We start from the raw sequence: 288,358 nt of genomic DNA, 5'->3' as shown, positions 1-288,358 counted from the left end.
TAAGATCAATAGAAATTATAACTATATGGGTGTTTTAGTTTGCTAATGCTGCGGAATGCAAAACACCAGAGGCGGATTGGCTTTTATAAAAAGGGGGTTTATTTGGCTATACAGTTACAGTCTTAAGGCCATACATAAAGTTTCCAAGGTAATACATCAGTAATCAGGTACCTTCACTGGAGGATGGCCGATGGTGTCCGGAAAACCTCTGTTAGCTGGGAAGGCACATGGCTGGCGTCTGCTCCAAAGTTCTGGTTTTAAAATGGCTTTCTCCCAGGACATTCCTCTCTAGCAAGCTTGCTCCTCTTCAAAACGTCACTTACAGCTGCACTGAGTTCCTTCTCTTTGAGTCAGCACGTTTATATGGCTCCACTGATCAAGGCCCACCCTGAATGGGTGGGGCCACGCCTCCATGGAAATATCCCATCAGTTATCATCTACAGTTGGGTGGGGCGCATCTCCATGCAAACAACCTAATCCAAACGTTCCAACTTAATCCCCACTATTATGTCTGCCCCACAAGATTGCATCAAAGAATATGGCTTTTTCTGGGGGATATAATACATTCAAACCGGCACAATGGGTAAGTAAGAAAAGCATTTTTTCACAACAGCTTTAAAAGAAAATATCCACCAAAATCCCTAATAAAAGGGATACAACCTTTTACTATCATGCAGTGATATGTGAAATGATGCACTTTTACTTTTTATAGTGACAAAATATAGATCATGCCTTTAACTAGAATTCATATCTCTATTTAAATAAATAAAGCAATTAAATATTGTAAACCTCTTTAGTTGAAACTTAAATCTGTGGAACATTTAAAATTAAATATGTTTAATTTAACACATAACAATGTAGTGCTTATGATATTTACTGATTTAAAATACATAAGAATGGGAAAATGGTGAATAAAAATAAAAGTTTGCAAGATACTTAATGTTCATGTGAACTAGTAAAACTCATTGAATTATATGCTTAAGACACTTAGGATCTGTGTAATTTGAGAATTTTGCCAACCACATAACATTACTATCATGGAAGGTCACTAGCTCAACAAACTTTCATGTGCTAGACCTTAAGATTGACTTTGTGGAAATATCCTTCTCTACCTCTCTCCCCCAGTTTTATTAGGTTAATGATTTAGTACAGAAATAGACCTAAAAAGTGCCCAGTCTAATAGAATAAAAAGCATGAAAATAATTATAATTTTAAAAGTAAGTGCTATAATATAATACTCAGTAGAATATTGGCTCAATGGAAATTAACTCTTCTGGGTTGGTTGGTAAAGACATTTTTAAAACAAAAGATTCTTAAACTGGAACTCTTAGTTCTTATAGGAGTTGTTTTTGATTTTTGAGGTCTTTCTAGAAGTAAAAAAGTAAAGTGAAAACTATGCACATTACACACATACACATAGTTTTTTCCTTCCTCTATAAGCTGAGAGGTCCTGGAAGTGAAAAACAACAACAACAACAACAACAACAAAAAACCCAGTAGCAACAAGCTCACCTAGCACCCAGATCTTGGTTTCTAATACCATTCTCTAATTACTGGAACCAGATATCCTTGAAGAAATGACTAATATTGGACTTGGGCAGGGAATATACAAGATGAACCTGGAGCATCTTGGAAAACAAGAACGCTATGAAGTGCCAAAAAACAAATAAAAAATACCACAATGATGTGCAAATGTGAAAGGGACATGGGAGTCAACCGAAAGAGCTCTCACAGGCCAAAGCTAGAACATTTGAGCTACAAAATAGCATAGTACTGTATTATAACTGAAGTGCAAATAAATAGCTGTGAGCCCATACTGATATAAATGATCGAACAAATAAATAAATGGGGGAGAAGAGAAAAATTTCCAAATAATTTATGTAGATACTTTGTCCTCAAGGAGGTACAGCATAACTTCCCATTTAAGTGTGGGCTGCCCATAGTAGCTTCTTTCCAAAGTGTAAAGAATGGAAAGTGGGAAAAAAGAGTAACTTTATACTGGAGAAATCTGACAAACATTACCTAAGCCAGGTGATATGTAATGTTAGTTTTATGTACCCTAATTTGGGGAGGAATATCACAGAAATAAAGTGCAAATTTCATTGAACATGGCACTTTATTTCTGTGGTCTTCCTCCCCAAATTAGACTACTTTAACACTAGTCTAACCACCAGAAAAATATAGATAAATCATAATTGCGGGACATTCTACAAAATATTTGACGAGTTCTTCTCAAAATTCTCAAGTTCATCAAAAACAAGGAAATTCTGAGAAACTGTCACAGCCATGGGGACCCTAAGGAGACATGACTATTAAAGATATGTGGCCTCCTTGATGGGACTCTGTGTTAGAAAAAAAGACATTAGGTAAAAACTAAAAAATATGTTAATAAAGTATGGACTTTAGTTCATAGTAATGTATCAATATATCAATTTTGATACCATAGATCACTAATGTATCAATGCAGTAAAAGTATAACAAATGCTCCATACTAATTTAAGATGATAATTGGGAAACTAGGTGCAAGATATATGGGAACTCCCCATGTTATCTTCACAATTTTTTTGTAAATCAAAAACTGCCCTAAAACATGAAGATTAGATGTTTAAAAGTGGAATGTACAAAAGTATAGAATATGAAATTTTAAGTAGGTTGGAATGACTGGAGGGTGTGATATGTGAAAAGAATGGAAGGAAATGAAATTAGAAAAGTAATCATGATGTACTTTTATAACTCATTGCTCCTAAGTGTCATGCTAAGGAATCTAGATATGCTGCCATTTGGGAATTAATTGGACAAATACCTCAAAGAAACAGAAGTAAGTCCATTTGTAATATTTCACCTCAAGCTCATCTTCATAGAAAATTTGTGTAGTCTCTTTTAACTTGTAAAATTATTTTTCACAACTGGAAGGGGATGGAGGCTGACAAATTAGGTGCTAGCTGTGAAGACAAAAGAATCAAGATTCAGTCAGTACTCATTCAACATAGTTTTTGTTGTCATTGTTGCTACTTTAACTTGTTTTGTTCGATTTTTAGTTGTGAACTGTGTTCCAGGCAAGCTGCTAAGATTTTAAGATTCAGGAATGACCTTGAAGCTCAATCTCTGGTCATTATTGCTTTTCAGTAAAAGATAAGCTTGAATTCACAGCCTTTGTCTAATAATTATTATAACTAGCATTTAGTTGAATATCTATTATGTGACAGGCCTCCATACACATTTTTCTAATACTTTTGACAATTATGTCTATTATTTACACAGTGAAACTGAGGCACCTTTTCAGCTAACATGTTGAAATTTAAAAAGTAGAAATTAGGAGGACTCTGGAAAGAGAATCAAGAAATCAGTAAGAAAAATGTCTCCATTAGCATACTCTGATGTGAAATAACCTTAACTGGACATATTCACGATACCACTGTTCCTCAGCCAACTCTACACATTCTGTACAGATACTGAAACCAAGGATTGGAGGTGAGTTTTACCTGTATTTTAATATTACATGTTGCAGAAATTTTTATTTTCAAAATTCCCTCTGCGAGAAACAATGTACTTTACATATTTTTAAGATAATGGCTCTACACTGAGGATGGGAACCCAAATCTGCGCTCCAGAAATTATGATTGCCTTATAAGCAAAGCAGATCATTCTGACTGGCAAATACTTACTTTGTTTACAATCTTGATGAGTTTATCTTTGCATGTTTGGGGGCAGAGGCTCTGTATCAGGTAAGAGAGAAAAACCAGCCAGGTGGGGGCAGTGCAGAAGAACTACAGTTAAGGCCAAGAACTCTCCCCAGCTATATCACAAAGACGGCACTTCCAAGAAGAAACAGGACTTTGGGATGTGTTTACATTCTTTGCTGAGGGATAAGCAATATAAATGTCATTCCCTATCTCCCATGTGAAATCTTCAGTAAATTATGTATTGCATAGAATTTATAGTGTGAAAATGGATTCTTAAAAGGTCTTGAAAGGTGCAGTACTGAGTTCTGATACAGATGACTTTGGCATGAACACAGAAACAGCACGTGGATGCAGGAGCTGTACGGCAGCTGGAATCGCTGATGACAATTGAAAGAAATCTTATGCTGAGATTCATCCTGGGCAGAGATTGAGATATCAGACTACATAAGGAACAGTTCACAGAACTGTTACTTTTGACATAAAATATTTTGTAATATAAATAAGTTTGTTTTCATGGATTTTCAGAATAATTCTTTCTACATGCATACCAAAAACATATTTAGAGTAATATTTCCAGATTTCACATTTATTTTCAAATCTGGTTCCTATTGAATACTTCCATATTAATTTTCTGTGATATTTTTCTTGACACTTGAAAAATGGAGGCATTGTAGACTTTTTTTTTCCTGAATATGACATCAACTTTGGGAATAAATTAAACTTAAACACATACATTCTTTGGCCCATACTAAACTTTATCATATTTAAGTAGTTTCCTTCAATTTGTATTTTAGAATATCCTAGTTCTAGCTGAATTTATCAAATTCCTTTGGAGCATCTTGGATGTTTTTTATGATTTTTTTCCTTTAATTTTTCTACATAATAAGCCATGCTGATTGATTTTTTAATAATATGCTATTCCTGAATTACTGGAATGAAACCTACTAAAAATATTGTATAAAGATATTTTTACTATTTATATAAATATATATATAAATTATATAAAAATTATATAAATAGTATAAAAATATTTATACTATTTGCTAGAATTTATTTAAAAAGTTGCTCTTTTTTGCACTGTGGGGTTTCTATATAGTTTTATTTTTATACTTTTGCCAAATATTAAATGTAAATTATGTTGACTTCGTAAAGAAAATGGAAAGAATATAAGTCAATATAGAAGAAACTGTACAAACAGAAACAAACAAAAATCTCTGTGGCTCACCAAAAAAATCTGTAGCATTTCGAGTCCAGGTAGAAAAGGGAAAAGAAGCATTGCAAAAAGGCAGTATCTGTTACATCAGCCTGGATGTAACAGTCATCACTTCTGCTCACGTTTAATTCACCAAAGCAAGTTGCATGGTCTTTGCTGTGCTCAACAAGATGGGGAAATGTATTTCTCCCCCAGAAAGGGTATCAACTACTGATGGACATTAATTAAATCTATCCCAAGAAATTTCCAGCTTTTTCTATAGCCTGAAATGGTTATCTTTAGTGGTTAAAACTAAATGGTAACTCCATCTACTCCCGATTCTTTGTATAATATTAGATCTTTAAACAATGATCCAATCTTTTCTCTGGTTATTGGCACATACATTTTTTTTCCTTCTTTACCATTCCATTTTGGTTGCTAGCATTATTCTAAGAATACGACAACAGTAAAATCATTCCCTCTAGTTTCTTAAATTTGTTGCTATATAGTTGCATCTATCACAGCTCTTTATTCTTTCCTGAATCTGTAATTATGTCTACTTTCTCATTTTAAGTTTTTTACCATTGACTTTTCATTGTTTTATATTGACAAAACACTAATATTCAAAAAACTGCATTTTAAAAATGTTTCCTATTTTTCTGCTTTTATTTTTATTATATCCCTCTTTATGATCTCTTTTGTTATTTTTCCTAACTTAACATAAATACTAATTTCTTTACAATTTAGTATCTTTTCCATGATAAGGAGGGCATTTAAGATTATAAGTTTCTTTTGAATACAACTTCTATGCTCCAATATTTTTAGTATGAAGTGTTCTTGTTTTCATTGCTAACCATAGTTTTGGTTCTTTTTTTTTTCAGAGTTTTCTTCTCTTACATCAAAAAATTATCTTGGAGTTCATTTCCTAATTTCCAGTGATAACAATATTTCTAACTTTTTATTTATTCTTAACTTCATTGAATTTTGAACAGAAAATGTTGCCAATAAAACTCTATTTTAAAATTATACTTTTAAACTTTTATTTGTAGCAAAGTACCTGAACATATGACAATAATGTATAATTACTATTTGGGGGGGAAGTTAGGTATTTTATATTTATATAAAATTGAATGTTCAATTTCTCTCTGCCCTTGGGTTTTTCGGCCTATTCAATCTCTCCAGTTTTGACATACAAAATTGGTATCAAATTCTCTTGTTTTTTCATTAGCTTTTGCTTTATATTTTTACCTGTTTTTTCTGTGGGGGAAAAAAAGATTTACAAATATTATATATTTTCATAAATTGTGATTTCTTTCAATGCATAATTACTTACTTATCCTACTTGTGCTACCTGATAAATAGTAACACTAAAATTCCTCATTTGTAATTGCCTAGTTTTTTGTTTCTTTGTTGCTGTTGTTTTGTTTTGTTTTTTGTTGTTTTCCTAGTTCCATTTTCAAACTCCCTTTATCACTTTGTCTGGTGAATTTCTTGTAAACAACATTTTGCTGTATTTTACTTTGTGATTGTGTTATACAGTTTCTGTTTTGTTTCATGAGAATTCAGTTCATTTACATTTAGTATAATGCTAGATATACCTGATTGTATTCCTTCTACTATTTAATTTTAACTTTATTGTTGCTTTTTCCTTTTCCTATTTTTACTGGTTTGAGCAAATTGATACTCATTTTATTTTATAACAGTAGTGCTCTAGAGTATTAGTCCATTAATATTTATCTTCTGTCTCTATTTTCACAATCAAAAATGTATCTTCCTTATATGAAAATACAAATTCAAATATTTCTTCATTGAGATTCTCTGTTTCCCCACTGACTCACTCCCTAACTCATCTATAAAGATAGGCCTTAAGAATACACGTATTTTCCCATTCTCTGCCTTTTGCTCATTCTCCACAGGGAACATTTGGGACTTTCTTTCTCAACATCTTCCACTCAATCCATGGGTTTTTGCCAAGACCTCTTTTTAGTTCCTAATTATAAATACACTTTCCCTAGCCTTCTGTCTTTTCTTCTGCAGAAATCTTTGTTATGCATTTAAACATTTCCTGAAGTCGATCATTACTCATTAAGATTTAAATATTTGTGCATATGTATCTCAAAGTTGAACATTCACCATACTGTTCTTTCCATTTTATCTGCCTCTGTATTTAGGACTCTATTTTTAGACTCCTTTCTTGAGTATTTTCCTCAGTGAGGGGAGATGGGGGCTCTTTGATCTGAGTATCTTTCTTTTGCTGTAATAAGTGAGTGAGGACTTAGATGTTAATAAGGGCATTCTCCTTATTTCTCAGTGTTCTTTAGATGTTATTCCAATCTTTTCCTGTGTTTCATATGAGAAATCTGATTCTAGTGTAATTTTTTTTTAATTTTTGTAAGTAACTTGTTCTTTCTGACTGAATACTTGTAAGATTTAATTTTTCCATATCCTTGGAGTATATAAAATTTATTAGAATATGCCCAGGAGAATGGTTTTTTCCATCATTCTGGCTTTGTAAGCTGTTTAAATTTGTAGCCTGAGGTTCTTTTTCTATTATTTGTTTAATTATTGATTCTCATCCTTTTGATCCTTTTCTACTTTTAACTTTTATTATGCATATATTAACTCTTCTATTTGTTTTCTTCAGTTCTTTTATCTTCTTCCCTTATGATTTTTATCAGTTTGCATTTTTGGTCTATGATTTTAAATATTTCTTCCATTCCATTCACTACTCCACTGATCAATATGAACATCCTCTCACCTTTAATGCAACTCTCTCCTTTAATGCAACCACTAAATTCTCTGCTTGAAAATTGTGTCTCTAGTTTTAGAAAGTTGGGGGCTTTTTTCCCCCTCTGCTTTAAGGTCCTCAAAATATCTTACTCAATTTTTTCAGGTTGTTATTTCTCCCTTCAAGGGCTTCTAGATATTAAGGTTTCCGGGGAGCACTGTGCTTATTACCACTTGCTCTGTTAACTGGGATCCCATCTGCATTTCATCACTTGTCTCAATGGATCTCTCAGGTTCTGATATCTCTTAATTGATGGCAATACTGGTGGTGGAAGGAGCAGCTGATTCCGCTCATCTAGTCCAGGAAAGGGAAGTCATTAATACCCTTTTGAAGGTCCAGGCGTGTGGTCCAATCTCTTGGTGTTCTTGAAGCCTCGGGAGTAGGAAGATGATCCACTCTAATCCTCCCCTTTTTGATTCCTTGGAAGCAGGAGATGAAGCACAGTCTGATAGGTGCTCTCCAGAATCTGCCACAATCTACCCTCAGTTCTAGTTCAGTGTCAGTAATATAATGACATTGCTGCATAAAAACCTTCACTTCACTCATTATTGTGCTTATTCATATTGGGTTAATACTGTTGATGGAGACTTTCTCTTCTGAGTAGGATGTGATAGATTGTTCTGGGCCAATACTCCACAGCAAAAATGAGAAAAAGCTAGATAAACTACAAAAATCATTTTTATAAAGATACCATAGGAGTGATATACCAGAGGACCGGTATCTTGAAATACACTATGAGGATGGATAAACTTGACTTCTAGGGAGGTAAAACTGTTCAGAGGAGATGATGATTGCAAGCCATTTTCCTCCTGGTAGCATTTGCAGATTCTGGACAAATATTCTGAACCAGGCTTGGCCCACATAGTGGGCCTTTGATTAGGGAGCAGGGAGAGAGGGTCGGGGGAGAGAAACCAGAAAGGCTTTACGTAGTCACACGGGGCTGCCTGGAGTGAAGAATTGAGAATTTGAGAGACCACAAAATGCACAGACAGATCATTCCACAGGATATTTTCCGAGTTCTATTGCTGTAAGTGAGGCTGGGGAGAAAGGCTTAGAGCTTCTAAAGGGCAGGGTGAAATCTCCCCTTGTCTTACTACATTTCAGAAACAAAGACCTGCCAGGTGAGGATGCCCACTGTAAGCCTATGCTCAGTCTCTTCTTAAAAATAAGTTGTCCTATTTTGAAACTGTATGAGGCAGGAGAGTGGAGAGCTGTACTGGTAATCTGTAGTCTTTCAGGTCCAAGAAATCAGAATTTGCAAGGCTGTCGATTAAAAGCATGTCAGGCTCTGCCCAAAGAACAGAGACAAATCAGAGGAAGATTGTCTTATTAAAACTTCAACTTAGCTTTGACCTATATCTGCCTCAGAGGGGAAGAAGGAACATTTTCTGGAGGAGAATAATATCATTTTGAGTCTCTCCTTTTTTATTGTTATTTTTTACATACTCTTTGACATATGATAAAATACTTTTAGACAAGCAAAGAAGCAGGAGCTTACGAGTGATAACAAAGAGAAACCAAGAGTAAAAACACACCCACTGATAATCCAGAGAGCAGACTTACTAGAGAAATATTGTTTTAGAAAACTATGATTAATATGGGAAAAAAATATAGAGGAAAAGGACAAAGTAAAAGAATAGAGACTTTCAACAAAGAGGAAAAATTTATTTAAAAGAAACTAATGGACATTCTAGAATTAAAAAACTAAGAAAGCTGAAATTAAGAACCCAACACCAGATTAGGCAAAGCAGAAAAAAAAGATTATTGAACTGAAATTCAGTTCCACAGACAATACTCATATTAAGAACCGAGAGAAAAAGAATGAAAAAGAGCAAGTTCTAAGAGATATGTGTAACATGCTCAAAAAGTCCACACATGTAAATTAAAGTATCATCAGGGGAGAGAAGAGAGTGAATGGGGCAGAAGCACTGTTAAAAGAGATAAGTAGTAGTAATTCTCCAAAACTAATGAAAGATTTTAATATGCCACCAGCAACCTTGCTAATTACACTCTCATTTATTTAATAAACCTTGAGCAAGTCTCGTAATGAAACTTGACCTTAATTCTATCCTTTGTAAAATAGGACCAATAAAAATCTTCCACTTAATATTTTAGGTTCCACAAGGGCAGGAAAATGTCCATTTTGCAAATCTTTAAGTCTATAGACATAGAAGATACTTTATAAGTATTGTTGAAAAATGAATGTTTCTTTCCGTTCACTAAGCTATAACTCTATCTGAGAAATTTCTTCAGTGCATTAAAAAATTTACACCTTGATTTTACATACAAAGTAAACAGAAAAAAATTCACTTATCTATTATTTCCTGATGAATTAATTCATTTATTCATTCAAAAAACAATCATTTAGGTTTGATCTAGTGTACCTAAACAAAAAGATATATTATTTAATATACATTTCAAAACAACCCATGTAATACATTACACCCTGTATTCAATAGCAAGAAAAATAAACATCTTTTCAGATAAAAAGAATCACAATATAATTAATTGAGTTCAATTTTTATCTTTGCTTCTAGAAAATCTAGAACCAAATCAGTGCTTACTCAAAAGAATTAACTTATTCATGTTATATAGTGACATCAAAAACCTTGCTTTTGGTAATCAATCTTATTTTTATTTTATTTTTAACTTTTTCATTTTATATTCTGCTTAATTTTATATTTTGTGACATTATTAAAGTATAACTCAACTAAAAGATGTAGCGGTATTAAAATAAACACAGAGGAATGATATTGTACAGCTGATAAAATTGCTGACATCTACTCAGTGTCTTCCTTTTGTCTTATCCATATGTGTTTGTTTTGTTTCATTTTTAATAAAGATAATATTGTAGTCTTTTAAACAATGGTGTGCTGGTAAATGCTTAACAACCAGCTTTGGGGAAGGGAGGGCAAGGAGCCTTGATTTGTAGCATTCCCTGATTTCAGGCTATTAGCAGGAAGTCACTGAAAGCATTGCTAGGAAGAGATGTTCAGTAGCTCCCCATTATACAGATTTAATAGACATAAATAACCTCAAGAACATAGATAAATAGCAAAATATAGTAAAATAATTAGGAAGTAATGAATTTTGAGAATTTATTACCTTTGTTTTTAATATAATTAGTTTACTTGTTAATTAACATAATTTAATATTTAGTCATGGGAGTGCTTAACAACTGGATTAAAAAATTCCTGAAAATTTAACAGTCACTACTGAGCCAGTATGAGCCAGCCCCAGCACACAATGGTCCATATATATCAACAAATGTTTTAAATATTGACCCGTATTTCTAAAATTGCCTTTCAGCTTTCTTTCAGAATCACTATCACAGCTTTCAATTAGAGTTCATCTTAATGACTTGGCACTTTCAATGTATAAATTCCAAAGTTTTTCTCTGCTGGCTATGTAATTTAGATAACGTAAATTAGCTATGGATAATTATCAGCTTGGTATCTCATATCTATTCTTGTATTCTAAGCAAACTGCATAATGCCCTTGCTTTACACACAGGCCTGTGAAAACACATTGCTAACAATAAAAGAAAACCCATCTCCAAGGGCTGATAAATACAATTTTGAACTCCATAGCCTTCTTTCAGAGGACTTTACAGTTGGAAGAAGGAAAAGAGCAAGACAATTTCGGATATTCCTTAACTAGGTAATCAGGGAACACTTCATCGTTCTAACCTTGGTAAGGGAGCAGGAGGAAGGGGCCCACTGCTGGCAAATTTCTGTAGTGGTTCCATATGATTCAAATACTGAAAACAGGGAAGAGAGAATTGTTGGAGATGAATACCTGGCAGGCACGCCGGTGGAATCATACTAAGAAAAGAAAGCTTCCAGTTCAACACTATTAGAGACTTCACTGACCTCTACGAGATCAATAGCTTTTTAAGGATGCGGTGAAAAGTGTTATCACGTGAAACTTTCACACCAGACTTGCAGTGTTAGAAAATATACTGTAGGGAACTATTCAGATGCAGGGGAAATACTAAATGACCTAATAAGCCATTTCCTCTGCTAAACTCAATGGCGCTATAATTTATGTATTTTGGCTCAATTAGAGCAGAAGGTCATATAAGGTTTTAAATCCTGTATTTTTTTCTATGTTCGCATATCAGTGTTTTTAAGCTCAGTATTTTTAATGCTAAAGCTTTCAGCACTAGAAAATGTCTATTATTTATTATATGGCTTGTGGCATTCCTACAGCTTACTGTTTTTTTTTATTGCCACTTTAGATGAGAAGAATCCAGCTATAATATTTTATGGTTTCTGATTAACAATAATAGTTGTAAATGTATTGACAAGAAATTCCATTTCTTATAATTTTCATAATATTAAGCCTATTTCCAATTAGATGACTTTTAAATACACTTAACAAAAGTGATACATTTTTTGTGTGAACATTTTACTTTTAAAACAAATTAGTTTTTATGAGAATAATTATATGTAAGTGTCAAGTCCACAAATGCAAAGTAAAATGTAGAAATGAAGCAATAATCAGAGCAGTCCAGAAATCACTTTTCTCCTAATTAAATGGCTTGAATGTATGGCTTTATTAAAAAGTGTGGTGTTATGTTTCCACCTTAATTTATCAGGATAATAACTTTGATTATATACTATGTTTAGAATAAGTAGTATTAGGAAGACACTTCAAATCTTGAAAGGAAGAATAAGAAAGGAAGGAAAGGAAGGAAGGAGGGAGAGAGGGGGGTAGGAAGCTAGAGAGTCCTAAACAATCAAAGCAATTTTAATTCCACTACACTGGACAGGTAATGTCTGTTGGTACACATTATAAAATAATTAGAAAATCACAAATTTTTGATCCTCAGTTTCTTCATCTATAAATTGTGAAAAGTGGACTGGGTGATCTCTAAGGTCCTTTTCAAGCCTAATTATCTTTATCCTACTAATACATTTTAATAACATATTTAAAAAGTGTTAACAATTTGAATTACTATTTTCCATTAAAATAGCAATAATAACAGACACAAAACCCATCCGAACCCTATACCTTCTCTAGTTTCTGCCCTATTTTTTTTTCTTCTTTCAGCCAAGAACATGGAAAAGTTACACTCTTTTTTTTTTCCATGAATCCACTAAAATTATTTTTCAGTTCACTACAATCTTCTTTCTGTCCCTACCATTCGCTAAAACTGCTCCTGCTAAAATTGCCCACAACTGTCTAATTCCCAATTCCAATGGACATTTTTAAGCTATACCTTGATATCTTTTTAATAATGGTGATCCTGTCTCTCCTTGAGTCCTCTCTTTCCCTGGCTTCCTTTTCATTTTTGTTTTCCTAAAGCCTAACCTATTACTTAACAAAGAAGAGGCTTTATGTGTATATTCTTTGAATAAATAGAAGGTTTAAGGCAAATTGAAAGCATCACCTTCCCCACATTTAGTTTTGGTCATGTCATCAAAGATAATGTTCTTCCTAAGCATTGCTTTAATATCCCAGAACTAAATCCATAAGCTAAAGAGTAAGAGGTACCCAAACGACCTTTCTGCTTTTGCTTTTTATAACTCGGGATGTGGGTATTTTTCCTACCCTCTTACACTCCACCTTGGCTTCCTCTCTCCAGACTGTCCCAGACTTGGCAATGAGTGTGGCTGCTCAGCTTTCATCATTGGTTGGGGCCAGTGGAATGTTCCCCTGATGCTCCTCCCTTGGCTGGCTGGGCCTCCCTACTTTCATTTTCACTACCTGCACAACCATTCACCAGCTCCCACTGGAAACATTTTTCCAGACATGCTTTTAGGATCAGTGCCACTTCCATAGCTGGCCATTGGATTCCGTCACTATTTTTCATCCTTCAACTTTATCTTTTTCTGCTTTGCAATCACAGTGAAGAGGTATCTTTTCTTTTCTTTTCTTTTTTTTTTTTTTCCACATTGCCTTTTTCTTCTTTTGGGAAGCAATCATTTATATTTTATTTACCCTTATGTAGGAAAACATAATTTTTGCTCCTTGCAACCTCCTTCCACTTCTATTTTCCTTTCTCCTTTTATTTCTTCTTCCCAGGATTCTTCATAGAGAAGTGACTTGCTTTGACCAAAGTCTTCATCATAGGCTTTACATTTAAAAAATAATTGATTTTAAAAAAATAATAATTGATTTAGTCCCCAGCCACAATGGTAAAAGCCTCCCTTTCTAATTGTGCTTATTCAAAAAAATAAAATAATGTAGCTCTAATACTCTAATAATAGAATTCTAAGATTGTTGTGAAGTTTCTCCAGGTATTGAACCCTAATCATCTTCGATAAATTCTGAGCTCAGTGTTGTCAACTTTGACAAACTTCTTATCATTTCCAATTTATTCCCACCAAGAGTAAAGCTTGTTGGGAATAAGGTATTTCCAGATCTGAATATGGAGACATGGATTTTCAAATGGGATTGGATGGAGGGGTGACTTCCATCGAATCTGGAAACATATCCATTTTTTCTTTGAATAAATTGTCTATTGATAAGTTCTTCAGAAAACCAAAGGAGCTAGCTTCCAAAAGCAGAGTATTGTAAAAGGCTTTAGAAGATGGTAGGATGGGCTCTGGTCTGGGTGCCTCCTGTGGTGATGATGACATAAATTCCTGGCTCCCTCTGCTTTCTTCCCTTGTTTTCCTGCAAGTAACAAGCAAGAGTTTGAGAGCTTTCTAGTAAGGTAATATAGGAACATAGAGTTTTCATTAAATATTTCATTTTCCTGATGATATTCTGAAAGAATGCTTCAATTACAGACATTTTTAAATCAGCCATTTTGCCTATATAAAAATGGGTGCACAGTTGCGAGAATGTAATGTATCTTAAGCCTCACAAAAGAAAACAATTTTGTGTTCAAACTAGCATGTTGTAGAATCCTACTTTTCCATTTCACCCTTATCTGTTCCTATGGAGAATGTTGTTTCAGATAGTCTTAATGTTTCATGAATGTAAAAGTTCCTGTTAATGTTACTGCCATATGTAATGATTTATTAATGTTGGATTATGTTCCGACTAAATCTGTTCCTTTCATTTATTCTGCTCTCCTTAAGTAAATTTTATCCTTAAAACTCAGTTCAATTCAATAATTTAATTGTTTGGGAATGTCTTTCTTCATAATGGTAATGTTCATAATAGTGCCTCAAACAGTTTCTGTGAAAGATTTAAATAGCCCTATGAAAATGAGGCCAAATCATTTGCTGAAAATTCCACTTTCTTCTTCTTTTATTTTTCAAAGTTGTTACCTTATGAAGTCCTTTCTTGGCATTAGTAGAAGACCATGACTCACATAATGAGTAGACGTCTATGTGTCATAGGAATGTGAAGGGGTCATGCTCAGTCGAATTAGCTAGATGGGAAGAAGGGAGTGTCCTCAAGTGGAGGGAGAAAAATAGATTTCACAAGTTTTTTTTAAGAGCTAACTCTATCTACGTAAAATGTGACTATACTTAAAATCTCCCTGTGAAAGAGTACTTCTTCAGCTTCACAATTTTTATACAGATGGTTAGATAGCTCTCACACATTTTTATATTTGGGTATCTGTGAATTGCTGCAGCCATAGGGTAAATGATACATGACAGATGGCAAAGCTGATAGTCAAAGCAAGACTGAAAACGAGTAATGAGCACTTCTCAATAGAAGGTGTTATATCTCAGGGCTCAGGCAAGTCAGGGCCCCAGACACAGCAGTCAGTCCAGGACTTGAAAAAAGACTGAAGGTTTTAGCAGAAAACTACAGCTAAAAGTAAACAGTAGCCAAAGCATCAGATATTGGCAGACTTAAACTTAAAGCAACTGCTGCCCCATCTCTGGGGAATTGGTTAGTAGATTAGTTGAACAGTGATAGTAAAAGTATGACTTGAAATAATGGGGAGATTCTGAAAATAAAGAGCTAACGATCAGCCTTACATGGTTCATAACATAAAACACTGGGAACTTATTCACATATGGAAAATAATATCTATTTAACCTCACCAATTTCTGTTTAATTTCATGATGATTGAAGCTGGAAAAAAGTGTGGTTGCAAAAGTGAAGGGCAAGCCTAAGATAAGCATTATATGTGTTTGTATAAAGTCATCATGCTCCTCGTGCTATTATTTGAGAACTTTAAAAGATAATAATAACTATTATTATTAATATTATCTTGTAAAGTTATCAGACTAACATTTTACTAAACAGTGTCACCTGGATATTATGTACTATTATTTTCCACATTTACCAATAAAGAAAGTAGGGCCAAGAATGGTAAAGGGACTTCCCTAAGAACCCATAAGCCAATATGTGACAAATTTTTTTACTGAAACCAAGATGTTTTGATTCCAGAGCCCCAATTCTTTCCACTGTCTGCACTGCCTCCAGGATAGGCATGCTGGATGACTTCCAAAATGCTGATAGAGCCTTACATGCCAACTCACAATTTGATTAAAATAAAGGGGATTCAAAGTATACGTTTTCCTTACTTGGAAACAGCTGAGGTAGTTTTGTTTTTCCTCCTTCACTTGCCCCAAAGACAGTTTACCCTTGGTCAGACCACACAAGCAAAGTTTCAAGACAAACAGGCATTTTAAAAGAAAGATCTAAGTAACTGAATACAGGGATTAGATTGGAAACTATTTTTAAAAATAAGTATATTTTACCCTTGAGTAAGCTAGAATATGCATACCCAAACTCATCACATTTTATAGATTGCTTGCTTAAAAAAAATGCTTATAAAGCAATGTTAAGATTCAAAAGCAAGTTGGTGTGCTCAAATATTTGATAATATGTAAGTTTTACTTAAGTCTTCTCATTTTATTATTGCTTTGCAAAAGTTTGGCACCACAACCAAACATAAAATAATGAAAAGTGCCATTCATTTTATCTTGTGGTTTCCTTAGAGGACTGTGCAGTTCTTTATAAGGCAGTTTCAAATGACTGTTGATTTAGAGTGCATGTTCTAAAAATCAAATATATACTATGAAATGATATGGGGTACAAGTGAAAAGAAATATATTATTATAGGGCATATTATATAGGACATATATATTTTCAAACACTTTCACATGTTTTTTTTTCCTCTTAAATTAGCTGAACGCTTCTGTTGAGTCATTATGCAGTTACTGATATTTATTGAGAGCCAACTAAGTACCAGGCACTATTTCTAGAATCTTTGAATCCAGTTATGAGTGATGCAGAGAAAGTTCTTAAATGCATAAAATTTGCATACTAGTGAGAAAGGTTTTGTAAACCAAAACTCACTATGCAAATATTAACCACAGTTGAAGTTCTCCTGACTGACTTGCTTAATTACCCACACTCTTTATTCTGTCTCTCAACATATAGTGACTGATGCCTGTAGTCCTTGGACACTGAATTATAGCAGAATTCTCACCATGTTCACATACCTCTGCTTCTGAAAACTGAGCAGCATGATTATCAAGAATTAGTTGTGATTGTTCTAAGAACTATTCTAGTCACATGTCTCTATAAATGTTTGTGAACATATGTATTAACATATATATTTAAATATTTTTATTAAATTCTAGGCAAACTAGTAAAATAAAAGTGCAAAAGAAAGAGTGCCTATATTAAAACTAAGTTGAATGTTTTAGAATGGTAACTATTTTGCTGTCAAACAAGGTGTGAGTTAAAGTCCTCTTGAGGGACAGGGTAAAAATGTGGAAATATTAAACTTCCCCACCTAGGGAATTCTTGATATTCTCACAAGAATTAGGGACTCCCAATTTAATAAGTCAAGCCCCTGATCTTGGGACCTGCCCTTACGAAACTTATTCCTGCAAAGGAGAAGCTAAGCCTACTTAGAATTATGCCTAAGAGTCACCCCCAGAAAACCTCTTTTGTTGCTCAGATGTGACCTCTCTCTCAGCCAATTCTGAAAACAAAACAAAACAAAACAAAACAAAACTCACTACCCACCTCCTATGTGGAACATGATTCCCAGGCATGTAAGTCTCTCTGGCAACCTGGGACAGGACTCCCAGGGATGAGCCTTGCCATGGCATTGTGGGATGGAGAAAGTCTTCTTGACCAAAAGGGGGAAGAGAAATAAAGTTTCAGTGGGTGAGAGATTTCAAATGTGGTCAAGAGGTCATTCTGGAGGTTATTCTTACGCATTATATAGATAATCCCTTTTAGTTTCTTGTGTATTAGAATAGCTAGAAGGAAATACATGAAACTGTTAAACTGTAATCCAGTAGACTGGATTCTTGAGGATAATTGTATGACTATATAGCTTTTATCATGTGAGTGTGTAATTGTGAAAATCTTGCCACTGACACTTCCTTTATCCAATGTATGGGCAGATGAATAATAAAATAAAGACAAAAAATAAAATAAAATAATGGGGGGGGGTAAGGCATACAGGATGTTTCAGGTGTTCTTTTTCATTTTTATTTTTATTTTTTTCTTGGAGTAATGAAAACGTTCTAAAATTGATTGTGGTGATGAATTCACAACTCTATGATGATACTGTGATCCACTGATTATATACTTTGGATGGATTATTTTATGTGTGAATATATCTCAATAAAATTGCATTAAAAAAACTAGAGGCTGTAGGAAGAGAAAGCCACATGGAGGAGCAAGAAGCTTGAAGTCAAAGGAGCCCAGAAGAGAAAGGAGAGGACATCACCATGTGACAGAAAAGCCAAGGAATCCTAAGGATGCCAGCCAGATACCAACTCCCAGAGGAAGCAAAGCCTTCCAGCCTCACTATAAGCCAATAATTCCTGTTGTTAAGGCAACCCATTGTAAAGTATTTGTCTTAACAACCAGGAAATTAAGACAGATCTTATTTCTGCCATTTTTCTTATTTTTTTATTTGTTTTTATCTATGCCTTAAATCCTTTTTTTGTCCTTCAGTTCCTCCAATACTGCCTTCATTTTTGCTTAACTGATTTTTGTAGTGTATCATTTTGATACTTTTCTCATTTCCTTTTTGCTATATTTTTCGTTATTTTATTAGTGGTTACTTTAGGGATTAAAACTGACACCTTAAACCTACAGCAACCTTGTTTGAATTCATATCAATTTAGTTTCAATAGTATATAAAACTACTCCTATACATCTTAATTCCTCCTTTATATTGATACCATCATAGATTATATCTTTATATATTATGTCCCCTCCCCATTAATATGTATTTATAATTATAGTTTTATGCATTTGTCTTTTAAATCACACGGGTAGTTATAAACCAAAAATACAATAATATTAGTTGCTATATTCACCTATGTAATTACCTTTACCTGGGTTTTTATTTCTTCACACAGCTTCAACTTACTGTCTAGTGTCCTTTCATTTCAGCCTACAAGACTCCCTTTAGCAGTTCTTGAGAGGCAGTTCTACTAGCAATGTATTCCCTTAGCATTTGTTTATCTAGGAATGCTTAATTTCTTCTTCATTCTTTAAGGATACTTTTTTTTTTTTTGCCAGATATAGAATTCTTAAGTGTCAGATTTTTTTCTCATCACTTTATGTTATCACACTACCTTCTGACACCACAGTCTTTTGAGATTGGCTATCAATCATATTGAGGATCCCTTGTACATTATAAGCTGCTTTTCTCTCTTGTTGATTTCACAATTGGTCCTTTGACTTTCAATAGTTTTTTTATAATGTGTCTTTATGTAAATCTCTTGACTTACCCTATTTGGAGTTTGTTGAGCTTCTTGGGTGTAGATTCATGTATTTTATCAAATTTGGGAAGTTTTAGACCATTATTTCTTCAATATATCTCTGCCCCTTTCTCTCTCCTCTCCTCCCCTCCTTGGACTTCCATTATGCCTATCTTACAAGTCTCTTTGGCACTGTTCATTTGCCTTCATTCTGTTTCCTTCCTGATCCTTGGACTGGATAAGTTATTTGACCTATGTTCACTTTATTTTTTTCTCTGTCTGCTCAAATCTCCTGTTAAACCTTTCTAGGGAATTTTCTGTTGTTGTTCTTTTGAGCTCCAAAGTTCCATTTGATTGCTTTCTATAATTTCTCTCTTCGTTGATATTCTCTATTCGTTAAAAAATTGTTCTCTTGGTTTCCTTCAGTTGTTTTGTCCATGATTTCCTTTAGCTATTTTCATGTATTTGTGATAGTTGATTTAAATTATTTGTCTAGTAATTTCAGTGTCTATATTTCCTTAGGTATAGTTTCTGCTAATTTGTGCTTTTTTTCCTGTAAATGGGTCATACTTTCTTTTCTCTTTTCGTGTTTCATAGTTTTTATTAAAAACTGGACATTTAAATATTATTTGTGAAAGAACGAAGGAAAGAAGGAGAAAGAAAGAGAAAGAAAGAAAAGAAAGAAAGAAAGAAAGAAAGAGAGAAAGAGAGAAAGAGAAAGAAAGAAAAAGAAAAAATACTCTCCAGGTCTTTGCAGACTGGCTCTGTATTAGGGCACTCCTACAGTGGTTAGTCAAGCTATTTACAATGCTGTCTTAGCCTTCACTTCCTGCATGTATTGGGAATAAAAGACAGCTAAAGCTGAAAGTTTATGGTCTTCTCAAGTCTTTTTTGAGCATGCATCCTTCCCTGAGCATGCATGTGGCTTCCTAGGTTCCCCATGCATGTGATAGCTTATCAAGGCCCCTATTCCCCTCAATTTCTCGCTCTCTGGATTTTCCTCCTAGACTTTTACCATGTCTGTCGTTTACCCCAACTGTTGTATTCTTTTGGTCCCAGGCAGCAATGGCTTTTTCATTTGACTTTCATTGTTTTTGAGGAACTCATAGCTGCTCCCCTATGATAAAGTTCCAAATTTGACCAAACAAAGGGAATCCTCCTGTGGAAGTTCTTCAGGTAAACCCAGTTAGGTGAAAACAGATAAGCACAATTCCTGGAGAAAAAGTTTCAGTCTGCTCCCTTCAGATTCAGGTACCCTCATCAGGAAACAGGGGGCAATCTTCAAGAATTCTGCCATGTCTAGGAGAGAGGATTGAGCTAGGATAAGTTAAAAAACTACAAACTTCTCCTACCCTGTTTCTCTGGCCTTTTCCTGGATAGCATTCACTTCTTTGCTCTAAAATTTTGACTATCTTCCAGTGTTCTGATAGGTTTGATTCTGGCAGTTTTTTCCAAATTTTTCACTGTCTCTAGGAAGGGTTGACATCTTTCCTGTGAGTGGTTTTTATACAAGAAAGATAATCTGAAAGCCAAAGAGTAGACCCATAGTCTAAGTATTTGGTTTTGGCCTAAAACCAAATACTGACAAATAAATTTCAATTTTAAGTTTTACATTAGAATAAAATGTTTACAATTAATTCATAGTATTTTATTTTTCTCTGGATCTGACTTTTTTGGTTACCCAAATGCCAGTCTTTATTGCATGAGGTAAGAGCCTTTTTTTTTTTTTTTACTGTATTATCAGTTAACTTTCACAAGAAGAGATGGAATTATATCCATTTTACAAATATTGAAACTAATACTCTAAATCCTTAAGTGGCATGCTCAAAGATGTATTCAGGAAAGAGAGGATGTAGAAAAAATAAGAACTATCAATCCTGAGACCGTATTATATGCCTGGCCCTTCACATACATTAACTCAATTAAGTCTCACAACAGATTTGAAAGTTAAGTTGTATTAGTCACATTTTAGATTGAAGATTCTAAAGCTCAGAGTGATTTGTCCAGAGTCATTCTGATGTTAAGTGGCAGATCATGGGTGGGGTTGGAGAGTTTCAGCAGAAGGATTTGAATCCATGCTTGTCCAACTCCAAAGTCCAAGTTCCATCCATGTGCCACACTCTGCTCAATAGGAGGAACATGGGAATGGGTGGGTGGGGGGTCCGAAGCGCCAGTCCTAGATCAAAGTGTAGCACTTGTGTGCTATGTAAAGTTGAACATGGCACTTTGTCCCTGGGTCCTCTTTCATTAATTAAAATGAGAGGTTCAAGCTATGTGAGTTCTTAAGACTCTTCACATTGGTTCCTGTGCCAGTTTGAATGTATTATGTCCCCCAAAAGCCGTTATCTTTGATGTAATCTTGTGTGGGCAGACCTATCAGTGTTAATTAGATTGGAATTCTTTGAGTGTTTCCATGGAGATGTGCCCCACCCAAGTGTAGGTGATGACTCTGATGAGATATTTCCATGGAGGCGTGGCCCCACCCATTCAGGGTGGGCCTTGATCAGTGGAGCCATATAAATGAGCTGACGGGCAGAGGGAACTCAGCCATATAAATGAGCTGACGGACAGAGTGACATTTTGAAGAGGAGCTACAGCCAAGAGGGACACTCTGAAGAAGGCCCAGAAGCTGAGAGAGGAACTGCAGTTTCAAGATGGCCGTTGAAAGCAGACCCTTGCTCCGGAGAAGCTGAGAGAGGACAAATACCCCAAGCGCAACTTGAAGAGACATTTTTTGAGGAACTGCAGCCTAGAGAGGAATGTCCTGGGAGAAAACCATTTTGAAACCAGTACTCTGGAGCAGATGCCAGCCATGTGCCTTTGCAGCTAACAGAGGTTTTCTGGACGCCGTTGGCCATCTTGCAGTGAAGGTACCCGATTGCTGATGTGTTACTTTGGACACTTTATGGCCTTAAGACTGCAACTGTGTAACCAAATAAACCTCCTTTTATAAAAGCCAATCCACTTCTGGTGTTTTGCATTCTGGCAGCATTAGCAAACTAGAACAGTTCCATTGAGCCCAATGTTCTTTTTCCTAATCAAAATTCAGCAACAATTAGAAATCTTGTTTTTATATACTAAAGCTATACTTGTGCCTAACTATGACCCAGCTGTGTTACTCCAAGAGACATGAGTTCTTATGCCCTTAAAAAGACATGCCCAGAAATATCCATAGCAGTTCTTTTTGTCATAAAAGCCAGATGGATGAATCTCACTGTTTCAGTTAGCTAAAGATGCCAGAATGCAATATAACAGAAAAGGATTGACTTTTACACTGGGGATTTATTAGTTCACAAATTTACGTTTCTGAAGCCATGAAAATGTCCCAATTAAGGCATCAACAGGATAACACCTTCTCTGAAGAAAGGTCAATGACACATCTGGGATTCCTCTGTCACATGGGAAGGCATGTGGCTGGAGTCTGCCGGTCCTCTCCCATGGCTTTCTCCAAAATGTCTCTGGGCTTCTGTCTTAGCTTCTCTCATGGGTCCTTCTTGCTCTCCCAGGGCATTTTCTTTCTAAGCATCTCTCACTCTCTCTACAATGTCTCCTTTCATAGAGGACTCCAGCAAAAGGATTAAGACCCACCTTGAATGTGTAGGGTCACATCTCTATGGAAACAACCTAATCAAAATTTCCCACCCACAGTAGGTCTGCCCCCACAAGATTGGATTTAAAGAACCTAGGCTTTTCTGGGATACATAACAGATCCAAACCAGCATGCTCACCAATATAACGATGAGCAAAAAGAAGCCAGACAAATGTATGCTATATGACACACTATATGATTTCATTATGAAGTTCAAGAACAGGGAAAATTAATGTATGGTGAAATAAATCAGAACAATTATTACCTCTAGAGAGGTTGAGAGGTACCAAGTTTGATCGTTGTAGGGTGCTGGAAATGTTCTATATCTTGATCTTGTTGATGGTTATTCAGGTGCATACCATGGTAAAAATTCACCATGCTGTATACTTACAAATTGAGCCCCTTACTGTGTATCTGCTAAACTTTAATTTGAATATTTTTAAAAGACAAGAAATGATTTCTTTCTTAAGTTATAATAGTGAAAAAGTAATGTCTTTTACTCTCTTTTTCAATGATCTGAATGGTTTATCTAAAATAAAATATTTTTAAAATACTTTATTTGGATGTTTATTATTAAAGTATGAAATAGTGGAACATCAAAAACATGTCCATTTTGACTTCTTGAACTAATTTATTTCTGTCTCTTTTGCTATAATAGACTAATTCAATCCACAAACTCAATATTTGATGCTTGTTTACACACAAACAAAAATGCTACTGCGTACCACATATACAAGAAACAAGCATCATTAAAATAACATGCAATTTTACTAATAGCTGAATGTTTCTAATATTTTTAAGGTGAGGAGACCAAACAATACTTCGTGAAACCACTAATTAATGGGCTTTTCTCATCAGAAGCCTTTAGGCCATTCACCTTTGTTAATAATATGTATCATTCCTATGGCAACCTAAGTAATTTTCCTGTCTGTGAATGAATTCCATTTCTATTATAAAAAATACATTACATTAAAAGAAACTCACCATTTTTTGTTCAGTCTATAATTTAGTCAAAATTTTATTTAACAAGTAACTTCAAGGCAAAATTCTGACAGAAAAATTGGTTTTATGCCCCCAAAGACTTACCTTATGTAGGTGAAATCTCATTACAATAAAACTCATTTCAGTGAAAATCTCCATAAAAACCTAAATCTCTCTCTCTCTCTGTATGTCTGCATGCATGTGCATATAATCTTTACAAATCCATTATTCATATACTGTGCATGATATGGTAAAATTTCATTTCATCAGATAGATTCATCAGAATTTACTAAAAACAGACTTAATTGGTTTGTTTGATATTCTGGAGAAAATGGGGAATCACTTTGGGCCCCTATCTAGTCCTCAAATACATATATCTATCTACACAGTACTCATATATTTTGCCTGAAATTATTTTCCCCAAAAGAAAAGTGAAAAGCGATAATAATTTCTGTAATCTTCAGGCAAACAAGAAGAAAACTATTGAAAAATTTCAGAACTGTTTGATAATGAATGAGCTCATTCTCACGGGCCTGAATGACTTACTTTTCATTTCTTTTGGTCAGATATTGAAAGATTCAGATTCCTGAATCACTTCATTTATCGAAACTGGAAAAATGTTAAGTCAATCATATGCTGGTTCTGTTTATCCTAGAATATTCTCCATGCATCTAGAATCTTCCTTTCTTAGAAACACAGCCTTATACTTCTGATTTTCTGGTAAAAATCTCTATAATAATTCAGCAGCCAGATACATTTAGAAAAACAACTATATTTCATCTTCCATCAAGACATTTCATTTGACGATAATATTTTGTTTGTTATCTTTTCCAGAATTGGAAAGTTATGTGTCAGTATGTCATACAGTTTCTGCATGGGTCCTGTAGCAAGAACCTAAGATACCCATGTCAGAAGATAGGAGAATGTAAAGCCCATTTAATATTCTTGATGATTTCACAGAGTGTTGGCTAAGTAGACAATGGAATATCAAGCATCTTCTTTCTGCTTCACTTCTATTTCCCCAAGGCAGCATGTTTACATAAGTGAATATCAGGTATTGCCCTAAAATGAAGCTCTGTTTTCTGATAAGGCTGGCATATTAGTTAGGGTTCTCTAGGGAAACATGAGATTTTATAAAAATGTCTCACAGCTGTGGGGATGCACGAGTCCAAATTCCATAGGGCAGGATTCATGAATCCAAATTCCGTAGACAGGCAGTGAGCTGGCAACTCTGATGAATGTCTTCAATGAACTCCCCAAGAGAGGCTGGCTGAAGAAGAAATGAAAGTTCTCTCTTCTCCCTTAAGTCTTCAACTGATTGGATTAAATCTAGCTGATTGAATTATCCCATTGCAAAAGATATGCCCTTCACTGATATAATCAGCCACAGAGACAATCAGCTGACTGGTGATTTAATAAACCAGCCTTCTTGATTATTAACCAGCCACAAATTTCCTTGTAGTAATGGTTAGGCCAGTGCTTGCTTGACCAGACACCTGGGCGCCAACACCTGGCCAAGCTGACACATGAACCTAACCATCATAGCTAGGAAACCCTATTTTGAACAAAATGTAAAAGGTTTCTCTGCTGCAGTACTTATCAGTGACTTTAATATGCCAATGTGCACTGAGTCCAAGAGACTTACATTTTCTAAGTTTATTTGACCATGAAAACCCTTTATGAAGTAAAATTTTCAAAAAAAATGGAAAAGTTTTAGAATGGCCTATCTTTTGCTTACATTGTAAAAAGTGATTTACATTTGCCTTTGTTTATTCTACCTTAACAACAAAGCTTGATTATATCACATATCAGCACTGTATGCAAATTGATCAAGAAGATAGATGTAAACTAAGTATATAGTTGAAAGAGAATTATAGTTTTTCAAGCAGTTTTTAGTGGGTGGGGCTTTTTTTTCCCAAATAAAATCAAAAGTAAAACCCCAAAATGTGTAAGAATAAAGTGGAGTTGTCCTTTTGGATGTGGGGATTGAATTGACCATCCAACCTGCCACTATCCCCACATATTCTTCTGTGGAAACATGGATTTCCATGTACTAAACTGAGAAAGTGATAACCTGTACTGGTTTGCTAACGCTGCCATTATGCAAAATACCAGAGATGGATTGGCTTTTATAAAGGGAGTTTATTTGGCTACAAATTTGCAGTCTGAAGGCCATGAAAATGTCCAAATTAAGGCATCAATATGAGTATAGCCTCACAAAGGAAGGCTAATGGCATCCGGAAAACCTCTGTTAGCCGGGAAGGCATGTAGCTGGCGACCACTGATCTCAGGTTTTGTTCCCGCAGCTCTCTAAACTCCTGTGCATTCTTCAAAATGTTGCTCTTGGGTGTTTTATCCTCTCTTTGCTTCTCCAGAGCAAATTGTCAACAAAAGTCTGCTTTCAGTGGCCATCTCCAAAATGTCTCTCTTGGCTGTAGCATGGAGCTCCTACTGTCTGAGCTCTTATAGTGCTCCAGTGATTTAATTAAGACCCATGCTGAATGGGCCGGGCCACACCTCCATGGAAATAATCCAATCAGAGTTATCCCCTACAGTTGGATGGGTCACATCTCCATGGAAATAACCAAATCCAAAGGTTCCAACGTAATCAAAACTAAACACAAGTGCTCCTACAAGATTGCATCAAAGAACATGGCGTTTTGGGGGTCATAATACATCCAAACGGGCATGTGACCTAATCCTAATCTCACCTCTACAGTTTCAGATTAATTTGCTGACACGTTAAGAGTAGGTTTCTTAAGGTTGCATAGGAGGCTGATGGCAACCTAGGGAGGGGAATATAAGAGTCCTGCCTCTAACTTCATTGCTCCTTCCATTACATCTCAAAGAACACCATACAATGTAAAACAGAAGGTAAAGCATGCTCTGCTTTGCAGAGCAGTGAATTATTTGTTTCAGTATTACTTTCTAAAAATACAATTTTACATTCTCTAAAAGCAATTTAATAGAAGTCATTTTTCTCAAAGATGTCTGTTTATGGTGATCACATTAGAGCTGCTTCAATCATTATGATTTCTAAAATTATTTTCTATTTCCTAAAGTCAATGTATTAGAGGAAGGGGCTACATTTAAACACAAAATGAAGATAATCTTCTAGTCAATAGTTTTGATATTAACAATTAGACTAGTCTAAAATAATATTTATGTATCTCTAAAATAATGGATGAAAATTCTTATCACTGTTTTCTCTACCCAGAAGGCGCTGTACATAATTTTGGTTTAATCCCTATGCCATTTAATGAAACAGAGTGAATGGAGCCTGTCTGATCTCCTTATGGCCAGAAAATATAATAAATCCATTTGTATGCTAAAACAACATATTGGTTCCTCCCTTGGTTCTTTCTTCTATCCATGCATTGATAAGTTGTGAAAAGTATTAAAAATATTCATTTTCAGCTGCTTTGCAAGACTTATCACTGTTAATTGATATAAAAAATAAACAAAAATAGAAAAAAAAAGAGGCTACTCAATTTTCTGCATGTTACTACTTGTCCATTGGAATAAACCCTAATAATTGATATTCCCAATTATGTCAGAAAATCAACAGGAACCCATTGAACCAGCATCATTTCAAAGGGTGCAATAGGTGTACATGCCACACACATTCTGTTTTTCCACTAGCTTTTATTCATGGCTGTTTTTATTTCTGTTTTTCAGCTTTTTCACATTCATGTCTTCTAGTTGTTTTAGGTAAAAACTACCAACACATCTATATAATTTCTTTTCATCAGAAATAAAGTATTGAAGTAAAAATCCTTAACTATTCAGCTGAATGTGCTTTATGGACTGAGAGATTCCTAGGTGAGGAACTTGGATGCTCTGGAACTGGCTCAGTCATGAATTAGCTCAAAACTTGGACATTCAGTTTCTTCACTTCATTTTATGTTAATAGTGCTTTTGTCATCTTGAGCTAATCCTTATATTTGATTCTTTCTATTTTCTTTTTTGTTTGTTTTACTTTTTAAATTCAGTTTTATTGAGATACATTCACATGCCATACAACCATCCATGGTGTACAATCAACTGTTCACAGCACCATCATATAGTTGTGCATTCATCACCCCAATCTATTTTTGAACATTTTCCTTATACCAGAAAGAATCAGAATAAGAATAAAAAATAAAAATAAAAAAGAACACCCAAATCATCCTCCCCATCCCACCCTATTTTTCATTTAGTTTTTGTCCCCATTTTTTCAGTCATCCATCCATACACTGGATAAAGGGAGTGCGATCCACAAGGTTTTCACAACCACACTGTTACCCCTTGTAATCTACATTGTTATACAATCATCCTCAAGAGTCAAGGCTACTGGCTTGGAGTTCAATAGTTTCAGGTATTTACTTCTAGCTGTTCCAATACATTAAAACCTAAAAACTATTGTCTATATAATGCATAAGAATGTCCACCAGAATGACCTCTCAACTCCATTTGAAATCTCTAATCCACTGAAGCTTTATTTTGTTTCTTTTCACATCCCTCTTTTGGTCAAGAAGATGTTCTCAATTCCACAATGTTGGGACCAGATTTATCCCAGGAGTCATATCCTGCATTGCCAGGGACATTTACACCCCTGGGAGTCAGATCCCATATAGCGGGGAGGGAAGTAAGATCACCCACCAAGGTGGCTTAGTTAGAGAGAGAGCCACATCTGAGCAAAAAAGAGGCACTCAGCAGGGAGACACTTAGGCACAATTATGAGCAATTATTGCCTAAGGGAGACACTTAGGCAAATTATGAGCAGGTTTAGCCTCTCCTTCGCAGTAACAAACTTCATAGGGGCAAGCCCCAAGAAAGAGGGCTCAGCACATCAAGCCATCAGTCCCCAGTGTTTATGAGAACATCAGCAACAATCCAGATGAGGAAGTCCAACACCTTCATATCCTTCCCCAGCTCTTCAGGGGGGCCCTGAATATATATTTTTATTCTCCACCCAAATTACTTTGAGGTGTGTTGCTATTTCACTCTAACCTATACAGACCTACCATAGCTCACTTCCTATTCAAAGTTCCATGTAATTGTGGTGTTTGAACAAACTGACTGTAGAAGTTATATTGTTCAGAAAATATAGATCCTACACCAAATAAACATCTCTTCCCTTGGTCTCACATGGAAATTGAAGCTTTAACACAGAGTCAGTTTCAACCTTTACCATTTGGTGCAATTTGCCCTCATCTTAACCAGATCTGCTTCATTCATATCTCTAATTGAACTCTGGTCTCTTTTTCAGATTTTTTTCTTAACAGTTGCTGTATGCGTTAATACTGACATTCATATCTGCCGAGCTCTAGCTCTGAGTTTCAGGTGTCAAACAGATAACCAATCTTCCAAAGACCAATCAGGTTATATGCCAAGGGATCAATATCTCAGAGTTTGGAAATAGCCATTACAATTCAGGAATAGATTTGACTGCCATAAGAGCTTACAATCTAGGGACCATTATAATAACCATTTTCCTGTTAGTCTGTGCTCTAAGATTCAATTCTGAGTTTACACATTGTAGTTAGTCCATATTGGTGAGGCATTATAGTGTTTGCCTTTATTTCTGGCATCCTTCACTCAAAATGCTGTCTACAGGATCAATTCACCTTGTTGTGTGTCTCACAGCTTCACTCTTCCTCCTCCACATCGTTGCTCAACATTCCATTGTATGCATATACCAGTTCACCATTCTGTTCCTCAGTCAGTGTACCCTTAGGCCTCCTCCACCCACTGCAAATCACGAACACTGCCTCCACAAACACCAGTGTGCAAATGTCCACCCATGTCTCCACTCCTGGATCCTCCAAATACACACCCCACAATGAGGTCGCAGGACCCCATGGCCCCACATACTCAGCTTTGTGTGGAGTCACCACAGTGACCTCCAGAAAGGCTACCCCATTCTGCCTCCTCAACAGTAAATAGGTACATCCCTCTCTCTATGTTTTCTCCAGCACTTTTGCCCTTATTTATATTTTTTCCTACAATTTTATAGAGATGTATTCACATAACCTACAACCATCCACAATGTACAATCAGTTGTTCACAGCATCATCACATAGTTGTACATTTATCACCAGAGTCAGCACTTGAACATATTATTATGAAAAAGTGTTTTTTTTGTGTGAATAATAAAAAAGATAATAAAAAGAAAAATAAAATGTCATACAATACAATATAATAGTAAGGACAGAAAACAACACCACTACCAAGAATTCCATATCCCTCCCTTTTATCCCTGTCTCACACACTTTTAACTTTGGTATATTGCCTTTGTTACATTTAATGGAAGCATATTACAATGTTACGTTGACCATAGATTTTAGTTTACTTTGATTATGTTTTTTCCTAAATACCATCCCTTTTTCAACACTCTGCATGGTTGACCGTCATTTGTTCTCCCACATGTGAGAGCATTTTTATATTTGTACATTTAACAACAGTCATTGGCCACTCCAGTTTTTGCCGAGTTATACAGTCCCTGTCTTCATCATCTATCTTTACCTCTGGTGTCGTACATTCCCCTATCCCACCTCTTTCAGCTTTACTCACAGGCATCATTGTTCTGTGTACTTACAATATTGTGCTACCATCACATAGTATTATGCTATCTATTTCTGGATCTATACAATCAATCCTGCTGAGCATTTCTGTAGTCCTTCAGCATCAAATACCTGATCTCTACCCTCTTTCTATCTTCTGGTAGCCTGTGTTATCAGCTTTTAACTCTCAAAGTTTGCTCATTAGTGTTATTTCATATTAGTGAGAACATACAGTATTTGTCCTTTTGTTTCTGGCCAACTTCACTCAATACAATGTCCTCAACGTTCATCCATGTTATTATATGTTCCATGTTTTTGTTCTGTCTTACAGCTGCATAATATTCCATCATGTATATACCACAGTTTGTTTATCCACTCATCCATTGATGGACATTTGGGCTGCTTCCATCTTTTGGCAATCATGAATAATGCTGCAATAAACATTGGTTTACAAATATCTGTGTCTTAACTTTCAGCTCCTTTGAGTATATACCTAGCAATGGAATAGCTGGGTCATATGGCAAATCTATACTTAGCTTCCTAAGGAACCTCCACATTGTCTTCCAAAGTGGTTGCACCATTCTACATTCTCACCAGCAGTGAATAAGTGTGCCCCTTTCTCCACATCCTCTCCAGCACTTGTAATTTTCTGTTTTTTGGATAGTGGCCATTTTGGTAGGTGTGAGATGATATCTCATTGTGGTTTTGAGTTGTATTTCCCTAATGGCCAGTGAAGTTGAGCATTTTTTCATATGTTTTTGAGCTATTTGTATTTCCTCTTCAGAAAAGTGTCTGTCCATGTCTTTTGTCCATTTTTTTAATTGGGTTGTTTGTCTTTCTGCTGTTGAGTTGTAGGATCGCTTTATTTATTCAGGATATTAAACCCTTATCTGATATATGGTTTCCAAATATTGTTTCCCATTGTGTAGGCGCCTTTTTATTTTTCTAACAAAGTCCTTTGATGTACAAAAGTGTTTGATTTTGAGGAGATTCCATTTGTCTATTTGTTCTTTGGTTGCTCACACTTTGGGTGCAAGGTCTAGGGAACCACCTCCCATCACAAGATCTTTAAGGTATTGCCCTACATTTTCTTCTAAGAGTCTTATGGTCTTAGCACTTATGTTTAGGTCTTTGATCCAACTGGAGTTAATTTTTATATAAGGTGTGAGGTAGGAGTCTTTTTCATTCTTTTGGAAATGGATATCCATTTCTCCAAACACCATTAATTGAAGAGGCTGCTCTGTCCCTGACGCTTTGGCTTGAATGCCTTATCAAAGATCAGGTGTCTGTAGATGGAAGCATCTAGTTCTGAACACTCAATTTGATTCCATTGGTCAGTATCTCTGTCCTTATGCCAGTACCATGCTGTTTTGAGAACTGTAGCTTTGTAATATGCCTCAAAGTCAGGTAGTGTGAGACCTCCCACTTTTTCCTCTTTCTCAAGATATTTTTGGCTATTTTGGGCACCTTGCCCTTCCAGATAAATTTAGTTATTGGTTTTTCTATTTCTGCAAAGTAAGTTGTTGGGATTTTAATTGGTATTGCATTGAATCTGTAAATCAGTTTAGGTAGAGTTGACATCTTCATTACATTTAGTCTTCCAATCCATGAACATGGTATGTTCTTCCAATTTTTTAGGTCCTATTAGATTTCTTGTAGTAGTTTCTTGTAGTTTTCTTTATGTAGGTCTTTTGTGGCCTTCATTAAGTTTATTCCTAAATACTTGATTCTTTTGGATGCTATTGTAAAAGGAGTTTTTTAAAATTTCTTCCTCTTGTTGCACATCTGTGTATAAGAACACTACAGACTTTTGCATGCTGATCTTGTAGCCTGCCACTTTGCTGTATTCATTGATTAGCTCTAATAGCTTTGCTGTAGATTTTTCTGGATTTTCTACATATAGAATCATGTCACCTGCAAACAGTGAAAGTTTTACTTCTTCCTCTCCAATTTGGATGCCTTTTATTTCTTTTTCTTGCCTAACTGCTCTAGCTGGAACTTCCAACACAATGTTGAATAACAGTGGTGACAGTGGGCCTCCCTGTCTTGTTCCTGATCATAGAGGGAAAGCTTTCAGTCTCTCCCCATTGAATACGATGTTAGCTGTTGTTTTTCATACATTGCCTTTATCATATTGAAAGAATTCCCTTCTATTCCTATCCTTTGAAGTGTTTTCATCAGGAAAGGATGTTGAATTTTGTCAAGTGCTTTTTCTGCATTGATCAAGATGATCATGTGGTTCTTTTGCTTTGACTGATTGATGTAGTGTATTACATTAATTGATTTTCTTGTGTTGAGCCAGCCTTGCATACCTGGAATAAACCCAACTTGGTTGTGGTGTATAACTCTTTCAATGTGCTGCTGGATTCAATTAGTGAGTATTTTGTTGAGGATTTTTGCATCTATATTCATTAAAGACATTGGTCTATAATTTTCTTTTTTCGTAGTATCTTTGCCTGATTTTGGCTTCATAGAATGAATTAGGTTGATTTCCCTCCTCTTCAAATTTTTTGAAGAGTTTGAGCAGGATTGGTATTAATTCCTTCTTGAATGCTTGGTAGAATTCACATGTGAAGCCATCTGGTCCTGGGCTTTTCTTTTTTGGGAGCTTTTTTATGACTGTCTCAATCTCTTTGCTTGTGATTGGTTTGTTGAGGTCATCTATTTCTTCCCAGTCAATGTTGGTTGTTTATGCTTTTCTAGGAAGTTGTCCATTTAGTGTAAGTTGTCCAGTTTATTAGCCTATAGTTGCTCATATCTTCTCATTATCTCCTGTATTTCTGCAAGGTCAGTAGTTATGTTTAAATTCACATTTCTGATTCCATTTATTTGCATTCTCTCTCTCTCTCTCTCTCTCTCTCTCTCTCTCTCTCTCTCTCTCTCTCTCTCTGTTAGCTTAGCTAGGGGTCCATCAATTTTGTTGATTTTCTCGAAAAACCAGCTTCTGATTTTGTTGATTCTCTCTCTTGTTTTCTTGTTCTCAGTTCCATTTATTTCTGCTCTGATATTTGTTATTTGCTTTGGGGTTTATTTGCTGTTCTTTCTCTTGTTCCTCCAGGTGGACAGTTAATTCCTCAATTTTTGCTCTCTCTTCTCTTTTAATATAGGCATTTAGGGCCATAAATTTCCCTTTCAGCACCACCTTTGCTGCATCCCATAAGCTTTGATGTATTGTGTTTTCATTGTCATTTGCCTCAAGGTATTTACTAATTTGTCTTGTAATTTCTTCCTTTACCCACTGGTTTTCTAAGTGTGTGTTGTTTAGTCTCCATATATTTGTGAATTTTACAATCTTCTGCCTGATATTTATTTCCAACTTTATTTCATTATGATCCAAGATAGTGTTTTTTATAGTATCAATATTTTAAAATCTGTTGAGGCTTGCTTTGTGACCCAACATGTGTTCTATCCTGGAGAATGTTCCATGAGCACTCAAGAAAAATGTGTATCCTGCTGTTGTGGGGTGTAGTGTTCTATAAATGTCTGTCAAGTCTACTTCATTTATCATACAATTCAACATCTCTGTTTCCTTGTTGATCCTCTGTCTAGATGTTCTACCCACTGATGAAAGCAGTGTATTGAAGTCTCCAACTATTATTGTGGAGTTACCTACTTCTCCTTTCAGTGTTCTCAGTGTTTGCCTCATGAACTTTAGGGCACTCTGGCTTGGTGCATAAGTATTTATGATTGCTATGTTTTCTTGCTGAATTGACCCTGTTAATAATATATAGTGTCCTTCTTTGTCTCTTTTAATTGTTTTACTTTTGAAGTCTACTTTGTCTGATATTAATATAGCTAGTCCCACTTTTTTCTGTTTGCTGTTTGCATGAAATATCTTTTTCCAACCTTTCTATTTCAGCCTATTTTTGTCCTTGTATCTAAGGTGAGTTCTTATAGACAGCACATAGATGAGTCCTGTTTTTTAATCCATTCTTCCAGTCTGTGTCTTTTTATTGGGGGAGGGGTTAATCCATTAACATTTAGTGTTATTACTGTAAGGGCAGTACTTTCTTCTATCATTTTGTCTTTTAGATTTTATATGTCATGTCTTACTTTTTCCCTTCTCTCTTTTTACCCTTCCTGATAATCTTCATTTCTATACTCTTCTCCAAACCTCTTTCTCCTGTCTTTTCCTATCAGCCTGTAGCTCTCTCTTTAGTGTTTCCTGTAGCACCAGTCTCAAATTCACAAACTCTCTCAGTGTCTGCTTGTCTGAAAATATTTTAATCTCTCCTTTATTTTTGAAGGATGGTTTTGACAGATTAAGAATTCTTGGTTGGCAGTTCTTCTCTTTCAGTAACTTAAATACATCATACCACTGTCTTCTCACCTCCATGGTTTCTGTGAAGAAATCTGTACATGATCTTATTGAGCTTCCCTTGTATGTGATGGATTGCTTTTCTCTTGCTGCTTTCAGAATTCTCTCTTTGTCCTTGACATTGGACAATTTGATCAGTAAGTGTCTTGGAGTAGGTCTATTGGGGTCTATTCTGTTTGGGGTGTGCTGGACTTCTTGAATCTCTAATTTTCCATCTTTCATAAGAGTTGGGAAATTTTTGGTGATTATTTCTTCTATTATTCTTTCTGCCCCTTTTCCCCTCTCTTCTCCCTCTGGGACATCCATAACATGTATATTTGTGCATTTCATGTTGCCACTCAGCTCCCTAAGATCCTGCACATATTTTTCCATTCTTTTCACCATCTGCTCTTTCATGTGTGTGAATTCAGATGTCTGGTTTTCGAATTCACTTATACTTTCTTCTGCCTGTTCTCTCTTTTCTTTTAACAGACTCTTATGGTTGGATAGGATTTTCTTCCCATCTCCAGACTCATCCTGGATTGGGGTCCTTTTCTCTACACTTCTTATAAAGCCCTGACCTCTGCCAAGATAGAATAATAAAACCAGATCTTCAGTGCAATGGAGAAAGACAATGAAGACTAAATTACCATAATCCACATTGAAATTATGTTTTCACAGCTAGTCAATGTTAACATGGAAGAAGACATGCACTTTATAAATAAATATTTTACTATGAGACCTGAAGGATCTGAAATACAACCAATTCCATCCCACCTTACCCCAGCCCCCAACTCAACCTCTGCTTCCAAATGAAAAATATTGAGTGTGAATTGGGACCCCAAGGAAAGGAGAAGAGCTAAGAAAAAAATAAAAAATTAAAGCCACTGTAGGAAGAGGAAAACAAGGGGAAACAACTAGAAAGAAAAGTCAACAATGGGAGGGGAGAATATATGGATCCAGCGGACTCACTTGGAAAAATAAATAATTGTTCTACACAATCCTTTGGATTGTCTTCAAGGACTAGAAATACATTGAACAATGACTGACTAACTATTCTGTACTATCATGTTCACTTCTGCTCTTTTCTCTCAGTCCTTACAGAAACCATGCCCATTGACTTTGATGATTCCACTTCAAAGTGCACTAATCTTGAATTGAATGTTAGGAAACAAATACATCTCAGTTGAAAGATTACATTAGGCAGCTAATGCATGCAAAATAGTTTAGAACCATCTTTTCATGAAAATATTATAATTTTAACAGTATATTGACATTTTTGGCAGAAAGTTTTCCAGTTTGGCAGAAATTGATATTGCTGACCCTAAGAGCTATCCCATTATTTTGACACTGTAGTTGCTCTTTCCCTCTGACAATTTAACTATTTCTTACAGCTTGTTCTTTCATGGCATTTCTCTTGTTATTTTGAATTGCATACTTTTCTCCTCATCAGAAACAAACTTTCTATCACTTTGGAAGTCATTTAATTATCACCTCTCAATATGTTAAATAACTAACGGTCTTGAGTTTTCCCAAGCAACAAATTCACTGAAATAAACTGTGCATGGTTTTGTTTTTTCCCTAATAGTGTTATACAAGTTTATAGTATCTAAGGCAAATTACCTTAAAATAAATAAAAACAATGATATGAGTAGCATACTATTTATAACAATAAAACATATTTCCACTTGGTTAAAATCCCAATCCATCTGGGCTAGATTAATTTGTCTTGTTAAGGAATGATGAGAGAATTAAAATCTTTGCATGGTAACACAAGTGACTTTCTATTGGCTCAGGTATAGAAAAAAAGTCAACATTTTAAAGAAACAAATATGAACTCTGGAATTAGAGAGATAAAATTCTACAAATTAAGATATTTAAAATTTAAATCTATAACTATAAGAAATTATCAAAATTTGTACAGCTGATGAAATTATTGTCATATTAAATATCTCCCATATTAAAAATAGCATTTATAAATCAAACACTGTGTTGACCATACAAAATAATTAATTGAATTGTATTATTTTTCTAAAGATGTATAGAAAAGTAATTCATAAAGAAAACAATAAGGTTCATTAAAAGGCCATGGAAAAAATGTTCTATCAGAGATCTAATTCCATTAAAAACTTATAGTTAACGTACTTTAGAACTTGCAAATGCATGGTGTTTTATAAAAGTCATCTATAAATTTACTTGGATTGGGAACTTTTTATAGCATTAAAGCATTATCAGGTGAAACATGACTACCATTTATTATAGGACACCAAATTCTGATCTTTTGGTTATTTGAAAACCCAAATCCTATTTATAGCCTTTTCACTTCTATAAATGATCATCTTATAGGTACTAGAACACTCAGAAATGCAACACTGTTTTTGTTTTGGCATCTCTTGATCTAGAATAAATGACTCTAAGTCTAGACTCCAGGTGGACCATTGCTTGCATACTTACAGAACTCACTACTATTTGTCTTTGAAGCTGAACTGGAGAGAAGACTTCTCATTCATTCATTGATTCAAAAACATTCATTGAATATATGCACATATATATATATATATTAGGTGCAACATACTGAAGGAAATACAAGGGTAAATAAAACAGCCCTCCTAGATAATATCAATGAGCTGAGTTGTAAGCATAATTCTGGAAAAGGGTAGAAGATAATAACTGCTAGAGGAGGGGTGCAAGAGCAGAGCTCTTGAATGGTGGAGATCATTTCTAAGAGTTTCTAAGAGAACTGCAACGGAGGATATTAGGTTTGAGGAGGACACGAAAGGAGGCAGGCATGGAGGCATTTTAGCTGGAGGAAGCCTCTTGAGCCTAGTCACAAGGGCAAAAGGCTTAGGAATATTTAGGAAAGAGCAAACATTTAAGTTTAAATAGTGCTTCCAGCTCATTAAATGGGGTGACAGATAAGAACTAGTTTGTAGAAGTCCCTAAGGATAGATCTAAGAAGAATTAACTTTTATTTTTTTTTGCAGTGGAGAGTCACTAAAGGTTTGAAACAAGGCTGCATGATCAGAGTTGTGCTTTAGGAAGATGATTCTGACTGCTGCTGTCACATGTAAGTAAGATCATCTCAACCCTCTAATCTGACCCTCTAGTGGCTTCTCTTCTCATTCCTAGTTAAAGCAGAGTCCTCACAAGGCCTTGATTCGTATCACTCTCCTCTTTGCTCATGAGCTTTGTCCACACTGGCATCCATGTTAATACTGCAATATACCTGCCACAAGCCAATCTTCCTGGCTTTTGCTCCAGTCATTCTGTCATCTTGGAATGCTCTTCCTCCTAGAGCCACATGGCTCTATCTGTTCCCGTAAATCTTTGCTCCAATGTCACCTTCTCAATGAATTAATCAGACCACTTTATTAAAATTATACCACCCCTCTCCAAAGGAAGCCCCCCACATCTCTAGTATAAGCCCTAAAATTAAGGCCTAATATTATGTGTTCCTTGACATCTGGGGAGTACTGGGAAGGCCTTGAGTGACCTAACCACAAGTTTCCCTTCCCCTTGTGCTCCTGTGGATAAGGCCCCTGAGTCAAAGAACCCTCCTTATGACAAAGACCAAGTGCAGTGTCCACTTACCCATGAGTATTGGGCTTTAGTTCCCTGCCAGCAAGCATGATTATATAAACAGTCCTTCTGTGGGAACCAGGAGCCACCTTACCCTCTTGTTACTACAAAGCCTGTCTCCCTCAGGCCCTGCTTGTTCACTGTGTTCCTAAATGAAATCCCATGTGGCCCTGCATGATATGCAATGTCCTCCCCTAGGCTGTGAGTATCTGTGACTAATAAGCTGCTGTTGATTTCATCTGTCCAGTGTTTGGCCATCTCCATAGCTACAGGGCAGGAATCATGCCCTCACCAATGGGGTGAAGAGAAGGCAATCAAACCAACATCACAAACACACATAGGATAAATGTATTCAATGCTCATGGGTGTCTCTGTCACTCAGGATCCAAAAGCTAGTACTGGTACAGTATGACTCATAACCCTAAACATCTGTTAGCAACTGTGTCTGAAAGTTCATGGGCTGTGTCACTGATGACTTCAGATACAAATGCTGCTTCACAATGAGAAGTGGACTTGAGCAGAAGCACTCAAGTAAGAGAAAAGACAAATTCATTGAATTGTCAAATCCTTCCTCTCAGTTAGTATGAATGCTGTTGCTTACATAATGAAGTATAACATCCGAGTACTGGCAATCATCCATTTTCTTGCTTTTCTTTGTTTTCTTATTTGTTATTCCAAAGTACTCCCCATTTAGCATGATGTTGTACATGGCAGCAACTGTACATGGCAGCTGAGTAATATTTGTAATACAATTCATTTTACTCTCAAATTTTATATATGTATTTGTACAAATGTATATATTTACACACATTTGTATACCTACAAAATATTATCTAAACATAATATGTGTGAAGTGTGATATGGATTACGTAGGGATAGAGATACTGCTTTAAGAATAAATGAAAATCAAAAATGAAGTGATAGAAAGTTAATATCTTGTAATATTTTCTTCTTAATGATAATTTATCGTGTGGCCCCAATATCATGTTTGACATGGTATGTAAAATTCCTTGTTCATTTCTAATTTAAATATGATTTTCAGAATTTCATTGACAAATTGAATTGCTCCTGTCTCAGGAGAGCAAAGTTTCCCCAAATTGAAGCTCATGAAAAGAAGCTACTAAAACCTGCAATGGCTCAGTAATGGTTGCCTAATAAGGCATTATTAGCAATAAAGTATTAATTATTATTTTACCAACATAGTGATTATGTTGAAATAAAGGCAATAAATATAAAATTATTGAGTATATATAATAAATTATGAATTATATGTTTTTATTACTATTCCAAACATCACTAGGCCATTAACAAAACTCTCCAACATGTGCAACGAAAATTAAATTCAGTAGAATTTTTTTATATTGCTTACTTTTAATCCTATAAAAACCACTGCTTAATACATTCTTACATTTTTATTAGAAAGATATTGTATAAAGGTGAGAAAATAGAAAATAATTCATATAATTCATGTAGTAGTTTGTCAGCTTAATTTGTGAAGTTTTGAATTTATGAATAAATATTTAGACATGAAGTTTGTAGCTTCCATTTGTACCCTTGCACCAATCTTGCAGAAGTGTGACAGGACTGCATACTTTCTAAAGAATTGCTCTTCTTAAGACTCTTGGGGCATATGGAGGTGTATGGGATCTTAAGCAGGAGCCACACAAGGGCAAATCCACAAAGGCAATATATCATATCCTTTTGTCTCCTTTAGAAAGAGAGAGAAGTAAGGTCACATGTACTTCAACAGGGTCCAAGCCTTAAAAAAAAAGCCAATGCTACTACCACAAAAAAGAAACTCAGATATGTAAATTTACCAGGGAGAAGGGAGCTAATATCGATTGCATTGTGCCTAGCACTATTCCACTCTGGATTATTATGTTATAGGAACAATTCTAGGTGTAAAACAACATGTTATTCAATTTAACCTTCCAAGAAACATTGTGAAGTAGGAGTGATTATTCCCATTTACAAAAGAGATCAACATCATGGTATTCCACACAGCATTGTTTCTGATCCAACAACTCATTTCACAGCAAATGAAGTATGGCAGTAGATCTGCATGGAATTCACTGGTCTTCCCATGTTTCCTTCACCCTAGAGCAGCTGGATTGATAGAATCATGGGCTGGCCTTTTAAAGACTCAATTATAGCACCAACTGGGTGGCAATACTTTGCAGGGTTGGGGCCGTGTACTCCAGGAAGCTGTACATGCTCTAAATCAGTGTTCTTTCTGTGGTGATATTTCTCACACAACCAGGATTCATGAGTCCAGAGTCCAGGAATCAAGAGGTGGGAATGGGAGTGGTACCACTCACTCTTACCGTTAGTGATCTACAAGACAAATTTCTGCTTCCTGTCCCTGCAACTTTATGCTTTCCTGGTCTAGAGATTTTAGTTCCAAAGTGGGGAGTGCTTCCACTGGAAAACAAAGCAATGATTTCATTGAACTGGCAGTTAAAACTGCTACCTGCCCAACTTGAGATCCTCATGCCTCTGAATCAACAGGCAAAGAAGAGAATTACTATCCTGGCTAGAGTGACTATTCCTGAAAAACCAAGTGAAATTAGAACGGATACTATTCAATGGAGGCAAAGAGGAGTATGCTTGGAATACAGGAGATCCCTTAGGAAGTCTTTTAGTACTACCATATCCCATGATAAAAGTCAATGGAAGACTCCAACAGCCCAATCTAGGCAGGAACACCAATGGTCCAGACCCTTCAGAAATGAACCTTTGGGTCACCCCACTAAGGAAAGAACGATGGTCATCTGAGGTACTCACTGAGGGTAAAGGGAACATGGAGTGGTAGTAGCAGAAGCTCCAACCACATGGCCAGTTGCAGAAATGTGGACTGAAGTGTTATGAGTATTTCTTCCTTATTTTGTTAAGAATCTATTTGTTTATATACATGAGACAAATATTTTCATTTTCCTCCCTCTCTCCTCCCCTTATCATATAACATAAGTTGAACTAATGTTATGTCAAAGTATTTAAGTTACAAGAGATCAAGTGTAACAGTGAATATCACCCAAGGACTTACATCCTCTTCTGGGTAAAGGATTAGTGCATTTTTGTTGTTCCCAGGACTGTTGCACTATGTTTGGTGAAAGTATGACTATGTTATTGTCTTTATTTGGAGGTTAAGTATAGTTTAAGGAGATGTGTATGGGTGCCAAGTTGACAAGGGGTGGACTGTGATGATTAATTTCATATGTCAATTTGGCTAGGTTATTGTGTCCAGTGTTCGATGTCTGATTGTTACTGTGATAGTATTTTGTAGATGGATTTACATCATTAATCAGTTGATTGCTTCTAGGGCTGACTGCATCTACAATCAACAGAAGAAATTGCCCTCAACAACAAGGGTTAGTCTCTTCATCCAATCAGCTGGAGGTCTTAAAGTCAGAACTGAGGATTTCAGAAATCAGAAAGAATTTCAGTTTCTTCTTCAGCCAGCCAGCTTTTCCTGAGGAATGCAACTTCAACTTCACTGGAGTTTTCAACTTGCAGCTTGTCCTATAGAGTCTGGATGTGCCAGTCCCTGATTAATACAAATCTTAAAAGAAACACTTTGAAGTAGGAGTGATTATTCCCATATTACAAAAGAGAAAATTTAGGCTTAAAGATGTTAAGTAAATTTTGCAGGGGCACTGCCTGGTTATCTCACACAAGCCTTGTTGTTCTTTGGTTCCTTTTCTTTCTTTTCCACAGGCCTTTGGGACTCATTCCTTTCCTCCCACACTCTATCAATACCACTATCCCAAAAGGTCTCTTTCCTCCAAGTCTGCCTGCGTTGAAAATAAGACATAATATCTGACACCCTTCTTATTTTTCCCAAAGCAAGAGTCCATGTTCTTTTCCTGTTAAAACTTGAGCTACTCATCATTATGGAGAGGTAAAAGAAAGAAAAAATGAATAAATGTGGGCAGTCTACAAATCTTACATAGATTTTTACTGTCTTAATGTCTTACTTCCTGGCTTGTAGTTCCTGATTTCCTGTGAGGTACTAAATATTTAGTTTCTACCTTCAATGTTTTTGTAATTTTTATTATTTTTCTGAAGGTGAGTTTCAAAATTCTTGCCCATCTACACACTGTTTCCTTAACTTTCCACACCTTGTCCTTAGAAAAGAGACCACTGGGGAAACTTCTCCCTGTGGTGGGCCTTTTTCTTAGTCAGAAAATTCCAATAAATGAGAATATGCAGCAATCAATTTGAGCAATACCATCAGTGAACCTGTCATGTCAGACATGCTGCTTACATTCGATGGAACTCTGGGCCAGACTGAGCCTCGGTCTTGTCTGGGAACAATCCCCTTGTAGGATTTCTTCAGAGTCACAAAGCAAACTGGTGGCAGAGCCAAGGTGGCAACTAGATCCATCAGACCCCAAAGCTGTTCTCTTCCCACATGATTAGGCTACGCTGTGTTGACCCTCTCAGGAAGTGCTGGGTCCCCAGCCCAGGTGTCTGATCTGCTGATGACAGTCCTGCCTAGGCCTCCTTCAGACTGGGGGCCTATAACAGGACACACGCGAGGGCAGAGGAGGCCCCACAGAGCACTTCACATTCCTTCCAAGTATACTGAATGATAATCAATCCTGCATATCCCTAAGTCCACATGTAGGAATTCAGATCCTAAGCACGCAGAATACTAGATTCCAACATACATCTGAGCTCTAATTCTGATAAAGTAGCAGCTCCCTCCCCTGCTACAGGGTCTGAAGCAATTGTTCTCTCTCTGAAAATATGGCTTGGCATTACTTAGACAGAATTAATGGGGAATAGTAACTGACTGACTGGTTTGTGATACAGATGGGGAGGAAGAATTCAAAGATGCCTGCCATGTTTGCATGAGCATGGGATGCTTTAAATGCTAATCTGCCTTTTCCTTCTCTCCTTCTTGGTCAAGTCCATCACTGTTGGAGAGCCCTACCTGTCCTAAAACTTCAGGGACAATTCATTGCTTCCGGTACTTAGGTGGGAGTCTGCTTATGAAACTATGATCCTGTCCGCCTACCTTCTATGTGGGCTCAACAGTGGAATTCATAGATTCAAGCAACATTTCCTGAGATTCTGTGATAATTTTTGAAGTTTCTCTGAATTTAAGATTTGAACATTAACTTGAAAATCCAGTGTTTGTTTTATTAAGAAAACTTGAAGAATGCTTTATACTGTTAATTATTTTTTCTACCTTCTATAGGTAAAGCCATAAGTTTTTTCAATAACTAGTCAACTCTAAAATATAGTAAAAAAAGAACAATACATAAACTCATAGAGACCTGGGTTAAAATTCTAGCCCTGTTCTTATTCTATGACATTGTGAAACTTATACTCTCTGCATCTCAGTTCCTTTAGATATAAAATGAAAATCGTGATATACAATTTATAGGAATATGTGCCAAAATACCTTCTGCAGGTGCCTAGTAAACAGCACAGAGTAAATATTAGTTGAATCTGAATATGAATCTATTCTGGAGATAAATTAAAATAAACTATTTATAGAGAACCTACATTCGGGTAGGTACTAGGTTTCCAAAGATGGAAAGAACCTGATTAACATTGCGAAGCAGATCACAATCTACAATGGAAAGAAGACCTATAAACCAGTAATTACAAAACAACTTAATGTGGGTTTAAGTGATATTACAAATGCCTAAGTCCCAGGTCTATGTCCAGTCAGAGAACCAACCATCCTTCCTCTAGAGGTTCTTTATGGAAAAAAAGCACTATAAGCAAAGCTTGTGGCTAAAGGAATTTTCCTAATTGTAGAACAGAAGTGAGTTTGTTTGAACCATATAAAACATTGGTTTTGTCTGTATAGATAAATCTAGACTGGCTGCATTGCATAAACCCATCCCCAATCTCATACTTAAATCTTGGAATTTTTTCCATATGTTTAAGAAAACACAATCCAAGGTACACTAACTCACAAGAAGCAAGAGGATGCTTTCCCTTTGCCTGAAGGAGACCTGGCTGAGATCACAAACCTGAAGCCCAGGAAGGTAGGAGCTTCCAGTAGAAAAGCAGAGAAGTCAGAGGGAGCAGCATGTACAGAGGCTAGGAAGTAGTAAGAAGTAGGCCATGGTTTCATCTGAATAAATGCAAATAGTTCAATATTATTAGGGCACAAAATTCAGGTAAACTTCAAGTGATGAAGCTAAGGGAGTAGACAGGGGTCAGTGCATAGAGATTTTGTGTTCCTTGTCAAAGAATTTAGACTTTAACATTTGGGCAATAAGGAGTTTCCTGAAAGATGATAAGAAGGCAAGTGATATAAGAAGACATGTATTTTATACAGATGTTTGCCAGGAGTGAGAGGGATTGGAGGTAGCTGGAATGAACACAAGGGGGTCAGTAATTGCAACAGTCTGGATTGAAAATCTTGATCTGAACAATGGTTAACATTCTTAAAGTCATAAATCCAGCAATTTGCAAATCTAGAGTTGTATGTAGCTCTTCAATACTTCATGGTCAAAGCTGTAAGTCTTCAAAGATCAATCAACATCACTAGAATTCCAACAATGATGGACTTGACCAAGAAGTAGAGGAGGAAAAGGCAGATTACATTTAAAGCATCCCATGCTCATGCAAGCATGGCAGGCATCTTTGAATTCTTCCTCCCCATCTGCATCACAAACCCGTCAGTCAGTTACTATTCCCCATTAATTCTGTCTAAGTAATGCCAAGCCATATTTTCAGAGAGAGGACAACTGCTTCAGACCCTGTAGCAGGGGAGGGAGCTGCTACCTTATCAGATACAATGGAGATGGATACTGCAGCTGATCTTCATAGGGGTACAAGCCTGCGTCTACACTGAGTCGACCACTCTCTCAACCAGCTTAGGCTAAATTATATTCTGATGACAAACAACTCAATGTCTCATTGCCTACAGAAACAGCTTCTTTTTCTTACTTATGTCTTTTTAGGTCAAATTCTGCTTTTCTCCATATCTTTTTACCTATAGCATCCACAGTGAATGCACTTCTTCTATATGGACATGATGGCCTTGAAGCGGAGGGAAGAAGAGAATTGACTTTTCAAACTTCTCCTCTGAAATGATGCAAACTAATTCCTCTTAAATTTCATTGCCCAAAGGTGGCTCACATAATTAAGCCTAACATCAAAAGGGCAGGAAGTATATCTTCTTGGAAGGACAAGCTCAGTAGCGAGAGGCCCAAAATGGAGCCACAGAAAATGTTTTTCAACACTCAGTCTATCAGAACTACTGAAATTAAGGCCAGCCTGGGTATTTCTCCAGGATGGGTGGGCCTGGTTTACCAGGAGCCTATTTTCAAGAGGGACTGAAGGAGTCATTCTAACAGAAGAGAGATTTACACAGAGAAGATTATGAGGAACAAAATAGCATAGTGTTTCAAAAGAAAGGCTTCTAAGTCAGACAGCTAGTATCAAGTCCCAGCTTTATTACTCTCCAGCTCCGTTACCTTGGTCAAAGTATTCATATTACACATTTTTTCCATCTTTAAAATGGGAGTCACTTTTTTTCAAAGGAAGGAACTTTTACAAAATATAGGGTGCATAAAACAGTCTTCCATTGGTACCAGAACATGAGCATATAGCAAAGAAGCTCCTCAAGTCTCAATGGTAGCAGAAGGAGGTGACATGGCATTATGACATAGCATAGCTCCTAGGAACACACATGTAGCCCCCTCTGGACTCACTGCACTGCCCTCCCCAGTTCTCCAGGTTTTAGTAGAACTGCCCATGAGAGTAGGTGGCACATCAGTGAAGGTTGTACCTGCAGAGGATTTGGTACAGGTGCCATAACTGACATTGCAGACAGGACTGGCCAATGAGGCTGTGAAATGCACCCTAGGTACTCCAGAAATAAATAGGAGTGGGACAGACACACACTTTGTAGGAATATCTGAAGGCCCAAAAATTTCACTGATGGAAACTTCAATGAGAAAATCTTTCATGTTCTTTAAAATTTGAAATCCTTAATGTCACTGAAACATTGTACTCTATCAAAATGTTCAACTGAAATACAGTTTAGACTCCTTTACTTTCTATTTGGGAAAGATAGTGCTTGCCCCAATGGGGTACAAATGAGCTGATATTCATTTGAAAGCAGGGAATCACTGATGCTGAAAACAACTCGATCTTCACCATCAATGAAGCAACAAGCAACCATTTCCCATGAGGGCATTCAAAGAGAAGGTTGTTTTAAAATTGCAGTCTTGACTAAATTATCAGCTTCCCAGATGTCACACCTGACCCTGCAGCTGGAGGCCAGTCCTTGGGGCCAAACCACTTTGAGAACAGGATAGGCAGGTTGGGAGGGCCTCACCATCAGGGCTCTCATCTGACCATCTAGCCTATTAGCCCTTTTAGGAATCTCAGTTCTTAGTTTGGAGGACACATCCCTTTGTGATATTTCATCTGAAAACAACATCCTGACAATGGAATTATCTTGATTTAATCGTTCTCCTTTCCAACCTGTCCCTAGAAATTCTCTGGTAGACATCTATTTCCAATCAGTTCCACTGACTCGCCAGCAGAGTTTCTTGAACCAGTAACCGAAGTCCTGCATGGAAAGCCTTCAGCTGCCCTCCAGCTCCTGCTAGTATTAAATCTTTGTATGTTGGAAGCCCCTGGAATGTGTTTGCAGGGACTATAGAAGATCTGGTCTCTTATCTGTTTTCCCCAACAATGAGACAAAATCCTCATTCTATTTTGTCCTTTCTTTTGGGCTTCTGAATATATTATATTAGATATATTATATATATCTTTTATGTATATATTGCATATGACATATATCTTTTACATACATATATTATATATAATAATCCCTTATGGATTCAAGCAACATTTAGGCAAGCAAATAAAACTCAAAAAAGACAAGTTTTTAGTACAAAATGCAAAATCTAGGATGAATACAGCAAACGTGAAAGATAATTTTACTGGTAACATCTCTCAGATGCCAAGCTGTGTCAGTTCTCATCCCATAGAACACATAGAATAGGTCGAGGTTAAGGATTAGAAGGATTCTATTTTACTGGGGTGGCCTGAATTGTGTATTTAAAGTACGTGTCACCAAAGGGCCTCAAGCTTTAGTAAGTGCACACTGAGTTGCACAAACACTGAGAGGCTATTATGTATAAGACAGTCATTAATAATTAGTGAGGTAGTGAACAGAGCACATTAGTCTTCATCTCATGACCAGGCTTAAATGTATTAAGATTATATTTTTACAATGTAGAATGTGCCATTATATTTTCACTCACTTAAAGTAGTTTAAATTTAGCAATTCCGATTGACTAAAATATGCAAATCAATAACTTCAACTGATAGCCTTAATTCCCTTTGCAATGCCACTGCCTTTTTGTTTTGCTAAATAAGTGCCTTATAAATAGGAAACTTATCTAGGCTTAATTCAGTGAAATAGATAACTTAGAAAAAGCATCGAAGAGTAAAAGAAGACTGATGCAAGGCCAATACAATTACATTTGGGGTTTGTTATAAGTCCAATACGTCTATTTGAGAATATGTACTTTCATAAGAAATGAAACATTAAATAAAGACATGTGACTGGTGACATGTACTATTCATCTAATCTTTATCCAATTCCTATAGGTGTGAAGCCTTTGTAAATAGGATCTTTTGAAGATGTTATTTTTAGTTAAGGTGCAGCCAACTGAATCAGGAAGAGTTTTAATCCTACTACTGGAGGCATGATAGAGAGAAAGCCATGGAGGAGTTAGAAGCAGGAAGTCAATAGAACCAAGAAAAGAAGAGAAAGGATGTTGATTGCCATATGATGGGAAATCCAAGGAACCCAAGGATTTCCTGGTTGCTGGAACACTGCCAATCCTGGGAAGAAGCAAGCCTTCTAGCCTCTGAAACCATACACCAAGTCCCTGTTACTAAGTCAACCTGCTGTGTGGTATTTGTCTTAGTGGCCTGGAAACTAAGATATTTGGTAATTTCAGGAAAATGCATTTATACCTCTCTAATTTACAGATATTTTAAAAATTGTCTAGTTCTGATAAAGCAATGAGAAGATAAAATGTTTTTCATATGTAAAACTTATAACATGTTATGATTAATGTCAATTGAAATGTAGTCATTTATTTAGCAAACATAACAAGTATCTATCACATGGTTCATGGTGTATTGAGGAATCAAAAGGAAACATCTAGTTGAAAGGATGTGAAATAACTGGGGAAAGATTCTGAGCTACTCTCAAAAAAATTATGTTTGTCTGCTATTAAAGCATTTTTCTTTCTGCCATGTTCAAAGGAAAAAAGTCTAGCAAATATATCAATGACACCATGGTTTTCCTAATAATCAGAAAGTCTTTTATGACAAATAAAACAGATATATAACTACTATCAGAATGAAGGAATTTAAAAAGTTGTGTGATTAAAAACAAATCTTGCATATAGTGGACATTCTACAGACTTTCTTTCTATTGTCCTCACTTTCTCCATATAAGATTTTAAAATTACAACATCAAGCATGTATGAGCTCACTATAACTGACGTTGTTTTTACATATCTAAAAGTTGAGTTTTTTTCCTTAGATACCATAGTAAAACAAATTTTTCAATAATTAGCCCTATGAAATTTGCTTCTGCATTTATTTTCTTAATATTGTTCAGGTTGTACATTATATCACTCAATATACTTTATATGAAATTACAAAATGGAATTTTTTTTTTTTGGAATTTAGTACTTGGAAAAAAAAGTCTCTATTTTAAGCATAGGCTCAGCATATTTTCTTATTTTCCTCATTTTAATGCATCCCCTCTTATTTCATTTTTTTAAACCTAAGATATGCCTTCCAATGAAGATTGTACTCCAAAATCATTTTTTGAAATAAAGAAATGCAAATAAACTAAATAAGAATAGGTTTTATAGAAAATACTCTAGAGTTATCAAAAGTGTACAATAGTCACATTAAAATTTAATTTAATGATGGAAAAAAAGGGCAAAGGGAAATTATAAAAAAAGAAAGAAAAATAGAAAATGGCAAAGTTCCTTTACAAGAAACCAGTAAAAACATGAAAGCTGTTCAAGTTTATAGTAGTGGCTGAAATGCCCTTTTAGGTCTTACTTCTTTTTGTTTTGGCAACTGCTATATTCAGACCAGCCAAATTCTCTGAAATGTCACTTACCATGAAAAAATTTTTAAAGTCTCATAAGAATTGGGATATGAAAATTTTGATCTTATAGCATGTTTTCTCATGTATTATTCAAAATCAAAATCATATTCGAAGAAGATGAAATCTCCAAGTTATCTTGTTAGAAATTCAGAGAGTAGAGCATTTTGCAAAGCAAATTCTAACCACAGAAACTATGTCAAAAATAATCAAAGGGCAAATAAATCTACCTATCACTCAAGAACAAGAACAATAAAGCTTCTGTGTGTCAAGCAGCTTCCTTGCTCTAAAGCCTTGATGGCTCTTGATTACCTACTATAAATTAATTAATTAAATTAAAAAATGAAATTCCTTAGCTTGATATTTAATTTAACATGCTCCATAATATGACTCTAGTCTGCATTCTAGTCTCTTTACTGCTCTCCTCCAGTCCCCACCAGCCGTTCCATGGCCTCTTGTGCACTACACAGTGTGCAATATTCATTTTTTTAAAATTCTACTGCATGCATCTTTATTTCAAAGCTTTCACTCATACCTTTCTCTCTTCAGGCAATGCTCTTCCATGCTCACTCCATCATAGGTGGACTTTGGTCCCTCTTTGCGTCATCTGGCATCTGAACCCCACAGAAGACTTTATAAGAAGCTGAGGCTTCCTCTCATTGATGAAAAGAAAGATATCAATTACTTGTTCTTCTGCCTACTTTGCAGCAAGAGTATGGACACCCAGCATAGTCTCTGCTTTTTAAATCTAGGGATTGTAATGCCAAAAGAGGGAACCAGGAAGAATTTTCTCTGGTGGTATAAAAGAAGTAGTGGTCTTTGTTGGTGTAACATGAAGAAGTTCCCAGGGTTGCATTTGCAGCATGATGTGGTGGTATGATCAGACATCAGTCTCAAAACTTGGGATCTTATGCCTGGCTGCATGGCCTCAAAACATAATTTTCCAGTCCCTCCAGAGAATCTGTGAGCTCCTCAATATCCTTCCAACATGTTCTTCTCCTCCTCCAATTAGCTAGAATTAACTTTCTGAACTAATATCAAGACTATTTTTCATAAATATTTAGTGCCCAGATCAAATTCTACAACCTCCTTGAATCTTAGCTTCATATTCCTAAGTGGAAGAAATGTCTCCATTTTATAAAAATCCTGTAACACCTAATGTACATATTCCCTACAACAGTCTTCTGTCCAATAGATATTTGTTTCTTACATTTTAGCTTTACAACTGTTTATAGGCTCACTGAAGACAGAAACTATGTCACATTCAATATTATGACTCTTATTCACAATATCTGACAGACTGTCTCTTAGAAGATAAGTGTTAAGTTAAAGTTGATTGAAAGAATAAATCAGTACAAGATAAAATTATTTATGAAACAGCTGGCTAGGCTTTTTAAGAGGATTAAATGGAGTTGTTCATTTAAATCATATGCCTCACACAATAGTTAACACTAAATGATACTGACTATTATTACTAAGATATGTATATAATTTTAAAACTAGTTGATATACACAGTAATTGACATGAAGAGAATTTTCCCCCATCCCATGTGGAGAGAACCAACTCTGTTCTCCGATTGAGAACAAATGTGGAGTGGCTGCTCTCCTGCAAAATTGCAGAGGTGTCAAAGGTGAGCACACTTTGGGTGGCCCTAGAGAGTTGAGAAATAGAAGTAAATATGAGCACAGTGTTTGTGATAATGTCAAGAAGCATTTGAGTAGTGGTTAAGAGCATGAATTCTGACACCAGACTATCACAAATTGAATTCTAACACCGTCACTTTAGAGGTGTTTAATCTTTAGCAAGTTACTTATCTATCCATCAGTTTCCTCCTCTGCAAAATAGGTACAATAATGGTACCTACCTTATAGAAACTGCATAATGATCAAATATTTTAATAACTGTAGAATACTTAGGCCCATAATAAGTTGTCACAGGAGATAGATATTTGGTAACTGTTAGCTACTACTATTATCTGTTGCTTTACTTACTTTGACCTCTCTTCTACCAGTTTTGCAACTCGCATCTTCTGCCAACACCCTTCCCAATACATTCCCTCATCTTATCATGATATTTTTGAAGAAACTGCTCTGGTTTACATTCTCACTATAGAGCATTGGTTAGATAGATGTTGGTGAGCTAACCTGGGAACCTAACCATCATTGTTTTTATAAAAGGGAGACGCATGTTCCAAAGCAATTATATAAAAATTCATTTCTTAAATGTAATTATTTCATTAGGATGGCAATGGCAACAGGTATGTATGGGTGTGTGGGTGGTGTGTGTAATGCTAGACTACAAGTATGATGTATTTGAGACGAATGCTTTTCTCTTCAAAATGTACTGGAATGTATGCAAAAGAAAAACAGAATCTTACAAAATTATCTTCAAAATGCTCTAAACTGTTTACACAAAACCCATTCTTTCCATTAAGTAACTTTTAAAGCAATTTGAATTTCATATGCAATTATTGTGGAAGTTGTTTGTAAAGTGATTTAGGCTAATTTTATTCTTGGTGCAAACCATGTGGAAGTAGTATTTATGTGAAATATAACAAATTCTGTTTTTTCAAAAGTTGGAAAGTGAAAAAAGCCATCCATTCTAGCACACTATGGCGAAAGCATTTGTTAAACAAAATTACAGTCATTACTGCCATTTTGATAAATTCATGGTTATTAAAATTTATTATGTTTTGCAAAATAATTTTGGAATGCTTTGGATCCCATATACTGGGGTGGTAGTACAGTCAACAAGGACCAATTATAAAAGAGCAAACAGAAATTTTATCAATTGGAACTTTGTGTGTCGCTCCTTATTTTCCATCAAAACTTGGTTAAAGATATTCAATGACTTCCAGAAAAGTTTGTCCCAATTCCAATTTTAAATCTTGGTGTGCTGACAATATTGCAGTCTGGTAGAACTTAGTGGATTATCTATGATGGAATGGATTTATTATTCACCACAAAAATATATATTCTGTTGGTATCACTGGCATTAAATTGTAATGCAACTATGATAGGAAATTTGTATTTATTTAAGTTAAAAAAATTTCAACTGGACCTAAATTAACTGAAGTTTAACTCAATTTGGTATCTGAGCCATTTTCAAGAAAATCAATCAAAATGGGGAAATCATTCATTTCTTTTGGGAAAAATACTATCAGCAGATTCATCCCACTGTTAATTTGCATTAACAGTTTCATTATGGTATTTTCTTATTTCAGCAAACTTTAGGCAAAATCTTCTTTTGGATATCAATAAGAAATATTTTTAAAAAAGTCTTCTCTTTCTATGTAGTCTTAACTGAGATAATATAGTTTTGGATTCTTTTCCTCTGCGTTAGTATTTATTACTTAAATTGTTATCCTAATCTTGAAAAGAACTTTGAACCAGAAACATTAGTTTCATACAGATCTGTAGATTGTAAAATCAAATATTTGCCGTCTAAGCCAAAGGTTAAATCTTAAGTACACAATGTTTATGTAATTTTAATTAACAATTATTGAAAATAACTGCTTGCCAGAAACGTCAGGGGAAGTAAAGAAACATTTATCAAGCGTCTAGTGCTTTTAGGAATTTTATATACACTATTTTATTTACTCTTCACCCAAATCCTTCAAAGTGGGGTTTACCCCTAGCTTATAGAGGAAACAAGAGAGAAAGGGAGAGGGGTTGGGGAGAGTGAGAGAGAGAGAGAAACAGACTTTTAAAGAGATTCAGACTACCCAGTCACACTCAGTACACGAACACATACCTAGTTGTCAGAGCTAGAATTGTGCATGTATCTGCCTGGATGCAAATCCAAAATTCATAGTCATTACTTTAAGTTTCATTTTACAAGCAGAGAAAGTACTCTTTACTCAAATCTGACCTAGGACTGCATACTGAGCTGGAATCCATGCACAACTCCATCTCTGGTACATTCCCATGTGCAAACTGTTGTTGATATACCTAGCACCTTACAGGAAAGACGTATCAAGATGAGACTAGTAATACCAACCACAATAAAAGTGAAAGAATTCTGTAAATTCTAACACACAAGCAGATACTTTCTTGAAGAGAAAACAATTTTTGTTTGCTTCCATGATCATTCTTTAAATCAATTACATGGTTAAGAGTCAATAGCCTTATCTACCCACAGGTATTTTCCTAATTTCCTTATTCCTGATCTCTGTATACCTGCAGCATCTTTCTTTTTACTTATTTGTATTATAAATAAGAGAGGAAATGAGTTCAAGATGATAGTGATCCCAAAGAAGAAGAAAATTCGTAACTGACAATGTACACCAATGGAAATTAAATTTTAATGTTCCTGTGCAGTTTGGAATTGAGATCTAGGCATTGTTGTTTATGGGTTTGACATAAACATCTGGCAAATTGCCTCCTTAGTGCCATGTGCTCCTCATTTCTCTGTCCCAAATGGAGAGACTTCCTCAATCTGACAAAAGAATGTGCTCTGTAGCCCCTCTTGATTAATGATGATCACGAAGACCATTTGTGGCTTTGACTCTGTCATCACAGCACCATTTCAGAGGAAGCTTATTAAAGGTAACCAAGGTAAATATTTAACAATGCAAATAGGTAAGCAAGGGAGAGCATATCAAAGCACCCCTATCAATTTCATACAAGAAATGAATAGCAAAATAATTAATAATGATAATAATTATATATGCTTATCATATTTATATATAATGCTTATTTATGTATATATAAATTTGGGGTTTTGTGGTTTTTGGATTATTATCTTGTGTTTTGGGAATTCCTGGGGCAGGAGAGGGAGAAAAGAAGGGGAAAATATTTAGGTGCTTTCTGTTGGGTTTCCAGAAGGCAGTGGAGAAGCAGAGAGGGCAAGATCAGCACCTGTTTGCAGCCTCTGTAGGAGGAAGCACTGGCTGTGACCAACTGACCCTGACTTTTGTAGATCTCTCTCACATTAAACTGACTTTACACAGCATGAGAAATTGTTGTATAAGATGCCAAGAAATCTGCCAGTTACATTAACCCAGTAACTTTTCAACAAGAATATGCCTCTTGTTCACAAAATTTCTCAGAAGCCATGGGAGTTTTCACCAAGCTTTACAGATCTCTAATCAGAAGTTTCAATATGCCCATTTTCACCATAAGGTTCATTCAAGTAGTTGGTTTAAGCAAAAGACACATAGTAATTGAGGATATTATAGTGAAATGAATATACTGGGAAGATAATAACTTTACTTAAGAGAATAGAAAAATATATATGGTGACCTTCCTCACATGCTGTACTTCTTCCTAAATTTCCACACTCAGGATCTCATAGCCTAATGAAAGAGATACACAATAAAACAGCAATTCAAAGCACTGCTAAAATAGCTCTGATGCTTTTGAGTTAATTGGAGGTTCACAAGTGGGGTCTAAACAAATCTTGGGGTAGCCAAAAAGACTTTATAGAGAAGATGCTGTCTGAGCTTATCCTGAAGGGTGGGAGAAACTGGCTACCAGGCCAGGGACCAAAAGACATATTCCACAGAAGAAACAGAGTGGGTAAAGTCCCATCAGCAAAGGAGAGTGAAAAAGCTTGGTGAGGACACAGATTTTGAAATGGACTGGCTAGAGATGAGAAGAGAGAAGTGAGCTGAGGCAAACCGTTTCAATTACTTTAGAGTCATTAGAATTTAATTTGGGTAAACAGAAAAGAATCATTGAAGAAGGAGTGACATAATCAGGTTCTTGCCTTGGAAATATCACTTTGCCTCATGAGGAGGCCAGATTGCGGCTAGAGATACTAGAAACCAGTTAGAAAAATATAATGTTCCAAACTATCATGACAATGGAAATGGAGGGGGGTAGAGAGATAAAAGAAACTAGATTTAAGATATTGGACAGCTTTTAGACCAGTACTGTCCAACAGAAATATAATGGGAGCCACATAAATTTTCTAGTAGCCACATTAAGAAAAAAAACAAAAAAGATAGAAGTGACTAATTTTTACTAATGTATCTAACCCAATATATCCAAAATATTATCAACACATGCAAAATGTTTAAAATATTAATGAGATATATTATATTCATTTTTCACATAAAGTCTTCAAAATTTGGTGTATATTTTATACTTACAGAATATCTCAATTCTAATGGCAGTTTTTCTTCAGAAATACTTGATCAGTATCTAGATTTCATGAAATCTGCAGTTAAAAAACTTGATTCATAAACCCAAGTTATTCCAAACATACTTTAAAGTATTCAATGATTAGCTATTAGTTTTAAATTCAAATTTAAACCAATTAAAAGTACATACAATTAAATTTTCAGTTACTCAGTCACACTCACCACATTTCAAGAGCTCAGTAATCACTTGTTGGTGGTGGCTATTGTATTGGATGACCCAGGAGCTCTAGAAGGTAAATTTGACAGCTCTTGGTGACACTATGGGTATTGGAGTAAAAAAGAAGTAGTAGTGAAACAGAACTCCCAAGTTTCTGAGACAAGAAATAAAGGAATGAGAAATATTCAAATACAAGCCATTTCCCCCTTGCTTTCATTAATATGAATACTACCTCTCTGCATTTCTGGAATAATCCCTGACTGGTTCTGTTTTGATTCCAAACCACAAAATTTAGTGGCACTATTTGTGAGTGCGTGTTAATGTGGGTGTGGGTAAGTGTGTGGTGTATACATGTGCATGTTTATGTTCAGAAAGCAGGAATTCACAGCTAGTAGGTTATACTCTATCTCCCATCACACACATTTCCAAGCTTGGGAATATCTACGACAATATGAAAACATAGATATATAGAAATACTCCAGGCAAACAAAAGCACACCCGTCCTTATCATCTTGGTAAATATGCAAAAAGGGTTATTTAATATGAATACATCATTTAATAAAGTCTGGAGAAAGATTTGCATTTCTGTGTTAAGAAGACTTTCAATAAATTTTGATAATAAGGATTTATTTTTCCTTCTGAAGGGAAACTTATCTATAAAGATTTCTTTTTCACTTAGAGACTTGAGAGATCTCAAAACCCTTTATCTATAGGAAATTATATTTTTGTATAAACATATAATTTTATATCTAATAAAATTGCATCATGGTGTAATCCTTTTTTTTGATAAACACTATACTCACCAAGCAAAAACTACTTCTCACCCCCTGCCCCAACCTCTGATAACCTCTAATCTATGTTACGTCTCTGCAAATTTGCTATTTCTAGATATGAACATAGGTATGCAAGGATCTAGTTGATCACCTGTTTTCAATTTCTTTGGGTATATAAGTAGGGGTGAAATTAGATCGTATGGTAATTCTGTGTTTAAATATTTGAGGAATACTGCTTTCCACAGTGGCTGCAGCATTTTTTATTTCCACCAACTGTCCACAAGAGTTTCAATTTCTCCATATTCTCTACAACACTTGCTATGTCCCGTATTTTATTTTTGATAATGACCATCCTTGTGGGTATGAAGTTGTATCTCATTGTGATTTTGTTTTGCACTTTCCTAATGGCTAATTTTATTAAGCATTCTTTACACATGCTTATTGGCCATTTGTATATCCTCTTTGGAAAAATGTCTGTTCGAGTCCTTTTAATTGGGTTGTTTGTTTTTTTGTTGTTGTTGTAAGGGTTCTTTTTATATTCTGGATATTAAGCTCTTATCAGATACATGAATTGCAACAAGTTTCTCCCATTCTGTAGGTTGTAGATTTACTTTCCTTTTAATGTCCATCGATGAACAAAAGTTTTGAATTTTGAAGTCAAATTATCTATTGCTTTTTGTTGTTGTTGCTTGTACTTTTGGTATCATATCTAAGAATCCATTGCTAAATGGATGAAGACTTGCCCCTATGTTATCCTTTAAGAATATACATAGTTTTAGCTCTTGTATTTAGGTGGTTTATCCATTTTAAGTTAATTTTTGTATGTGGGGTGAGATAGAGGTCCAAATTCATTCTTTTGTTAATGAATATTCAGTTTTCCCAGAACCATTAGTTGCAAGACTATTCTTTCCCCATTGCATGTACTTGGCACCCTTGTTAAAAATCAATTGGGTGTTCTTTTTTTACTTTTTTTTTTTATTCTTATTCTGATTCTTTCTGATGTAAGGAAAATGTTCAGAAATAAATTGTGGTGATGAATGCATAACTATATGATCATACTGTGAACAGTTGATTGTATACCATGGATGATTGCATGGTATGTGAATATATTTCAATAAAACTGAATTAAAAAAAATCAGTTGGGGAGGGTGGGGCAAGATGGCTGAGTGGTGAGGTGTGGGTTTTAGTTACTCCTCTGGGGAAGCTGGTAGATAGCCAGAAACTGTGTGGAATGGACACCTCAGGGAAATCTGAGTTTGGACATGTGTCATACAACAGTCTTGAGTGTGTGGATCAGCTGAGATCAGCAAAATCTGTAAATTCTCGCAGCCAGGGGCCCACGCCTCTCCCTGCCAGACACAATGGACTGTTTTGAGGATGGATTCCTAAGGGAGGAGGAGCTATCAGTGCTGGGAACCAAGAGGGAGGCTCCACCTGGCCCCAGCTGCACTGATTAACAAACTCAGACTGCTGAACAAACATTCCAACCATAGATAAACTGAGAAGACATTGGAGAATCTGAGAGCAATCAGCCTGATGGAGAGGAGATAGGGCTAGCAAAAACAGGTGGGAAAAAAAAAAAAAACAGAGACTTTTGGAGTTGGGGTGAACATAGTAATGAGAAAGGTTGGGCTCAAACAGAATCAGGCACATATGTGAACTTAGGAGACCAGGGACCTTCTCTGAAATGCTGGTTTTTCTGGTTTTCTTGTTTGCTCCTCAATTGCTCTCCAACTCTTTGTCTTTTTGCATTTCAATAGCCCATCAGAGATGCAAGGACAGAATTAAAGTACTTTTCCTTAAATAGACAAATAAGACAATTAAAAAATGGGCAAAAGACATGGACAGACACTTTTCTGAAGAGGAAATAAAAACGGCTCAAAATCATGAAGAAATGCTCAACTTCACTGACTATTAGGGAAATGCAAATCAAAACCACAATGAGATATCATCCAAAAAACGGAAAATTGCAAGAGCTGGAGAGGTTGTGGAGAAAGGGCACATTTATTCACTGCTGTTGGGAATGTAAATGGTGCAACCACTCTGGAAGACAGTGTGGAGCTTCCTCAGAAAGCTAAGTGTAAATTTGCCATATGACCCAGCTATTCCATTACTAGGTATATACTCAGAGGGACTGAAAGTTAAGACACGAACGGACATTTGTAAACTGATGTTAATAGCAGCATTATTCACAATAGCCAAGAGATGGCAATAGCCCAAATGTCCATCAACGGACAAGTGGATAAACAAACTGTGGTATATACCCACAATGGAATATTATGAGAACAAAGACATGGAACACATAATAACATGGATGAACCTTTAGGGCATTATGTTGAGCAAGGTGAGCCAGAAACAAAAGCACAAATACTGTATGGTCTCAGTAATATGAACTAACATTAATCAGCAAATTTGAAAGTTAAAAGCTGATAACACAGGCTAACAGGAGATAGAAAGAGGATAGATATCACGCATTTCATGCTGAAGTACTACAGAATGTTCAGCAGGATTGATTATATAGATCCAGAAATAGATAGCATAATACTGTGTGATGGTAGCACAGTATTGTAAGTACACTGAACAAAGATGTCTGTGAGTAAAGCTGGAAGAGGTGGGCTAGGGGCATGAATGACACCTGAAGTAAACATAGAAGATAAAGAATGGAACTGTTTAACTTACCAAAACTGGAGTGGTCAATGATTGTGACTAAATGTATAATTATAAAACTCTTCTTGCATGTGGGAGCACAAACGAATGTTAACCATGCAGATTGTTGAAAAAGGGAGGTATTGGGGAAAAAATATAATCAAAGAAAACTGGAGTCTATGGTCAATGGTAACATTGTAATATGCTTCCATTAAATGTAATAAAGGCAATATACCAAAGCTGAATGTGTTTGAGAGGGGGATATAAGGGAGGGATATTGGATTCTTGATAGTGGTGTTGTTGTCTGACCCTACTATTATATTGTATTGTATGATATTTTATTTTTCTCTTTATTGTCTTTTTTATTATTTGTTAAAAAAAACTCTTTTTTTCATAGTAATCAATATGTTCAAGTGTCGACTGTGGTGATAAATGCACAACTGTATGATGATACCGTGAACAACGGATTGTACACTGTGGATAATTATATGGTATGTTAATATAGCTCTATAAATTATATGGAAAAATATGAACAGGGATAAAAGTGCTGGAGAAAACACACAGAGAGGGATATACATATTTACTGTTTGTTGGGAGGCAGAATGGTAAAGCCTTTCTGGAGGAGAGTGGGGTGGTTCCACATAAAGCTAAGTATGTGGGTGCCATAAGGTCCTGAAACCTCATTAGGAGGCACATACTTGGAGGTTCTGAGAGCAGGAACACGAATGGACATTTGCACACTAGTGTTTATGGAGAAATATGCATAATTTGCAATAGGTGGAGGTGGCCTAAGGGTACATTGGCTGAGGAACAGAATGGTGAACTGTTGCATGTGCATACAATGGAATATTGAGTAACTGCAAGAAGGAGTGAAGATGTGAGACATGCAAGGAGGTAAATGGATCCTGTACACAGCATTTTGAGTGAACTATACCAGAAACAAAGGCAAACACTATAATGCCTCACCAATAGGGACTAACTACAATGTGTAAACTCATAATTGAACCTTAGAGCAAAGCTTATCAGGGGAACGCTTATTATAATTGTCCCTAGATTGTAAGCTCTTACAGCAGTCACATCTATTCCTGAATTGTAAAGGCTATCTCCAGATTCTGAGATGCTGATTCCTTTGTGTATAACCTGATCAATCCCTGGGACTTTGGGTATCTGTGTGACACCTAAAACTCAGAGTTAGAACTCGGCAGATATGGAAGTCAGTAGTAGCACATAGAACAACTGTTCTAAAAGCAGAAAAAGAGTCCGGACTTCAATGAGAGATATGAATGAAACAGATGTTGTTAGGACAGGGCAAACCAGGCCAAAGGGTAAAGGACAATACTGACTGCATTTTAAAACTTCAAATTCCATGTGAGACCAAGGGAAGAGATGTTTAGTTGGTGTGAGATCTATATTTCCTAAACAATTTAACTCATACAGTTTGTTCACATTCCTTAATTACATGGAACTTTTAATAGGAAGTGAGACCTGATAGGTTTGCATAGGTTACTGTGAAATAGCAACACATCCCAAAGTAATTTGGACAGAGAATAAAAATATATATGCAGCCCCCCCGCCTCCCCGAGGAGCTCAGGGAAAATGCAGAGGTGTTGAGCTTCCACACCTGGATTGTTACTGATGTTCTCACAAACATTGAGGGCTGGCAGTTTGATGTGCTGAGCCCTCTATCACAGCACTTGCCCTTTTGAAGCTTGCAAAGGAGAGGCTAAACCTGCTTATAATTGTGCCTAAGAGTCTCCCCCTGACTAGTTGTTTGTTGCTCAGATGTGGCCCTCTCTCTCTAGCTAAGCCAACTCAGCGGGTGAACTCACTGCCCTCCCTGCTACATGGGATCTGACTCCCAGGGGTGTAAATCTCCCCGGAAACATGGGATATGACTCCCAGGGATGAATCTGAACCTGACATCGTGGGATAGAGAACATCTTCTTGACCAAAAGGGGGATGCAAAATGAAACAAAATAAAGTTTCAGTGGCTGAGAGATTCCAAATGGAGTTGAAAGGTCACTTTGATGGGCATTCTTATGCACTACATAGATAAACCTTTTTAGGTTTTAATGCATTGGAATAGCTAGAAGTAAATACCTGAAACTATCAAACTGCAACCCAGTAGCCTTGACTCTTGAAGATGATTGTATAGTAATGTAGCTTACAAGGTGTGAAAGCCTTGTGGATCACACTCCCTTTATCCAGTGTATGGATGAGTGAGTAGAAAAATGGGGACAAAAAACTAAATGAAAAATAGGGTGGAAGAGGGGGAGAGGATTTGGATGTTCTTTTTTGCTTTTATTTTTTATTCTTATTTTCACTTCTTCTGGTAAAGGAAAATGTTCAAAAAATAGATTGGGGTGATGAATGCATAACTATATGATGATACTTAGAACAATTGTACACTTTGGATGGTAGTATGGTATCTGAATATATCTCAATAAAATTTAATAAAAAAAAGTCAATTGTCCATCACTGGCTGAGAGATTTCAAATGGAATCAAGAAGTCACTCTCTGGGGTGTTCTTATGTGCTATATAGATATCCCTTTTTAATTTTTAGTGTAGTAGAATAGCTAGAAGGAAATACCTGAAACTGTTGAATTGCAACGCAGCAGTCTTGATTCTTGAAGATGATTTTATAAGTGTATAGCTTACATGGTGTGACAGTATGATTGTGAGAACCCTATGGCTCACACTCCCTTTATCCAGTGCATGGACAGATGAGTAGAAAAATGGGAACAAAAATTAAGTGAATAATGGGGGCGATGGGATGCTTTGGGTGTTTTTTTTTTTTTTTTACTTTTATTTTTATTCCTTTTCTTTTGGAGTAATGAAAATGTTCTAAAATTGTGGTGATGAATGCACAACCATGTGATGGCACTGTGAACAATGTACACTGTGGATGATTGTATGGTATGTGAATATACCTCAATAAAACTGAATTAAAAAAAATCTATGAAAAAAAGAATGTATATAGAAAAAGTAAAGGTAACTATTTAGCATCTGCTATGTTATATCACTGTGTCAAATATTTTGACCTGCATTATTTTATTTACTCTTTAAAGTAACACATCAAGTTACATTAGTATTATTATCTCCATTTTTATGAAGGCAGAAGAAAATACACAATTGCCCTAGATCACAGAATTAGTAAATGGTGGTCTCAATTTGAATTCGAATTCAACTCTGCCTAATTTCAAATCACCTACTCACTTGAAAATCTATTGGCAATAAAATATGAGCCATTAAAAAAAAATCAATTGGCCATATATGGGTGAGTCTATTTCTGGACTTTCAATTCTATACTATTGGTCTATATGGCTCTCTTCATGCCAGTACCACACTATTTTTATTATTGTAGTTGTACAGTAAGTTTTGAAATTGGGAAGTTTGAGTCCTCCAACTTTGTTCTTTTTTCAACATTGCTTTGGCTTTTTGGGCCTCTTGCATTTCTATGTGAATTTGAGGATCAGCTTTCCCATTTCAGCAAAAAAAAAAAAAAAAAATGCTGCTAGAATTTTGATAAAGATTATGTCAAATCTGTAGATTTTTGGGGGTGTATTGATATCTTAATGACATCTTCCAATCAGTGATGGATGTCTTGTTATTTGTTTAGGTCCTGTGGTTACCAAGAACTAAAAGGTCAGAAAAATGCTATAGAAAGCAGGATCAATTGTAGTTAACTATTTGTACTTATTTTAGGTCAGGTACTTCCCTGAGTACTTTAGATATATTAACTCATTGAATCCTTTCAACAGCCCTATGATACAGTTTCTTCCATCATCATCATCATCTTCTTCCTTCTTATTACCGTGTCTGCTTTAAACATAAGGAAATTGAAACAAGAGGAGAAAAGTAACAAATGCCTGTTCACACAGCTACAGAGAGACAGAGCTGAGGTTGGAGCCCAGGCACGCTGGGGCCAGAACTTGCTGCCCTTAGTATACACACATAGAATTCCACAGTTTTTCTTGACTCTATAATATTTATATTTTTATCTGTGAATTTTTGGTGAAAAGAAAGGCTTATTTATCAAGCTTGCCAAGTCATAAACCCGGGGGTAATAGCTATTACACAAGAGAACAGAATTAAGATTCAAAATGGCCTTGACAGAACCAGAATTATGCCTTTTTAATAAGACCAATATGCAATTCCTGCTTGGAGATTAAAAACCACAACAAAACAAAAATAAAGACCACACAAAACAGGATGAGAAAGACTCTTCACAGCAGTTGACTTGAACAAAGGATTGGAGTGTTTTAGTAGATCACAAATTCCAGCAACCAAACCAAAGATGATGTCACCTCACAATCATCACCACCACACTGCAACTACCAAATTCTCCCTCCAACATGGCAATTACATACTTAAATGTTGCACTAATAGAGCAATATTGTCCAAATTAACTGAGATTTCTCCATCCTTGTATTGAGCACTGCTAAGACCACATCTAGAATATTGAATTCAGTTCTATATGATATGTTTTAGAATGAAGTAGAGAGATTCCAGAAGAATTTAACTGGGATAGTTTGGGGTCTTGGAATCATCATAAAAGAATAGTTGAAGAACCATAGAAAGGAAGCAATTATAGATATTATAGAATTTATCAATTCTGGAAGGTGGGAGAGTAGCATAACATGTGCAGGAAGAAATAGACTTATTCTCTCAAATGTTCTAAAGGTAAGAAATAAGATCAATGGGTAGGAGTTGTAGCAAGGAAGATAACAGTTCATTTCAATAATGCAATTGCTTGTCTCATGGAAGAAAGGAGCTCTCACCCCTGGAAATGAGTGAGAAGAGGATGAATGAATGTCAGAGCTATTTTTATGTAGCTCTTTGCATTAAGAGCTATTTTGTATTAAATAGCCACATCTCATTTCTATTTTATTCTGTGTCTGAAATTTTGAATTAAACAAACCTAGTATTTTTGTTAATTTAGTATCTTTTAACTATTAATAAAAATCAAGTGCAAATACATTATTAGAGAACAATTAAGTGGAACAATCCATGTTCAAATAAACCCTTGTCTACAATTAAAATCTTGTAATAATCTCTTCCTTCTTTTTTTTTTCCTAAATCACAACACAAGTGGCACCTTTTATGATACAAGTTTAATTGGGATTTTAGTATGCCTTTGTACATCTAAAGAATTTGCCACTAACCAGAAAATCTATTTAATTAAAACAATGGATGACGCTATGGTCATCTCAACTTTGGGTTGAGATGCAACACATCTTTGAAAATAGATATTGCAAGAATCTACTTCTTTCAATGTAGTATGATAATTACAGTTTCAAATAGAAGGGATGGTCAGACTGCAGCATAATACTCCTATTTCCAAAGTGTACTTTTCAATAAAGTCATTGGCACTTCATTCTTTAGAAGTTCTTGTTTAATTTAACTCATGAAAGATTTTGCTGGATTGAAACTGCCTATTTGATCTTTGCTAAAGGGAATTAAGGCTCTGGAAACAAATACCAGTTAAGCTAATTATTTTAAACACAAATATTCAGCTGAATCTACATCTCAGACCAGACAGGCAACACATGATTTTTCAACAATTGCTTAGAGCTGGGGAAAATACAAAAACCAAAAAACAACCCCCCCCCCCCCCACAAAAAACCACACAGAATTTTTCTCAGAACACAAAAGGTAACTGCTGCATAATACATTTCTGACTTAGCTTAGTCTCCATGGTTCGATTCTCCTGTGTCTTAAATAGGATGGAGAGAGATAATGCTTTTTTTCTTGGGACAGAGAAACAGCATTATGTAGCCTAAAAATTCCAAATCTGATTTAAATAATAACCTAACAACCTAAAAATACAATCACTGTAAATAATACCATATGGTAATAGCTCCATGTTTAAATTCAAGTCCAAGGTGAAAAAAAAAAAAAAATACATGTGTTCTGTGACTCTGAGAAGCATTTAGTGTTTTAAATTTTATCTTATTTAAAAATTCCATATGCTGCTGACTGGTTTGGTGATGTCCAGGACTTGCAGAATTATTTCCATAGATGAAGAAACTGTAGCCCAGCTTTTCATATTACCAAGTCACTAAAGTGTTTGTTTTATTTAGTTAATTCTGTATCTCAAGACTTTGATGCCAAGTTTAACTGAGGATGACTTGCCATGAACGACAAATTATGAAAGGTTGTCACAGTAAATGGTTGGGAAACTGCTTTATTCTCTACCTCTTCCTCCTCCTTCTCTTCTGCCTTCTCTTCCCTTTTTACTATCTCCTCTTCCTCCTCCTCCCACTCCTTTCATTCTTCCTGTCCTCCTTTCTTCTTAGTTAAAAAAATGCATGTTGTAAAAATATTTTCCTTTATAGATCTTTTCTTGCTCCACTCATAAAATATTCTTCTGAAGGTGTAATGTTAAATGCAGACCAAGTACCAAATGCAAGCAAAAATTGTATTTTACTTGTTTATGATCCTAGATCATCAGATAATATGAATGTTTATGCATATTTTTCAATCTTTTTAATACAAAAAACTGTATCTCATATAAATTTGAAAATTGAAATTGTTACTCCACATTTCAACTTCCTTAAATTTAAAGTTTACTCTGGGTTCAGAAATTGGAATCACATTTTTTAAAGATTCTGTAACAAATTCTTGTTCTACAACTCATCCTATATTTTCTTTATCTGCATGCATGTGTTCATGTGTGTGTGTGTACACATGTGCCTCTGTGAATATATTGGCTAAATACTCAATGATAAAAATTTCAGTGTAATCATTGAAATTCTAAACTACTTGACCATATTTTGATAATTTTTTAAATTGCCAGTGTATTGACTAAAGATGTGCTTTGGCAAAAACGGATGACCCCTAGTTAGGGATGATCATATGACATTATTCACAGTATTGTGACTAAGAAATTGAGAAACTGAGCAAGGAGGGAGAAATGAGCCTTATCCAGTTGAAATATTCACTCAGGACTTATCCAACTGGGATCTTTTTCAGTTTTCCTTTGGGGTCATTCCATGGCAGGAAAAGGGGAAAAAAGCAAAATTCTGTTACTGCAAAGTTTATGGGTGAGGACTGACTATCCTGCCAAAAAGCTCATAGAACAATGCTGCCTCGCCTCCCATTTTTAATGGCCTAGCCAGTTGTTATTTTTAAAGAATATTCCAATGACTGGTGGAAAAGAAGAACAAAGAGGAGAAGAAATTCAGAGTGAATGCAGGAAGATTTTTTTACTGATATTTTGACACTAAAATTTTCTCAGCCAGGAAATCTTTTAACCCTTCTTCTAAATGCCCAGGTTTCCTTTGCATTTTTCAGTAAAGTGTACAAAGAGTAACAAAACCAGCCTGAAATTGCTCTAATGTGACAAGGAATAAGGAATGTGTGTACTTTCCACAGTTCAGAACTATGGCATTTTTTTTCCTGAGGCTACCCTTCCCATGGAGCCTAAACCTTCAATTAGATTAACTGGCAGGTGGAAATCTTTATAAACAATCACAACAGTCTCTAACAGTGTGAAATGGGAAATAAAATAAAATAAAATGTAACATTTTGAATAGATTTTGTGTAGAGTGTAGGGGAAGTTAAAAAAAATTAACTCCTGACACAAAAGGGTTTCCAAATAAAGGTTTCACATTTCCAAATAAAAATATACTAGTGTTCTCTTCCAGACAATGCTTAGGTGAAGAAGCAATGAAATCATTCTTTAGCATCTACATAATATTTTTATTGATAGTTATATATGTAAGATATAGACTCTTACATAAGAATGTATGCAATAATTTAGAAAAATTATTGTGGGAATTTATGATTAAGCAAAAATTATATTCCTTCATGGCCTCTATGTCAATTATCTTCCACCTTGATTTTGCAACACCAAGCACTGTAGTTTTCTGAAATTCTTCTAAAATACTCAAAGTAAAATCATGTTTTATTTTCTTGATTTTAAAAAATTAATCAAAATATTGTATCTAGAACACTTAGGAGGTGGTGGCCATGGGAAGGGAGTGGTAAAGTATCAAGGCAATTGTGAGGGACATTTGGACATAAAGCTGGCAGTCTCGGCTTCCAGAGGCCCATATGACAAGATGGCCCCAGGATTCTTCACGAATCCTTGGGTTTTTCCCATCTAAAACATGGAAGAAAAACCTGAATGCATTCAGGATTCAATCATTCTTTTTAAAGTGTAGAAGTAGCATTTAAACCAAACACAAAATAGTTAAATTTGCTTATAATTTCAGGTCACTTTTGGCTATCCTAAAAGACAAAATACACAGAACTACACTGTGGTGCATGAGGATAATCATGTGGAACTCTTTCAACTAAGTTTGAGTTAGTAACAGTTTTCTGCAGTCAGCCTTCTTCTTCCTCTTCTCCTCCTCCCCCTCCTCTTCCTTCTCCTCCTTACCTGTAGTAACAGTGCTACAAGATGGCAGAGAAAGTGGCTGTTTATGTGGTAATATTTGAAAGCCATCTATAATATATCCAAATACATTTCAGCCATGAGCCTGTGCTCTCTAGAAAATTTCTCACCGTTCCTTTGGGACAATGTCTTCAAAACATCCATTTAAATGCCAACATATTACCTCACAGCTGTTACATATTAATCCATTATTACCCATCGCCATTTTGGAAGAATTTGTTTATTAGCTAGGTAACACAACTCGGGCTGTGGGTGATAGACTTGGGGTTCAGGAGCAAGGAGAACTAGAAGGGGCAAGAGATGCTTTGCAGAAGAGCCCTGGGGGCAGTGAGTGCCTAAATCAGAGAACACTCAGAAGGACAAGGGCAAGTGAATGGGGAGGTGAAGAGTGGTACAAGCTGCTATGCTACTGCAGATTTTTTCCTACATATCCTGCTCTATATTCCTAAATTACAAAATGATTTCTTCCTCTCCATAACTTCTAAAGCACTTTGTATTTTACCACCCATGTGATAGGTTTCCTATTTTTCCTTTTCTTGGATGTGATTGCATATGTGTCTTTTTATCCCCTGCCTAGTTTTAAATCTCCAGGCTCTGTCCCTAAAATCTCAGTGTGCCTGCACCTCCTAGTTGAAGGTCTTGTTCATAAGTGCTATATTAATACTTATTAAATAAACAAATAAAATCTAGACAATGGTGATGGTTACAATGGGATGTATCAAATGTGGATTCAGATTTTACCATTTTCACACAATGTGGGCCAGAATTTAAAATTGGTGATTGAATAATTTATTTATTTATCACAGCACATTGTATGCACTCATAGGCAACTATCACTTTGCCCATTCATGTTTGTTGCTTTTATTTTACATCTGTCTCCAGATTAAACTTTGCATTATGGGTTGGAGGAGACCAAAATTTATTCATATTTTTAGTGTCTTTTATATCCTCTTTAACATCTTTTCCTTCTTTCTATACATACTAGCAGATGCTCCCAAGCCCCTCCTCACTATGACTCACAGTGTCTGACACATACAAGAAAGAAGCATGAGGACTTGAAGAATGAAAGGAGGCAGGGATGTAAAAGGAAGAAAAGAAAGGAAAAAAATGGAAGGAAAGAAGGAAAGAAGGATGGAAATAAGAGAGGGAAGAAAGGAGAGAGGGAAACAAAGAACAAAAATCACATCAACTCTAAGGTAAATTGTCAGAAATTTTCGACAAGAAGAAATATATTTACAATCACTTTATTTTCCAAGGAAAGCTATGATTAAATTTTATGAACATGCTAAAAGAATTTTTGTTTATTTGCTGTTTAAAGTAGAAGTTTATGGTTGAGTCATTGTTTACTTAGCTTAGCAGATCAAGGAGGGGAGCAGCAATGGCAGTGGGTAGTTATAGGGCCTTAGTGATAGTTTTAGTTCTCTTTCATCTCATTACCACTCTTCCAGAATGGAATTCTTTATAGGATTGTATCATACCAACTAATTTTCTTAATTTTTTGGTTCATAGACCTGAAGGTTAACCTGGCTTTCTCCTGGGGTTCTACAAAAGATTACTGAGAAATTGTAGCTACATTTCAAGAAGATCTTAATTCATACCTCTCAGCACTATAACCCCTAAATTCTGCTTTTAGCCTCAGAAATTGAACAAGTCTGTCTGGTCTTTAGGAGATATTGTTGAGAAACTGTTTATTTTGTCAAGGTCCATGATTTCATGGATCATTAACCATGCATGCAACTACCGTACACAAACAGCCCAGGCAGCAACTTTTCTATACAGGTCTTTGGAACTGCCTTATTGTCTCTTGATTTTTTATTATGGCAGGGCTGCTTTAGTTACTCTTAACACATGACATCGAAGCCTGTGTTTTGACCATAGAGCATAGCAAGCTTCTGTACACAGGGCCACTTTTGTAAAACTTATTTTCCTTCAGGGATCTTGCAACAGCATGCAATGTTCCTGCACTATGTAAAGACTTTGTCTTATTTATTTTTCTATTTCTCAGTACACAAAGCCTAAACATGATATGCAGTCAATCAATATTGAATGCACATATTTCCAATTGTGAGTAAACCAAATTCTGCCGATATTTTTTTCCAGCAATCTAATAGTACATTTGATAAGCATGAACTTTCCAGTTATGTTTGGAAATGGCTCACAAGGAGGGAACTGATAGTTTGTCATTATATGTATAAGAGGGGATTCAGAGAATACAAAACAATTTTAAAATTATGAGGTGAACTGACCCTTATTTTAGTGGAAAAGTTTGTTATAGTTCTTTGGGGATTCATGTGAACCCTTAAGAGCCATGAATGATTGCGAACCATAACCTGGGGCTGAAACAAATACAGGACACATTTTTTCAACAAGATCCTTGGCTCTAGATAGTTTGGGAAAGAATAATTTTATAATTTTGCTCGGTCCCAACATCCTAAGGAAACTGGGAGAAACGAAATTATAACTGTAAACTAAAGAAGCACAACTCTCTAAGTTTCTCAAGAAAAAATATTTAACTTTGGTATAGTTTTTCAAATGTGCCTCTGAAATTTTACAAGATTTATGCAAGTGCAGAAAGAATGCTCCTACCTTGGCAGCAAGGAGTGATGTGATGATTCAGCAGGTTTTTTTGGCTCCAGTAAAGCCAACATTTCACAGCTTTTGGTAATGCTCATGCTTATATTGCATAAAAAAGAAGAAAAATAAATAGTGTGGTATAAAGACAAAGTATTGAGAAGGCTCTCTGATCATTCCCTGGAGATGAGAAGTCCCTGGGAGATTGATACAGTAGCGTTCTATTGTAGGAATTAGACTTCTCAGAAATTCCTGTGACATTTTAGTTTTTAGTATAAAAAAAAAAAAAGTGACATTTTTCTTTGTTTTCAACTTGTAAAACCATGATGACTTCCTCCTTCTCAATTAGTTATTCAACAAATGGAAATAAAGGTCAATTAAAAATATAATTAACAAAGAAGAAAGTTGGATTTTATATTCAGTCCCAAAGGACAATATAAGAATGGGTGTCAAAAGAGTAAGTGCCTTAAATTCTCAAATGACCTCTATTGGATTAAAAAAAAGGGGGGGTGGGTGAGCTAAGAGATCAAATCAGAAATCATTCAGCTTTCTGAAGGAAGATTCTAGGCAGTCTCCTAGGTAATAAATTTGGTAAAAAGCCTATTAAAGGCTTCTTGTAAATTGTTAAAGAGTCAAAATTCTTAGAGAGTTCTCACAACATACTTAGAAAAAAAATAAATCATTGGTCTTATGTAAGATTTTAGGATATGTGTCACTGCTTCTGAAGATATTTATTAGAAAGTAGAAGCTTCTCATTTCTTCTTTGTAAGCCATTCATTCTCAACCTACAGCAACCAATGTTTAGGCCTGTGATACAAAAGCTCAAAATAATTTCATGGTAATAATATAGACACAAACAGAAACAGACACATACACACACACACATACACAAACCTAGAGAGGCTTACAGAAAAAAAGGAGGAAATAATGCACAGACTCCTATATAAGTAGACTCTGTGGACAAAACTACTATACTTGCCAGTATAAAAGTATGTCAAGAAAAAATATTCTATCTTATGAGAGTGTTCAGTAAACTGGTAAGATAAAAAATAAATCTCTTTCCTATACCAGCAATAACTAGTTAGGAAAGATAACAGAAGATGATCATTTATACAAAAACTGTAATAATATAAAACTTGGAACTAGTCTTGATTAAAACTAAACCATATAAAGAAAAATACCCACCTTTGCTGATATGCTTTAAAAGGATATTATTTCTCTTGCTATAAATATTATATCTCTTGATATAAAGATGTCAGTTTTTCCCAGAGTAGTTTATTGGTGTCATGAAATTCAATTCAAATTCAGGAAGGGGAGCACGGATTTTGAACAAATAAAAAATTTTTAAAAAGAAAAGTAATTATTATGCCGTTTCTACCAAGTATAACATAATCCACTATATTATCCATGATAATCTAAAGTATAATATAATCCATGATAATCTAAACAATATAGTTTTGGCAGAAGAACTTTAGCCAGATAAGATTAATGCAATAAATAGAGCAGAAAATAACATTGTAGATAATACTTCAATATGTAATAAAAGTGAGAACACATATTAGTGGAGGGAAAATGATTACTCATCAAAAGACTGGAAAGTTTATTTACTTTGTGGGAGGAAAACAAATCCTTAATTTATTATTTACATAAAAATAAATTTCATAAAATATGAAGTCATTAAAAATAAAAAGGAAATGTGCGTGTATGTGTGTGTGCCTGTGTGTGTATCAGATCTTGGGTTAGAATAATACTCTATAAACAAACAAAAAGAAAGAAAATAATAATTTCTTCCAAACCTTCTGGATATCAAAAATATGATTAAATATAAGGGAAAGGAAAAAATTGCTGTAAATATAACAAAAAGTGTAATCATTAGGAAAAATACATCTCAAGAGAAGACTGAATAAATAAATGCAAAATAAAAAATATAAAGGTCCATGGCATATGGAAAATATTTAACCTCCTTGATAATATACACCTGGTAGTTGTGGTAGATTGAGTGAGTTAAGTGCCCTAATCTTAATCTGCATTCCTGAGAGTGTGAATCCATTGTAACATCTTGAAGATGTTATTTTTAGTTAAGGTTTGGCCCAACTGAATGAGGGTGGGACTTAATCCAGATTACTGGGGGCTTCATAAAGAGGACCCAGACGTCACAGATGCAAGAAAGGAGAGGACATTACCACATAACAGGAAACAGACATAAAAGCCATGGAAACATAAGGATTGCCAGAGGCCAGCACCAGAAACTTCTGAACCTAAGAGGAAAAAGCCTTCGAGTCTCTGAAACCATGAGCCAATAAATTTCCATTGTAAAGCCAACCCATTGTATGGCATTTGTGATAGGAGCTCCGTCAAACTAAGATATTTGGTATATAAATGTATCTAACTCTAGAGATAAAAATATGGCAGTGTATACAAAAAGCCTTAAAAAGTTATCCTATCATGTGACTAATTCATTTTTAAGAATATTTCTTAAAGAAATAAAGATGTGGTTAGAAATTTACATTCAAGGATACCTTGCTTTTTTATTTACAATTGTGTGAAAATAAAGTAGCAAATAATCATATCCATAAAATGACAGAAGTTTACAAACCCTATAAAATTTATACAACAGTTAAATATTGTTTGCAGAATATTTAATAATATTGTAAAATGCCCATGACAAAATGTTGAGAGATGCAGGATATGATATGACTTATACATAATAAGATTTCCAATATTGTTTTAAAATTGTATATATACCATATATACTGCTCTATGTATGTGTGCATATATATGTATATATCAAATTTACAACTTATAAAGTATACACTTGCACAAATTTTTCAGTACAAGGACACTTACTAAATTGCTTTTGATAGTGGAAACAAACTAAATGTTCATCAGTAGAAAAATTATATATTTTTAGATAGTCATTCATAGAGTGTAATAGTCTGTAGATGTTTAAAATAATGAGGCATTGCTTTATGTGCTAATATAGCCATCTCTGCAAGATAAAAAAAAGCAACTCAGAACAAATGATCCTACTTATGTTTTTACATGTTACATGTTTAAGTTTATAGTATTTTTTTATGCAAAGAAAAACAAATATATAGAAATAAAATATAGCCATGAGAGCAGTGGTTAAATCTGGGGATACAGAGAAATGTAGAGGATGCATCGAATTCAGAAAGGAGACAATAAGTGGAAACTGTTACTTTTTACTAAATATACTTCTTTATTTGAATTTTTACAACATGCTGGTATTGCTTTTGCAATTTTGAAACAATTAAAAATCCTTAAACTTTTAAAAAATACTAAAAATACTAAGTGAAAGTTTCTGGGTCATAAGATTACGGTGTGTTCTTTAAGGTTTTCATTGTGCTTTTCTGTCTTTTAGAGTAATATACTTCTTATTTTAATAATATATTGAAATATAACATAGTTAAATATAACTGCGATACATCTACAGTTGATAGCTTTTTTCACAAATTGAACACATACACGTATCAGTACCAAGATGAATAAACAAATCATTACCAATGTTTCTCATCCCCATCTTCTTCACATTCCCCTTGGTTGCTGCCTTGGCTCCAAGGATAACCACCATCCTGTCTGCTAAAAAGCATAGATTAACTGTTACGTAATAACCAATTTTATAGTAGAATCTTCACCTGTATTTCAATTAAACATTGTCATAAGTCCTGAAAGAAAACTTCAACAGCAAACTAAATTATTTTGCTGCAGAAGCACAGAGCAATGGAATTGTCCTGATTTACAAAAACAAACAACAAAAAACACATCTCTGTTAAACTGCCTTGGTGCTTCTAGGAATAGTGCCTATAATTTCTTCTCACTAAGAGGTGTCTGAAAGCATCTTGAGTATATCAGTCTCTTCTACTTCCTTTATTATCACTGCCTTTGGGAGCTGTGGGATACCAATGTTTCTTGATCCAGAATAGTGTAGAACAAAAAATGATAGGCACCTGCAAGTCAAAGATGAACCTGATCAAGATCATTATTTCCAAGTCAATTATTTTTTAAGTCTGACCTTTTTAAATCCAGAGTGGAGAATAAATAGCCTTAGAAACTGGTTCAAAATTACTTTAGATCTGTTCAAGGTGTATTGGGAACTAGTTGTGAAGGCTTATCTCCCATCCAAGAAAGAGATAAAACCAAGCAGGTTCTGCCTAGAGAATTTATAGAAAAGGCTGATTCCATGCTTTAAGCAATGGCAAGTGAAGGGCCTGAGTTTGGGAGGTAAACAAATTTCCCTCAAACCTGTGTGGCAGGGTAATTTATTGAGATATATTCTATGTTTGTTACTGTAGGAGATCCCAAGAAATGAAAATGTAATTATCATCTTACCACATCTTCCTGGGGAAAAAAATCAACCTCTTTGTTCTGGAAATGTGGGTTCCTTTTTTTTTTTTTTTTTTTTTTTTTTTTTGTCAAAAGCTTAGGCTCAGACAAGTAGAGAGCTGCGCCTTCCAAGAGAAGAAGGGGTCTCGGGTAATCTAGGAGTCACAAGAGGTCTAAATCAGGACGCTGTTCATATCAGCTCCTAGGGGTCGGGGGATCCCAATTAGGGACGTCTTTTCTGCGTGTCCGGAGCAGCTGAGCACTGGCAAGATGCTTTGCCCCCTCCTTTAAACATTATTAATCCCAACTGCTGACCTGATAAATTCCTGTTCACCCTCTGTGTTAATCCTCTGAGAAGCAGGCACCAGGATGGTATTAAATATGCAAGGATATTGTTAAAGGAAATGCCGGAGTGAAAGGAAATTAGGAAGGGGTGAGGTGAGGCCCGGAGATTCATCAGATGGTGATAAAAGTTCGACAGGAGAGAGGAAAAGAAGCTTGGGTGAATCACCCCGGATGCCAGAGTTTATAGAAGGAGGACTTCGGAGTTTTCTAGGGCCCTCCGTCAACGGCACGCACTGCGGTGGGAGGTTTATCCACGCGCGTTCTCAAGCCCGCCACACCCTTCAAAGCCCAACATACGTCACTTCCTTCTGAAACTTTCCCATCACCCTTTGATGGAGCTAATCTTGCATTGAAGGACTAAGACACTTCCGGTAGTAGATGTCTCCCCCAGTAAAAAAAACAAAAACAAAAACAAAACAAAACAAAACAAAACCCGTTTCCTAGTCTTTCTCTCCCCTACCCGGCTGTGAGATACTTGAGGAGTTCTGTGTGGTCTCTTCGTTATAGTCTGAGGCTGCGTGGCATTAGTAGAAGGTTGAAAACCACTCATTTGGTGAAATGTTCTCTTGCATTGTCTTTTTAAAAAATTGAATTTACACACTTTTCATGTTTGTGGTAGGTCTTATAACCCAAGCAGACTTAAGCTCCTCGAAGACAGAACACCACCACCAATAAAAAACAGTTTTTTTTAACCTTTTAATTTTGAAGTAATTTCAAACTCACAGAAAATTTGCAAGACTAGGACAAAAAACACCCAGATTCATGAATTAACATTTTGTCACATTTGTTATATCAATCCCTCTGTTGCTCTCTCTTTCTTTATATAAAGATAATTATTATATATACAGACAAAATTATATAGTTATTATTATCATTTTATTTTTTGAGTCAGTTGAGGGAAATTGCATAAGTCCTGCCCTGTTGCCCTTCACTGCTTTAGTTCCTATTTTCTAAGAAGGAAAACATTCACCTTTACAATCACAATGGAATGTTCAAGATCAGGAAATTTAATATTGATATAATAATAATCTGAATTTTTTTTCAAATTTCACCAATTTTCCCAATAATAATTCTTGCAGCAATTATGTTTCTGAGCCTGGATTCAGAACAGGATCACATATTGAGTTTAGTTTTCAGTTTCTTTGATTTCCTTTAACATGGAAGGATTTTTCAGTCTTTAGAAACAGAGTATTATAATTCTTTCTAAGTCTCGCTCCACCATAAACAATGTTGCAGGAAGTACACAATAAAGATGAACAAAATATATGTGCTCATATATAGAGCCATGTATCATGGAGACGTAAAAGTTATTTTCTCCCTTTTTTCTTTTTTGGATTAAAATAAAGAACTCAATGGTGCTCATCTATTTCATAACCAATAATCCTACATTACTGTTTCAAAACTCAACTCTGATGATTCAAGCGTATTGCATTCTCATTTCACAGAAAATGTCTTTAGGGCAACTTGAATGGTTTTCAAAGATGATGCTATTAGCCTGTTCTAACCTCTTCAATTGGCTAAGTCAGTATTCATGCCCATGAACACTTTCATATGAGATAAATTCAACAGAAAATACACAAACTGCACAATTTAAGAATATGGAACAATCACATGAATATTCTAATTCTAATGAATTTGAATTCATTATTCTATGAATTATTCTTGAATAAGCAAATTCCTAGAGTCAAAATTAGAATGTAGACTATCAGGGGCAGGATGGGGTATGGAATGTGGGAGTCAATGCTTAATTAGTACAGAACTTCTGTTTGGGGTGATGGAAAAATTTTGGTAATGGATGGTGTTCTAGTTTGCTAATGCTGCAGGGATGCAAAACACCAGAAATGGACTGGCTTTTATAAAGGGGGGTTATTTGGTTACAGTTACAGTCTTAAGGCCATAAAGTGTCCAAGGTAACACATCAACAATCGGGTACCTTCACTGGAGGATGTTCAATGGCGTCCAGAAAACCTCGGTTAGCTGGGAAGGCACGTGGCTGGTGTCTGTCCAAGTTCTGGCTTCAAAATGGCTTTCTCCCAGGATGCTCCTCTCTAGGCCACAGCTCCTCTTCAAAATGTCACTCTCAGTTGCTCTTGGGGCGTCCTCTCTTAGCTTCTCCAGAGCAAGAGTCTGCTTTCAACGGCCATCTTCAACCTGTTTCTCATCTGCAGCTACTCTCTCAGCTTCCATGCATTCTTCAAAGTGTCCCTCTTGGCTGTGGCAATCAAGGCCCACACCGAATGGGTGGGGCCACACCTCCACGGAAACCATCCAACCAGAATTATCATCCACAGTTGGGTGGGGCACATCTCCACAGAAACACTCAAAGAATTACAATCTAATCAACATTAATACATCTGCCCACACAAGATTGCATCAAAGGTAATGGCATTTTGAGGAACATAATACATCCAAACTGGCAGAGAGGGTGATGATGGTAACACAACATTGTGAATGTAATGACACCACTGAATTACATAACCGAATGTGGTTACAGGGGAAATTTTATGTTGTATACATGTTACTAGAATAAAAATTTTTTTAAAAAAACTATAGGACTGTACAATACAAACAGCAAATCCTAGTGTGAGCTATGGACTATAGTCAATAGTACAATTATAATAATATTCTTTCATCAGTTATAACGAAAGATACCACACATATGCAAAGTGTTAATAATGGGGAGGAGGTAATACAGGAACTCCATAGATTCTGCATGATTTTTCTGTAAACCTCTAACTTCTGTAATAAAAAAATTTATACTGTATATTAAAAACTCAGATAAAAATGAGTGAAGTATTAATATATGCTACAACATGGATGAACCTCAATAACATTGTGCTAATTGAAAGAAGCCAGTCACAGAATGCCACATATTGTATGATTCCATCTATATGAAATGTCCGGAATAGGCAAATCCCTAGAGGCAGAAAGTAGATCAGTGGTTGCCAGGAACTGGGGGAGGGGATATGGAAAGTAAGTGCCCAGTGGGTATAGGGCTTCTGTTTGGGGTAATGGTTGCACAACATTGTGAATGTACTCCACGCCACTGAATTGTACACTTTCAATTAGTTAAAATGGTGAATTTTATACTATATGTAGTTTACCACAATAAAAAAAGAATATTGGTGAAGCATCCATTCAGGAATGAAATACTCATGACTGACCTGAGATGTACATATTACAAATATTTTTAATAAACATTTTTTTCTATCATCCATGCAAAGTAGCACATCTCAAGGTGTAAAATTAATTAGGCAGTTAGGCAAGATGCACAGGAAACTAGACATGCAGTAAAAACCAGGAATGAGTTTCTGGTGATGAATGGACTTGGGAAAAGTAGTCAAAGTTGATTTGATTTTTATCATTGTTTAGTATTTATTTACACTTTTTATATTCCAGAAGCTATTTTGGAACTGGGTGTATAGTAGGTATGTGCAATGGCTACTGTAAGAACACCACACATTTTTACTCCCTAGAAAATGTGTGACGTGGACAAAGAGTTCTTAGCACTCCTTTTCTTTTGGCAAATCTTTGCCTGCATCAAATACATCAATCTATGCATGGTGTTCCTGGATCCATCATAGAACTCTATTATCTGCCCTCCTCTTAATAGTTGGGATCTAAGGTTGTATCATTGGTTTGATTCTCTCCAACCTTCAAATTGGATTTATTGGTGACTGTAATTTATAACAAGGTGGACCACCCACACCCTTCCCTTCAGGGAAAAGACACTCCTTCCTCCAGCTACTGGGAGTGTTGCCAGTTAACACATCACAGCTGAGTCGGTCTCATCCATGCCATCTGCCAGAGGTAGCTGCTTCAGCCAAGGTTACACTTGTACTCAGGGCAGTTGTGTTGGTTTGGCTATATTATGTCCCCCAGGAAAAGCCATGTTCTTTGATGCAATCTTGTGGAGGCAGACATATCAATGCTGATTAGGTTGGAACCTTTGGATTAAGTTGTTTCCATGGAGATGTGACCCACCCAACTGTGGGTGATAACTCTGATTAGATAATTTCCATGGAGGTGTGGCCCCACCCATTCAGCATGGGCCTTGATTAGTTTACTAGAGCACTATATAAGAACACAGACAGAATGCCCTTGCTGCAATTGAAATAGACATTTTGAAGACAGCCACTGAAAGCTGACATTTTGGAAAATGCCATTTTGAAACACAACCTGGGAGCAAGCAGATGCCAGCCATGTGCTTTCCCAGCTAACAGGGGTTTTCCAGATGCCAATGGCCTTTCTCCAGTGAAGGTGCCCAATTGTTGATGCCTTACCTTGGACATTTAATGTCCATAAGACTATAACGTTGTAACCAAATAAACCCCCTTTATAAACGCCAATCCATTTCTGGTATTTTGCATATGGGCAACATTAGCAAACTGGAACAGCAGGCCAGGACTCAGCCCCCTTTGCTTCAATGGGAAAGGATCAAAAGAGTCATGCCAGATCCAGAGCTCCCCATGGAACTGACCATAGCCTTTATTGAAACTGCTTTAGTTTCTGAAGCCTTGCAGTTGAGGTGGTTCTATAGAAAAGGGGAACTTAAGAATATAACTTAAGAATATTGACAGTGTCTTCTTTCTGAGCTGAAATATTGAAGACAAGCCACAACATATAACACTTTTCTAAAATATTTTTCTGTCACCCATGAAAATTTTCACAGTGCAACATTTAAAAGTAATTAAATGGTTAGAGAAGTTGTAAAAACGTGCAGTGAAACATCATGAGATAATAAGTCTAATGATAAAGTTAGGCCAAAAAATTTGTATTTGATCATTATTGTTTTGCATATTTTATTTTTAATTTTTATGTTTAAGAAGCTATATTTGAACTGGACATATTAGGGACAAGTACTCCCAATTAAACTTCCAGCATTAAAATATTCATCAAGCATCTGTTTGCCAGAACACTGACCTAAGCCAGTGATTCTCAAGTCAACTATGAATATATATGTATATGTATAGAGGTATGTATGTGTAAACAAAAATACACACACGATTCCTGAATCAGTATAATTCATGAAGTAATACCATCTGAGTAATAAGTTTCGCCATCTTCTTACAGTAAGTTATAGATGCATTAGCAAGGGTAATGCTTTGGATAGGGAGATCCATTAGAAGGAGTTGGAGAAGTTTCTCTAGGAACAGCTGGGAGAAGGACAGTCTCCATTTTCTAAATTGTCATAAGTTATTTTCATGTTAGCTTCCTAGAGATCATAATGCTTGATAACTATTATGAAACATATTCTAAGTTAAAGAAAAAAGAAAACAAGGAAATTTAACCCTTTGTATAAAAAAGATAAAACAAAGTTAACATAAAATGATATTGAAATAAAATAACTTTACATTTTAAATTAAGAAAAAATTTAAGTAGTAAAGTTAAATTAAATAATATTAAAAGGAAGAAAACTATAATTTTAGACAAGTGAAATTAAATGTCAAAAATTTGATAGTGAAAGTGAATGTCTGGACAAGTGAAATTAAAAGTTAGAAATGTGATAGTGGAAGAGAACATCAAAATCATTCAATTCATTTATTCATTCAGCAAACCATTTTTGAACACATCCTATGCACCAGGCAATTTTCCAGATGCCAGGAGTAGAGATTTTGGGAGAAGAAACAAAATAAATTCCTGAATCTTGTAGAACTTATATTCTAGTGGGCAGACTCACACTATTAAAAAAATGCAATGCCTAAATATGTATATATAGTTTATAATATAGTTTACATATTTTTGTTTTTTTGTCCTAAGAGAAAAAAATAATGCCAGGAAGGAGTTGATAGGAATTATGGGCAGAAAAACAGAGTGAAGAGGGATGAACAATAGGGAATGAGGGAGAGAAGTAACAGAGCCAGCTCAGGAAAGGCCTTTGAAGTAGGGTCACTATACATCTGCTTTACCTGTGACAGCCTCAGTTTATACATATTGTTCCAGTGAAATGATCACTAGTTCTTCTTTGTCTTTTGTAAAGTGCCCAGTTTAGAAGAAAAATTTTACATTTAACTGCTTCTTGGTCATGGCAAATATTTTGCCTTTACTCTGTGAGGTATATGGAAAACTACTGGAGGATTTTGAGCAGAAGCATAGCATGATCTGACTTACATTTTCTCAAAATTATTCTAAATGCTGTGTGGAGAAAAAGTGTGCAAGGAAACCAGTCAGGATTGCTGCCATAACCCAGGTGAGAGATGATGAAGTCTGGGCTGGGGTGATAGTTTTGGAGGAGGAGAGAAATGGTCTCATTCTGGAAATATTTTGATGGTGAAACCAACAGAATTTGCTGTTGAACATTATGTGGTATGTGAGAGAAGTAATATTAAAAGATAAAACTTGTACTTCTGGTCAAGACAAGATGTCTATTCCAGACAAGTTGGCACAGACCCCATTCTCCTTGTTCCTTCCTACTCAGCACAACCACAGACCCCAGAAATGGCTCAGGAGGCAGCCACAGTTCCACTTCTGGTATGACAGAGTAAGGAATTCCATGGTCGTACTCCCCAGAAAAAAAGCAAATTTGACGAAAATAGATAAGTAAATAAATAAATAAAATAATAATATTTAAAGTCTCTGGAAATTGTCTTAAGGGGATACAGCAAATAAAGAAACATTTATTCAAGAGAGTCTACTAAACCTCAAAACAGTGAGAGACTGTGGCATTTTAGCTCCAACCCGATCCTTCATGTCCCACCCCCCCAGCCCAACCCAGCCAAGTTTGGCTGAAACTCCATACTGGGTGGGTGTCTTAGTTGCCCTGCTACTAAAATAAATACAATACAATGGGTTGGCTTAAAAACAGTAAATTATTGGAACATGGTTTTGAGGTGAGGAGAAGTCCAAAATTGAGGTGTTTCAAGGTAATGCTTTCCGCCCAAAGATGGTGGTGTTCTGAGACCGGCTGCCGGTGATCCTTGGGTCCTTGGTTTCTCTATCATATGGCAATGCACATGGTGATATCCTCTCCTTTCTCTTCCAAGTTCCTTTAACTTCCAGCTTTTGCTCCACCACGTGGCTTTCTCTTCAAAAGTCCCATCCTAATTCAGTTGACCACACCTTAACTAAAAATACATCTTCCAAAGGTCTTCTTTATAATAGGTCCATACACACAGGAATGGATTAAAATTAAGTACATGTTTTTTCTGGGGTACTTAATTCAATCTTACTTCAATGGGTATGGCCAAAAGATGGTGCTCTCTCTCTCACCTGAACCCCCAACCGTTACCACATTAGCAGGAGGGGCAGGCCACCAGCATTCCTTGCCCCCTCTGGTTTAGTTTCCTGGGCTGCTCAAGCAAATACTATGAAATAGGCCATGTTAAATAATGGTAATTTATTTATCCATAGCTTTGAGGCCAAAAGAAAGTTCAAATCAAGAAGTCTTCAAGGCAGTGCTTTCTTCCTGAAGCCTGTGGCATTCTGAGGCTGACTGCTGATGATCCCTGGTCCTTAGCTTGTCACAAGGCAAGGCACATGGTGGTTTCTCCTGGTCTCTCTCTTCCGGGTTCTACTGAATTTCAGCTTCTTGCTTCTATGTCTTTTTTTTTTTTTTTTGCTCTGTCTGAATTTCATTCCACTTATAAAGGGCTCCAGTAATAGTAATAAGACCCATCCTGATTAGACTGGGCCCACCTTAACTAAAGAAACCTCATCAAAAGTTCCTACTTACAAAGGGTTCATACTCAATACAATGAGCTAAACTTAATAACATGTTTTTCTGGGTTACATACAGCTTCAAGCTACCACATCCTTCAACTACAAGAGGCTAAATTCCTAGTGAGTGTGGCCAACAGGTTGAGGGCTCTCTTCTTCAACCCAGCTCCTACCTATAAAATAGAGGTTCTACTCCAAGTGCATCAGGTTGGAAATACTGAGATTCAATAGCCTTTGCCCCATCTCACTCATAGGGCAGCTATTCCACAGCAGGAGGGGCAAGCTGAGAATAACAGAGGCTACCACCATGCCTAGCACCCAGAGTAGTAGCTCAGAGAATTTTCTCAAGGGGAGTCAGACAATGAGAAAGGTGAGCTCTGATTCTAGAACAAAGAGACTGCTTTTATGTGAAATAGAGTGGGAAAGTTTAAGCCTAAGGGCACACCTGAAAACAAAAGCTCCTCCTGATTAGGAACAAAAAGTTAAACCATAGGCCAGCTAGTTCACCAGAGAGAACCAGGGAAAGAAACAACTAAGAAGAACCTTCTTAAGGTCAGATAAAGACCCAAAAGACTAGCCTAAAAATCTCTTCCTTCTTGAATTTAATTGTATCAGACAGTTGGCAGTTTATTCACCAGGGCATTGACAAAATCAATAGTGCAATCAGCCAATCAGACTATCATTAGAGGACCCTAATGTTAGGTGAGTGTAATACCAAATGAAGAAAGAGAGATCAGGGAAGGAGACAAAGAGAGCTCTGCTCAAACCACTGTCATCCAAGAATGACTATCAATGTGCCCCAGACTGTACCCTCTGAAAAGCAGTGAAAAAGCTTCACATTGCAGGAAAATAGACTTCACAAAATAACCCAGCCAAGTCACAAAACAAATAAACAAGCAATGGACAAAAAAGAATCCCCAGAGGAAGGGGATTAGTTAAGTAACCAGACTTGCTATAATATATTTCCTAAAATGTCCAGTTTTTATTAAAAAATTGGGAGGAATGCAAAGAAACAGGAATATGTGAGCCATATGCAGGGGAAAATAGGCAACAGAAACTGCCTGTGATAGGGACCAGATGTCAGATTATCAGATAAAGAATTCAAACTAGCTGTTACAAATATGTTAAAGAACTAAAATAAACCATGTTTAAAGAAGTTAAGGAAGGTATGAAGAAAATGTCTCATCACATGGAGAATATCAATAAAGCCACAGAAATTATAAAAGGAATCAAATGGAAATTCTGGAGTTCAAAAGTATAATAATTGAAATAAAAAATTAAATAGGAGGGTTCAACAGTAGATTTAAGCTGGCAAAAGAAATATTCATGGCAAATTTAAATATAAATTGATAGAGATTATGTAATCTGAAGAAAATAAAATGGAGATAAATGAACAAAGCCTCATTAAAAAATGTGGGGTCAACTCCCAGGGGTGTAAATCTCCCTGGCAATGCAGAATATGACTCCTGGGGATGACTGTGGACCTGACCAAAAGGGGGATGCAAAATGAGATGAAATAGTTTCAGTGGCTGAGAGATTTCAAATGGAGTCGAGAGGTGACTCTGGTGGACATTCTTATGCACTGTATAGACAACACCTCTTAGGCTTTAATGTATTAGAATAGCTAGAAGTAAATACCTGAAACTACCAAACTCCAACCCAGCAGTCTGGACTCCTGAAGACAATTATATAATAATGTAGATTACAAGGGGTGACAGTGTGATTGTGAAGATCTTGTGGATCACACCCCCTTTATCTAGTGTATGGATGAGTAGAAAAATGGGGATAAAAACTTAAGGACAAATGGGGTGGGATGGAGGGATGATTTGGGTGTTCTTTTTTCACTTTTATTTTTTATTCTTGTTCTGGTTCTTTCTGATGTAAGGAAAATGTTCAGAGATAGATTGTGGTGATGAACGCATAACTATGTTATCATACTGTGGACAGTGGATTGTATATCATGGATGATTGTATGGTGTGTGAATGTATTTCAATAAAACTGAATTTAATAAAAAAAAAAAAAAGTGGGGTCCCTTTAAGCAAATCAACATATGTATAATGGAAGTACCAGAAGGAGCTGAGAAAGAAAAGAGGGCAAAAAAAAAAAGTAATCAAAAAAATAATGGCTGAAATTTCCTGATATTTCTGAAAAACCCTAATACATACATCCAAGAATCTCAAAGAACTCAAAGTAGGATAATGCTAAGAGATTCACACTCAGACACATCAAAGTAAAAATGTTGAAGAACAGAGACAAAGATAAAATCTTGAAAGCAGCAAGATAAAAAAAAACCCATCATGTACATGGGAACCCAATAAGATTAATAACTGACTTCTCATCCAAAACAATGGAGCTCAGAAAACAGTGGGATGAGATATTCAAAATGCCGAAGGAAAAAAACCTGTCAACCAAGAAGTTTATATCTAACAAAAATATCTTTCCAAAATGAAGGCAAAATAAGGGCACCTCCATATTAAAAATCTTGAGACAGAATTTGTTGCTGGCAGACCCACAGTATAAGAAATATGACAGGAAGTTCTTCAGGCTGAAAGTGTGGAAATTCAAAATTGCTTGAAAAAACAAAGAGCACTGGTGAATATAATTATAAAATATAATGCATATTTTTCTTCTTTTCTTATGTGATTTAAAAGGCAATTGTTTAAAGCAATGTGTATATAATTGCATTGTTGTGTCTATAACATACAGAAATATAGTATATTTAAAGATAACAGCAAAAGGAGGTAGGTGTGAGCAGAGTTTTACTGGATTGAGGTAATAACATCAGATGGTAATTTGAATCCACATGGACAAATGAAGAGAACTGGAAATGGTAAATAAGATGATAATGACAACACATTCTATTAGTATATCTTTACTCTTATTTATTTCTATGGTTTCTTTAATAGAGATGAAATAATATAAAGTAATATTTATAATAATGCATTGTTGTGTTTGTATCATATATGGATGCAGTATGTATAACAATTAACAGCACAGAAAAGGGAACGATAATGCTCATAACAAAATTATTCATAATAGCCAAAATATGGAAGCAACCTAAATGGATGAATGGATAAATAAAATGTCATATATCCATACAATGGAATATTACTTGGCAATAAAATGAAACAAAGTACCGATATATTCTACAACATGGACAAACCTTGAAAACAAGTGAAACACGCCAGTCACATAAGGCCACTAAAAGTTCCCTATGGAGCACATATTATATGATTTACATGAAATGTCCAGAATAGGCAAGCCTATAGAGCCAGAAAGTAGACTAGTGCTTGCCTAGGCTTGGGAGTATGGGGGAATTGGGGGTGATGGATAAAAGATGTGGGGTTTCTTTTTGGGGTAATGAAAATATTATAAAATTGATTGTGGTGATGAATGCACAATTATGTGAATATAGTAAACGCCATTGAGTTATACACTTTGGGTGAATTCTATGATATGTGAATTATATCTCAGAAGCTGTTAGTAAAGGAAAGAGAGAGACAATCAAAGGAGAACTCTAAAAGTTGGTAAGAACACAGCAAGCTGGTTTGGAATATTAGGACAAGAGAAACAGCACAGAAACCCCTGCCTATATTTCTAAACCCCCAGACTAACAGTAGAAGGTAGCCCAATGAGGCTCATTCCTCTGTCAGATTGAGCACAAACTTCTCTTAGAATGTTGGGTGAGTTCAACACCCCTAGGAAGGGTGATAAATTGGGAGCTTTGCCATACGTAAGCAGTTAGGAGAAGCACTCCCCTTCCTTGCCATGCTGGATACTTCTGTTTTCCACTGAGAGACACTGAGATGTGCAGACAGAACTGTCAAGAAAGACCCAGCCACAGCAAGTAGCCTGGTTTAAGAGGCCTCCTTGTCCCTTCAAGCCAACACTCCCTACCCCCACCAAAGCAACCAAGGCAGATAGGTAGAAGTGGGAAAATGGACCCAGCCACACAAACCTCCTAGTCCAGGCAGGCTCTTTGTCCCTGAAATTCAAAGACTCTCCTCCCATGCCCAGAAACAAAAGGGTAGCTGGCCGTTTTCCAGGGATGATCCCACTACACCACTCTCACATCAGGAGATGCCTAGTGACCTAGACTGAGACCTCTTCCATTTCTTTAGGCAGACCTAGCTTCCTTGAAATGTCAGGAGGGAAGAAGGTATAAAATAGCAGAAATATGAGTGGATACAATAGACTATCCATCTCCTCATGAGTTTTATAAATTATATTCAATGATTGCAACAAAAATTATAACATCATCTGATATTCAAGAACATGATATTTAAAAGCAGGGAAGAAGGTAAAGGGAACTAAAAGGAAGTGAGGTTTCCAGACCTCACTTGACAGAGTAAAATGGTGATACAAGTAGACAATTGTTAAATCAAATATGTATATTGTCATATCCGGAGCAATCATTACAAAAATCATCCAAAGAGATACACTCAAAAACATTATGTATAAATCAAGATAGAATAAAAAAAAAATGTTCAAGTAAGGCAAGAAAAGAAAAACAGAGGAATGAGAACCTAAAGATAAAAATAGAAAACAAATAATAAAAAAAAAGATTTAAGCCCTAACTTACAGATAATTATATTAAATGTAAATAGTTTAAATACTCCAATTTTGAGACACATTGGCAGAATAGAAAAATAATATGACCCAACTGCATGTTGCTTACACTAAGCTCACTTCTAACACAATGGCATAGGTATGTTGAAAGTTAAAGGATGGAAAAAGATATACCATGCAAACAATAAAAATTACCATGCAATTAAAGAAAAGCATGAGTGGCTGTAATGATATCTGATAAAATAGACTTCTGGATAAAAAAATTTACTACAGACAAGGAGGGATATTACATAAAAGTAAACGGATCAACCCACCAGAAAGACATAATGATTCTAAATATGTAAATGCAAAACTACACAGCCTCAAAATACATGAAGAAAAGACTGATAAATCTATAAGGAGAAATAGATAAATACACAATTTTAGTTGGGGTCTTCAACACCCCCTCTCATTTATTGGTAGAATGACTAGATAGAAAATCAATGAGGATAAAAAAACAATGAAATATAACATTCAACCAACAGGATCTATTGACATATATAGATCATCCCAGCTAATAATAGCAGAATATACTACTTCACCACTTCCCAGCTCCTGGCTTTGGAGCGCAAGTTCCGCCAGAAACAGTACCTGTCCATTGCTGAGCGTGCTGAGTTCTCTAGCTCTCTGAACCTCACTGAGACCCAGGTCAAAATCTGGTTCCAGAACCGAAGGGCGAAGGCTAAGAGACTACAGGAGGCCGAATTGGAAAAGCTGAAAATGGCTGCAAAACCTATGCTGCCCTCCGGCTTCAGTTTCCCTTTCCCCATCAACTCGCCCCTGCAAGCAGCATCCATCTACGGAGCCTCCTACCCCTTCCATAGACCTGTGCTCCCCATTCCGCCCTTCGGACTCTACGCGACGCCGGTTGGATATGGCATGTACCACTTATCCTAAGGAAGAGCAGATCAATAGACTCCATGATGGATGTTTTTATAAACGGTTCCCTTTCCCTCTCCAAGAAGGCAGTACCAGCCCAGTACTCCTCCTTCTGCAAACCTTGCTTTTGCACCATCCTAAGCAGCCTAGGCCATCAGGGACACACGACATAGTTTGAATTTGTTCTTTATTTTTCTTGGTAGGGGAAGACAAGTTATTTGCTAAAAATGTGTCTACAAATTTGGTGATTTCATTTGGTTTGGTTGATTTGCTTACAGAAAGCAAATATTAGAATTAGACACAATGTGCATAGAAAGTAGATATGGATAGATTCCTCAGAGGGAAAGGGACACATCCCATTTTTGCATTTTTATATGCGTAAAAAAGCGCATTCAATACGGTCATACTTGGCCTAGTTTTTTCCCCTCTCTCCACATTGCTGAAGTTTTACTTTATTTTATTTTTTTTTCTTTTGGTAAGATCAGTAAAAGGGGGATGAGAAGAATCCTGAATGCCTGGGGGATAAGGTGGAAAAGGGGAGGACTTCCTAATTCCGCTCAAGGCTGTTGCTTAACTCCATATCAGATAATTGGAGAGCGAAAAGTTAAAGGATGTCAGGAGGAATTGATGGTTTCAGAGAAATCCTCACACATTACAAAGGTGATTTTTTGTATGTATGGGAAGTGAAATTTTATGCTTAAGAAATGAAAATCTTGTAACTGCTACCTATTTGCTAAATATTCTTGAGTACTTAATAGTGCAGAAAGAAAAAAAAAATCATGTTCTCTCTGTGTGCGTAAACTATTGTGTGTGCTAAACTTATTAGAGAAACTTATATACTTTTCAATGTGTTGGGAGCAGAGGATAAAGCCTTGTTCTGACTTGCTAAAAATGGTGTTGACAGACAGCCCATTTAGCTCCCTGGCATTTCACTCTCCTTTTCATTGGCATTGCCCTCCCCACCCTCGATATACTTGCATCCCTTTGAAAGGGTGCCTTGTACTTGTACAATTATATATATATTAATGAAGAGTTATTTCTTCTCTTATTCTGAATTAAACATTTGTTTTATTGCAAAAAAAAAAAAAAAAAAGAAAGAAAGAAAATCAATGAGGATAAAAAAACAATGAAATATAACATTCAACCAACAGGATCTATTGACATATATAGATCATCCCAGCTAATAATAGCAGAATATACATAATTGTTTTCCAATATCCATGAATCGTTCATAAAGACAGACAATATCCTGGGCCATAAAACAAATCTTTTCAAATTTAAAATAATTGAAATCACACAGAGTACGTTCTCTGACCATAATGGAATCAAACCAGAAAATAATGAAAGACAGCAGGAAAACCTCTAAATTTGTGGAAATTTAGTGATACACTCCTAATAACTCATAGGTCACACAATAAGTCTCAAAAGAAGATGAATAATACATAGAATCAAATGAAAATGAAAACACAAAATATCAAAACATGTGGGATGCTGCTAAAGCAGTGCTAAAGGGGAAATGTATAGTACTAAATGGTTACATTAGAAATGAGGAAAGATCTCAAATCAATACCAAGTTCTACCTCAAGAAACTAGAAGAAAAGAGAGCAAAATAAACCTAAAGAAAGCAGCAGAAAATAAATAATAAAGATAAGATAATAAATGAATGAAATTGAAAATAGAAAACAATAAAAAAATCAATAAAACAAAAAGATGATTCTTTGAAAAAACAGTAAAATTGATAAACTCCTAGCTAGACTGACAATTAAATCAGAGAAGACAAAATAACCCATATAAGGAATGAAATAGAGGATATCATTACACATAAGCAGCCATTAAAAAAATAGCAAGGAAATGCTAAGAAAAACTTCATATTCATAAATTTGACAACTTAGAAAAACATTAACCAATTCCTCAAAAACCACAATATGAGCTACCAAAATTGAACGAATATGAAATACACAACTTAATAGCCCAAGAACCATTTTTTAAAAATGAATTTGTAATTCAAATCTCCAAAAAAAGAAATCCCCAGGCTCAAAAGTTTTCACTGGAGAATTCTATCATACATTTCAAGAAGAATTAATAAATATTTTACACAATCTCTTCCAGATGATAGAAGAAAAGGGAACACTTCTCAATTCATTTTGAGGCCAATTTTACCCTAATACCAAAACCAGACAAATACAGTTATGGAAAAAAAAAAAAAGCAGAAGAAAAAGAAGCTGCAGCCCAATATTTCTCCTGAACTGAGACACACAAAGTCCTAAAAAAAAAAAAAAAAAAAAAAAAAAAAAAAAGGAAAACTGAATTCAACAATGTTCAAAGAGAAATGGTACTCTTGGGCATTTATCCCATAGAAATTAAAACTTGCGTTCACTCAAGTTTATGCTCCTTTCATAAATGTTCATAGCAACTTTATTTATAATAGCAAAACCTGGAATCACCTGTATGTTCTACAAGTGAAAGGTTAAACAAACAGTGGTAGATCCATTCCATGACATACTATGCAGCAACCAAAAGGAATGAACTATTGATACACACACCAATGTGGATGAAATTTTGAGGAAATTATGTTGAGTGAAAAAAGCTCATACCAAAATGTTACATACTATATGTCCTAGTTTGCTAATGCTGGAGAATGCAAAACACCAGAGATGGATAGGCTTTTATAAAACGGGGGTTTATTTCACTAAACAATTACAGTCTTAAGGCCACAAAGCATCCAAGGTAACACCTCAGCAATTGGGTACCTTCACCGGAGGACGGCCAGCGGTGTCCGGAAAACCTCTGTTAGCTAGGAAGGCAGCTGGCATCTGCTCCAAAGCTCCGGCCTCAAAACGGCTTTCTCCCAGGACGTTCCTTTCTAGCAAGCTTGCTTCTCTTCAAAACATCACTCCCAGCTGCACTCTCTTTCCCCCAAGTCAGCTCATTTATATAGCTCCACCGATCAAGGCCCACCCCGAATGGGTGGGGCCACGCCTCCATGGGAACATCTCATCAAAATTATTTCCCACAGCTGGGTGGGGCACACTCCAAGCAAATCTAACCAACACCAAAACTTCTGCCCCACACAAGACCACAAAGATAATGGCATTTGGGGGACACAATACACTCAAACCGGCACATTCCACCCCCTGGAACCCAAAATGGCATTATCTTTCCAAATACAAAATACATTCATTTATCACAAAAACTTAAATCATTTCAGTAACAAAAGTTAAGTACAAAATCCCATCAAAATAAGTTTAGGCTTGGTCAGTTCTAAGGCATAATTCCCCTCTAGCTGTGGATCTGTGAACCTAGAACAAGTTATGTGCTTCCAATATACAAAGGAGAGACATTCATAGGATAAACATTTCCATTGCCATAAGGAGAAACAGTAAGGAAAACAGGGTTAACAGGAGCAAAACAGTTCCTAAAACCCACAGGACAAAGTCCATTAGATTTCAAAGTCCGAGAGTCACTAACAAAACAACGTTGCATCCTTGGGGCTTGAGAGAGCTGGAGCCTAACCCTTCCCAAGGGCCTTTTCTGCAGCCCGTTCCTCTCCAAACACTTAGGTGAGTGCTCCAACATTTCCACACATTGGGGAGACCACCTTCTCGGCCCCACCCTCCTCAAACATCGGGGCAGCTCCCGGATTCCCTTCCATCTCCGGGTCACACGCTCAACTCCTTCAGAACAGTGTGGTGGCAGCCAGGCTCTCCCCAATTCCCTGGAAATGTGCTCCACCCTCTTTGGGACCTGAGGTGGCAAAACTCTTCCAGAGCATCGAGGCGGAAAGCCCGCCCTCGACCTCCAGGGCAAACTCACCCTTTCCATGCATGTGGGCTGCTCCGCTCTCCCAGCCCTAAACCTCTTGACTCCAGACCTCAACCTCCATGGCTCTGTCTTTGAAGAGATTTTTCCTTTAATTTTTTCCTTGTCTGTCTCCTCCAGTCCAGACCGGCAATGGCTCCGTCTATAAAGATCTCGCAAAAATTCTGTTGGCTTTGCATGAAGCATGCAGGGGTCAAAGCCATCAGACAATAGGAGTTTCCACAAATCCTTTCTGCTTAACTCCTTATCCAATCTTGGCTTGTCCTCAGGTTGGGCTGTAGCTTCTGGGATTCTACCCATTGGAAGCCCGTAATTTTCCAAGCCATCAACTTCTGGTTTCTTTGAACCCAAGAGTTCAGTTCTAAGTTTATCTCTCTCTGCTCGCATTTTACTATAAGCTGCAAGGAGAAGCCAGGATACGTCCTCCACACGTAGTCTGGAGATCTCCTCAGCTAAGTATTCCAAGTTGTTGCTTCCAGATTCGTCCTTCCATCTGACACCAGGACTCAATTTTGCCAAATTCTCTGCCACTTTAAAACAAGGATCGCCTTTCTTCCAGTTTACAACACATTCATCATTTCTGTTCAAGTCCTCATCAGAAGTATCTTTAGAGTCCATATTTCCACAAACAGTCTCTTTAAAGCAGTTTTGGCCTTTTCTATCAAGCTCCTCACAACTCTTCCAGAAATTCCCCCTTATCCATTTAAAAAGCCGTTCCAACATGTTTGGTATTTGCAAACTCAGCAGCAAAAGCACCCCACTTCTCTGGTACCAAAATCTGTCCTAGTTTGCTAATGCTGGAGAATGCAAAACACCAGAGATGGATAGGCTTTTATAAAACGGGGGTTTATTTCACTAAACAATTACAGTCTTAAGGCCACAAAGCATCCAAGGTAACACCTCAGCAATTGGGTACCTTCACCGGAGGACGGCCAGCGGTGTCCGGAAAACCTCTGTTAGCTAGGAAGGCAGCTGGCATCTGCTCCAAAGCTCCGGCCTCAAAACGGCTTTCTCCCAGGACGTTCCTTTCTAGCAAGCTTGCTTCTCTTCAAAACATCACTCCCAGCTGCACTCTCTTTCTTTCCCCCAAATCAGCTCATTTATATAGCTCCACCGATCAAGGCCCACCCCGAATGGGTGGGGCCACGCCTCCATGGGAACATCTCATCAAAATTATTTCCCACAGCTGGGTGGGGCACACTCCAAGCAAATCTAACCAACACCAAAACTTCTGCCCCACACAAGACCACAAAGATAATGGCATTTGGGGGACACAATACACTCAAACCGGCACACTATATGATTCAATTTACATAAACATTTTGAAATGATGAAATTTTAGAAATGGAGGACAAATTATTGGCTTCTAAGGGCTAGGAATGGGGGAGGGATGGGGGTGGTATTTGGGTGTTGCACTGTTCAGTATCTTGAATTTTGGTTGTAGAAAAACAATGCTACATTTGTGATAAAATTGCATAAAACTAAATAAACACACACATGCAAATGGGTTCAAGTAAAACTGGGTAAATATGAATAAGACCAGTGGATTGTATAAATGTCAATATCCTGGTAATGATAATGGGAATTCTCTGTATCAGTTCTTACAACAGCATGCAAACCTACAATCACCTAGGTTAAAAGATAATTTAAGAGCTTCTAGACTTTGAGATGGTCATATAAAATGCTCCAGGGTGCTGTTTTCCCACACAATCTTGACCAGCTAGCAAAAATGGCCAGAACCATCTTCTCAGAACACTGGAAAACAGATAAAGGGTTGCAGAAACTGGGTGACTGCCAAATCAAGAAAACCTGTAGGAGAAGATTGTGGTACCCTTGCTGGCCCTCCCTGAACCTCCCCTCACCTCTTCCTTCCCCTCCCCAGAGTAGTGCAGAGCCAATCTGTGCTTCCATTGTGAGTCCCTGGCTCTGTCCAGAGGGAGCAGAGTAACCCCTATGTGCATAGTGTGGTACATGAATGTCCATACCATTCTATAGGGTGGCCAGCTGAAACAGTGAACCGGGAAACTCTTGTCTACATCCCAGAAATTGCCAGGCAGGCAAAAGCAGCTTGTCAGCTGCAGCAATGTAAGAAATAATTAAGAACAAACTGGCCTGGGGCAACAGATTACCTGCTTCAAATCATACAATAGAAGGGAAGAAAGTCTGTTTCAAAGGGAGTAGAGGAGGCATTCCAATTGCTGTGAATGGGAGAATTCCTAAGGCCAAGAACAAACACAAGCCTGGGACAAGACCCAGGCCCCAAAATATATGAAGCAAATATTGACAGATTTGAAGGAAGAAATAGATGGTTCTATATAAAAAGTAGAGAATTTTAATACACCACTTTTAATAATTGATAGAACATCTGAACAGAAGATCATCAAAAGATCAATAAACAAGTATAACGATACCATAAACCAACTAGACCTAACAGACATATATAGAACACTTCATCTAAGAGCAGTAGAATACACATTCTTCTGTAGTGAACAAGGTCATTCTATGGGATAGAGCATATGTTAGGTCACAAAATGAATCACAATAAATTCAAAATTTTTGAAATCATAAAATGTATCTTCTCTGACCATGATAGAATGAAGCTAAAAATCACTAACAGAGGGAGAACTGGAAAATTCACAAAAATGTGGGAAATGTACTTTTGAACAGTAAATGAGGCTTCTTAAAGAAGAAACCACAAGGGAAATCAGGAAGTATCTTGAGGCAAATGAAAAGGAAAATAGAACATACCAAAACTTATAGGATGCAGCAAAGGCAGAAATGAGAGGGAAATTTAGACCTCTAAATACTTATATTAAAAATAAAAAGAAAGAAAGATCCCAAATCAGACACCCAATCTCACAACTGAAACATCTAAGAAAAAAAGAGCAAACTAAATCCAAAGCAAGCAGAAGGAAGGAAATAATAAGGATTAGAGTGGAGATAATAAAATAGAGAATACTAAAACAATGGAGAGAATCAATGAAACCAAATATTGCTTCTTTGAAAGAGCAATAAAATAGACAAACCTTTAGTTAAACTGACAAAGCAAAAAGAGAGAGGATGCAAAAATCAGAAATGAAAGGGGAGGACATTACTACCAACCCTACAAAAATAAAAAGGATTATAAGAGGGTACTATGAACAACTGAACACCAACAAATGAGATAACCTAGATGAAATGAACAAATTCCTATAAACAAACTATCTACATTGACTCAAGAAGAACATAATACCTCAACAGAACAGTAATAAGAGATTGAATCAGTGATCAAAAACCTCCAAATAAAGAAAGGCCCATGATAAGATGGATTCACTGTAGAATTTTTCCAAAAATTAACACCAAGCATGCTCAAACTCTTCTAAAAATTTGAAGAGGAGGGAACATGTCCTAACTTATTCTGTGAGGCCAATATAACTCTAATACCAAAGACAGATAAAGGTACCATGAGAAAAAAAAAATTTACAGACTAACATCCCTCATGCATATAGATGCAAAATTCCTCAACAAAATACTAACAAATGAAAACCAACAGCACATTAAAAAAATTATCCACCATTTTCAAGTGGGATTTATCCCAGGTATGCAAGGATGGTTTGACACAAGAACATTATTTAATGTAATACACCAGATTAATAGAATGAAGGGGGGAAATAACACATGTCCATCTCAATTGATGCAGAAAAGGCATTTGAGAAAACCCAGCATAGCATCTAGATAAAAACACACAGAAAACTAGGAACATAAGGAAATGTCCTCAAAATGATAAAAAGCTTACATGAAAAACCCACAGCTAATATCATAGGCAATGGATCAGGATAAAGGGATGATGCCCACTATCACCATTGTCATTCAACATTGTACTGGAAGGTCTAGCCAGAACAATTAGGCAAGAAATAGAAATAAAAGCATCTAAGTTGGAAAGGAAGATGTAAAACTTTCCTTATTTGCAGATGACATATATAAAAAATCCTGAAAAATCCAAAAAAAAAAAAAAAAGCGCTAATAAACAAGCTAAGCAAAGTGGTGGGGTACAAGATCAACATGCAAAAATCAGTAATGTTTCTATACACTAGTAATGAACAATCTGAAGAGGAAATTAAGAAAAAAATTCCATTTATAATAGAATTTAAAAGAATAAAATATCTAGGAATAAATTTAACCATGAAATAAGGGATTTTCATGCAAAAAAACTATGAAACCCTGATAAACAAAATCAAATAAGGCCTAAGTAAATGGAAGGATATTCTACATTCATGTATAGGAAGATTAAATATTATTAAGAGATAGTTTCTACCCAAAGTGATTTATAGATTCAACATGCTCCCAATCAAAATTACAACAGACTTCTTTACAGAAATGGAAAAGCCAGTCATCAAATTTATATGAAGGGTAAGAATCCCAAGTAGCCAAAACCATCTTGAAAAAGAACAAAGTTGGAGGACTCACACTTTGAGATCTCAAAATTTATCACAAAGCTATAATCAAAACAACATGATAGTGGCACAAGGACAGGCATATAGACCAATGGAATTGAACTGAGTGTTCAGAAATAAATCCTGACATCTATGACTGATTAATTTTTGACAAGTGTGCCAAGTCCACTTACAGGGAAAGAATACTCTTTTCAACAAATGATGCTAGGAAAACTGAATATTTGTATGCAAAAGAATGATGGCAAACCCCAATTTCATACCACACACAAAAATTAACTCAAAATGGGTCAAAGACCTAATATAAGAATCAAAACTATAAAAGTCCTAGAAGTAAACATAAAGAAGCATCTTCAGGAATACGTGTTATACAACAGTTTATTAAATTTTACACTGAAAACCTGTGCAACAAATGAAAAAATAGATAATTGGAACTGCATCGAAATTAATACCTTTTGTACATCGAAGGATTTCATCATAAGAGTAAAATTGCCTACAAAATGGGAGAAAATATTAGAAAATCATATGTCCAATAAGGCTTAATATCTAATATCTATAAAGACAACCAACAATTCAACAATAAGAAGACAAACAACCCAATTTTAAAAATGGGCAAAAGATTTGAATGGACATTTCTCCAAAGAAGATATACAAATGGCCAATAAACACAAAATGTTCAACATTATTAGCCATTAGGGAAATGCAAATCAAAACCACAATGAGGTACTATTTCACACCCATTAGAATGGCTAGTATTCAAAAAACATAAAACATCACATGTTGGAGAGGATGTGGAGAAATAGGAACACTTCTTCATTATTGTTGGGGATGTAAAATTGGTGCAACCACTGTTCAGAATAGTTTGGTGGCTCCTCAGAAAATTGAGAATAGAATTACCATATGACCTAGCAATCCCACTTCTAGGTATATACCCCAAAGTATTGAAAGGAGGGACTGAAAACATATTTGCACAATGATGTTCATAACAGCATTATTCACAATTGTGAAAATATTGAAGCAACCAAAGTATACATCAACAAGTGAGTGGATAAACAAAATGTATTTACATACATTAGAATATTATTCAGCTATAAAAAGGAATGAAGTTCTGATACATATGATCACATAGATGAAACTTGAAGACATCATGTTGAGTGAAATAAGCCAGACACAAAAGGACAAATATTTTATGATCTCACTGATATGAAATAATTAGAATTATCAAATTCATAGAATCAGAAACTAGAATATAGGTTACCAGAGGCCAGTTTGGGGATAAGGAATGGGGAGTTAATGCTTAATTGGTATAGAATTTCTGTTTGGGGTGATGGAAAAGTTTGGCAATGGATGGGGGACAGTGGTGATGGTAGAAGAGCATTATGAATATAATTAACACCACTGAACTATATATTTGAATCTGGTTAAAAGGGGGAATTTTGGGTTGTATATATGTTATTACAATAAAAATATTTCAAAAAACATAGAACTGAACAATACAAAAAAAAGAATCTAATGTAAATTGTGGACTGTAATTAATGGTATAATTATAATAATATTGTTGCATCAATTGGAACAAACACACCACACTAAATTAAAATATTAATTATAGGGAAAATTGTTTGAGATGAGGAGTATCTTGGAACTCTGTATTTTCTGCATGATTTGTCTCTATACCTACAACTTCTCTAATAAAAAAGTTTAATTAAAAATAAAATTATAGTATGCACAACTATGTTATGATTCTGTGGGCCAGAATACTTGTATACTTTGTATGGTGTGTGAATATATATTAATAAAATTGCATTTAAAAATAATAATAAAAATAAAATTATAGAAAAATACAGATATTTTGTGATATTAAATGTTCAATCCATGAAGCCAAGAACATCTATGTATTTTATGAAGCCCAACTTCAGATTATCTGAAGCTAAAATGTTAGAAATATAAGAAAAAAGGATAAATCCACAACCACAATGAGAAATTAGCATAACTGTCTAAGAAATAATTAATTGGGAAAATAATTACGAGAAGAGTTTTAATTTTAAAAAAAGCTTAAATCTAATATATTAACACGTAACAATACCACAAAAAAAATGAAAAAGCATATTCCTTTAAAATAGCTAAGCATATTTACAAAAATTCATATGTTTATGGTCTACATATTAGACCATAGACAAAATCCTGATAAACACAATAAAAAGACTAAGAAATCATTTGGTCACCATTTTGTGACCAAAAAACCATTGAGATCAGAGATTAACAACAGAAAGAGAGAAAACAAAAGAGAAAAATTAAATATATGTGGGAAATTTTAAATCCTTCTAAATAACTTGATTTAAGCGGGAATCTTAAAAAAAAATGCTGTTAAGAACAAAATAAGGATGGCACATACTAAAACCTGGTGAGTACAGCCATAGTACCCAGAAGAAACATCACAGACTTAAGCTCTTTCAAAAAACTTTACTAGAAAAAACATTTATATTTCATACAGGATATGGGTACTTTTTAATTGTTTAGGTAAGATTATCGGACCTGCACAAGTAAGAGTTTTTGGAAAGTAAGTGACCAAAAAAAGAAAAAAAAAAAAACCCACAAAGAAATAAACAAATAGAACTCTGTTTTTATCCCCCAGAGAGTTTTAATCAGGAAGCCTGGGATGAGGAGGATCAGGAAACTACATTTTCAAAGAGCATCCTCCAAGATTCTGAAGTAGGGGAAGAGGTGAGAGGGATACTCCACACTTAAACACTGATTTAGTCCTTTCTTTATACCAAACAAAGGAACATGTTTTCATACATCTTTTTGGGACTGACCCCAAATTAATTAGGTCTGACACTTTCAGAGAAGACAGTCTGTCATGTAAAGTGTAAATATTCAAAATCCTTCAAAGGTTCTCTTTCAATTTCTGGATACAATGTCAGCTCCTCACATGATATGCAAGGTGCAGGATGGTGGCCCCTTGTTACCTCAACACTTCTATCTTTCAGAAACTTGCTGTTGCTTCTGTTCCAGAAAGTGCAAACTCAAATGCCAGTCAGAACCACCAAGGTAAAATTAGTTTGTAAGGTGGGTGTATGAAAGACATTGGGAAAGAATGGGGATTGCGGTAATTTATAATGCATCCTCATTGCACTCACCATCTCCCACCCCCCAGGAGGAATGCTTTCACTTTAAAAGTTCACTTTTGAAGCTGTGGTGGCCAAACAAAGCTTAACTGCTGAGAAGATTCCACATGAAGGTACCTGATTTACATCCCTTAATACACTAGGCATATATATTAGTTAGAGTTCTCTAGGGAAACAGAATCAACAAGAGATATCCAAATATAAGATTTTATAAAAGTATCTCATGCAACTGTGGGATGCATAAGTCCAAATTCCATAGGGCAGGCAACAAACTGGCAACTCCAATGAAGGTGTTCAGTGAACTCCTCAGGAAATGCTTCCACTGTTTAGCCAAAGAAGAAGTGGAGGTCCTCTATCTGTCTTGCTTAAAAGTCTTCAACTGATTGGATTAAATCCGGCTGATCGAATTCTCTCATTGTGGAAGACTTGCCCTTCATTGATGCAGTCAAAGCTGCAGCCAATTGACTGATGATTTAATAAACCAGTCTCCTGGTTTACTAACCAGCCACAAATGTCCTTGCAGTAATGGTTAGGCCAGTGCTTGCTTGACCAGACACCTAGGTACTATCACCTGGCCAAGTTGACACATGAACCTAATCATCACAGCATACAAAATGACATGGTACTCCTAAACCATGTCACGTTTTTCATTCCACCATGTCTTTGCACTTGGTTCCATGATAGCTGGGATCATCCTACCTTACTCCTACCCCTACATCCATGCCCCACCTCAACCCTGTGTGTCTATATAATGGCATCTAGTGCAATTCCTGCTGCATTGCTGCTCACGATACTGACAGAATTAACTAGCATGTGTCAAATATGCCAGCCATATATTAACTGCTTCAAATGGATGATCTCATTTAATTCTCACAATTCTATAAAGTAGATATTTTATTATCACATATACAGTAAATGATATTACCCAGACCAGACTCTATTTCCTAAAAAACTATGCAGTAATGATTGCGCCTTGCAGTACTGAAATTAGAATTGCATAAAATAGAGAAGTACTTAATATTCATTCGTCTCACAAACATGTATTAAGGATTTTTAAAAATAATTTTCCCCATGTGAATACTTTCTATAACCTGTCATTTCACTGATCCTTTCCTGTTCCTGTCCATTCTATTGTTATGCTAATGAATTTTTCATTTCTATATTGTACCTTTTATTTCTAACATTTCCACTTGGTTATTTTTTTATAGTTTTCACGGGTCTGCTGAAGTTCCACATCTCTTTAAACATGTTCTCCACCATTTTCAATGTATCTTTTAGTAATTTTGCCCTAATTATTTTAAAGGTTCTGATGGATAATTCCAACATCTGGGCTGTCACTGTTTCTGCTTCTATCAAATTCTGTCCTTGTTGACCATTGGTCTCATTATCTTGCTTTTTAGTGTGTCTAACCATTTTTATTATATGCAAGATAGCTTGTATGAAAGAATAGTAGAGCCCAAAGTAAATAATATTAACTTCCAGAAAAGGTCATGACCCTTTTGTTTGGATGCTAGAGTGGAAGACTGAGTCCATATGACATGAAACTGAGCTAAGCTGGCCTTATTTCAGCTTTAGTTATATTCAATTTACCACCGGCTTCACATATTTTGAAGGAAGGATCAAAACATTTCCTTCAGCCATGCTTAGGATCTGAGCACTAGTGAAATTTAGTAGTTTGTGTGTGTGTGCATATGCGCGAACATGCTTTAGAGCTGAGCCACATTTTCTGCACTAGGAAAAATATCAGCTATCAAGGCTCGATTGCCAATTTTTTGCTTCAAGAGGAAGAAATCTTTGCTCTCTAGCATTATCTCTGGTTTTCAACTCTGTAGATCTCTTTCCACCCTGCCTGTGCAAGACTGGGGTGTCGGAGAAGTTTTCCTCCTCCCCTGCCAGGCTGGGTAGCTGATACCTGTGTCAGTTCTGCTCTCCTACCCATCAATCCCCACCTCCCCCTTCAGTGGGCTGTTGATTTATACTTAGGGGAGGCTCTGGATGTCTCAAGCGGCATCTTTCTTAGCTCTCCTGTCTTGACCCCCAGCCTTTTGGAATAGTAACCTCAAGCACTGGATGAAGACCTGTGGGAAAGATTTGGTGGGTGGTTGCAGATTTGCTCTGTGGCTTAGACTCTTTGGAAATCTAATCTCTCATGCCAGCCCACGCACAGCCATTAGAAGTTCATTAAAAGTTTAGCTGGTTTCTCCTTACCCCGTTCCATGAAAGGCTCTTCTTCCTCTGCTACTTTCACTGAAATGAGAGCAGCTGTGGAAATCTTCTCCCCTGCAAGGGCTTGTCTTTTTCTGGAAATTAGTTTATCTAGGTTTCATTGCATCCTAAACTCTCTGAAAGATTGAAAAACAAAACAAAAAAAAAAAACACCTCTGTTTTCTGAAGGTTATCCAGCTTTTTTTGATTAAGACGATAGCAATGATTTCCTGTGACTTTCTATATCTTAACCAGAAGTAGACATCCCATATGCAGTAATCACTCCATAATTCCTTAGTAGTATAGTTAAGATTTTGGGATGTTATATATTTGCCATACAACAAAGAGTTCTCTTCCACATTAAATGCTTCACTGCACAACCAATTTCTTAGATAGCAAGTTGATTTTTTTGTTTAAAAATTTAATGATGACAATATTATATTAGATAAAATCAATTGTTTAGATTTTTATTTTTTGGACCCACTTTGACTCCCGAAGGGATACCAAAGTCATCATAGTCCTCAATGTATAAGATAACCCATCCAACTTAGTATTTTAAAGAAGAAAGTTGTGAATTTTTGGGGGGAGTGAACTTCTTTGATGATCACGATGGTTTTCAGAGCCAGAAGTGCTGACAGTTGAAACTGATACTACTTCTATAAACTAAAACAACTTTTAACAAATACATGTTCAAATAAAAGCATTTGGATTTCTGCTGTGCATCCTAATGATGCTAGGTGCTCACACATACATTATCTCCTTTGTACCTCACAACTGCTCTCTGAGGTACACAAGATTAATATAAACAATTAGCATTACTCTCTCCATATAAATGACCTATTTAAGGATAAAATACTTGCCATAGTTTAGAATATTGTTGCAGATGCTTTACTCTGAGACTTTACTTATTCTACTGCCTCTCCCACTGTACTGTCCGAAATTATAGGTACCTGAGCACATTCTTCAAAGTGTGCCAGCCTTTAGAAATGAGACCTCAGTCTTAACAAAGACAGCTAGGTTGGAGAAGGAAACAGGTTGCATATTTTTTTTCCCCTTCTCCAAATCATCGTGCTATTTATTTCTAGAGCAGTACTGTCCCATTTATCTCTTGTCCTCCTATAGCATTATGCAAAAAGAGGAATTTACTCCAGTAGATCATGTGAAGTGGCTGGTAGGTTGGCTCCTGAGCTTCATGGGCAGAATATAAGTTTACAGATCTAATACCGTCATAAGAGCTTCTTGATAGTCCTCTAATATAGCTACATGCTGTTACCAACGGATCGCCATTAGCCGCTGAATAAAGTTCCAACCATTCAACCTGTCATTGAAAGATCTGAAAAATTGTATACTAGTCTGCCTTTCTAGTCTTATTATCTCCCACATGCCGCTTATATTCTGAGCATCTTAATCCACTTACTATTCACTAAACAGAGATGAAGCTTGATGTAGTAGAACAGCAGACTTAGAGCAGGAAAACAGAAATTTGAATAATTTATATAACCTTGACAGATTCCTAAACCTACCTAGACCTCCTATTGCTATATCTGTACCTACATTATGAACAGGTAGGAATAGAGGACATCAAAGTATTCTTCAAATTCTAACATGTTTTAACCAAGTGGAATTTTCTTTCCTGCTTTAAGTTTGTGTTTGTTTGTTCATTTGTTCTTGCTATTGAAATGGTCTAAATTAAAGGAATTGACATTAATTCTTCCATACTTGAGAACTTCCCCAGACGTATATAGTCTCATTTGACAAATAGGGCTTGAAATGTTCAATGGTTCAATGTAGAAATCTAATTGCTTAAATTCATTATAATAAAATTGTCATAGAAGATTTAAGTTTCTTGTTGGTTTTGATATTAATAAACTGCAACTGAAACATTTTTAAATTCAGTTTCCCAGCTCAGTTATGCTTTTAAAGAACAGACATGAAAAGACACATTGACTTTGCTTATAAGAACATTTGGTTCATAATACCACCTGAATCTGAGGACATTTCAACATATTTCCATATTTAGAAACTGAATTCAAAACTGTTTCCAGAAGTTTCTCACCCTCTAGTCTCACCAAGAAAGTAGCTAGACCATTTGTCAACAAAGGAGAGCATTTTCTGCTGAGGTAATTTGCTAACCAGATGCTGAGATGGTCACCTTGTGCCAGGGTGTATTCCGTAGCCAGAGACTACACCTTCTATTTCAGGTCTTATGACAAATCTATGTTTTTAGAGCAGCTCCAGACACTGACATTGGTGACACACTGTTTTTAAACAGATAATGTATCTGGATTTGTTCCCCTCAAAATAGGGCCAGGACACACCCTACCTACTTCATCCAGACATTAAATCTAATCCAGAGTTCCTCTTTGGGGTCTTTTTTTTGTTCCCTATCCCCACCAATGACAACTTAGAGTCCTCAGTTAAATTATGTAAGCCAATTTTAAACAACTTTTTCTAATAATTTAATTGAATATAAAACTTATTTATATAAAGACTTTTTTCCTTGCTATGGAAAATAATTATGGGATTTGCATGATAAAAAGGTAAGCACTTGATCTGAACTTTTGCTTGCACTGAATTCTTCTGGTGTTTTGACTGTCCAGTGAAGATCTCAGGTCACTGAATATATATTCCATTGAAGCAATCATTTACTGATGAAACCAAATACTCATACCATGTTTCATAAACACATCTTATTCATTGACATAACTACAATTATTTAGAAGTATAGGCGTAAACAAGATCTTTGATGAAGATGATTTTGGCATTTTCACTGGAAACCGGGGGAAATAAATGGAAATGGAATCCTTGTTTTTAATGAGGACCTACAAAATAAGTGCTGAATATGTTCTCTAATTAAACTAAATCTCATACTAGCCTTGTGAGATAGAGCTTTTACGAACAATAGAAAGGAGGAGCAGAAAAACCCAGTTTCTTGCCCAGGCCACTCAGCCAAGTCTGTCTGATTCCAAAGTTCTAAGCTTTATTCAGGGCACCATGCAGACTTCCACCTAAGTTATTTTTTGTCCCTGAAAAAGTTCTCTTTTATTAGGAAAAAAAAAATAACTTAGTTTTATCTGAGAGTTGGGGGAGTTCAACAAGCATCTCTAGAGAAAAAATAAATGTCTCTTCTTGAAACACAATTTTAATCAAACAAATACTTCACTCTAAGAAAAAAAGGAAAAGAAAAAGGAGGTGGAAAGAAGAATTTTTTATTACATTTTAAAAGGATAAAAGAAATAATCACAGAAGTGAAGGTTGTGTTTACTTTTATTTTCTACAAGCCTCTATTAAAAAGACTTTTTTGGCACAGAAAGGTAAGACAAAGGTTAAATACACACATCTAAGCAAAAATGGCAGGGTACACTAATGGAATTTAAACAATTTTAGCTATCTAACTCATGGCATTAACACAAAAAATAGAGTTTGTTTTGCACTATGTACAAGTAACAAATCAGTTTTGGTGAATATATGTTTATGTGGTTATAAATTAAACTTACTCTTGTTTCTTTCTCTTGGTGTGGAGAGACAGATCCTGATAAAATTAGGTGCTTCATCAAGGAGATAAATAGCTTCATTTGTTAAGAACCAGGCAAATTCATTATTCATGTATGGATTTACTTATTTTGTGGGAGTTGTGGAGAGAGGTGGAGGTAAGAATAAGAAAAAATCTTTTAGTTTTGTTCACCTGAACAAAACTCCTATAAATCAGAACCAGAATGACCAAAGACAATGGCTCAGAGAAGTGGATTAAACACTGATTATAGAACTTTGTAGACATTCCAGACTTTTTCCCCCACTAGTGGAAGGTAGAGTGTATTATTTAAGTTATTTTGCAATCTGGATGTACCTTAGCTTCAGGTTGTAATGTAAAACTGCAAGTTCCCCAGAGCTGTGGGCAGGGAGGGCGGTGGGATGGAGTCCTTCAGGTGCCATTAATGTTAGCGTCACTGGTATCAAATTCACTGAATGGTGGGTGAGCAGAGTCACTTTTCCTCTAACTCATTCCACAGTCAGGCATTTGGAAGGGTTCATTGTGAACAAGAAAACAAAGGCCCAGGTGTTGCTGAAAAGCAGTGTTACTATGGAAAAAATCCAATCATCCCTATAATTCTCCTCAATTACTCAAAACCAAAAGAAACATTTCCATCCTTTGAGCTATAGCTGCTACATACTGTAGGTGTAAAAAACAATATCCTCTAAGTTTAGGCAAAAGTTGCTAAATATTATATTTTATTTTACACATACAGAAATGTCTAAAATACATACACACATACAAGTGTTGGTCTGATGTGCAGTTCATTCTGTGTAAAGGATATCAAAATTGAAGTATCTGTGTAAAATGAATTCTACTACTTCCCTCTTACTTAACTGTGTAATAGGCCAGGGATAACTCCCACCCAGAGGGAGGCCAGGTCATTTCTTACTAGTGAGCTCATCACTCTCATATCTTCATTATCCTGTTCCATATGAACTGGCCTAAGGTTGGTGGGATGACCAGATTTAGGTTTGGGCTGGAAGGAAAAGGAGGGAGGGAGGCCTCCTTAGGTCTGAATCATGTAGTCTATCCCAGGTTTTTAATGATGGCTCTATTTGAGTTTGGATCACAACAAACTCAAGTGGCATTTTGCTTTACACTACCACTTTCCCTATATACATATATATATTTTATCTCCTTGGGAATCTTGCTTAGAGGAGAGGTAGGATTTGCACATATGTGGCTTTCCTAGCCTGGTATCACCCCAAGCACTTCATTTGCATATCCTTTTTCTTACTGATCATTGAGACCATAACTGAACATAAGTGTGATTACCCTAGAGCTATCTTGACAGAAGGAATAGAGGTACCTTCCAAAGTGGAAGGGGAAGGGTCGCTCATTTTCCAACAGTCCAATTCTGTTGGTCATGTCTTTAAAAGTCAACTAGACATGTTTCATGGGATCTGAGGGATAAACAGAACTCAGTTTGAAAGCTACAAATCAACATGGCACCTGAAAGTAATTGAGTCCCTTTAAATTTTATGACTCTTATAATAAAAAAAGTACATGTGTTTTTTAAAAGTTTCAAGATGTTTCCAAAACATTAGAGTTCATCTATTTGAACTATATCTCACGTTTTTTTTCTAAAACTTCAATAATCATATGAACAAGACTATTGGTAGAATACTTTCCCAAACCAGACAGAATTGTAATGAAATTGTAATACAAGACACACAGAGATCCAGGGGGAATTTCCTCAGATCTGGAATCCCAAATGAGGCCAAACAAAAGTTATGGCCACTGTCATTCCCAATTAGAAATGCTTTATTATTAGTGGGAAGGAAAGTAAATATAAATATAGCACAGATATTTGAATAAGGACATTATATTTCTCTCTTTTCTAGAGAAATTGGGGAACAAACTAAGAGCAGTATAAATGACAAGTTACCAGATTAATCTTAACTCTCCATTGGAGTGACTCAATCCTAGGAATTTGCGAATGAAAACATTTACTTGCTCTAACTTTTTTAACAACTAATTTTCTTCTTTTGGTGTTTCATGACTTTTAAACATGATTCTCTTGCTAAGCCATTCTGAGTCTGTCCATCTATAACTTTTGGAATCCCATCCCCTTTTCAAAGGTCAATTCAAATACCACTTCATCTACTAAAGCTCTTCTGATTCCTCCAGTCATCTAATTTCTGTCTCCTTATTTAAAAAAAAAAAAAAAAATCAAAGCTCTAACTAACAGTGATATTAAAATCTCTTTAATGCTTTATCACATTATTATTTTAGGGCAAAATAGAGCAACTTTTAAAAGAAAGCCAACAATTTATTTTCTTATAAAAGTTAAGACATTACATAGAGAATGAAAACAAAAGAGATGAAATGCATTTATATATTTCAAAGGAAGGAAAATAAAGAGAGAATGAAAGAAAGATAGAATGAAGCCAAAGGAGAATCTGAGTGGAGGAGGAAAAATTTAGGAGTCCCAAAATTTGTAAACAACCATTTGCTAAGGAGTGCGTAGTTAGGAGTATTTCAGAAACTTCCCACCGCGAGCAGGATTTGGTGTGCCTCTGTGGACAAGTGGTGCCTGCAGCTAGCCAAGAAAGAGCCGACCTGTGACAACAGGTGTCAGCTACCTGCCTCCCACACTGTGCAGCACAGGCCTCTCCTCTGAACACAGGACCCTCAGGTACAATCAACACCAGAGGACTCATATGCAAAAAAGAATGAAGTACTGCCAACAAAGCTCATGATTCTTAGTATTTTACTTGAGAAGAAGTTCTAAAGTTTCCAATAGCCATTTTGAATTGTTTGATGAGATAATTTATTTTAAAACAGTTGTTTTTTAAGTCACGTCTGATCCAAAACAGGTCTTCACATCTGCTACCTTGTAGTATCTTTGTAAGAAGTTGTTCTTCTGGTTCGCTGGGATTCAGGTCCGGGGATGATTTCTGTCTCCACTCCATTCCTGTAAATATGATGTTGTAGTCAAGCATTACAAACCTAGGCCGTTCTGAGAGCAGATGCGGGTGAAATGAACCCAATGAACTTCAGGCTGCTTTTATTCGGCCTGTTTGGTTTGGTTCTTGGTATCCAGCTTACCTTGAGGGACGTGATTCAGGCTGAAGTTTTTACCAAAGTTCTCATAGGCATGTGGTTTTCTTCTCAGACTTGAAAGCAAAAGCAGAGTAATGTGAAGAAAGCAATGGTTATTGACCATGATTCTATCAACAGCTTTCTCATTTACATGTAAATATAAAAACAAAAAAACTAAACCAAACCAAAAAACGAGGCAAATCACCTCTATGATTTGCCTTATTAAATGTAGCTATTCCAGTGAAGGGTGAGGGGAGGTGAGTAAACACTTCATCAGAATATATAGAGGCAAACAGCGCTGAAGAACTATACCAAACATGATTTGATCATTTTCCTCCTAATATCTTCTGCTCCCTAAGCTCACTGGTAGCATTAGAGCAGTATGTGGCTTGAATAGCAATGTGTCCCCTTGTCCAAGTAAGGCTGGCAGTGAATAGCAAGGATAGTAGTCTGCGCTTCCAGCTTATAGATGCTATTAACCCCTAAGCAAATTGTACAGTCAGTCCTGCTGTGAGTTATTACATAGCAGGTTGACACTCGATCTCTAAGCAAACTTTGTAACTCTATCCTAGTATTGAGTTATTTTATATTGAAGTTTGGAACTCAATACTCTTGTTTGTTTTAATATAGTTTCCTTGGATATTTCACAGAGCCTAATAATTTTCATTTACCTATGACAGGCAGTTCACAAAGCATATTTCAAATGCTCAAAACCCACACTAAACATCCCCACCCCATGTCACACACATGTTTGACATTTGCCATAGCCCTTTGCCCTAGTAAGTGGTTCTTAGTTCCAAGATATGTACCTGACACGTATAAAGAGTAAGGTTGTCTTTTTTGTCTAAACCAGTAGTTGTTTTCAATATGAGATCCGGGAACTGTGTGCCTTGGAATTACCTGGATTGCTTATTAAAAAGGCGATTCCCCAGGCCCCACCTTCGACTTACTGAGTCAAAAGAGCTGGAGATAGTGCTGAGAAATCTGCAATTTTAATAAGTCAATTTCTTTATGTGATTCTTATCTGAACTACATTTTGAGAGTCACTGGATTATATAAATATAAAATCTTAGCTAAGTTTCCTCTCACGCCCATTTATGAAACTAAGATTTTCAGTGGTAAGTATCAAATCTCACGCTTCTCCTGCTGCTTGACTCAGTTAACAGATGACTCTGCCAGCACTCACTTCTCTATCACTACCACATTGTTGCCAACTATGGGAGGTAGACATACACCAATTTTTAGTATGGTCAGGGACCACTGCAAGCAAGACTTTCAGTTTTGTAGTGATGACAAGCAATCCCCTCTAACTCTTCTAGTCATCGGGAGCAGAGATAACAACGGCATCTGTGACTCACTAGCTGACTGATCACCAGGTATTCATTCTATGGGTTCCATTCAAGTGATTAAATTGCAGCTTGCATATTTCCTGTGAAGTGATGCAGAAGGTTGGAAGTTGGGAAGTCCTGGTAAACAATGGAGGGTGTCTACAACATCCCCTGGGGCAACGTGTTACTCTTTTCGTGAAGTCATGATTCTGTTCTTGTTTGAATTACAAGCCATTGAAATTATTGCCCCAGTTTTCAGTAAACCAGTTAAAGGAAATATGAACTTCCACACGCACACTCTCCTAGAAGGTGGAAGAAAATTACTTAAATAATAAAATGAGATGGGAAGGCTTTAAGGGAGGAAGCTAATGATTTTTAATAGAAAGCACTCACAGCTTAAAGGACTCATTACGTTAACTTTTTATTCAATTTCAGAACAGAAAGGGTCTCCTAAGTAATCAAATGAAATTCTTCTCTGACTTCTCCCCTATCTTTGAAGATCTCAGGATTCATGAGGCTCATTATATTAAAAAGCATTCCACTCCAACACCTTGAAAGTTTTCCTAGAAAGTTCTTCCTACATTCTAGACTGATTCTTTTTAATTTTTTACAATGCAACTGTAGAGCTAAATGCATTTACTGATGGCATTTTATCTTTTTTTCTTGAATAATTTACAGAATGAATGCTGATTCTTTTGTCCAGTATTTAAGTTTTATCTCCAAGCACCGTGCTATCTTCAAATTTAATAAAATGTCATTTTTGGTGGAATATTATGTGAAGTAACTATTGTTGGAAAATTTAAAGATTTTTAAATTATTTTTAGGATTTATTGTAAAAAATAGAGACCAAGATATCATCAAATGATTTCTCTTTGTTTTTGATATATCTATAATATATTTATACATATTCATTAATCTATTTCTTAGATTATATCTAGAGAGGAAATGTATGGAATCCCATGTAAGCCCATCACAGTTGGAATTTATTGTTTATAATTAGTGTATTAGCAAATATATATTCAGCATCTAGCACAGTGACAGGCATAGGAGCTGCACATGTACTGGTGAAGAAAATAGATATGAAAACTGGTCTCATGGAGCACATAAGTTACATTCTAGTAGTGAAGACAAAAAATCAGCATACATAAAACAAATACACATATAATTACAATGTGTGATAAATGTAATGATAGAAAGGAACAGGAAAGACAGATCAAAACAGAATGGATGACCTACTTAGGTGAGGGAGTCTGATTTTTTTTTAACTAGTCCCAGACAAAGTATCCATTACCAATAAAAGAAATTAACTCCATTGCTGTCATGGTTTATAATGACTATTTGGAACTATGCATGTGTTCAAAGATGTTTGTGGCTATTGAGTAAGCCTTAAAACACCATTATTATATAGCTTTGAAGCAGACAATGTGTTTAATCTGAAATGTGGAAAAAATGATGGTTGAAATTATTCTCCTGTCTTCAATAGGGTTCTGAGTTTTCAGTTTTTCTGTGGTATCCTTAGGAACAAACCCATAATTCATAATTTTTACCCTTTTTGGTTTGTCATATATTTTAAGCTATCTATCAAATGATACCAATTTAGGAAACACATTACAAAGTCCTGAAATGAGAACCATGTAATTATTCACTGCTAGTTACATCTCTTGATGGTATTGCTAGGTTTGATGGTTTGCTAGGAATTCCCAGGCTATGAGGAGAAGCAGTTCTCTGAAATTTCTGTAAACCATCTGTTCCAGTTTGCTAAAGCTGCTGGAATAGAAAATACCAGAAATGGATTGGCTTTTATAAAGGGGGTTTATCAGGTTACAAATTTACAGTCCTAAGATCATATAAATGTCCAAACTAAGGTATCAATAAGAGGATACCTTCACTGAAGAAAGGCCGATGGCATCCAGAACATCTCTGTCAGCTGGAAATGCACATGGCTGGCATCTGCTGGTCCTTCTCTCCTGGGCTCTGGTTTCAAAATGGCTTTCTCCAAAAATGTCTCTGGGCATTTTCTTTCTAATCATCTCAGTCTGTGTCAGCTCTGGGTGCTCTCTCTCTCTCTCTCTCTCTGCTCTGAGCTCTCTTAAGGACTCCAGAAAACTAATTAAGATCCACTTTGAATGGGTGGGGGGGGGGGTCACATCTCCATGGAAATAATCTAATCAAAATGTCCCACCCACAATAAGTCTGCACCAACAATATTGGATTAAAATAATATGGATTTTCTGGGGTACATAATAGATTCAAATCAGCATACCATCATTTGGATGCCTAATACAGAACATGTTCTGAATAAATAAAATTAAATAAATAGTATTAGCTAATTTCATCTATTTTGATTAATGAAAATAACTGTTCTGTGTCTGTTCTATTCTGTCCTTGTGGAGAAAGGGTGCTTACCTTGAATTTAATTTCACCTGATGAGTATCAGGGCTTGCCAGAAGCATGGAGTTAGACTATACTTAGGAATTGATGACCTAGCAGGAGAGAAGCTAATCAGAGCCCACAGAAGTAGGCTCACGGCCAAAGCTCAAGATTCAAACAATAATGCCACATCAGAGATCTTGTCTGAACAATGACATTGAAGATTCAGATCAGAATGGGTATGAGGAATCTGTCTTAATTCTGGGAATAATGAGTGGGGGTAAAATTTTAGAAATGAATACAGTGATAACAGGGGTAGTCAACAAGTTAGTCCCAAATGATTCAAAAACAGGGATGGAGAGAATGAGTAAGACCAACTCACAGAAAGTAGGGCTAGCAATAAAATAGGCCCTAGAATAGTAAGTGGAATTGAGGACTGATCTCCCCACTTCCTCAAAAGCCACCTGTGCCTTTTGAACAGAAAAACCTTCAGTAAGAAAGAGACCTACCCAGCAGAAGTTGGCCAAATAAACTGTCTGACTTTGTATAGGGGTAGGAGCAGGATGGCATTGGGTAGTTCTTGCTCTATTAAATTTCCAGTAAGGTGTTGGTATGGACCACACAGTTGCATAGCATACTTGGGCCCCTCAAAATGTTGAATTCATTCATGGCAGAAAGACTTAGTTCTTGGTTGATAAAGGAAATAGGTAAAACAGCAAAGGCTGGAGAAAAGGCCAAAAGTCTGACCAAGTGTGAACAAAGGTGTAACAGAATTAGTTCACTTGGGGGACAAGTGGAGAGAAAAGGGACAGTGAAGTAGTAGGAGGCGAAATATGATCAGAGCTAGTGAAAAAAACAGACAATTCCAGAAGGGCAAGAGGAAATGAATCAATGATTAAAATTCAAGTCCCTTCTTCCCAGGACTCCTTTACAGGCAGGAAACAGAAACGTAAGGGTTGATTGGATCCCAGCACCTAGAGATTGAAAGCCAGAAGTAATTAGCTGGTCAGGGTGCTGGTTAAGACAGGAGGGAGAAGCCCTGGTGTTCCACTGGGTTCTGGTGGCCTGGCCATCCACAGAAGTATTCAAAAGAGGCTGTTCAGACAAAACTAAATCAAAAGCTTTGTGATATAAAGGGGGAGATCAAGAACTGATAGGTTCAGAAAGTCCTTGGGATTATAGAAAGCTGTCTGCTCCTCAGTTGAAGTCCTGGAGCTGGGAGGGCTTTTGTTTTACAAATGGATGGCCCTGTGGTTGGCTCATAGAAAGAGGCAAGCAGCCCCAGTTAACTCATGTGCCTAATGGTACCCTCTGGGAAAGTAAAACAGTGAGGATAAGTCATGAGGTATAAAGTGGTAAGAGTTTCAGAAAGAGTTGACAACCTCATCATTTACCGTATCTCCTAATTTACTGAGTATGTGGAACTTGATAACTTATTGGCAGTGGGAAGCTTTGTCTCCAAAACAGAGGTGAAGCAGAGATTTTTAATTATCATCTTAGTTGAACCAGGCAGATCAGGGAATACAATCACTCCCAAACTTCCAGCTGAAGAACCATATTCCATCTCTGGCTATGTTGTCTTTTTTCCAATGAGGGAAGCACATGGAGAATTGAGGAAGGAAAATGTAGTGGCTTTATCAGTTGGATCAATCTAAATGCTCAATGAGGGTGCAGAAATTGCAGCTGGATCAAACCCATGTCCAACAATACAAATACAAACTTATAATAACAAAATTATGGCTTTCTCAGAAATTCCTGTATCCGTAACTATACAACCAAGTAAAGAATTTAGAAAATCCTTTGTGCAGATGGATACATGTATACATAAAATAATTTGGTTAATAATCAAATTGTGTCCACTCTGGATTCAAATTCTTATTGCTGTGGTAAGAGGAGAACTTTTCAGTGTGAGGTACACCGAGAACATGCCTTTGCAACAATTGATACCAAGCAACTGATTGGAAAGTAGAATAGCAAGTAAGTACTTTTATCCAAAGAATAACAAACCTTAGAGCAGACCAGCTTGTGTTTTCCCTCAGTGATATTAACTTTCATTCTATTAAAAGGATGATTCCCTAAACCAGACCCTGGTTTCAATCTGTTATGCTTCCTCTAGAAATGATTAAATTTCCAATGGAATTTATCATTGATTTTTCAATGAATTACTGTAATTCTTCTTATTCAAAATTGGTGTAGAATAATATAGTTTCATTTAAATCTAATTCTATAAAAAGCAACTGCAACTAGGAAATGTCAGAGTAAGCAGTAAATGTTCCATACTACTTGAAAATTAATCTACCTCCAATTAAGAAAGTGAAGCTCATGGGCTGTTATGTTTCATTAGTTCGATATATGGTTTTGATATTAACATTAAGTTCCCAAGACTTTCTAAAATGAATCCAACACAAGGGCATAAAGAAAAACTTTTTCTAAACTTCTCTTTGATTAAAATCAGGAACAACCAAAGACGCTTTAGCTTTCTTCCATTGAGTCCTATGGAGATCAAGGCTGCTAATGTGAGAGTTTATTTTGACTATGTGTGACTCCAAATCAATCCATTTTTCTAAATAAAATTCTGGGTTGTGTAGATTTGTAGATTTTTGAGTATTTGAAGGATGTAGAAAAGAATTACAGGCACTTGTGGACCACCCTTCAAGAAAATTGAATGGATTCCCTGCAGCTGGTTATCAGGACATGTCATACCCCCAAGCATTCTCAGCCAGAAGAAAAATCTCCTCACATTTTGATTACATTTCATACGATTTATTCATGCAATGCCTCAAAGAAGGCAAGTAGTGCCAGAATATTGGCCTAGCTTTCCCAAGGGAATAAATCTTAAGAAATATAATCAAGGTGTCATGAAAAGTTATTTTCATCTTCATATTTCTTAGCATTCATTTTCATGATTTCGTAATGGTCATATATCATGTTAATCATTAAAAGTGCACAAGGAAAGCAAATACATCAAAATCCAAGCTTAACATTTCATCTTTCTTTGTTTTATCTTCCTCCCTTCTCTGCCTTTTTACCTACTGCCTTTTTTCTGGCCCTTTTTCTCTCCAAGTCTTATGTATATCAGGTCTATAATTGAGCTTATTATTGATAAGGCAGAGCTTTCAACACTCACAACTACTCAACAACAGTATACTTAAAATGGGTAGGGAACAACTTTTGCAGGATTCTAATATTTCCTTTCATATGAAGGGAATTCCAGTAGAGAAGGATGAAATACTTAACCTGAAGCTAGTTTCTTCTGAAGGAGAAATAGCATGTGTAGCCCTTCTGCTCTTTCCCCTGGAAACCAGGATGCCAATAGACAGCTATGCTTCTCCAGGTTTTATAGCCTCCAAGCTGTATATGTGTGGAGGCCTATGTTGGTCCAGCACTGACTGACCCAATGAACAAGATGTCATGTGGAGGATTGGGGTTAATGTTGTCATGAACCTAAGTCACATTCTCCAATATCAACTTTTATTAGTTTAAAACTGACTTTTTTTTTTTTTTTTGCTTCATTTATCAATTGGTAGATAACTTGAATGAGTAATGGTGGTGGAATTTATTTAGCCCCTTCAAACTCAATACCTCTTTCCCTTGTACATTTCTCCCTGGTTTTCAACCCCACCACACCATTCAGGCATTTGAAGCTAGGAGTCCAGACACAATCTTCATTAATATTTTGGGACTATTCAATTAAATATTTAGTATCTCAGAGTGAAGCTATGTTACATTTCAATCCCAAATTCCCACTCCCTTCCCCTCAATGACAGCAAAAAACCTCAAAAATATCCCAACTACTCTTTCTTAGTTATAAAACCAGTGAAACTCTAGTCAACCGTGGCATCTCATGCAAAAACATAAATAAATAAATAAATAAATAAATAAATGAGATACAAACAATTACAATTCATCAAAACACAACAAATATTTATTTTGCAGAGGTGACCCAGCCATCATATATCTAGATGACCTCATGAGCTCTGTTATTCTACCAGAAATCATTTGATACTTAATTAGTAAGCCCACTAGAAACATATGCAAAACAAATTGATCTTTTTTTCTTTCCTACAATATATCTTTTCTCTTTCTCATTTCATCAAACTGTCCTTCTCTTGGGACAGCACCCAGAGTCTATTGCATAGGTATTAGATCAAACAAGCCACAATCAAAATTGGGGAAGGAGGGTAGCAGAATCATCATCCCTTCTATTATGGGCTTTATAGAGCTAAACGCATAGAAACTAAAAAGGCTGACAACAGGTGTAATAGATGTATCACCTTTGAAATATTTCCCAATTTAGGTTTCCTATTGATGAGCAAGATCTGTCTCTTTCCATTGCCAGTAAGGCTTAACAATGACTTTTGAGTCAAGAAGGTAGAGACTATAATTGAGATGACAAGAAGCAGGAGTGAAAGAAAATTCCATCCCTCTGGCTTAGAGGGATTGTGGGAGGGAAAAAAAGCCGAAAGGACAAAGAGAGAGTCAGGGCTGAGATGTTACTCATTGGATTAGTTATCACCCCTTCAAGCTTTGACTGGGGTAGGTAAGGGTCATTGGCTATATTGAGAAAAGCAGTTAGAGCTGGGTGGAGGAGGATGGGAGGGGTGAGAGCAATGGGGGAGGTTTTGACCTGCCATAAATGTGGGACTCTGGGAGAAGATGGCCTGATGGGCTGACTCTGCACCAGTCTAGGGCCAGGCAGAAGGAGGAACATTGAAGGAAACTCAGAGATACAGCTGGTTTGGCAGTTGTAGTATCTAAATTGAATTTCTTAGGCTCTCTGCAATTCCCATGTGGCTTGAAGGGGACACTGAAATTCTCACTCTTTGTTTCCTTTATAGACACATAGAGTCACAAGTTATATTTGGTATTTATTTATTTATTGTTATTTATGTCATCTGCATGTTAGATTTTTAATGACATGCTAACTCAGTGTGCACATTTTGAATAATTGTCACAGAATTTCTACCACAACAGGTAAATCTGGGTCTGGTAGTATCTCAATAACTTCTCTTTTCCCATCTCTTCTTCCTGCCCTAGCATCCAACTGCTCATACTGAATTTTCATAATGGATACTTTAGAGTGTTCAATCCAGTCCAGAGTCCTGCTAGATGACTGTCTGGTGACTTAAGGACTGAAGGCTAACTTGTTATGAGCATGGGTCACTATGAAGTCTTGAAAGCAGATTAACTCTCCTGGGCCTTGAGATTGTTAATCATCAGTCAGAGGAATAACTAGAAATGTTGTCATTCAGAGCCATTAGCCCTTTGAATTCACTAGGGCATATACAAGTGCCTATACCTTATAAGCTAACCTTAGCTAGTATTTATGTTTTTATAGAGAAACTTGGCAAGTTGATATTAATTTTTTCTCATCCCCATTACAGAGAACCATTGATTATTTACTTAGAATGGAATGTATGGTGAGTGAACAAAACCATTTTATGTCTTTCATAAGAGATGGGAAATTTTCATTAATTATTTCCTCTATTATTGCTTCTGCCCCTTCTCCCTTCTCTTCTCCCGGTCCCCAAATCATCCACTAAATAGTCCACTAATCTGCAAACCAAGCTAAATAGGACCTCTTTGTAAAAGTAGATAAAAGCAAAGGAAGACATGTTAAAGGCTAGAATTTCTCTTACAACTGATCTGTATTAGGTATTTAGTATGTTCCAGGTACTCTGCTAGGCAGCAAGGATAAAATGATGAGTGAAATAAACTTTGACCCTGTCTTTAAGGTGACCTCAGCCAGGCAAATATAATTCTCATGAACATATCCTGGCTATTCATCTGTCTCAGCTCACTGCTAGAACTCTAAATTCAAGCATGTGCCATTCCACTGTATGTTTTCAAGAGATTCAAAGGATTATATTTAATTACAAGGAACATAAATTATAAATATTGTTATTGTTCTTAATTTGCTAAAGCTTTGTCAGATGTTTTGATCAGTTGTTATGTAAATTTAAACATATCTGAACATAATCTGTTAATACAAATGACAGCCTTTAACTAATGGTCAGTTATCTTCCTTGTTTTAAAATAAGTAACATCCATTGGTAGAGCATAATATTGAACTAGTGTAGTTTGATGTGCATCAACAAAACGTTTTATAACAGTTATCCTACCTGTCTCTATTGACCCACATTACTTAAAATTAATCTATAGATACAGAAAAGTGAGCATAATAGATATCTTTCATGAGAAAAAGGGAATTATATTTCACAATAAGGAAATAACTGAAACTGTGAAACTGTAATCTATAATATTTTTTGAAATTTGCTCTCTAACTACTTGTTAAATTGCACTTGGAAAGTTATCACTTCTACATATATATATGTGTTCTGGTTTGCTAAGGCTGCTGTTATGTAAAATACCAGAAATGAATTGGCATTTATAAAATGGGTTTATTTGGCTACAAATTTACAGTCTGAAGGCCATGAAAATGTCCAAATTAAGGCATCAACACAAGTATACCTTCACCGAAGGAAAGCCAATGGCTCCTGGAAAACCTCTGTTAACTGGGAAGGCACATGGCTGGCATCTGCTGATCCTAGGTTGTGTTCCAGCTCCTCTCTCAGCTCCTGTGCATTCTTCAAAATGTTGCTCTTGGGGCATTTTGTCCTCTCTTAGCTTCTCCGGAGCAAGGTGTCAGCAAAAGTCTGCTTTCAATGGCCGTTTCCAAAATGTCTCTCTTGGCTGCAGCAACACTGAGCTCCTTGTCTTAGCTTTTATAGGGTTCTGGTAAACTAATCAAGACCCAGGCTGAATAGGCGGGGCCACACCTCCATGGAAATAACCTAATCAAAGGTATTACCCACAGTTGGGTGGGTCACATCTCCATGGAAACAGCCTAAAGCAAAGATTCCAACCTAATCAACACTAATACGTCTGTCCCCACAAGATTGCATTAAAGAACATGGCATTTTAGGGGATATAATACATCCAAACTGGCGCAATATGTTATATTCAAAAATAAAAAATATAATGAAAAAGGGAATGCCAAATTTCCAAACATGGTTTATAATTGTTCTAAAAATCTATTGTAAAAATTAACCAATTTTTCTTCTAGGCTCTGGAAAGACCACAAGATCACTCAACTCCAAAAGGCAATCATAACAATATGAGGTTCATGATGACTTGATATAGGGCTTGATTTTTCTAAATTATTTTGACATAAAAGCTCACATGTAATTGTAACTTTCAAATTGAGCATCATTTTACTTATCTTGATATAAATCATCAGTTTTAAAATGACACATTTTTGATGGCTAGTCAATACTCTATACTTTAGTGACTCATCTAAAATGGAACATTTATTCCATTTATAAAGCCACAAAATCACAAGAGAAAAGTACACTACTAAATTGGCCTCTGGGAAAAATATATTGACATTACTACTAAAAACAATGTCTTTACCAATGCTTTGTTAAAAAGATGCTATATGTGTTTTAAATTTTACTAAATCTGGCTATTTTTCTTGCTGTAGTAGGAAGGGCTAGAGCAAGAAACCTAAGAAGGCTGAAGGAATCCCATACGACCTGAGAAATGTGGCTAAAACTTATTCAAATATATGCACAGTGTTGCTGCAGCCAAGAGAAACATTTTGGAAACGGCCATTGAAAGCAGACTTTTGCTGACACCTTGCTCTGGAGAAGCTAAGAGAGGACAAAACGCCCCAAGAGCAACATTTTGAAGAATGCATAGGAGCATTTTGGAGGGAGTACACTATCATCAGGCCCAATAAAAATCTTGCCTTTTCCCCATGTCTCTTGTCCTTTCTTCTCTGTGACATCAGAAAATATCAAGAGAGTTCCAAAAGAAAAATAATTATATGGTACCACCTATCACAATGATAGACTGTTAATGAGTCTTTTGTCCCATTTATTTGACACCTTTGGGTAGTAACTCCCATGTCCCTCATTGTGTTTCTCACCCAGAGTCACTCCAGGAATTCAAGGCATTGGAAATATAGATTTGTAAATTGTATAAAGTTGAAAGAGGAGGGATGAGCAATGCAGAAACACAGTAATCGTAATAGGTGCTAAAACAGATGACAGGCAATAAGCAGAGAAATTGGTGTTTCATAATGATAAAGAAATGATTATTTATAATAGTAACCCTTTCATTTAAAATACTTTGTAATTTTATATAAATATCCAATTTGATACCCTATGAGGTAAGCCAAGAAGAAATTTTTAACAGATTTATTAGTAGCAGCATGCCTGTTTTAGAAATGAGAAAACAAATAGCAAAAGTATTGGATTATTTTAACACCAAGAATAAAATAAGCATCTGTGAGTCCAAAATGGCATAATAAATGATTGAAGAAATAAATAAATGGGGGAGAAAGGACCAATCTTCCTTACAAAAGAATCCCAAGTAATACATGCAGATACCTCCCCATCTAGGAGGTGAGGCTTAATTCCCACCTTCTTGAGTGTTGCCTAGAGTTCATGACTTGCTTCCAAACAAAAGAAATAGAAAACTAGTAACTTTACAGTGGAAACACTTGGCACACTAATTTAATTAAGAGATCAAGCTAGCATCATCAGGAATAAGTCATGTTGATATTATGTACCTTCTGAAATGATGTGATGAAAAGGGCATTTTATATTTCTTTTATTCTTCCTGAAAACCCATAATTCCAGTCTAATCATGGAAAATTATCAGACAATCCCAAATTTGGGGACATGATGTGAGATACTTCACCAGTACTCATGAAAACTCTCAAGACGATAGAAAACAAAGACTGAAAAACAGTTACAGATAAGAGAAACCTAAGGAGACATGACAACTAAATGTAACGTGGTATCCTGGATTTGGATTAAAGCCTGAAACATGTAAAGGCCTTTAGTGGAAAAACTGGTGAAATCTGAGTGAGTCTGTACTTTAGTCAATAGTATTGTACTGATGTTAATTTCTTAGTTTTGACAAATGTCCCATAGTTAGTTAAGACTTTAATATTAGGAGAAGATGGGTAAAGAGCAAACAGGATTATCTTTGCAATTTTTCTATAACTCTGTTCGCAAATCTATATTAAAACAAAGAGGTAAGAAAATTTGCCAGTCTTTTTTCTTACTTACTTATGTTGAAATGATAACACAACAAACTATCTACAATCTGACTCAGTAGTGGAACTCAAACTGTACCTTTACAATGGAGAACTTTAGTACCTGCTTTACTAAAAACATGATTTTGAATATTCTTGAGTGTTTAACCTAACATTGGCTCATGGAACTGGTGGAAATTTTAAGACATAGATTGCTCCCTGAATGCTGTGTGGATTAAGAATCTATACAAAATCAAACATAAGTACTTAACCCCGGTCCCCAAATCATCCACTAAATAGTCCACTAATCTGCAAACCAAGCTAAATAGGACCTCTTTGTAAAAGTAGATAAAAGCAAAGGAAGACGTGTTTAAAGGCTAGAATTTCTCTTACAACTGATCTGTATTAGGTATTTAGTATGTTCCAGGTACTCTGCTAGGCAGCAAGGATAAAATGTTGAGTGAAATAAACTTTGACCCTGTCTTTAAGGAGTTCACTATTTAATGAATTGTCAGTGAAGATACATATTCCTTTAGACCCCAAGGTCAAAAAATATTTGTCTTTGTGACTTTTATAGTCTTAACTTCTTTCATCAAGAGCACAAATTCTACTCAAGATTAATAAGAAGGGCATGATTTTTCATTGTGATTGCTTTTAGAGCTCAATCTTTTCTTCATTCCCTTTCCCAAGACATTGCTCATAGATATCCAGCTCATTTCAGTAGAAAAGTCACTTCTGCTACTACTTCAAATAATATGGGGAATGAAGAAAATTGAGAGACTAGAAAACATTTGAATATAAAAATCAGCTTTTACTTTTTTTTTTATTTGTTACAATTGATGATAGCACATTTTTTTTCTTTTTAATTTTTATTGGGATTGCTCAGATACCATACAATTATCCAAAGATCCAAAGTGTACAATCACTTGCCCCTGGGTGCCCTCATACAGCTATGCATCCATCACTACACTTAATTTTTGTTCAATTTTTAGAAACTTTTCATTACTCCAGACAAGAAATAAAGTGAAAGATGAAAAAAGAAAAAAAGAAAAGGAAACTCAAATCATCCCCTGTCCCTAACTAACCCCCCTCAATTGTTGACTCTTAGTGTTGGTATAGTACATTTGTTACTGTTTATGAAAAAATGCTGAAATACTACTAACTGTAGTACATAGTTTGCAATAGGTATATATTTCTTCCCTATATGCCCCTCTATTAATAACTTCTACTTGTATTGTCAAACATTTGTTATGGTTCATGGAAGCGATTTCTAGTGTTTGTACAGTTAATCATGGACATTGCCCACCATAGGATTCAGTTTTATACATTCCCATCTTTTAACCTCCAACTTTCCTTCTGGTGACATATATGACTCTGAGCTTCCCCTTTGCACCTAATTAACACACCATTTGGCACTGTTAGTTATTCCCACATCTTGCTACCGACATGTCTGTTCATTTCCAAACATTTAAGTTCATCCTAGTTGAACATTCTGCTCATACTAAGCAACCGCTCCCCATTCTTAAGCCTCGTCCTATATCTTGGTACCTTATATTTCATGTCTATGAGTTTACATACTGTAATTAGTTTCTATCAGTGAGACCCTGCAGTAATTGTCCTTATGTGTCTGGCTTATTTCACTCAGTATATTGCCCTCGAGGTTCTGTCATCAACCCATTTTTTTTTTTTTTTTCTTAATATGGTTTTGTTCACTCACCATACATTCCATCCTAAGTAAATAATCAATAGTTCTCTGTATGGTCATATATTTATGTGTTCACCACCTTCACCACTATCTATATAAGGGCATCTACATTTCTTCCACAAGGCAGGAGGGAGAATCAAAGAAGGTAGAGAGGCAAAAGAGAGAGGAAAAAAAAATGACAGCTAGGAAGCAGCAAAAGGAAAAATAACCTTAAATCAAACTCGAGTAAAGAATCAGACAATACCACCAATGTCAGTGTCTAACATGCCTCCCCTATCCCCCGTCTTATCTGCATTTATCTTGGTATATCACCTTTGTTACATTAAGGGAAGCATAATACAATGATTCTATTAGTTACAGTCTCTAGTTTATGCTGATTGCATCCCTCCCCCAATGCCTCCCCATTTTTAACACCTTGCAAGGTTGACATTTGCTTGTCCTCCCTCGTAAAAGAACATATTTGTACATTTTATCACAATTGTTGAACACTCTAGATTTCACCAAGTTACACAGTCCCAGTCTTTATCTTTCCTCCTTTCTTGTGGTGTCTCACATGCTCCCCGCCTTCCTCTCTCAACTGTATTCATAGTTACCTTTGTTCAGTGTACTTACATTGTTGTGCTACCATCTCCCAAAATTGTGTTCCAAACCACGCACTCCTGTCTTCTATCAATCTGTAGTGCTCCCTTTAGTATTTCCTGTAGGGCAGGTGTCTTGTTCACAAAGTCTCTCATTGTCTGTTTGTCAGAAAATATTTTGAGCTCTCCCTCATATCTGAAGGACAGCTTTGCTGGATATAGGATTCTTGGTCGGTGGTTTTTCTCTTTCAGTATCTTAAATATATCACACCACTTCCCTCTTGCCCCCATGGTTTCTGCTGAGAGATCCACACATAGTCTTACTAAGCTTCCTTTATATGTGATGGATCGCTTTTCTCTTGCTGCTTTCAGGATTCTCTCTTTGTCTTTGACATTTAATAATCTGATTATTAAGTGTCTTGGCATAGGCCCATTCAGATCTCTTCTGTTTGGAGTACGCTGCACTTCTTGGATCTGTAATTTTATGTCTTTCATAAGAGATGGGAAATTTTCATTAATTATTTCCTCTATTATTGCTTCTGCCCCTTTTCCCTTCTCTTCTCCATCTGGGACACCAATGATACGTACATTATTGTACTTTGTTTCATCCTTGAGTTCCTGGAGACGTTGCTCATATTTTTTCATTCTTTTCTCCATCTGCTCCTTTACGTGTAGGCTTTCAGGTGTTTTGTTCTCCAGTTCCTGAGTGTTTTCTTCTGCCTCTTGAGATCTGCTGTTGTATGTTTCTATTGTGTCTTTCATCTCTTGTGTTGTGTCTTTCATTTCCATAGATTCTACTAGTTGTTTTTCTGAACTTGTGATTTCTGTCTTATATATGCCCAGTGTTTTCTTTACAGTCTCTGTCTCTTTTGCAATATCTTCTCTAAATTTTTTGAATTGATTTAGCATTAGTTGTTTAAATTCCTATATCTCAGTTGAAGTGTACATTTGTTCCTTTAACTGGGCCAGAACTTTGTTTTTCTTATTGTAGGTTGTAATTTTCTGTTGTCTAGGCATGGTTTCCATGGTTATCCAAATCAGGTTTTCCCAGACCAGAACAGGCTCAGGTCCCAGAGGGAAGAAATATTCAGTATCTGGTTTCTCTGAGGGTGTGTCTTAGAAAATTGCTCCACCCTGTGATGCCTCGGGTCACTGTGCTTTTCTGCCCAGCAGGTGATGCCTGTTAGCCTATAATTCTTGACTGGTGTGAGGCAGTATGGCCATGTTTGCCCAGGCTCTGGGGTCTGGTTCTGAATGGAAAGGGCCCCACCCCTTTCCTCTTAGAGAAGATAGACCCCATAGGGGGCGGTCATTAGCATTTCAATGGTCTCTCTCTCTCTGCTTGTGCTGTCTCCACCCTTCTCTGAGTCACAGCCCTGGAAACTGAAAATGACTGGGGCTTTATCCACTGAGCCAAAAAAGAAACAGATAGTCCCCTTCAGACCTAGTCCAAAGTCAGTCATCACCCAAAGCCTTTGTCTGTTTTTTGGAGATTCGTACCTGTAGGGAGCAGTTCACACTCGCTACTTAAAACCCCAGTTGGAGCTCAGCTGAGCTATATTCGCTTGCTGGGAGAGCTTCTCTCTGGCACCACGAGGCTTTGCAGCTCGGGCTATGGGGGAGGGGATCTCATGACTTGAATCCGCAGGTTTTACTTACAGATTTTATGCTGTGATCTTGGGCATTCCTCCCAATTCAGGTTGGTGTATGATGAGTGGACGGTCTTGTTTGTCCCCCCCCCCAGTTATTCTGGATTATTCACTAGTTGTTTCTGGGTTTTTTTAGTTGTTCCAGAGGGACTACTTAGCTTTCACTCCTCCCTATGCCACCATCTTGCCCAAGCTCAGCTTTTACTTTTGAGAGGAAATATCAATAAGAGTAACATTTGATACCAAGTACAACATTTCGTTACTGAACAAGGTTTCATTTCAACTAGATACTTTTTCTAAGGGAAGAATTTCAGAGGTCCTAATGTATATAAATGGCTTAATTCTAAAGGCTTTAGATTATGTTTATATACTACAATTTTCTGGGAAAAAGTCAACAAAAGCAGGGCTGGCTAAAATTTCTCAACCTCCTCTTCTTGAAGTCCAAGACGGAATTACAATATTTCACTAAAACAAACTAAGCAATAATTACACTTTTTTATGATCAAAATATTTATTCTGGCATTTTTAGAAGCATAAAATATACTCATAAAATCAGTTTACCTTTTTACCCTTAACTGTATTATGTTGGGCTCTTAACTGCCACTAACAAAAATACAGGCTAAATTTCTTACATTTACCCAAGTTAAATAAAATTATTGTGGTAATAATGATAATATTTGAGTGTCTCACAGAACCAAAGGCCAACATTTGGCTGGGCCTCAGGAATTCTGTCTGCTCCTTTGGGCACATCTACATCTCTCTCTTTCTCTAATAATGGCTACCAGTGGCATCAAGCTTGGGTGTAAAACCTGGAGCTACCATTTACCAGCTTTTTTCCTTGGAAAAGTTACTCAATCTTTCTTGTCTTGGTTTATTTATATATGAATTAGATGTAAAAATATTATCACTTACTTAAAAGGGTTGTTGTCAAGATGAAATCAGCTGCTATATGTAAAGTATATAAATGATACCTGGCATATAGTAAACCTTCCAGAAGGGTTAGTTATCATTATTTGTATTCCACAATAACCACCAAAGATTTTTCTGTTTTAAATAAGACAAACTGAGAAATTTTGCCCAAAGAGTTCCTTAAAGAATGAAGAAACTAAAACCATAATAACCTTTACTATGATAGAAAAACTGAAGCCCTGTTCTTTTAAAAAGGATTTGATTAAGTTCCCTGACTCTAGAATTTTTACAGAGCCATTCTACATCATTAGCTAATGTTTTGCAGACAGTAAATTGTCTTCTGTATAGCTTGCTGGATCATGGCAACCTTGAGGCAAACTTGAGTGCCTGTGGAAGCCTGGTGCTAAGGTGTCCACTGGAAGTTCAACTGTAAGTGTGAGAAAGAAGAATTTTAAAAATAGGAATTAAATGTATGCCTTGCTTGGCCTTATCTCTGGCCTAGAATAGTAAGATGCTGAAATGGAGAGTTAGGAGATATTTAGATACAGAAACTGACACTTGTTTTTCATTATCTTCCCAAGTTCCTTTCTTAGTGGTTCTGACCCTTAGTTCCTCATATAAAATAATCCTGGAGTAGAATTTGGCTTTGGGCATACTTCATACAACACTCATGAATGCGTGGAACAGCTGAGATCAGCAAAATCTGTAAGTTCTCATGGCCAGGGGACCCGTGCTCCTCCCTGCCAGACTCAGTCCTGTGGGAGGAGGGGCTGCCTGTGCTGGGAATGAGGAGGGAGAACTGAAGTTGCAGATCTGATTGAAAACTAAGGCTGCTGATCAATCCAAACATAGATAGACTGAGACCAGACACCAGAAAATCCAGGAGCAGTTAACCCAGTGGGGAGGAGATAGGGCTAGCAAAAACAGCAAAAAGAAAAAAAAAAAAAAAGTCCCAAAAATTAAAACAGAGACTTTTTGGAGTTCTGGTGAACATACAATGGAGAAGGGCAGGGCTCAGGCAGAGTCAGGCTCATATGCAAATCCAGAGGGTGAGGTCCCTGGTCTGAAGAGCCGAAGAGCTGGTTTCTCTGCTTTCTTGATTGCTCCTTAATGGCCTTTATCTCCTTATCTCTTAGTATTTCAATAGCCCATTAGATCTGCAAGGAGGGCCCTTCTTTTTTTTTTTTTTTTTTAATCTTTTCCTCTTTTTCTGAAACAATTACTCTAAGAAGCCCATTACAAAAAGCCTCAAAGGCAAAGCAATAAGTCTAGTGGCTGAGAAAATTCACTAAATTCCACAACTCCCCAAGAAAACAGGGGTGTCCCCTTACAGCCATCTTCTCAGAGGGCTTGGAACACTCCTGCCCAGCACCAGCACCATAGCCCAGAGCTGCCCCAAACAAACCAGTGTGATGGGAAGTGTTTCCAACAACACCCACACAAACCAAAACATAGGGTGTGGACAATAGCCTTTTGGGCACCTGTAGCTAATTGTCCCAGAGCCTGGAAGGCTGAGCTGTGTGAAAAGGGGGAATTAACATGCCCCATTCAGCCACCCTTTCAGCAGACTTGGAACAGCCCTACCAGCCCTGTAGCCCAGAACTTCCCTTGGGGGATGGTGCTCACCTGTGAGGTAGCACAGTCTTCCCTCACATGGGCTAGAAGGGCACAGCTTAGAAGAGGGACCCACTCGCAAGTCCCAGGGATCATACACCAAAACCAAGGACTTGTGGGTCAGAGACAGAGACAAACTGTGGTGAGACTGAACAGAAGGATTAGATTATTGCAACAGCTTTAAATCTCCAGGAACACCTGGGAGATTTAATTATTAAAGCAGCTCTCCCTCCCTAACAGCTCACACACCACACATTCAGGGTGGGAAGCACCAACTACACATGCAAACTTGATGAACCAATTGGACCCTACAATACTCACACCCCCACTCACCACAAAGACAAAGGTGGGGAGAATTGGCTTGAAGGGAATAGGGGGCTCATGGATGTAACCTCCTGGTTAGTTAGAGAAAGTGTACTCCATGAAGCTGTAGATCTCACAAATTGGAGATAAGTGTTTGAATCAGCCAACATATCCTAAAAGAACCCTATCAAGTAAAGAAAATGCCAAGAGGCCAAAAACAACAGAAAATTTTAATGCATATTAAAAAAACAGACAATATGGATGACCCAAACCCAAACACCCAAATCAAAAGATCAGAGGAGGCACAGTACTTGGAGCAATTAATCAAAGAACTAAAGACAAACAACAGGAGCATGGCACAGGATATAAAGGACATGAAGAAGACCTTAGAAGAGCATAAAGAAGAATTTGCAAGAGTAAATAAAAAAATAGATGATCTTATGGAAATAAAAGAAACTACCAACCAAATTGAAAAGATTCTGGATACCCATAGTACAAGACTAGAGGAAGCTGAACAGCAAATCAGTGACCTTGAGGACGACAAAATGGAAAGTGAAAGAACAAAAGAAAGATGGGGAAAAAATTGAAAAAATCAAAATGCACCTCAGGGATATGATAGATAATATAAAACATCCTAATATAAGACTCATTGGTGTTCCAAAAGGGGAAGAGAAGGGTAAAGGTCTAGGAAGAATATTCAAAGAAATAGTTGGGGAAAACTTCCCAAATCTTTTAAACACCATAAATACACAAATCATAAATGCCCAGGAAACTTTAAATGGAATAAATCCAAATAAACCCACACCGAGACATATTCTGATGAGATTGTCAAATACTGATGAGAAGGAGCAAGTTCTGAAAGCAGCAAGAAAAAAGCAATTCACCACATACACAGGAAACAACATAAGACTAAGTAGTGACTACTCAGCGGCCACCATGGAGGTGAGAAGGCAGTGGCATGACATATTTAAAATTCTGAGGGAGAAAAATTTCCAACCAAGAATACTTTATCTAGCAAAACTCTCCTTCAAATTTGAGGGAGAGCTTAAATTTTTCACAGACAAACAAATGCTGAGAGAATTTGCTAACAAGAGACCTGCCCTACTTGAGATATTAAAGTGAGCCCTACCAACAGAGAAACAAAGAAAGGAGAGAGGTACAGAGAAAGGTTCAGTACTAAAGAGATTCAGTATGGGTACATTAAAGGACATTAAGAGGGGAGAGAAAAAATATATCTGACAAACATAAACCAAAGGATAGGATGGCTGATTCAAGAAATGCCTTCACAGTAATAACATTGAATGTAAATGGATTCAACTCCTCAGTTAAAAGATAGATTGGCAGAATGGACCAAAAAAAATGAGCCATCAATATGTTGCATATAAGAGAGTCATCTTAGATGCAGGGACACAAAGAAATTGAAAGTGAAAGGATGGAAAAAATATTTCATGCAAGCTGCAGCCAAAAGAAAGCAGGAGTAGCACTATTAATCTGAGACAAAATAGACTTTAAATGCAAGGATGTTATGAGAGACAAAGAAGGCCACTACATACGAACAAAAGGGGCAATTCAACAAGAAGAAATAACAATCATAAATGTTTATGCACCCAATCAAGGTGCCACAAAATACATGAGACAAACACTGGCCAAACTAAAGGAAGCAATTGATGTTTCCACAATAATTGTGGGAGACTTCAACACATCACTCTCCCCTATAGATAGATCAATCAGACAGAAGACCAATAAGGAAATTGAAAACCTAAACAATCTGGTAAATGAATTGGATTTAACAAGACATATATAGAACATTACATCCCAAATCACCAGGATACACATTCTTCTCTAGTGCTCATGGAACTTTCTACAGAATAGATCATATGCTGGGACATAAAACAAGCCTCAATAAATTGAAAAAAAAAATTGAAGTTGTTCAAAGCGCATTCTCTGACCACAATGGAATACAATTAGAAGTCAATAACCATTAGAGATTTAGAAAATTTGCAAATACCTGGAGGTTAAACAACACACTCCTCAACAATCAGTGGGTTAAAGAAGAAATAGCAAGAGAAATTGCTAAATACATAGAGATGAATGAAAATGAGAACACAACATACCAAAACTTATGGGATGCAGCAAAATTGGTGCTCAGGGGGAAATTTATAGCACTAAATGCGTACATCAAAAAGGAAGAATGAGCTAAAATCAAAGAACTAATGGAGCAACTGAAGAAGCTAGAAAATGAACAGCAAACCAATCCTAGACCAAGTAGGAGAAATGAAATAACAAAGATTAAAGCAGAAATAAATGAGATAGAGAACAAAAAAAAACAATAGAGAGAATAAATAACACCAAAAGTTGGTTCTTTGAGAAGATCAACAAGATTGACAAGCCCCTAGCTAGACTGACAAAATCAAAAAGAGTGAAGACCCATATAAACAAAATAATGACTGAGAATGGTGACATTACTGCAGATCCCGAGGAAATTTAAAAAATTATAAGAGGATGCTATGAACAATTGTATGCCAACAAACTGGATAATGCAGAGGAAATGGGCAATTTCCTGGAAACATATGAACAACCTAGACTGACCAGAGAAGAAATAGAAGAACTCAACCAACCAATCACAAGCAAAGAGATTCAATCAGTCATCCAAAAGCTTCCCACAAATAAATGCCAAGGGCCAGATGGCTTCACAGGGGAATTCTACCAGACTTTCCAAAAAGAACTGACACCAATCTTACTCAAACTCTTTCAAAACATTGAAGAAAATGGAATTCTACCTCACACATTTTATGAAGCTAACATCAGTCTAATACCAAAACCAGGCAAAGATGCTACAAAAAAGGATAACTACAGGCCAATCTCCCTAATGAATATAGATGCAAAAATTCTCAACAAAATACTTGCAAATTGAATCCAAAGACACATTAAAAAAATCATACAACATGACCAAGTGGGGTTCATTCTAGTCATGCAAGGATGGTTCAACATAAGAAAATCAATCCATGTATTACAGCACATTAGAAAATCAAGAGAAAAATCAAATGATCATCTCAATAGATGCTGAAAAAGCATTCAACAAAATCCAACATCACTTTTTGATAAAAACACTTCAAAAGGTAGGAATTGAAGGAAACTTCCTCAATATGATAAAGAGCATACATGAAAAACCCACAACCAGCATAGTACTCAATGGTGAGAGACTGAAAGCCTTCCCTCTAAGATCAGGAATGAGACAAGGATGCCCGCAGTCACCACTATTATTCAACATTGTACCAGAAGTGCTAGCCAGGGCAATCCGGCAAGACAAAAAAATAAAAGGCATCCAAATTGGAAAAGAAGAAGTAAAACTGTCATTATTTGCAGATGATATGATCTCATATCTGGAAAACCCTGAGAAATCGATGATACAAGCTGCAAGAGCTAATAAACAAATTTAGCAAAGTAGCGGGATGTAAGATTAATGCACATAAGTCAGTAATGTTTCTATATGCTAGAAATGAACAAACTGAAGAGACACTCAAGAAAAAGATACCATTTTCAATAGCAACTAAAAAAATCAAGTACCTAGGAATCAACTTAACCAAAGATGTAAAAGACTTATACAAAGGAAACTATATAGCTCTACTAAAAGAAATAGAAGGGGACCTTAAAAGATGGAAAAATATTCCATGTTCATGCATAGGAAGGCTAAATGTCATTAAGATGTCAATTCTACCCAAACTCATCTAGAGATTCAATGCAATCCCAATCAAAATTCTAACAACCTACTTTGCAGACTTGGAAAAGCTAGTTAACAAATTTATTTGGAAAAGAAAGATGTCTCAAATTGCTAAAAACACTCTAAAAAAAGAAAAATGAAGTGGGAGGACTTACACTCCCTTACTTGGAAGCTTATTATAAAGCCACAGTTGCCAAAACAGCATGGTACTGGCACAAACATAGACATATTGATCAATGGAATCAAATTGAGAATTCAGAGACAGACACCCAGATCTATGGCTGACTGATCTTTGATAAGATCCCCAAAGCCACTGAAATGGAACATAGCAGTCTTTTCAACAAATGGGTCTGGGAGAGTTGGATATCCATATCCAAAAGAATGAAAGAGGAATGTTACCTCACACCCTACACAAAAATAAACTCAAAGTGGATCAAAGATCTCAACATAAAAGAAAGCACCATAAAACTCCTAGAAGATAATGTAGGGAAACATCTTCAAGACCTTGCATTAGGTAGCTACTTCCTAGACCTTACACCCAAAGCATGAGTAACAAAAGGAAAAATAGATAAATGGGAACTCCTCAAGCTTAGAAGTTTCTGTACCTCAAAGAAATTTGTCAAAAAGGTGAAGAGACAACCAACTCAATGGGAAAAAATTTTTGGAAGCCATGTTTCTGACAAAAGACTGATATCTTGCATACATAAAGAAATCCTACAACTCAATGACAATAGCACAGACAGCCCAATTATAGAATTGGCAAAAGATATGAAAAGACAGTTCTTTGAAGATGAAATACAAATGGCCAAGAAACACATGAAAAAATGTTTAGCTTCACTAGCTATTAGAGAGATGCAAAAAAGACCACAATGAGATATCATCACACACCAATTAGAATGGCTGCCATTAAACAAACAGGAAACTACAAGTGCTGGAGACGATGTGGAGAAATTGGAACTCTTATTCATTGTTGGTGGGACTGTATAATGGTTCAGCCACTCTGAAAGTCAGTCTGGCACTTCCCTAGAAAACTAGATATAGAGTTACCCTTCATTTCAGTGACTGCACTTCTTGGTGTATACCCAGAAGATCTGAAAGCAGTGACATGAACAGATATCTGCACGCCAATGTTCATAGCAGCATTATTCACAATTGCCAAGAGATGGAAACAACCCAAATGTCCTTCAACAGATGAGTAGATAAATAAAATGTGGTATATACACAGGATGGAATACTATGCAGCAGTAAGAAGGAACGATGTCGTGAAACATACGACAACATGCATGAACCTTGAAGACATAATGCTGAGCAAAACAAGCTAGGCACAAAAAAGAGAAATATTATATGCTACCACTAATGTGAACATTGAAAAATGTAAAATAAATGGTTTATAATGTAGAATGTAGGGGAACTAGAGATAGAGAGCAATTAATGGAGGGGGAATGATAACCCAATAAGAACAGATAAGCTATCGTGGGTAAATTCAACGTTCTGGGAATGCCCAGAAATGACTATGGTCTGTTAATTTCTGATGGGTATGGTAGGAATAAGTTCACAGAAATGTTGCTGTATTAGGTTATTTTCTTGGGGTAGAGTATGGGAACATGTTGGAAGTAAAGTAGTTATTTTAGGTTAGTTGTCTTTTTCTTACTCCCTTGTTATGTTACGGTTTGTTTGAAATGTATTCTTGCTGTACATTTTATATGTATATATATATTTAATTTAAAAAAAAGAAATAATTAAAAAAATGAAAAAAATATGCAGAGCCCACTTGAGGAGCTGGTGGAGAATTCAAGGGTGTTGGGCTTTCCCACCTTGATGGTTGCTGATGTGCTCACAGACATAGGGGACTGGTGATTTGATGGGCTGAGCCCTCCACCATGGGACTTGCCCTTGGCAAGACCGTTGCTGCAAAGGAGAGGGTGGACCTCCCTATAATTGTGCCTAAGAGCCTCCTCCCAAATGCCTCTTTGTTGCTCAGATGTGGCCCTCTCTCTCTAGCTAAGCCAACTTGGCAGGTGAAATCACTGCCCTCCCCCCTACATGGGATCAGACACCCAGGGGAGTGAATCTCCCTGGCAACATGGAATGTGACTCCCGGGGAGGAATCTAGACCTGGCATCATGGGATGGAGAACATCTTCTTGACCAAAAGGGGGATGTGAAAGGAAATGAAATAAGCGTCAGTGGCTGAGAGATTCCAAAAGGAGCCAAGAGGTCACTTAGGTGGGCACTCTTACGTACAATATAGACAACCCTTTTTAGGTTCTAATGAGTTGGAATAGCTAGCAGTAAATACTTGAAATTATCAAATTACAACCCAGAACCCATGAATCTTGTAGCTTATGAAGGACGACAATGTGTTTGGAAAAGCCATATGGACCACACTCCCCTTTGTCCAGTGTATGGATGAATGAGTAGAAAAATAGGGGCAAAAAAAAAAAAAAAAAAAAAAAAAGCACCCAGTGTTCTTTTTTACTTCAATTGTTCTTTTTCACTTTAATTTTTATTCTTATTACTTTTGTGTGTGTGGTAATGAAAATGTTCAAAAATTAATTTTGGTGATGAACGCACAACTATATAATGGTACTGTGAACAACTGAATATACACTTGTATACATTTAATAAATAAAAAATTTATTAAAAAATAATAATAACCCTGGAGGAGATATAAACAGGGCCTCCTACATTATATTATTTCAAATTTTCTGTACATTTTCAAACCTTGTATTTGACTGCATTTCTTGAGCCTTAGTTTTGAAAATAAAAGGATTTGAAGTATAGTGGAAAGCATGAACAAATGAAAGAAAGAAGCTAGGAGAAGCTAGTAGGGCAATTCAAAGGAATTAAAGGTAAAATAGCCTTAAAGATGTAAATTACAGTGAGCTTGAGATGTTGAACCATATATTCACATCACTGATATTGTATTAGCTAGTTCTTTCAGATCAAACAGATATGTTTGTAGTTCATTTAGATGCAGATGACTACCCAATTCCTAGGAAGCATGAAAAAGACAATCTACCTCTTGAATTACATAATTTGCAAAAATAAAGGAGACGACAGCCACAGAAAAGAAGGTTAAACAGATTTCCATGTCTGTCCTCCCAGTCTTATGTTTAGGATCAATCCTGAGTGGGTAAACTAAGGTTTAACATATGTGCTATGATTTTATGATGATTGGAGAGCCCGCTGTCCTTAAGGAGAAGGGAGAACAATTCCTGTAATGTCAGTAATACCTTGAATTTTACCTTTTGGACATATTTTATTTGGTTGATGATTTTCCTCATTTAGAAGAAAATGTTCCTGGCATTGATAAAACATTAAAACATTAAACCCTACCAGTCCTGACTTCATTAAATCTCTTCATCAACTCTGATTTGGATAAATAAAAAGAAAAAGGCAAAATAATTCCAATTACTAGGTACTCTTAGGGATTGGCAGGGTTAAAAGAATAATTCTAAGTGAGAAAAGAAAACAAAAGGAGGACATTTTTGTTTATTTGATTATTTAAGATTATTTGCTTATTTCAAATGTCTTATAAGATTAGGCCTGCCTGGGCTTACAGGGAAAATTAAAAAGTTAGCCACACTTATTTGCACTTATAATATCAAAGTCTATTCTACCAGCTTCATATATAATAATTTATTTCATTCTTACATTCTTATGCACTGCACCTTGTCCCTGCTTCAGATGAGGAAGCTGAGCCCAACACACGTAAGTTTTCTAAAGTTATACAGCTAGTAAGAGGCAGAGCCAGGATTTCAAAATCAGATAAATAAATGAGCCTAAGACCATAAGCCCCACCCCTTGCTATTTGACCTTGAAAAATAACCAAATTAGAGGGTTAATGCTATAAAGCATTATTTACTAAAATAAACAAAGTAAATGCCATCGAGGTTTTCACAAAGTGTCATATATGAGGAGATAATGACTTACATGATTGCATTTACCAACTTAAGAAAAGAAATAATTAGGTACCATTATATATTTTATAACAAGGTTCTGACATTAAAAATTAGAGTGCTTTTGAAAAGAATAATTAGGGATTTTTTCTCATATTTAAAAAAAACAGAATATTTTTAGTCTTTGAGCATAAACATATTCCATTAAACTAAAAACTCAGAGAAGATTGAATAAATGAAAACAGGATATTTGCATGATTCAGTTCAAGGTTAATCCTTGAATAAAAAAAATGTAAAGACTTAGGAGAAAAATAACACTCAGCCATTACTAAGTAGGATTTATCTCAGGTATGGAAGACTTGATTAAAATTCAGAAATCTTTTACCATGATAGACCATATTAATAGGTCAAAGTAGAAAAAAATTTATGGTAGTCATAGCAGATAACACAAGTTATTTGATAAGATACAACTTTTACAATTAATAAAATAATTTAGCAAATTACCTGGTTATAAAATATACAAATATCAATAGCTATCATCTATCTCAGAAATAACAATAAAACCCATTTCAGAATAGCAACCACAATCCTAAACATCTACAATTAGCTTTCATATGAGGCCTATATGGAGAAAACTATGAAAGCCTACCTTAAGAAACAGGAAAATATTTGATTGTTTTTGAAACATGATGAAATGATTCCAAAGTTCATAATATGCCTTGATAAAGGACACGATGTTCTAAAACAGTTTAAAAAGATGAGTAACTAGGAAGAAATTTCCTATAGATGCTGAAATATATTGGGCAGTCATATTGCCTTTTATGGCCACTCTGCTTTTGATATTTAGTAATAATTCACATATTTTTATAGCCATGCTTTCTTAATAAAAATTGTATTATCTATTAAAGCTTTTATAAAAATTCATGTATGTTAAAACACAGTGACTAAACAACTAATGCAAAGAAAATATGTATTTCAGGCATTGTTGACTCAAACAGATACATGTACCTGACTCTTTGGGTTAGTATATAGAGATGGACCATGGCTGTTACTGCTACTGCACAGTTCAGGAAACTGTCATCTCTCCCTGACTATTGCAACAATTTTCTAACTAGTCTCCTCAGTTCCCCACATTGTCCACAGAGTTGACAAAGTCATCTACATAAAAATAAATTAATCATGTTGCTCCCAGGCTTAATAACTTTTGTTGGTTCCCTATTAGCTACTCTGTTTGCAGGTATCAGTGTAGTCCAGTCTCCAACCTCATAACCACCATCCTTCTCCTATAAACGTATGCTATAGCTGCACAGAACATCTCATCCTCACATGATTTTTCTTCTTCCCTGAATGTTTTGCAATATCCCATTCAAACACATCCTAAGGCTTCACATATTAATTTAAAGATAAGATTCTTTGATGTTTCCAGGAGAATTATGTGATTCTTGTTTTGACTTCTATGATGGGTAGGCTCGTGTGTCAACTTGGCCAGGTGATGGTGTCCAGGTGTCTGGTCAAGCAAGCAGTGGCCTAACCATTACTGCAAGGACATTTGTGGCTGGTTAAAAAACCAGAAGGCTGGTTTATTACATCATAGGTCAGTTGACTGCAACTGTGATTGATCACATAAATGAAGGGCGTGTCTTCTGCAATGAGATAATTCAATCAGTTGGATTTAATCCAACCAGTTGAAAGCTTTTAAGGAAGAGAGAGAGAACCTTTACTTCTTCGGCTAGCCAGTGAAGTGCTTCCTGAGGAGTTCATCCAACACCTTCATTGGAGTTGCCAGTTCGCTGCCTGCCCTGCAGAATTTGGACTCGTGCATCCCCACAGCTGTGTGAGACACTTTTATAAAATCTTATATTTACAGATATCTCTTATTGATTCTGTTTCCCTAGAGAACCCTAATACAACTTCCATAGCACTTTGTTCCTCTCTTTATGGTGGAAGGTCTAGGAACACAGAGTCTTAGTTAACACTCTATCCCCAGTGCCTAGATGAACAGCTGCCACATAGAGGATTTCAATAAATATCTGCTTTATGAATGAATAAATGAATATCAACTGCAGCTATCACATTGTATTATAATTATTTGCTTACTTTATTTTATCCTATTTGACAGCATGAATGTGTTTTTTGTTTTTTGTTTGTTTAAATTTGCCTTCAATGCCTACAACATGGTCAGGGCTTGAAAAATATTTGCTAAATGAATAAACAAATTGAAAAATGGAATGTTACAGCAAACAAATCCTAAGTATAACTTAACTAGCCCAACACTATGCACAGTAATTACTTGTTAAGAACCAATGAAATAAAGCATGGTTACATACTGTTTTATAATTAATTGGCACTTAGTTCTACTGCAGGCTATTGTGTTTAGGCACTTTCAGAGTCAGCATTCCTTCCACATATTACCTTATAGCGAAATGAAAAATTTGACTCTTTACCATAATACACATGTTCAAGCATTGGCATTGGAGAATTTATTATTTCATTTCCTGAGTTATCCATTTGCACCTAAGAGGGACCTTCTGGAGAGCACTTTTTCCCTAGGCTGTCTTTACTGGATGGAATCTTGGCTTTGGCACTAATTTTGATATTTTAATAATTTTGTCAGGCACTTAGCTCTACTTCTATATCGCCCCCTAGGAAAGCAAAAAAGTGCTTCCTCAGTAAACAAGTAAGCAAACAAACTATACATGAGAAATGAGGGAAAATCCTGAAAATAACATCTTGTGAACATTTCCATTCATTTCTTGTATCTGTAATTAGTACACAATCTAATTACAAAACCTGCATCTGTCCTTTTTAGGAATTTTCCCAAGCTCTCCTTACATAGAAAGATGTATAACTTTACTTCCTGCTTCTATACTTGCTTGAGAACAATAATGTTGGACTTTTTTTCAAAGAACTCTGCAATTAAAAATTGTCCTTAATTCAGACAATTCAATTCAATCCAAATTTACCATATTTACAAATTTACTATATTTAAATGAGCAGTTTTGTAAGTGCAGACTTCTGCGTTTTTTTGTTTTTCATTCTTTTAAAGAGAAACATAACCATAATATGAATTTGAATTTGGGATTAATTTTTGCTCACATTGAAGTAAATAGGAAGTGAAGTAAATAGGAAGCAAATGAACTTAGAAAAATTTACATGGGTGTCCAATAAAAACAGTGTAGGTAAGCTTCATGCTTTGTGGTAACTGCTTTCCTTTATCTCAGATTAAAATGGAGCCTCATTTAACACTTCCCTGATAATAAAGTTAGTCAATAAAATGCCCCCAAATCATTATCATCACTGTGTACCAGTTTTTCACCTAAAGCCAAGGAAGCTGGTGCCTATAAAAAGAAGACCTATTGAAAGCATCGCATGTTCTAAGAAACTGTAAAATGGAATGCAGCATACTATCCAGAAAAACCCTATTAAGAACAGTATTTGATGTTTAATTAATTAAACTATTTATTTTCACTTTAGTTTTATCAATTATCTTTTTGAAAAATATTTATTTTCCTATAAATGTGTCTTGAATGGCTAGAGGACTTTACTTACCATTTCGGTAGGACAAACTCGTATTTCCCATTTTTGAGTCATTTAATTGGATTTAACATGAACACACACATGCAAACACCAGGAAGTATAGAAAATGTTTGTACTGAAGAGAATTGCACTTACTGCACCTATCTGCTTTTAAAAGGCACATAATATCATAGAAATTAGTACTATCAACTAGTTCAAATGTCACTAATGGCACACAGTGTTTTAGACCGTTTCAGTTTCTTGGCTGCCAAAGCAAATACCATGCAATGAATTGGCTTAAATAATAGGAATTTATTGGCTCACAGTTCTGAAGCTAGGCGAAGTTCAAAATCAAGGCATCATCCAGGTGATGCTTTCTTCCAGAAAGCTGTGGTATTCTTGGGCTGGCTGCTGGCAACCCTTTGTCCCTGGCTTTTCTGTCACATGGCAATGTCCATGGTGGCCCCACCTGCCTTCTCTTTTTCTTCCTGGTTTCTTTTTGACTTTCAACTTCTGGCTGTTCCATCTGGCTTTCTTTCTGTGTATCTGAATTTCATTCTGCTTACAAAGGACTCCAGCTGTAGGAGTAAGACCCATCCTCATTCAGTTGGGCCACATCTTAAAAGTAAACTTACCCTATTTAAAATGGATTTGCACTCCCAGGAATGGATTAAGATTAAGAACTTGTGTATCTGGTATGTTTCTGGGGTACATACCTCCAGGCTACCACCATTACTATTTTCTTCAAGAAATTGAAATGTGCTAGGGCTCTTTGGAAATTATGAAATGCCATCCCCTCTCACAAAATGCCATTCCCATTCTTCTTCTGTGTCAGTGCCATCACCTCTATTTTTATTGCCATGAGAGATTGCCTCCTCTCAACCAATGGGTCAGCTGAAAACTATTTGAACTGAATTATTTACATGGTTTTTTGTCACCACAGCATGGAGGGAAAGCAAAAACTATCAGTAGCTATGAATATAACAATCCAAACCTGAAGCCTTGGTGACAAATCAGAAAATTGCATCTGTTAATGATCAAAGAGCAATTCCACCTATATGCTAAAAATTCTTGAAGGTATGACAAAGGTTTCTTTTTCTTTATATCCCTATTTATTTGTGTACACAGTAGCCAAATTCTCTATTTGTGTTGTTGCCTGGCATAAGTTAAAACCTATGTGTTTATGTTTACATTGACTCTGCTTCTCTAGATACTTGCTTAGCTTCAGTCAGATAAAGAATCAAACCAGTAAACACAAGGATAAAATAATACTTGGTGCATTGATGAATTGCACTGATTTTAAATATTGCCCATGGGTTAACCAGAAACAACAGAAGAGGTAAAAGCATTCAAAACAAGCTAATAGGTGGATGATTCTGCTTCTCTGGCTGGGTTATGTAATTGGGACTTGTCTCTGCTGGGACCATGTTTTCTGCCTCACATCTGTTACAGAAGAGCTGGGGCAAAGAGCTTGGGCAAACAACCCAATGCAGTGGCCACAGACCCCTATAGCAATTTTGAATAGTGGCAAATGGTCAGGTTTCAGAAGCAGGCTAAGGATATCATCTCTATCAGCTGAAATCAAACTGATGTCAAAATCAGATTTTACCCTTTGTGATGGGGCTTTTAGAGTTTAATAATGACACCCACCAAGGGCTGAAAGAAATGCCCAGACACAGCTTTTCAAGTCAGTAATGTGCGTCAATATTGCTAATAGTCTAACCCCAGCCATTTGAATCTGGAAGATAACATTGCTGAGAAAGTGAGCATTGCTGAAAAGGGGTTTGCCTACTGAACAAATTTCTTTTTTCTTTTTGCACTTGATATATTTTGAGAATAGACATAGAAATCCCTTAATTGAACTAAATAAACCATATATATATATATCAGATTATTAGTTTTCTGTGTGACCTCTAGGTGCATTTTTGAGGGTGGTTTCCATCTTAAGGCATTTTAAAATTAGGGCTTTGTCATGAATGCAGTAAAAATGGAATTCATAACAAGGTCACTAATGGCACATATTTGCATGACTCATTTATCCTTTTATAGGTCATGCATGGCCAGACACAAGGATATTATCTACAGTGTTTCTAAAATTACCTCTCTGAGATTTCAGTACAGCTTTGAGAGAGAGAGAGAGTAAAAGAAGCATATTTCTCTTAAATGATTTCAAAAACAGGTAAATGATTTTTTAATGAAAGAGAGGAAATATCTTGGGGGTATGTGTGTAGGAATATGCTCTTTAAATAGCATTTAAGGTGGCAATAACAAAAAGTAAGGTAAAGCATCAACAATCAATCGGGTACCTTCACTGGGGGATGGCCAATGGTGTCCGGAAAACCCCTGTTAGCTGGGAAGACACGTGGCCGGTGTCTGCTTTGGAGTTCTGGTATCAAAATGGCTTTCTCCCATGACGTTCCTCTCTAGGCGTCTGCTTGCTCCTGGGTTGTGTTCTCCAAAATGTCTTGTAAGCTGCAGCTCCTCCAAAATATCACTCTCAGTTGCTCTTGGGGCATTTGTCCTCTCTTAGCTTCTCTGGAGCAAAAGTCTGCTTTCAATGGCCATCTTCAAACTGTCTCTCATCTGCAGCTCCTCTCTCAGCTCTTGTGTGTTCTTCAAAGTGTTCCTCTTGGCTGTAGCAAGCTCATTCCTTCTGTCTGAGCTTACATAGTGCTCTAGTAAACTAATCAAGGCCCACGCTGAATGCGCAGGGCCACACCTCCATGGAACCTACCTAATCAGAGTCATTACCCACAGTTGATCGGGTTGCATCTCCATGGAAACTCTCCAAGAATTACAATCTAATCAACACTAATACATCTGCCCACAAAGATTGCATCAAAAATAATGGTGTTTTGGGGGACATAATACATTCAAACTGGCACAGTTTGTTTGTTTGCTTTGTCTCTCAGTTAGTGATTGGTAAGGAAAGACTTTAACCGAACATATGACCCTTCTACAATCTACCTGAACATTTTTTAAAGAATTTTTCATTTTAAATTTATAATGAGAAAAGAAAGAATCTGTTGCTGTTTAAACTCTTAAGGTGTAATAATAGTCTCCTTTTGATTTTAAATATTTCCCCTTGCAGTGGGCATTCAGTCACCACCAATACTGGCCCTACCTATTATCATTCCCATGGAGACAATTATCTATCAAAGAGCCCAAACAAAATGCTTATGTTCTTTATCAAATTCAGGGTCATCTTTTATTTCCTTTTTAGTATGAAATTCTGTAGTTTTCTGGTTATAGAATCCTTATGGTAGAAAACCACAAAGAAAAAAGAAATGAAGATGGTAGTCAAGTTCAAGTTCAGCTTTACTTCAAAATGAGTTGGGCACATGTTTTGGGCTCTTTGGTATCTGAGAAGCCTATAGTAAGGAACACCAGTTCTTCCAGTTCTTGGCATTCCTGGAACAACTCTCATAGTTTTGAACAACCTGAAGAGATGGAGGGAGCTGCATTTAGCCTCACCTCCACAACCTGGCAGAAACTCACAGACCCTGGGGCACATTTATTTCCAAAAACAAGTGAATATACAATAATAAGGATAAAGGGTAGATAGAGATAGAACTACAAAATGGAAAGTGGCGAGAGGCTGGGTTAGACCCTATCTGCAAATCCTCCTTCTACCTTAGGTAAACCCTATATCAATCTTCAAATGTTCACACCTTTTTTGCCACCTGCATTTCTTGGATCTATGACATATAGATCTTTCTTTTACCCACAGACAATTATTGATATCCCTGGCCCTGGGAAGGAGAACTCAAGCATTGTCTGCTATTTGATCTTTGCCTAAAACTTGGTTGAATCATTTGATATTTGAAAGAGAAGTTTTAAAGAATGGGTTAAATATCCATTTCTCCAGCATTATCTGCTTTAAGTTATGTCATAAGAGAGCCATGTTCCTAGATCATATTATTTTTCTTTGCAGAAATGCCTTCTAAAGGTTAAGACTTAATGTTATGCCCACAGCTTTTATAGAAGTGAAATTAAAACCTTGGACATTTAACTGCCTACTCATTGTCCTTTTTGTAAGAATCTCTGTGATAAACTCCTAGAATTCAGTCAAGAAGTTTTTGCTTCAGATGGATTTTAATGCTACTTTTATGAGACAGTGAGAAATTGACTAAAGCAATCTGCTTCTCTTTTGAATTTGGCTGCCAAATTCGCTGAGGAGCTATAGTAACTAAGTCATTTAAATTCCTATCATAATGAGCTAGCTTTCTCTCCCTCTCCCTTTCTAATCAGTGTTACTCACACTTGAGATCTATAGATTACCTGTTTCAGAATCACCTAAGAGGACTTTTAGCAATACACATTCCTGAGCCCCACCCAAAGATTCTCATCCAGTAGTTCTTAAAAGGAATACAGGAATGTGTACTTTATTCAAGCAACCCTTGTGGTTATTATGCACCTCCAAGTTTCAGACTATTCTAACTGGTTTTGATTGGTCTTGTAGTGGTGTTAAGGGCCTCAGATATTTGCTTTTTTAATAAAAGAATATGACTGATGAGATATTCACACACACACGCCCACTCTCCCCCCACCCTCAAAGAGGTAAGATGATCCAGGTAACAGGACCAGGAGGAAGAAATAAACAGGACAGAGTCTCTCATTGGAGAAATATATAAAACTCACATTCAAAAAAATATGCTGCTTATCACTAACACACATTAAGGAAAAAAAAATTACGGAAACCAAGGAACTCTACAAGGAAACCCAGCAAGCCTTATTCAGAAAGAGATAAAACTTCAGAGTTCTAGTTATTTGTAGGTTGTTTTTAAAGCTTTTGTATGCAAAAGGTATTGTTTGGGTTGTAAACTAATTGCAGGGATTTGATTACCAGATATATTTTAGCTTGCCTTTGCAATTGGTTTTTACAAACATTGAAACGGTGTAGCCACATGCCATTGGTAGAAACCTTAGGCATCTTTATGACAGAATGTCTTTTTTTCTAGCAATGATTCTGCCCAATGTAGACACCATCTAAAAGTACAGAGAGTTAACATATAATTCAGCAGAAATGAAGGGGTGTTTAAGTAAATTTCATTTTATCATATAAAACAATATTTTAAAGAAATTATGGATGCATTTTAGCATACCCAAAATTACAGAATAGGTAATACTGACTAGGTTTATGTTTTAAAATTATGTAAATGTAATCCAATATATCTTTTATCAAATTAACCTTTCCATTTTATAGATTCATGTAGCAAAATATCTCACTCTACCATAAAGACTTGCATAAAAAAAGCACTACCTTGTACAATTATTTGGCAAATTCTAACAATTTGCCAAATGTTTGAAAATGCATAGAAAATAAAAAGACGGTATTTAATTTTTTTATTACAGAAGTTGTAGGTTTACAGAAAAATCATGCATAAAATACAGAGTTCCCATATACTACCCTATAATTAACCCTTGCACCAGTATTGTACATTTGCTACAATTGGAGAAAGAACATTTTATAATTTTACTATTAATGATAGTCCATGGTTTACTCTAGGGTTCAATGTGTTGTCCAGTCCTATGGATTTTTTAAATTTTTATTCCAGTAATGTATATACAACCTAAAAGTTCCCCCTTTTAACCACATTCAAATATATATTTCAGCAATGTTAACTGATTTTTTTAAAAAAAATTTAAGAGTTTTTTTAGATATATTTATATACCATGCAATCCATTCCAGTGTACAATCAGTGGCTTCTACTATAATCACAGTATTTTGCGTTCATCACCACAATCAATTTTAGAACATTTTAATTACTCTACAAAGAAATACCCCTTTATAGTTACCTCGCAATCCTTTTATCGTTCTCCAGCCCTATGTAACCACTAATCTAATTCTGTCTCTATAAATTTATTTATATTTATATGTTACATAAGTGGAGTCATACAATATGTAGTCCTTTGTGTTGGGTTTCTTATACTTAGCATAATATTGTTTTTCTTAATTATTATTTTTTTATTAGAGAAGTTATAGATTTACAGAAAAGTCATATAAAAAATACAACATTCCCATATACGCCCTATTGTTGACACTCTGTATTATTGTGGCACCTTTGCTGCAATTGATGAAAGAATATTAAAATAGTACTGTTAGATATAGTCTATAGTTTACATTAGGTATGTTTTTTTCTATATGCCACCTTATTCTTAACTTGTAGTAGCATCATACATTTGTTGTAATTCATTAAAGAACATTCTTATATTTGTTCTATTAACCACAGTCCATTGTCCACAACGGGGTTGACTGTTATACAGTCCCATGTTTTATCTTCTAACTTTCCTTCTAGAAACATACATGACCCAAAACTTCCCCTTTCAACAACATTCACAAACATAATACAGTGCTGATAATGATATTCACAATAATGTCCTACTATCACCACTATCCATCTCTAAACCTTTATAATCAACCTAAATAGTAGTATGCACAAATTAAGCATCAGCTCTCCTAGCCCTACACCCATTTTCTCCCCTGTTAACCTACATTCTAGATTCTAACTCTATGAGTTTGGTTATTACAATTTGTTCACATAAGTGAGATGATACAATATTTGTCCTTTTGTGTCTGGCTTATTTCACTCTACATAAGGTCCTCAAGGTTCAATCATGTTGTCACATGCATTAGGACTTCATTCCTTCTTACAGCTGAATAACATTCCATCATATGTATATACCACGATTCGTTTATCCGTTCATTGGTTGATGGACACTTAGGTTGCTTCCATCTTTTGGCAATTGTGAATAATACTGCTATGAATATTAGTGTGAAAATGTCTTTTCGAGTTCTGCTTTCACTTCTTCTGGGATTGTCGTATCATATGGCAATTCTATACTTAGCTTCCTGAGGAATCGCCAAAATGTCTTCCAGGGCTGCTGCACCATTTTATATTCCCACCAGCAATGAATGAGGGTTCCTATTTTTCCACATCCTCTCCAACACTTGTAGTTTTCTATTTTTTTAATAGTGGTCATTTTAATAAGTGCAAAATGACACCTCATTGTGGTTTTGATTTGCATTTCCCTAATAGCTAGTGATGAGCATCTTTTCATGTGCTCTTTAGCCATTTATATTTCCCCCATTTTTAAATTGGGTTGTGTACTGGTTTGAATATATTATGTCCCCTCAAAAGCCACAGTTTTTAATGCAATCTTGTGGGGGCAGACTTACTAGACTTTTGATTAGGGTGGAAACTTTTGATTGAGTGTTTCCATGGAGATGTGACACCCAACTGTGGGTGATACTTTTGATTAGATTATTTCCATGGAGGTGTGGTCCCACCCATTCAAGGTGGGTCTTGATGAGTTCACTGGAGTATTTAAGAGAGAAGCTAAGAGCTGACACAGACCCAGATGGTGGCTGACACTTGCTGACAACTTGCTTACACTAGGAGATGCTTGGAGATGTGGACAGAAGGATGTTTGGAGATGCTAAGCTAAGAGATGAAGCCCAGAGATTGCCCAGGAGAAGCTAAGAGAGGACCCCCAGATGCTTAGGGAGAAACACCTTGGGAGAATGAAGCAAGAATGCACAGGATCTGAGAGATTGGAGCCCAGAGACATTTTTAAGAATGTCATTTTGAAACATAACCCAGGAGCAGAGGACCAGCAGACATCAGGCATGTGCCTTCCCAGCTGACAGAGGTGTTCCAAATACCATCAGTCGTTCTTCAGTGACGGTATCCTCTTGTTGGTACCTTAGTATAGACACTTTTGTAGCCTTAGAACTGTAAATTTGTAACCTAATAAATCCCCAATCCATTTCTTGTATTTTGCCTAATGGCAGCTCTAGCAAACTGGAACAGGGTTTCTGTCTTTTTATTGTTGAGTTGCAGGATTTCTTTATATATTCTGGATTTTAAACCCTTATCAGATATATTGTTTCCAACTATTTTCTCCTATGCAATAGGCTGCCTTTCACTTTCTTGATGAAGTCCTTTGAAGCACAAAAGTTTTTAAATTCAAAGAAGTCCTATTTATCTATTTCTTCTTTCATTGCTTGTGCTTCAGGTATAAAGTATAAGAAATCATTGCTTACCACCAGATCTTAAAGATGCTTTCCTACATTTTCTTCTAGGAGTTTTATGGTCCTGGTTCTTATATTTAGGTCTCTGATCCATTTTGAGTTAGTTTTTGTATATGGTATGAGATAGGGGTCTCTTTCATTCTTTTGCATGTGGATATCTAGTTCTCACACACCATTTGTTGAAAAGACTATTCTATCCCAGTTGAGTGGACTTGGCAGCCTTGTCAAAAATCAATTGTCCATAGATGTGAAGGTCTATTTCTAAACTCTCAGTTCAAATCTATTGGCCAATATATCTATCTTTATGCCGGTACCATGCTGTTTTGACAACTGTCATTTTATAATATGCTTTAAAGTTAGGAACTGTGAATCCTCCAAATCGGTTCTACTTTTTCAAGATGTTTTTGACATTCAGGTACCCTTACCCTCCTAAATAAATTTAAAAATTGGCTTTTCCATTTCTGCAAAGTAGGCTGTTGGAATTTTGATTGGGACTGGATCTGTAAGTCAATTTGGGTAGAATTAACATCTTAATGATATTTAGTCTTCCAGTCCATGAACATGGAATGTCCTTCCATTTATTTAAGTCATCTTTGATTTCTTTTAACAATGTATTTTAGTTTTCTGTGTACAAGTCCTCTACATCCTTGGTTAAATTTATTCCTAGGTATTTGATTATTTTAGTTGCTATTGCAAATGGAATTTTTTTCTTGGTTTTCTCCTCAGATTGCTCATTATTAGTGTATAGAAATACTATTGATTTTTGTTTTTTGATCTTGTATCCTGTCACTTCGCTGAGCTTGTTTATTCCCTCTAGTAGCTTTGCTGTAGATTTTTGGGGGGATTTTCTATATAGGATTATGTCTTCTGCAAACATTGAAAGTTTCACTTTTTGCTTTCAAATTTAGATGTGTTTTTTTTTTTTTTTTTTTGCTGTTGTTGCCTAAGTGCTCTAGCTAGAACTTCTAGCACAATATTAAATAACAGTGGTGACAGTGAGCATCCTTGCCTTGTTCCAGATCTTAGAGGGAAAACTTTCAGTCTTTCTATTGAGTGCAATGTTAGTGGTAGGTTTTTCATATATGTACTTTATCATGTTGAGGAAGTTTCCTTCTATTCTTATCTTCTGAAGTGTTTTTACCAAAAAGCGATGCTGGAATTTGTCAAATGTCTTTTATACATCAATCAAGATGATAATGCAGTTTTCCCTCTTCAATCTTTCAATGTGGTGCATTATATTAATTGATTTTCTTGTGTTGAACCACTCTTGCATACCTGGGATAAAATCTGCCTAATCATGGAGTTTAATTCTTTTAATGTACTGTTGGAGGTCAATTTGAAGGTATTTTGTTGAGGATTTTTACATCTATATTCATGAGAAATTGGTCTGTAATTTTCTTATGGTATCTTTATCTGGCTTTGGTATTAGAATATTGTTGGCTTCACAGAATGAGTTAGGTAGTGTTCCCTCCTCTTCAATTTTTTGAAGATTTGGAGCAGGATTTGTGTTAATTCTTCTTAGAATGATTGGTAGAATTCACCTGTGAAGACTTCTGGTCCTGGGCTTTCTTTGTTGGAAGGTTTTTGATAACTGATTCAAACTCTTTATTTTAATTGGACTGTTGAGATCTTCTATTTCTTTTAGAATCAGTGTAGGCTGCTCATGTGTTTCTGGGAATTTGTCCTTTGCATCTAAGCTGTCTAATTTGTTGACAACCTGTTGTTCATAGTATCCTCTTATGATCCTTTTTATTTCTGTGGAGTCAATAGTAACATCCTCCTTCTCATTTCTGATTTTATGTATTTACATCTTTTTTTTTCTTTGTCAGTCTAGCTAAGGGTTTGTTAATTGTATTGGTCCTCTCAAAGAACCAACTTTTGTTTTTTTTGTTTTTTTTTATTCTATTGTGTTTTTTGTTCTTTATCTCATTTATTTCTGCTCTAATCTTTATTATTTCTTTCCTTCTGCTCACTTTGGGATTCATTTGCTGTTCCTTGTCTAGTACAGTCTTTGATTTTAACTCCTTTCTTTTTAAATGTAGGCATTTAGGGCTATAAATTTCCTTCCTAGCACTGCCTTTGCTATGTCTCCTAAGTTTTTGTACATTGTTTTCTCATTCTCATTCATCTCAAGATATTCACTGATTTCTCTTGTCATTTCTTCTTTGATACACTGATTTTTTAACAGTAGTTTTTAACCTCCATATATTTGTGAATTTTCCAGTTCTCCACCTGTTATTGATTCCCAGCTTCATTCCATTATGGTCAGAGAAAGTGCTTGGTGTAATTTCAATCTTTTAAAAGAGACTTGTTTTGTGATCCAATATGTGGTCTATCCTGGAGAATGATCCATGAGCCCTTGAGAAGAACATGCATCCTGCTGTTTTGGATGCAGTGTTCTATATATGACTGTTAGGTCTTTATTGATCCTCTGTCTAGATGTTCTCTTGATGAGTGGGGTATATTGAAACCTCCACTATTACTGTGGAGACATCTATTTCTCTCTTTAGTTTTGCCAGTGTTTGCTTCATTTATTTTGGGGCACCAGGGTTAGGTGCACAAATATTTATTATTGTTATTTCTTCTTGGTGGATTGCCCCTTTTGTTGATACATAGTGTCTTTCTTTGTATCATATAAGTTTTGCATTACAAGTCTATTTCATCTGATATTAGTATAGCTACCCCAGCTCCTTTTTGATTACTATTTGCATGGAATCTTTATCCAAATTTTCACATTCAACCTATTTGTATCTTTGGGCCTAAGGTGAGTCTCTTATAGACAGCATATAGTTGGGTCACATTTTTTATTCATTCTGCCTATCTGTGCTTTTTGATAGGGTGCTTTAAACCATTAATATTCAATATTATTACAGTTAAGGCAGTACTTACTTCAACCATTTTATCCTTTGATTTTTATATGTCATATATTATTTTTGTCTCTCTTTTTACCCTTTTCATAACCCTTACTGATAATCTTCATTTCTACACTCTACTCCAAGCTTCTCTCTCCTGTCTTTTCCTTTCCTCTGCAGAACTCCCTTTAATATCTCTTGTAGGGCAGGTCTCTTGTTGGCCAACTTTCTCAGTAAATCTCCCTGGCAACGTGGGATATGACTCCCGAGAGTGAATCTGGACTCAACATCGTGGGATTGAGAACATCCTCTTGACCATAAGGGGGATGCAAAATGAAATGAAATAAAGTTTCAATGGCTGAGAGATTCCAAATGGAGTTGAGAGGTCACTCTGGTGGGCATTCTTATGCACTATATAGATAACCCTTTTTAGGTTTTAATGCATTGGAATAGCTAGAAGTAAATACCTGAAACTATCAAACTGCAACCCCAAAGCCTTGACTCTTGAAGATGATTGTATAGCAATGCAGCTTACAAGGGGTGACAATGTGATGGTAAAAGCCTTGTGGATCACATTCCCTTTATCCAGTGTATGGATGGATGAGTAGAAAATGGGGACAGAAAAACTAAATAAAAAATAGGGTAGGGGGTGATTTGGGTGGTTTTTTTTTTACTTTTATTTTTTATTTTTATTTTTACTTTTCCTGGCACAGGAAAATGTTCAAAAAATAGATTGGGGTGATGAATGCACAACTATATGATGGTACTGTGAACAACTGATTGTACGATTTGAATGACTGTATGGTATGTGAACATATATCAATGAAATTGAATTTAAATAAAGGTTGCCTAGAAAGTCTATTACATTTTATATAAATTTAAAATTGGTGGCTGGACTCTGAAACCTCACCCACAAAATTACTGTATACTCTGCATTCACTATTCTTTGATATGAACATTGAAAAAATGGAACCTTGAGTAATACGAGCAGAGAGGAATTTGGAGCCCTAAAATCAAACCAAAGATTTGCCTTTAGGCATTTGCACATTGGACTTAATCTCTTCCTTTGGAATGGGTCATGTATTGGGAGAGTTTTGAATTCAGGAACATAAGTATGTTTCAGAAAGTGCAGATCTGCCCTAATCAGAATGCCATAAAAGGATAATTTCAGTCACAATTTCAGATTCTTCAAATCTCTGTGGTAAACTGGCTGATGTGTTCTGTTTTCTGCCTCCACCCCCACTCACCTGTTCCACACAGACACTGTGAGGTAAAATTTTCAATTTCAAATACTTTGTAAATTGTTCTCATTCTCCCTGTTTGGGTGACCTTATCATTTAATAGTCTCCAGAAAAGAAATGAGCATCAACAACAACAACAAACCTCCCACACATACACACACCTAGTAAAGTATTCCACCCAAAAGAATAAACATGAATTGTGGCATGTGTATATTTAACTCAAAATGTGTAAAATAAATGAGGAAGCCTTTACACTGGTTTAATCTGTTCTTAAAGTACAATGTTGTACATTTTAAAAATCACATATTTTAAATTAGATGTCTATTTTACATCTTTCAAAAATCCTGGAGGATGCCTCTTTTTACAATATTTAAAGCAAGTATAAATTTTATAAAGAAGTGTAAGCAATTTCTCTATCATCCAATATACTCTTTCTATAGGGCATTAGAAGCAATTGTCTTTTTTATGGCTGGCAGTCAATTGCAAAGAGACCCATGCATGCCAATAAGTTGTGAAGCCTTTGAAGGACCCTTTTAGGCTTTAAGTCTCTTCTGTTAACATTCATGTGGAACTGGCTAATAGTTCCTTCTGAATTCCCTCCTTGGTGGCCAAGCTGACTGTTTTTATTGGTAAATTCAGAAATAGTAATAAAATAGAAGATTTGAAAATCCTCAAAGAGAATTAGAATGAATGGTCTCCCTGATTCAACCACTGTTTGCAAATATTTATTTTTTCATCTTTAAACCTCAGAGTATGTTTGATTTGAAGCACTAAAACAGCAATTGCTCTGACCCACAGAAAATTTTCATGCTGAATAAACTGCCTCACCGGCTAAAGCTTAAACATTTAGGGTGGATGTCTTCACACAACATTCCCTTTGTGAAGCCTCTGGAATTCTGTTTCAATTGACTTCATTGTCATGTAAGTAACTTCAGAAAACTTCTTAGGATCTTCAGGAATTTAGTCCTTATGTTTGAAGGTGCAATTCCTTATGAAATAAAGGATATTCCTTGTATTTCCCTAGGATAGAATGTGAAATGTTTGCTCTTTTCTGATCTGCTTTTAAAAGGGAATATGGAATGTTGGTTCCAACTATATATGCCATATCTCTTTCAGATAGAAAAGGCAAGGTAAAAAGCTGCACTACTCTCTATATCTTGACTTATTTTTTAAAAAAAATATAGCTTCTATTCTTTGAGAAAGCCTGTTTTAGTACTTTTCATGTCCCTTTTATGAATTAAAGAATAAGAAGATAATTCCATTTATATCTTAGAACCAAGAGTCTACACGCTAGCTTTAATAAATCTCTTGAAAACTGCAGTCTTCCTATAGTCACCATTCCTAGTCCACCGTTTAGTTCATCACAGCTGAACTAAAGAGCTGTAGTGTCTTCAGAACTTTTCTGTTCTCAACTTAAAAAATTATGGCTTGATCTTCCACCATCTCTGCAACATGCTCTGAATTCTATAGATTATGTTTAGGGAATCAAGTAGCTATCACTAGTTATAATCAAAGGCAAAGGTCCAAAGCTCTTTATATGAATAGGTCATAGGTTGTTTCCAGTGTCTGACATGCCTTTTCTCTGCTCATCTCTTGGCTGGTGTCTTCTCATCCTCCATTCCTCATCTTAATTGTTACCTCCTTATGGCATTTCCTCCAAACACCCTAGCTAAGTAGGTCTCCCTATCCAAAACGTGTCATTCTCAAAAATAGTACCTTCTTTGTTTTTTTTTCATAGCATTATCACAATTAGTGATCATAAATGGGTCATTGTTTACTTTTTGATCATCTTTGTTCCCAGACTGTAAGCTCTATTAAGAGAGAAACATTGTTTCATTTAGCAGAGTAGATATCCAATGTGGTAGTGTCTAGTTTATAGTAAGCATACAATAAACATTTGGTAAAATGTTGAACAAATAATAAATGTATACATGGTCTTCAAAAAGACTGAAAGGATGAACAACAATCTAGTAGTTACATTTGGGTTGTGAACTTTTGATTTCTATTTTTGTCTTTCTCAATTTCTATATTTTTCCCAAGTTTCTATTGGAATACACACATTCATATATCATAACAGAGTTTTTTAAGACTTTAGAAAGTAATAGGAAAAAAACCAAATGACTGAAAATATTTTCAAAAATACAGTTCATCTCCCAAAGTGAAGAATTTAAATAAATTACAGTACTTGGAAAGCAATTCTCATGCAGCAGTGAACCATAAAGTATTTATTTGCTTACTAAATGATTGGATCCATTATTAAGCTTCATCAAGTATCATTCTGGAGTGGACCCTTTTGGTACATTTTCTGAATTGCCCTTTGGGTCTCCCAGAAACAAGAGAATTGTTTCCCAATGTTTCATACCTATAGAAAAGGACAATTATATCGAATAAAAGTGATGACTAGTTTTAGTGGGGAAAAAGAAGAGATGAACCTGGCTTTACCTTTTCTACTTACCATCCTTGGTAGGAGGACAGTTTTGGCATGCATTACAATTGAAGTGTGTAAAAGTCAGATTCTCTTACACTAACATTTCATACTTAAGAAAAATTATAAGTAATTAAGTTGTATCACAAGCAGTGAAAACCAGTTAATTTTGGAAATTGGATGTAAATGTGTCCAATTTTGTTTTCATCATTTCAGAATATAGATAGTGATTAGAAAGCTTTGAAAAAGGTGAGTAAATGAAGCCTAGTAAAGGAATAACAACAGGTACATAGATCCAAAAGGAATGCAAAAAGAAAAAAGGTATGATACTTTGTAAAAGAGAAATCCATTAAGGTGACACATGGCCATGGTTTGGAATAGAAAGGATTATTTTGTGGAAAACATTGACCAACTGTTCTTCTATTTTACCAAAACTCAGATAAGAGGAGATGGGCAGGGAACTTGGTCAGGCAAGAAGAAAACATTTTTTTTTTTCCTTTTATTTGCCATTTTTTACATTCTTTTTTTTTTTTTTCAATTTCTTTAGGAAAAATTTCTTGGTGTAGGATGAGTCAACCCAGAAAGGGAGATGTTAGCAGTGAAAATGTGAGAGTTCATTACAAAAGCGTAAAAGCTAATGCTCTGTTGACCCTCTGTCAGGGAAATCAACACAGTGAACACTTCCAGCTCCAATATTCTGTTATATCTTGCCAATGTGAGATAAGGCTAAGGGCTTGGAAGAATCTAGGACAAATAGTAACTAAATCCCCACCCAACCACTTTACCCCACCCGTTTCCCATCACCATGCCTGCCCCAGGATCAATTGTCCATTTTTCTTCAGATATTCATCTGACTCCTCCAGTAAACTTTTAGTAATTTAGATGCTCAAATATGTGAACAAACAAGCAAATGTGGTTTTAATATTGATCTGGCAAACTACTACCAAGAAAAGTAGATAGGGTCATTCTGAAAATTAACCACAGATTTTTGGGTGATAAACAGCTCAATGCCACACTTGATGTAGTTAAGCCAGACAGAGCACAAATGTTTGACTTTTTAAATATACAGTGATACAGAACCCAGAGATATATGCAAGAAAAATTGTCCAGTTGGTGGTCCTTGCTTTACTTATTATTGCTGTCAGAACAAATGCTGATAATTTATTTTGGCCTGGATTTCACTTACACAGCAAAAGACCATAACTCTAAGGTTAAGATAATGTATACTGCACTGAACAAATTATTTTCAAATTAGTGAGATCAGTGAATATGTTTTAATTCTGATATGTCTGCATCAACATAATTGCTGTTCAGACTTCTTCCAATTATCGATTACAAACCATATATCCCATTCTAGCCAAATCACATCTTCAGGCAAGTCAGAAATATTTAAACATTTTAGGACAGATGTTTGTTCACACGAATTCCAGCAAGACATTATAGGCACTAACCCCACCCCAGCCTCCCCAAACCCCACAAATCTACCTATGCAATGTCTACTTCTTTGATATACTTACAGCAAAGATTAAATACTTTCTCAATAGGTCATTGTGGTTTTGATTTTCAAGTTTCCTTAAATCCTGAGCCATCTCTTAGAAGGCACCACACATTTCTGAAGTAACTATAAGCCTGTTATTCTGTGGAAGTCTTGCTTTCACAGCTACAAATTGAACTAATGTTGATTCTTCACACTTTCATGATTAAAGCAGCATTCAGAATCCTTATTTACAGCTTGTCTCCAATAAAACAGGGGAGGAAAGATAAGACCTAGAAAATCATTAAAGTTCTGTACACCAACTATTTTTAAATGATGATTCTATATGACATCAGTTGAAAGAAACTCACACTGAAGACAAGAAATTCTTCAAGAAAAAGATAAACATTCCTCTAGGCCCGAAAATGGGGCTTCCCTTTATGCCAGATGTATGAGAAATGTATCCTCCACATGGAGAAAAACAACCTCAGAAATTCCCAAATAATTATTATTACTTAACTATACACTGGATTTTTTTCCTTTCTATGAAGGAGATGTTCTTAGGAACCTCACACATTCAGTCAGATTTATTCCCAATGGGTCTGCAGTAGTTAAATCATGAATTTTGAACTTCTAAAATAAGGTCTTACAAGTATTTTTTTAACTTCCCTAACAGCAGGATTTCATTTTCTAATGTTAGACTGTTCCCATTTTAAGATTGCCTATTACACCATCTTTACTGATATTAGTGCAAAATAAAACTGATTATTGGTCTAAAGACTCCCACTAAAAATGAAGAAATGTTGCAAAATGTGTATTTATACCCACTCACTCACCAAATTATCCTAAGGCCAATCTTTGTAGCTTTAGATAAATGCACTGATATTTCGCTTACACACACATCTCCACTAGCAAAATATATCGAGATGTGGTTGATAAATATTTAATCAACTGGGATAAACCAGGATAAATACTCTTGGAGTAGAATATTGGCTAAAAAACATGTATCTTGCAATATTTCCAGGTTTGGGGGGAAATTAGTTTATCAGAGTGTATTTGTGGTTACATAGGTACAGATTTTCATGAGGAGAAATCTGAGAGAATCTAAGAGCTTTTGTACCCTATCAAGATGTGCATATTTTGGCATCAATTCTCCTGGGTCCTGCTCAGCATACACAGAAAGGTAAACAGTTCTGAGATCTTTGTACCACTTACTGGTTACTCTATGAGGTTAGAGCTTATTGTTCTCTACTCGAAGACTCCATGGAAATAAATGCGAAGATTAAACCCTTCGTAGATAATAAAGAACCAGAGTGACAGAAAGTCTCTCTGTATAACCAAAGTTACACAGTCTTAGAGCTTTTTACAGAATTAAGCTTTAATGAAAACCCCCTCTCCAGAAAGTGTTAGATTTCTCACCTGCACAGTTCCCTTTGTTTAATGCTAAATTCCCACCATTCAATACAAAATGATATAATGAAGGCTCTTTTTTTTTTCTAGTTCCAAACTTTAGTTGGTTTTCATTAAAAATTTATATTTCTACTGTCACCTAAACTGTGATTTTCATTCAGTCCTCCACAAAACATTCCTTTTTTTTATCATAATTCCTTCCTCTTCTCTCCAGTGTGAGTAAGAAGACTCCGATGGCAAGCCCTTAGACCAGTGTCCCATGTTTCTGGATGGATTCTGAGAGCCCCTGAGTGTTATGGGAAAAATAGTTCTGGCAAAGTACTAAATATCTTAGAAAAAAATTTTAACAAATCACAATAAGGACAGGCCATAAGAAACAGTGATATATTCACAAATGCATTCAATCAATTATTATTGAAGCCCTCTGGCATGGAAAAACTTAAAATTTTGAGATTTAGGGCCCAGTTTTACCACTTATTAATTCATTATATGGGCAAGTCACCTCTCTCCATACTTTAGTTTTCTCCATTTTGCCATCGGCACAGATGTGTGCTCCGCCCAAGGCCCTACAGACATCCAACACATCTAGGCCACTGTAGTAGCCTCTGGGCTGCTGTTAGATTAAGAGATGATCATGTTCCTAATAGTACTTGAAAAATAATCAGGTGTTATACCAATGCATGTGGAATTGCTTTGCACAGGTCACTGTGCTGGGTGTTATGATGGATACAAGGAATTTATAACTTAGTAAGGGAGATAATGTATGCATTCAGGGGTGATACCTAACAACTGAGACTACATGGGTACCAACAAATCAGACAGTGCCTGGGTATTACTGCCTAAATATCAATCCTAAGAATAAAACCAAAACAACATTTTATAAAATAAATAGAGGAAGCTCTGACTAATATGCTAATCTTCCGTGCCACCTGCTCTTCTATACATAATACATTGTCACTCTATATTATAATGGTTGAATTCAGACTTTCAAAGAGTGAAGAACTAGTTTTCACAGCTTTCACATGCTTGTCAGTGGTTTAATTCAATGACACCTCTTTGTCTGTATAAAAGTGCTTATTTGTGCAGTTTATCTTGATATTTAATTTAATTGCATTTTGCCTTACCATTTCATAATAATAAATAGTAAAGATAAGAAAGGTACAGGACCTAAAACTTAAAACCATATGCCTCAAATTTAATCAAAGCAAAGAAAATACATTAACAGGTATGCTAAAATTGCAAATTATAATTTGAACACTTAGGTAAGATTAAAATTGAAGAACATAAATAATACTTGGAAATATTATCGAAGATGATCTAGTACTAAAGCAGGAGATACATTTTTAGATTTTACAATTTGTAATATTTTTAGCAAACTCAGAATGTAACATTTAAGCCTATTACTTGACTTCTAGTACCTTTGACTTTTTTTAACAAGCTTTCAGGAATGCATTGCATATGACTGTTGTAGTTTGCTAATGCTGCCATTTTGCAAAACACCAGAAATGGATTGGCTTTTATAAAGGGGGTTTATTTGGTTACAAAGTTACAGTCTTAAGCCCATAAAGTGTCTAAGGTAAGGCATCAACAATAGGGTACCTTCACTGGAGAAAGGCCGTTAGCATCCGGAAAAGCTCTGTTAGCTGGGAAGGCACATGTCTGGCATCTGCTTGCTCCCAGGCTGCGTTTCAAAATGGCATTCTTTAAAATGTTGCTCTTGGGGCATTTTGTCCTCTCTTATCTGCAGTTCCTCTTCAAAATGTCACTCTCAAGTGTTCTCCAAAATGTCATTCACAGCTGCACTTATACAGGGCTCTAGTAAACTAATCAAGGCCCATGCTGAATGGGCGGGGCCACACCTCAATGGAAATTATCTAATCACAGTTATCACCTACAGTTGGGTGGGTCACATCTCCATGGAAACAACCTAATCCAAAGGTTCCAACCTAATCAGCACAAATATGTCTGCCTTCACAAGACTGAATCAAAGATAATGTCATTTTGGGGGTCATAATACATCCAAACTGGCAAAATGACAGTAGAAGAAAACTGTAAGAGAAGTGCAATGGGACTTGGCAGGAGAAAGAAATTTCTAGATGGGAGGATGACAGCAAAGTCTCAAAAGAGAACTAGAATTTGGACTTATGAAGATGGGGAGGATGTACTAGATACAGGGAACACCTTGATCAAAAGTCTTGAGATGGGAAAGTATAGGGCAACTATGAGAGCAGGCAATAACTGTTTTTCACTAGAGAAGCTGATGCTTCCTAGGGAACAATGGCAAATCATAGTTGGGATGTTAGATATAGTTGCAAAACACCAAACAAGATTTCACAAATGCAATCTACTTCTTTGCAACCATTCTTCTAAATTCCCATATATTTTTTTCTCCACAACCAAAGTCATGTGACCACTAAATACATGCTCAGAGCCCCTCTCTTAGTCTTGAAATACAATCCTTAATCTGATCAAGAGGAATTGAAGGGACTCAAGTGGACAACACTGAGAAGAGCATCATGCTACATTTGCTGTTAACACTTAATGTCTGTAAAATAGACAAAATATGAATCTAAATTTGAGCTTTTGACTTAGTCCCTATATTGGTGGGGTTTCAATTATGTTAACATGAACCTGCCTTGTTCTTGGCCAAAGTCATTTTTGGGGTGATACATTATAACTGACTAGTACACCAAACCATTTTGGAATGGAGATATGTTTTCCCCTTTGCCATGCCAATGGTTAAGACTCTGCTATCTGAGTCAAGGTTTTCCTGGTACCAACTATCTTTCTGTATCCAAGAACATCTGAATATTCCCAGCTTTTTAGTTACCCAAAGCTTTTTTCTGCCTATGTGTTAAACTCCAATTGTCCTCATTTGTGACTTTTGCTTGGTCCTGAGGGTAGTTTCTCCTACTGATTTGGCTTGGTTACAGTTAATCAAGTCACGTACTAGGTCCTACTGTCCTAACCTGCTCCATTTAATGGGGTCATGTCTAGCCACTAATACATGGCATATAATACATTTCTGGCTCCCACATTCTAACTTTCTATATTTTATAAAATATAGACAACACATTGCACTTTTTTTCAAGGCTTCATCATGAACTACTGACCTCTTGCCATTTGTGGTATAGGCGCTAAAATAACCCTTACCTCAAAAAAAAAAAAAAGTGGTTGAGACATGCAAGCAGATGCAATTATATGATTCCAACATAAAGTACAGAATCTGGAATCTCTGGTTTTCAAATCACTACCATTGTATGCCACATTGCTTCTGTCAGTGACAGTTACTTGTGTTTCAGGGATCTGTCCTTAAGAGTGTAAGATGGGGAATAATTGATCACCGGTGTTTTCCAAGTAGGTAATCACACAGCAGAGAATGAGAACGAATAAACTGCTCAACCAAATTCCTGAACCACACTATCTGAAGAGCTGATAATAAGCACTAAGGGAGCTGCAAAAGAAGAAAAAACATACTGCCCACCTACCTTGACCATCGTAGACCAGTGATTGACAATCCTGGCTAAGGATCAAGGTTAACTGGGAAGCTTTGAAAAGCAACAAATGCCTGGATATCCCCCAGAGTCTTGGGGTGGAGGGGGGAATTCTGATGAGAAGACGGGATTGGGATCCACTGTTCTATGGTCAAATTGGAGAGTGGGCAAAGATTTATGTAATCAACAATCCAAAGACAGGTTAATATGCACAACAGCCAGATAGTGTTTGCTTTTAACAGATGTGGGATTTTAAATTTTCTATTCTGTTATAGTTTGCCATTGGTTCACTTCCTGTTCCTCATATCATTTCAGAATTAAACAAACATTGTTTAAATCAATGAATCCCAAACAGCTCTGATGATTAAAAAAATAAATAAATCTGGAATTCTTAAAAATAAAAATTCTGGGGCCCTACCAGAGACCCACTGAATCAGAATTTCCAAGGAAAGAGACTGAGAAGCTGATGTTTAGTAAGGGGCCCAGGTGATTCTTATCATCAAGGAAGTTTAGAAAACACTAATCTGGATACTGAAGACTTTAAATGGACTTTGAAATGTTTGTGATATGGGAGCACCTGTGAGCACATGACAAGCCACTACCACACATACAGTCGTGAGAGGCACACACTTATGTAAAGCTCTCCCACTGCCTGCACCCCTATCACCCAGACTCCTCACAGTTCCTTGACTATTCTAAGCCCATTCTCACCTCGGAGAGTTTGCACTAGCTGTGAGCCAGTCTGGAAGCCCCTTTCCCAACTCTTCAACAGGCAAAATCCTATTCATCCTTTGTCCCTTCCTCAGGAAAGCCTTCCCAGTTCTCCTCACCTAAGTCAAGCCCTGTTAAAATGTCTTTGAACCCTTTACTTTACTTCATAATAATCATTACTATTCATGATTATCTATCTCTTTAATAATGTTTTAATATCTGCCTCCTCTACTAGACAGTGAGCCCCTTGGGGCAGGGCCTGCCTGTTTTGTTCACCGCTGTGTCCCTGATGATTTACCTCAGTCTAGACCATCATAGGCTGGATAAGTGTTTGTTGAGTAAATGAGTTGAAAATGTATAAATAAATCAGGGAAATAAATTAATGAATGAAATTACTCAGTGGTAGCATGCAAAGATGGAGCAAGGTGAGGGGTGGGGAGAGGCTTTGCTTGAGTGACCGAGATGAACCTCTGCAAAGCTGGAAAACCTATTAGAGGTGAGGATTGCGCCAGGCTCTGAAGCAAGCAGCACCAGGCCCGGCACACCAGAGAAGAGCGGAAACATGCCAGGTGGGCAGAAGGCTCTGGAGACGCGAGAAAGCATGTGCGCGTACTGATCAAGGAGCCAGCCCTCTTGAATTAAGCAGAGAGAACAATCAGGCTGTGATGAAAGTGGAGGCCAGTCAGATAAAGAGTGACTCATGATCCGTTTGGATCTGACGCAAGCAGGAACTCAGAGATCCTGCAGGGCTCATCGAAGGGGGAGAGATGATGAAAGCAGTGCTTGAGGGGGAATGACTCACGTTCTTTCTGTAGGACTGGCTGAAGGGATAAAACTAAAGATACGCGAAGCCAGCTATGAGACTGTGGCAATCAAGTTGCAGTGCAATTAGGAATCAAAATGTGTGCTCTATTTTAATGGTACGCCACAAAGAGTTCAATGCCCCTGGGTAGAAATATAGCTGTAGACTAGAGGAAGGGGAGGGGCCCTAAAACAGAATCAGTAAGAATTTGGACCAATTTGCATAGAGGAAGAGAGAAGAGAATCAATGAAGATACAAATTTGTAGACAAAAGAAAAAAAAAGAAAAAAAAAAGGCTTCATGCTGCAGAATCGATTGGAGAATTACAAGGCAGGGAAGTCTGGGGGCAGGAGGAAAACGGCTCTGCTCTTAGCATGGAATCATAGTGTGACATTTAAGGAAGCTTATCCTTTATTATGTGAGGATTGTAAATTGTGAAAAGGAGGGGGTGAGAATAAGAAAACCTTGCAGTTACCAGATGATTATAAGCCCTGAAATTTATCAGGGTGCTGAAGGGGATGGAAATGAATAAGCAAAGAACATTTTCTATAATCTCTTATCTTTCTAAGGTGTTTCAGTTCTATTTGAGGCTTTTAACAATTCCTTTCCTTTTACCATAATATATTTGATAATTGCTGAAATCCTTCCCTTCCTATTTTTTTTTCTCCCTCCCTTATAGGATGCCTCTAGTTTTACTATTTTTAATTCTTTTAATAGTTCCATTGAATATCCCCAGCTCACTAAAAAGATACATTTCAAATACTTCCTAAAGCACTCCAGGCCCCTGCCTAGTGTGGTTTCATCCAGACCATCCTGATTTTCTTATCTGGATTATTGAAAACAGCCTTCTAACTGGTCTCCCTGCCTCTAATCTCATCTCCTATATTTCCAATTCATATTCATCCAGCAGCCAAAACACTTCAGATATAATCATGCCTCCCCCTGCTGAAAATCTTTAAGTGACTCCCTAGAAATTCCAAATGGGCAGACGGATTTGTTACCACAGGAGAACTTGAAGGAGGCCCTTCTCTTCTTCCTCTCTCCCCATGGGTAGCTTGTACTTTTCACTCGAGCCACACCAGTAAATTTTTCATTTCCTGGCATGAGACGTGCACTCTCATACTTTCCTACTTTCATAAGTGATATTCCCTCTGTACGTTATCTTTATCAACCTATTGTTGCTTGGTAACATTTATTCTTTCCTCAAGAATTAGTGCAATTATAATCCCCTCCAGGATCTCTCCCATGATGGCCTGTGTGGCTTTCTCATGTGCTCAAACAACTTACTCTAGCTTGCTTCTAGCAAAGAACTCTAATTTATATGCTTACTTTTTCCTGTTAAAGTAGTATCTTCTTCAGCAAAAGACTATCTGTCATACCTCTATTTTTATGCCTGATGCCTGACACGTTGTAAAAACTGATATACTGCTTGAAGAAAAAAGGACAGAAGGAGAGAAGAAGGGAAGAAGGGAAAGAGGGAGGGAGGGAGGGAGGGAGGGACAGCTTCCCCTCCCCTAAAATTTTCCCAGAATGCTAAGAAGAAAGAGAAAGCACAAGTCACGTCAGTTGGTACAACCCAAACAGAAGACTGAGTGAATTAAATGAATGTGGCAGCCCTGTATAATTTAAATGAACTATTTAAAAAAATATTTCCTCATCATTTCAACAATCATTTGTGGAACACTGCTTTAAACATTTCTCCAGGTATGAAGGATGGTGGTACAAAAATAAATGAGGTTTGGCCTCTGACCCAAGTCCCTCACAGTTCACTGGGGGAAACATCCAGACACACATTACATCAGTGCATGACTGAAGTACAATGCAAGGACAGGGTGGGTAGCAGTAAAACGTACTTGAGAGTAGCACAAGTCACAGAGGTTTCAAAGGGAGGCCCCTCAAGAGGATGAGTAGAAACACGTCAGATTTGTAAAGGGAGGAGGAGAATTCCAGACAGAGGATCAAGCTGTCTTTGGGGAACGGTGGGGAGGTAAGGATGACTGTGAATTTTGCCAAATGCTATTCCTTTGTTGTTTTTACCAGCTTGGGGGTAGAGAGGCATTAATGTGTAACTCTATCTCCTTCCTCAAAAATCCTCACCAGAGATGCTGTTTCTACCACTTCCCTCCTCCTTGGACATGCTGTCTGCTGCTCTCTTTCTCTGCCTTTTTCCTATACCATGCTTGCCCATTGAGCTGAGCGATTCTGTTCTCCCCACTTGTCCTGGTTTGGATGTATTATGTCCCCCCAAAAGCCATTATCTTTAATGCAGTCTTGTGTGGGCAGGAAATGTATTGGTGTTGATTGGGTTGGAGACTTTTAATTGGATGTTTCTGTGCAGATGTGATCACTCAACTCTGGGCGAGATCTTCCATTGGATAATTTCCATGGAGGTATGGCCCTGCCCATTCAACGTGGGTCTTAATTAGTTTACTGAAGCACTATATAAGCTCAGACAGAAGGAGCAAGCTTGCTACAGCCAAGAAGGACACTTTGAAGAATGCACCAGAGCTAAGAGAGGAGCTGCAGATGAGAGACAGTTGGAAGACGGCCGTTGAAAGCAGACTCTTGCTCCAGAGGTGCTAAGAGAGGACAAATGCCCCAAGAGCAACTGAGAGTGACATTTTGAGGAGTTGCTGCAGCCTAGAGAGGAATGTCCTGGGAGAAAGCCATTTTGAAACCAGAACTTTGGAGCAGACGCCAGCCATGTGCCTTCCCAGCTAACACAGGTTTTCCTGACACCATTGGCCATCCTCCAGTGAAGGTACCTGTGCTGGATTGAATGATTATGTCCCCCAAAACACCATTATCTTTGATGTAATCTTGTGTGGGTAGATGTATCAGTGTTGATTACATTGTAATTCTTCGAGTGTTTCCACGGAGATGTGACCCACCCAACTGTGGGTGATGACTCTAATTGAATAGTTTCTATGGAAGTGTGGCCCCACCCATTCAGCATGGGCCTTGATTAGTTTACTGGAGCACTAGATAAGCTCAGACAGAGCGAGCGAGCTTGCTACAACCAAGAAGGACACTTTGAAGAATGCACAGGAGCTGAGAGAGGAACTGCAGTTTACAGAGACATTTTGGAGATGGCCTTGGAAAGCAGACTTTTGCTTCAAAGAAGCTAAGAGAGGACAAACGTCCCAAGAGCAACTGAGAGTGACGTTTTGGAGAGAAGCTGAAGCCTAGAAAGGAACATCCTGGGAGAAAGCCATTTTGAAACCAGAATTTTGGAGCAGATGCCAGCCATGTGCCTTTCCACCTAACAGAGGTGTTCCAGATACCATTGGCCATCCTCCAGTGAAGGTACCTGATTGTTGATGTGTTACCTTGGACACTTTATGGCCTTAAGGTTGTAATTGTGTAACCAAATAAACCCCCTTTATAAAAGCCAATCCATCTCTGGTGTTTTGCATTCCCGCAGCATTAGCAAACTAGAGTAGTACCCAATTGTTGATGCATTACCTTGGACACTTTATAGCCTTAAGACAGCAACTTTGTACCCAAATAAAACCCCTTTATAAAAACCAATCCACTTCTGGTATTTAGCTTGATGGTAGCTTTAGCAAATGAGAACGCCACTCTTGCATGTTCCACTTACTACAGTGCCTAACTAAAGAAAAGGCCCTCCAGGTAATTACCTTCCCTACCTTCACAAGACAGTTAATTTCCATCTATTCCCATTTCAACATGTCCTGGAGACAGAGATGGAACGAGTGGTCTCACTATCCCTTAAACTCTCCTCGTACAGGCACCTTGAGAGGAATTCTGGTAATTACATTCTCCAATGTCGTTACGTGATTTATCATAATTCATCATTGTTACTAGAGGACACTTTTAGCCATTCTGAAGAGAAAAATGCATGCCAAGTGATTGGATATCCTGACCCCGTGATGTTAACACTGCCTTACTTCCCACCATCTGTGATGCTTAAGTTCATGGGTCAACTTGACTAGGTTATGGTGTCCAGTTTTTGTCGAAGCAGACACTGACCTGATTGTTATTGTGAGGGTATTTCATGGATTTAAATCACTAGTCATTTGATTGCATCTGTGGCTCATTAACATCATAAATCAATAAAGGAGCCTTCAGCAATGAAAGAAATCTCAGCCAATCAGTTGAAGACCACTTTAAAGGGAGAACTGATGATTTCAGCAGTCAGAAGGAAGAATTTCTATCTCTGCTTTAGCCAGCCAGCTTCTCCTGGGGAATTCATCACAATTGGAGTTCCCAACTGTGCTCTGCCCTATGGATTTCAGACAAGATTCACAGTGGAGTGAGCCAATTTCTATAATAAAGCTCTTTATATATAAAACTTGTGGGTTGTTTCTCCAGAGAACCCTAATAGAGATTTTGGTACTGAGCGTAGTTCTTGAGAAACAGAATCTTAAGAATGAAGTTTTCTGAATTGGTTCAGAGGTATTTGGAATTGGGACTCTAATCTGGTTAGATTAAAAAGCCACTAATGACTCTGTTCCCAGTGATCAAGATGACACTAATAGTCCATGGTGTGAATTGGCAATAGAGCTAGGCAAAATATCATCGCTTATAAGAGGCAAGGCTCTGGGTGAAAAGTGTATTTGATTCCTTAATAGAGTTTTGTTGAATTAAAAAGGTTAATGATGTTGACTGGTTGTTCCTAGGTATCCTGGATACAGTTGTGAAAGATGAAGATGAGCTCACGTCTTCAAATTCCCAGCTCAAGTGTCACATGAAGGACATGAAAGTTTCTTTGAGTGCCCCTAAACAAACTCTAATCTCTTGTAACCACAGACTTGGGATTCCTGAAAACCAGACCCAAAGTCTCATGACACAAGTGGCTGAATTGCAACATAAATTGAATTGCCAACCCCATGGGGTATCTGCTTTGAAGTGAGGTCATTTATTGGGAAGGATTAGGACCCTGAAAATTGGAATGGAGCCATATGGGCTGATAATGATGACAGTGGGGACATCAAAACCCTAGATTATGCTGAATCTTCTTTGCCAGATAAACCTATAATTGTCTGCCCTGAGGAATCAGCTTTCCTTCCTATACTGAAGAGGTTAATGCTGCTGTGCCTGATAAATGCTGCTCCCCTGAGGAAACAACCCTCATAATTACCTCTGAAGAGATTAACCTTGTTTCACTAGATGAAACTGTAATGTAATGCCCTGAAGTAGTTGGCTTGCAAGACACTGCTAGTTCCTCTCATGGCTCACCTTCGTGGTTCCTCTTTTATTCTAGACCCATAACTAGACCGAAGTCCTAACAGGCCCTGAAAGGTGAGAAACACTATAGTCCAAGAGAACTGCATGCTTTTTCCAATTTATAGAGACAGAAATTAGGGGACTATATGTAGGAATGGATATTAATGGTGTAGAATAATAGTGGAAGGGACATATAGTTCTGTTTCTCTTGAGAACTCTGACTAATACATCATCTAAGTGGAATCATTGGAAAGGGAAGGAATACTACCAGAAATACCAGCAAATTCATTAAAGATAAAGTGAAATGTGTAAGTGCTAGGCTTGTAGTAGATTATTATGGGAAGTAGTGCCACATGTCTAGCACTGTCACGACAGATTTCTCTGAACCCCTTAGGCACAGAACTGTGCCCTGGGTCGACCATTGGTCAGACCAAGACTACCACTGTTCACAAGGCTCTTATGACTGTAGAGACTCCAGTGGGGAGTTTAGATGAACATTGGTTGAGCAACTAATGTGTGCCAAGCTCTGTGCTCAGTGCCCTTGTCATTTCACTCATTCTTATTGTTCTGATTTGCTAGAGCTGCGGTTATGCAAAATACCAGAAATGGATTGGCTTTTAAAAAGGGGAGTTATTTGGTTATATCCAGTGATCTAATTAAGACCCACCTTGAATGGGCAGGCCACACCTCTATGGAAGTAATCTAATCAAAAGGTTTCACCCACAGTTGGGTTAGTTGCATCTCTGTGGAAAAACCTAATCAAAAGTCACACCCTAATCAAGACTAATCATTCTGGCCCCACAAAATGGCATTAAAGAACATAGATTTTCTGGAGGACATAATATCCAAACCAGCACACTCATAATCAAAGAAGAAATGAATGTAATTATTCTAGTTTTCCAGATGAGTTTTCATGAGGGGAGATAAGTAAAAAATTTCATTCAAAGTAATAAGTAGCCAGTGCCTCATAAACAAGTAGAGAATCTAACATTTGAATGCATGTATACTATACCAAGGATGACATATTCCTTGTATGTTTGTAAGCACTTTGGCTTCCCTGACTGGCAAACATCATTAATAAGTCATGGCCTTCCTTCTCCATGGTTGAATGCAGCCTCCGAAGCATTGTAAGGATAGTATTTCAAAATCCCCACAAACAACTGATAGAAGTCAGGACAAGAGATCCAAGTAATCTGAATGTCATCCAGTATCTAGGTGATTACTTCCTGTAACCATTGCTTTGATCTTAGCCACTTATCTAAAATGTTCAAATGAGTCCAAGAGAGCAAGAAAGTAGATTTACCTAAATTATAGGTAATTGGACTAAAGCTGTAATACATCCAAATGGTCTCAGTTCTTTAGAAAGATGCCCCTCCTACCCAGTCACATATTCTTATCCTACCCACATATCCCATCTTGTCTCTTTCAGATTTAGTCATAAGATTATGAACAGTATGTGTCAAGGCAAAATTGCCAATTGTTATTCTTACCTTAGAATCTCATTTTAAACAGTCTTTTCAGAAGTCATTTACACAGACATTTTAACTTCATTCTTGAGAATAACAGGGCACTTTAGCAATGTAAATATCCCTGTTTACATCTTTGCGATTTTCTTTTATTATGGTGGATATATTACCACACAGGGAGAAAAGAAATGATAGATTATAGCATTTCCATTCTACTTACTGGTAGTGATTTTTTTCACCTGGGAGAATCCTAGATGCCTTTCTTTAATAACAATAATAGTTTAACATGCATGGAACTGCCTAGCATCGGGTTAAATGCTCACATATGTGTATGCTTATTTAATTTTCAAAACAACCCTGTAAAGTCAGTGCTATTAGTGTCCCATGACATAGATGAGGAAATAGAAGCTTCTAATAGACAAAACAATTTGTCCAAAATCGCAAAACTAGCCAAGGGATGGTATTAGGATTTAAATCTGAAAGTCTGTCTCCACATTTTTTAAGCAGTAAGTTATACCATCTATGTCCAGTCATCACATACAGACCACTGCTTCTGATTTGGACATCTACTACTTAGTTTACAATGTGGCCACAAGCAATAAAGAAGATTCCTACCAGAATAGAATGAGTTGAATCAATAAGTCATTCAAGTTCATTTAAAGTCTCCAGCCCAGTCATAGGGGCCCCCATCACCCACTCTGTGGAGACCATGCTCTGCAGCAGATGTATTAGTTTCCTAGAACTGCCATAGCCAAGTGTTACAAACAAGTGTTATTCTTTCACATTTATCAAGGCTAGAAGGTGTCAGTAGGCCATGTTCCCTCTGAAGGCCCTTGGGGAGGATCCTTCCTTGCCTCTTCCAGCTTCAGAGGCCTTAGGTGTTTCTTGTTTTGTGGTAGCATAACTCTAATCTCTGTCTCCATCTCCACCTGGCCATCTTCTCTGTGTCTCTGTGTGTCACTCTGTGTCTTCTCCTCTTCTTGTGAAGATATCGGTCATTGGATTTAGGGCCTCCCCTAATCCAGTATGATCTCTTCTCAATCCTTACCTTGATGATATCTGTAAAGACTCTATTTCCAAATAAGGTTACATTCTAAGGTTCTGGGTGGACATGGCTTTCGGGGGTGGGGGGTGGGTAAGTATTATTCAACCCGCTACAATAGCCAGATCCCCTTCCAGGTCTAAGAACAGCAGGATGTACCCATATCTTTCTCCATTCTTGGATTTGATGTCCTCTTATAGATTTAGCTCATTGCATGTTCAGGTCCCTGTCCATGGCTGGGTTTTAGGTATTTTTCCCAGTTTGATTCATACCTGCTGGTGGCCTCATTCTGGGATTGGAGTCTAAGCTTCTGCTTTGTCCTCATGTTTTCAGTTAAGTCTGAACATATCCTCAGAGAAGTCATTGCAACAGTGATAGATCTGAAACACCTCCAGATTAGGTCTGTAGCTCATTTGTCTATATGTTTGATTCCATTTCAACACATCCCTAAGAGCAGAAAAGAGAATAATCTAAGTTGTTATGATCAGATTTTGATATCATAGTGGGCCTGATCAAGAGTTTTTATCATTATACACTGATGTCTTTTCATCCTTAATGTTTTTCCAGTATTCAAGAGCTAAAAATGAACACTTTTAATATAAAATTTCAGACTTGATGAGAGCAGGCTCATAGACAATTACCTTGCTTTAGGAGTGTGCTAGTTTGGATATACTATGTCTCGCCAAAAGCCATATTCTTTGATGCAGTCTTGTGAGGGCAGATGTATTAGTGTTGATTAGATTGGAATCCTTTGAGTGTTTCCATGGAGATGTGAAACATTTGAGTGAAACATTTGATTGGATATAATTTCCGTGGAGGTGTTACCCCGCCTATTCAGGGTGGGTGTTAATTGGATCACTGGAGTCTACAAGGGAATTCACAGACAGAAGGACCTCAGAGCAACTGAAAGGGACATTTTGGAGGAGCTGCAGCTGAGACAGATGTTTTGAAAATCATGCTTTGGAGAATGCCATTTTGAAACACAACCTGGGAGCAAGCAGACACCAGCCATGTGCCTTCCCACCTAACAGAGGTTTTCCAGAAATCAATGGCCTTTCTCCATTGAAGGGACCCGATTGTTGAGGCCTTACCTTGGATGCTTTATGGCCTTCAGACTGTAACTTTGTAACCAAATAAACCCCGTTATAGAAGCCAATCCATTTCTGGTGTTATGCATGATGGCAGCATTAGCAAACCAGAAAAGGAGTGATACAGAACTTGAAATGATGATAAAATGGATTACTGTAGGTATAGTAAGCAAAAAGATAATTTATTATTTATATCTAATACGAACTACCTAAATTAGTAGTATTATGGTTTTTTTTTTCTGATGTGTAGATCCATCTAGCTTTCATCACCAAAGCATATCCATTCCACTCCCTAGGCAACCAATTAAAAGGCTGAATGATTACTTAAATCATTTTATGGAGAATCCCATAAAGTTTACGAAGCTCAAAATTCCATGTACGTTTCATTTGTGGGGGGGAGTTTTCACTCATAGATTGCTGCAGCTTGGGATCCATGAGGGAAGTGACACTGCATTTCATAGTGGGGGGAAATAGGTAGACTCCCATATGTAGGTTCCCTCTCCAAAGATCCACTGTGTGGGTGTGTCCCGGACCACTCCCCAGATATTCAGGCTCTTATCCAGGAGTCTACAGACAATGGGTACTGAATAGACTCCATTAATATCCAATTCCTTAGTAGGACCTGACATTGCAATTATCAGTTAACCTATCAGTTAATACTCTGAGCTATCATTTTAGAGAACTCCTGAAAAAGTTTTTTTTTTTATAGTATTGGGCTTGGATGAGGCTAAGGAAGAAAGGTGCTATTACAAAAAGTAGGAGAGGATCAAAGACCTCTTCACCTACTTTGTGATCTTGCCTGGGGCTTGTCTGTCCACGAGATTCCAATTCATCTTTGCCACGAATGACACATGTTGCCAACCACCTGACTTCGCATAAAAAGGCAGAAAACAGCATCAGACTTGTGTCATCTGGTATTATTGTTCATTTTTTGAGAACCAAAAGTAAAATTAAAATGTAAGGAGGAAAACAATGAAGATTGTAGTTGGAGGAAAATGAAAAACACATTTTGATGTTTATTTCACTGGTCTCATGAGGCTAACTTTGTAACAAAGGGATGCAGTAGATTAAAACTAGCATTAAAATAAAGAAATAGAGAAAGGAATCAAATATTTAGAGATGGAAATATAAAGATCTTGAACTGTAGTTTGTACAGCTGTTTGTTTTCAAAGCATAAAACTGTTGATCTAAAATAGAGTTGCAAACCGAATTGTCTTAGAAACCCATGAAATTCTTCTAGAATGGCTCCACTTTCACGGTTGAGGCTCAAATTATTCTGATCACATTAGTTTGTCTTGGAAAATTTTGGTTCAGTTGCATTGTCTAATCATTGTTGCCATCTCACTCATAGGATTTATTTTGACATTTCCCACAATATAGAAGACCTTTGTAAATGCCCATGGCAGTGTTTATAAAAATAAAGGGTCAAAACAATTTTTTCAATTGCTTAATTCAAAGATTTTCTAGTCTTGGAAAGAGCTATGGGTTCTAATCTTGGCAAATGTACAGAAAATTTCTGGTAACTGAGAAGGATCCTTTTGGCCTTTTCCTACCTTCCTAGAATGGTGTGATGAACAAAACAGACAAGCTGGCACTTATTTTGATCTATATGCATTCAAAATAATAATAAAAGTTGCATTCCACTGGGAGTATTTGGAGATATGACTTTGAAGAGAGGACTCTTGAAAGAATCTGGAAATGATATTTCTCTGCATGCTTCCAAGGAAACAAAAATTAATTTATAATTAAGAAGGCAGATAGCTCCCCAGTCTTTAATAGTATCAGGAAATAAAACAAACACCCTGAGGAACCAGGGTAGAAGAAAGTCTCAGACCAGAGCAAGAAAAAAGGCAGTGGTGAAGTAGCTAATTTCTCTCCCTACTGATTTTAAAAGAACCAGGGTTGTTCTTTAAGGCCCTTCTGAAAGTGAAAGCAAAAACTTTTCATTTGATTTAACCAGGGTTAATTTCAATTATAATCTGTACAATTATTGGCCAAAAACAGTAAATTATTTGGAAAGAGACAATTTTTTTAAAAAATAAATGAAAAATAATTGCAGGTTTTAAAAAATCATTCACCATAGACTTGGGGAGTTTTTTTGATTGTTGTTGAAAAGGAATGTATTCCACATTAGAATCTTATTAGTAAATTCTGAGGCTTGTCCTCAGTGAAGGGAAGACTTACATCCAGTCACATTAGGAATGCTTTCATTAGTAACAATTTCTAGATATCCTTGTAAATTTTTGAAAGGTTAGATTACTTACCTGTATCTAGCCTAAATGTAATATTCTATGGATCTAGCACTTAAGTGTCCTCTCCCCCAAAAACAGGAAGATGCACACTTCCATTATAATACAACAACACACGTAACTTAGACATGGTTTGTTAATAAGGATATCCTATATTCATGACATTATGAAAAAGGAAAAGAAAGCCACAAGTTGAATATATATGTTGTTCTTTTAAAATTACCAAACAAAAGGATAGGCAAAGGTGCAATAAATTTATGGATTGAAGACAATTGTTAGATAATTAAAATAATAAGAGAATGATATTTGGGCATGTATTAGTAAGTGTATAGTGTGTGTTTGGTTTTGATGGAAACTATATGGTATCTTTTTTAGAAGTATTAGAACTGTATCATAAAAATAAAAATAAATGACTGGATTGAATAGAATTAAAAGATACTGATTAACATCTCAAGTTCTTCGTAATCTCACTATAGGTGAAAACAAACAGATTTTTCCATTAGAAACAACAACAACATTTAGACATTTAGACATTTCACAAAGAATTAGTGTGGACAGAGGCCAAAGCAAACATAAACTGAGGTGATAGCCAACACCAAAGTTTCAAATTACCTATTAAGAAGAAGACAATGATGTTGAAAATTCCATGGCCTGAGATAAAATGATGCATCCAGTTCTTTTATTTCATAATGTGTAATTAAATTGGAATTATCAAGATTTTTTTTTTTTTTTTTTTTTTTTGGGTTTCCAGATCATTTGATAAGTTTTGAAAGACCTTGAAATGTCAAACATTGCAAGTGCAATTAGTTATGTGGGGGTCTATTTCCAGAAAAAAAAAAAATTGGATTATTTTGCTTATACTCAGCCTTCTTGGAAGACTGCCTTAAAATGGCAACAGTCCCTCAAACCTGCCTGCCTTTCACTTACAAAATACAGTCATCTGATTATTTATGCTTTTAAATTTGGATTGAAATCCTTTGGAATATAATCCTTTTACTGGAAAATCTGTTAAAAGTAATTCCTTTAATCTCCAAGCACTAGTAAAACCACATTTCCTGCCTTCACTTCCTTTCTCCTTGGTTCCTCAGGTTTAGTTCTGATGGCATTGAAGTTTACAGCTTTTGACAGCAGGGCGTGCTGATGAAAGGCGGTCATCTCTGAACTATCATTTGGCATCTATTTTCTTCTTTTCATTTTGTTTATCTACAGCAATGGTTGTCAACCTTGGCTGCTCATTAAAATCACCTGGAGAGCTTTCTAAAACCACTCTCCTCCCACTGGAGGTTCTGTTTTAGTGGGTCTTGGGTGGGGCCCAGATATAGTATTTGAAAAAAAAAAAAACAAAAAAAAGCTTTCCTGTTAATTTTAATGTGTAGCCAGAACTGAGAAGCATTTGTTTACGGGAATTTGGATGTAAAGCTGAAACAGGGCAGGGAACATGGCTAGATGCTTTGAAGCCTCCTTAGAGAGGCAATCTGCTTAGTCAGCTTGAAATACACTAAAGCAGTGCTTCTCAAACTTGAATGTGCACCGGAATCAGCTAGAGATCTTATTAAAATGCAGGTTCTGATTCGCTGAGGCTGGAGTGTGGTCTGAGATTCTGCATTTCTTATCAGCTCCAGGTGATGCTGACTCTGCTGATCCACAGGCCACAGCCTTCAACAGCAGGTATTTAGGATAAATCTGGTCCCGTGTTAAAAATGTGGTAAATTTCTTTCAGAAGTGATTAAAATGTAATATTGAACAGAGCTATTCAACATGAAATTATTTATAATAGTAAAACTTGAGAAATAATCTAAACATCTAATAATGGAGTCAATACAAGAAGATACTATTCCATCTGAATTTGTGTTTTCAAAGACTTTTTAACTACCTGAAAAAAAAAATCAATAAAATATACTATGAAAGTAATAAGAAATAAAATAAAATTATATACAAAGCTGTACAGGAATATCCTAGTTACATTCAAATGGATGGAAAGAAATAGATGGAAAGAAAGTGATCCAGTATGTTGGCAGTCATTATGACAGGTTTTGTGACTATAAGCAACATCACAAAAATAATATGTATTGCCTTTAGAATAAGTTAGAAAGTGTATTAAGCAAAATGCTGTACTGGATCAGATCAAACAAATGGACATTTTTTCCTCTTAGTGTATCAAAGGACATCTACAAAATTTAATCTTTTTTAATTTGATACTGAAATCCCCCAACTTTATCACAATTCTTTTTGTATCTGTTGATATGTGTTTTAGTTTCCTAGGCTATTCAAGCAAATACTATGAAATGGGTCGGCTTAAACAATGGGAATTTATTAGCTTAGGGTTTTGAAGCTGAAAGACAGTCCAAGTCAAGGTATCATCAAGGCAATGCTTTCTCCCCATTCTCCCATTGACTGTGTTATTATAGGGCTGGCTGCTGGTGATCCTGGGTCCTTAGCTTATTACCTGGCAAGGCACATGGCAGCATCTCCTGCTCTCTTCTTTCTCTTACAGATTCTACTTCAGTTTCTTGCTTCCTGTGGCTTTCTCTTTCTGTTGGAGTTTCATTCTCTTACAGGGGACTCCAGCAAAAGGATTAAGACCAATCCTGATTGATGCGGGTGTGGGCTATGCCTTAACTGAAGTAACCTCAACAAAAAGTCCTACATACAGTGGGTTTACAGCCACAGGGATGGATCAAATTTAAGATGTTTTACTGAGGTATATACAGCTTCAAACCACCATACTCCACCCTCTGAACCCCCAATATATATGTTCTTTTCATATGCAAAATACATCCATTTCATCACAATATCCCCAAACCTTAAGTCATTTCAGAAATAATGCTTAGTACAAAGATTCACCAAAATTGGTTAAGGGTGTGGTCTGTCCTGGGGTGCAATTCCTCTCTGTCTATGGGCCTTTGAAACCTAGAGAACAAGTTTTCTGCTTCCAATATACCGTGGAGGGACAGACATAGGATAAACATTCCCATTCCTATGGGGTGAAATTGGAAGGACAACAGGGGTCACATGTCCTGAATGATTTTGAAACCCAGCAGGGCATACTCCAATAGATTTCAAGGTCTGAGAGTCATCTATGGAATGACATGTTGTCCTCCTGGACTGATCAAGGAGCAGTCCCACACCTTTCAAGCACTTACCCAGCAGTTATGCTCTCCCTGAACACTGGGGTGAAGGCTCCACCTTCCTTGTACACAGGATGGCAGCCAGACTCTTCAGCAATCCCCAGGAGAAAGGCTCTGCCCTCTGCAAGAACTGGGTGGCAGCACTCTTCCTGAACAATGGAGTAGAAGGCCAATCCTCTCCAAGTACCAGTACAGACTCATCCTTTCCACACATGTAGGTGGGCCCACTCTCTTGGCCCAAGATGTCTTTGGTCCAGATCTCAGCTTCCATGGTTCTACCTTGAAGTGATTATTCCTTCAATCTGTCCTGTCTCTTTCCCTTTTAGTCCAAGCTGGCAATGGTTCTGTTCATACAAGTCTCACAAAAAACTTATCAGTTTTGTGTGTAGCTCATGGGAGTCCAAACCATTAGACAAAAGAACTCTCTACAAATCCTTTCTGGATAACTGCACCTTCAATTCTGTCTTGTGCTGAAATGGCTGGCTGGATCCATGTGCAGTTAAACCCTCACCTGGAGCACTATTCTCTGGGGACTCACTTTCTGGAAGCTCAGAATTTTCCAAACCATCAACTTCTGTTCAGTTCTCAGCTTTTCCCTTTCCTCACATTTTACTATAAGCTGCAAGGAGAAACCAGGCTGCATTTTCCACACTTAGCTTGGAAATCTCCTCAGCTAAATATCCAAGTTCCTCACTCTCAAGTTCTGCCTTCCATCTGGCATCAGAACTCCATTTTGCCAAGTTCTCTGCCACTTTATAACAAGGATCACCTTTCCTTCAGTTTCCAATAACACAGTCATCATTTTCTCCTAAGGCCTCATCAGAAGTACCTTTAGCATCTGTATTTCTACCAACAGTCTCTTCAAAGCAATCCAGGCCTTTTCTATCAAGCAGCTCACAATTCTTGCAACCTCTACCCCATTACCCAATTCCAATGCCTTTTCACATTTTTGATATTTGCAATAGCAGCACCCCACTCTTTCAGTACCAAAATCTCTATTTCCACAACTTCTTATGATGAGTTTCAGGAGTTTACTACTCACTGTGTATATGATGACTGATAGCTTCTTTGATTTGTCTAAAAGGTAAAAAGAAAAACCTATTTCCAGCTTCAAGAGGATTGGCTAGTGAGAATTAATGAAGCTAATAATATTGCCTTTGATAATCCCATTCCCTTCTCCTTTCAGGAAATTACAGGGCAACCACACTCATGAAAAAATAGACACAAAACCCATTAACATTATAGTAACAAACAAATCCAATAATCTATGACCAAGTTGTATTTTTTCCAGGGAAACAAGGTTGATTTAAAATTTAAAGAATAAAGTGATGTGATCCAGCATAAAACAGGATCTGACAAAGCAAAGTCCCTCATACCATGACAAATTATTTATCATATTTAGGTGTCACCCCACTCCACTCACCTCAGTGTCAAAATCTCCCCCCAAATCTATGTCCTAGTCCACTAAGGATTCATCTGAGCAGAACCCATGCTCTCTGAGGAATCAAGCCTACAGAGAATAAATTGCCAACACCTTTTTTGAGTCTTATATCCACTTGAAGGACATACCCAAAAATAGGAGGGTGGATTAGAATTCAGTTGGCTATTTTGTTAGAACATGGGTCTTTCTTAGCATTTATGGGGGTAGAATGACTCGCACCTTCAGGAGAGGACTACCAGGTACAGCCCAACCTGACCAAGATATAAGGACAACCTCAGTTAAGATAAAGCCTTTCTTCTGAGAGATTCCAAATGGAGTCGAGAGGTCACTCTGGTGGACATTCTTATGCACTATATAGATAACACCTCTTAGGCTTTAATGTATTGGAATAGCTAGAAGTAAATACCTGAAACTACCAAACTCCAACCCAGCAGTCTGGACTCCTGAAGACAATTATATAATAATGTAGATTACAAGGGGTGACAGTGTGATTGTGAAGACCTTGTGGATCACACCCCCTTTGTCTAGTGTATGGATGAGTGGAGGAATGGGGATAAAAACTAAAGGACAAATGGGGTGGGATGGAGGGATGATTTGGGTGTTTTTTTTCACTTTTATTTTTTATTCTTGTTCTGGTTCTTTCTGATGTAAGGAAAATGTTCATAGATAGATTGTGGTGATGAACGCATAACTATGTTATCATACTGTGGACAGTGGATTGTATATCATGGATGATTGTATGGTGTGTGAATGTATTTCAATAAAACTGAATTTAATTTAAAAAAAAAAAAGATAAAGCCTTTCTTGAGCAGGAAACCCAGGGATCTACAGAATATGATACAGAAGGCCTCAACCAAACTAATTGTGTGTGTGCTTGCCTGGAGCACTCCTCAGTTCAGTCCTACTCTGTCTTTTGATGATGCTGAACAACTTCATTTCACTGCTGCCCTCACTTTAACCCATGCTGCAACAAACTAATGCTTAATCCTCACTGCAATTAAAATCACCTCCTGAGCTTTATAAAAAAAATTCCAACACTGAGCCTTACACCAGAACAGCCTAATCATTTTCTGAGATGGAGCCAGGGCATTGACACTTGTTTAAAACTCCCCAGGGAATTCTAACTTGCCACAAGGTTGAGATTGCTGTGATAACCCACCTACTTGGCTCACCATTACCTTGAACAAACTAGAGCACCTATCCTATTGCCATTTTAGTGTGAATCAAAGAGTTAAGCCAAGGTAAGGGGATTCGAACATCAATTATTTCCCAAAGAGTAGGAAAGTGAATAGAAAGAAAAGAGAAACACAATTTTGATGATAGCAGAGTCTCTAAGGTGCCTGGGATTTCAGGCAATGTAAGTGGTCTTCTTATTACCTATGTGTAATGGTGTCTTAGTTTGCCAGGCTGCTATGGCCAACTCTACACAGTGGGTTGGCTGAAACAGCAAACATTCATCCTGTCATGGCTGAAGTCTAGGAGTCCAAGATCAAGAAATTGGAAAGACCATCCCTTCTCCTTGAAGTCTGTAACATTCTGGTCCTGGCTTGCAACAATCCTTGTGGTTCCTTGACTTGCATCTCTGCCTCCCATCACATAGTGAGGTCTTTCATCACTTCCTGTGTATTTTTCTCCTTAGAAGGCCTGCAGTAATATGGATCAAGACTCACTCTGATTCTGTTGGGCATACATAAGTAGGATCTTAGACATCCTATTCACAAATGGGTCCACATCTTCAAAGGGCCCTATTTGCAAATAGGTTCACATACACAGGAATGTACATTAAGATTAAGAATATGTCTGTTTTTGGGGTACATGATTCAGTCTACCACAAATGGTAATTGTCTTTGTTTTAGTGTCCTGGGATTTCTTATTCATTTTATTCAACCCCTCATAAATATATGCCTTTCTGTTCTAAGATTTTCCCGATAGGCTGGAGCTCTGGGCAATCTCCATCAAATTCTCTTAAGACTGGAACCAGAGGGGTATATGGTTGTGATAGTTGTAATACACATAGTCCCAACGTCCAAATGATCAAACTGTCCCTTTGAGCATATTAACCCTGTCGGGTGCTTGCCCCTATTCTCTTTGTCAAATCTAACCTGGAAGTCTTATAGTCTTTGTCTTTCTACCCTGAAGCAATCTAATGTTTTGAGCTTGCCCTCACAAGCAAGCTACTGCTTCCCCAAAGCAATAATTTTTATTCTCTATCCAATTGTATACTACATCAAATTAGGTTTGCCAGTTAAATTCAGGATCCATAGTTAAATTTTCATTTCATATAAAGAATAATTTATTCTTTGCTTATCTGATTTTCAAACTTAACTGAGCATCCTGGTTTTTGTTTTATTTTGATTTGCTAAATCTGGCAACCCTATACCAAATATATCCTGAAATGCAACAAAGCTTTATGTGGCAATATTAGGCAAAAGTAATTTTCTTGGTGTTGGAACTATGGTAGAAGGAAATCAAGCAGTGTGAGATCTCAACTTCAACTTACAATCAAACCAAGAAAAGGAGCATCCTGATTTCCTAATCCTTTAATTAAGGACTTGACAGGAAAATGGATAATTAAGCAATCTAGGTAGAAATCAGTCTCAGTCAGTATTTAGAAGATCAATGAAAGAAAAACTCTGTTTTTGAAAAGTTATCAGCATGACATTTCTTTGTAAAGTTTCTTATAAATTACTTTTCCATTCAGCTAAAAATTTTCTGGATTAAATGCAAAAGTCAGCTGCTAATCAGTGAGGTTTACTTTTAAAGTTAAACCCAAAGGAAAACAAGACTATGAAAATGATATTCCATTTTACCTTAGCTTGTTTTCTACATGGACACAGAACTAGAAGTTTGATTTTTAATCATTTCAAGCCCATTGGTTTTTATTATTTTAATCAATAATTTGTTTAACAATTACATGATTTGTCCTTAAACTCTTCTCAGTTTTACTTTTTTTCCTCATAATTTCAGATCTGTCTTTTAGTGAGAGACAGAAAATCCCAGCAAGATTGGGAGGTACTTGATGGCGGACACCACGTCGTCCATTTCCTTCCTAGCTCCATCTGCTGCAGGTTCCTTGTCCCTCAATAGGTGCCTCAGATGGACTGCACTGCAGACATGTAAATTTCAAAAGAAGTTTAAAGAAGGTTTTTTAAATGTCTTTATTTTCTAATGAGATAAGAAGGAAGAGATATCATGCTAAGATTACAGCCAGCCCTTGGTACACGTTCAGCCATGGAAAAGGCACACTTGTCATTTAAAAAACAACAACAACAAAATCTAGGAGACTGTACAAAAATCTGGCAAAAGATTTGTACAAGAATATTGAAAGCAGCTCTGTTTATAATGGGAGAAACCAAACGAAACAAAACTGAACATGCTAATAGTTATTCCACTGTTAACAGTAGAATAGGTAAATAATTGCCAAGCAGTTATTTAGCATATTGAAATGCTATCAAAATAATTGAATTGGATAGATAGATAGATAGATAGATAGATAGATAACAAGCAACATGGTCATAATGTTGATCAAAGATAATTTAGACACACAGTACAATTTCACTTATGTGAATCTTAAATGCAATATAAACAAAACAATACATTCGTTAAATTTACAAAATACATTTAGTGAATCTATAGGGAGACAAGGGAATGGAAAACAGATTCCTGAAAATAGTTACCTCTTATGGGAATGAACAAGCTGGGACTGGGGAAGAAAACATAGTGGACTTCAAGTTTGTAGTAATGCTTTCTTTATTAATGTGGTAGTAATAAAAAGATGACAGGGGTTGGGTTGAAGAAAGGACGGCTAATAAAGTGAAATCCTAGTCTGCAAAATTTTGAGAATTTTGCCCAACAGTTTAGAAATAAAGAAGAATTTTAGCAATAATCTCAGGTTGTTGATGATGAGGCTATCTGTGAGGGAGGATATCTATAAGTCCAATAACCAACCATAACATATATAGAGTTCAGAAATATTTTTTTCATTAAGAAAGGGAAAAAGAGGCCTTACTGAATGAGAAAATGGAAGGATGTACACGAAGTCAACAAGCAAGAATCTTGGAGTAAGTTAATGAGGGCCTGGAATATGGGATCATGCTCTGAAAACAAGACTCTTACATTTTCAGTGGCAGAACAATTTAAGCTTCATAGGGTGGCCCAGGAGTGGGTGGCTGAATTCAAGTCATAGGTAAGTTCATTGGTATTAAACAGGGCAAGAAATCATGATGCTAAAATTGCCTGCATGGAGAGTATATTCACACAAGATTATGGCATGAGTAGGAGTGGGAAAGCATGAGACTGCCAAAGCCTTCCATGGAAGTGCTTTGCCAGAAGTTCAGTAGAGTGCAGAGAAAATGGGTAGTATAGTCAGCTTGCAGAAGTCTCAAAGTAATGGGATGTTCTACGGAGGATGGAGTGGCTGAGTGCTGAGATTCTTACTTATTAGCATAAAGGTACCTGTAACTAATTTTAGAGAATTCTCAGATTACTGGCTGCAGGTATCTCAAATACTAATTCTTGAGTGAAAGTATACTCACTTGAGCTATAAATTCTAAACTTCCTATGGAATTTATTAAACAAATTAAAGGAAGTAATATGAATACACTGTGATGTTGCAGGTGGTGGTGGGGGATGAACTATAAATAGAATCATAATCCAGATGTTTAATATCAAATAAATCAACCACCTAATGAAAGAGAGAGGGGGACTGTAATGCAAGGAAAATAATGGAAGTGGAGGCTAAGAATGGGGCAGTTTGAATATTGGCTGGGCATGGAAATAACAGCTCAAGACTCCAAATTAGAGCATTCTTCAGTGCGGATGAGCAACGAACAATGTATTAAGGCTGACTTTGGATAAGTTCCCCGGGACACAGACTCAGAGAGTGCTCTTAGCGGCAACACTTGTAAAGAGCTGAGCAAACAGGATTGGGCAGAGAGAGAAGTTGAACTACTAGGTAGTTACAACAGAGGCCTAAGCTGATGCTACAGGGAGCTCTGGATCTGGATGGACCTTCAGGTATAACCAAAATTGAGGCAAGGGTCCAGGCCCTTGTCCCCCATATTGATCAGACTGATCAGTCATTATATGTGGGCCACCTCCAGAGAGGAGGCATAAACTTGTGAAAGACAGTTCTTCTGGCCAAAGGAAATTCCTAGAGAGGACTCATCTGGGATCAATCAGTAACCGACACTCCCTATGGCTGGGTGAATGAGTGCCTTGGTGCTAAAGGGCAGCATGCCCAGGCACCCACACAGCACACCCCTTATGCAACACAGATTCACTTGTTTCATATAGGAAGTTGTCCATACTGGGAGCAGCTTCTCCAAGTTTATGGCTGGTTTCTCTTTGGGGAAAATTTACAAGAGGACCATTAACGGAACGAACCACAAACTCTGCTGCTACAGGGGAACTCAAAGTTACAACTGACAGTCATTTTCTTCCTTTACTACCCATTCTAGGATCCTCTCACCCTTGGCTAGAACCTCTGAGGGTCTAGGTGACTTACATAGTAGGGTAACCCAGATACTCATCCTTGAGTTATCTAAACTTCCTGTTCATCATGCTCTTCCAAGACTACTGAATTATCCATTGATTATCAAAATTGGACAGGGAGATTACCTGTGTGCCAAGCACACTGAGTACCAGAGTGGTGCTTTGTCTTCTTGCCTGCTTGTCTCTTGAAGCCCACATTTCTAAGTTAGCAGCCATAGCTTTGATTTTAATGAGACATTCTGTCCTCTTGTGGAAACACTCCTCTTTGAGAAACTTTGGATATATAGACTCAGAGAAGCACAAATTCCTGCTAATGGATCACTGGAAATGATAGGAAGAAGGGCTTCTCCTATTTCAACACATTGGTTCTTATACTCATGTATCATACCAACTTGGGGCACAGTACCGTTTAATCACCATTGACATATACTATTTCCTGGAGAATGGCTCCACATTCTCACAGAGTATTACCTCTAAACTGGCACTTTGTACCTTCAAAAAGCTGTTCTACCTCTTAATCATGTCAGCAGCTTCTAGGAAGTGTGGTATGTGATAAGACCAGAAGACCCTTGTTCATGCACCCACTCTTGTGACTCCACGGGTGTAAAGGAGGTATCTCGGAATGAGGCGATATTATTCAATATACTGTTTTGGGAGTTCAAAAGATATGTAACCCCTTGAACGGTGCTGATTGAGACTGCTAAGGCAGTAAAGGAAAACTCATACCTAGAATATGTATTGATAGCAAATTGAAGTTCTGCCTCTTCCAGGATGGTTTTGTTGAGGGATGAGGGACAGTACCATACCAGGGATTCAGCATTGGTCTCTCTTGCTAGCAGTTTGGATGTTCAGCAGCATATTAGCTATGCCAGTCTTGACAAGTGGAAGCCCACACTGTTGTGACATATTTCCCTCCATCCTGGCCACCATGTTTAATGTGTCTGTGAGCTCACTGAGCCAAGCCTGAGTTAGCCAAAGGTGATGTGTTAGCAGAGCATCATATGTCAACTGAATCAACTTATTTACTTGTTTATTTTATGATGCTTCCTTGGTAGAGTCTCTCTTGTGGGCATTAGTATGTGATACAAAGATCTTCACACTTCATGCCAACTCCCACAGGTCCATCCAAATGCCACTTCCTCGTACATCCTGGTCCCTGGTTTTCCAGTTTTTAACTTTCCATAACCCTGAAAAACAGCCAGGTTATTTACTACTGCCAATGAATCCAGGATCCATTGATTTTCTTAAGGAGCATGCTGGTGAATTAGATAGAGATATGATGGGATCCACCACCCCAGAATCTTTTAGGTATTGAAGGGTGGTATTCATCTCTGACATTCCTCCTGGGATATGATATTGTTTTTGATTTATTATCTCGGCCAAGGACAGGGGTGGGGAAGAGTTTCAGAGCTTCCACTGGCCTTCCCACTATCATAGTTCTTACACTTAGGGTAAGGAGACAAAGTGAGTATTCTGCCAACTACCAGTGTGTTCATTCCAAACGTATATTGGGGACTGGGAAACTGATTATTAGATAGATGTGTGGACCCAGTGAGCAGGACTTGGGCCAGGATTCTGCATTTTACCTTGTCCGTATAAGCCTCCCTCTCTAATTGAAGTCTTGGTGATATTTTGGATCTCACCATATCAATTTCAACCTCAGATTCATGTCCAACAGTTCTCAAAATGACTTTGTATTTCTCCTGTTTATGTAAATGGCCATAGGTCTCTGTAAGGGGATCATTACATATACCTGCCATGGTGCTGCAAGATGAGTCCTCATGAGGAGTCAGCCTTTCCTTCAGTCAGTGATACAAGATCTAAAAACAGGGTCACATCTGAAAATTGGACAGAGGCTCATGACTTTTTACTGGGGTGACTGCCCAATAAATCTTTGATCCATTTTGGTTGTATGAATTGTATAAATTGAGCAATACTCTTAATGTGTCCATCTATTTGCCCTTCCAAATACCATGTTCTATTAAATATTTCTATAATTCTTGGCAGGCCTGGCCTTCCTAGCTGTCCTTCAGATATTGCTGCTAATTTTGATAATCCAATCTACATTCCTTCAGATGTTTAAGTACTGCTACCTGTCATCTATTATTCTGGAATCCATCATCCCCAATGCTATCAGGGAGTCCAATTCTACAACAGCATTTCCTATGTCAGTCTTAGCCTATGGGAAACACCCACCCTTGATCTAATTAATCTCCATTAGAGCATCTCTTACCAGTTTTGTAGGTGGAGTTTCCTCCAGGTCTTCCCAAAGTGAGCTGGAGATTTACAGCCTAACATAATATACCTCCTCTAGAATGCACAATTCTCTGACCCTCTTGAGCCCTTGCTCCTCTGCCTGCCACAGTGGTTGTAGCATTTTTAATGTACTTTGGTGAGGGCCATCACTTTTCTCAAGCTTACCTGGCAACATGTTAGCACGATTTCTTACAGTCCTCACCAGAGTATTAAATCTTATATTATGAGATAATGCTCCCATATTGATGAATTCTGTCTTATCCAAATTCACATTCTATCTCCCCACTGCAGAATCCAGTCCCATACACACCCTCCAGGCTCCTACAGGTATGTGTTCTTGGTACTGTAGTTCCTTCAGGGCATGTCCCTTCCCTCTTTCCACCTTAAGCTGGCTCAGCATTTGTCTAGCTAGGTAATGATGTGACTTGACTCTAATTGTTTTTCTGGTGACTAGTAGGGAAGGTGGGAGTAGATCTTAAAAGAGTGTGTATTATTGCAAGGCAGAAGCATTTGCATTGTCTTAAAGCAAGGGAGGATTGCTAGACTTTAACAGGAAAGTGTGGGCTGTTTCTGCAGGCCCATTATTCAGAGGAATCTGGAGTTTCAAGATCTTCAGATGTCACCATCCCACGTCTCGGAATCAAACTCCTTTGTAATCAAGTTCCTTGACACCGCATTCTTGCCAAGGTTAAAAATTCAACATTTTCTGGAGCTTTGCTGCCCTTATAATTAGGTCCTGGGCCTTAGCCTAAGCAATTTTTTCCCCTCCAGCAGCTAGAGATGACAGTCTCTTTATTTGCTGCCTAAGATACTCTGACTTTCACGTCACCTTAAATTAGTGATTACCCTCTAAATTTCACTGTTCATTCCAATAGCACCTCAAAAACAAGGAGTTTCTATAGTCTACACGATCATACATTCTTAAAATTTTATAATTTCGAAAAATACACCTCTATAATATGTGTTTAATTAGGTACTTAAATTCTATCATAATTCTATAACATAACCAAAGTTGTTTCTACTTTTTCCTTTATAAAAAACTCTCTGATAAGCATAGTTGTACATATTTATTTTTTCCTATTTTTTTTCTTTAGGTTAAATTACTAGAAGAGGAAAATTGCAGTGAAAAGGTATGTTTATCTTAGCTCTTGGTACACATTGTGAAATGCCAGCTGGAAATGTTAGACAAGTTTACACACCCACTAGCAGTAAACAAGAGCACCTGTTTCCCCAGAACCATCTCAGCTTTAGGTAATATCACTCTTTGTGATATTTACTAATATAATAAGATAAAAATATATATTTCCTTTTTATACTTCAAATATTTGGGGTTGACTTTTAAATATGTTAATGGCTATTTATAGTTTTCTTTAGTAAATTGCCTATCTAAACTCTTCAAAAAGGTCACCAATAATGCTTAGAAGAACAAAGAAGGTCCTCTGGGGCAGTGTTTGCACACTGTCCTCTGAACATCCCTATTCTCTGGTAGTGAGAAACCTTAGGGCTTGGAGGAGGGAGCTTTTATGGGAAATGAGAAGCCAAGCTGTAAAGGAGGTGTGGTTGATTGAATCACGTACCCCACAAAAGACACATCCTTGATCCCAACTCACGTTCTTAATCCTAACTCATGTTCTTGTGGGTAAGAACCTGATCATTTGTAAACAGTGCCTTTGAATGTGTTAAGGTGAGTCCAGGTGTGGACTCATTTTTGTATAGGATCTTCGAAGACCCTAATGAGGACAGGCTTTAATCTATATGACTGGAGACCTTATTAAGAAAGGAAATGCAGATGTAGACAGAGAAGCCAGAAGTCAGAGAAAGCCACAGCAGGACACCAAGGACATCACCACGTGACAGAATCCTGCCATCACCAGAACACTACCGACTCCAGAACGCCTAGTCGATGCCTTTATTTTTGGACTTTTAGCCTCCAAAACCATGAGACAATAAATTCTTGTTTTTAAACCAAACAGTGTGTGGTATTTGTCATACAAGCTCTGGCAAACTGAAGCAGGAGGTGATGGTAAGCAGACAGCACTCTTGGCACACACTAATGCTCACACATGTGCACACAAACATACACATACACCCAAAGGAGCATCTACATTTACTTTTGTTTATGCAGCTTCTCCTTAAGATTTGATTTGAAGTAAAGGTCTGGTAAAGCAACTTTGAAAACCACTAATTCTTACCTAACTCCTCAAAACTTCAGTGAGGAGGAAAAGCTAGGGGCCCCTGGGCAGCTAAGTGCATGCTAGCACCAGGGCCCATGCCATCAAAGCAGGTGCTCATCCACTCTACTGTGCCAAGATGTGCTCCTTTACTGACTACCCAACTGGAAAATAGTTCAAGGTGAATCAAGTGTGAAAGTGGCAAGGACTTTCCCTTTAAAGCCAACTGCTTACCTTGAGGAAAGGGTGAAGTTCTTTTAACTAAGCCCTTTACTACTAGCTTAGTCCTGCAGCTGGTGCCGGGGCCCTTGGCTCTCCAGAGGGAAAGCAGTCTCATCATATGGATTTCTATGACCACATTTATTAAAATGGAAGATCAAAATCAAACTGCCTCGGCTTTCTAGCTATGGTGTACTAGGGTTCACATTTTCCCCCATCTCTTCTAATGTCTTCCATGTCTTCCATGCAGTAGTCTTCTAATGTCTTCTAATAGTCTTCTAATGTCTTCCATGTCTTCCATGTAGTAGTTACTATATATTTGGCCAAATCATAATTTACTGATCAGCCTTTGATTTGAGGAACAACTTCTTAGTTCTGAAAATGCATTTATTTCAGGTTTTACATATTTTAGTAATTGCTTTCAGTTCATGTACTTTTACCCTAAAGCAGTTTCAAAAGGGTACAATTTTAAACATCAAAAAGGGAACAATGATAAGTACTTTAACTGCACTTTGAACTTTAGTATTACCAACAAGTTTCACATACTAAAAATAACCTTGATTATTTCCAGTTTTTCCACTTTTTCTAATACTAACTCTTTACCTTATTATGTAATATTTAATATCCTGTGATCTATATCTATCACTTATTGTGTACCTTTAACTTGCTAAGAAATTTATTAGTATTGTCTCGTTTAATCCTCAGAGTAACAAATATTTAGGTGGATTAGGCACTACTATCTCCAGTTCACATATGCAGAAATGAAGTCCCAGAAAGGTTAAGTAAGTGGCCAGTCCGGCTTTAAATTATGGGTCACCTGTTTCTGGAGCTCAAGTTCTTATCCAGTACACTTTACTGCCTCCCACGGTACAGAAAGAAATTCCACAGTCATGTGTATAGCTCCTTTGATTGAGCCATAATTTCTATGGTCTCTCTAAGCACCCAAAATCATATTTTGAATTACAGAAATCTTCTTAGATAGTGAAAGTTACTTTACATTCACTGACAAATCTGTCAAGACTCAGCATACTGAATACATTTTATTAGTGATATAAATATTGGGTAGTAACCACACCATTCAATATTCATTAATTTTCTTGTGTATTGAAAGTACAGAATCATAATGGTTTAGTTTATAAAACTCTAAGCTTCCTGAAGGCAGAGTTTTATCCAGTGAAAAGTATGCATATGTTGTAGTATTTGTTAAATCTAGACCCTTGAATTCAGAAAAATCAGGGACAAGTTTGCTAGATTTGTCTCCTTTCAGAAACCACATTCTTTGACTCTTTATTCTGCTGGAGAATAGATCTTCATTTCTTGGATGTCATGAGATAGGAATTATAAGAACTATATTCTTGAATTAGTCTAGTGGTAACCTAATAAATCTTTGCTAGCATATACCTTCTGGCAGTACTACAGATAATTTTGAAAGAAATCATTAAGTGATAAGGATTCATTTTGGCCCCATAGCTATCTTTTGGGCATTAAAATTCCATTTGCCTTATTGTTATATTTGTTGTCATTCTCAATACTGGCTCTGTACCTGCCTGTTTCTATCCAGTTTCAAATTAGCATGGCTTCTCCTGTATATGGGTGTCTTAGTCTAAAATTTTGAGGGATGATCTAATTGACTTAGCTCACCTTTGATTCCAGGTCATTGTTTTCCGGGAAGGTTGTTAACAGTTTCATCGAGTAGTGAAATCCCATGAAATGCTCCGTGGTCCCCAAAGCAGCTCTGGATCCAGCTATCTTAAGGTTTGGTGTTTGCCTATTTCTAGAAGTTTTTGAAACATCACTGAAAACTTACAATCATGATCACAATTTATTTGAGTAGTTTTCTACTACTTATAAACAAAGAGTCTATCCCAGAACGCATTATAAAAATCTGGCCAAAATCTTTCACTTCCACTTTTTACATCTTAAAATGTATGCTGTAACTCTTAGAACTTTTTATACCCTTTAAAAATATATGTCTTTTTTTTTCTTAGGAGAAGGTTAGAAATTAAAATATGTTGCACTTCCATGAACATAGGCAGCCAGCCTGACACACAGGAGATGAAAGAATGAGAGCACTTATGAGAATGGGGCAGTAAAAAAGAGAGAGGGAAGGAAGGAAGGAGAACCATACTTTTGTTGTTGTTATTCTCATCGGTGATTTCTCATCGGGGGGAAATTTGCATTAAATTGATATATGTTATATATAAGTTTTATGTTAACTGGGTAGCTCTGAAGCTAGACATCTTAGGTCTAAATCCTAGCTTTGATAAATTTAGCTGGGTGACCTAGAACAGGTACTTAACTTCTCTGTACTATTTTCACAGTTCCCATCCATTAAGTTGGGATAATATTTAAAATTTTTAGCCAGTTATCTTTAGTTGCTAGAAAAATAGACAAGCATTCTTTTATACATTTGTCCTAGTTTGCCAGGGCTGTTATGACAAATACCACTAACTGGTTGGCTTAAACAGCAGGAAAATATTGGCTCACATTTTGGAGGTTAGAAGTCTATCAGGATACTGGCAGGCCATGTTTTCCTCCAGAATCCATAGCGCTCTGGTGGTGGCTCAGTCTCTGCATCCGTCATGTGGTAATCTGTTTCTTTCTGTCTCTGCCTCTGCTTTCTCCTAACTGACTGCATCCAAATTTCCTAAGCTTATAAGGACTTCAGCTTCATTGGATTAAGTCCCACCCTGATTCAATTTGGCCTCAGCCAAATAGGATCTTTGAAGGTCCTATTTACAAATGAGTTCATGCCCACAGGACTGGGGCTTAAGACTTGGATGTGTCTTTGTGGGGAACATGATTCAATCTACCACAGTAGTCATAGTAACTAAACAAATATCTAGCCAGTGGACTTTTACTATATCCATCTTTAACAAAGACAGGATGATAATCCTAGACAACTCTGCAGATCTGGCTAAAGGGTCTGAGGGCAAGAGGACTGAAGCTTGCTCAGTTGTCCAAGACAGTATAGACCCTCCATAGTGCAGTCTGGGGACCTGCAGTAGTCACTAGACCATTCATAGCACAAGTGTCCTTCCTTCACCAGGAAATCCTATAATCTCAAACCCTTTATTGCTTCATTCCCTTGCCAGTCAGGGACATTCACTTAAATATTTGATAGTCTCGGGTTGAATAATGCCTGGGGAAAAAAAAGTCTGTGGAATGATTCATTACAGGTGGTAATTTGACCTTGGTGCCAGGATCTCCTTGTAACTGGTGCTCCAGATATAATATAGAATTGCTTAAATTTCTGACCCTGGATCCTAAGCCTTGTCAGCTTTTACTTCTGAGCCCTAAACCCTGGCCTGAGGACCTCTGCTCCTTGATAGGTAAATATGTGACTCTTGGTTCTTCCTTGTCTGCCTAGGTTCAACCCTATTATTTTGATGACCTAAGGGAGGTACTTGGTGTACTTCAACTCAAGACTGGTTTCAAACACCCTGAGTCTGCTGTCTGGATTTCAGCTATTCATTCCCCCTGTCAGCTGGGTTTCCTTGCTTGACCTCTTGGTCAGGTTTGCTTGGTCCTGGTTCTTGATTACTGCTACCCACAGTGCTGGCACTACCACACCAAACAACTGCCTCTTTGAGAATGGAATAGGTGGGAATTAGGGCAGGGGGTAGAACTAATAATTACTGAGTGACTACTATGTTAGGAGGTATACCAGACACTATAAACATTTATATGTGTGTGCATATTTAATCCTGACAAAAAACTTTGATATAAGGATTATTAGCCCCATCTTATAAATGAGAAAACTGCAGGTCAGAAATCATATACTGTACAACTTGCCAGAAAGAACATACAACCAGCACACAATAGGATTTCTGACTTCTAATCACCACTGAACACCTAAAATTACACCCATGGCAGCAGCATTAGTAGTTAGATGTTTGCCTTCACTTGCTTTCTTTCACTTCTTTGTGGATAAAACTGCCCATGTGGTAATTTTTTTCCAAATAAATCTTGGCAATTAAAATGAATCGGAGTTTCCTGTTGCCAACCACTTACTGGGACCTATGTTATCCAGATTCTTCCTGACATTTTAACTTTCAGTCGAACCAGAAGAGGAAACAGCATAGTGGTTAATGCACAGGCACTAGGGCGGGACAAATGTGAATACAAGTTCTGGCACTAACTAGTGTGTAACTTAGGTCTAGTTACTTAACCTCTCTACATGAGACAATGCACGTAGGGCTCTTAGCAAGACTGGAGAAGGGATGAAGGGTAACTGTTCAGTAAGAGTTATGTACTAGTGTGTTACTATTTCACAATTATCCACTATTATTTTATTCCTCCACTGTACCCACCAAACCCTGTGTTCTGAACTAAGGTCAAGCAGAGAGCATGCCAAATAGTTAAGTAAGCTGTGTTAAAAACTCAAGACTTGAAATAGTCAAGTTCTCTCTTTCACCAGCTCCCTGCTTTCAACTAGCTTGTCAGGAGAAGAAAATACCCAGGAATGGAAGCTTAGAAAGGAAGGAAAGATGATCACACTCAAATTCTCACCTGAGAATTCAGTTGATCCATTATAGTAAGCAATCACTTTAAAACTAGGGAAAAGAGAATGGTTAATCAACTTTTAATACAGAAATTACATGGAACTGGATTAAGGGATGGAAGGTGAACAAGATTTACTGATGAAATGCCGAACCTTTGCTCCAGAATCATTGATCCAGACCTGGCTAGTTTGTTGTGATGGTTAGGTTCATGTGTCAACTTGGCCAGGGGAAGGTACCCAGCTGTCTGGTCAAGCAAGCACTGGCCTAACTGTTGCTGCAAGGATGTTTGTGGCTGGTTAATAAACCAGGCTGGTTTATTAAATCATCAGTCAATTGGCTGCAGCTGTGACTAATGACTCAACGAAGGGCGTGTCTTCCACAATGAGAAATTGCAGTTGGCTGGATTTAATCCAGTCAATCAGTTGGAGACTTTTAAGTGAGACAGATAGAGGACCTTCACTTCTTCTTCAGCTGACCAGCAAAGTGTTTCCTCAGGAGTTCATCAAAGTTGCCAGTTCGTTTCCTGAGGAATTCATTGAATACATTTGTTGAAGTTACCAGTTCGTTTCCTGAGGAGCTGATCGAACATCTTCATTGGAGTTGCCAGTTTGCTGCCTGCCTTATGGAATTTGGACTCATGCATACCCACAGTTGCGTGAGACACTTTTATAAATCTTATATTCATAGATATCTCTCATTGATTCTGTTTCCCTAGAGAACCCTAAGTAACACAACTTGGTACCAGGAGTGGTTCTTGAGAAACAGAATCTTAAAATGGGCTTTTACAATTGGTTTTCTACTCTGATTGGATTCAAAGGCACTAATGACTCCATTTCTAATAATCAAGAGGACGCTGACAGTCCATGGCATGAGTTGGTAAAGGAGATAGGCAAAATAGCACCATTTGATTCTCCTAATCACATTCTTGTGTGAAGCAAGGCTCTGGGTGACAGTGTTTTCGACACCTTGACAGAGTTTTGCAGAATTAAGCAGTATGATGATGTTGGCTGGCTGCTCTTAGATATGTTGGATAAAGTTATAAGAGAAAGGGACCAGCTAAAGGCTTCAGATTTAAAACTTAAATGCCGTTTGGCAGATGTAAACGTTTCTATGTGTGCCCTAAAAGAAAATCTTATCTCCTGTGGCCACGGACTTGAGATTTTGGAAAACCAGGTGCAGACTCTTAATATGCGAGTAGCAGATTTACAATGTAAACTAAAATCTCAACCTCTCAGGGTGTCTGCTGTTAAAGTAAAGGCATTGATTAGAAAAGAATGTGGTCCCAAAACTTGGGACGGGAACATATGGATTGACAATAATGGCAGTGAGGACATTGGTATCCTGGATTCTGCTGAGTCATTGTTAGATTTACCTGTAGAGGGCTGTCCTGAGGAAACAGCTTCCCCACCTCCAGTCTGCGCTAAGGAGCCTGCCATCTAACCTCCACCTAAAGAGATGAACACTTCAGTGCCTGCTAATCCTGTAATCACCTCCCCTGAGGAAGCAGCCCTCACTCCTCTGTCTGGAGAGATTAATTCTGTTTTAAGAGATGAAAATGCAACAGAATGTCCTGAGGTAAATGGCTTGAAGGATAATTCTAATTCTTTTCATGACCCACCCCCACCACAAGTCTTTGCTTCAAGACCTATAACTAGACTAAAGTCCCAACAGGCCCTGAAGAGTGAGGTACATGTTACCCATGAGGAAGAATGCTATACTCCAAAATAACTGCATGAGTTCTCCAACTTATACAGAAAGAAACCAGGGGAATTTGTGTGGGAATGGATATTAAGGGTGTGGGATAATGGTGGAAGGAATATAAGGTTGGATCAGGCTGAATTTATTGATATGGACTGTTCTAGTTTGCTAATGCTGCTGGGATGCAAAACACTGGAGATGGATTGGCTTTTATAAAAGGGGGTTTATTTCATTACACAGTTACAGTCATAAGGCCATAAAGTGTCCAAGGTAACTCATCAACAATCGGGTACCTTCAGTGAAGGATGGCCAATGGCGTCTGGAAAACCTCTGTTAGCTGGGAAGTCATGTGGCTGGTGTCTACTCCAAATTTCTGGTTTCAAAATGGCTCTCTCCCAGGACGTTCCTCTCTAGGCTGCAGTTCCTCAAAAATGTCACTCTTAGTTGCAATTTGGTTATTTGTCCTCTCTCAGCTTCTCTGCAGCAAGAGTCTGCTTTCAACGGCCATCTTCAAACTGTCTTTCATCTGTAGCTCCTGTGCTTTCTTCAAAGTGTCCCTCTTGGCTGTAGCTCCTTTTCAAAATGTCACTCACAGCTGCACTGACTTCCTTCTGTTATGTCAGCTCATTTATATGGCTCCACTGATCAACTTAGACCCACCCCAAATGGGTGGAGCAACACCTCCATGGAAATATCCAATCTGAGTCATCACCCACAGCTGGGTGGGGCACATTCCAAGCAAATCTAATCAGCCCCAACATGTCTGCCCCACAAGACTACATCAAAGATAATGGCGTTTGGGGAACACAATACATTCAAACTGGCACATGGACCCACTAAGCAGAGATTCTGCATTCAATGTTGTAGCTTGAGGGGTTAGAAAGGGCATTGACAGTTTGTTTGGGTGGTTAGCTGAAACATGGATCAAAAGGTGGCCAGCATTACTAGAGGCTGAAATGCCAGAACTGCCCTGGTATAATGTAGAGGAGGGGATTCAAAGGCTTAGAGAGATTGGAATAGAGTGGATTTATGTTGGGGACGATTAAGGTAGCATGTATAAAATCCACCCTCAGCAATGCTGGAGATATGCAACATGACCGCTAGGGCTGATGCAGTAGCAGCTTAAGTTGCCCTCAGCCTTCTACGGAAGTGATAGCCGTTCGTGCCTAAGATTCGCGCCTAGAGTGCTAGCTTTACTACCTGCCTTCTACCCCAGCAACAGTAGCCACCAATCCTGTGCCAGCCTTACATCTGCCATCCGCCCTAGCAACAGCAGCAGCCAATCCTAGACCGCCACCTGCCCTTGCTAGCCACTCCCCCTCTCTCCTAGGGCATATATACCCTGCCTCTTCAATAAAGTTTTGCAGCTTGATCAGAAACCTGTCTTGCTGTCGTTCTTCGTGTCTCTTGTCCCATACCATTCTTCCCTCGCAGGAGCTGGAGCCTCGGTTGATCGTCCCGCGGGCCAGGATAACTGGTGCCCAACGTGGGGCTCGAGCTTTGCAAGGGACAGAACACCGCACTCAAGGAGAGGGCTCTCACACTCACCACACCCGGGATCGCCGCGGGGAAGCGCGCTCGTGAGACAGATCCGTTCACCAGTCGATCAGTGCCGGCGAAAGGAAAGAAGAAGAAGAAAAGAAAGCAACAAAAGGTAAGCCCCCACCCTCATCATGGGACAAGGAATTTCCCAACATGAATTATATGTTAGTCAAGTTAAGCAATCACTCAAGGCATGAGGAACACGAGTAAAGAAAAAAGATCTCACGCGCTTTTTTAATTTCCTCTTAAAAACCTGCTCTTGGTTCCCTCAAGAAGGTACTATAGACCACCAGTGCTGGCTAAGAGTCGGAGATTGTTTAAAAGATTACTTTCGAACCTTTGGTCCTGAAAAGGTCCCGGTTACTGCCTTTTCTTATTGGAACCTAATTAATGAAATTCTAAAAGTCCACTCTTCAGCTCCAGGCGTTCAAAACCTCTGTAAATTAGGAGAGGAAGCTTTGAGAGAGCACTCTCGCCCTGCTTCAGCGTGCAGCTCAGTAATTATTAACATGCCTGAATATCCCTTAAACGAAAATCCTAACAGGGATAGGCCAAATACCCCAACCAGTCATCAGTTTGTCGCCCGATCAGCACGAAATCGACCCAAAGGCTAAAATTTCTCCCTCTTTGGAGGAACCGGAGGTTAAAATTTCTCCCTCTTTAGAAAATAACTCCCTTCCTCCGTTTCGGCCACCCCCTTACGCACCCAATTTTCTCAAACCATATTCTCATTTTTATCCAGTCATGCCTTTATCCCAGTTTCGTGCTTTAGAAGAAGCCACAGAAAATCTCCGGCTACACACCGATAATTTTAGAGAAACTTTTAAACAGGAGCAGCAGCATGCCGCCGATTTGCTCACCGACCTCCGGTCGGCAACTCAAAGCATTGCAGCCCTTTCGCTTCCAGAAAACGCCCGCTCATCATGCCTCCATTGTACTCGCCGCGCCTATGCTTTTCCGGTTACGTGTAGTCAGACTCAACATTCTCAAAATGGCGCCGCCGGCTCCCAAAATGGTGTCGCCGGCTCCAAAAATGGCGATTCTAGTAGCGATAGCGAGGAGAGTAATAAATCAGATTCCCCCAACTCTAGCGAAGGAGAGCGGGAGGAAGCTAGTTCCACCTCAACAACTAAATATAAAAAACTTAGTCTAAAATATCTAGAGAAATTAAAAAAGGCAGTGAGTGATTATGGCGCTACCGCCCCCTTCACGCTCGCCCTGCTGGAAAGCCTTAGAGAAAAGGAACTTATTCCTAATGATTGGTTCCAGCTAGCCAGAGCTGCCTTGTCTGGCGGTGATTTCTTGTTATGGAAATCCGATTATGAGGAGCATTGTAAAAAATATGCCGCCCGTAATGCCCGTAAGACCACTTCTAAAACTTGGACCTTAAATAAATTTTTAGGTCAAAGTCCCTACCATCAAAGTGATAAGCAGGCTCAATTCCCCCCAGGTCTCTTAGCGCAAATACAAACGGCTGCGCTTGGAGCATGGAAAAAACTTCCGCAAAAGGGCGCCGCCACTGCCTCTCTCGCTAAATTAAGACAGGGGCCTGATGAGCCATATACCGATTTCCTTAGCCGTTTGCAAAACATGGCTGAGCGTTTATTTGGGGCTAGCGAAAACGAAAGTGATTTTATCAAGCACCTGGCCTATGAAAATGCTAACGCTGCCTGCCAAGCAGCAATCTGCCCCTTTCGTAATACCAATCTTAATAATTACATAAAGCTCTGTTCTGGCATCGGGCCCACTCAAACCCTTGGAATAGCTATTGGTGCCACTCTTCAAAATTTTGCAGCGCAGCACAAAAATTTTGTGGCACAAGCAAGGCCTCCAACATGCTATAACTGTAAGCAACCTGGCCATTTCTCAAAAAATTGCCCTGTGCCATGGATTAATTCCCCCTTAACCACTATCAACAAACCCCTATTGCTGCCCTCTATTTGTCCCCGCTGTAAAAGAGGGTTTCACTGGGCATCTGAATGCCATTCTCAGACAGACATAAACGGCCAACCCCTTAAGCCTAAGCCTCAGGGAAACTTCCAATGGGGCTGGCCCCAGGCCCCAACCAGAACGAACCCAGGGGCAGTACGGTTTGTTCAGCCATCCCCAGTCGCAGTACCCACACTCCCAATCATAAACCACGCTGCTATATCTCAGACTTATGGAGAGCAACAGCAGGGAGTGCAGGAATGGACCTCTGTACCGCCTCCGAATCAATATTAACCCCAGAAAACAGTCCTCTCCTCATACCAACAGGAGTCTATGGACCCTTACCCCCTAATACCTTTGGTCTCATTCTGGGAAGAGCTAGTGTCACCCTGCGCAGAGTACAAATCATCCCAGGTGTGCTAAATAATGATTTTAGAGGTGAAATACAAATAATCGCAGCCACCTCAAACAATATTATCTCTATTCCTTCTGGCACTCGAATAGCGCAACTTATAATACTCCCCGTTCAGCATGTCAACTCGAACTTCAAAAAACTCCAGCGCCCTACAGAGGCCCCTGGATCCTCCAATATTTTTTGGGCACAGCCAATATCCTATAATCGGCCCATCTTACGATTGAAATTAAATGGTAAATCTTTTGAAGGTATCTTAGACACAGGGGCTGACGCCACAATTATATCTTCAAATCACTGGCTTAAATCCTGGCCTCTCACGGCCGCTGCCACCCACTTACAAGGAATAGGCGAAACCACAAATCCTTTACAGAGTTCACAAACCCTAAAATGGGAGGATGAGGAAGGAAACACTGGTACAGTTATACCATATGTTATTCCCCATCTCCCCGTCAATCTATGGGGCAGAGATATATTAAATCAAATGAAAGTTTTTATGTGCAGCCCTAGTGATATAGTCACTGCTCAAATGCTTAAAATGAACTTTCTCCCTGGCAAAGGCCTGGGCAAAACTAATCAAGGGATGAAACTGCCCATCTCTGTAACACCTAATATAGCTAGAACAGGACTTGGGTTCTCCCAAAATTTATCCTAACGGCCATTGACATCCCTGTACCCCATGTTGAAAAAATTTCCTGGAAATTTACGGAACCAGTGTGGGTTGATCAATGGCCTCTGACTCAGGAAAAGACCCTAGCGGCTATAAAGTTAGTACAGGAACAGCTTAATGCCGTACATATTGAACCTACTCAGTACCCTTGGAACACTCCTATTTTTGTCGTAAAAAAGAAATCAGGTAAATGGAGATTGCTGCAAGATTTGCGAGCCGTAAACAAAGCTATGGTACCTATGGGAGCACTGCAACCTGGCCTCCCTTCGCCAGTTGCTATCCCTATTAATTTTCACAAAATAGTTATAGATTTAAAAGATTGTTTTTTCTCCATACCCCTTCACCCGGAAGATAGACAATATTTTGCCTTTAGTGTCCCTCAAATTAATTTTCAAGGCCCTATGCCTCGATTTCAATGGAAGGTTTTACCGCAAGGCATGGCTAATAGTCCAACTTTATGCCAAAAATTTGTTGCTGACGCCGTTAACCCTGTCAGACAACTATGGCCACAAATTTACATTCTCCATTATATGGATGATATTCTATTAGCAGGCCAGGACATATCTAAACTGCATTCTTGCTTTCAGAATCTTCTTAAACATCTAACAGCAAAAGGTCTTCAAATAGCCCCTAATAAGATACAAACTTCAGATCCCTTTTCCTATCTAGGATTCGAACTTTGGCACCAGCAAGTTTTAACACCTCGCATTCAATTGCGAACCTCCCATCTCTTAACGCTAAATGATTTCCAAAAACTTTTAGGGGACATTCAATGGCTTCGCCCCTACCTAAAACTGCCCACTGAAACTCTCCTGCCGCTCAATAATATCTTAAAGGGAGATGCAAACCCCTCCTCTCCCAGAAACCTAACTCCAGAAGCAAGGCAGGCGCTCACCATCATCAATCAGGCTATCCAAAATCAAATTTGCTATCAAATAAGCTACCACCAGCCTTTAGTCTTCATGGTTTTTGCCACAACCCACACACCTACAGGTGTATTCTGGCAATCCAATTTAAAATCACCAAACGGGCGAGGTCACCCATTGCTTTGGGTTCACCTCCCTGCTACTCCAACAAAGGTGCTCTCACCGTATATTTCTCTTATAGCTGCCCTCATAACTAAAGGCTGACAAACTAGTCGCCAGTTGTTTGGAAAAGACCCTGATTCCCTTATCGTCCCGTACACCCAAGATCAAATCCATTGGCTTTTCCAAACCAACGACGAATGGGCTATCGCATGCTCTTAGTTTCTGGGTGATATTAATAACCATTACCCCAGCGATCCGTTAATCCAATTTGCTAAAATCCATCAGTTCACCTTCCCAAAGGTCACCAAAACAAAACCAATAAACCCTGCTGTTTTGGTCTTTACTGACGGTTCAGCAAATGGGACTGCAGCATATGTCATCCAAGGCCAGGCATTTTCCCTGCACTCTCCCTATACCTCCACTCAACTCGTTGAGCTCTATGCAGTCCTGCAGGTCTTTTCCCATCTCCAAGACCGACCTTTTAATTTGTATACTGATAGCGCGTATATAGCTCAGTCTGTACCGCTATTAGAAACAACTCCATTTATCAAACCATCCACCAATGCAGTTCCCTTATTCTCAAAGTTACAAAAACTAATTCTTAAACGACAGCATCCCTTTTTTATAGGACACCTCCGTGCCCACCAGCACCTGCCAGGCCCTCTAACGGAAGGCAACGCAATGGCAGATGCTGCCACCCAATTAATATGTCCTAATTTTTCTAACTCTCTAACCTTAGCTTCTCAAGCCCATGCTCAACACCACCTAAATGCAAATACCCTTCGCTTAAAATTCAATATTACAAGGGAACAAGCAAGGGAAGTTGTTAAAGCCTGCAAAAACTGTGTAACCCAACTGCCAGTCCCTCATTTGGGAGTCAATCCAAAAGGACTCATTCCAAATGAAATCTGGCAAATGGACGTCACCCATTTTGCCGGTTTTGGGCAACTTAAATATATCCATGTTTGTATTGACACATATAGTGGATTTATTCAAGCTAGTTTGCAAACAGGAGAAGCTTCGAAGCATGTTATTTCTCATTTACTACACTGCTTCGCTACTTTAGGCCAACCTAAAATCATTAAAACAGACAATGGGCCTGGATATACTGGAAAAAATTTTCAAACCTTCTGTCAACAATTACAAATTAAGCATACTACGGGAATACCATATAACCCCCAGGGGCAAGGAATAGTAGAACGAGCACATCGCACCTTAAAAAATGCCCTGTGCCGCCTAGCCGAAAGTACTCTCAATCTCACAAAACAACGACCTCGAGACCTTTTACATCATGCTCTTTTTGTTCTTAACTTCCTAACTCTGGATGATGAAGGACAATCTGCAGCTGACAGACATTGGTATCCTAGAACACAAATGCAACAAGCCACTGTTATGTGGCGTGACCCCTTAACGTCAGAATGGAATGGGCCTGACCCCGTGATTATTTGGGGACGAGGCTCTGCTTGCATATACGATCAAAAAAGGGAAGGCCCTCGTTGGCTTCCAGAACGGCTGATAAAACATATTAATTCCTCATTGCCGAAACAAACCCCTGAGACACTTCCCTCCCCTCCTCTTAATGATAACCTTTCCAGGGTAGAAGCCTCTCCCTGAGAAGAATATCTTCCTTCTCTCTTCCAGCGCATCAATAACTCCTGCTATAACCCATCCGGAGACGACCAGCCCGCACACAACCGGAAGTGGAAAGAAGTCCTGCTTACAGGTTTATTCCATCACTAATTACATGAATTACCACTTGAATTACTATTGGCTTTTCTTAATTGGTTTTCTGGCTTTGCTGTTTGCAGCCGGATTAGCAACCGTTGCCCCAAAAGATTGGAATCCGTTAGAAAGATTCCTGCTTGCTATAGCATATTTGTGCGTCGTAGGGTGTATTACTTTGCTAGCTTGTCTCCCTTAACAGGAAGGACCAATAGCCTCTATTAGTATGGCGTTGTTACGCCTACTGCCATTTAAAGTTGCCACCTTATATTTTTTCCTGCAAAGTGTGCGTGCCACCTTCGGCAATTCCAACCCCCATCAGCCTTGGAAATGGACCTTGGCACGATGGGAAGATTCCACAGTTGTGCAAACCCAAATTACAGCAGGACGCCCCTCCTTCCTTGTTTATGCCAGTGATCTAATTAAATGTTCAGACGGCGCACCATGCCTTAACAAAGCCCAATATTACATGTGCTCGGCCTCCAACCCCAGACAACAATATTGCAATACTCCCAACCAGTACTATTGTGCATAACTGGGGGTGTGAAACATTAGCTACCAATTGGAAACCTTCCGCCCCTGATCACTACCTAACTTTAAAATGGTCCCCCCTTGGCTGCGCACTCGGTAAACGCACCACCTTATCTACATTTGGTGACTCAAACTGTGAAAAACTAAATCTCACCGTACAACTCCCCACTGATAACTCTTGGTTAAACGGTCGGACATGGGGCTTTAGAATCTACTTATTTTCATCAACCGACCCAGGAACTCTTATCGTAATAAAAAAGGAAGCAGTACAGCAAAAACCTTCTGCCATTGGACCAAATATAGTGCTCGCGCCTCCAGCTACCCCTCTTGTCCCGAGCACACCCAGTACAAATCTTTCCAAAATTCACCCCACTACCCCCCCTTTTACTAACATTCCAATATTGTCGTCCTCAAGCCCGTTCATATCATTTGATAGCCCGCTTTGGCCACTACTCCAAGCCACCTTTCTCTCTCTAAACTCCTCCCAGCCTAATTTTACTCATAGTTGTTGGCTGTGTTTCTCTGCCAAGCCTCCTTATTATGATGCTATAGCTCTTAATGTTACATTTAATACTTCTAATGAAGACAATCCTTCCCAATGCCCTTGGAATGCAAGAAAAATCGGTCTCACTATGCAATCCGTTCTTCACTCTGGGCATTGTATTGGTAATATTTCTGCCTCCTTAAAAACAGTCTGTGCACAGTCGTCCTCTCCATCGCCTGGTAAATTCTATATCCCCCCAACAGGGGCAAAATGGCTATGCTCTTCTACGGGGCTTACTCCTTGCGTATCAGCAAAAGCCCTAACTGAAACAGGGGAAATATGCCTCTTAGTGGCTGTGTTACCCCATGTCCTCTTTCATACAGAGGAAGACCTTTATCACCACTTGGTCGCACAATCTCCAGCCACGCTGAGAAAGAAAAGAGAACTTGTTACGGTTGTTACTATTGCTTCTCTTTTAGGTATTACTGGCCTAGGCACCGGAATCGCCTCTATCGTTCTCCAAAACCAAGGCTTCTCCCACCTAAGAGCTGCTATAGACGAAGACTTAGCCCGCATTGAAACCTCCATTACCCATCTTGAAAAATCCCTTACATCCCTATCGGAGGTTGTTCTCCAAAACAGGAGAGGCTTAGATCTGCTTTTCCTTAAGCAAGGAGGGCTTTGTGCTGCGCTAGGTGAGGAATGTTGCTTTTATGCTGACCATTCTGGCATAGTTAAGGATTCCATGACCAAACTTAGGGAAGGAATTGAAAACCGCAAACGTGAGCGAGAAACCCAAAGAGGTATCTCCTGGGGACTTAATGGAATCCTCCCCTACCTCCTCCCTATATTAGGCCCCTTAATAACCATAATCCTTATAATATCTTTTGCTCCTTGGGCCATAAAAAGAATAATACAGCTAGTTAAGGATCAACTTGACTCTGCCCTAAGCAAGCCCATTCAAGTGCATTATCACCGGCTTCACCTCGCTGACCAGGGTTTGGATCCAGATCATCTGACTGCTACCCACCCTTACGGGTAAGAAACCCCCTCCTACGGGAGCAGCATATAACTCGAAAATATGCTTCTAGCGTATGCTATGATTGGTACCGCTGGGTGCGAGGCAAAGCACTGCAAAGGAGGGCCAAAGCAACTAAAGGCCATTTTCGAGCTCCTTGAGAAATATGCCTCATTTGCATAGGGGTTTTGCTCTGCCAAAAACTCCCCTCCCCAGAAAAACAGAGCCACAAACAACTTGGGGAATGAGGCCTCTATTTCCCCCAGCAGGTTAATGCCAAAAGAATGCTCAATCAGCATTCTTCCTCCATCCTTTTGAAAAACAAAGGGAGGAGATGTTGGGGATGATTAAGGTAGCATGTATAAAATCCACCCTCAGCGATGTCGGAGATATGCAACATGACCGCTAGGGCTGATGCAGTAGCGGCTTAAGTTGCCCTCAGCCTTCTACGGAAGTGATAGCCATTCGCGCCTAAGATTCGCGCCTAGAGTGCTAGCTTTACTACCTGCCTTCTACCCCAGCAACAGTAGCCACCAATCCTGTGCCAGCCTTACATCTGCCATCCGCCCTAGCAACAGCAGCAGCCAATCCTAGACCGCCACCTGCCCTTGCTAGCCACTCCCCCTCTCTCCTAGGGCATATATACCCTGCCTCTTCAATAAAGTTTTGCAGCTTGATCAGAAACCTGTCTTGCTGTCGTTCTTCGTGTCTCTTGTCCCATACCATTCTTCCCTCGCAGGAGCTGGAGCCTCGGTTGATCGTCCCGCGGGCCGGGACAGATTTATCATGGAAGACCTGCTCATACACCCCTAGAATGTCCAGAGGACATAACTCTTACCAGGACTGTGACAAATAAACTTGTGAGACTAGCTCCATCATCCCTGAAGAGCTCTGTAGTCGCCCTTCCATGTAGGTCAGATATTACTGTAGGAACTGCTGTCACTGAGCTGGAATCCTTAAACACAATGGGGATAATCAGGTCCTGAGTCAGCAGAAGCCAAGTGGCTGTAATTAATCACCACAGACAAGGTGGGCATGGCCACCATAATGGAAAACAGGCTCAAAGCAGCAATCAAAATAATCTGACTTGCAGAGACATATGGCGTTGGCTAGTGGATCATGGAGTACCAAGTAGTAAAATAGATGGGCAATTGACTAAATTCTTGTTTGAACTATATAAGCAGAAGAATTCTAGGTCAAGTGAACAAAAGTCTTCTTCGAACTACAAAAATAGAGAGTCATGGCCCCTTAATCAATTCCCAGACTCGAGACAGTTTACAGATCTGGAGCCCCTTGAATGAGGGAAAGGCCAGGTACCCTTGGGGAAGGACCCTATTTCACTGCCAAAAATTTATACTGTTAATCTTCCTCCCAGCCTTCCCCAGGGGGACCTACAGCATTTTACCAGGGTAACTGTGCATTGCAGAAAAGGAAATGATCAGATATTTCATGGATTATTAGACACTGGTTCAGAAGTGACATTAATTCCAGGAAACCCAAAATGTCACTCTGGTTCACCAGTCAGAGTTGGGGCTTATGGAGGTCAGGTGATTAATGGGGTCTTAGCTCAGGTCCATCTCACAGTGGGTCCAGTGGGTCCCCAGACCCATTCTATGGTTATTTCCCCAGTGCTGGAATGCATAATTGGAATAGATATACTCAGCAACTGGCAGAATCCTCACATTGGTTCCCTGACTCTTGGAATGAGGGCTATTATGGCAGGAAAGGCCAAGTGGAAGCCACTAAAGCTGCTCCTGCCTAGCAAAATAGTAAACCAGAAGCAATACCAGATTCCTGGAGGGATTGCAGAGATTAATGCCACTCTTAAGGACTTGAAGAATGCAGGGGTGGTGATTCCCACCACATCCCCATTCAACTCTCCTATTTAGCCTGTGCAGAAAACAGATGGGTCTGGAGGATGACAGTGGATTATCATAAGCTTAACCAGGTGGTGACTCCAATTGCAGCTGCTGTTCCAGATGTGCTATCATTGCTTGAGCAAATCAACAGATCCCCTGGTACCTGGTATGCAACTACTGAGCTGGCAAATGCTTTTTTCTCAATAGCTGTTAGTAAGGACCAACAGAAACAGTTTGCATTCAGCTGGCAAGGCCAGCAGTTTACATTCACTCTGCTACCTCAGGGTTATATAAACTCTCCAGCCCTATGTCATAATATTGTCTGCAGGGATCTTGATCATTTCTCCCTCCCACAAGATATCACCATTATATTGATAATATCATGTTGACTGGACCTAGTGAGCAAGAAGTAGCAACTACTCTAGATTTGTTGGTAAGGTATTTGCGTGGCAGAGGATGGGAGATAAATCCAATGAAAATGCAGGGGCCTTCCAACTCAGTAAAATTTCTAGGTGTCCAGTGGTGTGGGGCCTGTTGAGATATCTTTTCTAAGTTGAAGGATAAGCTGTTGCATCTGGCCCCTCCTACTACCAAAAAAGAGGCACAATGCTTAGTTGGCCTCTTTGGATTTTGCAGACAACATATTCCTCATTTGGGTGTGCTACTCTGGCCCATTTACCAACTGACCAGAAAAGCTTCTAGTTTTGAGTGGGGACCGGAACAAGATGAGGCTCTGCAACAGGTCCAGGCTGCTGTGCAAGCTGCTCTGCCACTTGGACCATATGATCCAGCTGACCCAATGGTGCTGGAAGTGTCAGTGGCAAATAGAGATGCCATTTGGAGTCTTTGGCAGGCTCCTATAGGAGAATCACAATGCAGGCCCTTAGGATTTTGGAGTAAAGCTCTACCATCCTCTGCAGATAACTACTCTCCATTTGAGAAACAGCTGTTGGCCTGATACTGGGCCTTAGTAGAGACAGAATGCTTCACCATGGGCCACCAATTTACCATGAGACCTGAGATACCTATCATGAGCTGGGTGTTGTCTGATCCACCAAGCCATAAAGTTGGGCATGCACAGCAGCACTCCATCATAAAATGGAAATGGTATATATGAGCTAGAGCTTGAGCAGGTCCTGAAGGCACAAGTAAATTATGTGAGGAAGTGGCCCAAATGCCCATGGCCCCCACTTCTGCCACCTCACCTTCTCTTTCCCAGCCCACAGCTATGGCATCTTGGGGAATTCCTTACAATCAGTTGACTGAGGAAGAGAAAACTTGGGCCTGGTTTACAGATGGTTCAGCACTGCAGCCCCTTTCTGGGATGTCCCTGAAGGACAGTGGTGAGGGGAAATCCTCCCAGTGGGCAGAAGTTCTAGCAGTGCACCTGGTTGTTCACTTTGCTTGGAAGAAGAATGGGCCAGTGGTGCATTTGTATACTGATTCATGGGCTGTTGCTAATGGTTTGGCTGGATGGTCAGGGTCTTGGAAGGAATATGATTGGAAGATTGGTGACAAAGAAGTCTGGGGAAGGGGTATGTGGATAGACCTTTCTAAGTGGCAAAAAACATGAAGATATTTGTGTCCCATGTGAATGCTCACCAGAGGTTGACTTCAGCAGAAGAAGATTTTAATAACCAAGTGGATAAAATGACCTGTTTGGTGGATACCAATCATCCTCTTTCCCAAGCAACTCCTGTCATTGCCCAATGGGCTCATGAACAAAATGGTCATGGTGTTAGGGATGGAGGTTATGCAGGGGCTCAGCAACATGGACTTCCACTCACCAAGGCTGACCTGGCCGCAGCCACTGCTGAGTGCCCAATCTACCAGCAGCAGAGACCCACACTCAGTCCCAAATACGGTACCATTCCCCAAGGTGATCAGCCTGCTACCTGGTGGCAGGTTGATTACATTGAACCACTTCCATCATGGAAGGGGCAGTGATTTGTTCTTACTGGAATAGACACATACTCCAGATATGCGTTTACCTTCCCTGCATGAAATGCTTATGCCAAAACTGCCATCCATGGACTTACAGAATGCCTTATCCATTGTCATGGTATTTCACACAGCATGGCTTCTGACCCAGTACCCCACTTTACAGCAAATGAAGTGAGGGAATGGGCAAACACTCATGGAATTCTCTGGTCTTACCATGTTCCCCATCATCCAAAGACACCTGGGTTGACAGAATGGTGGAATGGCCTGTTGAAGACTCAATTATGGTGCCAACTATGTGGCAATACCTTGCAGGGCTGGGGCAGTGTTCTCCAGGAGGCTGTGTATGCTCTGAATCAGTGTCCACTCTATGGTACTGTTTCTTCCATAGCCAGGATTCATGGGTCCAGGAATCAAAGGGTGGAAACAGGAGTGGCACCACTCACTATCACTCCTAGGGATCCACTAGGTAAATTTTTGCTTCCTGTCCCTGCAAGCTTAAGCTCTGCTGGTCTACAAGTCTTTGTTCCAAAAGAAAGAGTGCTTCCACCAGGAAACACAACAATAATCCCATTGAACTGGAAATTAAGGTTGCCACCTGGCCACTTTGGGCTTCTTATGCCTCTGAATCAACAGGCAAGGAAGGGGATTACAGTACTGGCTGGGGTGATTGATCCTGACTATCAAGGGGAAATAGCACTGCAACTACACAATGGAAGTAGAGTCTTCCTTGAATACAGGAGATCCCCTAAGGCATCTCTTAGTACTACCATGCCCTGTGATTAAAGTCAATGGAAACCTGCAACAACCCAATCCAGCCAGGACTACCAATGGCCAAGAAACTTCAGGAATGAAGGTTTGGGTCACCCCACAAGGCAAAGAACCATGGCCAGCTGAAGTGCTGGCTGAGGGTAAAGGGAACATGGAATGGGTAATGGAAAAAGGTAGTGATAAATATGAACTATGGCCACGTGACCAGTTACAGAAATGAGGACTATGACGGCATGAATATTTCCTCTTTGTTTTGTTATGAGTATATTTGTATTTGTCTGTAAAGCAAATATCTTTGCTTTCTTCTCTGTCTTATCCCCTTATCATATGACATAAGCTGTATTGTCCATTTTGCTGTATGTAAGCTAAATGAAATCAATTTTAAGAGTTAATGTTACCCAAGGAGTTGCACCCTATTCTGGAGAGATTTAGTGAGTTTCCAGTTGTATGCTGCACAATGGAGTATTGTTAGGCAAAATATGTGTCTGTTATTGTTATCTACTTAGAGATAAAGTATGGTTTTAGGTGATGAGTATAACTGCCAAGTTGACAAGGGGTGGACTGTATGATGGTTAGCTTCATGTGTCAACTTGGCCAGGGGATGGTACCCAGCTGTCTGGTCAAGCAAGCACTGGCCTAACTGTTGCTGCAAGGACGTTTGTGGCTGGTTAATAAACTAACAGGCTGGTTTATTAAATCATCAGTCAATTGGCTGCAGCTGTGACTGATGACTCACTGAAGGGTGTGTCTTCCACAATGAGAGAATGCCCTTGGCTGGATTTAATCCAATCAGTTGAAGACTTTTAAGTGAGACAGATAGAGGACCTTCACTTCTTCTCAGCTGACCAGCGAAGTGTTTCCTGAGGAGTTTGTTGAAGTTGCCAATTCATTTCCCGAGGAGTTCATCGAACATCTTCACTGGAGTTGCCAGTTTGCTGCCTGACCTACGGAATTTGGACTCATGCATACTCGCAGTTGCGTGAGACACTTTTATAAATCTTATATTCATAGATATCTCTCATTGATTCTGTTTCCCTAGGGAACCCTAACTAATACAGTTGTCATAATATTTCATACCATAATAGCTTTAACCAGAGGGCTGGAAGCAGTTTGCATTCCATGTCTTGCAGGTAGACACTAGTCCAAAAATACTTTCAAGTAAAATACATATTCTCTTATTGGCTGTGTAACTCTGAATAAGCTTCTTGAAATGCTTTAGCCCTATATTTGGTCATCTGTAAAATGACTAGTCCTTTCCCTTTCACTGGCCACCTATTGCTTCACCAGTAAATCCCAAATACAAAACACCAAAGCAGTTTTCACATGTGTAAGTCATATGGTTGCAACCCCGTATTGTCATCATCCCAGTATTATGTGATTTGAAGCAGATAGTTTAATGTCCCTGGTGTCAGTTTTCTCATCCATAACACAAGAATCAGAATGGTATCATTTGAATGGTTTTGCATATAGCAAACCGCTTTCCCCTACACTATCTCAGTTCATTTAACAGGCTCCTCCTTACCTACCTCCTTAAGTTGTAGAGGAAATAAAACAAATTAATAGGTATGAAAAGCTTTGGAAAAGTTAAAGGTGCTAGTCAAATGATGTAGTAATAATGGTTCCACAATATAATTAGAAAATACTACAGAGAGAAAACCAGGTTTCAAATATTTAAGAAGGCTATGTTCATTAACTATTAACAAGGGTCTGCACTGAATTTTTAGCTAGTGAGTGTTTAATTTGCACTGCTGAGTTCATCTGCAGGCACACCAGCCAGCTCTCTGTAACCCAGACAGCAGGGCAGCCAATAGGGAAGAGCCTCATCGGCTCCCTGCCAAGTGCAGTTTCTGATTGGCTCTTTCCAAATAATGAGCGTGGTAGCTGTTACTTCAACGAGCCCACACAGTGCAGAAATGGCTTTCCTTTTACATTTCCCATTGGTATAATAAATAGTAACTTTTGACCAACCATTCATAAAACACTATGCCACACACAAGCAAAGTACCTATTTTGAGATATATGAGTGCTATATAATCTTTTAAATGGCTCAAAGTTTTTCAATTCTCATTTTTCTCTCTAAGCTTGTGATTTAAAAGTATTTACAAAATGGAAAAGGCATTTGAAAAGCATATAATTATGAGAAGTTTTTAAAATACGGCATAAAATGCAATTTGAAAAGTCAGACTCAGGAAAGCAGCAATCTATTTTTGCTTTACTTTGAAAACTTGTCCACATAAATTATTTTTTTTTAACACATAATGAAGCAGCCTTAAGTAGTCAATGACATTTTTGGCAGTCATATAATGAGTTACTGGTGTACTTTCTATTTCTTGTCATGTTTAATATCTTTTGAAATTAATAGACGCAAATCATTAAAAAGAAGAAATCTATACTATGATTATTTAAATTAGCCAATTGTTATATGTTCCATATCTTAAAAAGGATAACTTTGTCTTTGAATTTATTACTAATAATATATACTTATACATGTATATGTAACGTAATATTTTTAGAAATAGAATTAATCATTTCATTAATCAGCCACAAGAATGTCACTGGAGAAACTTTATAAACTATATTGTCAACTCCTAGGAATTCTCAATGGAACTCCTCAATTGGTGAATAGGAATTTGTTGAAGACCTTTGAAAACCTTTGTTAAAGTTCCCTTGCTACTTTTAATGTATATGTATTATAGAGCTATAATGTAAGAATATGTGAAAAAAATACTCCATAAATCACAGCAGATAAATGATCTACCCCTCCGCTTTGTTCCCTGTCAATCAGCAGGATCATATCACATAGGATTCCTTTTCTGAAAGTTCATGCATAATAAATGCTACAAGTAGTTCAATCACCTGTATCTTTAGAGTCACAAGAACTATTTTACACCACTAAGAGAAATAGACACATTTAAATTTGAGGTCTATGCTAAACTGTATAAAATAGGGGAGCTCTTATAAATTTGTAAACAGATTTAAGCATTACAAAACTCTTCATTCCAGTCACTCATTTGTTACCTGAGAAGTAAGTTTTGTATTTCTTTTTCTTAATTTTCAACACATAAAGAATAAAGCATTGTTTAGAAGTTAAACAGAGATGAATAGAAAAATCAATTTGGTGCATTTTAAAAGAATCACTCTCCCAGAAGTTGCTTAAGAAGGTATAAAAATATCAGTAACCGAGAAATCAGAGGGAACAGAATCACTGGGAGCATCGAAACCTCCTCCATGTTCTCCATCTGCTTCATTTGCCAGTGCTGCAGCCAGCCCCTGAAACCTTACCGGTCCATGGAGACCCTGGGCCTCAGCACTACCCGATGACTTGCAGTTTCAGTGCTTGCCTCAGCTCAGGGGCAGTCAGCAGAAGGAAAGAGGGTCAGGGAGGAGACAGATATTGAAAAGCAACAGGATGGTGCTTCTTGCAGACCGGATGAAGGCTTGACTTCCAGGGAAAGTTCCAATGACTTTACCTTGCTTGGGGAGTTTGCCCCCATGGGATCTCTCAGCAGCTTCCAGAACATCGCTGGGGACATTTTTGACATCCTCACTGGCACAAAGAGGTGGATCATCCCCTGTGTGAGGAATGTACCAACAATCTTTTAGAGCAGCTGGATATCCAACTCACTATCACAGAATACGATAATCGCAACTACGAATGCTCTTTGGAGACAAGGGAGCTGATGAGTAAGTATGATAAGGAGGTGTTGCAGATGGAGCTGGAGGAAGTGAGACTGGTCTAGGAGCTAGAGCAGCTGGAGAAGGATGGTAAGAGAGCAACAAAAGATCTTAAGGCAGCCCAGGCAGAGATGGGGGCACTGGACCAGGAGGAAAAGCAGCACCAGAGGAACTACAGTGAGCTTAAACAGCAGCAGCTGGAAATGCTTGATGAGCTGACAAGTGTGGACAACAGGCTAAGGTAGGCCCAGACCCAACTGTACTGGCTGCAGAAAACCAACATCTTCAGTGTAACATTTGATATCTGGCAAGAAGTCTCCTTGGGCATCATCAACAACTTCAGATTGGGCTGCATCCCCACTGTCCCTGTGAGCTGGAATGAGATTAATGCTGCTTGGGGATAGACAGCTTTGCTACTCCTTGCCCTGTCCAATAAAATTGGACTGGAGTTTCAGAGGTACTGATTTGTTCCCTGTAGAAACCACTCCTATCTTGAGGTCATTAACAGATGACTCCATTGAACTGCCATTATTCTGTTAATGGGGGATAGAGTGTTTTCTTGGATGATAAATTTGACTATGCAATGGTGGCGTTCCTGGACTGTATGCAGCCGTTCAAGGAAGAGGCTAAGAAAGGTGAGTCAGCTCTCTGCCCTACAGGATCAATGTGAAGAATGGCCTAATGGAAAATCCTGGATGCAGCAGTGAATACTATTCCATCAGAACCCTCCTGAGCACAGAGGAGCAGTGGACAAAGGCTCTCAAGTTCATGCTTGTAAATTTGAAATGGAGCCTTGCTTGGGTTTCCTGAAGTTATTGCCAAAAATGACTTTTTTTCTTCTATGAGGGAGAAGGAGAATATTTTAAGATATTTTGTAAAATTCTCAGATAAATTATAAAGCCATAAAGCACAACATGTTTATAATACAAAAGAATGGCCACAAAAGGCATTGATTTAAGATCAAAATAAAGTACTGCTCAAAGCAACCAAAAAAAAAAAAAAATCAATTTATTACATAAGATACACTGTGTTTGGAAATGATACTAAGATTAACTGAGAAATTAATAAAAATTGGTTTTAACTGCTTCACTGCTATAAACTAAAATGAGTAGGAAAAAAAGAGTGTGGTTCTTTAATTGTGACTTCATGATGCCATTGGGAAATTTAAACATCCCCTTATTTTATATACTTTGAGCATTTCAACTGCTCCCAGTAACTTCAACCAATATCTTTTATTCAGCTCATACTATCTTTCTCACTTCAAAACTCACATATCAAATGCCTCCTGTGAGAGGTCCCAGAGTATCTAGAACACATCAACCCATCAAAATCCTCATTTCCAAACATGGAATCTCCTTCCTCCCAAACCAGAAATATTGGAATTAACTTAAATTCCTCTTTCCATTTCTTGCATCTCCAGTAAAGCCCTCTTGATTCTACCAGCTTTATATCTCTCACATCTATTCTATATTTAAGCTCTCACCCTGCCTTGCCTGGGCTATTGCAGTAGCTCTGAAATTCCCAGAAGAAGTGACATGTAAGTTGAGCCCCAGGATGGCTAACAGCCAGAAGGATTGAAGGATGGAAAGGAGAAGGTCTCTCCCTGAAACAAGAGCACCTGAAAAGGCCCCACTAGAGGCAAGCAGCATATTCCATTCAGAGAAGGTAACAATTCTGTATAGGTGGAGTCAGGAGATCAAGGATGAACTGAGTAGAGAGCAAAATCCCCAAAGGGGGAGGAACATTATTTTCTTTTCACTACTGAATTTCCAAGACCTGGGTATTTGGCTGGCACTTAGTGAGCATTCAGGTACATGTTTGTTATGTTAATGAAGAAATGAATGAAGCTCAGAGCTAAACAGCTGGACCAAGCCTTTAATGCTACCTTAATATTTGGACATGGTAAGGGCAATGGAAAACTATTAAAGAGTTTTGAGACGCAGGGTGACATCATCAGATCTACATTTTACAAAGGTTCTTTGGCTACTTTATGGAGGAAAGATGGTTGGAAGAAACAACTTTCCAAGCAAGGACACTAATGAAAAGGGCTTTTTACTATCAAAAAGAGAGATGTGCTAAAGGCTTGAATTAGGAAGCTAAAATGGGGATTGGTGGAAGAAGAAATTTGAGAGATTTGGTGGTGGAGGTTGATTTTGGTGGTGGATTTAGAGATTAATGAAATGATGGCGGTTGGGTGGTGCAAGAGAGGGAGGAAGCAGGGATGATGATTACATTTGTAACTTTGGCAACGTGCTGAAAGTCTAAATGAGCATGAAACATGGGAGAAGAAAGAGGTTTTCATATTTTTTTAAACATTCCTTTTGCGTTTGAAAGATGGCCGTTACTGTGGTAGGCAGAGATATGTTGAATGTGATATGTCAACCAGGAGGCAGACAGATATATGCATCTGGTGTTCAGGGAAGAGATATGGGATACCAATACAGATTTAGGAGTTACTGGATCTTAGAGTTGAAAACAAGGGAGTGGAGGAGACTCCAGAGAGAGTATAGATGAAAAGAGAATAAGACTGCCTTGAATACGAACACAAGGAGAAAAGACAAAGAATAAAAGAGAGAAGTAAAAAATGAGGAATAGTAAAACAGGAAAAAAATTAGGAGAATTGTATGTCATGGAAACCAATAGTAAACATATTTTAAAAGAGGGCACAGTAGCAAAAGATGACAAGACAAATGCCTCCCTGTTGATTTTTTCATCAAGGAGGTCATCTGCAATCTTGGTGAGAGTAATGTTAATAGATTTTTTTATGTGGAAATTGATCATCAGTAAGTAAAAGTAAGTGGAAGGTGAGAAAGTGAAGAAAGCCAATGTGGACAACTTTTAAACATTTGGTTATGAAAGAGGAGAAGAGACAGATAAATCAAGAACTAGATGAAGTGTGAGGTCCAAGAAAGAATTCAGATTTCATTTAAAGAAAATAATGATTTAAATGTGCTTAAATAATGGTGACATCGGACCACCAAATAGTCAGAGGTTAAAGATTTGGGAAAGAAAAGAGGTGATAGATGAAGTGGATTAGGACCCAGATCTCCAGAGGAAAGCTTAGCTTTAGACAGAAGGTAGGGGTAGGGGGTGGTGCATTTCTCTCTTACAGGAGGAGGGGAGGAAAAAGGCAGAGTATGAATGCAGGGCAGGTAACAGCTGAGGAAATTCCCATCAGATGGCTTTTCAATTCCCTGTGAAGTCTTCTGCTATGGCTGAGGGATGGAGTTGGAGGGAGAAAGTTTGAGGAAAGGGAAGTTGACATTGTTGTTGTGGAGAATAGGAGAGGAAGTTGTCTAAGGGATCTTAGAAAGTTTGCCTCTTAGCATCAAAAGCCCATTGAGGTTGAGATCATGAATTTTATAGAGCTAATCTGGGATATTGTGTGATTTTTTTACTCCAATGATATGTCCTGAAATGAAATGATTTCTAGGACGTATTTTAAGTGGAAAAAAATGTACAGTATATTATTTTGAGAATGATACCATGTGAGTGAGAAAGAGGGAAACCGTGAATATATATATATTTTCTTAGTATCCTAGGGCTGCAGTAACACATTACTATAAACTTGGTGGTTTAAAATAATAGAAATTTATTGTCTCATAATTCTGGAGGCCAAAGGTCCAAAATCAAGGACATGACAGGGCCACGCTCCCTCTGAAGCCTGTAGAGGTGTCAATCCTTCCTGGCCTCTTCCAGGTTCTGCCTCAGTGTCCACAACTCCATGTGCTCCTAAGGTTGGGGCTGCATAAATGCAGTGAATTTTAGTTTACGTACTAGCTGACAATGTAATTATCTACTTAGGCTTTCTGTGTGCTCAAACTTGAACATGTCTAAATTTTCCATTACCTGTATAACTTTCCCATTATTTATTAGAAATTAAAGGCTGTATGAAAGAAAAATAAACACATTCATGTCAAGAGTCTCTCTGCCTCAAACATCTCTCTCTTCATTTAAACACTTGGTTGATATCCCATCTCACACAAAATGCCACTTTGATCATATTTCTCTGTTACTCAACAACCAACATAAGGCTTCAGTTTGTTATACAGAATAAAAACCTGCTCAGAATGTGTTTCATGGGTGTCTTCCCACTGCTGTATGTCTTCCCAGCTCTGCTTTACTGCCATTATCCTCACAGGTTGCCACTCCTTGCTTATCATTCCTCTCCACAGATTCCATTTTTTATCCAGGTCAATGGCTTTCCACCACTCCCTTCTCACTTCTATTTCATCACAGGTCCCTAATCTGTCAAGCCCTCCTTACTTCCTCCCAGATCCATGTCTCTTCCTTCAACAAAGACCCCTTAACCCAATACAATATTTTCATCAAATGCTATAATTAGTCCTTGGAACTTTTGTAATTAATTCACTACTCAATGCCCTTTAACCTCCACCAAGATAATTTTTCACTCAATTAGCACTGTCTAATCTCTCTTTTATCAATGTGTATTACTTATCCATCCTCTCAGAGGGGTACATCTCTCCATCAGTGCAGAGAATTATTACCTCAACAGCAAAAATGTCTCCTGTGGTCTGGAGAGACTTGTCCCAAGGTCCCTGGAGTTCTGCTCTTATTCGTGGTGAGATAAGAGCTATCTCTAGGCAATAATTGGCCAAGGAATTTGGTTAAATCTATTACCTGGCTGTTCTGGAAAAGACTGCATAATATCTGTGCACTAAAAACACTATTAAAGCAAATTATACAGTTAATAAAGAACCCAATCACCCAGAAAATGAGAATGGCATGAATATTTTAAAGGAGAAGGTCACTTAGCCTGTGTCAAACCAATGTGATATAAATCCAATGGTGATGTAAGTTCCAGGTGGCATGTCAGCCTGAACTATTTCCTGACTAGGGTAAGTTTGCATCACACTTTCAGCCAACACTTATAATAATATGTACTCAGAAATAGGCATACCACTTTCTACATGTCTCCCTAGACACAAATGCTTTGACACCCAGGATCAAACACATGATTTGAAGGCTTTTTCTAGGAAAAATGTCAACCTTGTAGAGAGACCTAAAATCTGACATACTATGATGAATAATTTCGATAGCTTCTTGCATAATATTCTCTGTACAATAGGCAGAATATGCCAGGGAGAAACAAAATTCTTTCCCAAAAGACTTCTTTCAACTAAAGATAGAATTGAGGAAAACATAACATCAAATAGTTCATGAAACAAAATAACTCTTCTTATGGCATAAAGACAGTGTTCAGTCATTGTAGTGAGCACAATAGGATCTGAAGAATCTGAAAAGACATGTCAAGAGGAAAATGATGAGGCATATTTTGAAGTTTGCTTCCCATAGCTTTAAAAGTTTAAATAAATCATTTCCTAACAGAGTTGTCTATAAAAGCTGTTATTAGAATAAGGTTAAAAGTAACTGGCTATCTCTTGGCCCTAGCACACCAGGCAATCTAGAAATGGAGGCGGGGGTTCTGCAGTAAGAGCAAAACATGCTTTCACCCCCATGCCACCCTGACTCCAACCCTGATCACACCTCCACTCCTACACACAAACACACACACACAGACACAGACACACACGGTAATCCACCACTAACATAAGATTAGCAAGGCCATGGAGGAACAGTTGGAGGGGATGGATGGTATTTGGAAAAGGAAAGGGGAAAGGAGTGGAGGGGGGAGATGAAGAGAAGTTCTTTAAATCAAGCTTGAGTAAGATGTTTTAAAATGGACAGGACTTAAATAAGACTTTTAATTTTTTAAATGTACATACAATAATATAAATATATTATTAAGATCTTGTCTCACTACTAGTTGAGAAAGAGGGTTTAATATACACATTTACAATGGGGATCAGATATTAAAAATAGATAAGACATTCTTGTTTATATTACAACTAGCTGCATATACAGTTGGATTTTATACATTTCAAATCAAGTTTAGGAGACCTGAAACTTCAGCATTTTCATTCTTTGGAAAAAATTTGTTTTAATTTAAGGCAGAGAAAATAAGTATCCTAAAAGCAATGGGAAATAAATATTTTTCTAAATGTGCCACCTCTAAAATATTATACCTAAATGTTTCATGTTAAAGTTTTAAGGTCACTTCCTTCTCTTCTGTTCATTAGGAATACTGAAGACTCTGATCTTATTCAATATAAAAATTAAATATGCTCCTTTGATACTTTTAGCTTGCAAATTAAAATTTGGACAGAATTAGTCATTACTAATGGTCAACAATGTATTCAACTGCCATCAAGTTGGGGACTCTTAGAACATCAAAAGGTATTTGAACAATAACAGCAAAAATGGATCTTTGGAGAAAAGAATAAACGCCAAGTACATTATCTCTTTGCAAGGTTCAATAAACATGCGCTAAGGGCCTTGAATGAAAACAGAACCCATCAGTTTAGTAAGTGTAATATCAACCTGAGAAACTTTTCAACACAGATATCTGTTTGCTAGTTGTTGTTGGACCTTAGATATATTTATGTAAGCAAATACACACATATCTCACTTACAGCCCCACATACATTGTTCCAAATGTAAACTTAAGTTTTACATCTCACTCATACATACTACCATTTCTCTCAGTGAATGTTTACTAGCCCATCCTTAAAAAATGCCTCACGTTGATTTTATTCTAAGTAAAGAGCTACTCTTACAGAACAGACATGAAATGTAAACTGAAGGATACTGAAAGTAACATATTAAATTCTACAAATTTATGAAGACTATTAAAAAAGAATAGCAAATGAAAATACAAACAAAAAAACCCACCCCATCTCCTTAAAGCAAAATATAAAAGTTCATTGTGTATAGCTCTGCTTAAAATAGCCCACAGTGTAACCAAGAAATTAGGATTTAAGGACTGATTATGATTACTGAATCATTATATAGATATTCCTTTTTACTTTCTGGTATATTAGAGTAGATAGAGGGGAATACCTGAACCTGAACAGTAATCCAGCTGCCTTGATCTCTGATAATGATTGTAAAGCCTTTATCTTGTGCCCTTGTGATTGTAAAAACCTTGTGACTAACCTTCACTTGTACCCATTTATCCAGTTTTTTTTTACTTTAAAGTATTATGATCACTGAGCTTGGGCAAGATGGCGGCATAGAGAGGAGTGGAAGCTAAGTAGTCCCCCTGGAACAACTAAAAAAAACCAGAAACAACTAGTAAATAATCCAGAATAACTGCGGAGGGACAAACGAGACCGTCCACTCATCATACACCAACCTGAATTGGGAGGAATGCCCAAAATCACAGCACAAGTGTAAGTAAAACCTGCGGATCCAAGTTGCGAGACCCTCTCCCCCATAGCCCCAGCTGCAAAGCCTCATGGTGCCAGAGAGAAGCTCTCTCCCAGCAAGCGAATATAGCTCAGCTGAGCTCCAACTGGGGTTTTAATTAGCGAGCGTGAACTGCTCACTATAGGTACAAATCCCCAAAAAACAGAGGCTTTGGGTGATGACTGACCTTGGAGAGCCGGAGGGTCACCTTGGACTAGGTCTGAAGGGGACTATCTGTTTATTTTTTGGCTCAGCGGAGAAAGCCCCAGTCATTTTCAGTTTCCAGGGCTGTGAGTCAGAGAAGGGTGGAGACAGCACAAGCAGAGAGAGAGAGACCATTGAAATGTTAATGACTTCCCCCTAGGGGGTCTATCTTCTCTAAGGGGAAAAAGGTGGGGACCTTTCCATTCAGAACCAGACCCCAGAGCCTGGGGAAACACAACAATACCTCCTCACACCAGTCAAGAATTATAGGCTAACAGGCATCACCTGCTGGGCAGAAAAGCACAGGGACCTGAGGCATCACAGGGTGGAGCAATTTTCTAAGACACACCATCAGGGAAACCAGATACTGAATATTTCTTCCCTCTGGGACCTGAGCCTGTTCTGGTCTGGGGAAACCTGATTTGGATAACCAAGGAAACCATGCCTAGACAACAGAAAATTACAACCTACACTAAGAAAAACAAAGTTATGGCCCAGTCAAAGGAACAAATGTACACTTCAACTGAGATACAGGAATTTAAACAACTAATGCTAAATCGAGTCAAAAGATTTAGAGAAGATATTGCAAAAGAGACAGAGGCTGTAAAGAGAAACTGGGCATTCATAAGGCAGAAATTGAAAGTTCAAAAAAACAACTAGTACAATCTATGGAAATGAAAGGCACAACACAAGAGACAAAAGACACAATGGAGGTGAGGTGGGGCAAGATGGTGGATTGGTGAGGTGTATGTTTTAGTTACTCCTCCAGGGAAGTAGGTAGAAAGCCAGAAACTGCGTGGACTGGACACTGCAGAGCAATCTGACTTTGGGCATACTTCATACAACATTCATGAAAACGTGGAACTGCTGAGATCAGCAAAATCTGTAAGTTTTTGTGGCCAGGGGACCTGCGCCCCACCCTGCCAGGCTCAGTCCCGTGGGAGGAGGGGCTGTCAGCTCCAGGAAGGAGAAGGGAGAACTGCAGTGGCAGCCCTTATCAGAAACTCATTCTACTGATCCAAACTCCAACCATAGATAGACTGAGACCAGACACCAGAGAATCTGAGAGCAGCCAGCCCAGCAGAGAGGAGACAGGCATAGCAAAAAAACAGCAAGACAAACTCAAAAATAAAAGCGGATGCTTTTTGGAGTTCTGGTGAACATAGAAAGGGGAAGGGAGGAGCTCAGGCCCCACAGGCTCATCTGCAAAACCCAAAGAAAAACTGATCTCTCTGCCCACTGGATCTTTCCTTAATAGCCCTAATTGCTTTGTCTCTTAGCATTTCAATAACAACATTAGATCTGCTGGGAGGGCCCTTTTTTTTTTTTCTTTTCTTTTTTTATCTTTTTTTCATTTTCTAAAACAATTACTCTAAGAAGCCCAGTACAGAGAGCCTCAAAGACTTGCAATTTGGGCAGGTCAAGACAAGAGCAGAACTGAGAGCTCTGAGACAAAAGGCAATAATCCAGTAGCTGAGAAAGTTCACCAAACACCACAACTTCCCAAGAAAATGGGGGCATCCTCTCACAGCCATCATCCTGGTGGACAGGAAACACTCCTACCCATCACCGGCCCCATAGCCCAGAGCTGCCCCACACAACCCAGTGTGACGGAAGTGCTTCAGATAACACTCATACAGCACAAAATTGGGCGTGGACATTAGCCTTCCCTGCACCCTCAGCTGGTTGTCCCAGACTTGGGAAGGTGGAGCAGTGGGAATTAACAAGCCCCATTCAGACATCATTTCAGCAGACTGGGAGCCTCCCTACACAGACCGGCAGCCCAGAACCACCCTGGGGGGATGGCACTCACCTGTGACATAGCACAGCCATCCCTCAACAGAGGACCAGGGGTGGAAGAGGGACCCATTCACAAATCTCAGGAGCCACACGCCAATACCAAGGACTTGTGGGTCAGTGGCAGAGAAAAACTGTGGCAGGACTGAACTGAAGGATTAGACTATTGCAGCAGCTTTAAAACTCCAGGAACACCAGGGAGATTTGGTTGTTAGAGCCGCCCCCCTCCCTGACCACCCAGACACACGCCCCTTATACAGGGCGGGCAAAACCAACTACACATGCAAGCTTGGTACACCAACTGGACCCCACAAGACTTACTCCCCCACTCACCACAGAGGCAAAGCGGGGGAGAACTGGCTTGAGGGGAACAGGTGGCTCGCGGATGCCACCTGCTGGTTAGTCACAGAAAGTGTACTCCACGAAGCTGTAGACCTGACAAATTAGAGATAAGGATTTCAATTGGTCTACAAATCCTAAAAGAACCCTACCAAATTAAGCAAATGCCAAGAGGCCAAAAACAACAGAAAACTTTAAAGCATATGAAAAAAAACAGAAGATACGGATAACCCAAGCCCAAGCACCCGAATCAAAAGATCAGAAGAAATACAGTACTTAGAGCAACTAATTAAAGAACTAAAGATGAACGATGAGACCATGGCATGGGATATAAAGGACATCAAGAAGAGCATGGAACAGCATATAAAGGACATCAAGAAGACCCTAGAAGAGCATAAAGAAGACATTGCAAGACTAAATAAAAAAATAGATGATCTTATGGAAATTAAAGAAACTGTAGACCAAATTAAAAACATTCTGGATACTCATAGTACAAGACTAGAGGAAGTTGAACAACGAATCAGTGACCTGGAAGATGACAGAATGGAAAATGAAAGCACAAAAGAAAGAATGGGGAAAAAATCGAAAAAATCAAAATGGACCTCAGGGATTTGATAGATAATATAAAACGTCCAAATATAAGACTCATTGGTGTTGCAGAAGGAGAAAAAAAGGGTAGGTCTAGGAAGAGTATTCAAAGAAATTGTTGGGGAAAACTTCCCAAATCTTCTAAACACCATAAATACACAAATCATAAATGCCCAGCGAACTCCAAATAGAATAAATTCAAATAAACCCACTCCGAGACATATTCTGATCACACTGTCAAACACAGAAGAGAAGGAGCAAGTTCTGAAAGCAGCAAGAGAAAAGCAATTCACCACATACAAAGGAAACAGCATAAGACTAAGTAGTGACTACTCAGCAGCCACCATGGAGGTGAGAAGGCAGTGGCATGACATATTTAAAATTCTGAGTGAGAAAAATTTCCAGCCAAGAATACTTTATCCAGCAAAGCTCTCCTTTGAATTTGAGGGAGAGCTTAAATTTTTCACAGACAAGCAAACGCTGAGAGAATTTGCTAACAAGAGGCCTGCCCTACTGGAGATACTAAAGAGAGCCCTACAAACAGAGAAACAAAGAAAGGAGAGACAGACATGGAGAAAGGTCCAGTACTAAAGAGATTCGTTATGGGTACATTAAAGGATATTAATAGAGAGAGGGAAAAATATATACGACAAACATAAACCAAAGGATAAAATGGCTGATTCAAGAAATGCCTTCATGGTTATAACGTTGAATGTAAATGGATTAAACTCACCAATTAAAAGGTATAGATTTGCAGAATGGATCAAAAAAAATGAACCATCAATTTGCTGCATACAAGAGACTCATCTTAGACACAGGGACACAAAGAAACTGAAAGTGAAAGGATGGAAAGAAATATTTCATGCAAGCTACAGCCAAAAGAAAGCAGGTGTAGCAATATTAATCTCAGGTAAAATAGACTTTAAATACAGGGATGTTTTGAGAGACAAAGAAGGTCACTACATACTAATAAAAGGGGCAATTCAACAATAAGAAATAACAATCATAAATCTTTATGCACCCAATCAAGGTGCCACAAAATACATGAGAGAAACACTGGCAAAACTAAAGGAAGCAATTGATGTTTCCACAATAATTGTGGGAGACTTCAACACATCACTCTCTCCTATAGATAGATCAACCAGACAGAAGACCAATAAGGAAATTGAAAACCTAAACAATCTGGTAAATGAATTGGATTTAACAGACATATATAGAACATTACATACCAAATCACCAGGATACACATACTTCTCTAGTGCTCATGGGACTTTCTCCAGAATAGATCATATGCTGGGACATAAAACAAGACTCAATTAATTTAAAAAGATTGAAATTATTCAAAGCATATTCTCTGACCACAATGGAATACAATTAGAAGTCAGTAACCATCAGAGACTTAGAAAATTCACAAATACCTGGAGGTTAAACAACACACTCCTAAACAATCAGTGGGTTAAAGAAGAAATAGCAAGAGAAATTGCTAAATATATGGAGACAAATGAAAATGAGAACATAACATACCAAAACCTATGGGATGCAGCAAAAGCGGTACTGAGGGGGAAATTTATAGCACTAAATGCATACGTTAAAAAGGAAGAAAGAGCCAAAATCAAAGAACTAATGGATCAACTGAAAAAGCTAGAAAATGAACAGCAAACCAATCCTAAACCAAGTAGAAGAAAAGAAATAACAAGGATTAAAGCAGAAATAAATGACATAGAGAACAAAAAAACAATAGAGAGGATAAATAACACCAAAAGTTGGTTCTTTGAGAAGATCAACAAGATTGACAAGCCCCTAGCTAGACTGACAAAATCAAAAAGAGAGAAGACCCATATGAACAAAATAATGAATGAAAAAGTTGACATAACTGCAGATCCTGAAGAAATTAAAAAAATTATAAGAGGATACTATGAACAACTGTATGGCAACAAACTGGATAATGTAGAGGAAATGGACAATTTCCTGGAAACATATGAACAACCTAGACTGACCACAGAAGAAATAGAAGACCTCAACCAACCCATCACAGTCAAAGAGATCCAATCAGTCATCAAAAATCTTCCCACAAATAAATGCCCAGGGCCAGATGGCTTCACAGGGGAATTCTACCAAACTTTCCAGAAAGAACTGACACCAATCTTAGTCAAACTCTTTCAAAACATTGAAGAAAATGGAACACTACCTAACTCATTTTATGAAGCTAACATCAATCTAATACCAAAACCAGGCAAAGATGCTACAAAAAAGGAAAACTACCGGCCAATCTCCCTAATGAATATAGATGCAAAAATCCTCAACAAAATACTTGCAAATCAAATCCAAAGACACATTAAAAAAATCATACACCATGACCAAGTGGGGTTTATTCCAGGCATGCAAGGATGGTTCAACATAAGAAAATCAATCAATGTATTACAACACATTAACAAGTCAAAAGGGAAAAATCAATTGATCATCTCAATAGATGCTGAAAAAGCATTTGACAAAATCCAACATCCCTTTTTGATAAAACACTTCAAAAGGTAGGAATTGAAGGAAACTTCCTCAACATGATAAAGAGCATATATGAAAAACCCACAGCCAGCATAGTACTCAATGGTGAGAGACTGAAAGCCTTCCCTCTAAGATCAGGAACAAGACAAGGATGCCCGCTGTCACCACTGTTATTCAACATTGTGTTGGAAGTGCTAGCCAGGGCAATCCGGCAAGACAAAGAAATAAAAGGCATCCAAATTGGAAAAGAAGAAGTAAAACTATCATTGTTTGCAGATGATATAATCTTATATCTAGAAAACCCTGAGAAATCGGTGATACAGCTATTAGAGGTAATAAACAAATTTAGCAAAGTAGCGGGATACAAGGTTAATGCACATAAGTCAGTAATGTTTCTATATGCTAGAATGAACAAACTGAAGAGACACTCAAGAAAAAGATACCATTTTCAATAGCAACTAAAAAAATTAAGTACCTAGGAATCAACTTAACCAAAGATGTAAAAGACCTATACAAAGAAAACTACATAACTCTACTAAAAGAAATAGAAGGGGACCTTAAAAGATGGAAAAATATTCCATGGTCATGGATAGGAAGACTAAATGTCATTAAGATGTCAATTCTACCCAAACTCATCTACAGATTCAATGCAATCCCAATCAAACTTCCAACAACCTACTTTGCAGACTTGGAAAAGCTAGTTATCAAATTTATTTGGAAAGGGAAGATGCCTTGAATTGCTAAAGACACTCTAAAAAAGAAAAACCAAGTGGGAGGACTTACACTCCCTGACTTTGAAGCTTATTATAAAGCCACAGTTGCCAAAACAGCATGGTACTGGCACAAAGATAGACATATAGATCAATGGAATCGAATTGAGAATTCGGAGATAGACCCTCAGATCTATGGCCGACTGATCTTTGATAAGGCCCCCCAAAGTCACTGAACTGAGTCATAATGGTCTTTTCAACAAATGGGGCTGGGAGAGTTGGATATCCATATCCAAAAGAATGAAAGAGGACTCCTACCTCACCCCCTACACAAAAATTAACGCAAAATGGACCAAAAATCTCAATATAAAAGAAAGTACCGTAAAACTCCTAGAAGATAATGTAGGAAAACATCTTCAAGACCTTGTATTATGCGGCCACTTCCTAGACTTTACACCCAAAGCACAAGCAACAAAAGAGAAAGTAGATAAATGGGAACTCCTCAAGCTTAGAAGTTTCTGCACCTCAAAGGAATTTCTCCAAAAGGTAAAGAGGCAGCCAACTCAATGGGAAAAAATTTTTGGAAACCATGTATCTGACAAAAGACTGATATCTTGCATATATAAAGAAATCCTACAACTCAATGACAATAGTACAGTCGGCCCAATTATAAAATGGGCAAAAGATATGAAAAGACAGTTCTCTGAAGAGGAAATACAAATGGCCAAGAAACACATGAAAAAATGTTCAGCTTCACTAGCAATTAGAGAGATGCAAATTAAGACCACAATGAGATACCATCTAACACCGGTTAGAATGGCTGCCATTAAACAAACAGGAAACTACAAATGCTGGAGGGGATGTGGAGAAATTGGAACTCTTATTCATTGTTGGTGGGACTGTATAGTGGTTCAGCCACTCTGGAAGTCAGTCTGGCAGTTCCTTAGAAAACTAGATATAGAGTTACCATTCGATCCAGCGATTGCACTTCTCGGTATATACCCAGAAGATCGGAAAGCAGCGACACGAACAGATATCTGCACGCCAATGTTCATAGCAGCATTATTCACAATTGCCAAGAGATGGAAACAACCCAAATGTCCTTCAACAGATGAGTGGATAAATAAAATGTGGTATATACACACGATGGAATACTACGCGGCAGTAAGAAGGAACGACCTCGTGAAACATATGACAACATGGATGAACCTTGAAGACATAATGCTGAGCAAAATAAGCCAGGCACAAAAAGAGAAATATTATATGCTACCACTAATGCGAACTCTGAAAAATGTAAAACAAATGGTTTATAATGTAGAATGTAGGGGAACTAGCAATAGAGAGCAATTAAGGAAGGGGGAACAATAATCCAAGAAGAACAGATAAGCTATTTAACGTTCTGGGGATGCCCAGGAATGACTATGGTCTGTTAATTTCTGATGGATATAGTAGGAGCAAGTTCACAGAAATGTTGCTATATTAGGTAACTTTCTTGGGGTAAAGTAGGAACATGTTGGAAGTTAAGCAGTTATCTTAGGTTAGTTGTCTTTTTCTCACTCCCTTGTTATGGTCTCTTTGAAATGTTCTTTTATTGTATGTCTGTTTTCTTTTTAACTTTTTTTTCATACAGTTGATTTAAAAAAGAAGGGAAAGTTTAAAAAAAAAAAAAGAAAAAAGAAAAACAAGGGAAAAAAAAGATGTAGTGCCCCCTTGAGGAGCCTGTGGAGAATGCAGGGGTATTCGCCTACCCCACCGCCATGGTTGCTAACATGACCACAGACATAGGGGACTGGCGGTTTGATGGGTTGAGCCCTCTACCACAGGTTTTACCCTTGGGAAGACGGTTGCTGCAAAGGAGAGTCTAGGCCTCCCTATGGTTGTGCCTAAGAGCCTCCTCCCAAATGCCTCTTTGTTGCTCAGATGTGGCCCTCTCTCTCTAGCTAAGCCAACTTGAAAGGTGAAATCACTGCCCTCCCCCCTACGTGGGATCAGACACCCAGGGGAGTGAATCTCCCTGGCAATGTGGAATATGACTCCCGGGGAGGAATGTAGACCTGGCATCGTGGGACGGAGAACATCTTCTTGACCAAAAGGGGGATGTGAAAGGAAATGAAATAAGCTTCAGTGGCAGAGAGATTCCAAAAGGAGCCGAGAGGTCACTCTGGTGGGCACTCTTATGCACACTTTAGACAACCCTCTTTAGGTTCTAAAGAATTGGGGTAGCTGGTGGTGGATACCTGAAACTATCAAACTACAACCCAGAACCCATGAATCTCGAAGACAGTTGTATAAAAATGTAGCTTATGAGGGGTGACAATGGGATTGGGAAAGCCATAAGGACCACACTCCACTTTGTCTAGTTTATGGATGGATGAGTAGAAAAATAGGGGAAGGAAACAAACAGACAAAGGTACCCAGTGTTCTTTTTTACTTCAATTGCTCTTTTTCACTCTAATTATTATTCTTGTTATTTTTGTGTGTGTGCTAATGAAGGTGTCAGGGATTGATTTGGGTGATGAATGTACCACTATGTAATGGTACTGTAAACAATCGAAAGTACGATTTGTTTTGTATGACTGCGTGGTATGTGAATATATCTCAATAAAATGAAGATTAAAAAAAAAAATCAAAAAGAGAGAAGACCCATGTAAACAAAATAATGACTGAGAAAGGTGACATTACTGCAGATCCCGAGGAAATTAAAAAAATTATAAGAGGGTGCTATGAACAACTGTATGGCAACAAACTGGATAATGTAGAGGAAATGGACAATTTCCTGGAAACATATGAACAACCTAGACTGACCAGAGAAGAAATAGAAGACCTCAACCAACCAATCACAATCAAAGAGATCCAATCAGTCATCAGAAAGCTTCCCACAAATAAATGCCCAGGGCCAGATGGCTTCACAGGAGAATTCTACCAAACTTTCCAGAAAGAACTGACACCAATCTTACTTAAACTCTTTCAAAACATTGAAGAAAATGGAACAGTACCTAACTCATTTTATGAAGCTAACATCAATCTAATACCAAAACCAGGCAAAGATGCTACAAAAAAGGAAAACTACCAGCCAATCTATCTAATGAATATAGATGCAAAAATCCTCAACAAAATACTTGCAATTCGAATCCAAAGACACATTAAAAAAATCATACACCATGATCAAGTGGGGTTCATTCCAGGCATGCAAGGATGGTTCAACATAAGAAAATCAATCAATGTATTGCAACACATTAACAAATCAAAAGGGAAAAATCAAATGATCATCTCAATAGATGCTGAAAAAGCATTCGACAAAATCCAACATCCCTTTTTGATAAAAACACTTCAAAAGGTAGGAATTGAAGGAAACTTCCTCAACATGATAAAGAGCATATATGAAAAACCCACAGCCAGCATAGTACTCAATGGTGAGAGACTGAAAGCCTTCCCTCTAAGATCAGGAACAAGACAAGGATGCCCGCTGTCACCACTGTTATTCAACATTGTGTTGGAAGTGCTAGCCAGGGCAATCCGGCAAGACAAAGAAATAAAAGGCATCCAAATTGGAAAGGAAGAAGTAAAACTGTCATTGTTTGCAGATGATATGATCTTATATCTGGAAAACCCTGAGAAATTGACGATACAGCTACTAGAGCTAATAAACAAATTTAGCAATGTAGCAGGATACAAGATTAATGCACACAAGTCAGTAATGTTTCTATATGCTAGAAATGAACAAACTGAAGAGACACTCAAGAAAAAGATACCCTTTGCAATAGCAACTAAAAAGATCAAGTACCTAGGAATAAACTTAACCAAAGATGTAAAAGACCTATACAAAGAAAACTATGTAACTCTATTAAAAGAAATAGAAGGTGACCTGAAAAGATGGAAAAATATTCCATGTTCATGGATAGGAAGGCTAAATGTCATTAAGATGTCAATTCTACCCAAACTCATCTACAGATTCAATGCAATCCCAATCTAAATTCCATCAGCCTACTTTGCAGACTTGGAAAAGCTAGTTATGAAATTTATTTGGAAAGGGAAGATGCCTCGAATTGCTAAGGACACTCTAAAAAAGAAAAACCAAGTGGGAGGACTTACACTCCCTGACTTTGAAGCTTATTATAAAGCCACAGTTGTCAAAACAGCATGGTACTGGCACAAAGATAGACATATAGATCAATGGAATCAAATTGAGAATTTGGAGATAGACCCCCAGATCTATGGCCAACTGATCTTTGATAAGGCCCCCAAAGTCACTGAACTGGGTCATAAAGTTCTTTTCAGCAAATGGGGCTGGGAGAGTTGGATATCCATATCCAAAAGAATGAAAGAGGACCCCTACCTCACACCCTACACAAAAATTAACTCAAAATGGACCAAAGATCTCAATATAAAAAAAAGCACCATAAAACTCCTAGAAGATAATGTAGGAAAACATCTTCAAGACTTTGTATTAGGTGGCCACTTCCTAGACTTTACACCCAAAGCACACGCAACAAAAGAAAAAATAGATAAAAGGGAACTCCTCAAGCTTAGAAGTTTCTGCACCTCAAAGGAATTTCTCAAAAAGGTAAAGAGGCAGCCAACTCAATGGGAAAAATTTTTTGGAAACCATGTATCTGACAAAAGACTGATATCTTGCATATATAAAGAAATCCTACAACTCAATGACGATAGTACAGACAGGCCAATTATAAAATGGGCAAAAGACATGAAAAGACAGTTCTCCGAAGAGGAAATACAAATGGCCGAGAAACACATGAAAATATGTTCAGCTTCACTAGCTATTAGAGAGATGCAAATTAAGACCAAAATGAGATACCATCTCACACCGATTAGAATGGCTGCCATTAAACAAACAGGAAACTACAAATGCTGGAGGGGATGTGGAGAAATTGGAACTCTTATTCATTGTTGGTGGGACTGTATAATGGTTCAGCCACTCTGGAAGTCAGTCTGGCAGTTCCTTAGAAAACTAGATATAGAGATACCCTTCGATCCAGTGATTGCACTTCTCAGTATATACCCGGAAGATCGGAGAGCAGTGACACGAACAGATATCTGTATGCCAATGTTCATAGCAGCATTATTCACAATTGCCAAGAGATGGAAACAACCCAAATGTCCTTCAACAGATGAGTGGATAAATAAAATCTGGCATATACACATGATGGAATACTACACAGCAGTAAGAAGGAACGATCTAGTGAAACATATGACAACATGGATGAACCTTGAAGACATAATGCTGAGTGAAATAAGCCACGCACAAAAAGAGAAATATTATATGTTACCACTAATGTGAACTTTGAAAAATGTAAAACGAATGGTTTATAATGTAGAATGTAGGGGAACTAGCGATAGAGAGCAATTAAGGAAGGGGGAACAATAATCCAAGAAGAACAGATAAGCTATCATGGGTAAATTTAATATTCTGGGAATGTCCAGGAATGACTACGGTCTGTTGATTTATGATGGGTATAGTAGGACCAAGTTCACAGAAATGTTGCTATATTAGGTTACTTTCTTGGGGTAGAGTAAGAAAACATTGGAAGTAAAGTAGTTATCTTAGGTTAGTTGTCTTTTTCTTACTCCCTTGTTATGGTCTCTTTGAAATGTTCTTTTATTGTATGTTTTTTTTTTTTTTAATTTTTTTTATTTTTCATACAGTTGATTTAGAAAAAAAAAAGTTAAAAAAAAAAAAAACAAGGAAAAAATATGCAGAGCCCCCTTGAGGAGCTGGTGGAGAATGCGGGGGTATTGGCTTCCCTACCTCGATGGTTGCTAACATGCCCACAGACATAGGGGATTGGTGGTTTGATGGATTGAGCCCTCTACCATGGAATTTGGCCTTGGGAAGACTGTTGCTGCAAAGGAGAGGCTAGGCCTCCCTATAATTGTGCCTAGGAGCCTCCTCCTGAATGCCTCTTTGTTGCTCAGATGAGGCCCTCTCTCTCTAGCTAAGCCAACTTGAAAGGTGAAGTCACTGCCCTCCCCCCTACGTGGGATCAGACACCCAGGGGAGTGAATCTCCCTGGCAACGTGGAATACGACTCCCGGGAAGGAATGTAGACCCAGCATGGTGGGATGGAGAACATCTTCTTGACCAAAAGGGGGATGTGAAAGGAAATGAATAAGCTTCAGTGGCAGAGAGATTCCAAAAGGAGCCGAGAGGTCACTCTGGTGGGCACTCTTACACACAATATAGACAACCCTTTTTAGGTTCTAAAGAATTGGGGTAGCTGGTGGTGGATACCTGAAACTATCAAACTACAACCCAGAACCCATGAGTCTTGAAGACAACTGTATAAAAATGTGTCTTATGAGGGGGGACAGTGGGATTGGGGGGGGCATAGGGATCACACTCCCATTTGTCTAGTTTGTGGATGGATGAGTGGAAAGGTGGGGGAAGGAAACAAACAAACAAACAGACAAGGGCGCCCAGTGTTCTTTTTTACTTTAGTTGCTCCTTTTAACTTGACTTATTATTCTGGTTATTTTTGTGTGTGTGGTAATGAGGGTGTCGGGGATTGACTTTGGTAATGAATGTACAACTACGTAGTGGTACTGTGAACAATCAAATGTATGATTTGTTTTGTATGACTGCGTGGTATGTGAATATATCTCAATAAAATGAATAATAATAATAATAAAAAAGACACAATGGAAATATACAACAGCAGATCTCAAGAGGGAGAAGAAAACACTCAGGAACTGGAGAAAAAAACACCTGAAAGCCTACATGCAAAGGAGCAGATGGAGAAAAGAATGAAAAAATATGAGCAACGTCTCCGGGAACTTAAGGATGAAACAAAGTACAATAATGTATGTTATCATTGGTGTCCCAGAAGGAGAAGAGAAGGGAAAAGGGGCAGAAGCAATAATAGAGGAAATAATTAATGAAAATTTCCCATCTCTTATGAAAGACATAAAATTACAGATCCAAGAAGTGCAGCGTACTCCAAACAGAAGAGATCTGAATGGGCCTATGCCAAGACACTTAATAATCAGATTATCAAATGTCAAAGACAAAGAGAGAATCCTGAAAGCAGCAAGAGAAAAGTGATCCATCACATATAAAAGAAGCTTAGTAAGACTATGTGCGGATCTCTCAGCAGAAACCATGGGGGCAAGAAGGAAGTGGTGTGATATATTTAAGATACTGAAAGAGAAAAACCACCGACCAAGAATCCTATATCCAGCAAAGCTGTCCTTCAAATATGAGGGAGAGCTCAAAATATTTTCTGACAAACAGACAATGAGAGACTTTCTGAACAAGACACCTGCCCTACAGGAAATACTAAAGGGAGCACTACAGAGTGATAGAAGACAGGAGTGCATGGTTTGGAACACAATTTTGGGAGATGGTAGCACAACAATGTAAATACACTGAACAAGGATAACTATGAATACGGTTGAGAGAGGAAGGTTGGGAGCATGTGAGACACTAGAAGAAAGGAAAAAAGATAAAGACTGGGACTGTGTAACTTGGTGAAATCTAGCGTGTTCAACAATTGTGATAAAATGTACAAACATGTTCTTTTATGAGGGAGAACAAGCAAATATCAACCTTGCAAGGTGTTAAAAATGGGGAGGCATTGGGGGAGGGATGCAATCAACATAAACTAGAGACTGTAACTAATAGAATCATTGTATTATGCTTCCTTTAATTTAACAAAGGCGATATACCAAGGTAAATGCAGATAAAAGGGGGGGATAGGGGAGGCATATTAGACACTTGACATTGGTGGTATTGTCTGATTCTTTACTTGACTTTGATTTAAGGTTATTTTTCCCTTTGCTGCTTCCTAGCTGTCATTTTTTTTCCTCTTTCTTTTGCCTCTCTACCTTCTTTGATTCTCCCTCCTGCCTTGTGAAAGAATGTAGATGCCCTTATATAGATAGTGGTGAAGGTGATGAACACATAAATATATGACCATACAGAGAACCATTGATTATTTACTTAGGATGTAATGTATGGTGAGTGAACAAAACCATATAAAAAAAAATGGGTTGATGACAAAACCTTGAGGGCAATATACGGAGTGAAATAAGCCAGACACATAAGGACAAATATTGCAGGGTCTCACTGATAGGAACTGATTATAATATGTAAACTCATAGATATGAAATATAAGGTACCAAGATATAGGACAAGGCTTAAGAATGGGGATCAGTTACTTAGTATGAGCAGAATGTTCAACTAGGATGAACTTAAATGTTTGGAAATGAACAGACATGTTGGTAGCAAGATGTGAGAATAACTAACAGTGCCAAATGGTGTGCGAATTATGTGGCAAGGGGTAGCTCAGAGTCGTATTTGGAGGTCAAAAGATGGGAATGTATAAAACTGAATCCTATGGTGGGCAATGTCTGTGATCAACTGTATGAATACTAGAAATCAGTTCCATGAACCAGAACAAATGTATGACAATACAATTAGAGGTTAATAATAGAGGGACATATAGGGAAGAAATATATACCTATTGTAAACTATATACTACAGTTAGTTAGTAGTATTTCAACATTTTTTCATAAATAGTAACAAATGTACTATACCAACACTATGAGTCAACAATTGAGGGGGGTTGGTTAGGGATATGGGAGGATTTGTTTTCTTTTCTTTTTTTCTTTTTTCATCTTTCACTTTATTTCTTGTCTGAAGTAATGAAAAGTTTCTAAAAATTGAACAAAAATTAAGTGTGGTGATGGATGCACAGCTGTATGAGGGTACCCAGGGGCAAGTGATTGTACACTTTGGATCTTTGGATAATTGTATGGTATCTGAAAAATCCCAATAAAAATTAAAAAGGAAAAAAAAAAAGTCTTATGATCACTAAAGACAGCCCCTAATGTTTATTAATGATGGGTCTTGGATCAGCCCAGAACTAATCCACCCCAAGTTCAAAGTTATCAAAGCTGGATCTAACCAAAATGGGCCCGCCTGAGATGCACAGTAGCTTAGACTTTAACCTACAAGTCATCTATACCTATTATAATACTAAAAATCATGCCCATTTTCTTACATACATTCTGTGATTAAGGATGTAATCAATCTGAGCATGCTCAATAATTAGATCACCTCTAACTACATCATCTGGAGCCATTGTACTTATTATCCCAAAACCTGCCCATCTTTTGATGCTATAAAACCATCAGAATTACTGCAGTTCAGAGAGACAGATTTTGGACCCATAGGCCATCTGTTCCCCTGCTTCACGCCTAGTAATAGACTCTTTCTCTCTTTGAAACCCCATGTCTCAGAAATTGATCATTTGAGCGCATCAGGCAAAAGAATTCACCACCTTGATCTGGTAACAATTACAGCCTGTTAAGATCCTTTCAGGATATAAAATCAGCATTTTAGGTGGCAAAATCCATTCTATTAGTGTAAGGTTCTCTAACCAGGGAGGGTTGAGGGTGGCATATCAAATTATCTTGGGTGCTTGGATAAAAGAATCTCAGATGTGAGAAGAGGAAGGAGAGGTTTATTTTTAGAAAGCTTTATTCTTTATTCAATTTATTCTAATAGGTCTGCTTCAGCCTACGTCACCCATATTTGAAAACTAGTTTGAAATTTCCTCAATGCTGAAAGACAATGTTTTGAATTCAATTTTAATATATATTTATGGGCATTTATGAGGTCTGTGATTCTCCATAGAGTCTCAACACAAGGAAGACTTCACTGACTCTCATCTCTTTCCATAAGCCATCCTTCACCACTGTCTGATTAGGTGCCTTTTCTTTGCTCACAAAGCCCCCAGTGTAAGGGAGCAGTTATCAAACCCCTTAGTCTATAATTGTTTTGTTCTTGTTGTTTGAGTGCAAAATATTCTTTACATCTTCAGAGCTTAAAAGAAGATCTTCTACAAAGAAGACACACACATAATGTTTGATAGATGAATGAGTGAATGAATAAATGAGTTCACAAATTCAATAATGCTTGTTGAGTGCTGACTCTGTGTTAGACATGGTTCTAGATATGAAGAATACTACCACAAAAATCAAGGTACTAAATGAGGAAGGAAGGATGGAAGGCAGGTGGGGAGGGAGGATGTAAGGAGACAGGGAATGCTAAATAAGAGTGAATAAGAAGCAGTCTCTTCTCTCCAGGAGCATACAGTTTAACAGGGAACCCAACCAACCTTTTATTCATTAAGTCAGTCAGTCAGACGACAAGTATTTACTGAGTCCTACTTTGTGTCCGGCACATCTGGAGATACACACAGCAGTGAACAGTAAGCTCCAGGTGCCTACCTCAGTGGTCTTATGATCTAGAAGAGTAAGCAGACAAAGAACAAATGGACATTTCAATATTAGGTAGATAGATAAGTGCTGTGGTGAAAACAAAAGAGGATAGAGACTGATGGATCCACAGAGGTTTCTCTGAAATGTTACCTTGAAAAGATGCTGAGGAAATGCTACAATTTAAATGCTTTGTCATCCTTTACTACATTTGTGATGTGTGCAAAATTTGGTAACAGAAGTTCTTATAATGAGAATTTATGATAATAGATACACTCTATCATTCTCTGCAAAACCACATTGTACTACCTATAAATTTTGCTGCAGAATCCAAGTCCATTCAGCTGCCAAAATGATGCCTCAAATTCCATTGTTAAGCCACCAAATCAAACAGAAGATATGAAAGATTAAACATTTCTTTTTAGTAATAACTTTTCTATTCACCCCACCCTAACCCCATCTGCTTTCCAGCTGTTCAGCCCTTCCCAATCCCCATTTTAGAACCCATTAGTTAGGTTTTCTTTTTTTTAAGCAACCTAAATTTCCTATTATTTATTATATAAGTTATTTTATACCTAAATACATCCTATGGTCTCAACTACAACTTATTTTCTATATTCAAAAATTTCCACACATTATATTACTTCTAATAAATTTCTTTGAAAATAGCTGCTGTATTCTACCCTAAGCTTCCTTCCAGGAATACTCTGAATACTTGTATATACTTGCCAAAACCTCTGGTCTTTGCATAGACTCCACACATTCATATTATCAATTCCTCCTTCATTCTCTCATATGATGTCAATTTTCAGGACTATAAAGAAAAGGGATGAAATACAATTACACATTGACTTTATTTATGGCACTTTTTTTCTTACTGTTTCCAGCTGTATAATTTCCTTGTAATGCTAATGTTTCCATAGCTTCTTCTATCTCCTTCATACCAAGGTTCCTAAATTCATGATCTCTAACCCCTTACCCTTCTAACTATGCTGTCAGTTGCTTACCAGACTCTGACACCTGCATGTCCAGCCAACACCACAGACTCCACAGGTTCAGGATAAAGCTTATGTCTGCTCTCACTGCAAGCTGTTCCTCTTCTTCCTTTCCTATCTCTATTGCACCATCCCCCGCAGTCAGCCAACTTCGAAACATGAGAGTAATCTTTTACTTTTCCTCTCAGGTAGAATTACTTAGCAGTTTCTAAAAAGCTTTCATTCTGCAGTGTCACTCAATCTTCTCTTCTCATTCTCACCATTAAGTCAATGGCTCGGATCTGGTTGTTGCCATAGGAAGCCTAACTGATCCCCTAACTCCATCATCCCTCCCCTCTAATTTTTGTTACCAGCCACCACCTCAGTCTCCATAAAACACAAAGCCAAGACAGGATGTTCTTACTTTAGTCCTAGAAAAATACATTTAAATTTTTTTCAGTTAGTTATTCAATGCCTTCCATACTGAAAATTGAACCTACATTTCCATTCCTAAGTGGCCAAACTGTTACTCATTTGTGGAACTACCCATTGTTCCCTGCACAAGTTGCTCCCACCCACCTCCCTGACTTTGCTGTGATGTTCTCTCAGCCTGAAAAGTCTCCCTCCCCAGATCTTCCTCAACTTGGTAAAATTCTAATTCTATAAAATGATGGGAATTGCTATTTTCTTCTACATAGATTTCTCCATGTTACAATGTCTACACCATGCAATTTCATTACTATTAGGTTAGAATTTTTTTTTAATTCTATAACTCATTTAAGTCTTACTTCAACTCTCAAAATGCCATGTCCTTCTCCATGAAAACATTGTATTCTCCTTTCTTAGAAATTTAAAAAAAGTATACACTTTTAAAATACTTATAATGTTTTTGTTGTGCATAATAGTTATTACCATTATCCATTCCCCTACCCTCCGATTAAATTCAGACCCACTAGGAGAGGTTGTGTGCCTTACTTTATTATGTATGCAGTCTTTCATTTGTTCAATCATTTACTCACTCATTCATTCATTTTTGTATACAGCATTAACCCATGAAAGATTTCATATGGCTTATGGAGTTAAAGTGCAACAATTAAAATAATATTAAAGTAAATAACAAATTATGATGAAATGAAACAAAAGAGTAGTAGATAAAGTCAGGAGTTGGTACATAAGCAAAATACATGATTTAATATGCCATCTATTTCCTGGCTTTTGACCGTATGTAAATTATTTGGGATTTTGTGCATGATTTATCACAGTGCCTTACATCTAGAAATATGTACATGAATGTTTGCTAATTGCTAATCAACTGAATTATTCTTGCTACATTTTTGGAGAAAAAAGTAAAAATTCTTCAAGATTTTTTGTTTTTAGCAAGTCATCTTTATTATACCTAAGTTAATATTAATGGCCTCACAAGGAAATAATATTCCAGCATAAATTTTGAGAAGATGATAAAACAGTATAATAGACAAGCTCAAGAGTAACCTGACATACAAGTATGCAGATCTTTATAGCTAAGCTATACGTTTATTTCTCATTCAATAACATTCATTCAGGTCCACTCTGTGGAAGGTACATAAGGCCAAGTTCTTTGTAGACACAGGGGAGAGATTCAGTCCTTAAGAAAAAAAAATGAATCAGAGAAAAGGGAAGGTAGCAAAAATTTAAGAGTTATTTCATTAGTCAAAGATTCGCAAAGTCCCCCATCTACTTCTCTCACTTAAGTAAGAGCTTAATTCTTTCAGTAACTCCTTTCTCTGTTTTTCTCTCCTTTTCTGCTGTATCAGTCTATCAACACAAAGCAGTCTCTAATACCTTGCGTATTGCAACAAAACTAAACAATACAAAACAAAACACTCTTGCTTGTTCCCACAAATCTCTCCTACTATTGTTTCCATTCATAGAGATAATTCTTTATATAATTTTCTGTCTCTAGTTTCTTACTTCCCTCCCACTCTCCCACCACAATCTTGTTTCTGTCCCATTCTACTGAAACTGTTCTTATGGGGATCACCAAAGACTTCTTGTTTCCACATCTAACACGCCTGTTTTTTTGTTTTTTTTAACAGAGCAGTGAAGAACATTTCACACTGTGAGCCCTTCCCTCATTCTTTAAACACTCATACCTCTCATGGTCACTCCTAAGTCTCCTTTTCCAGTTTCTAATCCTCTACTCAGCCTTAAAATGGAGGAGTTCTGCAGGGCTTAGTTCTGGGTCTTCTCCATTTTTCTCTTTGTATTCTCTCTAGATAATCTCATTCAGTTCTATGACCTGAAAAAGCAATGTTAACAACCCAAATACATATTTCCATCCTAGATTTCTTCAAGACTCACAACTGCCTACAGATGTCTCCTACATATCGAAAAGGTATCTTAAATTTAACGACAGTCAAAAGTGGACTTGGCTCCTCACTCCAAAACCTGTCCTCTCAAGTCGTTAGTAAATCACACCACCACCCACCCAATGGTTCAAGCCATATTCCTCTTAGACATATTTCATGTCTTCCTCTCCTTCTTCTTATGCCTAAAATCCAATCAACAAGCAAATTGTGCCGATTCGACCTCCAGAGTATGTCTCACTTCTGTTCTTGTCTACTTCTCTACATCCACTGTTCTAATCCAAGCTATTACCATCTTTTGAGTGGACTCTTTTCTCCAATAGGCTTCTGGCTGATTTCTCTGCTTTTTATTTTTTTCTTCCCTGCTCTTCCCTTCAGTTCATTCCTCCCACAGCAGCTGGATGGACAAAATGAAAGTAAAACTGATTTCTTTCTCTCTCTCTTTCTCCCTCCCTCTCTGTCTGCCTCTCCCTCTCCTGCTCTCTCGTTAAAATTATTTACTGGCTTTCTGTTGTATTTGGGGTCCACAGATGGCAAAGTACCCAGGGGTGACATCTCCCCTTTGGTTCAGTCTGCCTCTAAAATGAGTCTCAGGATCCACATGATGCTTAAAGAGGTTTATTCAAGCAGCACTCTTGCAAGAGTAATAGCGGGAGCATGCCAAAATGTGCCTTTAGAGTATACCACACTTCTAAACTACTTGCCTTGGCCTGCAAGGCCCTGCATCATCATCCCTCTTTGCCCTCCTTCTTGCTCTGCTCCAACCACCCTGGCTCCTTTCAGTTCCATGCTTTAACTATTTTGCTTATGCTATTCCTTCTACCCTGAATACTTCTCACCTATTTCTTAGCCCGGCTGAAACTATCCTCCTGTAGGTCTCACTTTAAATGTTACCTCAGAGAGGTCACCGTCAGTAGACCTCCCCTATCACCACACCCTATTTGTTTCAGAGAATTTAGCATTTTTGTTATTGACTGAATGATTTAGGTATTCTGTCTCTCTCTCTCTAACCTAGAAGCTCCACGTGGGAAAGTACTCTGTTTCGATCACTTCTGTCCTCATTGCTTTGCATAATGCCTGGTGCATGGTAAGCAAAACAAATGTTATCCAAACAAATAAACAAAAATAATGAATGAATTATACACCACTAAACAGTATTTAAATTGATTTTTTTGAATTTTGAACAGGTTCTCTCCCAAACTCTGATCAAAGACAATGTTTTTAATACTAAATGATGGAAGCAAGGAATAGGTAAATTTAGCATCTAAGTCAATGAAAACTAACAAAAAAGAGAGAAGCCATCTTTTAAATACTTGTTATGCTTGAGGCATCAGCCTATGAAACAGCTTGTTTATACTTGTAGTTTCCTTATCTCCAGACTAAAATTCAGAAGTAAATAAAAATTTCATGGGGCTTATGGTTTTCCAGTAACTTCAGGATATTATTTGGCATTATTTCCATTTTTTTTTTATTTGTGAATGCCTCAAAAAAGTTTATGGTTTCATGGGATTATTGTCTAGACATTTCTGAATTCATTATTTCTTTAAAGCCTGTAATAGCATTATTAAATATGATAAATAATAAAGACCTATGATGACAGAATTCATACTTTCTGCTCTTCTGTACATTCTGTAGTATAACTGGAAGCCCCTTAAGCTAAAACTATGAATCATTTATTATAACCTAACAAATGACCAAATGCATCCCCACATGGGCTGGTGTCTTGCTTCATTCCAGCTTGTAATGTTATCAGTTTTCAGCATGAAATAGGAAACCTGAAAGACAGCAAGGCAGAGAAGAATGGAGAAGCAAGGAAGCTTTTCCTCTATATAAAACAGTGAAAAAAGTTAGGATATACTTTTTATAATTTTTGTGTATTCCTAATCCAATAATCAATTCTCAGTAGAATACCAATTGAAGGCCACAATTAAATGATTTCGAACTATCTGTATTATCCTCTTTGGTTAGCATGAAGGATCAAATATGGACTATACTGTGATATTCAAATAGACATTAATAAACAGTCAGTTTTGGAAAATGAGTTCAAAACTAAAGACAAAAAGTACTTGCTAAAGGTTAGCCTTGTATAATAAATACTAATATATGCCAAATATTTTACATTAAGAATGACTCTTTTTTTTGCTCAGGAAGAAGATACTAATATTCACATATACATGTAGATGCTGACAACATAGCTTTCTTCAAGAGTCGGTGATGTATAGCGTAAAGACCGTAGATTTCTAAGTGAGCTACTTCTAAATCCGAATAAAAGCCTGGAACTTTCCTGATTATAACCTTATAAGAACTTCTTTATGAATCAATTGATTTTTCTTATTTGGAAATTAGAAAGATAATGTCTTTCTCACTGATGTATTGAGATGATTATTATAACTGAAAGATCATATATAAACAGTGGGCACTTGAAGGTGCTCAGTAAATGTTAATTCATTATGATCCTAAAGAAACCTAAAGAAAATTGAATTATTGAATGTCTGTTAATGTTTCACAAACATTCTTATGCATGGCAGGCAAGCCTTTTATCTACCCTATAGGACTGATAATACTCTCATTATTTCTACAGATTTGGTACTCTGGAAGGCAAATAACTTGTCCACTGCACAGCTAGTACATTGGGACACCAGGGGTTGAACCCAGAACTTATGTATTTTAAACACCATTTTCTTTATTCCTTTGCTTGACCCTTAAAGGGAAGTCATCTGTGATGTGGGACTTGCTGAACTACTCTATCAGGAAGAACTCATTTTGGTTTGACCTACTTGGTCAAACCAAAGAAAGAGGACAGAAGACTGCTTACAAGAAAGTAAGAGTAAACCAAAAGGACAATTATCAAGTACAGAGGTTCGCTGAGAGCTCCACAGTTGAAATGTGTCTTCACACCCCTCCTTTCCTACTCTGAGGAGCAGATCAGCAAGGCATCACCCCCTGCCCCGTCCCGAGCAGTAGAAGACTTTGCAGAGAAGACCAACAAAGTAAGGCATATTTGTAAATGAAAAGAGGTGAGGGGAAACTGTTGAATTGGTCGCTATTACTTTATAAAAAGCTGTTTACTCTTCCCTATTTTTGAGAGTACTAGTGATGAAAGATGGTCAAAGCTGTCAGATAGACTCTGAGATGAACTATTTTAGTAATTCCCTCTAAACCAATCTCCAAACCCAACCTTATCTTAATTGAGAAGCAAAGGATGAAGCCAAGGTGGTGCCAAACCCAGGCAGCAGCTGCCTATTAAAAACAAGGCCCAGTGAAACCACCCAGCAGCAACACCTGGACCAAGGTTGGAAAATCAACTATAGAATGTTTTACCTTATTTTCTATCTCTATCTTTAGAACTGTAGTCACACAAGGGTCTGGCTGCAGCTTTGCTCCTAATGGGTGCTGAACAGATAGTTGTAGCCAAAACCTATTGATTTGATAGGAGAACAGAATTTAAAAATACTAAAATCTCTTCTTCTAAAACTGATCTTACTTCTCAAAAACACCATCCCACATTCTAGAGGATATCTGTTCTAAACATTAAATGTGGCTCTCTGTTCTTAGCATTAAGATTTTGCTCATGAGTATCTTAAAACATTTGAAAGTAGTTTACTCAACTTTGCCTTTCAAAAAATTATTTTTCCAATCAATATTTGGTTAGCTTTGAGAATTCTGGCAATCATGTATTATTTGGTAATGATGATGATTGTCCCACTCACATTTCCCTTTGAAGCTAAACCTGGAGAATATTTCTATTCAAATATTGTTTCATTCCAAAAACATCTGGATACTTCTTTTTTTTTGTTTTTTTTAACATCCCCTTCCAATTAGGTCCAAGTTGGTATGCCCTATTATTATATGGTGAGCATATTTATGGGATAAATCAGTTCATTTATTCTAAGTGTGAAATACTTAACGGGATGGTAGAATAAAATAATTGAAATATAAAATGAATCAGAGAATCTAGGACATGCAGTCAGTATGCCTATGGTAATTACCGATAATTCTTTGTTTCTCTGAAGCATTCATTCCTGTTTGCTATTTGAATAAAGTACTCAAAAGGATAATAATAAGTTTCTTTCACAGATATTCCTGGTAGCTGAGGTGCTCATAAACTACATTTAATGGATGTGAAAACACTGCCCTGTGGTGACAGAGCAGAGAATAAAAGTTTCTGGGCCTCAGAGTAATAGAAGCTGTTGCATTTTCACAAGAGAAGATATTTTCAACAAACACAGAAATTCAAATGCATCTCCTGCAAATGTCTAGGATATCCTGATGTCCAAAGTATGTACAAAAGGACTCGTTTCAGGGGGGAAACCAAGTGTGCCAGTTTGGATATATTGTGTCCCCCAGAAAAGCCATATTCTTTGATGCAATCTTGTGGGGCAGACCTATTAGTCTTTTGATTAGGGTAGAACCTTTTGATTGAGTGTTTCCATAGAGATGTAACTCACCCAACTGTGGGTGATACCTTTGATTGGGTTATTTCCATGGAGAGGTGGACCCTGCCCATTCAGGGTGGGTCTTGATTGGTTCACTGGAGTACTTAAGAGAGTTCAGGAACCAACACAGGCACTGATGCTTGGAGATGTTAGGAGATGCAAACAGAGGATGTTTCAAGATGCTAAGCTAAGAGATGAAATCCAGAGTTTGCCCCAGAGAAGCTAAGAGAAGACCCCCAGATGCTTAGATAGAAACATCCTGGGAGAAAGAAGCAAGGATGCATAGGATAGGACCCGAAAGAGAGGAGTGAAATAGAAGCCCAGAGACATTTTGGTGAAAACTATTTTGAAACACAGTCTGGGAGCAAAGGACCAGCAGATGCCAGCCACGTGCCTTCACAGCTGACAGAGGTGCCCTGGATGCCATCGGCTGTTCTTCAGTAGATTCTTGTTGATTCCTTAGTTTGGACATCTCTATGGCCTTAGAACTTTAACTTTGTAACCCAATAAATCCCCTTTATAAAACTCTATCCATTTCTGGTATTTTGCATAATGGCAGCAATAGCAAACCAGAGCACCAGGCTCCAAAATAGAAGTCAGCACAGTGCAGGGCTATACAGGGAGACTTGGGGAGCCAGAGACAAGAGCTGTGATAAGATAACAGCAAGGCTTGGGCCTCAGCAAATACTCAGGCTGAGCAGATCATTTGGTGATGGAGAAAGCAGGATGCCAGCAGAGACCTCCTGGATGTCAGCATGGAAAGACACACACACACACACAGAATTGTATTTGAGTTTGGAAAAGCAAAATTGTGAGACTCTAAATTGAACTTTGTGAGATTGTGGAGTATGTCTATATTTTAAATAGAATGGTTGCTGCTATTTCTTAGTTTTAATCACATTGTCTTCTAATGGTAGTCAGAATCCATAAAGTGTGAATAGTAAGTGTGTTTCAATGAGAAAAATTCTCAGTTATCTTGATAGGGACTTCAGTCAGTAAAACAGTATAAAAAAAGAAAGAAAAAAATTCCCAGGGTATAATTTCTAAGAGTATCCCAATGCAAGGGGTACAATGAATTAGATAATTATAGAGGTAGAGAGGTAGTATGTACAATTTACCCATCCATCTAAACTGTCATTTATGTACCATGTACTGAACACCTCTGTGTGAATATCCTGGAACAAGGGACAGATGATTCGTACTGAATGAAAACACTGTGCTCTGTTCTCAAGAAGCTTGCAGACAAGTAAGGAAGTAATTCCCTTTGAGATAGATGGAAATCGAAGGTGCTACAATGGCACGCAAATGTCTGGCAAGGGGGTCTGTATTGGTCAGGGTTTTCCAGAAGGGGCTTGTATTAGTCAAGGTTTTCCAGAAAAACATAGATTTATTATAGGAATTGGGCTCACCTGGCCATGAAGAGTGTCAAGTCCAAATTCCATAGGACAGGTTGCAAGTTGGAAACTCCATGAAGTTGACATTGAATTCCCCAGGAGAAGCCACAAATTGGGAATTCCAATGAAGGTGATGATGAATTCCCCCAGGAAAGCTGTCTATCTGGAATAGAGGTAGAAATTCCTCTTTCTCACTACTGAAATCCTCAGTTCTCACTTTAAGGACTCCAGCTGATTAGATGAAGAGATCCCTTGGTTGGAGATGCAATCAGCCACTGCCGTAATCAACTGAATAATAATTTAAAGCCATGAAATACCCTCACAGTTAGAATCAGGCCAGTGTTTGCTTGAGAAAACAACTGGACACTATAACCTAGCCAAGCTGACACATAAAATTAATCATCACAGGGCCATAGGGAGAGGAGGATGGCAGAAAACTCTTCACAGATGACATGTTCCCTGAGTTGAGATTTAAAGCAATGACGACAGTCATCTGGGTTAGCCTTCAAATGAATAAATTATCTTACTTGCTAACTGCATCATAAATACAATTATAATCATACTTACCAAACATGATGGTGATGGTATTGCAGATTTGAAGGGGAACAGGAATCATATAACTGAGAAAGTAATTAGGCCTGAACTTTTGACATTGTCTTATAAAATGTTTAGCCCAACAGATACGGCACCCACCTCTAAGCACAGTGCTAACTCATGGACCTTTTAACCTAATTCAGGCACTGAGATGATTAACTCCTCAAAATAATTTGGACACTATGACTGAAAGTCTACATTTTTTGCTTTCATGTACATATGAATAGGCATGTTTTCAATTTGAAGCGCTCCCTATACCCCTGTATGATTGTTTTTCTAGAATATGGTGGACAGAATTCAGAGAAAAACCATGTAGCAGGGCTTCTCTTTCTTTAGTTCATCTGTCTTTTCAGTCACTGATTAATGACTCTTTCCTTGGAAATTTTCAGAGCCTTTGGATAAACAGTGAATAACAAATTCACAATGTTAGTAGTCAGAAGATGTATGCTCTGCTTCCTTTACTTTGGCATATTTGGTTAAAACATCAAGACACTGTAAAGTCTAAGGAAATGGAAATCTTACTTTAAAATGTGTCCCCTCTCTCCCTATACTCCAATTCTATTTTCTCCAAGCCACTCTCCTACAACCACATTCATGTACATTTTGTGTGTCTCTGAACTTGAAAACCATACCATTGATCTGTCTATACACACACACACACACACACACACATACACACACACACATTGAAATATTTTTTTCTACAACACATATTTCAACAGATAGGGAGTTGGGATCAAACAAATAAGACATGGTCCTTGCTCCTCCAGCATTTCTAGAATAAATAAGACAATAGGGACACAAATAAACATACAAGCATTTCAGACAGCTGTGCAAACACTAACTAATGAATAATGTACGTCCAGTTTTAAAATGTTAGAATGAATGGATCGTGTGGTGAAAATTAAAAGTGAACTGAAAAACCTATCCACCATTAGAGCTGAAAGAAGCCTTTGAGAATGTCAGGGTCAGCACCCTCATTGTATAGAAAGGAAAACTGCAAGCACAGTTTCAGCCTATGAGGTGGGTGTAAGGGAAGGAAATCATAACGTCACCTCCCACTGGTTGATAACTTTTTGTAGGAAGTCAGATTTCCTGAGTGCTCAGAGCAGAAGGGGTCGAACTTTCTGTCCAAATGATTAAATTATCAATCTGAAAACAAAGTTTATTAAAATGGGAACTATTTTCCCTTGCTAAAAGAAAAAAAAAAAAATGCCTTAAATTCCTCCTTAAATTCCTGTTTGGGTTCCAAACCCTCCTCTTGTACCTTTAAGCAATTCCTTTTCTCTGAATCAGATGCCTTATGTAAATCTTTTATTGCCTTCTCAAACAGGACTCCCTGCTTTTTGCCAAACACACTGAAAACAGCCTCCGGAATGGATTTCAAGGTTTCCTGATGGCCAGACTAATGTTGTTTGGTTTCAAAAAAAGATGTTCCTTATTTCTGAGCTAAGAAATGAAGCCACACAGCACGTCCGCCCCTTAACACTAGGTTTTCCTTCTGTTGTGAATGGACTAAAGCCAATTCTCCACCATAAAGTGAAAGACCAAGAAAAACAATTTTAACAAGTCTAACTCAATTTAAATGGGTGCAGAGACCCTCCCCCCAATAGTCTATTCTAGTCTATTCTAAGTCATACGTATAGCTGAACAAGTAGTAGTATAAAATTAGTACTTATTTTTTCTGACCCAAAAGTAAAGTGCATTAATAAAATATAAACCCTAATCTCCAAAATTATGATGATAAAAAAGTTGAAACAAACATGTATCAAGAAAATACTGAAACTGTCTTGACTTTATTTTGGAATGTCTCCAATTTATTCCCAAAGGTAGTCATCAGCATTGATCTCGACAATGGCTTACCTAAAATAACCATTGTGGTGTTCTGCATACACAGTGTACGCAATAAAACTTATTCATCAATTTACTGACTCACTAATAGATTTGCCATTGCTTTGTATCATCAGTGCAAAACATCTCTATCTGAAAATAATTTATGGAAATCCATGGTCCTTGAAAATGAAAAAACACAACATATTGTTTTCAGGCTTCATCATCTTGTTTTTCTTTTCCTCATAAATATTCAGTTGATAAATTAGGCTACCAGAACTATCACCACCACATCGCAGTCTCCTTTAATCATCTTCACACCAGAAGCCCCTTCTCTGTATTTATTTCTCTCCCCTGTTTTGGCATAAGTAGAAATCTCTATAATTTGAATATTCCATCTAGAGAAGATTTCATTCCCTGTATAAGAGTCTCAGTCGATCGCATTACTACAGTAACAATATCTTCCCCTCTAAGTAATTAAATCATTAACACTATGTACTAAAGGCCCAGGTGTGGGCACCTCCTCCTATAAAAAATTGAGAACTACATCTAAGTTTTAAAAATGTAGTTTCCTGATACATATAAAACCTCTAACCTACCTGCTATTTACATTTAAGAAACTAAATATTTTGAATTATTTAAGCAGTATGATTTTATGATTTGTTTATTACAAGAAGTTTGAAGTAGCTTACTGTGGAGAAAACATAGCATAATGGGAATAAAATGAAAAATATAGCTTGTATAAGAAGTGAAAGAAATGAAGGCTCCCAGTCAGCTAAGGCGAGCAGGCTATTGTTTTTGATTTTCTGACACTGAAGGAAAACTCCTACTCATGCTTCAAGACCCAGGTCAGATGGTACCCTCCTCTGTGAAGTCTCCCGAGTCTCTAAGGGTGAGGAGTATTTTTCTCCTCCAGAGCTCTAGTCACCATTTATGCTTCTACTAACATGAGTACTTATCTCATTTTTTTTCTTCAATATCTTGCTTATAAATCCTCTTTTGCTCACATGGTGTCTTAGTTTGCCAAGTATTCTATGACAAATACCACATAATAGGTTGGGCTTACATGACAGGAATTTATTGTCTCATGGTTTTGGAGGCTAGAAGCCCAACATCAAGGTATTGGCAGGGCTCGCTTTCTCCCAGAGCCTGTCGCATTCCAGCAATGCTCTGTCACATGACCTCTCTCTCCTTGTGTCTGCTCCTTTAATTTCTGCTGGGTGCTGGCTTCTACCGACTGACAGCAGCAGAATTTCCTTTACTTATCAGAACTTCGGGCATATGGATTAGGCCCACCCTGATTCCCTTTGACCTCATCTAAGTAGGATCTTTGAGAATCCTAGTCACAAACAAACCTATGTTTTAACCTAATAATAATATCTTCAAGGATCCTGTTTACAAATGGGTTCACACCCACAGGAATGTGGAGTAAGACTTGAACCTGTATTCGTTGGGTCACATGATTTAATCCCTAAGTCCTCAAAATCAAGGTCCACTGCCTTGCTTTGATTCTTGTTAAGCCAGTATTTAGCACCCTCCACTAACCTGTTTTCCTCCTCTCTGGAAACTTTGGAAGTCTATCATTAAACTTTGAGTCCTGAAATAGCACTGATTAGTTGCCCTTTCAGTCTGAAGACTTGTGCCGCTTTTCTTTAAGTTAGTTTTTCTTCTTTTTCTAAAGTTAAATTATTTGTACATCTCACTTTTTCCCCATACATTTTCTCTAAAACTCCTAGAAAGAGTTCCTGATTTTCACTGCATCATTATTCTATTCATATTTCTCATCTTTTTGTTCTGTTTTGTGAGTTTATCAACTTTGTCTTTTAGAAAAGATCATTAATTTGTCATTTAGATTTTCTATTGGTTTCCTTTCTAAATTATCAGAAAATATTTTTTACTTCCAAAAGGCCTTGCTTGTTTTAAGTAGCAGTCTGGTTTTCCTTTCTTTCTTTTTTCGTTTATGCAATATTCATTCAAATCTTTCTGAGAATGTGATCAGAATTTTTTTCAAATTCTCTTATGTTCATTGAATTATTTCTGTTTCCTTTGGAGTCATTTGTTCCTTTTTTTTTTTTTTTAACATATTTCTTTGCATTTAGGTTGTTGGTTTTCTTAAAGTCTCTGACTACTGTTAGTTAATGATTCATGTTTATGAATAAAGGATTTGACTGATGAATGTTGGTAGCTGTCATACCTTCTCTTTGTAGAGTCTATTTCCCCAAAAGCCCTTTCTGTGTAAATGGGTGAGAACATGTTCAACCAGTAAGTATCATTTTAGGATGTCTAGACAGGGGGTAAATAGGCAGGCTGCTCAAATGCCAAAATAACAACAATATTACTCTGGGAATGGAGCACTTCAGCGTATTTTTCTCCTGGTCAAAGAGGTCTTTCCTTTTAAATTCCCTCAGTATGTTTGTAGATTTTGATATACCTGGAAGTCAGCCCTGCTTCTCTCTCAGGTAACAAATGCCACAATAGATATGCCAGCCCATCCTACACAGTCAACTTACTTTCTTTAGGAAGAAGTTCTCCGGCTTAAGCTGGGAATAAACATCACTGCTGTCAGTCCCTCTGTGGGGAGTTGTAGAGGGCCACATAGGTCCTGTTAGTTGACAGACAGGCTTTAAAATAAAATCCTGATTATTGCTTCAGAGCCCCCTCCCAGTCTCCATGCCTGCTAATTCTGAACTTGAAATCTTTCCCAGCACATCCAAGACATCTTCCTTGCGTTGGGCTCCCTGTGACTTCTTCTAATCTCTCTATTCTGTCAGTAAACTCCTGTTTCTCCAGGAATTATTCACAATTTCAATTTGACTGATAGCATTTCTCCTTATTTGCAATGTGCCTATGGATTATTTCCCTATGAAGCATCACTGACATTTCAAGGGAAATAAGGAAAACCCATTTGTTATATTCACTGTGTTGATCTAGAGGCTCTGTGACTTTAGATTGGCAGTTGGAGTTTAGACTTAGCTTTTCACTTGGACTGTGGCCCTCCAGAGGTAAGTATTCTTTATCTACTGTACTTTCAGTGTTTATCTAGCTGATTTACTATTCTTGGGAGTGCTTTATATGTCTAATTATTAATTTTAGAAAGGTTTTACTTGTACTGGGAAAATTACAAAAGCCAGTCTCAGAAATTATATTCCGGGAAGCAATAGTTTCCAAAGCATGAAGGTCAACTAAATTAAGGCTCAGGTTAAATCTAATGCCTAAATCAGTGGTTTCAAGGAAAAAAGAGATAAACATGCTCTTGAAACACACATATATTTTAACAGAAAAAAATCTGTAGTCTTCTTAAATGGTTTTTAAAATATTCTAATCAGTTTCAGAAAGTATATCTAAAATTTAAACATACACGCTATGTTTATGTACCAATTAACCTAAGTAAAAAGCAAAAGTGGTTCTTAATTTTGCTCTCAATTCCTTCACCACCTTTGAAAAAAATTATCTTTCTAAGAAATTTATCTAGCTCATCTTCCTCTAAAGTTACTGTCCATATGTTCATTTAATCTCACAATTAGAGCCAGTCTGCTATTATTTGCAGTCAGTGAGAATGGCAGGCACTGACCTTCTCAGATTGCTTGAAATCACAAGTACACTTTGAAAAGACAGTAGATCAAGCTTGTCTTTCTTATCAGTCTTTAAGGTTCAATATTTTTTAGTACTTCAAAAGATAAAGTGCATTTTCTATATCCTTAGCATTCTTCCATCCTGAGTCAGAATAGAATATGGGTGTTTTTCTTTTGTCTCCTAGTGAAATCTGTTTCATTGAAGACTTTTTTTTAATACGGTAAAACAATATATTATTCAAAAAGTCCCAGCTTTTCCTTTCTATCTGTGTCTGACATCCATTAATCATCCTTTCACACATCTCAAAGTATAATTTAAATCCTTTCTATGTACAAATTTGCTGTGAAATTAAATCTAATCTTCTATGATTGACTAGTAAGGAAATATGCCAAATCTGTGTCATTAATCAATTTCAGTTTTTCTAATGAAAAAGATAATACATTTCAGGTCAAATGGTATTAAAAACTTTATTTTACAAGTAATGCTTTTCATTGAACAAATTAAATTAAAATGCAAGCAAATGCAATGAATACTACATATGAAAATATTTGCATGTGAGATAGATTAGTTTGGGTTGAGATGCACATAGAGTCAACACTCAGATGGTGGTATTTCTTCCACAGCTAGTAGTTCAGTTTTTGCATTTGGGAACTTGATTAATTTTGCTATTATATTTTTTTCTTTATTAAGAGTTGTAGTTTTACAGAACAATCATGCCTATAATACAGGATTCCCAAATACCACTTTATTATTAACACCTTGCATTGGTGTGGAACATTTGTTACAATTGATGATATCACATTTTTTATAATTGTACTATTAACTGTAGTCCATGATTTGCTTAGCATTCACAATTTGTGTAGTATAGTTCAATGGATATTTTCAAAATTTTTATTGTACCATGCATACAATCTCACGTTTCCCCTTATAATCACATTCAGATATATAGTTCAGTGCTGTTAATTACATTCACAAGTTGTGCTACCATCACCACCACCCATTACCAAAACTTTCCATCATTCCCAATAGGGACCCTGTACATTTTAAGCCATAACTTCCCATTCCCTATCCCTACCCTGTCCCCTGGTAACCTATATTCTTGATTTTGACTCTATGATAATTCTAATTTCTTCAAATCAGTGATACAATATTTGTCCTTTTATGTCTGGCTTATTTTACTTGACATGATGTTGTCAAGGTTCATCCATGTTGTTGCATGTATCAGGACTTCATTCTTTTTATGGCTGAATAGTATTCCATTGTTATGTATATACTACATTTTATTTATCCATTCATCACTTGATGGACATTTAGGTTGTTTCCATCTTTTAGCAATTGTGAATAATGCTACTATGAACATCAGTGTGCAAATATCTGTTCAATACCTGCTTTCAATTTTTTGGGAAATAAACTTAGTAGTGGGATTGCCAGGTCATGTGGTATTTCTATACTTAGCTTTTGAGGAACCAGCAAGTTTCTTCCACAATGCCTGCAAAATTTTACATTGCCACCAGCAATTAATGAGTGTTCCTATTTCTCCATACCCTCTCCAACACTTGTTATTTTTTGTTTTTTAAATAGCAGCCATTCCAATGGGTATGAAGTGGTAGTTCATTGTTGCTTTGATTTGCATTTCGCTGATGGCTAATGAATTTGAGCATCTTTTCATGTGTTTTCTGACCATTTGTATGTCTTCTTTGGAGCTATGTTTATTTAAGTCTTTTGCCCATTTTTTAATTGGGCTGTTTGCTGTTTTGTTAAGTAGAAGGATTTCTTTATATATTCCGGATATTAAACCTTTATTGTATATGTAGCTTCCAAATATTTTCCTCTGTTGTGTAGGTTGTCATTTTACTTTCATGATAAAGTCTTTTGAGGAACAAAAGATTTTATTTTTGTGAAGTCCCATTTATCTGGTTTTATTTTGTTGCTTATGCTTTGGGTATAAAGTCTAAGAAACCATTGCCTAACATGGGGTACTGAGGATGCTTCCCTATGCTTTCATCTAGGAATTTGATAGTTCTGGTTCTTATATTAGGTCTTTGATCCATTTTGAATTGATTTTTCTATAAGGTGTAAGGTAGGGGTCCTCCCTCTTTCTTTTGCAAATGGAGATCTATTTTCCTAGAACCTTTTGTTGAAGAGCCTATTCTTTCCCAATGGAGTAGTCTTTCCCCCTTGTCAAAAATCAGTTGGCCATGTATGTAAGGGTTGATTTATGAGCTCTCACTTCAATTTCATTGGTCTACATGTCTGCCCTTGTGCCGGTACCATGCTGTTTTGATGATTGTGGCTTTGTAATAAGTTTGAAGACTGGAAAGTGTCAGTCCTCCAAATTCATTCTTCTTTTTCAAAATGGCTTCAGCTATTTGGAGTCCCTTATCTTCCATATAATTTTTTTGTTTGTTTTTGTTTTTCTTTTGATTTATTCTTTTTACAAAATATACACTGCTTCACAAATCTGCCTAACATCCCCCCACTGGGGACCATGCTAAACCTCTCTATCATTTTAGTTTATAAGCAGAAAGTAATGCATTTTTGAGGAAAAATTTCAGAGTGATTTGAAAACAAGATGTCAAAAGTGCAAGACTCCAGAAGTCTTGAGATCTAAGAATATGCAAGTCAAAATTCTATGAGAAAAGAATGTTTCATTGCAGTCAAAGATCAAAGGCACTTAAAAACAGAACCCATTCCACAAGGTTCATTATACAGAAATTCTGAGACATTGGAAGCATTCTATAGAAAGAAAAAGAAGTGAAAGGCAGAAAGAGACCATTCCTGTCATGGAAATATAGCTTGGTTTGAATCACCTAGTTCTTCCAGGGTGACAGAAACAAACATAAACCTTCTCTGGAAGAAGGCACTTTCATCTTAGTCCTCAAATTATTCCTGCAACTACTTTTTTTTATATATAAATTTGATGATTGGCTTTTCCATTTCTGCAAAGAAGGTTGTAAGAATTCTGATTGGGATTACACTGACTCTATAAATTGCTTTGGGTAGGATTGACATCTTAATGATGCTTAGTCTTGCCATCCATGAGCACACAATGTCCTTCCATTTATTTAGGTCTTCTTTGATTTCTTTTAGCAAATGTTTTGTAGTCTTCTGTGTAGAGGTCCTTTACATCCTTGCTTAAAGTTATTCCTAGATATTAGTTGCTATTGTGAATGGAATTTTTTTTCTTGATTTCTTCTTCTGATTGTTCATTGCTTGTATTTAAAAACACTACTGATTGTTTGGTGTTTATCTTATATCCTGCCGCTTTGCTGAATTCTTTTATTAACCCTAGGAGCTTTGTTCTGGATTTTTCAGGATTATCTGTATATAGGTTCATATCATCTGCAAAGATGGAAAGTTTTACTTCTTCCTTTCCAATTTCAGTGCTTTATTTCTTTTTCTTGCCTAATTGCTCTGGCAAGAACTTCCAGTACATTATTGAATAACAGTGGAAATAGTGGACATCATTGTCTTGTTCCTGATCTTAGAGCGAAAGATATTAGTCTTTGAATATTAAGTAGGATGTTAGCTGTGAGCTTTCCATATATGCGTTTTATCATGTTGAGGAAGTTTCCTCCTGTTCCTTGTGTTCTAAGTGTCTTTATCAAAAAGGGTTTCAGGATTTTTTCAAATGTCCTTTATTCAATTGAGATGATCATGTGGATTTTTCCCTTCATTGTGTTAATATGGTGTATTACATTAATTCATTTTCTTATTTTGAACCAACCTTGCATACCAGGGATAAATTCCATTTTATCATGATATATAATTTTTTTAGTATGCTGTTTGGTTTATTTTTCTAGTATTATAGTAAGGATTATTGCATCTACACTCATAAGAGATATTTGTCTGTAGTTTTCTTTTCTTGTGGTATCTCTATCTGGTTTTGGAATGAGGGTGACATAGGCCTCATAGAATGAATTAAGGAGTGTTCCCTCCTCTTTAGTCTTTTGGAAGAGTTTAAGCAGGTCCCACCAAGTTCCCGTGTAGTATACTAGAGGCTGACAGCATGGCATAAGGGCAGAAACTGATCCCCTTGAGGTATGATGAGCATCCTGAAACTTAAAGCAGGCACCTTCTGAACACTAGAGAAGAGAAGAGGAGCTGAGAGAAATCCCTCTGATGCATTCCAGGTTCCACAGGTTGCAACATAGCTACTCTTCCAAAGCTAGAGGCAGAGCAGCTGGGCAGAGAGACAGTATCTATAATGAAAAAGCTGGTAGCAGCACAATAAGCTGGCAGCTGAACTGCAAACTAGAGACAGCATTCCCATGGTTCAAAAAGCTGATGACTTTGCTGTAAAATACACAGATATCTGTGGAATCATGTCAGTGTTTAGTTGTCAGAATTATCAAGAGGGACTATAAAATAATTAAAATTAAAATGTTAAAGGATCTAAGAAAAAGGAGGACCATGTGTGGCAAGAGATGGGGAATTTTCCAAAATTGAAACTCTGTGAAAAAAACTAAAATGGAATAAGAGAACTGTAAAAGGTATTATCAGAAACCAAGAGGGAAAGATCAGTTCATTTGAAGCCAGAACAACAGCAAATAACCAAAATGGAACATAAAGAAAAAAATGAATAATGTGTGCAAATCTGTGCAGTTCCTGGAGAGGAAAGAAAGAAAAGGGAAGAAGAAAATATTCAAAGAGATATTGGATGAGACATTTCCAACTATTTGAGGAAAACATCATCCCATAGATATCAGAAGCTCAGTAAAACCAAAGAAGAAAAAATACAAAGAAAAACTACACCTACATACATCATTGTCAAAAATATTGAAAGCCAAAGATAAAGAAGAGATCTTAAAAGCAGCCTGAGATAAAAAGATACATTGCATAGACAAAAACAATAATATGAATGATGGCTGACTTCTCACCAGAAAAAGAGGTTGGGAAAGAAAGGGAACTGCACCTTTAGTGTTCTGGGAAAATGTTTAACCTAGAACTTTATATTCAACAAAAATATCCTTCAAAAATAAAGGAAAAATACATTTTCAGATTGGCAAAAATATGAAAGAATTTGTTTCTTAGCAGATTTGCATTCTAAGAAATGCTATAATAGCACAAAGGAAATGATAATAAATGGAATCCTGGATCTTCAGGAAGGAATGATGAACATCAGAAACAGAAAATATTTGGGAAAACATAAAATACCCTTCTTAAAATATATTTAAATAACTATATATCTATATCTGCATATCTTTATAAACTTTTCATTGGGTGAAATAAAAATAACAAAAATATATTTGGTGTTTCCAGCATATGTGTAAGTAAAATATAATGCAACAAAAAGTGTGATTATACCATTGTAAGGTTCATGAAAGTATAACAGTATTTGAAGGTAGACTGTCTGACTCAAAAATACATATTATAAAATAGAGTAACCACTAGACACACACACAGACACCCACATACAAAAATATAGTTAAAAAGCCAATAGAAGAGATAAAATGGAATATGAAAAATGCTTTATTCACCTGAAAGGAAGGTGGCAAGAAGGGAGGACCGAGGGACAAAAAATATTGGAGAAATAGGAAACAAATAGCAATATAGTATACTTAAACTCTACAAAATCAATAAATGGACTAAATATGTCAATAATAGATTGAGATGGTCAGATTGGATAAAAATGTAAAGACCAATAGATGAAGTATACAGTAAACACATAATAAATATAAAGACACAATAAAGTAAAGGAGTAGAAACAGATGGACCATGGAAACATGAACCGTAATGAATCTGGTATGGCTTTATTATTATTAAGCAAGAGACATCAAGACAATCAGCAGTACTGAAGATAAAGAAGGATATTCCAAAATGAAAAAAACAAAAAGTCAATTCATTAAGAAGACATAACAATCCCAAATGTGTATGTACTTAAAGGAAGATTTGAACAATACCAACCACTAACTTGAACTGATTGATACTTATAGAACATTAAACTCAATACATATTATTTTCAAGTGCTCACAGAACATTGATAATAGACTATATGCTAGGCCACAAAATACTTGTTAAATAAGAAAAGATTGAAATTACTTAGAACATATTCTTTAGCTACACAACTCTTAAATTAGAAATAAATAACAATAAGTCATCTAGATCTGAAAAATTCCCTAAATATTTTTAAATCAAGTCACATGTATCTAGAAAACCCATGGATCAAAGAAGAACTCAAGGAAAATTAGAAAATTCTTTGAACTGAAAGAATAATACTTCGAATTGAAAGAATAAAAACATAATATACTAAAATTTGTGAGATGCAGCTAAAGTAGTGCTTAGAGGGAAATTTATAGCTAGAAGAATTCACAATTGAAAAGAAAAAAATGTGAAGTCAGTAAGATAAGTTTTCATTTAAGAAGCTAAGAAAACAAGAGTAAAAGAAACCCACAATAAGTAAAAGAAAGAAAATAATAAAAATATGAGTAGAAATCAGCGAAATAAAAAGCATACAAATAACAGAGAAAATTTAAAAATCCAAAGTTTACTTTATTGAAAAGGCTAATAACATTGGTTAATTCCTACACTGATCAAGAAAAAACTAGAGTAAACATAAACTGTTAATCTCAAGAAAACAAGGATTATCATCACAGCTCTTAGTAGATACATTTGACAGCTAGCATTTGACATTTTAAATAAAAAGTACAAATTCCTTTAGGGGCACACATTATCAGACCTAACACAAAAAGAAATGTTAAAAACTCTAGAGAAACCTAATCTGCTAAAGAAATTAAATTTGTAATTACAAACATTTTTACAGTGAAAACTAATTCTAGGCCCAGAAAGCTTCATTGATGGATTTTGTCACACATTTAAGGAAGAAATAGTACAAATCCTGCACAAACTCTTCCAGAAAATAGAATAGGAAGGAAAATATGCCCAATCATTTTATAACATTAATATTATTACCCTGTTACCAAAAGCAAGGAAAGTCACTAGAAGAAAAGAAAACCATACTCCAATGCTCCTCATGAACATAGATGCAAAATCCTCAGCAAATTACTAGAAAATCAAGTCTTTTGATAAAAAGAATAATGTTTTATGATCAAATGGAATAAATCCTAGGAATACAAGATTGGCTGAATATTCCAGATTTAATCAGTATAAATTACTACTTTATACTGAACACAGCAGGAAAAAAACTTATGATTATCTCAGATGCAGAAAAAGTATAGGACAAATTCAATAATCATGTATGATAAAAAAAAATTTCAGCAATTAAGAGAAAGGAACTTCCTCAATCTAATCAAATCCATCTACTTAAATCCTAGAACTAACATCATCCTCAGTGGTGAAGCATTAAACCTTTTCCCTCTAATTTGGTATACTAGCAACAAACAATTGAAAAATGAAATTTTAAAAATACAGTAGTTTCCAAAAACCTGAAGTACCTGGGAATAAATCTAATGAAAGATATGCAAAACTTCTACATTGAAAATTATAAAACATTCCTAAGAGAAAGTAAAGAAGAATTAAACATACAGATAATAAGTCAATGAAACAGAATAGTGATTATAGAAATAGGCCCATATAATGTATGGAAAATTGATTTTCAAAAAACATCTCAAGTGAATTCAATAGGAAAAGAAATGTCTTTTTAACAAATGGTGATGGAGTAACTGAATATCTATGGAAAATGAAAATGAACTTAACCTCTATCTCATTCCAAACACAAAAATTAAAAGTGGGTTATATGCCTGATCAATCCCTGGGAATTTGGGTATCTGTGTGACATCTGAAACTCAGAGCTAGAACTCAGCAGACATGAATGTCAGTATTAGCACATACAGCAACTGTTAAAAAAGCTAAAAAAAGAGTCCAGACTTCAATTAGAGATATGAATGAAGCAGATCCGGTTATCACTAGGCAAATCAGGCCAAAGGGTAAAGGACGATACTGACTGTGTTTTAAAACTTCAACTTCTGTGTGAGACCAAGGGAAGAGATGTTTATTTGGTGCAGGATCTATATTTCCTAAACAATTTAACACATACAGTTTGTTCAAATACCATAATTACATGGAACTTTTAATATTATGTGAGACCTGGTAGGTTTGTACAGGTTAGTGTGAAATAGCGATGCAGAGAATAAAAATATATATGCAGGGCTTCCCTGAGGAGCTGGGGGAAAATGCAGAAGTGTTGGACTTCCTCACCTGGATTGTTGCTGATGTTCTCACAAACATTGAGAACTGGCCGTTTGGTATGCCAAGCCCTCTATCTTGGGGCTTGCCTTTATGAAGTTTGTTACTGCAAAGGAGAGGCTAAATCTGCTTATAATTGTGCCTAAGAGTCTCCCCCTGAGTACCTCTTTGTTGCTCAGATGTGGCCTTCTTTCTCTAACTAAGCCAACTCAGCAGGTGAATTCAGTGCCCACCCCCTATATGGGATCTGACTACCAGGGGTGTAAATCTCCCTGGCAATGCAGGATATGACTCCCAAGGATGAATCTGGACCCAGCATCATGGGATTGAGAACATCTTCTTGACCAAAAGGGGAATGTGAAATGAAACAAAATAAAGTTTCAGTGGCTGAGAGATTCCAAATAGAGTTGAGAGGCCACTCTGACGGGCACTCTTACGCACTATATAGATAATCCTTTTTAGGTTTTAATGTATTGGAATAGCTAGAAGTAAATACTTGAAACTATCAGACTGCAACCCAGTAGCCTTGACTCCTGAAGACAACTGTATAAGAATGTAGCTTACAAGGGGTGACAGTGTGATTGTGAAAGCCTTGTGATCACACTTCTTTTATCCAGTGTATGAATGGACAAGTAGAAAAATAGGGACAAAAACTAAATGAAAAATAAGGTGGGGGGGATGATTTGGGTATTCTTTTTTGCTTTTATTTTTTATTCTTACTTTTATTTTTCCTGGTATAAGGAAAATCTTAAAAGAATAGACTTGGGTAATGAATGCACAACTATGTGATGGTACTGTGAACAGTTGATTGTACACCATGGATGATTGTATGGTATGTGAATATATCTCAATAAAACTGAATTTTTTTTAAAAGTGGGTTATATGAACACCTGACTTAGAACTGGTGCAAAGCAAGGGGCACTGACTGTTTTGCAAAAAAAGCAGGACTTCTACTTCCTACCAGCATGGTGTAAAAGGGACTGGATTTACTCTCCTACTGGAAACAAACAAAAAAGCAGACAGAATACGTGAAACAACAGCTTTGAAGACACTGAGCAGACAAGGAAGAACAATGATCCTGAAGAGATGGGAAACACACCAGGTGAGCCCGCCTTGAGAGTTTCCGTGGTGTCGCAGAGAAAGGAGGAAAGCCTGAGGTGAAGAGCCAAGATGACTACAGTTGTAAGAAAGTGTACAAGAGTGTAGGAATTGTAGAAATGTATATGATGAAAGTTATCAAACATTTACCGTGACTTGGTTTTTCCTCATGCTTCCTCCATAGGAGTAGTTAACCAAATCTTAGTTTATTTTATTGCTCCTCCTTGAAATTTTAGTAGGTCTCAAAATTGGGTGTTTGAAAAGGTTAGTGTGAGTTATTTAGTAAAATTTGTTCTTTGCTTTAGGATAATAAATTACTAAATGTACATTGGTCATGACAAATATTTGTTATATTTAAGATCCAAGTACTTTTGGGTTCTTCCTTCTTCACCGTACAGACTCCTCTGTGTTCCATTCTCAACACAGAGTAAGAAAAGTTATATGATGTTAACAGCTGCTTTGTTTCACCCTCAAACTGACTTAATTTTAGCAATGGGTGAAATACTTTCTACTGACAAAAATGTAAAAGGTTTACGCAGCCCTTTACTACTTGGGCTGGAATCTTCAGAAGGACTATGATAAACACCCACTCACTCTTTCCAGGCTTCTTGGAGATTAAACAGTGTCACATCTGCTTCTGAGCTAAAAGGCTTACTCTATGGCTTTTGCATTTTATCTTCATGGTTCCTACTCTTATAAATAACGTACATGTGACCACCGCTAAGTTGTGCTTTATTATATTCATACCATATATCGCTTTGTATAAAAAGCACTGTATTTTTTACATGTATCTCTCTAGAACACGGTGGGGAAGCAGTCCCCATCTCATATATGATATGAGAAATTACTGTTTCATAAAATGGCTCCAATTCATAAAATGTAATTGACTTCTTGAAATCAAGCCCATTTTTATCCAGGGGACTTTTTTTATGATACAATTTTTTTATGATAAGGAAAATAGGTGACATTGTATCCATCCTTCTCAAATATATCCCATTATTTTTAAGTGTGTGGTTAAAGGATTTGGGACTAAAGAAACTACGAAACAAACCAAAACTGGAAAATAAGGAATAGTGAAATATAACAAATAAGAGTTATCAAGTATGGGTCAGAGGGTAGCCACAAGGATATACAAAGCCAGAGACAGCTTAGAGAACTGAAACTGGGACAAAGAGTTCAAGGAGGAGAGACTGCCAGGTTGTGCTGGCATCTTAGACACAAGTCAGGGGCTTCGGTGGGTGTGTTTATAGCCCCAGTGGGAAAATAAGTCTAAGAAATTCTCTAAACTAAAATATTTCTCTGAAACTTGTGCATATCATCTATTTACAGAGTAGGGCTTCCAAAAGCTGTTTGTGCTTAAGCCTAGTGTGACCAGGAGGGATTTGACTTAGACTCTGCATTTTCACAAAAGGAGTATGTACTCATTTGAGTCCTTCTGAGATTTTAAAACAAGACATATACTTCTCCTTCTTGCTGATAATTATCTTTTGCTATTTATTCCCCCAAAATAGACTAGTTTTCTCTGTATGGAAAATCCCTTGGTGCAGGTAATACCTCCTCTTGACATAGCTCACAGGGGACCCTCTTCTCCAGAAGCTAGCATGCACCACCATGCAATTTGATAATGTACAAAATGGACAACAGACTTCGAGCCTATGGACATCCTGATTTTCTAGGAAAAAAATCAGCAGCAGCTCTTTCATCTCGGCCCTCTTGAAGTCTTATCACCAATTGAGCTAGCATTGTCAGTATGCATTTCACAATGATGCCAATCTTCCTAGCCAAAATTAATAAACTTTTCATTTCATTTGTAGCTATTATCATTTGCTGACTATCACTGATGGCATAGATAACAATCATATCATTGAATTGTCCTGAAATTTTCCTATAGTCAACTAATGTTTCATTATAACATTTCAACTAACTAGCTCTTCTTAAATTTCCATCCTAATCACAATGCCTCAACTTAAAACCCTCCTTGATTTGTACCTATTAACCACAAAGGCATCAATAATGTCCAACATCTCCAAATGAAAGGAAAACATGACAAAATCATAGTAATCTAGCCAAAATGTGAGGGTGGAGACTAAAATGCTCATGCTTCACTGCCCATGCCAACTGTCAGAGCAAGCAGAGCTGAGTACCTCTTATTCTGGATCATAAATTGAAAGTTGGTAAGGAAAGAAGATGCTATACATAAAGCATCAAAACTGTAGTTGATTGCTTTCTCTCTGTCCCTTCCACCTCATTGTGAATCAAGTGAGGGCAGAATCCATGTCTAATATCTTCAGCTTGTCCCATCACAAGTATTTCATAATAATAATCCCCAGTATGAATTTTCTGAACTCAACAAAACAAATTCATCAAAGTCTCTGATTTCAGAGAAGAGAAAGAAAAGTTATGTAGGACTACTTTTCTCTATCTGAGCTTGAACAGCTGAATCACCTGGGAAAATTAATTCAAACTCACAGAGCCAATCCTCTCCACACCGAATAGGTACAATTTGAGTAAATTTCTTGACGATTCCCACATGTGATTCTGACTTAGAATCATGGCAATAGAAGACTGCACTTTTTTTTTCTTTTTTTCATTGTGTTACAATTAAAAAAGCAGAATCAAATACACACGTTTGTATGTATACAAACTACATATATGTATCTATACACATTTGTGTATGTGCATGTGTGTGTATACACATAAGTTATAGTGGGACACTTGATCATCTATTTACAGAGTAGGGCTTCCAAAAGCTGTTTGTGCTTAAGCCTAGTGTGACCAGGAGGGATTTGACTTAGATTCTGCATTTTCACAAATTCCCTGGGAATTACAGATCGTTGGGAGTCCTCATAGGGTCTATCTACCTCATCAACCTTAAAAAGAACACTGCAAGCAAGTTTGTTATTGTTTCTAATTCACAATTCTGATGATCCTAGAAGTCATACTAGGTAGAGTGTACAGATAATCCTCATCAAGTATTCGTCAAACTAGTTCCACAAATCAGGATAGACAAATTCCCACTAGAACATTTAGTATGTTTCACGTATAGAAGCCTAAGGCTACCCTGGCCCTGCCTTTTCAAATTTTCACTGAGAAAAAAGAGGGCTTTTCCACTTAATGTGTTATTTGCCTACTGGGATTGCAGGAGTGATCTATAGGTTCCAAGTTGTGGTTGAAAGAATTATTGCACAGGAGTTGAGGACTGTATTATGGTTCTAAGGCTGATAATACATTTTTGGGGGTATCAGTTTCTCTGTGTGTAAATTTAATTATTTGAATCATTCCTTGTGCCCTGCCAGAACTCAGTAAGAAAATTAAGTCATGTTACTTCCATGAATCATATACCATTGCTTTTCTGCATACATAAATGTTGATATAAAACTTTTATTTGTGCTGCTTGAATTTATAATGCAACTAAAATCTAATGCAACTAAAAACTCCAACACCAAGCCCAGACTTAAAGATCAAGAAACTAGCAAAATGGTATGTTTGTCCATGAAAAGAAAGCTTTCATTTGCTGCAATAAAGTTTCCTTAGCCTTTTTGTAATTAAGTCTTGATTTGTGTGTGTGTGTGTTTGAGTCTGTGGATGTGTTTAATAAGCTTTTTATTTTAGGATAACTTTGGATTTACAGAAAGCTGTGATGATAGTACAGCAAGTTCCCATACATACTTCACCTAGTTTTCCCTGAGGTTAACATCTTACACAACCAAAGCACAGTTCTCAAAACTAAGAATAACATTGGTACATGACTATTAACTAAACTGTAGACTTCATTCAGTTCCCACCGTCTTTTCCACTAATTCCCTTTTTCTGTTCCAGGAGCCAATCCAGGACATCACATTGCATTTAGTCATGTCTCCTTAGTCTTGGTCTCTCCTTGCTTTTCATGACCTTGACAGTTTTGAGCAGTCAGTATTTTGTAGAATGTCCTTCAGTTTTGGCTTCTATGGTGTTTTTCTCATGATTAGACTGACAATATAACTTTGGGGGAAGAATACCACAGAGATAAGCAACCTTCTCATCATATGTCAAGGGGCACATGACATCAACATATCTTATCACTACTGACATAAACCTGGATCACTTGGCTAAGGTGGTGTCTGCCAGGTTTCTTCACTGTAAAGTTGTATTTTCCTTCCTATACTCTATTGGTTAGGTGCAAATCATTACATCAAGCCCACACTAAAGGGGAGGATCCAGAGCACATTTTGTTATGCACTTTTTACCCAGTGGCAAAATTCATTTTGGCAATTTCAATATGAACATTCCTGCTCTCTAAATTTAAATCTCTGTGTCTTTTCCTAGAAAATTTTCATTTTCTAATAACTACTCCTTTACCCCATCCTGTTCTCTCATGATATCTGCCGACAGTTACATTTTATGTACTAGAGAGAAATAAAAAGTATTGGTGATCATTTATAACCTTAAGGGGAATGATGAAGGACAATACTGTTCAAATTGCATCAAGCCACCTTAGTAATTTATCTTCAAGTCATTGATTGCTACTTCTGCTTATGATATGTATTAGGAAACAAACAAAAGAAAAAAAAACTAAACACTTTTGCACAAATTTTGCTTTATTGCACAGTTGAGAAATGTTCCATATATATACACTTATTTTTTAAGACAAATATTTAAACTGAAGATTCCAAGGCCAAATTTGAGTTATAGCTCTAAGAAATCTTGGGTTATAACCTGTGTAGATAAACTGATTGAACCATGCCCTTGCTTGGGTTCTAACTCTAAGATTTCTTGGATTTTAATCTTTTTAGTTTGACTACAAAAACCTTGACCATATTTGTAAAGGTGATCTTTAAACACTGCTAAGGGTGCAAAGTAGTTGTTTGTTCAAAAGAGCATCCTCTTCCTTGAAAACTTAAAATAACAACATTCTGTTCATTCCCTTCATTATTTAAGAAGTTTGGGTGTGATTTTCTAAGTAATGATTTGTGCTACAGAAGTTTGAGACTGACAGAAAAATCTCTCTAAAAAGAGGTCCTACAGCTGTGAAATGTTCTCTCCCTGATGCAGTTTAAGTCTGGAAGCATTTAGAGTATGAAGTAAGAGTCTTCACTTTTATTGGCTATGTGTGGGTTGTTTGGTTTCTTGGCAGGCATGTTTTGCATGTTGAATATTTCCCATGAATACTTTCTTTTTGTTTAGTGTTTGGGGACCTCTCGTTCTAGTAGGTAACCAATAAATTAAGCAAAACAAATTTAATATCCTTTTTTTCATGCTTTGGTTTACACCTTTAAGGGGAAAGCGTTTGGGGTCTAAATTTTCTACTCAATTGCCTAAATTCTGGATTTTTGTTTTGCTTGTTATAAACCCTCAACGAGTTTGTAATTTCCTTTGAGGGTAAGGATTATCTTGTGCTTATTTATTTCCACAGGGTCCCATACAGGACTCAGCATAAAATATGACTTCAAAGTAGAAAAAATAAAATAAGCTCTTTACTTTAGATTTTGCTCATTTCTAAAAATGTTTGCTAACAAATTAATACTGTAAAATTAAATCAAGGAGATGGTTTAAATATCTTGTGACCAAAAGATGCTCTGGTATTTTACAACTATTCTTTTATAATAGCTCCTATGTTAAATAAAGTAGTTCATATTTTTTTATTTAGTATTTTTCTGCATATTCACTTTTCACTTTTCTGCTAAACTCATCTTAACTTTTAAGAAAAATTCTGTTCTTTCTGCCCCCTCACTTGTCCATTGTAAGTGTTAAGCCAAGAAACCAGGCTGATCAAGATGAATCCTAACAACTTGGGTGAATTTACAGAGGCGTTGATATCAAATCTTAGTTCATATATTTTTATCTCACTGCATCTTCTTCTCTACTGTACTATCTGGATTCAGGTCCTTATCACCATTATAATAGCTGTCTACTATAGCCAGTTTCTCTTTCCTTCAGTCAATTTTTTGAATGGCTACTAGATGCATCATTCCAAATCTCAGCCTGGTTTTGCTCCTGTCTTTCAAAATAAAAAATTGATGACTTCCTATTTCCTACAGAATCAAGAACAAAGAAGATGGCTCCTAACAGACATTTTGAGAAAAATATAACATACCTCTCAAGTCAAGTGTTCATGGAAAAGAATGTATAAGTTGAAAATAGAAAGGTAAGATAGGCAGGCAAATAAGTAAATAAAATAGAAGTGAAGGTATTTCTCTACAATTTTAAGGAAGTCTTTCTCCTGTTTGGCAATGAGGAGTAACTGGAGTATTTTTAGCAGAAAGTGATATAATATTTGTATTTTAAGAACATCATTCAGACTTCAGTAAGTATGAAAATGAGAAAAATGGGACTGGAAGAGAAGTTGGCTAGGTGCCTGTCTCAGCAGGTCCAGGTGAGAAATGATGAGATGGTGGAGAAAAGGAGATGTCAGGAGCAGAAGTGAAGGTACTTGCTGACTCATTAGAGGAGCCAAGTGAAGAAGCTAAAAGGGCAGAAAATGACTTTGAGGTTTACAGCTTTGATGACAAAAACAGCTACACTAATAGAAGAACAGATTTGATTGGGGTTGGAAGGAATGTGCAATTAGTGAGGGGGGTGTGGTATGAAGAGCATGCTGAGTTTAGTTTTGTATGTGTTTTGTATGAGCTCCTCAACCTGGATGGAGCACTCAGAGAAGACATTCGATATGGAAATCCTGCATGTGCTTTTTCTTTTAATTTCTCCTTGTGTCCAGCATATTGCCTTTAGTGTTCAATAAATTTTTTACGTGAATGAACAATTGTGAGTGAATAAATGAATGAATGCATTCTAGCCCTGTCCCCTAGACTAGCTCATGAGTGCCTCAGGGAAAGCAAGTTTATACCAGAGCTCTCAGTGGGAGCATACCCTGTACTGTAAATATTATAAAGTAGCCATGGGCCATGTCTACTTTACCTGGGCCATAGAAAGAACTAGCAAAAATAGGATTTCCCCCGATCAATTTTCAAATGCCCATCTGTGCATAAGACCAGGCTGGGAGAGGCAAGAAAATGGTTCTTTTTAATGCAGCCCCTATTGTTCCATGTGCTTGGAACTCTACCTTTGTTTTGTTCTTCTTTGCTCTTCTCCCTTTTTAATTTATTTCTTACTTTTCGTTGTCTCCTTGAGCATTTTCTCTTCCTTCTTTCCTTGCTTTCCTGTTTATTAACATTACTTATTCTTCATCTGACTCTTCTCTTAAAGATTATTTATAATTTGGCTGCTATTAGCAAAAAAATTCAAGGGCAATTTTAATTCCATCAAAATGGAAAGGGGACTTTCACATTAGCTTAGGGATAGAGGACGTTCAAGAAAATGTGCTATAACGTAACTGCCATGGAATCCAAGCACCTTGCAAAGTTTCAAAATATTTAATAATGATGGTTTTAATTATCTTGTGGTGATAACTAGGAATTTTGGCCTTAAAAAGTCACTTTTTCACAGAGAAGTATATACTTCAGCTTCAAACTCAAGGCTGAAAAGAAGAAACAGAATGTACTAAAGATTTCTAATAGGTCCCAGTGTTCTAACAACTGGTAATAGATGAAATCACTGTCTTTGAGTTCCGCTTGGGAAATGAGTATTATCTTTCCAAACAGGTGTCCACATTGCTAAAATTGGCAAATATTTGAAGAACTTAGAAAAAAAAGGGATCACTTGATGTATAATTCTCACTCAGTAAATATTTGAATGAATACATTTATCCTCAGAGTACAAAGGTGAATGAGTGCTAGCTCTGTCCTGATTAAATTATCACAAATTCTGTTAAGCAGATTCAGAATTGGTATAATTTTTCTTTCCTCAGGTGGTAAAACAAAGTTGCAAACAACACATGCTTTGGAGAAGAAAATACGTTGATTCAAGTCACTCCTCCAGTTCTTAGAGGCTGTGTGAAAATAAGTTGTTTAATTTCTCTAAACCTCAGTTTCTTCTAAAAAATGGAGGTTGCAATGCCTCTCTGAGGGTTAAATATGACTATGTATTAAAGCATTTAAATGGCAGTGGCCATGTAGCACATGTTAACCATTGTTATCTTCTCAAACAGTGTTTAGTGGTTTTTAAAGAAACAAAATAAAAATTTAAATTTAGCCCAAATCAAACAGTAGTTGCTGTTAAACAACCACAGATGATATTCAGAATTTTCCTTGACAAAGAATATATTTCAGGGCCCTGAATGATGTTACCTTTTCTATTGCTAACAAATCAAAAGCAGTTTGCTTTACGCATATTGAATTCCAGGACTCCTTCTAGAAGACCTGGGGTCAGCATTTTGTGCCTGAATGACTCAGGGAAGTTTAAGTCAGGAAAGAAGATCCTTACTCAAAGGAGGCACAGTTTGGTGAATTCCAGAACCTGGACTGAAGAAAGTGCCAGGTAGAATTAATTTTATGGCTGCTCCTGATGAGCTGGGACAGCTGGAGAGCCCTTGAAGAGGGTGGGCAGCATGAGTCATTCTCAGTGAGTGACCTTTCCTGCAAAGGTCAACCACAGGTGTGGTATTCATGCAAATGATAGAGAGAGATGACACTGCATTTTGATTTAGAGTACTTTTAGTGGGTAGGAAGGTTCCAATTCAGGAGAGAGACAAAAGCCTCTATTATTACTTTGGCAGCTCCTTTTGTTTGTTTTTGACCCTGCTTATCTCCCAAATTAGATAAAGTAACAGAAATAGAGGTAAGGTTCATAGAGAGGCTGAGATAAGAAGGCCTGTGAAAATTCTGCCTGAAGTAGGGCAGGAGAACAGCTCCTACTGAGAGAAGTGTGATTCAGGCAAATTGACAGAAGAAATAGGACATATAATAGCCACTTTTTTTTTTTTTTTAATTTCAGAAAGGGATGGGAAATATATTTTTCTTTTTCAGCTTAAAGAATAGTAATGTAACAGTTTTGAAAAATATTTGAGATTTTCCTATTTCCTAGGAAATCTAAGAATTTAAATCTCTCCCTATGCAAATATGACTTGCAATATCCTTTTCCATCTCAACTTATTGCTTTACTCTTGTTCAAGAGTCTTAAAAACGACCTTAGCTAAAATTGAGGAAGAATGCAAATGATGACTGATAATGTGGTGCAGTGATGTATAGAAAGACTGCATTATTTGGGGAACAGAATGATTGCCATACTGCACTGTTGTTTGACTGCACAAGCACAGAGGAGCAGGCTAACACCAGTAACGAAACATCAGGGTCACTCTATCCTTGACTGAAATATTTAGTGCTTTTAATCAGCTCACATACCTGAGTCTTGCCACTCCTTAGAAATCCATGAAAGGAAGGAGCTCTTGGTCAGTTTTGATGACTGATCATTTCAGGAGGAAGATGGAAATACATTACTGTTTTCCCCAAATGATCAAACAGTTATCCTTTACAAAAATAAATAAACAAAAGGAAGCCTGGCTTAGTTATGGCTGTTTCGCTCTCCCTAATATGCATCCTTTCCCAGCAGCCTCAAAGTCAATTGCAACTAAAACAATTTGAAATCGGTTGCTCTTGTCGTCATCATTTGACCCTTGTTCTGAACTCAGTCCAGCATTTTTCTTATTGCTGCATGAGGCACCATAAATTATAGTTCCAGGAGCCCTTTGCTGACTTCTTTGGAGAGGCTGTTTAAGGGAAGTAAGACTAATGCAAGTTTTTGGCACCAATAAGTTGGTAAGTTATGACTCAGTGTAAACAGGAACCGTCAAAGACCACTTCTCTCCCTTTGGTTTTAAAAGGAGCTCAAAGTCATGTTAGGGGCCATCCTGCTTCTGAAGACTGGAGAGATTCCCAAAATGCAGTGAAAAGCACAGACTTAGAAATAGAAGTTGGTCTAGAATTTCTAAGATATTGGATTTTCTTACTTGAATAACTACTGCAATATGGTTTCCCTCAGGCTACATACCACATAAATACATTCCCAGAAGTCTTCTGAGAATAGAATCCAACAGCAGCAAAGCTACCAGGTCATATCTTCTCCCAGTGTTCCAGGATATTTTCACCAAGTATCCCTCTAAGATAGTACTCACCCCCTACCTGAATAGATGAATAGAAATTTAAAAATTTTTTATAATAATTAATCATGTGTTGAATACGTATACATTGAAATGATCTTAATTTGTGAAAATTACTAAACAACTTTTGGAATAAATAACTGTAGATTAAGGATTCTAAATAAATCCTACTAACAGTTCTGGTAAATTTTTGTGGTGGCTTCTAAGCCCCAGGTGAAAGACCAGGTTGAATGGAGTGAAACTTACCTCAGTAAATCCAGGAATAATCCAGCCAAATAAAGAAAAAGAAGACTGTAATAAGAATACTGGCAACTCCAGTTTTCTTTTACCCTCCAACTTTTACTGGTTGCTTTAATAGTTCACAGATGAAAAGTTTGTGGTAACAGATACCACCAAGCATAAAATAAATAAATGTTGAATCACGTTCCAACTCAGCTCTTAAGGGCTTGGATCAGCTCAGCCCTAAGACCAAAGAACACCCCAGGCACAGAGTCAGACGTGAGTTTAATGGGACTTACGGACAGGAGAGATGGTTCCATAGCAGTGGCTGGCTGGGAAAGATGGAAGCTAGTGCTCTGCAAAGAGAGGGGCATCAGGGAGTAGCTTATAAGAGTTAGGACAAGGAGGGTGTGAGAACTGTTTCAACAGGGTCTTGTGACACAGGGGTGTGGAGATTGCCAACAGTGATCAGGGGAGGATAGTTTTAATGCTTTGTTGATGATACCATTTGTACATTCTTTCTCCCCCCCTGGGGAGGTCTGATGACCTTTAAAATCTGTCTCAGTCAAGTAGGCAGCTACGTGAAATAACTCACTTTCACTATGGAGGGGTGGGGGCCCAGGCCCTGGGTCCCCACAAATCACTATCTAAGAATGTCAGCCGATAAGTCAGAATTAATAAGGCCCAGAAGATCAAGGTTCTATGAGGAGGACAAAATAAATGGTTTCCTATGGGTACAACATAGGAGACTCCAGGTGACCTTCAGGGAGAAAAACAAAAGTGGTAATCTGGAATATTTTATGCTGATTACATGAGAAATTGTGTCCAAACATGAATATTACAGTGATTTACGAAAGATCCATGAACACTCTTCCTCTTGGAATCTTTAATTAATGGTACAAGTGTTTAGGTGTGTGGAATTATTGAGCAACTCTATTTTGTAATTCTTTGAAAACTGCAATCTTATCTGTGGTTAGGGTTCTTTTATGTCTCTGTTCTGCAGAATTTGTACTCGGTTTCTATGCTATGTTCTTACTTCCCAAAACATGACTGGCAAAATAAAAATGCACCCATCCCTAAAATTTAAAAATTAAAATACATGCTTTTTATTTCTCATTAAGCATTTCTGTATTTTGTGGATTTCTTATTCTTATTATCTAGGAATAGTTAATATAGGATATAAAACGAGAATATTGGTGAGAGTTTGAGAAAAAATTTGCACTATCTTAAAAATTTTTTTCTTAATATTTTAAAATAGGAAATTAAATGCTCTTGATCTAGCGTGTTTTTTTTTTTTTTTTTCCCAAGAATTCTTTAAATTTATGACTAGGAGAATTGGGATACTTTGCCAAATTCATAGTGAAAATGACCATCAGTCATTTTCTCAATTTTGGAAAAACGTTAGGGAATTGATGATAACCTAATAAAACTTTTTTTAATTGCACTTTTTTTTATTTTGAGATAACTGTAGATTCACATGGAGCTGTGAGAAATAATACAGAGCAATCCCTTGTAAATTTTACCCAGTTTCCCCTGACATTGAAAAATCCACAGATCTTGTTCAGATTTCCTCAGTGTTACTTGTACTCAATGTGTATATGTATTAAGTTCTTTGCAGTTTTATCACATGTGTAGGTTCATGTATCCACCACCCATTACCACCCATCTATCCCCCAACCCTTCATTACTAACTCCTTGCCTAACTCCTGGCAACCACTTATCTGTTTTCCATATCCATAATTTTGTCATTTCAAGAATGTTACATAAATGGAACCATACAGTATATACGGGATTGGCTTTTTTCACACCAGATAATTCCTTTTGAGATTCATTCTAGTTGTTGTGTGTACAAATAAAATGTTAAAGGGTTAACTTCGCTAAATGATAAAGGAAGACAAATGTAATTGTAATCTTAATCTAGTTTTAAGATTTTTTTCCTTGATTGATTTTTTCTTCTTGAAATAGTCTAGTTTAGTGCTTCTCAATCACCTGGAGGACTTGCTAAACTAAAACAACCCCTAGAGCATCTGATTATGTAGGTGTGGAGGGGGACTTGAGAATGTACTTATCTAAAACTCAGTGAAGCTGATGCCACTTACCACATTTTGAATAGCATGGCTTAAAATTTAAAATTAAGAGCTCATTTACAGTTCTATTATTATGGCATATTATAATCTATTCTATATAGATATGTATGAACATATAATTCTATTACATTGTTCTAGAAAAAATTCATTCTCCCTCTACCATTACCAGAAGTTGTGGGTCTAATAGAGAAGATGATACATCACTCAGGCTTTTCAAGGAATCCCCCATTATGCCCTGGAGAAAAAAAGACTTTCTAAGTCAGATATTATATAAGTAGAAAACAGGCACTTTACAAAAGAAAAAATACTAATGGTCAATAAGTACATGAAAAATACTTCTCAGTAATAATCAGGGAAATGCAAATTGAATCTAAGGGCTCATAACTTATTTCAAAGTTTGGTAACATGGCATGTTGGTAAGAGGGCAGAGAAACATGTAGCTGTGATAACTAATGGGCACAACTATTTTAAAGGGAAAGTTTACTAACTTTAAATATACCCTATGGCCCAGCTACTGCAACCAGATTGCTACCCTGTATATAAAATCAACAACAATAATAGCAACAAATAATGCCAAAGGAGGTATGCTGGTTTAGAGTTATGTACCGCAGAAAAACATGTTCTTAAACCTAATACATTCCTGTGGTGTGAACCCCTTTAAGTAGGACCTTTTGATGAGGTTATTTAGTTAAGGTGTGACCCAACTGAATTAGGATGGGCCTTAATCCCATTATTGGAGTCCTTTACAAGCAGAATGAAATTTAGATATATAGAAAGAAAGCCATGGGAAGCAAGAAGCTGAAGGCCAGTGGAATACAAAAGACAAGGAAGAGGCCACCGTGTGCCTTGCCATGTGACAGAGGAGCCCAGAACCAAGGATCACCAGCAGCCAGCCCCGGAACACCAGTCTTTGGGGAAAAAAACATCACCTTGATGAGGCCTTGATTTGGATTTTCTTAGCCTCAAAACTACTAGCTAATATATTCCCATTGCTTAAGCCAACCCTTTGCATGATGTTTACTTGAACAGCAAAGGAAACAAAAACATATTTTGGTACTAGGAGAGTGTGGTGCCACTATTGCAAATATCAAAAAATGTGGAAACAGCTTTGGAAATAGGTAATGGGCAGATGCTGGAAGATTTGTGAGGGCTGAAAAATGAGTGATAGATACAGAGAAAGTTTGTATAATCTTAGAGAATACATAATTCATCATGAACAGAATGTTAGTAGAAATAAGAAATTTAAAGGTAGTTCCAGTGATGCCTTAGAATAAAAAGATAAATGTGTTATTGGAAGCTGGAGGAGAGGTGATCTTTGTTATAAAGTGGCAGAGAAGTTGGGGAAATTGAGCTCTGATGTCAGATGGAAGGCAAAACTTGAAAGTGATGAACTTAGGTATTTAATGAGATTTCCAAGCCAAGTGTGGAAGGTGCAGCCTGGTTTCTCCTTGCAGCTTGTAGTCAAATGGAAGAGGAAAAGGATAAGCTGAAAACTGAACTCTTAAGCACAAAGAAACCAGAAATTTATAGTTTTGATTCTGAGCCTACCCAGATAGCATGATCTGAGACTAGAGCCAGAAGCACTTCTATCAGGGACCTCCCTGAGCTTCTAGACAGCAAGTCCCTGGAGATAAGGGCTTTAAAAATGTGAGGGCTTAAATGAGCATGGAACTAATCAACCATTTCAGTGGAAGTCAGGATTGGAAATGCAGTCATGCAGGAAGGATCTGTGGAAAGTTCTATTGTCTGATGGTTTGGACCCCTGTGAACTACATGCAAAGCAGATGAGGTTTTTTTTGTTTTGTTTTGTTTTGTTTTTTTGCAAAATTTGTATGAATGGAACCACTTCCTGCTTGGACTGCAAGGGACAGAGAAGAGATGATTTGAAAGAAGAATGACTTTAAGGGCAGAACCATGAAAGCCAAGGTCAAGACTGAAGATATCTCCTTGGGCCCATGAGCGTGGAAAGGGCAGGTCTGGCCTGGCAGTTGGAAGGGGCAGGACTTCCACCATGTTTTTCATGAAAAACACTGCCGCCTCCATGCTCAGAGAGGGTGGGGCCTGTGCCCCAGGGTTTGTGGAGAGATTGGCCACCATCCCCACCCCAATGCTGCCATCCTGATGCTTGGAGAGGGTGGCATGCTCACCCCAGTGTCCAGGATTCAGGGAGCTCAGTGAGAGGCCACTGAGCATGTGCTTGGAAGGGGTGGGGCTGCTGGTCCATCAGGCCCAGAGGACAAAGCATTCATCCATAGATGACTCTCAGTCTTGAAATCCAATGGAGTTTGCCCTGTTGGGTTTCCAAATTTGGGGGGACCTGTGACCCCTGTTTTTCTTCCAATTTTCCCCTCTGGAATGGAAAGTTCATCCTATGCCTGGACCCCTACTGTATATTGGAAGCAGATAACTTGTTCTCTATGTTTCACAGGCTCACAGACAGATGGGAATTGTGTCCCAGGACAGACCACACCCATAACAGTTTTGATGAATCATTTCTGAAATGCCTTAAGGTCTTGGGGATGTTTTGATGGAATGAATGTATTTTGCATACAGGAAGAACGTGTCTTTTTGGGATCTAATGATGGATGGTCTGATTTGACGCTGTGTACCCCAGAAAAACATATTCTTGAACCTAATCCATTCCTGCAGAAGGGAACCCATTATAGGTAAATGGGTTACTTCATTTAAGGTGTGGCCCAACCCAATCACAATGGGCCTTAATCATATGACCGGAATCCTTTCTAAGCAGAATGAAATTCAGATATATAGAGAGAAAGCTATGGGAAGCAAGAAACTGAAAGTCAGTGTAACTTGGAACAGAAGGGGGAGGCCAGGAGAGGCCACCATGTGCATTGCCATGTGACAGAGGAGCCCTGGACCAAGGATCACTGGCAAGAAAGCGTCACTTCAATGATACCTTGATTTGGATTTCTCTTCACCTCAAAACTGTGAGCTCATAAATTCCCATTGTCTAAGCCAACCCAATGCATGGCATTTAAAAGCTTGAACAGTCAAGGAAACTAAAACAGGAGGTATGTTATAAGGTATGTGATCACAGCTTTTTGAAAAATTAAAAACTGCCTATATGTCCAGCAATAAAGGGAAAACTAATTAATAGCATTCAGGAGCTTTTAGAAATGAAGTCATTTTCCATGTGCTAGTATAGAAATATTTGAAATATATCATGTTGGAAAAAGCTTGCCACAGAATAATCATACAGTAGATCACTTATGTGGTACAAAATAATAGCAAATAATTATTTAGTACTTACTACATGTTGGGTACTCTACCAAGTAAATTACATACAATAACTAATTGTTTATTCCTTATGATGGCTGTTAAGGTTGAATAACATTAATAATTACTAATACCATATCACATATATGCTAGTTATTATTCAAAGTAATTTAATAATTATAATCTTTAATACATCTTGGATGCTTACTGTATACCACATGCTATTATAAGCATATTTTACAACCCTACAAGGTAAGTATTGGAGAACAGAAAAGTTAAATAATTGGCCCAGAGTCACACCATTGGTAAGTGGCAGACCTGGGATTTGAATGTATGTAGGTTGCTCTAGTCACAACTCTTTCCTGATAAACTGCCACATTGGTTTCTCACACCAATTTAAAGGAGGTGCTTGACAATTGGACTTGGGAAAAAATAAATTGAGGTAAACCTGAGGGTGTTAGCAGCAACAATTGAAGAGTTTTCTCTCTAGAACACAGTCAATAACATGGCTCTGCTTTAATAACATACAGTTTGCACACTCTGTTGTCTTAGTTTCCCAGCTACTATGACAAATACCACACAATGGGTTGGCTTAACAAGAATTTATTGACTCATTCTTTCAGAGGCTAGAAGGCTTGCTTCCTCCTCGGGTTGGTAGCATTCTGGCTGGCAGCAATCCTTGGGTTCCTTGGCTTTCCCACACATGGCAATGCCCAATCCTTTTTCTTCCAGCTGAGTCCCTGCTTCTGGCTCCTCCCCATGGCTTTCTCTTATAAGGCCTCCAGTAATAGGATTAAGACCCCATCTGATTCAGTTGGCCACACCTTAACTAAAAATAACATTTTTGAAAGGTCCTATTTATAATGGTTCACACCCAAAGGAGTGGATTAAGTATAATATAAAAATATTTTTTTTCCTGTGGTATATAACACAATCTGCCATATCTATCAGAGATCAAATTCCAAGAAGAGATTTTTTTTAATCAGCTCTATTCAGAGTGCCACAATCATGAGGTTCAGACATAGCCACTGGAGGTCCATCTGGATGTGTTGACTGATCACTGAGACACAGTGAAATTGGAGTAAAAGAGGCAAGAATAAGTTTATGAGTCAGAAGTTCACCCCAGTTATTGTCTACCATGTAAAGCACCTGGTAGAGACAAAAAATGAGGGGGAGCTATCCATTCAACTAACATTTTAAAAATGTGTTTGAACACTTAGGCTGTGTCTAGCACTTTACTAATTTGCATTTGTATAATGCCCAACAGTTTACAAATATCTTTTGCATAGACCTTCCTGTTTTTAATCCTTAAAGCAAATGCAGGGATATAAGTAGTGTAGAGAGTATTCTTCCCCATTTTTACAGATGAAGAAACTCATGTTGACAAGTGGCTTACCCAAAAGTCATGTTTGGAAAGTAGGAGTTTTAACCGGGTCTTTAACACATGACGATAACTCCCCAGCCAGTGCTCTTTCTTTAACAATCATATGCCTAGAGCATGTTGGTGTGAATACTCAGTACTGACTTGGGAAGGAGGTCCTGAGAGCAGCTAATTTCTTGAGGAGGAAGTTAATGTCTGATAAGGTAAGTAATAGAGTCTGGATGAAAGACTTAGCTAGCAATAAAATGAAAATGACAGCTGAGAGCATTTATTCAGAAACAGGAAATATATTGATGGGGTTCATCAATTGAATGACCATTATTGAGGAATAAAATAGACTTTGTTATTTTAACTTAGGAAAGTATCTCTCTATGTGGAATAAAAAGAGTAATTTTCTGTGATGATATGAAAATACTTCATGCTTATATTAAGATGATGAGCAATGCTTTTAGAATGGTGTTAGCTTGGAGATGAAATCAGTGGTGAAAAAAATTTTGAATTTTAACGTTCTTAGAGAAGATACCTGTATTAGTTAGGGTTGTCTAGGGAAACAGAATCAACAAGAGATATCTAAATATAAGATTTTATAAAAGTATCTCACGCAACTGTGGGCATGCACAAGTTCAAATTCCGTAGGGCAGGCAACAAGCTGGCAACTTCAATGACGGTGTTTGATGAACTCCTCAGGAAATACTTCTGCTAGCTAGCCAAAGAAGAAGTGAAGGTCCTCCATCTGTCTCACTTAAAAGTTTTCAACTGATTGGATTAAATCCAGCTGATTGAATTCTCTCATTGCGGAAGACACACCCTTCGTTGATCTAATCAGTCACAGATGCAGTCAATTGACTGATGATTTAATAAACTAGACTTCTGGTTTATTAACCAGCCAGAAATGTCCTTGCAATAATGGTCAAGCCAGTGCTTGCTTGACCAGACACTTGCACACCATCACCTGGCCAAGTTGACACATGAACCTAACCATCACAATACTCCTATGGGTTATTAGAGTTAGCTTCTTTGTAGCTGCTCTTCCATACATTGCTGCTGTCATGTAAGGGCTGAATCAGAATTACAGAGCAAACAAATTGCCAGATCAATGTTATTGTCTCCTCCTTGGTCAAGTTAATTCCTCATTAGAAAATATTCCCAGGCCTTTCACTATGAGAATAATACATGAAAATGACAGGAATAAGAAATTGGCTGAGTATCTTTTATTACAAAGAAAATGATTGTTTCATCTTCCTTCCTGAATTTTCTTGCCAGGCAATTTTGTTTTGTTACCTGAATCTTTAAACATGTCTGATATATAATGAAGAGATAATTTTTGCAAAATAGAATATTGTCATTCTTGTGGTCTCTTGGTGCTATGAGAAGAAGGACAGTATTTTGTCTCTGCAATTGTCAAATCTAAGTATTGAGACTTTAAAATTCAAAATGCTTTTCACCAAATTCATCCTGCAGATGGATTCTGTTCTTTCTGACAAAAGGCTTTGTCAGCTAGCTGAATTATCAGGGGATTGGTCATTGTCATTCTCGGTGATAAATGTTGGATTAATTTAATTATATTAGCTCACTTTTGCATTACTGAAAGAAAAACTTTATGTTTGTGTCATGCTAAAGATTTTTTTCATATCTCCAAGATATAGAAAGGGCAAAAAGCAAGTTGCAAAATAATGTTTCACATTCACTGGTGTCCACTCAGTGTCTAGCACAGGGGAATAGATGGATCAACACCAAACAGCTGATAATTGTGGCATCTGGGGAAAGGAGAGGAAGGTGGGGGGGAGGCGCAGATGGGAAAAGAGGGACATTCATGGATTTTTTCCTAAATATTTCTGTGTGGTTTGAATCTTTTACAACAATAACATACTCATGTATGACCAATGTGATTTTAAAAGGACAATTAAAATAAAAGATCTATTCAGTCAATGAGAAATGGAGCTTTTTACTCACAATACTGGTTAAAGGTTAATTTTTGTTAAGCAAATTAATGGCCTTAAGTTTCTTAGGCAAATTTTTGTTTGGGTCTATTACACAAGAGTTCATTTCGCTGGAAGATTTTAATTAATTTTTACTATTTACCTTAAAAAATGTTAAATGATATATATTTAAAGTTCTAACTTCAGACAGTATTACACAGAATCTCTCCAGAAAAGGAGAATATACTATGAAAAATGTAAAGATGGGCTTTTACAACTTTTCTTCTACTACTCTTTCTTGGGTGAGGAGATCAAAAAGAACCCTTTAAAGATACGGTAACTTTGTTACTTAAGTGATATCAACCCTTCTCCATAGCCACTTACCAGACTCTATCTGTAGCTTAAATCCTGTCTGTGAGTCCCTGAAGCATTTCTTTGTTTCATTTTCCTCTGTAGCTTAATAATTATCATTGGAATGGTTGTGCAAGTGTACATTTGTTAAGAGGCCCAGAGGAAGGAGAGAAAGAAGCCTCTCAAGCTGTCCTTCTTGGTGTCTTTGATAAGCTCAGTGTCCTCATTTTACATTAGCTGCAAATATTGTGCATGCCAGGTGCCTGTTGTTGGTCTTTTTTTCTTAAACTCTTTCTGGGAGATCTTGCCCTAACCCAATGTTCAATTGTCACATGCATACTTACTGTTCTCAAATCTATATCTACAGCTCAGATCATTCCCTTGAGCTACAAAGCTCTATTTCAAACTGATGTCCCACAGAAATAGTAAATGTAGAGGGCATAAAATTAGACTCATCTCTCACCACTTCAAACCTATTCTACCTGCTCCTGTTACTGCAATGTTTCTCAAGCACAGGCAATTTTTTTTCCAGGAGACATTTGACACTTTTGGCTGTCACAGCTGGGGCACAGTATTATTGGCATATAATGGGTAGATCCAGGGATGCTGCTAAACATTCTATTACTTAGGGGATACTCTTCCCACTCCTCACACAACAAAGAATTATCTAGACCAAAATATCAATAGAGCTGAGTTTGAGTAATTAACTCCATCTCAGAAAACAAGGACACCATCATCTATCCTTGGAGTCATCTCTGATTTCTCCCTCCCCCTACTTCCTGCATTTAAATATTCATCAATCCATGTTGCCATCCCCACTGCCATGACTTTAATTCATGTTGTCTCTTTGACTACATCACTTTCTTTGTAAATCTCTTCTCTTCCAATCTCCCTCCACATCACCATTTTAGAGGGATCTTTCAAAGACATAAGTCTGTTCATATCACCACTCTCATGTAAAAGCCATCAGTGGCTCCCATTGCCTATGAAGAAACCTCAAGTTGCTGATCCTGTTCCTGCCTGGTTCCTTTATATCTCTTAAGCTCCATGTCTCCACCCAGGTCCCCAAATCCTCCATATATAATACCTAATTGAAGATCCTGCTATCCTTCAGCCTCCATATCTTTGTACATTAGGCTGAAATGCCATCCCACAACTCTGTTTTCTGGTTAATTCAGATTTATTATTTAAGATGCAGCTTATATGAACTTCCTCTGACAATATTTTTTTCCCTTTACCAACCCAAGTCTGCATAGAGTACCCGTACTCATCTAGGTTCTTAGTTGAAAATAACAGAACAAGAATCTGGATAACTTCAGCGGTAAAGGAATTTATTGAATGGGTATTAGTAGCCCACAGAATCATAAGAAGGATAAAAATATATGCTGTAGCTAGTGAGTCATGTGGGAATGGCTGTTTAGAAAGCTGCCTCTGATGCTGCTGCTGCTGGACACTGGCCGTCTTGTGCCAGCTCTACCAGCACTCCATGGTCACTTTTACTGGTACTACAGGACAGACACTCCTCGCCATTCACTGCTTGCCACTGATCCTCAGTTCAGTGCCAGGCACCATCAACTCTTTCCAACTCTCCAAGAATATGACTTTGTTTTACTTCCTAAAGTTGGGTGAGATAGTGAAAGGTGAGATAGTACTCCGAGCAGAATTGGCTATTGTGGGGATGAGTATAAAATGAAAATGTGGGGCCCCTTGCTTGAAAATTAAGAATTTCAAGAAAGTGACAGCAGAGCATTAACCTAAGCACAGCAGCACCCTTCTAAGCACAGGGCCCTGTGTGACTGCACAGATCACACAGCCATGAAGCTAGCCATGGCTTTCAGCCATGCTCAGGTAACATGGCTACATTCCCCACTGATAGGATGCGGAGGGGTACTGTCCACCCCTTTCTATCTTTAGTGTAAAGAACAGCCCTTCCTCCAACTTATTTTTATGTTCCTCTAAAGTATAAAAGTGATCTGATGTTGATCACCAAAGACAAATGTTCCAGGATACAGCTCATATAATTCCTGTAGCTCTGCACTGCAGTTGACTGCTTTCCTATCTGTCTCACTTTCTAAACTGTTAGAAGAAAAGGTTCAGTTGGACAAGTAGAGTCTTCTTTTCCTGCAGCCAACACTTTATATCTAAGATGACTCACATGAATGATCTATAAACTTTTCATTTCCTTGATGTTTTCCTCCTCATGTAGATAAGTTTATTCTAATCATATGTGGTTGATACTTTGTGCTTATTTCATATCTACTAAATGGATAAGGAGAGCATTTTCCTAAGTGTAAGTTATACTAAGGATTCATTAAATTTATTAAAATGCAAACTATTATCTAAGCACTGTCTTTTGAAATATCAACCATTTTTAGGCAAAGAAATTTACATGTGTTCCATTTCTTTCTACCAAGTAGTAGAGGACTATCTTTTCTGACGGCCCACAAATGACTTCATGTGCTCATCCAGTTTCTGTTCCAACTTTACTAGGCAGTGCAACCTCCGGAAAGATTGGATCTCAAGACTGAATGAACTCTCCACATTCTCTTTTGAAAGATAAACACACACTCTATAAACTTCATTGGCCTAAACAACAGAAACATCTGTTTAGACTCATGTGCAGCATTTTGGCTGTGCTCAGCAACAGGGAGGCTTAGGAAGTGTGCTCATCAGCTGTGTTCTACAGCACCCAAATATCATTGCCGGTCAGAATGATGCACTGTAGAGATTAGCAAGCATGGGAATAACCAAACTGGATAGCTATCCATAAACAATCTGTGGCGATGCTATTACACTCTCCTCACATCCCACAGTTTTTCCTTCCATGAGAAATAATTTTAGGACATAAATAAGCATGAAATGTAAAAGGTTGCTGAACTAGATGGTGTCCTTAGTTAGACAATTTAAGTGGATATAAATATAGAGTTATAGAACAAGGTCTAGGAACACTTCCCAAAGATTATTTACTCTATCCACCAATGATTAAAAATACAAAATATTCTTCTCTGCTGCTTACAAGTAAATACCTGATATGTTACCCTTAGAACTCTATTCCTATACATTCAGGGAATCAGTATAGCAATATTTATTTATGAAGTATGTACTATATGACAGGCCCTATGTGGAGAATCACATAGATTGTTTGATATTGTTCATAACAGCCCTGCAAGATCAATTTCCTTGTCTTCACTTTATGGAAGAAGGAGCTAAAACTCAAAGTGTAAATTACTTACTCAAGGTCAAAAAGTTATCAAATAGAAAGATCAAACTGTAAACTTAAGAGTTTCTGAATCTATATCCCTTTATCATTAATATTATTCTTTTCTATTATGCCCAATAAACTCCTCTTTTAAATTTAAAGTGTGTGAGGTATTCTATATTTGATTAATTCATTTATAATTTAAGAGGAATTGAATTAACAGATCATTTCCAATATTACTGTTAGTAAAGAGCAGGTTTTGAGGGAATAGATACAGAAGAGAGCCAACTGGAATGTAGAAGAAATGGTTAAAGAAGAGCAATTAACAGGAAGGTATGAGACAGCGGAAGAAAATCCATACATTTTATAGTTTTCCCTAGGTTCAGTCCTGCTTAAATGTGTTTTTGTTGGAAATAAAAAAGTGATGGAAGTAAATGATAAAGTGGAAGAATATGCACTTGACTTTACACAAACTTTTAAGGAGGCATTTTATGATGCTATTTGATTTCACTGAAGTTTTTATTAGATTGTTTTATATATATTATATATATATATATATATATATAACATTGTAACCAAGAGCTCTGTTGCTCCTTTTAATAGCCCTATTAATCTTATACATATATATGATTATATAAATATAACTTTATGTACACACACACGCACACACACTATACTTCCCAACTCCTTTGCAGCTAAGGATCTCATTGTATGACCAATTAAATGCACTCACATGATATTCAGATAATAGAAGTAAGGAGGGGGTGATCTTTTTTCTGTTTTGGCTGTTTCTATAGGCAAGCACATTTACAGAGAGATACACTGAGTTCTCTTGAAGCAGCATTCTAGGATCCTATCGCCAGCTATATGAGTGTTTACCAGCAGTTGTCATGGCTTTCTGATCCCTGGATTGTGGCCACAGCAGTGAATCCTTGATCTAGATTTCAAGTGGTGGGCCACTTATTTTCCACTTACTGATTGTTGCACTGGTACTAACTTAACTCCCTTATGGCCAGCTCAGTGGTGTTGTTGGGGGCAGGGGAGGGTGGGAGAGGGTTGCCTGAAAGGTCAGCCTAGAGCCTACAATTCCAGACCTTCCAACAATAATCCCTGTAGGCAATTCTTTTCTGCTTAACATAGCTACAATGTTTTCTGTTCAACTGAATCCTGATAAACCTTCTTCGATGCTTTAAGAAGTTTCTTTTGCTGTTGTTTTTCCCCTAACTTTGTATAGCTTGAGAATAGCAGACTATTAGCTTACGGTTTTAGCGGTTGCTCCATTAACATTAGCACTAATATCTCAATAGCATCAATCTCCAAATGCTTGATCACAATTTTCATCATAATCTTTCACAGGATTCCTGTCCCCCAGGCATTTCCAGAATTCTTCAGGGTTCTTATGTGCACCCATGAATCAGCCCTGGTTTTATTTGCCACAGAATTAAAAATCCGTTAAAAATCCTTAGTGCTTTTTTGCCTTTGGTACTTTTGAACTAAAAATTTGTCAGCTAGAAGTGGTGAGAATCCACTGCAACTTTGATGGCATGAATCTAGAACACACTATACCACAACAGAGGAGCTGGGACTCAACTATGCCTTGCTGCAAGAAAGCCAAATCCTAATTCTTGCAAAGTAGATTGTGCTGAAATGGAGAGGGGAGTGCTAGAGCTGAAGTGTTAGAGAATTCAATGATATGGTTCCACTAGCTGGACACACACATACCCTTCCTGGTTGACTATGTAGGGCTGATTTCTAGTAGAGGCCTCAGCAGGAGACTAGGAAGCATCCTCCAATGATGCAGAGTGTGGTTAATCACACTAGACTTCTATTGGCCTCTGCCAGAACATGCTATTGTCCAATAGGCTCAGATATCTGTGATTTTGCAGTTTAAGGAAACATTTACTTGCTAAGGCTCTGGTAATGTCTTCTACTTACCATGCACACACACCCTATCCAAGTTTTGTCCTACTCTAAATTGACAGAATTTATGCAAATCTCCAATTTCCAATGCATCCTGCTACTGAAGTCCTTTTCTAAACCCTGCAGTGCTTTATTAGGAAGTTACAATGCACAGAATATGATACCCCATGGCTACTTTCTTTCTGTTCCTTTCAGTTATTTCCTGGGAGTTCTATCTCTGCATGGATTGAGAAAGACAAGAAGGATGGAGAAGAGGGGAAAGCTGAGGAACCTCTCAAATTGAGCTCAGCAAATAAACAGCTACCTGATTTCATGACCGTGCATAACACCAGGCCTTGGAGTATTGGGGAAAATAGTAGGGAAGCTACAAAGTGTCTCCCCATGTTTCCTTGAATGGTATCATTTTCATGAAACAAATCTTGCCCTTTTATTTCCTTATCCCAGTTCTGTCTGCATTATTGTTAATGAAGAATCTATGCAAATATTGACATTAATTTGTCTTCCAATATTTTGGTTCAGTCTTTATGAAATTTTTGAATGCCTCTTGTAATATTTTTAATGGGATATTTGAAAATGTTAAATAAGTGCTTCTGCTCAAGCTGCTTTTGAATTAATAAATAATAAATGTCAAAAACCAAATTTAAAGGATGACATATGCTTATTAGGTTAGAATGTTAATTAACCTTTAAGTGAGTGTCTAAAAGCCCATCATTGTAATAAAAGAATAAATTTTATATCTGCAATTAAACAAGGATGTAAAGACAACATTTCTAAAATAAGCTTTAGTAAATAATAGCATTGTATATGGAAACCATCTTAGTTTCATAATTGGGATGGAAAACCTCCTTTAGTGAGAAAATGACAGAATATTGAAGCAAAAAAAAAACTTTTTTATCAGAAATTCAGATATTGGTATATTTATGTTTGTAGTAATGTCAGAGTAGATTATGTCATGCCTTGGTGTTTCATTCCATGAAGAACAAGTAGAAGTCTGTGAAAATATGAAAAACAAGCAAACATTGATTTTAAAGATATCAGAGAGTTTCTGGCAGCCAAGTCTCAAGGAATCATGATTATGTAAAGATGGAAATCACATTGAGGGACGACCAAAATCCTGTGCTGCTTTTCCACCCAAGGCATTTGACAGTTTATGAGTGGTACAGTGCCAGAAGCTAAGAAGCTGAATATAGTGGCAGCTGAGAGTTTTGGAAGCAACACCAGGCTTTTGGCAGTTTCACAGGCTTGGGGAGACAAAATAATAAAGTGCAGTGCCCTCCAAGGAAGAGAGGATGTCTTAGTTTGCCAGGACTGCTAAAACAAATACCACAGACTAGTTGGCTTAAACAACAGAAATGTATTGTCTCACAAGTTTGGAGACTAGAAGTTCAAAATCAAGCCATCTGCAGGTCATGCCTTCTCCAAAGTCTGTAGCATTCTGGTTGTGGCTTGCCAGCAATCCATAACTCCATCTCTGCCTCTACCAGATGGCTATTTGTTTCCTTTTGCCTCTTCCTAACTCTTACTACTGTGCTACATTTCCTCTGCTTATAAACCAGCTATATTGGATTAGGTCCCACACTGATTTTGCTTGGCCTCTTCTTAATAGGATCCCTGAAGATCCATTTACAAATGAATTCACACCCACATGACTGGGGGTTTAGGACTTAAACATGCCTTTTATGAGGACATGATTCAATGCACAACAGAGGCTTTGGTATCAATCATGGCTTCCACTTAGAAATCCAAACAAGGTTTTGGAATCTTAGGACTAAGGGTAAATAGGGGAAAAAAAAATGCATCACAAAATATAGAAACTCAGCCTCATTCAAATTAGCTTAATCCAAATCCGTATTAAGGATATATACCCTCACTTCTAGTTCCCTGACAGAATGCAAAAGTCAAACCTCTCTGGAAAAAGATACCATCAGCCAGAGTCCCAAATTATTTCTACAAATTTTCATTCATAATAAACATCACTCAAGCACAAATTGCCAGCATGCCAGAAGCAGAATCGAAGAATAAAAGCTAGGAGAAAAAGAAGATAAAAGAAAAATACCCACCACTGACCCAGATATTAAAGATGCTAGAACAGGGAATTTAAAATAATTGTGCTGAATGTATATAAGAAATAGGTGACAAGACAGAGAATTTCACTGAAGAACTGCAATCTATGAAAAAAAAAGAATAAAATAAAATACTAGAAATGAAAATCACAATTACTGAAATTAAGAACTCCAAAGATGAATTCAATAGCTGATTGGACTAGCAGAAGAGAAATTTGGTGAACTGAAAAGTGTAGCTCCTATATAAGACTAAAGGGCTTAACATGTGTGATTATATTTCCAGAAAGAGAAGAGAGGGAGAAAAAAAGTTTTTGAGGAGATCTGGCCAAGAATTTTCCCAAATTGATAAAATACATCTACCCCTAATTTAAAAACTCTATAAACCCCAAACAGCATAAAGTCCAAGAAAATTATACTCAGGCACATCACAATAGGTTTCGAAAAATTAAATGTAAACATCTTCAAAGAAGCTAAAGTTTTGGGGAGGAGGGTAGCCTTACTCTCTAAGGAGCAACAATACAACTGACAGCTGATTTCTCAACAGAAACAATGCAAGTCAGAAAACACTAAAATGACTTCTTAATTTCTTTAAAGCGTTGAGGGAAATTAATTGCTACTCTAGAATCCTATACCTAGGGAAGATATTCTTCAAAAGTAAGGTAAATATAAAGAATGTTAGGAGATAATTAGTTGCCAAAAGATCTATAACTAAAGATATCCTAAAAATTTTTCCTCAACAAGAATGAAAAAGACCCCAGATGAAAGCACAGAAGTTTAGAAAAAAGGTAAATCATATCAAAACGACAACAAAAATAACAAAAACAAAAACACCTAAAGCCATACATACAAGGAAATAACTCTTAAATGCAGTTTTCATAAAAGCAGGAAGGCTGAAAATCAACTATTTATCTTATGAAGCTAAGGAAAAAAAAACAAAAAACAGTGAGTTAAACCCAAATAAGGTCAATGAGAAAAGTTGAGTCAAAATCAATGAAAATAGAAAACAAACTTACAATAAAGAAAAATCAACAAGGCCAAAATCTGGTCCTTGAAAATAGAAACTCTCGAAATACTTATCATAGATAAAAGACAAATTACAAATTACTGATATCAGGAATAAAAAGGAGATATAACTTCAGTTTTTGGGATATTAAAGATAAAATAAGAGGATGTAATAAACAAGTATGTCAATAAATTTGAATATTTAGATGAAATGGACAAATTTCTAGAAAAATATAACAACAAAATTTACAGAAGAATAAATAGGAAAATGAGTAAATACATACCTGTTAAAGAGTTGAATATGTAATTAAGAATCTTACAACAAAGATTCCAGACCCAGATGACTTCATTGGAAAATTCTACTAAACCTATCAAAAATTAATAATATCAATCTTACACAAAATAGAAACACAGGTAATACCTTACAGCTCAATACATACAATGTATAAACAACCAGTTTTTATATATCAACTTATTTTTTCCATGTACATAAAAGTCAAATTAGAGAAGAAAATTTAAATTTAAAAAAGTATACTATTTACAATAGTACTACAAATGAATCAAATACATAAGAACATATCAAACAAAAGCTGTGTAAGACGTCTACACTGAAAACTAAAAGTCATTATGGAAAATAATTTAGAAATCTAAATAAATGGAGAGGTATACAATATTCATGGACTGAAAGACTCAATATTGTAAATATGTCAGTTTCCCCCAACTAAATCCAAAGCCTCAATGTTGTCCCGATAAAAATTCCAGCACATTTTATTGTTAAAATTAATAAACTCATTATAATATTTTACATAAAAAGCTTGTAGCCAAGAACACCCAAGACAATATTGAAGAAGAACAAAGTTCTAGAATTTTACAATATCAGATATCAAGACTTTTTATAAAGCTACAATAATTGAGTGCGTAATATTTGTGCAAATATGGACAAGTACAATAATGAAATAGAATAGAGCCCAAAACCAAAACCACACATATACAGACATTTGCTTTATGACACTACAGTGCAGTGAGAGAATAAATGTTCTTTTCAATAAATGATGTTGGATAAATTGGATAGACATATAGGAAAAAAAGTTTGAATATCTGCCTCACAGCATAAACAAAAATCAATTCTGCAGATCTTTATTTAAAAAGTTAAAACAATAAGGCTTTGAGAAGATAACATAACAAAATATCTACCTCATCTTATGTTAAGAAAATATTTCTTAAACAGAAAAATGAAGAAAAGACTGATAGATCAGACTACACTATATTTGATCACTTCATCAAAAGAAAACATTAAATATGAAAAGACAAGCCAGACTGGGAGAATAAATTTGAAAAAACTCATTTATATGCACTCACAAACCCACACACACACAAACACACACACAATAGAAACAGAAGCATAATGATAGATAACTCCTACAAATCAATAAGAAAAAGAAAAATGAGTGAAGGACTTGAACAGGATCTTCAAAGAATGACCAAAAAAAATTTATGAAAATGACATCTATATAATTAGTCATTCAGGAAATGAAAATAAATTAATGATGCAAATAAATTATGGCAAAGCATTATATAACTCTCAGTTATATAATTTAAAATTTATAAAATTTAGAAGAATGATATTACTAAGTGTTGTCCAGGTTGCAAAGCAATGGAACACTTACATACTGCAGAAGAGTTGAGGCATGTCTCAACAGGAATGTTCATATATATGCTAAAATGCATGTACCAAAATGCTTATAGAAAAACTGTTTAAAAGAGCTGAAACTTGGAAACTAGCAAAATGCCTATAAACAGGATAATGCACAAATAAATTGTGGTATTTTCACAGGATGGAATTCTATGCAAAAATGAGAATTAACAAACGACTACTACATGCAACAATCTGAATGAAATGCTCAAACATAAATTTGAGCAAATGATAGCAGGCCAAAAAAAAAAAAAAAAAGAGTACCATTCCATTTATGTAAATTCAAAAACAGGCAAAGCTGATTTATGGTGGTAGAGGACAGGAGGAGGTTATTATTAGAAAAGAAGGGATAATAAATGAGAAGGGGGGAATTGGGGACTTTTCTGGTGTTGGTAATATCATCTATCTTAATCTAATTAAGGGTAATCTGGGTGTACTCATTTGATTACAATTTACTCATCTGCAAATTTATGACTTGTGCATTAAAAAGTTTATTTTTTAATCTTATTAAACTTTTCTTTCATTTCTAAAAACTCTCTTCAGCCCTCACATTCACACAAGTTTTAACATAATTGATATACTTTAAAAATGTAAAAACATAAATCTAAG

The 288,358-nt window shown here is 37.2% G+C and overlaps 1 protein-coding gene and 1 pseudogene across 1 annotated transcript; both read left to right on the top strand.

Moving 5' to 3' along the window:
- Positions 1-82,723: 82,723 nt before the first annotated feature.
- Positions 82,724-87,922, top strand: LOC119540606 (homeobox protein MSX-2-like). Its single transcript, XM_037844656.1, has 2 exons — positions 82,724-82,786; positions 87,530-87,922. The coding sequence occupies exons 1-2, from the start codon at positions 82,724-82,726 to the stop codon at positions 87,920-87,922; spliced, it is 456 nt and encodes a 151-aa protein (XP_037700584.1).
- An 11,179-nt stretch (positions 87,923-99,101) lies between these two features.
- Positions 99,102-211,484, top strand: LOC119540605 (annotated as a pseudogene).
- Positions 211,485-288,358: the final 76,874 nt, after the last annotated feature.

Source organism: Choloepus didactylus, chromosome 7, assembly GCF_015220235.1.
Source record: "Choloepus didactylus isolate mChoDid1 chromosome 7, mChoDid1.pri, whole genome shotgun sequence".
In the NCBI taxonomy this organism is placed as follows: domain Eukaryota; kingdom Metazoa; phylum Chordata; class Mammalia; order Pilosa; family Megalonychidae; genus Choloepus; species Choloepus didactylus.
The sequence above is the reverse complement of the archived record's forward strand: the minus strand, read 5'-3'. Positions and strand labels throughout refer to the sequence as shown.

Bases quoted from the DNA above. Each gene is read 5' to 3' on its own strand.
- LOC119540606 (XM_037844656.1), top strand. From the start codon at position 82,724: ATGCCTAGCACCCAGAGTAGTAGCTCAGAGAATTTTCTCAAGGGGAGT. The intron at 82,787-87,529 runs GTGAGCTCTGAT...TGACATATATAG, and splicing joins GGAGTCAGACAATGAGAAAG to ATCATCCCAGCTAATAATAG.